This window comes from Halictus rubicundus, chromosome 12, assembly GCF_050948215.1.
Source record: "Halictus rubicundus isolate RS-2024b chromosome 12, iyHalRubi1_principal, whole genome shotgun sequence".
Classification (NCBI taxonomy): Eukaryota; Metazoa; Arthropoda; class Insecta; order Hymenoptera; family Halictidae; genus Halictus; species Halictus rubicundus.
This window is the reverse complement of record NC_135160.1, coordinates 7,466,415-7,731,598: the sequence shown is the minus strand read 5'-3', so window position 1 is coordinate 7,731,598 and position 265,184 is coordinate 7,466,415. Positions and strand designations below refer to the sequence as shown.

General features: G+C 43.5%; 2 protein-coding genes across 5 annotated transcripts; one reads left to right on the top strand and one right to left on the bottom strand.

Annotated features, from left to right (window-relative positions):
• Positions 1-37,924: 37,924 nt before the first annotated feature.
• On the top strand, positions 37,925-56,647 carry LOC143359445 (uncharacterized). The gene is made up of 12 exons (XM_076797369.1): positions 37,925-38,110; positions 38,210-38,248; positions 42,729-42,920; positions 44,462-44,556; positions 46,865-47,104; positions 48,448-48,774; positions 49,965-50,236; positions 51,789-51,967; positions 53,763-53,891; positions 54,192-54,377; positions 54,633-54,793; positions 54,884-56,647. Exons 1-12 carry the CDS (start codon positions 37,966-37,968, stop codon positions 55,661-55,663), a joined length of 2,745 nt encoding a protein of 914 aa, XP_076653484.1. The 5' UTR covers positions 37,925-37,965; the 3' UTR covers positions 55,664-56,647.
• A 4,965-nt stretch (positions 56,648-61,612) lies between these two features.
• Positions 61,613-245,256, bottom strand: Rho-6 (serine protease rhomboid 6). Of its 4 annotated transcripts, XM_076797565.1 has the most exons (6): positions 245,056-245,256; positions 108,889-109,027; positions 78,905-79,169; positions 68,462-68,632; positions 67,819-67,974; positions 61,613-67,037 (listed from the first exon to the last, which is right to left on the bottom strand). In XM_076797565.1, exons 3-6 carry the CDS (start codon positions 79,157-79,159, stop codon positions 66,717-66,719), a joined length of 903 nt encoding a protein of 300 aa, XP_076653680.1. In that variant the 5' UTR covers positions 79,160-79,169; positions 108,889-109,027; positions 245,056-245,256; the 3' UTR covers positions 61,613-66,716. The 4 variants fall into 4 exon arrangements, with proteins under 4 accessions (XP_076653680.1, XP_076653678.1, XP_076653679.1 ...); XM_076797563.1 differs by lacking the exon at positions 108,889-109,027; XM_076797564.1 differs by lacking the exons at positions 108,889-109,027; positions 245,056-245,256 and adding an exon at positions 90,234-90,579.
• Between the last annotated feature and the right edge of the window lie 19,928 nt (positions 245,257-265,184).

The following is a 265,184-nucleotide window of genomic DNA, read 5'->3' as shown; positions in this document are numbered from 1 at the left end:
ATTCGGGGAGGTGAACGCACCGAGACGTTAGCGTTCATTAACTAGCGTAATCGATCGATGGAAACCTGGTTCCGTGATCGATCATCGACTCCGTCAGGATTCTCGGTTTTGATCTTAATCTGCACGCTGAGACCTGTCTCATGCAAATTTATCATCTGGACGGGTTCCTTTGTTTTTTTCATCCTTTAGAGGTACAACATTTTATTGAATACAATTTATAGATCACAGAAAGTATAAAGAAAATATTGCCACAATGAAATGATCAGTTTTCCGAATGCGCTATAATTTTAAATAGCGACGGGCTCGGCATTAATTTGATTTTTCTCAAAGGAAAAAGTTTTGAAGTTTTTAGAAGATTGAGTGAAGCTCGTAAAAATAAAATTTTGGACGTATGCAGCAAGCAATTTATGACACAACTTTTATAATCCCAAATGAAATGACTAGGTTCCTTTATCGGGGGTGAGTTGTTTACGAATGAAGTTTCTGTTGCTGTTGAAGGATCCATTAAAAAATCCTCGGCCATTTAAAAAGTTGTAATAATCGAAGGTGGATGATGCGTTAAGATAAAAAGCCGTAAGAGAAGGTAGAAAAATGGTGTTTCCCGAAACGGCGAGAGACCGCGGATTATTCGAACGACCAGCGTCCCCCGTAGCTTCGATTCCCGTTTAACGATCTGTCTGGCCGCGCTGCCGGCGGGATCGTCATTTAAGCGTTGAACTAAGGACGCCGTGTGCAGTTAAGTACTCGGAGCGTCCAAGAATAGTTGGCGCGACGGTAGGGCCAAGTGCTTAGGAGTTTACGTACAATGGCACGGTGCGCGCGCGCTTTTGCTGTTACGGCCCGTGGTAAATGTCTAAGAACTTTAGCTGTTTCGGTTAAAGCGCGTTTATCCCTTTCTCTCTCGATGGGGAATTATTGTCTTGTCTCGGTGCCGGTAATCGAGGCTGCTCGGCCGGTTCAAATATTTCAAGCCGGCCTTTAGGCTGCGGTCTAAGACTCCGGGCGGCTTTCCAATGACCGTCAAAAAGACGACGGCGAACGACGCGACTGCTGGAGCTTAGGAGGAAAGCTTCGGAAGCTTTTGACTTCGGGGTTACTTCGAAATGTTTAGAGAGGATGACGGGATCGAACGGATTAAAAAAACAACCAAGTTAACGAAACGGCAGAGTAGCTTAACTTTCGAAGAACGGACGTAGCGAGCAGCTTCAAACTTCGAGCTTTTTAGACTACGCGGGATCAATAATGAGGGGAACCGGTCCACCAGAACCCACTGACTTTGCGTTTTACGAAGTCGTTAGGCGAAGTAAGCTTCGAATCTATGGACCCTGGCAAGTTTTTCCACCGGCCGATCCGTCGGAACTATCAATTTTCGTAGAATTTATACTGATCTCTTGTGGGATGATCGTGGTAAGCACCTTCGAGAAACTAAAGCGAAAAAAAGCCGATCGCTTCGACAGATCTGGAGACGCGCAGTCTTCTTCGGAAAGAAGTATATCCCCTCGATATCGAATCAGTGATTATGAAGTTTTTTCTGACCTTTCGGAATCTCGAATTAAAGCTGTTACTCTCTACTTGGATCCCAGCCTAACTGCAACACGCTTAGGTTCACTAAAGCAATCTGAAAGTAATCTCGGAAGTTTTCTTCTATCGCGTCCGCGGATGTGCGTAAGAACTTCTGGTTAGATTGTCCAAGAATTGATCCCCAATCAAATCTCCATCAGGATCTCCCACTTCCTCACATTTCCGAAGAGAATCTCTCGACATACCGCCACTTTTTGCTCATCCACGAAACATGTGAACTACCCGAAATAATCATTGTAGTCGAGAATCTTCGTATCATCGAATCTACAGTGTTTACTCGATATATGTCCATAACAGGGACATATATCGGCTAGGAGATACTATTTGATACACTGAACGTGGAAAAGGACAGCGAAGCTTCTCGGCCTCTCTCGGGGTATACCCCGCGGCAGTGGGGATAGTTCTTGGACTTTTATCGGCTAGATATTTGGGACATATATCGAGTATATCAACGTAAATATAATACGTTGTAGTATAGTTTGTACCGAAAGTAGTTTATGCATTTATGACAAAAATAATGAAGTGAAAAATTAAAATTAGAAAAGTTAAAATTATTAAGGGAAGGAATAAGTGTTTAGTTATGAGTTAACCCTTCAGGGACATCTGTGCACCGTACTAACTAGACAAGATGTTTCAAAGTTCATCACAAAATTTCTATTCACTTTCTCGAATTTGAGGACAACTATGAAAAATATTTAAAGAAGTGACCTGCAAATTATAAGAACACCTGTACAAAGAACAATGTCAAATTAATTCGTCAGCTTCAGTTAAAAGTTTAAATTTTAACACATTCTCAGTCTCCCTATGCAAGAATCTGAGCTTCTTTTTTGTCGTCGAAAAATTGATACAAAAACGTTTGCGTCCACGAAAATGGATGATCGATCAAAAACGTTCATGAAAGAAGTGTCCGTTGCATTCAGCGAAGCTGCACAGTCCGGGGAGCATTTAAGCTCTGCCTAAAATAACCCAGGAAACCGGTGGAACTTTTCTAATATGAAATCCCAAAGAAACCGGTGTAAGAAGTTCCTATCGAAATCGGGGAAGAATCGTCTCCCCGATAAATCTTCATCGAGGACGTCTTCTACCCCGGACACGTACAAATCGAGGCTATTACTTATCGCTGCGGCGGCCTTTTTTGCGGATCAGCCGTGACGTCTACAATTCGCGCGTCACCAGAGAGACAGTTTCCCCCGGTCCGGTTGATCCCCGGGACCGATTCGCCGGTTTTTCTCCATCAAACATCCATTATCCTGTGGCGTCGGGCCGCGATCGGGCTTCAAATCCCACCCACCCCTCCTCCCGGCCCGAATTCGATTCCACGGGACGGCTAAGTGATTCTTTCTTCCTGCCTTCTCTTCCTGCTCGGCTCATGGCGTATGAATCTTACATAGTCCGAGCCAGGCCAGATCTATATATCATTCCTCGGGTTGGAAAACTGTGGCTCGATCTCCTCGGCTTGTCCGCCAACCCCCTTTTAGCTCCCATCGCTTTTCCTGACCAATTCTCCGTGCCAACTGTGCTCTGGATATCTCGGCTCTCTCTCTCTCTCTCTCTCTCTCTCTCTCTCTCTCACGGAGCGAAAGGGATACCCGAGCGATTCCGGTTTATTGGAGGTGGCATATGCACCCAAAACATCTGGCCCGCGCAAGATATATCGCCGACAAGGGATAAGACCGATTCCGGCGGCTGTTTCACGCTCGTTACCCGCACGATAACGCTGATCGAGCCGCGATTTCGACGATCGTGTCTCGCTACCCCGAAGACAGCTTCCTACGAGATTAAGCGGTGAAAGGAGTTTCGGTATCGTCGTGGTAGCCGCTGCTGTGGTCATGCACCGTGTGACCGAAAGATCTTGCACATCCTGCGTTCTTCGAAGTTTCGTAGTAGAAACCGGTAAAAATACATTTTCTACGTTATTACTAGTTTTTGGCATGACTGTACACATAACATGCTCAATATTGCCCAGATTATTCGACAAAGTTTTCTCAGTTGTACAGAGACTACTGTATATATGTTATATTACAGCTGTATATATGTTATATTCAACTGCGAATCATCAATTGCAATCTATAGGAGCTAAGCAAAAACTTATTTTGCTCAATAATAATTTTTATACGTTAAAAATGGTATATCGACATTGTCAACCTCTTTTCATCTTCTTACTGCTTCGAATTACTCACTTTTGTCATAAATGCATGAAATCCGCAGTCTATTAGACGATTGTAAAAATTCGTGCCCGATTTGAAAATGAAGCACAAGTGATCGAAACACATTTTGAAATAACAATTTCATTAATTTTGTTCGTCAATTACTAGCCTGCGGATTTTATGCATTTACGATAAAAACGAGTAGACGCAAACCAGTAGATTAATTAAAAGAATTTCAGACCATTGGTTTCAGTTGGCGTATTCCTTTCTCGAAGAACTGCTTTTCTGGAAATGTTCTAGAGTCTCTGAGCGATCGCTGACGCGAATTCACGTCTTGCAATTTGTTTCTGAATGCGGCGACAGTAGACGCATTAATGGGATTGGATTTATATTTAAATTATTAATTAATTTAATAAATTAATTAATCCTTGCATTAGCGATACAAGTTTGCGGCAACCAGCTTCAGAATTCCATTATTTTCGCCGATACTCGGTATTAGAAACGGAAAAAATTTGCCGGTCGCGAATGTGTTAACAGAGGAACGAGAAAATGTTTAAAGGTCGGTGTTCCGAGGTTCACCGGTTGGAAACACTTTTTCTCTCGCCGGAGACTATCTAAATCATCGGAGTAGACGGGTCCCGATTCCGTGGAATCGTCGTTGCTGGCTCGGAATCGTCCCAGTTCAGCCGTTCTCCTTCTTCGCTGGCAGCCCTCGCCGAAGTGGCCGAAGTTTTAATGGAAAGGACGTCACGGGACCGCGGGATAAATTACGCCGGCCGCGTTTAAGATAATTAGAGGCGTCGTGTATCGCATTCTCTCGCTCCGCGTCGCTTCGTCGTCGTTCTCCGCGATCCTCCTCCATCTTTTGATTCTCTTCGACTCATCGCCCCTGCCGCACCCCATTTATCCGTAACCAGGTATTTCTAACAACGAGAGCACGGCGTTCCCGAGACTTAACTTAAATTACCCGGTGCCCCGCGCGCCGTTTGCTCCGCCTCGGAAACTTCGAAACCCGTACGATATTCAATAGTACTTCGGGTCTGCTCGTTGGCGAACTTCATTAATTGTTGTGTAATTCTTCGACCGAGCGGAAACCGTGAATTCTCGGCGTTTGTAGTGTCCCGGAATTCTTCGGTCGCGTATCTCTCGCGAAATTCGTCCGGACCGTTTCGAATTAACGGAATTAAATGTGGGGCCCGTTTCCAATTGACCGACAGCGACTTCCTCGACAATGTTTACGTCGACGCTATGTCCTAGGCGGACAATCTCGCTGTGGCGGGACGCGTTCAAAGGAACGGTAGGAATCGGGTCTCGGTATCGCTTCAAACCTGAATCCGCCATGAATGGAATCGTACGCTGTAGGCCAGTAGCCGGTTCAATATTTGTCTCATACACCTGCAGAACCGGCCCCGCCACTTTTCTTTTATGAATACGAAATATTTCCATTCCACGGCTGGATCTGGATGTCAGGACTGGCCGCTCACGGCCGTGGAAAGTGAAACGTGTATTAACCGGGGTTATTAAGCGTGGTTATGGCGCCCGAAGGTTTATTAATCGCTTCCTTCAAGAATAAGAGAGAAGGAAAGAGAGAGAGAGAGAGAGAGAGAGAGAGAGAGAGAGAGAGAGAGAGAGAGAGAGAAAAAGAGGGAGACGTCCAAGGTCTCCATTTCCTCCTGATCCCTTCCCACGCGTGCATATTTATTAGGATAGAAATGTACGAAACACCGTTCCAGCGATTTTCCGTTATGGGAACGGCGCCAGATTCGTGAATTTTAATTGTATACAGACGACCACCGGGATTATCGTAATTATCAATTCGTCGGGTCGAGAATAATCACGGTTCTCAAGATATCCGGCGATAGGCGGCAAAGGAATTGTTGCTCCGCCGCGGATTCGAGACGGATTATAGTCCTGGTTTCAGCGTTGTTATTGATAGAACCGACGCAGGGATTCGTCTACTACAGTTAACGAGCATAGGAGATAGACAAATTGGCTGAGATTAATACGAGATAAAATCATCGCATCAATATGGATTCCAGGGTGATTGGAGTAACAGGGTGGTCTCCTTAATTAGTCTCAATCACTGGAGTATTAAAGAGCAGGAAAATAAGCGATCTCTCTGGAACTGATTCCAGATAAAATCGTCGTATGAATATTTATGAAATATCTAGCACGAAACTCGTAACTTTCTTATCGTTGGAATTGCAGCGGGGGTTTCCGTAACATTAGCAAACAAACTGTTACCGCGTAATTTGCTTAGGCAAGTTATCCGTAAGCAAAATAGGTTCCCATCAACTCACGCTTCGACGGTTGTTGTTCTAAGTGAACAAATTTCCACATTCGAAATTCAAAATAAAAAGAAGAACAAAACGAGATCAAATTCGTTCAAATTCAAAGTTCAAGTTCAAGCTCATGTTATTTCAAATTCAACTTTTCTTTTTTCAAATTCATTTCTTCTTTTGACTTATAAATTTTCACATTTTTTCCACGAGTATATACTCAACGGAGAAAGCTCTTCAATAATTTTTCAATATTCATAATTTCATTAATTGTGAAGTAAGAAACCGGTCATTTAGCCGTAGCAGGTTCAGTTTTAAAGCGCCATCGAAAGCGGGATTTTTTAAAATACTAATAATATTTTCTCCGGAGATCTAGATCATTTATCAGCGTCTTCAATACTGCAAGAAATCCGAACTGTGTGCCAATATTCTGTTCTGTACATAATTAAATAACTTGTTGGGAATCATAGAGATTAGGTGCACAGTTCTGATGTCGGCACTGTGTCGGAATTCGTCCACAAAGGGTTAAACGGAAGTTACGACCGATTGAATGAAGAGGCATGGAACTTAGGTGCGCACCTAAGTTTGGGAACCTCTGCTCTCAGGGTAGAGATTCCGCGGGGGACGCGCAACGAAATATCATTGCGGGGATTTTTCGCGGCTGTGGCCAACAAAGACAATGATTGTTCGAAGTTAATGGGGTTGAATATTGGTTCCCTCGAGGAAACCGAAGGGAAGCGCGACGTCGGCGGCAACGGCGGGAAATTCGAAAGTGTTCGGATCGCGGGATCGCGCGTGGCGGTTCGCCGAGGAAAGATCGTGAGATTTCCATTCCACCGGTCCGGTAAGGAGAACCGGCGGGATTCTTCGGTCGATCTTGACGGGGGTCCGGTGGTAAACAATGCGAGCGGATCGACGCCTATGCCAGGCCGACATGGGCTGGCATTTAGTCAGACGAGGACAAGAACCCGAGCTCATTCACGACTCCGGCGAGGGAGCTCGCCGCTCGGACACCGAGACACGACGGATACTTTGTACTAGTTTTTCCGTCGGGGCCATCTACTAGCTGGCATTATTATGTGTTCCCGGTACGGGTAATTAGCCTGGACCTAGCCCCGGCCACATACCGGGTGTACGCGGCGTCATCGGGAAATCGCCGACCTACCACTATCGGCGAGGCGATCATTCGCTTCCTTCTTTTCTTCTGACCGGGATCAGACCAGTTCCCTTTTGCGTTTCTTCTTTCCCCGCAACCGGGAAGAGTGATATTTTTTTTTTACATCGGACTACGCGGATCGCACGGTCGCCGTGTGCGGGGAGGAATTCCGTTTTGATTGGATTGTATCGAACGTTATGTCCCGGCCGCGATTATTGTCCCTTTCTTGTAGACCACGCCGGGATCGGAAAGTGAATATTTCTATGGGAGCACCGAGAGCCTGTCCTCTGGAATCCCGGCACCACGAGAGATTAATCTCGTTCCTTCGAGAATCTTTGTCCCGTACGGAACAAAAGCTGTATCAACCCTTTGGAACCGATTCCTGGCTTCTCCCCGCGCGGCCGTCTATGCGCGAGATGAATTTCTATAATCTATCCTGTTCCCTTTCGTGTTTCTCGCCGCAACCGGAAAAGTGATTTTTTTCATCGGACTAGAGTGTCTTTGCACCTTACATAAAAGTGGCGTCCATAAAACATAACGTTCTTCGATATCATGGTGTTTCATAGAAATTTTACGGATTTCCTCAATTTTCAATAATTAGCTGCTTCACCGGTTTTGCGTTAAACGATCGAATAGGTAACCGGTCACGAACAGACGGGCTGATAGTAGGGGTGTGCGAGAACCCGAAATATCGGGAACCCGATGGTCGGGGCGAGTCGGTTCGGGTTCCCGAAAATTCCGAGATTCCCCGAAGGAATCGGGTTTCCCGAAAATTTCGGGATTTCCCGGAGGATTCGGGTTTCCCGAAAATTTCGAGATTTCCCGAAGGAATCGGGTTTCCCGAAAATTTCGTGATTCCCCGGAGGATTCGGGTTTCCCGAAAATTTCGAGATTCCCCCAAGGAATCGGGTTTCCCGAAAATTTCGAGAATATAACATGACACTCTTGAAAATAATTCGGAATCCCGACTCTTTCGGGAATCCCGACACTTTCGAGAATCTCGAAATTCCGAAAACATCCGAAATAATATTTTCCGAAATTTCGAATCCCGAAAAAATTTCGCGTTCCTGACCCAACCCGATATTTCGGGTTCTCGCACACCCCTAGCTAATAGAAGCTGAAGTGCCGCCGGAAAATGGAGCCGAGCCATCGCGGTTGATTCGAGAGCTGGAAAAACGAGGCCCTAGCTATCAGAACGGTTTCGAGGTTCCCGGTAGGACACGTTGCATTATAGGAGACACGGGCGTCGGGACGCAAGAAGCGACGTCCGACGCGGACAGTGGTTACATTACGAGGGGGCTGCGGCATCAGGAGGACGAAGAAGCGCAACGAGGACTCGCAGGGACGCGTTAATTAAGCCGGGAAGATCGTTTTCAACGCGGCAGGTCGGGTCATTCTCCGTCCCACGTCCTCCGCGCACCCCGAAAACTCGGGATTTAATGAATCTCGGTGAGAACGTGGAACACGGTGGCGCGAGGTCCGTTTCTTGCGAACGGATTCACTCGAAATAATTTACTCTAGTAGCGTTCGGTGTACCCGGGGCTGAAGGAATGCGAAGACATTGAAGAGAATGAGTTGTTTCGGCAAGAAAACGAACCTCAGGATTTCGGTTTCGTCGAGCTCCGAAGCAATTTTCGGAGAACGCGATTACATTGTTTAATTTGAAAGGTAAACAATATATATTAACAGTATAGACAGTATATAGTAATAATTTATACTTTGCATACAGTGTTTACTCGATATTTGTCCAAAACACGGGTCTAGCCAGTGACATATATCGGCCAGGATCCTTTGATCCACGCCGAACGTAGAAAAGGACAGCGAAGCCCTGAAGTGGGGTATACCCCGTGGCAGTGGGGATAGTTCTGCGACTTTTATCGCCTAGGCATTTGCGACATATATAGAGTTAACTCTATACTTACATGGGTGCGCGTTTTGAAATAATAACGATACTATGCCGTCACAGCTGGAGACAGAATATATCCCGTGAAGTTCTCGCGAAGGACGCAAAGGGTCCGCGATTATTTTTTCTGACGAGTGTCAAGGATTATTTTCATTCGCCATGCAAATCACAATTCCGTGCGCCGAGTACCAATGATTCACAAAGCTTTGGTCATGTTAATTTCGCACGATCGAATGACTCTCAACGGGAACCGATTATAATGGCGCGCGTGACGTTAGGTGTTTCGTCGGTGAAAATTAATTGAAACAGAGTCGGGGCTCGATTGCCCGGCCTGTATACGTTTAATTATTAATTAGCGAGCACTGTGCCGACGCTGCACAGCACACAACGACAGTTAATATAATAATTAATATTCGAGCCATATTGGAAGCGCAGTAAGCCGTGTAACTAGCTGTTAGCGTAAGAGTCGGCCATTGTCTCGGATAAAAACCGCTCCGTTTTACATTATCTTGATTGTTTTTATTACTTTGTATAAATTCCAATAGATGGATGGAAACACGGTATTGCATGTTCCCGAGAAAGCTTCGCTGATTTGGAACGTTGTCAGTAGAATATACAAGGTTGAGGGATTCAATTACTATGCGGGTGCCAATTAGTGTGCCTGTATTAATTATACCTATTTTTGAAGCATAATGAATATTAAAAAATAGATATATAACATATATTAACTGATTTTGATGGAAAAAAATGTAATATTTCTTTTTTAATATTCATTATGCTTTAAGAATAAGTATAATTAATATAGGTACAGTAATTGGTACCACCACAGTAATTGGATCCCTTATGTATCAGTAGAATTTATGCAAGATTAAAATTTTCTGAATTATTTCTCTTATCAATGTTAATAGTTTGAGGAAAATATAGTGGAACTTTAAAATTGTTCCAAAGTTGTTAGAATTCTGTATTTGACACACTTATTTTTGTCATAAACGCATAAAATCATCAGATTTCGCTATCCAGTCGATCTGCTTGAATTTCTACACCCAGTTGCTGAGCTGATCGAAATAAAACGAACATCTATATAGTCAGGCGGAATTAAAGATTTTCTCTAACAGCACCACTCCAGCAAGCAGCAATTATAACAATCATAAGAGGGTGGCTCTTGGCCTAAATACTACTCACAGAGATGTCTCCAGTTGTTTCTTCCATCGTCAATTACAGAAGCCACCGAACAGAAGACTTTCCAATTTCTAACGAAGAATCTGCAGGACAATCGAAAACGGTTGTTCAAGGATTTCATTTCATTGTCTAGTGTCCACAAAAAAAAAAAAAAGATATAGGTATGCTCCCACCAACACTTCGCAAGTTTAAAATGTCATCAGACTTCGTTGAACAGTTGATCAGCTTGCTTTTCCGCATCCGGTCGCAGTGCTCGCTGAAATAATAAGAAAGTTAGGGTCAGGAGCCATTAAAGAATTCCTTCAGCAGTACCACTCGAATAATAGCAACTGTAACAACAGCAAGACGGTGGCTCTTCTCCTAAACACTATCCACAGAGCCACCTTAACGATCATAAACAGCCATTGGTCAGAGGAAGCTCCTGTTCCAATTTCCAATGACGAATCCGTCCGCGATACCCTAACGATCCTCGAACGATCGAAGCAATCGTTCGAGGATCGAAAGCGTCGCCGATCGTGGACAAGTAAGACCATTTCCTCGTTTGACCATCGAACGATCTCGTCGTCTCGATTTAATCAACTCGAGCCGGATCGCTCGAATGTTAATGGCGCCGGCGGTCGGTTTCAAGGAAACTGGATTATAAATAGCGCCTCTCTCTCTCCCCCCCCCCTTCTCTCGGGTTTCCCGGATCGTCTGGACGAATGCAAACGAGTCCGACGTCTTTAATATACATCAGGCTAATTGGACCGGCCCGGTTGAACTATATCCGGGGCGATATTCACGCGGAACAAGGGGGCGCGCCAGGAGGAACGATCATCTTAATCGATAGTCTGGACAGGTCGGTACGATTTCGCGCTCGCGCGCTCCTCAACTGTCATTTACATGCCGTCATCGTGGCGCATTCTGAGGTCGTGCCTGACGCTGCGACGTCTAGACGTCCGAGAGGATCTGGAGTACCAACTAGACGATTTCCTATTCCAATGGCGGCTGATGAATTTCCACGAATCACGATTAAGGACTCGCTCCTCGGACGTTATACTGGGTCAATTGTATTATTTGTCAAACTGCGAATCGGACGTTTAGTAGGTGGTAGTAGGTAGCTAGGCTTGTTTAATACTTCTATTTTACAGGTTCCTATCGTTGGTAGAAAGTATACAATCTTTGCGTAGTATACAGTGTTTACTCGATATATGTCCAAAACACGGGTCCAGCCAGTGACATATATCGGACAGGAGGTACTATTCTTTAAAGGACGACGAAGCTCTACCTCCGTATACCCCGCGGGAGTGGGGGCAGTTCTGGGACTTTTATCGGCTAGGCATTTGAGACATATATAGAGTAAACTCTGTATATAGTAGATTTTTATATCGGTTTATTCTTGTATGAAAATAATTTTCATCTCGGGTGATTCTTGTACGAAAACGATTTTAATCTCAGTGTATTTTTCTATGATAACGATTTTTACCTCGGTTCATTCTTGTACATGGGATGCGTATAGCGTTTAGACTGCGGATTTCGGAGATTACCGGTTGTAATTAACAGGTTGCTTAAAGAGATATAGAGGACGGAAGATGCAACCGGGCTCGGCGAACTCCAAAACACAGTGTGCTGCATAAAATGAAGTCATAACCGTTACCGGGTGCCGTAAAACTGCACGCACTCGAGGAGCCAGACCGTGTGCAACATGTAAACGACTTTCTTCGTTGGGAGTAAACTAGGTGTTAATTCGGTATTCACGAAACGTGGCTTGGCGAGAGGCACGCTTCGGTATGAAGGATGCGCCCGACATTCGGTCACGATTGTCCTTGCGGATCCTTTGCTCCAGAAACGTGCTTTTGATTATCTCGAACTTTTCTTTACACGGTATTTTGCACGCTCGTTGCCGACGGTTTGTTGCATGCTATTATAAACTTATCGGTACGAATGATTCGCTGACCACTAGACCGCGAATTTTTATTCAGAATACAAATTGTCTACATTGGTTGGAAGAGAAACAGGAGTTAAATAGAACAATGTTTCTTCTGTTAATAATTTTAACAATGTCAGAGTAATATTACAGTATTTAAAAATTTTTCAAATATTTTTAGTGTTTCTTATTTGATCTAAGTTATTGTGATGATAAATGCATCAAATCCGCAGTCTATTTGTAACACATATTGGCCTCGATGCTAATGCGCCTTAAATCGATTAAAGAAGAAGAATAAATTTCTACATACGTATTATATACGTAGAATTAAAAGTGAATGACATTTTTATTTTGCACAAAAATCCGCAGTCTATTAACAAGGCAACGCATACGTGTCGCTTCTAGGCACGTTTCATATGAAAGAACATTGATCATATACTTTCAGTGCTTGGTGCGTTTAGTGTTAAAGCAGAAATGATCCCAGGCTTTTATATGCAGCTATTTCTGTCGATCTGTCAGTTAATCTTCGAGGAACCGCAGAGTTTAGCTTTTATGGACTGTTATATTTGCAGAAGGGTAATCGAGCAAGTCCCCGCGATTAGGAAACGTCGCGCCGTATCGATCCGGCTGGAATTTTCGCGAGCATAATCGGCCGGAACACGCCGGACACGAAACATTTCAAGCGTGCCGCTGGTTCCCTTCTGTCCACACACGCCACTCTGCTTCCCACGTTCCTCTCCCGAGTCATTCTTGTTGACTCAGGTCAGCCCAAAGGTCTGTGAAATTATACGACGGACATCTCGTGACTATTCGCCGAGTGTGTAGCCGGCGGCGAACAAGCGACGGTTCCACGCACAAAGATGATCGACACACGATCTCTGCGGATCGAGAATTACGTAATGTTCCACCGGTTCGCGTCGGGATGCGCGGAACACGCGTTTACGCGATGATAGTCGATGATCACCCGACTGTAATTCCTTTGAAAGGAAACTGCTGTGCGACGTTTTAAACGATTTATTTAAACTGATAATTAGCGATAGTTGGTGACCAAAATTACTTACTGAAATAAATGACAATTTTTATTTCGCATGAAAGTCCGCAGTCTAATTATCGATCAATGTGTTACCTCAGAGATAGACTGCGGATTTCTGCACGAAATAAGAATCTCCTTTGTTTTTCATTCTTCGTGGATGGAATTATTCGTAGATTTGAATTGTTCGCATATTTAAGAAAGTAATAAGGAAACGAGGATTTCACGAAGTAACTCGCCTTCCTCGCAGAACAGGTTAACATCGAGCAGAAGGGTGAATGTTCAGGGATCGCGAAAGAAATTGCAGAACATCTGTTTTACAATCGCCGGCGCAATACACGCGGCAAGAGACGTAAAAGAGCGAGAAAACGTTTCGACACCGGGATCGAGGGTCATGGGGTGAGAAGCTTGGAACTCGGCGAACAGTTTCGATCGTGGATCGTTCGTTATCAGCGGTGGTTCGAGGCGGAAGGAAGTTCGGCCTCGCGAGTCCCATCCAGCAGCTTGAAAATTATGGCCGCCCTCCATTGTGGTAATTCAAAAGATGGTGGTGATTTGTTGTTGAAGAGAAATCGTTGCGCTCGAACTTAATTTACGGCGCACCGGCGTCGGCCTGCCGGGAGGAATTAAAGCTCCGGCTTTCTTGAGGCTTTATAGTTCGGTTAAATAAAGCGCAGATGGAGGATGAGAATGGTTGTCAGCCCGTATTGCACATTTACGATCTTCGCGCCCCGTTGTCGCCAAATTTTATGCCAAATTTTGCAGTCGAAGCTACAAATATCATTCCATGAATAATACAATTGTTTGTTTTTTTTTCAAATATGTAGGGTACAATAAACTTCTCGGGTATATTTTTGATTAGCAAGCGGAGGCATTTGAATATTAAACAACGTAGTCCTATGTAAATTCGGATTTTCATTATGGTTCTCGGCTCGATTCGAACGCTCGGGTAAATTTTCCGCCGTTCCCCGGGAATAAATTATGCGAAATTCCTTTTTCTGCCAATTACCTTCCATTCGACCGAAATTATCGAAGTCCGGCGTGAAATTGTAGAAAAAGAGGATCGCCTTTCCGCTGTTCCCGTTCCTCCCGTTATTCCACGTTTCACCCATGTTCCGAAGTTCTGGGTTTCTCTGGGATTCCGGGATTCGCGTTTCCACGAGCAGGAGCCCGGAGAAAACGACTCTCGGCCCGATCCGGCCCGGCCCGGCCGGAGCGATTACCGCGCGAATTGAATCGCGCGCTCGCAGTCGCGACAGGCATAAAACGCCTAATTATTCGGTGCATGAATAATTCAGTTTACAAATCAGCAGCCGGCTGGCTGCCGGGCACGGAGATAGCGACGGGTTCAACGTGCCAAAGAGACGCGCCGAGACCGTTCCTCGGTTATTTATTTATTATTGTTCTAACGTGGACAATAGCGTAGGCAAGAATGGAGACGCATCTTGCATCTCCATTGCCATCGTTTCTTTCGTTAACGGTCTTCGAGGCTACAGTTACAATATTTTATTAATCAAGCCTCGACGTAAACAGTTATCTTCCGTCTTTAGAAAATTTCTGGTCGAACTTTTTCGTTTAAGGGAATATTTGTTTGTGGAAGTTTTGTGAAAAGAGTTGTTATCCTTAATGTAGGGTTTTATAAAATATAATTTATTGTTAAAGGAGGAGGACAATCGAATCTTTGTAGTTAAAACGAAATTGATTTTGAAATCTAACAATTTTTGGAAAATATTTACAAGAAATTCTTAAGAAGAATTGAGATTCTTACCCTCGTTAGAAATAGATTGAAATTTTCTTCTTTTATCAATGCCCACGGTAAATGCAAAATAAAACGAAATTCCAACGAATTTTGTTGAGCCGTGTTTTTTACACATTTTCAAAGATTTTCACGCATCAAAAACGCGTGTGAGATCAACACTCCGATTAAGCAGCTAATTGCATCGGACATTACGGCAGTAGAGAAATGGAAAACAGAAAGTGTTACATGATTCGCGATTCATTGATTTCATTGTCGTTTTTAGCAGGGATAAAGAATCGGGTGAAGCGAGTTGAAAAACATGAACGAGATAGCGTAAAAGCGAGAGTGCACGGAAACCGGAAACAAAGTTAAAATAAAGGTGATACGCATTACAACACGGTATTTATTTATTCATCGTTGCTTGGAGCGAGAAATAGTTTATAAAGGGAAGTAGAATCGCGGAAAATGAAAATTGACATGAATAATTTCGAAACAGAGGGATGGAGAGAGCAAAAAATGAGAGGAAATATTTTCCCTTTTTTGTCGAAATAAAGAGAAATGTGTTCTCGGCGTCCGTAATTTATTTACTTCGTTGTCGTTTTAATGGGAAAAGATATTCGACGAAAACAGCGTTTAACGGCGGTTATAAAATAAATACTGACAGAAGAATTAATATTTAACTGTGCGCATTGGCTGAACATGATTTTCAAAGTAAAAATATGACAATAAAGTATGTATACATCTGCATATGGTGTACGCTGCATTATATCGCGAAACGCTTGTTAATAAATATAAAGTACTTCTCTCCCACGCGCCCAATTGTCCAATTCCGATCTTAATTAAAGATTAACAATCTCCCCGAATTGGGAAGTATCCACAGTTTCCCGAATAGAGTCGAAAACACACCAGCAAGATATAATTCTGCATAATTATTCCGGCTAGGAATTTAATATTCAATTATTGCATAAATGTATTCCGTCGTGCAGTATGTATACAACAGTGATTAATTTCATGATAACGACCTCATAATATGCCACATCGATATTAATGAATATTGAAGAACGTAATTAACTAACAAATGTTTGCCGAGCGGACGGATTAAAAGCGAAAACGAGAACGAAAATCATTCGGAGTTGATCTTGGCATACACTCGCCTTTCAATTCTTCCGTGATCATTCAAAATCATGCTCGTCCAATTCGAACTATTCATTTACCGCTGGATTGTGGATTTTATGTTCTAGTGACAAAAACGAGTAGGTGAAATATAAAATAGCAATTATATCGCTTCGAAACCATTCAAATGATTAAACTCGTTGTTGTTGTATCGGAGGTAGAACAATTTACATTCACACAAAGTCCGCTGTCCATTTGTCGCATTGTCTCCCGAAATCATATTTTCACAAGAACCATCTATTCGATAAAACAGAACCATTGATAATGGTGCTTTCATAGGAAACTATGCAAACTTTCCAGCTGCTGTCTGCAAATGTGCAAAGTACTAGAAGTAATTTGTATTAGGAGAATTAATAGTACTTTTAATAGGAGAATTAATCACTTCCCACAAAATATATTTTTCCGTTCGTCTGTTTTTGGTAAAATGGCTTGCGAAAACGGGAATTTGCATGAAGATCCGCAGTCTATTGATGAACATTGAACGTAATTCGCCGACTAATGTCGATAGACATTTTAATCCCGATTAAATGTTGAAACGGGAACGAAAATCATTTCGAGCCGGTTTCGGCATACATTCGCCATGCAATTCTTCGACGCGTTTTCGCGAGCTCATTGAAAATCGTGTTTCCGCGCGCGGAAACCTCAACTCTTTTCAATTTCTCGCCGTTCTGATTCCTTTCAGGGGATCTGGCCGGCACTTTTGCGCGGGTATTCCTATTTCCATTACAGTATCCGTTTAATTCAAGCCTTCCAGCGCCGAAATTTGCGCGTGCGAAAAGACCCTCAGAGAGAGAGAGAGAGAGAGAGAGAGAGAGAGAGAGAGAGAGAGAGGGGAGAAAGCCAACGTTTCTCGGCCCGTTACGTCGGCTCCGTTGGAAATTAACAAGTCCCGGTGGGCTTCCCTCTCGATACTGCTTCCTCCGGATCCTCTATTTTTAATAAACGGACCAGCCGGCCGTAACTCAAAATGGAAAATGTGTATCGCGTTAGACATCGGGCTGACACGGAACGCGCAAAGATGAAAATACTGCGCCGGCCGTTATTGTAGCAGCGAACCCCTGACACTGTCCGCGGCTGTGTTTTCGCCCGCTTTTTCGCGATAAATATTGGCCCACGCGTGAAAAACTACTGGCCAGAACAGTGTTCTTCGGAATAGGTTCGCGAATAGGCGAAACGCGCCGTGTCGCGTCGCGTCGCGGCGCCGAATGCGTGACGAATGAATTGTAAAGCTCAATAGACGTCGCGGCCTATCAAACTGCGGACTTCGTGCGGTTATCCTGCACGCCCCTGCGTAAATCACGGCCGCTGAATATAATTGGCCATGATTAGTGGAAATTTCAGTTCTTTATGCTACACGATCTGGCTATTGTGCTAGCAAACGCATTTGAATGGGCGAAATAATTTTTAGAACGATTTTGAGTGGCATATATTCCCGAGGACTATACTTGGAACATGAAATTTTCACTTCGCGCAAATTTCAGTGGAATTTTAAAGCAATATTAATTAATTTGAAAATTTTAAAGCATTTTGTATTAACCTAGTTCTGTTTCCGTTTAATTAGCCAACAAAAATATTCTCCTTAAAGTGTAGAATTTTAATTTGTAGAGAATACAGCTAGGGACGAAGCATATTCTACTTGTGCATATATGAAATAATTGTTTTCACTTATTAGAGCAGCGATATATGAAAATAGGACTTGAAATTGACGTAACTTGGGAGCTACAAAATTAGATACAGGTGTAAAGGGTTTATCGAGCGTAAATGTTTTATTTAAAATGCGAAATTACGGTTTAACGTAAATATTGGAGAACTTCGAGGCAATGTTTTCGCGAACGAGAACTTGATTTGTCGTAGGTGGAGAATCAGTCGGTAAGCGTACATCGGATAATGTGTTAATTATACCATATTAAATTATTGAACACGGATGATATGACAATTTGATCAGTGGATACCGCATAATATACATAATTCATGTTGAAATGAGGCAACGAACTCCTGCTCTTCATTAATTAAAGAAGCACGAGCGAATACAATTAACTCGTCAAAGAAAAGCATCGATAAAATTGGTTCATTTCGTATATCTGTGGAATTATTGCATTCTGCTTTCAGTTTATTAATGTTGCCGTTATGAAGTATTTTTAAGAATGATCCGATTAGTCGAACGAAAGCTGAAAAGTCCAACCACACATACACGTATGCATTCGCGTATAGGTATAACGTAGCGAGATAAAAATTTTACGTCGCTCTATAAAACTTTGTCAGGTTCATTTATAAAATAAACATTTTAACGATGCTTCGTAAAATATTTGCCCTTAAAGTTATTCGAATAAAACGTTTCATGAATTTTTGGTGTTGCTCAAAGGATTGACAAAAACATGCGAATTTGTAAAACCATCCACCATAGTCTAGCTACGAATATGAATTGTTCGGAACAGAGGGTTTGACAGGTTGACATAAAATCAACTTTTTCACGCCAACGTCCATTGAATTGCTTCCTAAACGTTTATCTACCTCGAAAACGAAGAAATTAGCGAAATCGAATACATTTTGAAAATGGTATAGTTAGTAGAATGCTAATTTTATGGAATGATCAGTTTCGTTTGCAGATCGATTTTTTTTAACAAATAGCTTAATATAGATTCTACATTTCTATTCTATCCTGCGACCAGGTGAAATCGTCAATGAAGAATATAAATTGAAAATTAACTCGGACTACTGAAAAGGACGTATGAAAAATTTGGTTTGCATACATATCGACATTTGTAATGAATAGCTTAATGCAGGTTTTAATATATTTTGATTTTATCTGCGACCTGGTTGAAATGATAATGAAAAATAGAAATGACGAATCGATTCGGATTATCGAAAAGAAGATTTGCAGATTTTATTTGCATAAAGATCGACAGTTTTAACGAATAGCTTAATGCACGTATAATAAATTTTTGTTTTATACGTGGCCAGATCAAATCGCGAATGAATAATATAAATAACGAATTTATTTGAATTACGGAAAGGGAAATTTGCGAATAATGTTTGCATAAAGATCAGCATTTTTAACAGCATAAATGAAGGTTCTATCAATTTTCATTTCATCTGCGATTAAGCGATATCGTTACAGAAAAATACGAGCTTTCAGTTAAATATTGAAAGGGAGATTTGCAAATATTGTTTGCATGCAGAATTTTCCACAGCTTAAATAAAAGTTGAATCAATTCATATTTCATCTGCGGTCAAGTTACAGCATTATTGAAGAATGCGAGTTTCCAATTAATTCAGGTTGAAAAAGAGATTTGACAAATGGTAATTTTCATAAAGCGAGCTTACTAAAGGTTTACCGTATCCGTGGCCAAATTGAAAGAATAATAAAAAAACAAGCTGTCAGCTAATTCGATCAGCTGAAAATAAATTGTCGACAGAATTTAACGATTGTAAAACAATTATTCCGCAATATTTGCGGATTTCATTTCGACGTCTCGAGCAGTTTGAAAGTTAACAAGACGTGAAATCCTCGAATCCTGGCCGTCGATCGGTTAATGAAGGAGGGGAAAAAATCTCGGTGGAAGTGGGACGAAGCGATCCATCGATCGTTCCCACAGTGGCGGTCAGTTTCCGCGTGAGTTTCGCGGAAACGATTATTTGATCGATTAATTTACATGGATGTTCGTTTCGCCGAGGACCCATTCAACGATGCGTTAGCGTGGACAGTGAACGGCGTACGCGCACACGCGTGCACGCACACATACATGCTTGTACACGGGTCGACGGGCATGGTTTCTCGTTCAGGTGTGCAGGTGAAGCTGCGGGGTCACTCATTTATCATTGCATAAGATTCAGAACCTGTTCCGGTGTCCATTCATCGCTGGCCGCTCGTATATACCTTCGAAAGTTCCTCGTGGGTACGGGCTACAAAAGGTGTACCTCATTGGCGTAGAAACAGATCCGTTGTTAAGATTACGCGAATTTCATTCAGGCAACGATGCGGACTTCTTTTTCACTTTTGGGAAAAAGCTTTTCCTTTATGAATTTAGTTCTTTATTAGCAGAGGACGCGAGCAGTCGTGGAACAATAAAGATTAATTTTGTCATACTCTTGTTCGTACTCTTACATGGGACGTAATCACACAGAAACGCTGCAAACGAAGCCTATGAGCGATATATAGATTCTTCCAAAAGAGTCTTAAATATTTTTAGCTGTCTTACAATTAGTTTAGATCGGTGTTTCCCAAAGTGAGTGGTACCGCCCCATGGTGGGCGCTGGAACGTATAGTTACTAATGTAACACATCACAATGAATATGCAATATGTAATGAAATAAATAAGACAAATTGCGCACGAAACTGTCAGGAGTTAACAGTCGTCCCAGGTGTTCCGTGCGAAAACGGATCAGCGAAATTCGCGGCGCGCGTTACCGTCGACCGCAGAAAATATTTAGCAAACGCTCGGCCGTGCATTAGTTTATGGGAAAACTATGGTAATCGCGCGCGGTGATCCCTGCTTGGGCTCGGCAATTACACGCCGAGAGGTTCGTTAACCGCGAAACCGAAGCTTTCAGATGGCAAACGATCCGTGGCCGGCCGATCGCCGCGAATTAACGCCTGACCCGCAGACGAGCTTCCTAAATCACCGAACGATACCCTTTGGGAAATTCGCGCAACTGTTTTGGCGGGTCTAGAGAGATGCAATTGTTTCCGGATTGTGGGATTGTATGGCGTTCATGCGGCCAGGTGGTTTTTATGCGCACACTTTCTGGTGGTGATCATGGGTTGCGGGCTTTGCTGGGATCAGATGTTTGATCGTTTCGAAGCGGAAGGGTTTGAGGATCCATGCATTTAAATTGTTTGAAGATTTACAGTTGTAAATATTCAAACGTTTAAATATATTGAGAGTCGAGAGATGGAAGAAGCAGTCACTCAGAGATTGAGGTATTCAAACATTCAAACATTCAAACATTCAAACATTCAAACATTCAAGCATTCAAGCATTCAAGAATTCAAGGGTTCAAGGATTCAAGCATTCGAAAATTCGAATATTCAAACATTCAAACATTCAAAAATTCAAGCATTAAAGCATTCAAACATTCAAGCATTCAAGAATTCAAGGATTCAAGGGTTCAAGGATTCAAGCATTCGAAGATTCGAATATTCAAACATTCAAAAATTCAAGCATTAAAGCATTCAAACATTCAAGCATTCAAGCATTCAAGCATTCGCAGATTCAAACATTCAAACATTCAAATATTCAAACATTCAAACATTCAAATATTCAAGCATTCGAATATTCAAGCATTCGAACATTCAAGCAGTCAAACATGAAGCGTTCAAACGTTCAAAACATTCAAACATTCCAGCATTCAAACATTCAAATATTCAAACATTCAAATATTCAAACATTCGAACATTCGAATATTGGAACATTCAAACATTGAAATACCCAAGCATTCAGTAGTGAAATACACATCTATTATAAATACTGGTGACATTTCACTTTCATGAAAACAGAAAATTTGCAACAAAACACTTTATCTACTGAAAGCCAACGATTTTTTAACGACCGAGCTGTATGCTGTATCTAAACGAAGGCTTTTCGATTTTAAAAGGACCATTAAAAAATTATCGCTGAATAAAGCGTTAAAGCATTTACCATGGGATAATCGCTCGAAGTATTCAAATATTTAATATTTAATAATTCTTCTCCGCTTCCACGCTCACCTCTCGTCTGACTATCATCGAATATTCAGCAAACTTCCGACTATCACTCCTATCGAGCGAGGCAGTTCAATTTCTAAGTCTTTTCGTTCGGTTTTCTCTCATAACACATTTTCCTCTTACAGCCCCCGAGTACCACTGAATTTTCCTTTAATCCCGGCTCGTGTTCGGGTCTCGAAACTTCGCCGCGAATCAATTGTCCCGGTTTTCCCGCCGATGGGCGGCCGCAATCTCACCGGAATTAATAATTCTCGGGGCTGCGATCGCAAGGAGCGGTTCTTTTAATAGGTTCACAGGATTAGAATACATAAATCCCCGTGGTCGACGGTTTTCAACAGCGTTTCTCTTTTAATCGAGAACGCCATTGGATCCAGGAAACCGTGGACGGTAGGGGAAAAGTAGCTAATGACGATCACTTAACTGTTAGATGGCGGGACTTACGTCCGTTTCGACCCAGACGAGTAGACCGCGGAGCTTCGTGCAAAATAAAAATTTCCACATCAATTAGAAGTGTATAGATCTATTAGTTTTAATAAGTCAGAAATAATGTGACAATATTTCTAAATTCGTGTAATGCCGTTTCGTATTTCATTTATCCTGATTTCCCACCAACTGTCATTGACAAATTCTTCCCTATCCGAAACAGTTACGAAAAATCAACGATCGATTGCTCCTTCGATCTGTTCGGTCCATTCGCGACAAAAATCGACTTTCTCGGTCGCCCATTTGAAAATCTTACAGAATTTCCGGCCGATAATTTCCTTGATCCGTGTGCCCGGTATTTTCCAATAGGGAAAATGCGAAAGCGACCTCCTCTCTGTATAAATTCGCTAATGGAAATTCCCTGTAGCTTCGTGCGTTATCGTGATCTCTATTCCGCCATTCTTTTCCCGTACATTTTACACGACTAATAAATTTCCCCCGTATAAGCTTGACTTTACGGGCTTAAGGGAAGGATGTTTGGCGAGCAGATCATACATGACGTTTCTGGAAATTTCATTCGCCAGCTGTCCGTTATGTGTTTGATTAAAACCTTGAAACAAAAAATGGAGGGGGACGGTTTCCCGATAATGTTTCGATTTCGAGTGACGCGACCTTTTTTCGCGATGGTCAATGGGCAATTTCAAACAGGCAATTTCTGGAGGATACTTTAACGCGGTTAAAAATGAAACTGACGCGCTCATCGGCTTTTGGCAGCGACGCATGATTTCAGAGCACGCTGGAATATTCGTTGCTGCGCGCAATATGTCATCTGGGGAGCAATAAAATAGAAGATTTTAAGCAGATTTATGCGAGGGTGATATTGATCAGGCTCGGATTGACCTAAAGCGGCGAGTTAACATTTTTGTGGATTCCTCTGGTCGGTTCTTTCCGACTGACAAAATTATTGATTGGAAATATTGGTGCCCCAATTTTCAGAGACCTCAACTTTTTTCGGAGTAAAATCATATGGTTTTTACGAGAACGGGATCCACCAGTTTGTAAATCACGAAAAGAAAATCCGGTACGAACTTTTGCAGTCATCTAACAATTCATAAGAGGTGATTGTTTGCTGAAAGTTTATGGTAAAATTCGCCGATTCTGCTCCTCCTACAATGCGTGCGAGAAAAAAAGAGATATCGCATTCGATTCGCATGGAATTACCCTCACCCTCGATCCTCGTCCTTCTGCCGACAAGAAACGGTCCCGTTATCCTGAGACCGTTCGGGCCTAATGATCATCATCTTTCGATTAAGGATACGTCATCTACGTATTCTGGACCCCGCACAATACCGATGCAATCCGCTGAGAACCTCCCGGAAACATTCTTCATTACGCTGTTCAAGAAGTTCGCGAAATGAGTTTTTTTTACCGCCATCTTGACAATGCTACAGCGACCTGATCCGGTGTAAAATATTGCAGGTAGTATTATTTCTGAACACGTTCGCTTATGGCAACATCCTTGACGCGCCCATGTTTCTGTCTTTTCTTTCTGATCAACCCTGATCGAACTAGGCCAAACTAGACATCCTCAAACCGAAACATACCTAATCCAAATTTGCTACAAATCTATTCGAAGTCAAACGTAACGATTCACGATCTAACCCAGACCTGTTTAGTGCTAATTAAACCAGACGAACCCTGATGTACATCTAATTAACCTTGATCGATCCAGGATAAACTGAACTCACAGCTAATCGGGATAAACTCAGGGCTGTGTAGACCCAGCAAGAATTAACGAGACTTAATTAGGTTACCAAACCGGATCAGAATCAGATTTAACAGGTGATACATATTTATAATACATCCGCGTATATCGACTACGTAACAGTAATAATACTGAACATGTAATCGTACCCTTTGTCTTGAGTTTCCTCGTGGAATTTGTCAATCAAGAAGAGTAATTCTCTGCGATGTTAGGTAGCGGAGGAATCCTCTTCCCAGCGTAAAATAAGGATAGGGGAGGCAGAGCTGTGATTCATTCGGGGAAACTCGGCAGGGTGCTGCAGCCTGATAAAAAGATTCGAGAATTCCATCGGCGTAATCTTATTTACTATATAATGTAATCGCGATCTCGACCGAGAAACAATGATCGTCGGCTTGCTCGCCTTCGGTTGCATTCCAGGACGATGTAACGCAGGGACACGCTGTGTTCCAATAAAAAGAATTCCGACTGCTTTTTTCGATTACTCGTAGAATCTGTCTTATACGTTCAGGATTAATATGAATTTATCTGGTAAATCTCACCTTAACATTTTACCATGTCATGTAAGCTTAATTATTTATTGATGCTTCGTCATTTCGATTCCCTTTCGCTACAACTTCAGAAAACACCTTCTAGTTCTGTTACATCAGCGCGAGCAGAAAATTCATTCATTTTGCTTATTCTCTTACTTTCTTAATCCTTTCAGACAGAATGTCGACATTACTCTAATGTCTAATTTAATTACGCGCTGGCCAAAATATGTTTCCCATTGTTTAAGACTCTGATACGTAGTCTGAGGAAAATATTCGTAGCATCCTAAAATATCCTCGTCCACGAAGGTTTAAATTGTGTTTCATTTACTTTTTGTTTAGGCTCGAAACTAAATTGGTTTGCAGACAGTTACATGCGTTCCCGTAAGCTCGTCAAGAGTATTATGCTGGTGCGGGGGTTTAACAGTTTCAAAGAGTAGTCGCAGCGACCAGTTCGGTTTTGATCCTACGCAATTTTCACGTCAATTTCAGAAACGTTGTGCCGGACGGATATCAGTATAGAATTTTACTCGAATATTGGGCGACAATGGGAAACAGAATTTCTGCCAATCCGAAATGTAGATACAGGTACTAATAACTAGGGATTTAATTGTTAATTTTGACTGTCACATAGACGCCATGTGTTATATTATAATCGTGCATGGTAATGTTGCTGTTCGTGTTAGAAGAAAATTGATCCTGGTTTCGAATAGTAGACTAAATCGCGAGTACTCGGAAACCTCTGAACTTTATCTCAGAAAAGATGCTACAGGATTTTCCAAAAAATGAGCACTACAGGAAAACATGCAACAAATTATATATGTTTAGATCGCAAACTCCTCATGTTTAGACTCCAACCGTGGCTGTTATGAAATCATCAGAACCGGGGATTGAGGTTAGAGGCTTAAAAAGATCTCTTTCAAAATTCCGAGTCTCGCGTTCGCACGGTGCAATTCGATTTATGCCTCGCTACATACGATAATGTTGATCGCAACGAGCAAACGTGACGGTACGTTAACAAATATTGTTGTCGCACTTATTGTGCAGTTCCAATCATTTGTCTTCCGCGTTTCCTTCAATCAACGGAAACCCTCCGTGACATTTGAATAAATAATGGAACCGCCGACCGAATTACATTCGCGCCCGTGTCCGCGGACCGTTTTCTGCGCGCAGATACGAGAATTTCGATGAATCATCGGCGGGATTAAATAAATCATTCCCGTGCGAAATTACATCACTTTCGAGGGTCCGAACGAATTACGGCCGGCCAGCGGGAAAACGTTAATAAATAACGAGGTTGGTTAAACATTTCTGCCGGATTATCTGCTCTCGCCAAATGTTTTCTCGCGTACTTACGCGTGTATGTATGCGGCGCGTGTGCGCCGCGATGAGCGGTCGCTGCTCTCGTACCTCGAGTTTACCGTAAAAATAATGGAAAAAAGAAACACAAGAAAAACACCGGGAATAAAACCGCGTTATTGCTCCCCGAGCGTTAATTCATTCCATTGTTCGCGTAATTGTCATTTCGGGGGGAACGGTAATTCGAGACGTCGCGCTATTCAATCCGCTAACCAGTTAACAATATTATCACGTCTTAGAACTTGAAGACTCTCGACGCATTATCGACCGAGGACGCCGATCGGCGTCCGTCATTTTCGGAACGTTGTTGACATGAGACTTTCTCATGTTATTAGCATGGAATGCCAATTGGTGTCTCTCATTTCTCGGGTGCTAGCGATTTCTCATCTTCTTCGAACGGCACCCTCGTGCGGAGTTGAACTTTCGTTGAACGGCACGAAGGTCAATTGACAGATCTCCTCGATCGGCAGAGAGTTTCTTTGGGCAACGACGTCGTCGAGGGAAGGTCCACGGCGCTTTTAATTAAAACATGGCGGCCGAAGGAACCCGATCGGTCGGATTATTAATCGGACGCGATCACGCGATATTTCCTCGCGATACGTCCGCCAGCCGGCACGAATTTATCGTCGCGCGTCGGCTGATTTATCAGCCGGAATCCGATTTATCAGCGCGTCGCAGTCCGCGCGAGAGATCCTCGCGATTCACGGAGCGGATTGGTCAATCTCGCCCCGTTTGTGACGCATACCCCCCTCACCCCGTTTTTTCCGCCTCGTTCGTCCACCCTTCCAGAAATCGGCTCCGTCCATGCCTCCTCCCCTACCCCCCCCCCTACCACGGATCGATCGAATCGAGCGGTGCTTTAATTTCCGGCGACCGGCGAACCGTTTCTTCGATCTTCCTCTCCGCGGACTTAGCCGAAGCAACCGGAGGCTTCCGGTGGGCAAACGGAAATGGAGACTCTGGTAGCTAACTCTGACCTGATTAGCCCACTATTGCTCTTTTCGAAGATTTATGTCCTCCGCTTGTGGAGGATGACTTGTGGACGCATGAATCGTTTGCTCTTTCAAATCTTCGTGCTGTTGTAGACGTTCGTAGTTCGAGGATACAGGATTTTATAGATCCTAGGATGTCGTAGATTTTTTAGATACTAGATCCCTTCTGGACGTTGATAGTCAAAAGAGAAAGGATCCCTTAGTTCCTCTTAGAAATTCATAGTGTACAGAGATCCTTTAAAATGTTCTTGTATTGATAGTCGTGAAAAGGTTTCTTTAAACCTTGGATTTCTTTCAACCCTCCGTATGCTATGCCGGGGTCATTCGTGACCCGTCGCGGTGGGGATAAACTCGGTCGTCAATATGTACGAATTTTTATTCCGATATAAGGCTACGCTTTCTATTTCGAAATAAGAAAATCCCTATCCCTTCTTCTTCTTCTTCTTTACCCGAAATACGGCAAAAGCCGGTCCCGAGCCATCGCCTTGTATCGAAAGAGAACTATGGGTCAGAAATGACATAGGCCTAGCATGACTCGGAGGATTGAACATTGTCGATCTAAACACCCGAAGGATCCTGAACTCCTAAAACAATGATTGAAGGCCTGGTAAGAACGATTTTTCAGGGGTCCCTATTAATCCGTTGCTGTAGGATTTGCTTAATTCTACGAGATTCTTGAATATTATCTAAGCCCAACAGTTGTTGTTTTGTACTTTGCACAGTGTTTGAAAGGAAAGATTGACACGGAGCTCGGTTTCTTGGATCCGGGGACCGAACTTCGAAATTGTTAGTCCGAGTACAAGTAATGGTTTGGTACCCGAACGTTTCAGCATAATTTATTCAACGATCAAAGCGAAAGCAAGTGATATTATTGCTGTGGGAGATTGAAACAGCTGAAAGTAACGAGGCGTTGACAACCGAGAGTTAAATTTACGGTACTACCGGGTGATCTCTCGAGCAAAGAAGCAATGGGGGGAGGGGGGGTGTACGGTCGAGATAGTTCGTAGGTCGCATCGGTCTTTGTGCGATTACTTTGTTATGTAAATGGCGAGAGGTCTCCGGCAACGAGGAGCAGTTTCCTTAAACTTAATGTAATAAGGGTTTGCCAACGACTTTACCAATATCCTGTTCTTTGACAGGGTTCTTCAAAGGGAACGCCGGGCTCTATAGAGGCTCCTCTTGGGCGAAAGAAAGCTGCTTCTCTTCGGGATAAAACACCTACTTTTCGAAAAGAAATCTCGGGCTTTAGAGAGGGAGGGAGAGGGAGAGAGAGAGAGAGAGAAAAAATAGCCTTCTTTTAAGGAGAGAAAGGGTCCCCAAGAATAATAAACTTTTCCCTCGGAAAGTGGATCTTCTGTTGAGAACGGACACCTCGTCCTGCAGGAAAAGAAATCATTACGGGATTGCTTCGAGGGCTTGCCTAAAAAGTCGAGGAAGAAACAAGAACACCGACGTTACTCATTTCGTTCACTGATTGGTGTTGCTCCAGTGATCGAGACGTTCTTAATTTGTATACAACAAATATTTATTTCACTCCTCTCGAATAATCTAATACAGGCGATTCTTCGGCAACGGAAATATCTTCTAATCACCATCACCGTCTTAAACTAATTTAGGCTAAAGAAGGGACGACGATCTTTAGAAGTCAAATTATGTCTCTATACTACTATCATGTTCCTCATCGTCTCATGCATACTAATTTGACGAAGATATCAAAATTGCTATCTCCCGTTCCAGTATCATAATCTGCTTCCTGCTTCTCTAGCGTCATCAACCCAAAGGTTAATTACTTTTCAACAAAAAAATTTGTCACCCTTCGAAAACCAGTAGATGTAACACACATAGGAATGAAACGTATGCTAATAAATTTTTATGAATGTCGGAGTGTAACATTCAGAGACTCCACGAATTTCCTCTGTTAAATCCTTTTAATACATATACAGAATATTTAAAAAATAGCATATCCATAATAACGAGACTGCGTACAAAATAAAAATTGTACGCACTGATTCCAAAACGTGGGAGTTGCCTAAAAATAATTTCAGATTTTTTATAAATTGGTTTGATTTTTTTAAAAGGATTTTTTAAATTCTTCTGATATTTTTATTGTTTCGCGTTTTTCATCTATTCATTTTCGCCGTGAATGCGTAAAATCCGCAGTACAACAATAGCCATGCTTACGGTCGTTGACTACTGGCCTTAAATGGCTGACTACTGGAACACTTACCCTACTTAACACTAGGTTTACGGAGCACTAAAAGCTGACTACTTTGCACTACTTTATAAAAATACCAAGAACGTGCCACCCAAACTTTTAGCAATATTTTCAAAATAATATATAACCAAAGAAATAAATTTGCTAAATAATTTCTTACGTATGCATCCTTAGAATCTCAATAATTTTAAATTAAAAAACCCGTGAATGATATTTTATTTCGACTAAAAAGAGGTGGTTAATATTCATATTTGGTAAATCCTGCTCGAAGTGTTCGCCACAAGTCAGACGCGTTATTACGCGGTGCAAGAGGTTAAGGAAATGCGGTGGATAGACAAAGAGCAAGGTAAAAGTAAGCCACGAAACAGCGTGATCAAGTTGGCCATCGATCGGGGCAGACAATCGCTTGGACGATCCGTAGGAGTAGCTGCAGAGACAACTTGCTAGCCGTCGATCGTGGCAATTGACGCAGCAGCCCTTGTACAAAGGGAAGATCCCACGCCCGCGTTGAATAGCGGCTCGCTGGCCCGTGAATTTCAACTTCGAATAGAAACCCGCAAACCAGACCAGACCATACCCGACCCGACCCGACCAGGCCAGAGTAGAGCAGACTGGACGACAAAAGCCTTGGCGTAGCTGCCGGGCCAATTAGAAAGGGCGGACCCTGACTCCGGCTGATTGTCGCGGACGAGGCCGCCCTTGAGAGCCACTGGCTGCCAGCCTGATCGCACGCACTATGCCAAGTGCACCGATGCACGCGTGCATTCGACTGCACACCGGGGTCTATGAATGAAACGAACTCTGCCCTCGGCTCTTCCTATTCTTCATCCTCTCTCGCCCTTCTCTCCCTTTTTCTCTTTCTCTCTGTCTCCTGCCTCCGGCTCTCGTTTCACCTCGCTCTCTTTCGCTCTCTTTCGCTCCCTTTCATCCCCGACTCTCTTACCAGCTCGATTCAACCTCTCTCCATCCACGAAATACCCCCACCCCGTACACCTGGTCTTTCAACCTTGCTTCCCCACCGGCGAAACAACATCGTGCGTAACGTAACGTTACGTAGTTACGTGTTGGTGAGAACGCGTGTGCGTGGGCGAGCCGCGCGATGATGGCTCGTGAGAGTTTTACGCCCAATGTCGCTTTCCTTTGTCCTTTGAGGGAGCTCGAATCGCCAGTGTCAGTATGCGAAATCACCATAGTTCCACGTGTAATTTCTTTCTAGTTTTTACTCAGTATTAGAAAATAAATAGGATCTCATTAATCCCTGTTATATTAACGTGACTGCAAACATATCTGAACAGTTCCAAAATAAAATACTTCTTCTTTCTTAACAGGCCACGCGCGCTGCTTAGAATTGCGCTGGTATTGTGGTACAATATTTTATACTGTCAGTCATCGATGACCGACGAGGCCCGAACGAAAAGTTCGGTGTCAGTCACTGGTGACTGACGGGACAGTTAACGTGTGAATTTCTTGCAACTGACGCGGATAATTTTGTCCACTTATAACAGTAGCGCACCAAATCAATCAAACTTTTCCGAGATATCCAAGGCGCGAGAAGTCGGAAGGGATAGTTACTACAATAAATCTTGTCAGCCGGGTCTCCACTGAATCATTTCCCTTAATGTCGAGGGACATCCATCTTCGTTCCCCAGCGTGCAGTCAATGACTTATTTGCGTAAACACGGGACGCGCCGTTTCAATTATCATTGTCCGGGAAGACAATGAACGTCGGCGGAGTGGTTGTAAGGTCGCTCAAACCGTCGGGAACGTAATGTTCCGTTTTTCTAAATGTTCCAGCCATTTTGCCGTAGTTAGTTTAACGACCAGAGGGTTGTCCGGAAGAGACTCCGGCCTCCAAAGAAACTTTTCGTTCACCGTTTCCCCTTCCTCGCCCGCCCTCTCCTCGCCGTCCTCTCCTTTGGTAGGGATTAAAATCTTTTTCACGAAGCTCGCCTGTTTTCCTGACATCATCCGGTTTTGCGCCATTAACTAACTCGCTTCCCGTATGAGCGTCTTCCGCCAACAATGGACTGCCTTTTCCAGCGCCGAGCCGCGCGCGTTCCCCTTCTTTCTCTCCCTCTCTCTCTCTCTCTCCCCGGACTAATGGCAGCCTAATTCTCCTCGTTGTCATTGTGTCAACCCCCGTGGGCACTCGTTCTTGGAAGCATCAAGGACTTCAGAACGCCGCCGGTCGTTATTTTTCGACGTCGATTCGTCGACGACGCTTTTCGATCAAACAGACGACGACGGGAGCGAGCGTATTGTGGAATGACTCTATTGTGCGCGGGGCCCGCAGAATATTTAATTAACAAATTCAATTTTCAATTATGAAGCGGAACGGAGTTCCATTTAATCGTCCATTTAACACCCAGACTACTAATTACCTTTTCGTAGATTGGCAGCACTGCCGAGCGTATTGAAGCTTGATACTGTTTCATTGTACGCGGGAATACTGCGTGTTTATTTAGCAAATTCAATCTATGTTGTAGAAGGTCCGTTTAATTATTTCTATGAACTTCTTTCAATATAGATTAACTTTTCTGTTGTTTTGCGTAGCCAGGTTGAGAGGGACGTACAATGTATTGTACGAGCATTGAAGAAAAGAATGCGGACAGTACTTATAAGGATACTAAGATACGTGTAGACGGCTTGCATATTTTTATTAATAGGCGAGCATATTTTGTGATAACGATTTGATACACGTTGCATAAATATGGACACGTTTGAGATCAATTAAGTCATCTTGTATGTTAGAGGAAATATTAGAATGCAGTTGGAAACAAGTTTTCTAAGTAGAATTGTCCAGCCGTGGACAGACAAGTCGTAGCGCAGTGTATCGACTGAATTCTACACGCTTATTTCCTCATTTATGCAATCATTTTTAACACGAGTATTAGTAGACAAACTTCCTCCCGATTAGAAGGAAACTAAATAAATAATTTGTCCCTTGAACAAAAACAATTGCACAAAATATCACTTCTTAAGTAGAAACAGTTGCTCACGCTCAGCCTTCTAGAATCTTTTCTTAGGATTGCTTTGATAAAAGTAATAAACAGATTTCATGAAATTGGAATTATAAAAAGAATTAAAAGTCTTTAAAAATATCAGTATGCCATTTTCAGTTTATTGAAGTCGTTGAAAGAAAAATGAAATTTCTACCTGGTTCCTGTTTTTTGTTTGTAATTGATGTAGAAAATGTTTACTATTACTGCTAAACTGGGGATCGTCACGCGGAACAGTTTTATCGCTTTCCAATTTCGTAATTTTTGTAGAAGCGTCGGTTTATCAGCAACAGTATCGTTTCCCCTGCAGAGTTCCGTCATCAATAACGAAGTTCTAACCTCGGAGACGAAAAGTTTGGTCGCCCGAAGCGGCGGATAGTCGTTTTACATTGTAGCCCGGACTGTTTCATTACCACGTACCGCATAATTTAGTCCGAAGCCGAAAGTTCGCGCACTGTTAACCAGCGTCGCGTCTCGCCCGTTTCTTCCGCCATCACTCACACTTCACCTTACTTTACACAGTGTACCGGCTAATCCCGTCTGCGTAAACACAGGTCGGTTCCGCGAGTCGCATAAATACTTATTTTCCTCTTCCGGACCCCTTAAATTCCGTTCCCGCTGTCACCTGGATCGCCGTCTTCATCCGTTTCCCTCTCGGCTTGACAGTGCCAGGTGACAAACAACTACGATAAATAAACCTCGGGCTAAACAACGGACGTGCGACATAATGCATGAAGGGCGGGCCTGTTCTGAAATCGCTAGACACGAAATAGTTTGTACGTCACTTGTGAGAATTGTTTGATGCAGTTGTTTACTTGTTGCATTTATGTTAGCATTTATGCGTAAAAAATTTGTTCGTTACATTTATTTATTTCTGGTTCATTGGGATTATTTGTTTACGTTTATTAATTTCCATTAGAACGGAAAAAGTTTACGAACAGATCGATTCGTTTTGCTTCGTGTCTGGCTTGTCTGTCCACTGCTAACCGTTTCTACTTGCCTCATACATATTACTTTTGGTACCAGAAATGTATTAAATATAGGAATGCTGGAAATTCATATATAGTAATTACATATATTACCAGGTACAGAGGACGCAATAAATTGAAACATTTTATTGGAAGTTTAAATATTTAATACATTTCCGTCGTAATAAAAAAACTTACAACGAAAGAAATTAATTGCTACTTTCCATAGCTTGAGCAAGCCGAGTTGTAAACATTTATATTTGCACAAAAATCCCGAGTTTGTACTGCCAATATAGTAAAACTTTGGCAGAATTAAAAACGCTGTACATATCCCGACTGGAATAAAAATTATCAGTCTTTCCAGGTTGCAGTTACAGTATAGTACAGACAGAAAAGCTAATTAACACATTCACCATCATTGCGATTACCAACCACAGTTGCTACCGAGTTTCTCGAGAAACGATTGCAAAAATATTGAACACGCTGCAGACAACAATTTTTCAGTAACTTCGTTGTAATAATCAGTTAGGGAAACCATTCCACCGAGTTCGGAGACATCGTTTCTTATTCTCGACGTTTGCATGCAGGACCGGCCACATCCTGCGCGAAATTTTTATCGCGTCTGACCAGGTGCGGCTTAATCCCCTAATCTCCAGGAGCGTCGCGCGCTGGAGCAATTTCACGCGACATTGTTTCGCAGCGAATCTAAAGCAGTCCCGAATGTCCTTGGTTTTTGGGGGCTGTGCATGGAGGGGGGGGGGGGGTAGCTCTAGTTTGTTCCCGAGAGCATTTCACGGAGCCACTAGGAAACGAACAGACGAAGAAACACGCGGAAGAACGCTGCTATGCCGGTTCGTTTCGTTCGAGTTTCCAGAGGTCGGCCTCTTTTTCTCGGGCATTTGCCCTCGGTGCGCGCCAGGGCCCGCGGTTAAGCAGCGCGAGTAACTCCTTTCAGATATGCTTTTTTCCCCAGCGCAGCGGCTCTACTATGAAAAGAAAGCTTTTCACTCGCGGTTAGGGAATCTCTAACCCTGAGACCGAATGCGAAGTCGGAAATCCTCTTTCCGATAGACCGAATGAAAGTATCGACTCGCAGAGCTGGGAAAGTCTGCTGGTTTATAATTACATTAGTCGTGTTCCTGAGTCATTGTCGTGCAAATTATTAATCGGTAATGTTTCGGAAATTGTAAATGTAATCGTTTCACAGCTTCTATGTAATATCTTCAATTAATATACAGTATTAATAAACAGTCAGCTTCCATTAATATACATTAGATATTAATAGACAGAAGCTTAAATTAATATGCATTAGATATTAATATACATTAGACATTTTTATTATGGTACCGTCTATTACATAATACTAACAGACAGTAAATAGGCAATAAGCTTGAAATAATATACAGTATCAATAGACAGTACGTTCAAAGGTTCTTTTCTAATATTCCATTCACTATCTCAAATTGGTATAGATGGGATATAGTCTGTTTTGATATGGTACCTTTCAAATTTTCGTTTTTGAAACTTCCAGGACCAAAGCTTCTTGGTTGAACACATTAAGAGACCTCAATTAATGGGCTCAAAATATTGCATTCAAATTTTGTATAATAATGCAACGTTTATATTTTCTATAATAAATAATTTGCACGCATGCTATAAAATACAAAGGAAAAAACGATGTGCACATACGAATATTAAAAGAGCAGGGGTAACCTTGGAAAGGACATTAAAAGTAACATTTAAAAATTTCTGGACAGTTTCTGTGACCATCAGTGTATATCAGGTCCTTTTTCTCGAAAAGCAGACCATAATGATGTGAATTTAATTTTCACCGTAAAAACGAGCAACAATGTGAGGTTTCTGCTATCACAGTTTTTCAGCTCCCCCTCTCCAGCTTCACGCGGTTTTTATAAATGTTTGCATATTTAAGTATTGGAATATATATATATATCTGCAGCAGAAGGCTTTCCGCGTCCATTAGAGACAGCGATCGAATCGAACGGTTCGAGTTTTCAAAAATATAGCAGAGTGGCAGCAGACTTTTCCGTCCCGGTGTTTCGCGCACGAAAGCCCCGAGTGTTGTTCTTTTACGCGTAAAAATCGCTGATACCCAGCCGTGGAATATGTTCCATGGGAAAATCGGGAATCGGCGCGGATCCCGTGATCGCGTTATTTCGCGATCCACCGTGCACGGCTCCATTACAATTTGTTCGCCGGTGGTTCCTATTGCGCTTAATCCGGCTGGCGAAATTGTCCAGCAATCGGTTCGCAATCCTTGTTAATAATTATGTACGGTACGAAAATGACGTAGCCCAAAATAGAGGCGCAACGACAAGAGTAAATTACGGCGGCGAATAAAAATATATCGATGCTTAAATAGATGCAAACTGTAATTGTAGCCACTGAAAATCAAATCATTGATATTTTCAATACTATTATAAAAATGTTTTTTTCAGGTTAAATATCGAATTAATTTACTCAACTGGGCCAATATTACTAATTATGCACAACCGCAGTGGGGCGATCTTGTCGATTGTTGCGTCGATGTTTGTTGATTTTATAATAACCAAAAATGTTGTAAACAAATTGACGAACTCGGTAACCCCGCAGGCCTCGAAATGGAACGCCCTTTACATATTCGAACCCGTTTTGTTCCGAAGGATGATTGGCTGACAGAATATTTCAGGATATTTCGAAACAATCATTTTTTGACACAAAAAGTGACGCAGTCAAACGTAACTTGAGAATGCATAGCAGAATTCATTACACAGTAGCAGCATGAAACGAATGAACAGAAGAATGACAAAACTGGTAACAGATTTTCATTCTCCGTCGCGATGACCCACGGATATCGAAAGCATCGGAGCATGTGTAGATGCAGAATGCAATTTTCAGTTGGTAAACCCGGTTTTCCAATCGAAATAGAAACAATACCCGGACATAGTAGAATCTCGCAATTATTCTTCACGATATACCGTTGTTCGATGAAATCGATATTTTCAAAAGTCTATTGAAGATCGTCCATGGTATACTATATATCCACGATTACTGCCTTGAACTATTGGGGCCGACGTGGCCAAATTTATGCTAATAAATATTCAATATATAACTATTAATAATTTTAATTGTCGATCAATTTTACTACCTCAATAAGTTTCCATTTACCATTTCGATAGAGACGAGTATTAAATATCATTGAATCGAATCATTGCTGATTTAAAGTACATTTTGAAGGGCCACTTAAGGGTGAATGCAAGCTCGAGAATTCATGAAAGCTGCTCTAATAATTTGATACTAGTCGTTTCGGTGCTCGGTAGTTATAACGAAAACTATGTTTCAGGATGCAGGTACGAGGGGCGCAGGTACCAGGAGGGCGCATCGGTGATCACGTCCCAGCCCTGTTTGCAGTGCAGGTGCATCGAGGGTGCACTCAGATGTCGTCTTCGAGTTTGTCCGCGATTGCCGAACCCGCCGCCATCCGGATGTCGAGTTCGTCCACCGGGAGAGAACGTCTGCTGTGCGGAACTAGTTTGCGGCGACACACGTTAGTACCATTACGAAAAACGTCCCGAATAACTTGCAGAACGGCGTCCGCCTCTGTCAGACTGTCCAACAATTTTAACAAAAAATAACTGCAATCGTTCAACCGGAATCGCGTTCGCTAAAAAATATTTCTCCACGTGCACTGCGAATACAGACGCAAAAATGTCAACAGCAAACTCAGCAATCGTTTACACAGCATCATGGAACGGCTCGGTGTATTTATAAATAATGCATGCTGCGATGTTGATTCTGCGCTGTACTAAATTTCTAAAGTTGACCATAAAAGTAGTAAAAAATACTCTAAAAGTAATTCTAGAAGGGGTAGTTCGAGAAATTTGTAAAAAATACGATCGTCTCAATTCAATTTCTTGGTTGCTCCGAATGTAATTTTAAAACGGGTAGTTCGAGAAATTTGCAAAACATATGGTCGTTTTAATAGAGCATTTTAAATAGAATTAAGTCCCGTAAATCTTGAAGCACTTCGGTGCACGTATTCATAAAACTTTGGATTTGAACCTTTTTTTGCTCTAAATAAATACGGATTCCGCTTTTTCGAGGAAACGCATTCGTATCACTTTCCCGCTGAGCTCCTCGTTCATGTTAGGTATATATTTTTATATATGTATTTAAAGTCCGGGCTTATTAATGAAAGGCATACGTGCGTGAAACTTTTGCAGGGGACTCGGTGAACATTTTAAGAAGATCCAACGTCCACGTAGAGCAGGAGGAGAAGCACGAGGAGGATTACCAGAGCTCACGTTTTCAAGGTAAAGGATTAGCAATTAATGGGAGAGTATTCTCAGAATTTCATATCGCGCGGAAATCTCGAAATCTTTCATGCTTCAGATCAACGGGTTCCTTTCAGTTGGAAGCGAGATGAAAGATTCCGAAAATTAGCTCACATTACCGCTCAAAAATATTTTATCACTCCTCCAATAAAAGAAATACAAATATTTGAATTTCTGCAAAATGTTAAGGTTGCCGGAAGTGCGTACAGACCTGCAGTCTATAATATAAAAATCAGCAATTAAAAATTAGAATTCCAATCGCTGCTAACAGATACGTCTTCGTCGGTAAAGTCGCCATACCATTGTCGATCACATAATCTGTTGATGTCCTTCCGGTGGAGGTTGTAGAAGTCACAATGAGCGAAACAAGCGAAAACGGAAATATTGAGAAGACAGAATATAATGTGCATCGACTCGTTTTGTCTTTGTTCGGTAGACCGATTATCGTAACCGATGAAATATTTTTGAGCGGTGGCGTGGACTCGGTCGAAGAATCGTGGCCACGTTTAAAAGGTTCTAGGGCGAAGGGGTTCTTCTGTTAACAATCAGGTTGCCTGCACGAGGGCGTGAGATACGGGCCGGGTTCAGCGATGATGGGCTCGCGTAGATGCGAGTACTGCTACTGCATCTCCGGCGCGAGAAGATGCATCAGACCGAAGTGCCTGTTGCCCCTGCCGGGATGCACTCCGCTCTATGCGCCGCACTCCTGTTGCCCCGTTGCCTACAATTGCACCCGTGAGTGTACTTTCCCCGCTACGTCGTGCGAGTTCGCCACTCCCTCGCCCGAGACCGAATAACTCATACCGTTCTCTCTTCTTCTTTTTCCACTTAAAGATCCACACTCGTCCACGCTGGCGCCGATCATGGGAAACGGTGAGTTCGATTTTATCTGCCTCCGCCAAAATGAATTTTTTCTCGCGCGCCAAATCGCAGTAACGTCTCCATACATGAAAAAATTTTGGTACCGCAATATTGGCCATATTCTGTACTCGTTACAGTAATAGTATACCCTAACGCGGAGCCAAAATTGCGATTTCATTTCTATCGAGTTTCATTCAATTTGATGTGATTTGTAGTAATTCTGAATTTCTTATAACGCGATTTCCACCTAACACGCAGTAGGATAAACATTTTTTTATGAATCTCTTAACCAATGTTTTAACCAGAAAAATATCGCGAATATGTTGGCAAAAGTTTCACGAAGAAATAATTAAGAAGAAAACAGTTCCGTCAATTTTTCACAAGTATCATGCGCATCTTTGACATATGTATCGAGACATTACTGCACTCCTTCCATTCAGAGATTAGTAATTTGCCCTTGGTTATGTAGAACCATTTCCTGAAAGCGTTCTAGTAAAGCTGTTGTAGCTTCGAACTCAATATTTTTACGCAAAAAGATACTGTGCATTCTTGAACGTTGCACTGACAAATTTGTCAAGTTAGAACTCGATATATACGATAGTTTTTTCGTTGAAAAATTAAGTATCACTAAGTGTAATCTATTTTCCTCCCGGTGTGAGGCATATCGATGTAAAAATACTTCTTGGTGCCACAGTGTAGTAGAAAAATATTCATTTCTCTGTGTAAACGAAGCACTATGATTACGACTTGATCGCTTAATTCCGAGTCTACGTGAAAGTAGGCGAGTACGGCGGATTATTTTCGCGCTTTAATCCGCGGTTCGTTTCGATCCTGCTGTTTATCTTCCGCAGCAGCTTAATGATCGGTTACTCCGGGGCGTGAGAGAAAGGGAACGAGGGGGAGAGGGAGAGAGAGGGAGAAAGTCCACCGGTTTTCCGAAAAGCCTCTCTGACAATGGTGATAGTTGGGACGGGAAGTTTAACGCGATAAAAAGCAAAGTTCGGCGCGGGTGGCCGAGGATCGCTATATCAGCCGCTTTTGGGAAGAAGCCGCGCCGTAGCTGGCTGGCTGGCCGAGTTTAAATTTAAGCTGAGCTTATGAGGAAAAATCGCAACGCGGGACGAAATCAGGAGGAGACGCCTCCCTGTATGGCGAACTTTAATCCCCTTAAATTGCGTCGGGTTTTATCGCGGCGCCGAGTACCATCTAATTATCGTTACGAAAGTCCCTCTCCCTTTTTAAGAAATCTCTCCCCGGGAACCAGCCTTCTTTCTTCTCCGGTTTCCGGCGAACAAGAAACTTTTTTCCACGGTTCTCTCTCTCTCTCTCTCTCTCTCTCTCTCTCTCCCTTTCTTTCTTTTCGGCTCGCTCTTTCTCCCCCCGTTCCTTTGCGGAGAGAGTTAAGAACACGCGTCGGAAAGTTGCAGGGAAACGTTTAGCGCAATAAAGCATGGTTACCGTCGCCGTTACTTTATCCCGCGACACTCGCTTCAGAAAGATTTCCGCCATCGTGTGTCTCCCCTTCACGCCATCTTTCTCCCTCGTTCTCTGGCCGCCTCGTACCTCTCTTTCCCGCTTTCTTTCTTTCTGCCCTCTTGCTTGCGCGTTCACTTAACGCCCAGTTTCATTCAATTTTACGACGCTGCGCGGCGCGGCGCCGCGGGAAGCTGGAAATCACGTTCCCAGGTAAATCTGACGCGTGAAGTGCAACTTCCGCCATGAATTTTACCCCAGTTTTTCCGAAGTCTACACGCCTTGTGTTTCTCCTAAGCAATTGTTACACACCTCGCCGGAATTTTCCGCCCGATCACACCCGGCATCCTCCCGAACTTCCCTCATTCGACGATCCCTGTTTGCAAAGCATCTTCCTCCTTATTTTTTGGCGGAGTTCGACAACTTCAACACGGGGAAAAAAGTTTTACTTATTTTTCCACTTCTCGCGCCGAAGTTCATTCCCTTCTCCCTCTCTTCGGATTTTATTTCCAAGAATACCCTGCGATGTGATAGGGAATCGCTGAATATTTTTGCTCTTTCCCTTTCAGTGGAAGGGCGTATTCTTTCTTATTTTTGAATTTTTCACTCTACAATTTCGTCCCCTTTTTATGTTTACGGTTTGAGAAGAATGCAGAATAAATTGTCGGACTCGCGCAATTTAAATCCAGACTCTCAGGATCGATAAGAAAATGCGCAATAAAGTAGGCATGTCATGGAAAATCGTTGAAAATTTTTGTTCTCTTTTCTCTCAGCGGTAGGACGCATTCTGTCCTATTCTTAAGTTTTCCATTTTTCCAATGTGGCAACATCGCTTTTTATATATTTACGGTCCGAGAAGAATACAGAATAAATTTCTTTGATCCTCAGGATTTAGACTCTGAAGCTGAATAAGAAAATGTCCTGCGAAGTGTATTATAGAGAATGGCTGGAAATGATTAAAACTAGGAAAAAGTTAGTCCCGTCGCCGCGAAGGAAGGAATAAAAGTTTTCCATTTTCCAATAAGGAATCACTTTCGTTTTTTATGTTCACGGTCTGAGAGAAATGCGGAATAAAATAGGGCCCTCCGGATTTAGATCCAGTCTCTCAAGGATCAATGGGAAAACGTCCTACGCGGTTCGCTATGAAATTCTAGTGGTGTTTCTTGTTCTCGCATATTTAGATCGTGCAGACTTCTCTCCCGGCAGCTCAATTTTCAGATGCCGGCGGTCCGCTTCCATTTAACGGCTAGTTTCACGTCGCTGCTTAAAACTTTAAAGCGACCCCTAAAGCCTCATTTCTACGCCATTATGTGGATGCTCCCGACGCTGTCACGACCCGTCTTGATATTCGTGTTACCAGTGCATTGGACAATGGACTGTTATCATCGTCCTGTAATTATTGTTAAAACATTTTACCTACAGTCTTGCGGTCTACTTACCAGTTGGTACAGAAATGTTCTCTTTGCGTCGTAAAAGATTGTTATTTGAACTCCGTGAACGAGTCTTTTAGGTCTGTGTACATTGTGCTTATCAGCCATACTGAGAACATTAAGTTATAAATTGTAGAAACTATTTCAACATGTATATCTTGTTCAACTGTTATTGATGTATGGCTAGCCTTCGTTTGCTGTATACTCTCATCCGAAATACGACGAAAGCCGGTCCCGAGCCATCGTCTTATATCGGAATAAAAAGGTTTTAGTGAAATATCGTCAGAAATGACATAGGCCTAGAACTCGCAGGAGTCCGATTGTATTAATTTCTGTTGAATTAGTAGGTTTCGACCGTTCCGATTGTCAATCTTAAGAGAGCTTAATTATCAGGGGTTGAATGGAACGTTTGCAACTCTGGGTGAAAAAGCATGGTGATCAAGGATTAAAAAAGTTGTAATTTTCTGGTGTAGTGGACAAACACACGGTTAAGGTCGGAGGAAGGAGGGTTCCGGGAAAGAGTCGGCGAGATCGCAATTACCTAATTTACGGTGGTCAGGATGGAGCGTCGTCCTTCGTCGAAGGCAGCCGTCCGATCGGCTAAATAACGATCGTGCGAGGCTCGTTTCGCTCGGACACGGGGAAAACAACGGGTCGGTCCCGTCGAAGAACGCATTGACCCCGTGATAACGCCCCCGGGTGACGTATCCCGAGATAGAGGTTCGCCCGGAAACGGATCATCGGGCGATATTGGGTTCCTCGGGTCTTCGATCCTCTTTGGCGCGCGCGATCTAAATGGGGTGAGAGAACGGAACGACGCCCGTCCGCGGAAGGAGATTGGCTCTCGGTGCTTTATGAAGTGCTGTATCACCTTCCGGCGAATGGATCCGAGAGATTATATCTCTTTCCACCGTCCGCCCCTTAGAAATCGTTTCGTCGTTCACCCGGGGGCTCGCGGGCTCGCGGGCGCGCGCGCCTCGTCCGCGTTCGAAAGTTAAATTGCGGGATTTGTCGCTTGTTGATTATCATCATGCACGCACTCTTTGAACCTGAACGCCGGAAAATGGAATCTGCCAGAGGGGTGGAGCCGGGAGGTGTGGGGCTGTGCTCGTGAAATACGTTATCACGGCGCATTCGGTTTTAAAGCTCGGTCCCGCTTTTTTTCCGGCGGATTTCGCGAACGAACGCCGGATTCGAAATCAATGGGTTTTTGCGTGACAGGGGGTTGGGTCCGCGGGTTACACCGCGCCCTAGTCAACCCCCTGGATGACTGCGAACGGGTTCGATCGGTCGAGAGAATCCTGCGGGGTGTTGGATGTTTTTTGTTTTTCATTTCTGCCGCCGAGATTCGTTTTCTTGCGGACCTGCTGCTGAAAGATGGCGGAGTCTTCGATTTTTCCGGATCTTATTAGTTTCTGTGAATCGATCATTATTAAAGATTCTTTATGAATGTCCGAAATTTGCATTCGAACGACAATGGGATACCAATGGGAGGAGACAAAGGTTTGAAACAACAGCAGTTTTTGCAAACGACGAGTTCGGGCAGAGCGTTTCTCTCCGAGTTTCAGGATGCAATTTCCGTTTGGCAGGGTGTCGCGTGGACTCCCGCGTGTACGAGGAAGGCGAGATGGTCAGGGACATCGAGTGGAAGGCCGCATGCGACAATTGTTTCTGCGCTATGGGCGCGGTGCGTTGCGTGCCGCTCGCCTGCGCGCCGCCTCTTCAAGGATGCAGCCCCATCGTCCGCGAGGGACACTGCTGCCCGTCCACCTACAATTGCAGTGAGTCTGTGGATCATGTTGCATCAGGGTTGCCGCGATTTCGCCCCGCCCGACTCGCCCATCCGGCTCGCGTTTCTACTTTACGTTTGCTTTCGTCCTGACAACCTGCGACAAGCTTCAGCTTCCCCTTTATCATTCTCGAAATTCAACACACCATTCGACTCTCACAAACACCCTGAAAAACTGGTACGTTGTCGCGATACAAGCAAAAATTTTCGAATCGAAGTGTCGCTTGCATCGCGTGCAAACGCTTCCTCGATTTTTTACCGCTGGCGTCGAATGTAGAAAAGAATAAACAGTGAACAAAGCTGTTTTGTTCCTAATGACATACTTGTGAAACTTTTATGAACATATCCGTGACATTTTTCCGATTGAAATGAGTCCAAACACGACACTATTCTGAGCATATTTACCCGTTTAATCCACGATGCAGTAGAACCTCTATTATCCGAATCAGTGGAGTATTCAGATAATAGAACAGAAAATGTAGTTAGGTGAATATAAGGTTTGTACAGTAAATCGGGTGGCATACGGATACCCTTATATTGGAGAATTCAGATATCCATGGTTCGGATAGTAGAGGTTCTACTACAATCGTCAATTTAACAACCCAATATACTCCGAATTGTGTCGTGTTTGGACTCATATTAACCAGAAGAATGTCACAAATACGCCAGTAATCGTTTCATTAAAAAATATCAGTCAAAATAATGCGCGATTATGTTAAATTTTAGATAAGGATCAATTTTCGGGGGAAGCCAAGGTTGTCATTTCACTTACTGTTCCTCTGGAGGGATTTTCGACGAAGCTTTTTCGGGCCATCTGCGAACAACACGTCCGACGTGTTTCGAACATTAATGGAAAATTTAACAAGTTTCATTTATTTTCTATTTTTAGGGTAAACACGCGTCGTAGTTTGTTATCGCTTTTTGCGAATCCAACGGAGGTACACCAACCTCGTTCTATTTATTTATGGGCTGTTTTTCTTGTACACCTTTGGGGGAAACATTTTTTGATGCACCGATGTGCGGAATAGTTTATTTTCGTGTATGTGTGTGCGTGTATTTTTTATTTCCTTCGTCTCCGATAAAACGTTCTTGAGGGTTTAATATCAGTAGATCTTCGAAGATCTTATATAGCGTTCTCATTGAAGTTTTCGCCCACTACTTCTACGAGATGGTGTTAAAAACTCACCGAGGAAGTTACTAAAGATCTCTTTTAGTTTATTTAGTATTTTATCTAGCTGACTTCATTCTTTAATTACTCGATTATTTCAACGTTTTCTTGGTATGATTTCACGTGAAGCAATCAATGAAGACACGTTTTCTTAATTTTTTACTCTTTTCATGAAGTTTTGACGATAGCTGACCGGTAGCTGAAGAAAAACAGATCCTCATCTTTTCAATCGACGCGAAAAAGTGACCGGAAACGCGAGCCGGGTCGGCTACACCATAAAAACCCTGTGCTCTTTCACAACCCTGATTACCACCTAGGTGTTCTAGCCCGAATGCCATAAGAAACTGACAGATTAAACGTTCAAGGCGGTAGCATCGAGGTTAAGGCCACCCAGAACTACGCCTCGTACGCGTTCATCAGCAAGGACTACGCCAAGTTTCGCAAGGAGACCAATTTCTTCGTACGTTTTCGCCATTTTTTTTTTTTGCGTTTTGCGATCGATTCCTTATTCTCTGCAACACATCGCTTTGATGTCTCTCGCTCTTTCGCATCTGCCTGCATGAATTTTTAATCTATATTCTCCTTCAGAAAGATCCTTTAACCATTTACTATTTGTGATTCGAACAATGTAAGTTTTCGCATGTAATTTATTATTCAGCGGAGAGGATCGTGAAAAACAGAGGAACGTTGCGTTTAGCAGAAATAAATCTTTCAAAGGAAATTTCTTCGGAAAAAGATACGGATGAGGTATTCGATAGTATTGGGGTATTAACTCGCGCTGCAACGCCTATGTTTTCGTATTTTCCGATACACTAACGGAACAGCTAGACTCCGACACCAATAAATTTCGCGTATCCGAGATATCCGACAGAAGCGACGTAAAACCGACCGAAAAATCGTGCACGGAAGAGAGTAACGTAAAACCGAAGGAGGAAAAAATCGGTTTTGCCGTTCGACCCTCATCCGGCCGTCTCGAAATCGCTGTTCTCGTATTCGTTCGATGTTCTCCGAATAGGTGACACGAAATTTTAACATCCGAAAGATATCGCGTGCCGTACAGCCGGATAAAAATCCTCTTTTCCTCGTACTACAGAGTAAAATCGTATTCGCAATAAAACTTACCTTTCGAGCGTTTCGGACTGCTGTTATTTGAAAATAAAAATCCTCAGTTACTGCGGAATTTATTCAACAAAAGTATTAAGAGCTACATTTGCTACTTGCATTCCTCATTTCGGCTAACTCTTAATTTTCTACAAACTAAAATTGTTTTAATCAATCTCATTTGACGTCTACAGGAACCACATTAAAAAAAAAAAAAATATAGTAATGTCTTGATAAATGTGAAAACATTTTGTTTTTGATTATATTTTTACGAAGCTTTTATCAACACATTGGTCACATTTTTTCCGATAAAATGAGACCAAACATGACACACTTCAGAGCATGTTTGCTTGTGCAGTTGACGACTCAGTAGAACCTCGATTTTCCACTGATCAGTTCGGATAATAGAGGTTCTACTGTATCGAGGATTAAACAAATAAATATGATCCGAATTGTGTCGTGTTTGGGCTCGTTTTGATCAGAAAAATGTCACGGATACGTTGGCCAAAGTTCCATATAAAAATCCTTAGAAGCAACAAAGTTTTGTGAATAAATTAGTATTGTCTCACTGGCGCAGTAAGAAGTCAAGGAATAGTGTCTGTGCACGATATAAGTGACATTTCGGTCCCAACATGTTCACACGAATCAAGAAATATTACTGTTCGTTTAAAATCGTGTTTAACATGAGCAATTTTACGCATGGAAATGTTTCGAAGTGGACAGTCTCGTGGGTATGAAACGTTTTCAATATCGAACGGCAAAACCGCTCGAATAAACGGTCCCATAATTGTTTCGAGCAGTTGAGTCCGGACAGCAGGGTAACAGACACGACTGTCCAATTCGAAGCCGAAGTCACTGACGAGGAATGCTTCACTTCGCGTTCCCAGATTAACTAAGTTAAACGTCTAACCGGCTCGGCGCGTCGCTGCGTCCGTTCCGCCAGGATTGCATTAATTAAATTCCATTCGGGTTGTAAATCACGTGGCTTTACCGGGGGACGAACTCTTGCATCGATGACGATAGCAATCGTGGCCGTTCCCGGCTCGTTCTTACGCTGTCAATGGCGCGTTAAACGCTGCCGTCGCGCCGCGGCGCCGATGCTCAAGGGTCCTAAGTAGAATTCCCTTTTCCTCGAATCTTTTGAAGCACGTAATCCATCCGGGGACCTTTGATATTTCGTTTCAATGAAATTCGATTAGAAATCAGTCGCAATTTGCGCCGAAGCGCTCGTGCAGAATTTTAGTTCGCTTTACTTTCACGGTTCTCTTTAAAGGGACTTTAAAGTCCCTTTTACTGGACGATGCACGACATTCAGGACCGTATTCAAGGATCTGGAAGTTGGTAATCGCTGGAACTGATTAAATTTAGATTACTGAGGTTGATAGCTTAGCGCGACGCTCTAAAACGCTGTCTAGAGGGAATCAGGTTTATACATATAAAGCAACACATATGATTCTTTACATATTAACACTACTCATTTCTTATTTTTACATATTTATACATTTGTTTTTATTTTATATATTTCATATGAAATATACGTACTATTACGTGTTTATATTATTTATGTAATGAATTGTGTTAGAACTGATCTGCCATTTATGAGTCGTTCCCGTGAACATTGCGCGGTGAAGTTTTAACAGTGCACAGACGAGTAATTTTCTGCGCAGCCGGTAGTGGAGCAAATAACGAGCCCACCGGTGGAAGGACGAGGTCATCGAGTAGTCGAGGAAAGAATCGATTCGAGCACGATCGTCGACGAGGAATCGTCCTCGATCCCGACCGATTCCACGTCCTGGCCGTCCACCTTCGAGACCGACATCATGGACAACGAGATTCTGGTCGAGACGGTGGACTACGTGAAATCCAGCCCGGAAATCGCCACCACGACGCCGGCTACCCCTGAAGAGGTAATCCCCATGGTCGAAAAATTCCGGGCGTCTTACTTGCAGCTCGTTTTCACCGCATTTCTACTGAGCGCGGTGGCTCCGAGTGGATACTTCGAAAAATAGCGTTCTTTTCTTCTCGAACATTGGAGCGTTTAATGTTTAGACTGTGAACCTCTAAACCTGATAATAATATTCTGTTTTTGCTGCAAGAAACTCATTCTTTCTTTAATAATTTTGGTAGTCGGACATCGACATCTTCTGATTCTACTGACGTTCAGAATCTCGTAAAGATAGAGAAATTAATTTTATACACGTTGCTATAATATTTAGTAATGCACAGGTTAATATTCAGAGACTCCGTGGCTGCCTTCTGTAAAATTATTTTAATGTCTCGTAAAGGGGAGCGTTGCATTTGAAAAAACATTTGAACAGCGAAGATGGGTAGTGTTTTAAATTGCAGTTACCCATTTTTGCAGTAAATGCATGAAACCCGCAGTCTAGTAACGTTTAATTTAGTTGGAGGATTTTTATTTCGTTGCTTATCTTCAGCACATACACAGGGTGGACCGTAAAAACGGCTGCCCCCGCGATGTGCGAAACCATAAAAATCCGACCAGAAATTGTAGAGTGCCAGTTACTCTGCGGAAAAATCATTCCGACCACGTGATAGCGTGTTTTTATACGGCATCAATTTTACTAGAGGAACTTTACATCCGCGTCTATGGATTGCGAAAATATCCAAGCTGGAAACTTTTATTGGTTTGATATGTTTACTTTTATTTGCCATATGCTTGCACTGCTTCCGTTTCCCACAAGAGACCGCCGTCACCGCAGCAATTACAATTCTACGAGCGACGTTCAAACCGGAAAATGTACTTTAGAATTTTTTTAACGTCGCATTCAGAATGAAATTTTCATTTTTTATGTAAATTTCTTAAAATTCAAGAAAGTAATATGTGCGAATAAAACTGAATAACGCCTTTATTTCAATTTCATCAGAAGGAATTAGTCGACGAAAGAAATTAAATAAATTTAAGACTAGAACTACCGAATCAGTCAAAATGATTGGTGGATGATTTCTTCTTTCACGATTACTGAAATTATGAAAACGTTTTCACGAGAAATTTTTAAATATATCTCTTCTTTGGAGTACAAGTTACCATAAAACTCGTATGAAACCCGAGAAAATTCAATCTTGCTGTTATTATAAAGGGATAAGTCTAAGCCACGTTTAGGGCTCGGTAGTTCTAGATGTTAGTCTTTTTTCAAAAAAGTCTGAAGCGCGGAGCAATATGTTTCACAAGTGGAATAAAAAGTTTTTGACATGAGAGAGGGGACATTCGCACACAATGGTCGGATTGCAGTCGACAACGAGCGTCGAATCGACGACCTTGGATGCAACGTCGGCAAGTAAAGAGGACGGCGATCCGTTGAACGATCCGACGACGACGGCGACGACGACGTTCTCGACGAGCGGCGTCGAGGGATCGACGATCACCGTGATCGAGGATCTCTCGTCCGTGGCGGACGCGGCGACGGAATCGACAACTCTGTTACCGGAACCGACCGGAAACGATACGGTGACGGAGGAGGACTGGAGGAGAGTAAACGTGACTGTGAGGAACAGGGACACAATCAACTCGAATTCGACGGGCGCCGCCAAAGAAGATTTCCAACACGGAAACGTCACGGTGAGTCCGCAAACATGTAAAAATATTTATAAGTAGACGGCGGATTTTTATGCGAATTAAAAATTCCAAAGGCTACCTAGACATTTATTTCTTTTCTTAACCATTTTAATGAGAATGACACAACAGTGTCCCGAAATTCTTTAAATATTTTCACTGTTTTGTATTCGATACATGGACCAACTTTCCAAAATCCACAGCCTAGCAATAAGATTTGATTAACGGTTTTGCGCTGTCATTTTTTCCCGCGATATTTCGACACATTTTGGGGGGAAATGTATTAGTTGTGTGTGAAAGCAGAATCGGGAATACTTTTTTTTTAAATGTATAAAAAAATATATGAAGAGGAATTTATTCATACTGAAGCACGGTATGTTTTTTATGCACTTTGTCGAGAGTATACTAGAAAATGAATCATCACTGATAAAAATCTACAGGGTGATTCATTCGCCTTGTTTATCTCTGTAGAAGTTTCATTTTTTTGAACCAATGAAAAACCGTGCGAGGGAGATGTGATGCGTACCGTTACACAGAGATTTTTATGCAACGCGCAGACCAAACAAATATTTGAAAAATGTGGTAATTGTACAAACATACCGGACCTTCCATTTATCTGTTTCATTCTCATTTATGGAAAAATATACCGTAACTATGTGGCAATACATTGCAATAAATACAAATAAAAAGAAAAAGAATCTATACATTGGCGTAAAGCATAAACTCAAAGTTATTAAAACTGGATGATACGAAACGAGTTATTTTTCTTTTCTTATTGATTTATTCCATTGAGTCGCTTTGAATAATACCAAGATTAGATTTATTCCGTGCGATGTACTTGAACAAAGAAGTACATTACAAAATATTCTCTGACACGATTATAGAAAGACGCGAACGGGAAAAATTAAAAATTTAAGACGCGCCATTTTGCAATAATTATACCGACCGCGATTACTCCCCTATTCGCTCCTAAAAGGAAAAATCCGAAAGGAATTATGGTATCCCGTGCGGTAGTCCCAGCGTTAATTAATCCTCGGCAGTGTTTGGAGCACACCGTGAATTTAGAAGTGATCCTTGAAGGATGCTTGCGAATAAACAGTGTCTATAATTGAAACCGCCGGCAGATCGATAGGAGCGTGAATCAGTGTCGGTGGGTCCTGTCAGGGAAATTAACAGTGGGTACCTGTTGCGATTAGATGGATCCGGCCGAGACAACGCAGTCCATCGGCAAAGGGACAGTCAACAAACCGTCATCCACTGTGCTAATGCCGGATGACATTCTGGTGATGAACGTCACTGTGAAAACGAACGTCTCGGTGGGTCATATTCAGGGTGTCACGATAAACCCGATTAGGTCAATACCGCCGGATGTCGAGGCTATACTGAACATCACTCACAGGGAGAAGGGGGAGGACTACGATTACGATTACAGCGAACCTACCCTGCCGCCGTCGCTACCGAATGTCAGGTAAGGTAAATACCAACCCCTGCGTGCCAACGAACGCTCGAGATCCATGAATCATAAACGACAACCGAAATTCTGCTAAGGGAGCCTGGGCTCTGTCAATACATTTTCCTAGAGAAAAGATCCTCCAGACTATACCGCCGGTGGGTGATCAAATTCTTATTGTGCTATAATAATGTAAAATATTATAGTACATTTCTAAACGCATCACTCTTTATAGTAATGATTAAAATAAAGTCTGTTCTTCTCTTGTGTGTACATCTCTTTAATGGATGATTATTATTCTTGTTTACTTTGACTACAATCTTTATTTTTGTCCACAATCAATATTTATATTAATTGACCATAAATTCGTAGCACGTTTGACACAGCAATTTATTTTTAATTGCTGTTTATTGGTTCACACAAAATGCAGTTGCCTCTGGTATTGAAAACGTCAAAGTATATCCTGTAATAAAACAGGTGTTGTGCAATTTATTGTGCAATTTCAATTCCATTTGTTACCAAACTTCAAATAAGTTAAAAATTGGATCACCCGCTACAGGCGTTCCGGTTAGTTTTGAGGGCTCCATATAGATGACTATAACTGTTAGGCGTGCAAATTAATTCGTGTTCCTCACAATCAATCATTTGTAACCTCATTTAATTTCCAAACATTTTAATGGGTTCATCCGTCATCTGTAAAATGGCGGTGTGACTGAAAATGATGGGGATTATTTTTAATTAATTAATTCGAATTAATTTGTACGGCTAATATAAATCCAGTTGATGTACGTATTTCAGATTTATTCCCTCTTTTAATAATTTTAATAAGTCGCACGCAGTCTGCGTCGATTACAAGAGGAGTTACAAAAACAGAAAAATTCAGTACTCGTTATAAGAATTTTAGAAAGTTGAAAATAATGTTTTGTGCTCCGTCTACTCGGTTTCACCATCAGAAATAAAGTTCGCAGTCTAGCTACAAGAACGAACATTAAATTTACATTGTCATTTTTCACCGAACATTTTCAGCAGCCAATTTAATAATTCACTGCCATTTTCCGTTCCGTACACAAAATCGTAAATTCCCGTATAAAAAGGGCCAGGACATCGTCCTTTGTAACGCGGCACTCCCTCGTCGAGAACGCACTCCCTGCCCCGCTAAAACTCTCCGAAGCTTTTCATCCTTTCCCGGTGTCCCTGACAACCCTGGTCCCCGCAATCAGTCCGCTCGCATCTCATAAAAAATTATTTTCCTCGAGAAATGAGTCTCTCGTCGAAAACACCCCTAAATCTTGGTCCCTTGGGTCGGAGCACTCGAAACTCTTCGTCCCCCATAATTCCAACGAAGGCAAACAAGTATCTCGCGGCGGGATGGAGGGGGATGGGGGGTGGATGGAGGGGGTGTACGCGAAAGAATTTATTTCAGTGGAGAGTCCTTCGTTCCGCTCGACGCCTCCATCAACCCCCAAAATTCCCGGCCCTCGACCCGCGCGCATACATACACGAGCAAACGAGAGAACGAGAACGATCGTTGGAGAAATAAGAGGATGGATGTGTTCCCCGTTTCACGTAGGATAATTCCGTTCGTGGCGGCGGACGCGTTGGTGAAAGACAAGACAGTTCCGTCGCCTGTCACCGGGTATCCTTCCGGCTCGGTGGTCGTGCCTCCGGAATTGCGGCCGACTGACACTTCTGGATTTTACGATATCGCCACTCAGGAAAACAGATTTAGCCCGCCTGTCGAGACCGAAGGTAGGTTCTACCTTAAGGAATCCCCGTCGAAAAATCCCGTATCCTCTCCAAGGAAAATTATTAACACCTTCAACAACGCCTCACCCATACAGCGGGTCCAAAAACTGTTTGGACGCTAAATTTCCCTTCCTCGAGAAATTGGTCGATAATTCAACTGTGACAATCATGTTAAAAATAGTACTAGACTCATTTCATACTCAGATATTTCACTGCAGTTTTCTTTCGATATAAGGCGACGGTTCGGGACCAGCTTTCGCCGTATTTCGGATGAAATGAAATTCTTATTTCGAAATAAAAAGCGTCATATGGGAATGAGAAATTGAACATATTGTAAATAATAATTTAAAAAGGTGGGAATGAGATTTCCTTTTCTGACGAGGGTAGTGTACGTTGACTTTATTCTTTAACGTATTGTTTTCTTATCTCTATACTACGCGGCCGGTTGAACGTATCGGCGATCAATGCCGGCCTCTTACTGCTCCTTGTTTTTTCTTTATTTTTTCCCGCACTCTCTCTCTCTCTCTCTCTCTCTCTCTCTCTCTCTCTCTCTGTCTCTGTCTCTCGCAGTTTGCGGGAATTCATTTCGCAAAATTGAAAAGGTCCCAGCTGCTGCCCACGGGCACCAGTCGCATTTTTGACACGGCCGCGTATCGCTAGGCTGACGCTATAAAATTTCGAGTCGCAGGCGATCGGCGTGACGCTGACGTGCATTCATTTCGCGGACCGTGCCGCTCGGTGGTTTGCGTTGCGAGCTCGTCGGGAATGACAGTTCTCTTTTTTATGTTTTTCTACTTCATCGTGGAAGCCCGCGGATTTATCTAATTTATGAATTATACCGCTGTCGGGGGTTCTTTTTTTGAAATGTTTTGTGTCTGCGTGTTCGAGACTGTAGATCCCCGGCGTGTCTCATTTTGTGATGCCTATGCTCCTGTTTACGCATGCAAAAAGGTTCGTCACTGCACGACGTGTACATTGCTTGCGTTAATTAACAGATTATTGTGGTCTGGTTCTCATTCGGAAATGGAAGATAAGCAGTGGCACTGAAGGGATTTTGTCAGGTGCAAAGGTTTTAGTCTTTTTCGGTCGTTCATGCATGATACTGGGGATTTCATGCATTTGTATGTATAATGGTTGCAATATTCCTCCTTTTTCTTTAATTGTTTGTTCGCTATCGACCAGACGTTAGATAACCAGCTTCATTATCGACTGACAACGTACCCAGTATTTTATTTATGAATAAAAGAAAATTGGAAAAAGACTGAAACGTTTGCATACACATATTACGCTTGTATTTACTTACCAAACTTAATATTAGATCGTGAATTTTTGTGAAATATCAATTTTCATAGCCTCTTTTTTTAAAAACGAGACTATGCCAAAATCAGTATCGGTAAATACAATATTTTTTATAGTAAAAATATAAGAAAGGTAGTTTCAATATGCTTTCCTGTATTTTATAAATTTATAGATCCTATAAATTGCATAAAAATGCACAGTCTATTATAATATATACAAAAGCAAGGAATCCTGTAAACGATTTCTTCACTGCGAAAGAAAATATTTTCTAACCGGTAACAAAAATTCAGAAGGTATTGGTAATGTAATAATATTAATTCCAAAGGTCCTAGTAAACGTGAATAGAAGAGTATCAATTTTTCTATGGTATTTCTATTAAAGAATATATTTATTTCTTAAAAAGGATTACAGTATCATTAATGTTATTGGTGTTTTGAGGGATGCTTAAATAGCTTCGCCAGTCAGTTTCCAGCTGCTGAAACAATCTTTTTGTCGCAAGGTGGATTCGTGCCGCGAGAGCCGCCATATTTTGACGCGCCTTATCATTCCACCGATTTGAATCTGGAAATTGGAACCGGCGTCACCGTGGTTCCCGCGCCAATCACGAATCCTCATCGTAAAACTGATGGTAACGGATCTTCTCTTTCTTTTATCATAGACCTATAAAGCATTTTCCCCAATTTTACGGTGTCAGACATCACTTTATTACTGTTATTTATTACAATATAAATCGCCACTTGTGTACATTTATTGCATCCATGCTGTACTTCACTCCATCCATACATTCTACTGACTATACATTTTAGTTTATATTTTATACTACGTCGCGCCATTTATTGATATACGTTATATTCTGTTATATTTTCTTCTTTAAATCATTCTCGACTTCAGCTCGAAGAGACACTGTTTCTGTTTCACGAAACCCCAGTGAGCAACTGCCTCTTCGAGAACATGGAGCACCGTCATGGCGAAATTCTACCTAGCAGCAGCATCTGCGTGATCTGCATGTGCTACTATGGCGAGGTAGTATGCTCCTCGGAGAAATGTCCTCCCTTGAAAATCGGCTGTCGGCGGATCAACACCGACGAGACCTGCTGTGGGAAAATCGTTTGCGGTACTGTAAACTGTCTGATAAAATTATCAATTTTTGTTTGCAATCTATTTTCACTATCCACTGTTACGTGTACACGATGAATTTTACAAGAACAAGCCTAGTAAAACTATTTTATATCAATACTGTCATGATTACATGGAAGAGGGAGAATTCGTAAAGGAGAAAAAGTGAAAAGAATACAAAGCTTTTGAAGTAGGTGAAAGGAACCTCCCTAAACCTTTCGTATTCACCTTCAACCGTCTGTAACTTTTTCAGTGGAGGCAGACGAGTCTCCAACACTGGTCCTGGACCGAGCAGACGCGACAGCTCCGTCCCTGCATCAGCCAATCGTATCACCGGACCCGTTCCGCGACGTGATCAAGACTGAGCCAGCACCCGATCTACCGTCTCTGATCGAGGACATGCTGCCCTATCTGGTGGAACGCGGGATCACGACGCCGCGACCCAGCAGCAGCAGCACTACCCTGAATCCTCTGCAGACGCAGGCCTCGAATCACGTCCAGCAGACGTTCAACTTCGACTACATGGACAAGCTCACGCTGGTCCGTCCCCCGTACGATTACAGACCTGAGGATGGAGGGGACAGGCCAGCGAGCAACACCAAGTACGTCGTGAACCAGGACAATCACCTGAAAGAGCCTATCCCGTCTGGCAATGTGGAAGACACCGACCAGGACCACTTGTCCGAGAAACTCGAGGGAATCGATTACGAGAAGATCAGCTCGCCGACGATGGAACAGTTGACGAAACAGCCCGATGATCGTCCTAAGAACGTCACTGATCCTAACTCGGCTCCGGATCTCGTGAAGTTAAACAGTTCGACGAGCGATCACGCCCTAGTGAGATCAAAGGTAGAGGATACACCGTCGCAGATAGGGGACAAGGTTCATTCTGCAACCGAGAAGAGCCCCGAAGCTACCGCGGACCCGGATGAGTCAATCTTCTCTCTGGATGGTGTACTGGATCTGTTGTTCTCGAGCAATAACGAGGCCAGCACCGAAACCTCTACCGCAGAAACTCCGGCACCCTCGACCAGCAGGTCCACGGTGCAATCCAGCTCCACAGAGTCTGTCGAGGACAGGGAGCCGGTCACGGAAGCCGGAACATCCTCCAAGATCCTGGAGAACGAGATCCCCGTCTCCGTGGCTAGTTTGCTCAAGTTGGCCGGATGTAATATTTACGGCAGGATGTACCGCGTCGGCAGGATCATCACCGAGCTATCCGGACCCTGTCTGGAATGCAGGTGCACGGAGGTCGGTGTCCAGTGCAAGCAGCTGCAGTGCTGATTGCGGCTGCAGAGTTGCCGAGAGGCGTTGTCCTTCTTTCTCGCGTTTGCTGGTGAGATTAGGCGACGGATTGACGCATTCGCTGTTGTTCGGTGTTGTTCGACGCTCGTTGCTCGACGGCCAAGCCGCGTTTCACGGGGACCCGGGTTTATCGACGTCGAACGTCCGGCCAGGAATGACTGTTCGTTGACCCCACATGAACTAGATCGCCGGTTTTATGTGCTCCCAGAAGTTGCGCGGCACAAAACGCAGTAAAATAGACGGTCTCGCTGGGATTTGAAAGAGTTCTCGCAGCAATAACACGATAATCAAATTCACGATCGAAGTTTCCGATGGAATGACAATTGAATTGAAAGGCAATCGAATAGTCTCCAGGCAAAGACAACAGAGACGAGTAATTTTTCTGAATATTATCTCAAATCATAATCAAGTCCGCGATGAATTTCAATTAGGTTTTATGAAACATCCGATAAAAATTTATCATCATTATGAATTTCTTTACACGAATGTTATAAAAATCTGCGAAGTATTTTCAGAATCAGAGTGGCGATTATTTCAAAGCAGCGTGCGAGCTCGTTTCGGTTTTTAATTGGTAAATTAAATTGGGTCTCTGTCTATTGGTCATACCTTCGGCGTCCGAGTGTTAATCAGTTTTACTGTAATTGGTAATTAACATGGAATTGCCTAATCCAGAAGACTGAAAATCGAATCGAGATTGTTAACTTACCTTTTCTCCCTTTTGTCATGTTCGTTAACTGTACTCTTTTTCTTTTTTCTTTTTTTTTTCTAGAAATACGAGCAGTGAATGCGTTGACTCGTTAGTGTCAGGTGTTCCTTCGTAACTCTCACTTTTATTTAGCGATTAGGTGATTGGAGAACGTCGCCACGGTTGAACAAAGTTTCGAATCGATGAAATTTTCGGGCGCGGTCTGAACGCTTTTCTTTGGAAAAGTTTAGGTTGGCAAAATTGTCAGGATCCCTAATTGCAGACTCGTCAGTAGATTTTTTAAATAATCTAAACCCCAAAAAATGAGACTTGAAATGCTATTATACATCAAAACTTACAACACAAAAATTGTTTGCAATAATTGCAAGAAACAGAAGACAGTACATTGATATTATTAAATTCCTTTGATCTGTTTGTTACGTTAAAATGCACTTCGTCAGTTTTGTCATAAATTCCACAAATCCCATAGATTATTTATGAGTACAATTAGACGGTGCTCAGCCTGAATTTCGCCGGGACGGAAATTTGAAACCGCGGAGAGTGGTCTTCCCGCCTTTTATTCCGGCTGCGTCGTTGACCAAGCCGTAAACGCTCCTTAGAAAGGATCTACGGCCCCGGAAAGATCGATCAGGATGTAATTGTGAGGAATAGTCCTTCCGTGCTCGGCACGGATAAGTGGATAAAGACGGAAGTTAGCGCCTCGGCCGGGGTCCCTCCGCTTTAACGGGTATTATACCGCCGCTGTATATAGGTAGCCGGGTGTCTCATTTTGATTTATCTGCGGCAATTTATCTTCGACCGTTAAATGCAAAGGATAGGAGCCCCAGGGACCCAGGGACCCGAGGACACCAAGATCCAAATTATCTCGTTAAGTTCGCTTCGATTTTCGCGTCTTTCCACTTACGACGTAATTTCACCTGGATCATAAACTGGGGGACAGCAATGAAAATTTCGAAAGCTCTTGTATTCGAATGAATTTCTTGAGGTTGGATCAATTTGTCGCGTGGAGCTCTTGCAAATTTATATTTTTTACGCTTAAATGTTACATCACGTCTGGTATTTCACCCTTTGAGGACCAACGTCGACATATTGACAATGTCAGGACTGTGCATTCAATTCCTGAAGTTGCAAACCAATAGTTTAGTTCCGAACAGTACATCACGAAAGATCAATACACATCTTTCATCTGTTCCAGTATTCAAGGCCTCGGTAGATCATTTACTTTTCCGTGGAAAATGTTTTTGGTATTTTAAAAAATCCTCGTCTGCAAAAGGTTAATTCATTCTTGAATTGAACAGGGATTTTATTGTTTTGAGTTGTTCAATTGCAGTTTGAAATTCCAGTTCTAGAACACTCTACCTACTGTTCCGAGACTGGAATTTTGAGTTTTCAAACTAAACACGCTTTTTCATTTAAGGCTTTATGTTCTACTTTCGATTTTATGAGAAAATCAGACTATGAAGACTGGTAGAAAAGGATTTCACTTGTATTATTTCATCTTTCAAATTTGTGTGTCTCATAGTTTAGTTATTACGATCATTAAGTTATTAAGTTAAATTCTTACTTAATGTATATTCGTCACGGAGTTTTTATTATTCAACAGGTTCAGAACGTTCGCCCATCGACTCGTTTTATTTATTAAAACTGTCCCGTTCAACCGTGGCTCAGCAACTAACAGAACCGTCCTCGTGGGCGCGTCTAATCTTGTACGTTCTTTTTACAGTTACTGTAGCGTGGTCTGATGTAATTATAAATCTATTGTGATCCGTATGATGTGGTGTCGATTGATCTGACGGTGGCAGGACTCGCGAGAACACTTAAAAAAGAGAAACATTGACGGAAACACAGTAAAATTATCGAATATTCTCATCTATGGAAATGACGGAAACATTATAAAATTATCGAATATTCTCATCTCCGAAAATATTGTCATTTTTGTGAATAGATCTTAGTTTAGGCTTAAAAATGAATGTTTTAAAAAATAACGTATCGAGCGAACATTTCATTAGAATCTGTAAGATGGATAACAAAAATTTTGCAGAGGTAAAGAAACCGTAGGTAAAATTTTTAACAGCGTCGTGGGAGGGGAGGGCCGCCTTGACCGAGCCCTCCGCGTTTCCGGTTCCCCATATTCGGGATCCGTGTAGAAGCGGGTTCGAATTAACCGGAAACTCGGACGGGGCTCTGAATACTAATGCAATTAATTCCCATCGGAAAGTTTCTCTCTCCCTGCCGCCTCCCGGCGTTCCTCTTGAACAAACAAACCGGACGAATGGGGAACAGATGGTCGAGCCACGCGAAGTATTCGACTCGTTTCAGCAGAAACCGGCGGCCCAATAAAACGAATCGCCGTTTTCCGACGCGGTTCCTGCGCCGGGGAGGCAGCAAAGAATTTCATTTCGACGGAGTAATGGCGGCGTTATTGAATACAGAGAGAGAGAGAGAGTCGCAGGAGAGGACGTCGGAATGAAGTCGCCGTTGCGCTCTCTTTCCGCTTCCATTCGACGGAACACAAAAGCAAGAACGGAGAGAGAAAGAGAGGGAGGGAGAGAGAGAAAGAGAGAGAGAGAGAGAGAGAGAGAGAGAGACACATTTAAATAATCCGGGACAATCGAGAAACAAACGCGGATTAAAGCTCCCCGGGTAACAGGAATATTTTCTTTTCCAGAGAGATGTTCGTTTCGCGGGTCGTCCGTCCTTGTCCCGCGGAGCAACAAGTGTTTCGTGTCGCCTGACGCCGGCCTCCGTCGGATTTAATCGAACCAAAATGTATTCTCCGTTTTGTGAGCGTCGGGACCCGTCGACGGGCTCCTGGAAAACCCTCCAAGTCCCTCTGAACCACCGATCTCCGGACAACGATCGATCGCGTGGGTCGATGGACTGCTCTAATCTCGAACGCTTCACCCTCACTTTCGAATTTAACCCCTTAACACCATTCCCGTGTTACGGAACGGACCACCGTTCCAATCGCATTTGGGCCACGCAATTCCTCGTTCATCTTAGGAAAGATAATTCAAAATAAAAGTTTTGGGCATCGATCTTTTTTCTCTGAACGATTTTAAGAAGTTGCGAGTAATACATTGGAGTTGTAACTTCTTAAAATCATTCAGAGAAAAAAACTCGATGCACAACATTTTTATTTTAAATTATCTTTTCTAAGATGAACGAAGAATCAATATATTGAAGAAGAAGAAGTGATATACCAACTTCAGAAGACTAGAAGACTTCAGAAGAGGACTTCAGACGACTTTAGAAGTAATATATTGGAGTTTTTAAAATTTTTTGATATTTTGTTACTATTTCGTTTTTCGCCCACTCATATTTGCTTATGAATGCATGAAATCCTCAAACCTTGGAATTGCAAGGGGTTAAACAAAAAGAAATTCGATCTTCTGAACCGTGAGGGTGGCCTAGCCCTAAATTAATTGTTCGAATTTGGGGACTCGATGTTGAAAACACATTGTAGGACCAACTATGAGATCCATAAAAGAACTTTTAGCGTTCGCCTTGACTAGAGCAGCCATTTAACGCGATTGGAAGATCACAGACAGATCACGCCGATCCCTCCCGTCCACGCGGCGGTGCCCTTGTCCTAAGATTCTTAGGGATGTAAGAGGATTATAGAATAAGTTTCTTAAGTTTCTGTGTCATTCGTCGACAAGAGATCGTCGGGCAGCGTAACCGTAGATCGTAAGGGTAGCCGATGCGATCGATCTAGACACACGCATACATTGTAACCGTTAAAGCATAATAATTGTGTATGCATATACATATACATACGTATAGAAACTTTCGTATAGAAATTGTATTAGAAAAACAAAATATCCGAACGCGCCCCCTCTCCCCCTCACCTAAGTTTTCGATCTAAGCAACTTCGTTCTGTTTAAGAGTTAATGACTTAAGCTTGATTCGGTTTGGATGGAAACTCCGGCGTGCTCGTTTCCGTGTCGCGTCAAAACGCCGTAAATTCGCTCTGAATGCCGCACAGAGGCTTGTACTATGTGTACGTTTTATGCTCGTCGTAATAAACGTTCTCGGAATTCACTATGTCTACCCGTTATTGTCTCGACTGCTCCCCTGTCGGATGTTGCATCTGCAAGGAAAATATTTCCTTACCTTTTCTTTTTTTCCCACGATGATTTCGTAGCTCCTTTTCGCTCTTGCGTCGACCTAATTCTTCGTATAGCGGAACAGACGTGGAAAAATGGAACGTTGACGGTTGTGTAAACCGATAGTCCCCTAGAAATCACTGAAACGTTGTGCTATGCTTCTCGGAACAATTCTTTGCGATCGTTTCTTGAAGTGGAATTACGAAAACAAATGTGAAGAAGTAATTTTTCAAAAGCAATGATAAGATAGAATAATACCTTTGTATCAACAAAACTGATAAGAGATTATTGACGCTAACACAAATCTAGAATTCTTTAGGAGTGTCCGGTCACTTATTTTACAGTCAAAAATGATTTACCAAAAGAGAAGTGGAAATAAACATTTTCAGTTCGATAATCATTCGATCAAAGCATTTTCGTTTTCCAACATAAATTAACAGAAGAAAATGAAGGAATCACTTTGAATTTATTCTCGGATATATTGTAAACCCAGAACTCTCTAGAATTGTTCACAAAGTGATTACACGCATGCAGCACCCTGATAAAGATCGGATCTCGACCTCAAGCCGTGCGTTCACTGCGTTATAATGTAATGACCGGAAGGGATAATTTATTATCGAGCTAATTATCATCGACGCGAGATAACGGTGGAAAATTGGATGAACAAATGACGAGCAAAAGGCGTCGGGATTATGGGGGACCGCGGGTTTTGACTTTATTGCAGGTAATCGATTGTTTCGATACACAATTGGGGGAGAGCGACAGCTCCTCGTTTAATATGCCCGTGACCGAATCACAGCGTATGTATATAATCGTATTTATATTCAATAGTCAGTTATATTTACAGATCGTATTATCGTTATTATTAATCCATGTCGACATAGTCGGTAACACTAACATAATCACAGCCAGTTCGCCTCGTGTGTGTATTCCGTGTGTGTCTGTGTTTCGGGTGTACATGTATGTGTATGTGTATGTACGCGCGTGTGTATTATGTAATATTGGTAAACAAGTAGGTACGATCATCGACTAATCAGCCGGGGAGAACGCAGTCTTCTCCGTTAGGGTTCTCCGCGAATTTCCCGCGAAATTTAAGTGGCAAAATTTTCGCTTGTCCCTAGAACGAATTATTCGAATTAGGAATTATGTTAACACGTTCACTGCCTCATACAGTTCTAATGACCACTGCTTTACACCATAAAGAAAATGCAATTGGGTTTCTGAGTAGATAAAAATGCGTTTTGGAATGGTGCTTCTTTTGTGGTAAAACATATTAATTTTAATTGAACATTACTTTTAGTATAAAAGAAATATTTTAAGAAATGTCGTGGAAGTCGACTTAAATTTTTTTACGAGTCCAAACAACATTCATGCTATCAAGTTTTGCAATAGCCCAAAATTAAGAAAGTTTATGCCCGATTAATCAATTCCTCCACAATTTCTGAGTGATTTGGTTGCTCTAAGAGATTGTAGGAAAAATTAAAAATTAAAAGCGTTAACATACTTAAATCTTTGATACGGAAAATTTTTGCTCCCAAGCCGAAAAGGCGCAGTACATAAAAAGATTTCCTTTTTACATTTTCAAATGCTTTATACGTGCTTTGAAAAAATACCGTAACTTTGAAGACTGCCGCGAGAAAAGACGACGGCCTAGAGAGAGAGAGAGGGAGAGAACGTGTTAATATTTTTTGCGGGGATGCAAAGTACAGCCCTCAAAAAAATAGTCTTCTGATGCGAAAGCGTCGCGTCGTCTCGAGCCAACTTTTAAGCTTTGGTCAACGCCCTTTTGATGTCGCGAAGGGTTCAAGCCTTCGTTTTAAAAGAAATATCTTCCCGAGAGGAAAGTCTCCTGTAAAACCGGGGCCGATTTTATCAGAAAGTTTCTCTCTATTAGAATTTTTTGATTCTGCAGCGAGTGCGGCGAGTGGCTTTAAAAAAAGAAGTTATTCCTCGCCCGGGAAAAAATATCTTCCCTTAAAATCAGGGGCGCCGGCGCGTTTTCCATGGCGAGACTTTTTTTTATTAGAATTCTTTGGTTCCGCGAACGAAATGAGTGAATGGTGTCAAACAAAATATTTCTCGCGGAGAGAGATCAACTTTGAACCGCTTTGTTTTGCGTTCCGTGGTTTTGCTTTAATTTTTATTTCTGAACGGAGAGAATTAATTCGAATGATTAAAAACGTTTCACGAGAAATTCATCTCGCGGAAATTCGCGGAGACTCCTAACACGGCTCGGCTCTACGATATTCCGCTATCGAATATTTTCTACATACAATTATAAACATATTATTTTTCTTGACAGCATCGGCAATGCTCCCAGGAAATCTTCGCGATTCCACGAATATTCGCCCGTTGTCCGAGTCCCTTGCATTCCCCCTTCCCCCTCCTTCTCGATGCAAATCTGCTCGCTCAATTCCAACAATTCCCGGCCAGGAATATCGAAATATATTTCAATAATTTATCCGTTCATAAGCATTCACCCTCCGATCCCGTCGATACGATTCGCGTTCCGTGATCTTCCGTTTTGATTCCTACGCTTTGAAGCCCCGCGAAAGGAATCCAAGGGAAACCGATTCTCGGGCAATGATTTCCAACCGCCCCCCTCCCCTCAACAAGCTTTAAATTCTACGTGGAGAAAGGGACCAGTTCGCTTATTTCAATTGTCCTGTATTTTTATTTTGATCGGAGATGTTGCACAATAAGTGTCATCGACAAGGGAATTTTCTATTTCCGCTAGCGTCGCAACTATTAACATAATGTTCTTCGTTCAAAGGAAATCGTCCTCGCAGACTAACCGAGTAGGTAAAAAATTCTCGTTAACAGACGAATTTTAAATTTCAACTCTAGATCTTATTGTTAGAGGATGGATTTTAATCCGTAATAAACATTCAAACAGGAAATGCAACTGCTCGTCGAAACGATCGACGAAACGAATAAATGTTTAAGTAGACGGTGCTTCTTAAAAGGTAGTTCAGGAGTTGGTATCAACGATTAGATCAATTATTGTGCAACTGTCGGACTTTTTACTCGACTGTCCATCGGGAGTGTCCGGGGTGAAACTTACCGGCTGATAGAAAAGTAATCTTAGCTTATAGTCAAGGTTGCGGAGTCGTAAATATGAAATTGTGTCGGGTGCTTACCGAACCTCTGTCATTCGTTAACTGAAAAAGAGAGGAAAGTGTTAAAATTACGATAAAAACTCCAGAATCTATGAACACGTTCTTGGCTCGAGTCTGAAAAAACGAAGACGAAAAGGTGCCGAAAACTTCACGATACAATCTCAGGCTATGGGTTGAACACATCAAGTACGAGACCGAACTCGAACACATGTCGCACGAAATTTATGGCAGTTCAAAATCAGAGAAAAAGTAAGTACTGATTTGGAGTCACGTTGTCGAGAGAATGTTCGAAAACAGGATAGAATAAGTACACTGTATTGACGAAATGTTAAATGTTATTCTGATCTCATTTGTTAGAGATTGCAAAATTATGTTCCCTGGCGTAGAAGTAAGAAACAAGTGCTTGGAAGCTCAAAAAATACTGTAAAAATTGAACTTAGCTTCCCGTAAACAATATTCTAGCGTTCCCTTTCTCACTGTCCAGTCCAATTTCTTTAATTCAAGTAATTATCGAAGGACGGGTTTAACAGAAAATGAAATATATTTTTGTGTAAACAGAAGTTTCCCAGGAAGTCTCTGGAAAATTGTTTTACGTTTTCCCGTAAGTCTACAATTTAATTTCCTCGACTGAATTAATTGTCGAGAAGAGAAACAATCAGATGAACGGGTTGTGTTTTGCAAATGCGTCCTCAGAAACTTTTACAATTTAACATTCGTCGAAGCAATCTGTTTTCGAACCATCCGTCGACACCGAATGCTTGTAAACAGCGAATTGAACACAGTACGATTTTTCTCGGGTGTGAAACCGAGGTCGGATCGACGACGAATCGCGGTGCGATTTCGATCTCACGATCCACTGGATTTGATCCGGCTTCGCTGGAATTTTGGGAAGGATTCGACGTTCTTGGGGGCTTACATACCTTACGCTACTCTTATCCGTAGTTTAATATCGAAGAATGACTCGAAACACCCTTATTGATTAACATCTCTAGGGCTGTGCGCGGATTGCTGGCGGGAAATCGAACGAAACCATCTCACGAAACGCTTCCCCCTACAATAATCAACAATCCACTAATCTCAACAAACCATCGAACAACGTAAGCCACTGCAACCCTAAACTCGAACCCACGACCCAAGTCAACGTCACAAAAGACAATCGTCTCGAGTCCTGGAAACAAGATTGCTCATGCAAAAATGATTAATATAAACGGTTAATAAATATTCATCTAGCGTTACTAACTAAACCATTACTAGACTGCAGGTCTTTAAATAAAATATTTTTACATTATGGCGCAAGAATCAAATACTTTACAGTTTTATCACTTTGGAAAAACTGTGTTGCTATTCTCAAGTTCTTTTAAACTTCCCGCTGTTTCAAGCTACTTCTACTCGTCTCAAAACCCGCAGTCTAATAGTAACTAACCCTGTAAGTACCCTTCTCGTTAACATTCGCACCGTGTCACCTCCTAGCCAACAATCTATTCAACAAACTTGAAAACCTTCAATCAACAATTTCGCGAACGAAAGCCACGAGCACCACCAACCCCAGCAAGCCCCGCGCAGCCATAAACAACGATCTACCAAATACTTTATCGATCAAAGTCGCCTCCTACTCGATTGTACACTGATCACCATCCACAGTCTTCGACAGTCTGGCCAACAGGAACGCAGACTCTGTCGAGGTCTCGAGTTCCAGTTCCTATCACACACAATTTGACAGCCTCGGGAACACGCGAGGAGTCTGACAATGGCACAGAAATTTGGTTCCGGCTATCCTCGCGGCGTCTCTCGGCAAAATGGATCCGCGGCCGATCCACCGAGTACAAGATCGAATACGTCGATCCTCGCGGAAGCGTGTTAGCCTTAAATACTCGATTACACACCGACCGGTCCCGGTTAAGCGAATTTATAGTTGGAGGCTCGTCCATTTGTTCGGGGGAATCGGCGATTCGTCAGCCGTCCCGGAAAAAGCGTTCCTCGGCCGCGCAACAACCCCCTAATCTCGCAATTAGAGGAGCCGTCGTAAATTTTCCCCTGGAAGATGGCCCCGTACCCGGCCAAGAGTCCGACAGGCTCGGTGCTCTTGCCCCGGGAGCATTGAAAGGGGATTTTCAATCCGCCCCTGTCGATACACCCCGATCGAACCGGGTCGGTCTTCTTTCTCGGCAACTTTCTCGCGATCCTCTCCATCCGTCATCCTATTATCCCGTTCCTCGTTCCCTGTCGGCCGATCTCGGCAGCGTGGAGTTTGAACGATCAAAAACGACGCGCCGTTTGGCGATACCTACACAGTTTTCGTCGGGCAGTAATTCAATTATGGCTAGCTGTTCGATCGGCTAGCAGAGCGCGGTCTGCTGGATTTTGATTGTTAACAGGATCACCGTGTGTCGGACAGGTAGCCGCGGCGCAGACAATCCCCGGCTCCTTGGTCACCCGAGTGTTTAGATTCGACGGGTTTTGATTGTTAACCGTGGATTCACTGGTGGCTGCCAGGTAGTGTGGACGATCCTCGGCTGGTTGACCGTCCAAGTGTCCGGGGCTTCCCGATAGCCACTTCGACGGCTGTCCACTTTGCTTCCCCCGAGCTGTAATCGATGCAGATAATCCTGAGGACCACCCCGCACAGCTTCTTCCTCCTCTAAATTTCTACAGGCTCGTTCCAGACCGTTTCAGGACACCCAGCCCCAAGTTCGATTCCTAACTGAACACATTCACAATCCGCGGACCGTGGTTTCCCGAAGCGTCTCAGGCAACAATCGCGACGAACGTCATCGAACCACTTCGTTCCGACACTCCGTTGAACCGGAAGTCCTCGGAGCTGCCTCCGAGTCCCCTAAATTTCCTCTAGCGCACTCACGAGCCGCTGTTTCGTGTCACTCGATTCCACACCGGTCTCTGGGTTGGGTCCCGACAGTCTCACGCGTCTCCAATTATCCTGGCGGACATCCTGGTCCAGCGATCCCGGCAGCCGTCGTCACGAAATGTTCCCGTGTCGAGAAACCATGGCGAACCTACTCGAAAACGCTCTCGGCGGCCTCCCTGATCTTGACGATCAGGAACGACCGTCTGCAGAGCTTGACGAGCAGCTCGATCCGCTGTCAGGATGGCTTCCTGAGCTGGGGCAGCGCGATCAGGTAGATGTTGCCGAGGATGGCGCCGACCACGAGCAGCATCACGCTGATGGCGGACAACAGGCGCACGAACCTGACGAATCTCCGGCCCCTGGCGTCCTTCTTGCTCTGATTCGGGAACACCGCCAGGCCCAGCAGAGGACCGGCCAGAGCGCCCGCCACGTGGGCTGCCCAACCAACTCTGCCACAACCCAGAAGAGCCGGGATTGGCAGCGACGCCACGTCCGCGCTGGCCAACAGCAACACGGCGCCAAGACGCCAGCCGGCGTACCGCAACTCGCCGTGACACTGCGGCAAAACGAAGCGACAGTCGTCGATTATGCGGTTCCGTAGAAAATCGAATCAGAGGACCCCATAATTTCAACAACAACCCGGTTACTATTTAGATGATTCTTCGATATTGCTGTGAAAAGAATGCGCATTCTGCAGTTTCTCCGCGATTATTTGCGAACGACGCGACGTTGCCCGAATGTTTCCCGAGCATGTCTAAACAACGGCATCGGCATTAATTATACACAGGCAGCCCGAAGCAGCTAACGAAGTCTCAGTTTCATTTTTGCTCGGGCGAACTTCCGAGCAAATGAATAAAACTGCCGCGGGCGTCTGTTGTTTGCGAAATCGAATTCGCGCCGAGCAACAATCGCGGAAACAAGAAGCAATCGAAGCCGAAAGTTCGGGCAAAGCGGCGAGAGCGTAACTTCGGAACGCGAGGCGGCAAGAAACGGCCGTGAGAGGAAAGCTGATTCGGGATGCGCCGCGATCTTTGTTAATCCCTTCCCCCGACGGAGAACTTTTCCACTGTTCCGCAACTATCTTCGTCAACTCGCAAACCGCTCCGTCCCCATTTGCCAGTCGTTTCACGGGACGGTGGCAATCGATGTATTTTTTATTATTGCTCGTTTAATGAGATCCAACCGAGAAAGCGAACGCGAGGAAGGAAACTTCGTCGGGGCTGTTTCACCCAGTTTTTCCAGCCCCACGCGCCTGGCCACGCTTTCGCGAATAGTCGCCGGAAGTTTCCGACCCCCGCCCTGCCTTCGATAGATCGACCAAGTTTCCTCGAACTTACCAAGTAAAGATGCGCGAGATGGCTGGTAAGCAGCGCGTAAACACCTGCGGAAGAGCCCACCAGGAACAAACTCGGCTGCAAAAGGGATGCACCTAGGGCTCCGCAAACGCCACCCCCCAGGTAGATCGTCGCTACCCCTATCCGGCCCTGCTCCACCTACAATCAACACAATTTTCACCCTTCAATACTTTTCAATCCGTCTACTGCTTTAAACTTAGGGGATTGCGGATAGCAAAATTTTGAGTATAATAAAAAAATCGATATGGCGTCCCTTCCGGATAGGAGCACTCCTTAAGCGAGTGGTCACCCATTGTGAGAGAAAACAATGAATATTTTTACCCCTCCGAATAGGACTCTTAGGACTGCCCTTAAACTAGTCGCTGGCAGTCGAGAGGTTAGTTAGGAAGTTAGAGCTGAAGGTCCGGGGGTTAAAACCACCCCACCGTTCACAGTCTAATATCCGAAGCGGTTTCCAGCCGATTCAACCCTTTCAGGGTATGAAATCGATCGAGCTAACGGCTAGGAAAGATTGAACGTAGCCGGTGACGAGCGGAAAATAGGGGAGGGCAGGAGGGGGTTTGCTAGCGGTGGTGGCAGTGTGGCGGTGGCGGTGGTCCGCGGCCAATTAGTCTGATTAACTCACCTCGAGCGGGGTGGCCAGCACCAGCTGGATGACCACGTTGAGTGCAAGGTGAAGCGCGTTCGAGTGCAGGAGCATGTACGAGGCGAACCTCCACCCTTGGATCCTCTGTCGTGGATCGTAGACCAGCCACCTGCGCAAGGTCGCTTCATCCCCCAGGCAGTGAACGGCTATCTGTCGTGATCGAGAATGCGTTTCAATCGGGCTACTAAATCGCGATAACGAGCAGGCAGGGTATAATGGTCGTGGCCAACAGAAACAATTCATAGTGCGTTCGGCACAGCTGCATCCTAGCCTTCCTGCGCCTCTAGAACGAATTGAAAACCTTGAACGGGGTATTTCTTTTTAATGAAATCGTACTTGTCAAAGTTTTACATATTTTCATTCTGTTACCGATTGCTTGGATTGCAAGGATCAAACAATTTTTAATAACTAGACGCACCCGGTTTTTGTCGTAGGCAGAATTGAAGACCTTGGACCGACAGGGAAGGCCGTTTTTTAGTACAATTGTACTTGTCAGAGTTTTATGTTATTTTTGTGCACAGGGTCTTCAATTCTCCCAATAGTGGTCGCAGAAGGTTCTTTTGGATTTTTGCTTTGCACTAATTTGGATTCACACTCTCGTTTCAGACGTCCACATGCTACATTGAGTAACCAACTTTCTGGTTTTCCGACGTTTCACTCGTAAAGTACTTCTTAACACTACTTAACACTTTGAGTGTCCAGCCAGAAACCTAAAAAGTTCCACAAAATCAAAGTAATTTATTGAACCCCTCAGCTATGATAATAATTACGCTGCGGATGTTTCCGCAATTTTCAATTTCTGCAGTCAAATTTTAAGAAATCGGGATCAAATAAAATCTTATTTTCAGTGATAGTAGAATTTTATACTTCGGCATTTTTTGAAAATTTTCGGGAGCCAGAAATGCATAAAGGTCCGCAGACTAATAACACGCGAAAGAAGAATTAGAAGCTGAATGAAATTTTGATGGACTTTTAAAAATTTTATGAGGTCCAAAATTGCATTAACTATAGTCAATACTTGGACTAAGTAGACCCCGCTTGATCGAAAATATATTTCTAACGCTGTAGATATTTCACAAGTTCAATCGAAATCTGGCTGATAAATAAAAATAATGAAAAAATAATTTCATTCCGCTGTCGACGTTTCGTCCGTTACACGGGTCATCGGAGAAATAGTTCGTCGAACAATCGCGCAATAAAAAATCCACGGCCGGGCAATTAGAACGAACGATAACCCTTCGTCGATCGAAATATCGCAAAATATCAGACAATCCCTTCTCGTCGAACGTGCAATTTGGTCCGCAATTGAACGTCGCCAGCGCGACGCGAAAAATCCATGCGCCGCGCTATTTGATCGTGGAATGGAATTACCGAATAGACAATTATTTACGCGGAGCGGGATTTTCGACAGTCATTCCCCATTAAAATTCGGTGATCAGAATCGAATCGCGTGCCCGGTATTCGTCACACGATCGGAAGAGCGAAAACATGGACACGCGGCAACGCGCGCGCGTTATTCGCCGAATAATTAATTCTATCTCGGAGTCCGGCCGATGGAATGGTAATTAATCATGACCGCGTATTTCAACGTCGAATAAACTGGCGCGACACCATTGTTGGCCTTGAAACCGGCCCACCGAATCATTAATATGAATGACGCTCGAGGGCTGCGGTGAGAAAAGACGCGCGCGATTCGATCATTTGCGCGAGGAACGGTTTTCTCTTTGCGACGTAACGTTGTTGAAAAATTTACGACGATCTGCAATTCAAAATATTGCACAAAATAATAATAGTCATCCCTTCGATCTATAAAAGAAATAATCAGCCCTTTAGGGACGATCGTTGAAATATTGATAACGCAAAGAAAAAAGGAAGACAATGTTATAGTTGGTAAAGAACAGTGCAACAATAAGATAGTAAGTAAGCTTTAACAAACAGATTTTAGCATTTTCCAAAACAGTGAACCAGAGACAAATGAAAAAGAGAATTATTTAAGCTGCATAATTAAAAATAAATTCGATTAATTCCAGTGCAAATTCCGCTTCGGTGGTTCTAAATTTTTTAATTTACGTCGAAACATTTCCAAGCACGATTCTGATTGGAACAATCGGCAAGAAACCGCGCGGAACGATCTGCGGTCGCAGGGAACTGTTGCTGAAGAAACACAGCAAGCATTATCGGTTACATTAATTCGTGACTTGTCCCGTTACACGGCGAAATTATCAGGATCGATATTCATGAAGTCTGATCGGGCCAATTAAACTGGAGGCACTACCCCACGGTTAGTTCGTAGAGCGGGTATCGAATTTTCCCGGGCGTAATTGATCGATGATAAAATCGTGTTACAGATATCAAATTTTCACCGTGGATCGAGTTAAATTGTTCATCGCGGGTTCCGTAATTGAAAGTGGAGACTTGCGGCCCCGCTAATGCGTTCTCGACTCCTCTAGTGGTTTTTAAAAGGTTTTAGATGGCGGCTGAAGGAAATGTTGCCGGCGATCCTCTCAGATGCCGTGTTTTAACAAATTTCTGCTCTTCTCCTGCGTTTGCACGCATCCAGGCAAATTTTTTTAATGATACGTCATAAGATACCAGTAAATGGTTAATAAAAATACACACCCATCTTGTTACCAGGTACTTTTTTCTACACTCTTCTCTTCACATTCACATTTTCTTTCAACGTATTTTGTTCGCGGTTTCACGATTGTTTTAACATGTTTTATTCGCACGAACGAACTCGTTATAGCCGAATGTTTTAATAAAAAAAAAAAAGAAACGAAGATACATAAAATGTCGACTTTGAAATATAATATACATTTTTCATTGTTGCCGACATACTGGATTTCCTTTTACGTGTTTATTAAATGAAATGATTCCGTTAGTTATACTTTGATTTTTTTACTTTTCCACAGAGTCCCAAATTTTTTACTGGAAGCATGGCGAATCAATGCCTCTCTGTTGGAATTTATTAACCTAGGCGCTGTCAAATTAGAGCTTTAAGAACGCAGATTAAGCAGCAGTCAATGCCGAGTAAAAAATATTGTGTGTATGTTTAAAATCGCACTTCATTGAGAGTCCTAGTATATGTTTTAAACTTTCTTTCTTTTCCAAGGAATTGCAAACGGCAAAGAAGTTCCGATCGCTGTAACTATAAAAAAATAAATCTATACAATAAATCGCAGTGTAGGGGCTTAAACCAAGAATCAGGATCGATCGATGGTCAAGAATGACGATTATAGCGCGACGTAGACGGCTCTATGTGGTAACGGGAGTGGCATCGCGGCGGCATGGCCAGAAACCATGCGAATTCCCGTATCTTTCGGCGCAATCTTTTTCTGATACCCTCTTTTTACGACGGCCGCGATGTTCGCGCCCCCGGCCGCCGACATTTTCCCCGGTAAATCATCCGTCGGCCACGGGTACAGGGCACTTTTGGGCCGCGGGGGCGGCTTCTACGTGGCCATCCATTTTTACGTCACGGCTTTTACGACCCTAGCGAGGTTTCAGTCTCGCTCGTGCTTAATGCGCTTTTATGTTTGCCATCTTGGAAAACGTCGGTACCCCTCGAAAATTCAGGCCACCGCCGGCAATAAAGAATTTTCATATTGCACTCGCGCGGTTCACTCCCCCGTCCCACACCTACAGCCCCTTTCCCGCCCCCTTTCCCACCATCCTCGACCGCTTTTGTTTCACCCGTCCCCTTTCACATCGTACCGCGAACAGAAGCGCTGGCCTGATTCTTCCTCCCATTGATCTTTGATTTATTCGCGCGATCGATCACCCGTGACTATCCTGATATTTAGATCGCACCTGTACTCCCCCCCACCCGCAATCGTAATCAATCATATTTTGGCAAGAGTTTCGCGTGTTAACGCGCGGACTGCAGCCAGTGTCCGGATGAGTTCCTTGATTAACTGCGCGCTCCTCATTTTGCTTCAGCTTTTCGTCAGCCCTTGAGTGAACGTCTGACATTTAAACCCCTTTTTGTTTTGTAATATAATCTTTTACATGATAGAACCTATGAAGTTAAATGTACCTTTCGATTCATTTTTTTTTCTGTGACGTACACACGGTTCGATATTGTTGTAATAATTTTGACAAGAAGGAAAATGATTTACTTCTGATCGTGGGGTGAGGGATTGATTAGTTTTTGTAACATTTTCCTGTACACGGATGTTGTGCCGCGAAACGAAAAGAACAATGCTGTTTTAATTTCGGGTCCTCGCGTTATTCCCAGGGCAACCGGAAATAAATTTTTATTGTGTTCCACGATCATCCCTCAATCGGAGGCCCGACGGGGCGGATATCAAAACATCGACGAGGCATCAATTTTTTCCAGCCGGACGCCGATTGTCGTCAAGGCAAATAATTGTCAGTTGGGGACAGCTGTCGTTATCGAACGTAGTCGAGGATTCTCCTCCGTCGACGACGTAAGTAGAATAAGCTTTCTGTGATCGGACGCTCGATTTTATTAATCTTCGATAAATCTTCTCGTCAAGTATATTATTCTGTTTCCGAATATTCTATTACTGGCATAGCTTTTTGTCACCTAATTTGCAAAAATTCGAATCATTTCTTTGCTTTATCAGAATTCCAAAATTTTTCTAAACATAACATACCAAATTGTAGGAGATTAAAAATGCTATATTTAATCTAATTATGGAACTTCATACAAAATCGAAATTTTATTCATCTGTTACTAGAAACAAGAGATAAAAAAGTATTGATTAATAGGTAAATAGGTACTGATTTCTTCCCTGAATAATTTTAATAAATTGTATGTGATCTTCACTCATTCTTGACACAAATGCGTCAAATTCAAAGTCTGAACTGCAATTTTAAAACCAGTAATTTGTTCTAGTTAGCCGTAATTTGCGTTCTTCCGCGTTACAGTGCAGCCGTATTGAAAAGCTTCTACAACATCGAAGATTAATCTACAGTCATTACCAAGTAAGTGAAATCACGTCCATTCATTTCAAACCACGATCAATTGACCAGAAACCCTATTAACCCTTACAAAAGATTGTGAAAGAAATTGATTTTTCAATACACGTCGAAATGTTCGATCGACACGCTGCCGAGTTTAACGTTGAAGAATTCAGATCAAGCCACCGCCATTACCGAGTCGAGAAGAGTGTGCGTATATTTTTAAAATCGCGATCGATCGTCGAGAGTACAAAGTTCTTTTACTGAAAAGGTTACGAAGAAACTCAATTTTTAGCGCTTTCCAGGGGAGATTTATTAACCCGCGAGCTCTGTAATTAAATCTTCAAGAATTCAGTTGGAGTCACTGCCAATTAAAAATTATCGCGTGCACACTGTCTAAATTAGGATCGATCGTTGTAAGTCTGAAATGTTCTAGCACGGTTGCCGGGAGATTCATTTTTCAGTGCTTGCCTGTTGGGATTTATTAACCCACGACCCTCGCAAATTGAACCTTAAAGAACAAGCTACAATCATTGCTAAATAAATAGTATTGTGTTCAGCTTCTTAAAATCGCGATCGAAATTCAGTTATTAATGTTTTCCCCTGCAGATTTGTGAATCCGAAATGTCAGAAAATAAAGCTTAAAGATCGCAGATTAATTTTCGATAAAATTCCAAGTAAGAACTATTGTGTTCACATATTATTAAAATTGGCAGTTCCGAGTACAGAGTCTCGAGTTTCCTTCTAGAAGCGAAACTAGTGCGGTCGTGTCTTTACAATTGAACCGTCGAGGATCCAAAATTTCTTGCCGAAAGGATTGCTCGGGGATTAACTTTGCAACACTATCCCAGGGGATTTTTTAATCTGCGGGTGGTGAAATTGTTTCGATTAAACGAGATAAGATGCACGACGCTGAGCGATGATTACCAAGGGATCGAGGTTCCAACAGCTATACGCGGATGCGAGCTCCGTGCTCCCAGGCGTATCTCGACGTTTCATTAGCCCCGGGAACGTTCATTGTCGTTTTACTATCCCCGTTACATTTTCCCGCAATTTTAAGTTCACCCATTCGAGATTGGACGCATTCTTCGCCGCTGCGGCTGGCCCGTAACGATCGCCGGAAACTTCAAAGCAATTATGATCTTTCGGGGCTAGTGACCCGACGGTGGGGGAGGGGAGGGCACTGCTGATTTCGTGGTCCTCTTCTTCTAATCGCAAGAAGGTGGTCCCTTAACTATCACAGGTTGATCGAATTCGTCCTGGGAATCGTTCGTCCGATACACAACTTCCGGTCGACGGATGTCGGAAGGAAGAGAGAAAAATTTATGCTCTCCGTGGTTTTGGGGTTGAATTATTGCCCTTTTAGTGCTCTGCGTTTATGCAGAATTCGTTGTTCATTATTGGATTAGCGGGGTATTTAATTGAGATTAACTGTTATTACTTAATTACGGGGGGATTGGTGCGCTAAGTAACGTTAGGAGCTTCCTGTAGGCCCTCCTTTTGAAGGAAATAAACGGATTTACGGTGCAGTAGAAAATTAAAAGTAAACGTTCTACCTAAGCAAGACATTTTTATTCACTTTTATTTGTTAGAGGAAGAGGCTTCAGACGCGAATTTAAAAAAAGAAATGATAAAACGTTTCAGTACCCTTCTCCTTTAATTAGGCTTTATATTAGGTTTCAGTAGCATCGACTTCTGAATAAAATAGAATAACTTCAAGGAACCATAATTCTTTCAATCCATCAAAGATGGATACACTTTCTGGACTTTGTGCAATGTTCAACAGAAGCTTTCTATATTTTTGCTTGAAAAAGTTCATTGTTAATACATTTTTAGGAAACGTTCGAGCTAAATTCGTTTTTCAAAATATGTGAAGATTCTTTTGCTTCACACAGATGAAATGTGACAAAATTTATCTTTTTGTTAACCACGTTAGTAGTTGTCTATTAGCCAGGCATTGTCTAATTTTTAAAGAGGAAAAGGATGGCGGCCCGTCAAAGAAAGAGTTACGCTTCTAGAAGGAGAAATCCACTCTCTTTCTGTGCAACTGAAAAATGCCGAATCAGATTAAAACAAAGGCACCGCTAACAGACGCGTAATCTCATTAGGAACCCGCATGCGAAATTCGAAGTTAATTAGTTGAGGGTAGAGCGTGAGCTTCCAGGTGAGGAGAAAAGTAGTTTTGAGAAAAACGCGTTTAAAGTTTCGACTCGGATAGTTAGCTGGATTCTTCTATTTAAAGCGTAATAACTCTCTTAATTCCTCGTGTCTCTAAACTGCCTTTACAAAATTCATCCAGCATCGATTTACCTAAAAAGTACGCACAAAAAATGGATTCTGCGAAAAGGTTACCTTCAAATGTGAATATTTTTGAATAATATCTGAATTTTTATTATATTTTTAAGTTTAAATGACACTATATTGAACATTATCAAAAATTATTTCTACGAGTTTCCAATGTTTCAAATTCATCAAAATCACTCGGCAATCTTCTTTCCCCCAAATGTAATTTTTCAGGCTCACAAGTGGAAAGAGAGGCCCGCGAATCCTATTAAATGCGAAATATTAATTACAATTGAAATTCATTGCGGGAGTTGCGCACTCTAATAGGAATTTTCTGGTTGGTTCCGCGCAGATGGAGCCGTTAAACTTTCAGGAACACATGCGGATAGTCGCATTAAACTCGGGTTAGCGTCGAAAAGCCAAGTCTCTGTATAATATTTCGGTTTCAATTACTCTAATCTCGGAGCTGATAAAGTGTCGACTTTCTCGTGGGGTCAAGGGAAACACGTTTTCCGAACAGGGTCCGGCGAGTTTTCCATTTTCATTGTTCGCGATCGACGAGAGACGGGAGAAGCTAATCGCCGACTGTACGACGGTCGTTCAGTTTCGCGCGATGAAACGAACGATAATGCTTCCGCGTGGTGAGCGAGAAGAGAGAGAGAAAGAGAGTGAGAGAGAGATGAGAGAGAAAGAGGGCGGTAGGGTTAATGAAACGTTGAGATAGCGGAAACGGCGATATCCGGTTACGCGGGGTCCCTCTCGCCGAAAAGTCGAGCTCTCGTCCGCGTAATAATCGGCCCGAGGTTCTTCCGCAATATCGCGAGAGATAGGATAACGAACGTGATAAATCAAAAGTAGAGAAGCGGCACCGTAAATATGGCTCGTTAGAGGGCTCGCTAATAAATCACCGGAAAGTTTCCTGCCGCCTGCGAGAATCGGCTCTGATTGCTCGCGTTTTTCGCTGGCCCGGGGTTTCGCAGCAAAGTTCCAAATGAATCGGACGTTCGGCTCAACTCCCACGTCGGTAACCGAAAAATTTCATGCTGTTACGAAACGCGTGCAAGATTTTTTTCTAGGAAATATATTAAACAAAATTTATTTTAATATACAGCGAGCCCAAAAAGTATATTCGAACATACTTCCAATTCTCGAAAATGATATTTAAACTGTGATAATTAAAAAGAAAGTAGTACAACAAGAAGCATGGACTCTATAAGAGTAGTGGAAAATTTCTTTAAATTAAATTACATATTTAATTTCTTCCTTTTAAATCCACGAAAGGAACACAAGAATTGATAATTGATTTTCGGAGAAAATTGACTTCGACAAAAACCAACTTGTTTTTGTTAATGTTAAATGTGAAATGTTAAATGTATAGCTAGCTGGCTTAATGTAAAATTTAAAAAAAAAAAAACGTGTATCAGATAAAATCGGAAACGGTGTTTTTCAGAAACGGCTTTGGGAAAATGGCTGCCATGTCCTTCTAGTGTGACGTACTTACTTAGTTGAATTTTTCAACAAATACTACTCGATCATCACGTAACAAGATGTAATAATTGATTTCCCAAACAAACATAATGTTATACTTAAAAAATATATGGCACCGAAAACAGTGTTTTGCAGAAATGGCTTTAGGAAAATGGCTGCCGCGCTTTTCTAGTTTTTAAGATACTTACCTCAATTTTTCAGAAAATACTACACACAAAATCACATAATAAGATGCACATATTGTCTTTTTAATTGAATATAATGTTAAATACAAAAAATACGTTACACCACAGATAGTGATTTGCAGAAACGGCCTTAGGAAAATGGCAGCCACGTCTTTCCAGTTTAAGAAAATACTACTTAAACATCGCGCGATAGGATGTAGATATCGATTTTACGAACAAGCATGATAATAAAAATTGTTGAATAATTGTCCGAAAGATCTGTATCCCGCAAGGTGGCAATGTTTCGTTCTATAAAAAGATCCGCGAACGCTAGGCGACATGGAGGTTGACAAAAAGCGCGTTCTCGATTGGATCGCGGAGATTGGTATAATTACTCGAAGGGAACAGTCTCGGAAGCCGATTAGTAATTTCGGTCGAGTCCGTCCCCCGCGAGCCAACCAGAATTTGATATCGCGGTGACGGTAACGATCCTTCGTTTCCCTCCCTCGGTCTCCGGCGTGGTTCTAACGCCCGCGCCGGGGCGGCGGGGGTTTCGCCCCCGTTGAATCTCGTCGTTTCATTAACTCCTCGCCGGCGTTAACTTCTGTTTTATTGCGCGAGACCGCGGGAAAGAAGGGTGCATTTAACTTCGCGGCTTTAACTTCGCGGGTTTCTATCCGGCACGCTCTTCGACTCCCCCGCCGGAAACGCTCGAATAACCTTCGTCGGAATTATTATCGAGCCGCCCGGAGGATCTACAAGCCCCGAGGCCCTGGGATGTCTCGCCCCTTCTTCCCCCTTTTCGTCCCTCCTGGTCCCACCCCCGGGAACACCCCCACGCCGGTGTTCCTCTTTGTTCTGTTTTCTTATCCCCCCTTCCTTTTCTCGGTGTTTTATTCGTCGGCTCCCGGTCCTCGAGGAGCACGAGTTTCTCGAAATACCGGCACGATGTTCGCTCGTGAACTCGTGCGTATAATCGAGAGAGATCCCATCGCATCGGCCTCTCCGCCCACCGCGCGAGCGACGTATTAGCTCGGCTAATGGGAAATCTTTTGGGTTCTTTGCTTCTCCGGACCCTCTTTGTCTTCCGGCTGGTATGCACACCGATCGGCGAAAATCACTGTTTTATGGGACGGCACACTCGATGCCTCCCCAGCACGACGAGCAAAGAGAGCTTCTCGGTTTCATTGACCGTGAGAGCAGCGCGGGATTGAATAAACACGATCCGAGCCGAATAAAGACGGATCAATGCGACGCATCAACGCGGATAATGGGCAATCTTCCGGTGAACATCGATGTTCTTGCGAGATACGATTGTTCCGGCCTCGTGGACCGAACGCGCCAGCGATTTTCGGGTTCGTAAACAAGTAAGTTTTATTTGAAATGTTTTTCACAAAAGAGCTATGGTTTTGGAAATTATTGCGTGGGAAATTTCGAATGGGACACCCAGTATATCGAATCTGATCCCGTCTCTAATGTCGACGCTGATGAATAATTCTTGATCGCGGTATGTAAACGATCATTTCCGGTGTCGGTGATATTTTTTGCTGAATGGGCTCACCTCGACGATGCTGATGCAGATCATCAGATAGGGCGGTCGTATCCGGAAGTTGGGCTTCCTGTGCGGCGGCGGGTGCCTGGGTGTTGGTCGGGGCGTGACCTCGTCATCCTTCGCCTTTTTATACGAGGACGTGACGATGATCGGCGATTCCGGAGAGTATGGCGACCCAGGGCCAGAGTACGTCGCGTCCGTGCAGTCCGACGAGATCGTTGAAAGTGTCGGAGAGTTCTCCAGGAGAGCCGCTTCGACGTCCATCTTGGCCTACCTGCGACAGAAAACAAAAAAAAATATATATATATATAAAGAACAAGCTCGTCAGGTTTACGATTAAAAAATAATTTGACGAGACTGAAGCGTCCTCCACGAATTCGATTTCTTGAGTACGAGTTATCTCGTCCCTGTCTGTTCAACTTAATTGTCTATGTCTCCTAGTTTTCTTAATCACTTATCACTGGAAAATTGATCAAATTGCTTATCCAGAGAAAATACGTTCTGCCAATTTTCAACCCTACATGTCGACACGGGTGGTAGTAACGGGGTGACAAAGAAAATCAGGTTTTTCTGTAATTTCTCTTCAATCGAAAATTTTGAAGAAAATCAGGCGTGTTTTAGATATCAAAATGCACATCTACGAATTTTTTCAGAATTTGTGGCATCGAAACGGAATTTTAAAAGATAAACAAAATTTTGAAATGCAGATTTCTTGTAGAAGTTATGAGATACTGACTTTATATTTTCATAGTTTTAGCATCTCGTTATGGTTGTTAATATATAATTTTTTCAGATTTTTCAAAGTGGGAGCTCATAGTGAAAAACATCGAAAACCGCTATTTTTTACCAGCATATTAGAGTTGCTTTCGTGTGTTTCTCTTTTGGAGGTACTGAGTGGTGAAAGGGGTTTCTTTTTTGGTAAAAATTGCTTAGAAAGGTAACAGGACATCTTCTGAAGAGCGGTTTCCTTTCGATATTAAAAATGTATACAGTGGTATGATATTAAGGTCGCAAGCGTCTGTCTCTCTTGAGGATATTGACTCCATGGAACGGGTCTAGTCGATGCCGGCAGGATTCGGTATGGAAAAAGAATTTATTTTTAACTGAAAGGTACTTCCGATATTAATGAGAAGGGAAAACCTTTTGAGGGGGAGCTCAACGTTCCTTTTAGTTATTAAAAGCACACACAGCTTTTTGGTACTAATCATTCAGGCCCGTTGAGAGACGAAAATACAGCCGACGTTGAAATGATTCTGTACGAATCAAACTTTATTTGCGATGATAGAAATGCATTTATGAAATCAAGACTCATTAAAAAGATCTTCAGGCACTATTTTCACATGAAGACACTTGCCCTTTGATATTCTCACATCTCTTTTCAAAGAATTGACCATACTTAACGTCGGTACCATATCGAAAGAGGCTTATGACTTTCAATGGAATACCATTCGCATAACCAATGAGCCGTAGAAATCCTTGAAGAGAGTCCATTGTTTCCTCCTGGCCATTAAAAGCGAGGCTCTCAATGAAACAATGAATCATCCTCTTGAAATTATGAATAAAAGGAAACGATCGCAATCAATGTTCGCTGAGTCTATTCGCACACTATGCCTGCGTCCCATTTATGTCTTAACCGCTTGCCGTACAAACACGTCTACGTCACGCATTTCCTCTGACATCAAACACATTGAAATGCAATGTTGTTTCATATATTAACAGCAAATACTACCAGTGATGTGTTTATTGCAACCCAGGAACATATTTATTTCGAATTTAATATTTCATATTTATTTCCGTATATGAATAAATTTAACAATTCTATTATTATAAAGGAATATAAATGATAAATGGAATTTTAATCCTTCATTCTCCATTGGCGCCATTGTGGAGACACAGTCTACTGCTCAAAAATAATAACGGCAATATTATTATTATTAGAATAAATAAAATTAGCAAAAAGTAGTCACAAATATCTTCACTTAAACTTCTCTACTTAATTAGCTCTTTAAATTAGGTCAACATTGATTTCAGAAAAGTTCAAAAATAGATAAAATGAAGTTGGCAAATTTTAATGGGTCTAGCCGTGGCTATCATAAAATCGTCGTAAGCATGTTCCGAGGGTTAATAATGAATTGAAGCCATTAGAAAGTACTTGGAGTATTTATGGTTAATTAATTCGTTATGCGAGGGGGCTAAAGTTCTCTGGAAGTGAACCTACTTCTAAACGCAACTTCGCTAATACTCATGGAATACATATTCGTTTTCAATCGTTTCGAAGACAGGCACGAGAGGTCATCTATGATGCAAGTGTCGCGGGAGGCCTCGCGACAGCATTTCGAGTTAGTTTGTCGCGCGGTGCAGAGACAACCGAGCAGAAACGGGGGCAGAAATAATTCACAGAGGGAAGCTTTGAGCAACGGGAACGATCCACGGGCTGGTTCGGCACGGTTCAGTCCGTTCACGGGGGCTGGCTTTGTCAAGGATCCGCGAATTTATTGAAGGTGCCCGCGCCCGTGTTCGTTCGGCAACTGCGGAACGGCCGTGCTTCCGCGGGAGGGCCCCGTGTACTTTAAACCGCATGCAAATTAATGCTCGGCCGAGACCGAGGCCGCGGCGGGCAGTAAAGTGCGGGCAAAGTGAGTTTAGGGAGCCATACGTGCGTAACAGCCCGCCGGATCCTCTTCGCGGTAATTATGGATTCCGCTCCTTTGCTCCTGCGAGTCTCGGTTCTCCTTTTTTCGTCGTTCGTTTCGGACGCTAAAGAGGGCAGTTTAATTAATATTCCGCCCCCGCGAACGTCGTTTTCTCGTTTCTTCTATCTCCTCTCTTGTTTCCCTTCTTTTCTTCTACTACTTCCACCTACCCCCCGTCCGTTACCGGGCTGCGATTCGGCGATTTTGCTTTTATGGGTTTCCTCTTTTTCATGCATCCGCTTTCGTCGAAGCGTTTTACGGTAATCCGCGACGACGACGGCGAACGAGGAAGCCGCTGGACGTGTTACCACAAACGGGGTATAGATGCAGAGCTATCACTTAATGTATTTTTCTTGTTCACGTTCGAGGGGCTTTAGAAATTTATATTGTATTTTAACACAATCATTTTATGTAAGAATCGACCCTCCATTTCTCCCGAACATCCGACTTGTCGTTGAGTTGTACTACTGAATTCCGTTAGAATTTTCGTGCCACCTCCTGCGATATCATGTTCTCCTAATACAAAGCTCAATTTTCGAAAAATTTAGGAAAATTTTAACTGTCTGACTTGTCGTTGACTTATACTACTGGATTTTCGTGCCACCTCTTTTGCTATCGTATTCTCCTAATACAACACTTGATCTTCACTAATTTCAAAAATTTTGCTGTTCTCGAAATTTTCGGAGACATTAATTTAATGTATATATTATAATATTGTGTATTCATGTCCAGGGTGGGGAAAGAAGAATACACTGACTGTTGCAATTAATATTCCTTATTTCTGACCAAATAAATTACAATGTTAAATGTGTACATATACAAAATAGAACAAAATAGAACAAAATGGAACTAAAATGTAGCATAGTATGGGTCGTTTCGCATGCAGGCTGAGTGTACAGGTGATTGTAGGTGGTACCATGTGTAGTGTTGACGAGTATTTCTTCTCTGTATGAAGATCGATCTTGATACGTTCTACCTGAAGACTACTAGCAGTCTCCTTCCGTGGCCTGAGAGCTACTGAACGCGAAAGATGCTCGCAGGAACTTGAAAAGGAAGCAGCACAAAGTAGAGTTGAGTGTAGCTTGAATTGTTGCTCTAATAATTTCCATGGCTACACAACTGGTGAACTGTAACACGTAAACAGTGAAAAAATCCAACTGAAAACTATTTGTGAATATTAGTACTAGCAAGAACTGAAAATTCCATATACTTCGTTTTTACTACGGATATGTAACATGATTTGAAGTCCGTATATATTTGATCAGATTCGATCGCGTTCTCGTGGTTTGTCAGCGTAGAGGACGTAAGAAAACGAGTTGTTTTGTGTGTAACACGAAACCTCATAAGATACTTACCCCTTTTCCCCGACTAATCCCTCCGGCATCAACTGGCCCGACCTCAACCGTCCCGAAAAGTTAGATACCTAACTGGTAACTCTAACCTCCAAGCATTCGTCTATATTTTTCGTGTGCAAAGGGAACCCCAAAGGATACTCAGTGGCTCGTTAGTCTCGGCGGAGAGCGTCGGCCAGTCTTTAATCCAAACAGGCCGTCGTTGAACGCATTCATTTAACCGCGCGCGCGGTCTGAAGTACAGGGAGGATGCAATTGCTCGTCTACGTGTGGAGAGAAGGACACGAGGAGCTGGTAGACTTGTCCTGAAGAGATAAAGAAACGAAGGAGAACGCACGATATCTGGAGGCAGAGACGGAACGGAACGACGGAGTTGGGGATGGAGGAGGAACTTTTGGCCGGGGTCAATCCTGATGGCCCCTTTGTCCGTTCCAGAGGCGGTCTTTGTTCGGCCCGTGTTTTCGGACCACCATAGAATTTGCCTGTGAATTATTGGGGCTCGTCGAGTTCGGGAACCGTTCTCGGTCGGTGTGCCGCCACGAAACCGAGGACACCCACGAAACCCAGCGATCTCGTTGCCCAAAACCCCGTCCAACCCTCCATCCCCCATCCACCCTCTCGGTCTCCCTCTCTCTCTCTCTCTCTCTCTCTCTCTCTCTCTCTCTCTCTCTCTCTCTCGCCCTCGTTCTAGGGCGAATCGATTCCGAACGAAATCTCGGGCCGAGCTTCCGAGATTTTGTCGGATCCCTACGCTGCACCGAGAAATACCGAGGGATACGATAACTTTTCAGGTGCAAAGTGAAACGAAGTCGGGAAATTGAAAGGAGATTCGCAGCCCTCGGCCCTTCCCGCGCGTGTCCCTACGAAATTAACATGCTCGCCGAGCTGCCAGTTTTGTGGACAATATCTCGCGAACGAATGTGAGTGGTTGAAAAAGAAGGGTGTTGGTTTAGACGTATTCTGGAAAATCGAGATCTTCAACCAGATAATTTTCTTTTATTGCGTAAATTTTTATTTATAAAAATTAGAATTTTGATGGAACTTTTCGGAGTAGTCGAAATGAGAAACATTTAGATTTATTAAAATTATCAGCACAAAACAGTTCCTGTAGAACATCCAAAATATTGATTCATTTGTGCACATATGACAGTAACGATCAATTGGAATTTTAACAAATCCATTTTTGGTATTTACTTATATAATGAAGTCTAATCCAGTCACTCTGATAATTCGGTGCTCTTAAACTGTGGGAATGGAACATTAACATTCGCAAAATTTACTGTCATGAACATTCTCTATATTATAATAAATTGTATTTACTTTAATGTGTCTTTCACAACTGTATATTGATTTTATTCTGATCCTGTTTCTAGTTCATTGTATTCTCGTAAATAATTACGAAAGCCTCGTTATTGTTTCAGTAGCTATACAATTTTAACTAACAAACGAATCAATGTCCACAAAGTATTGTTACCATTTGCTTGTTTATTCAAAATCATTAAAATCTGTCTTTCCGACTGATGAAAATGTTACCATTATTACAATGATAAAATATCAAGGAATGCGATTGAAAGTCCACAGTAAAATGATCTAAAAGTTCATAGTAAGATGTGCCAAACAATCATAATAAAAAGACCTAAAGTCCACAGTAAGATGGTTGAAAAGTTCACAATACAATAATCTAAAAGTTCATAATGAAGTGATAAGAATGTGTTGTCTTCATAAAAATGTACGATGCAATTACCAGTGGCAGGAGCAGACGAAACTAACGCGCGGAAATTAACGAAAGAAAATTATATGAGTGAAACGCACGCGAAACTCCGTTCCCTTTCGCAAGATACCCGTGATGCACTACACTTTCCTGATCTTCGCTGGCACGAAGACAATTGGAAGAGCGGCGTGCTTTCTTCAATCTGTTTGAAGTCCCCGACGCCGCGGACTTCTGATGGTTCTTTACGGATTCAAAATGATGATCTCGTGTCGCTTTGCTCAGTTTGAAAAATGGAAGGCTACAGTGCCGGGAGAGATCATGGCTGTACAGTTGGATGCTGAAGTGGAGATGCATTTTTCAGAGAGGAATGCAGACGGAGCAGTCAAAGGATTGCGATGGAGAACCCAAACAGATTGACGAAAGAAGACTTTTTGTCCTTCTCACCTTTATTAAATTTCGTATTTATTTAGGGACGAACGCACGAATGTGTAATTAGATACATTTTTTTTACATTTTTTGAGGATGATTTTCGAGATCAATCTACTTCCAGACAATTCAGCGTTGAAATGCCACTTTTAGTTCGGATTTATGGATGAGAAACTTGCAGGAGAAATAAGTGTATTATACAAGAAATTAAGAATCGTCTTTCTTCTTAATTGCTATGAGAAAAAGGGATTCTTAAATAGTCTTTTCATTTTTACGACGGTTTAATTTTTATTTGACCTCAACAGACCGTGACGCGTTAACACCATTTAAATTCAATAGACCTTCCAGCTTTTGTGCTCGACAAAAATGGCGCGGTGTTGTACAATTTCTGTAACTTCTTAATGAATTTCTCGACCGAGATACTTGCTATGCCATTGAAAAAGGAAGAAACGAAACTACTGTACAAGTTCATGTGAAATTCATTAAAACGGTCCAAGAAATTAGTTACAATTTATTCAGTATTTAGATTTTCGCTCAGTCCTGCAATGTTCAAACTGAAATCGAAATAAATTAAAAAATGCCAATTTAACAGAGATCTTGAAGCTACAAGGAGGGAAATAAATATTTTTATAAAAATTTTTAAAATAAGAAATTATGTTTTCGTGTTTTTGCGCATCCGATGGATTCGAGGCCTTATTAATCGTTCTAGTATTAATGGTTGAAAATGCCTAATTTTCTACTTGCGTTTCGAGTAATTTTTTCCATGACGTCTGGCGCATTGAGGAACGTTCCGCACTGTCTGGTCGCAAGGAACAGATAATGGAGAAGCTTCACGGTTGAGAAGACGCCGGCGACCGACATCGTCGCGGAGGTCGATCACTCGTCATCGGTCATCGACGCGTGTTCCGTGCGCGGGCGCAGCCCTTATTGTTCTTCGCGCGGCCTGGGAGAGGCCTTAATTACGCCGCTCCTCGTACGTCTGATTTGCGTGGCCGCCAGCCAGACGGCCGTTACGTTAATTACGCGCGGACAGGTACACGCTTTCTGCCGGACACGTCAATGCTTCATTAGGCAGCCGTGCGTCGAACTTTCCAACCCCCGCATTCATGCTCGCGACGTTCACCCTTATCGTTCGCCTCCCCTCTCAGCGCAGGCATTCAGACCCCAGACATTCTGACGGTGAAAGTTTACTTATTGTACTGCAATGCAGTTGTTTAATTAAGCATTATTTCACACGCTGCCGAACAGTCCGCACAATCCAACGGCAATGGACGAAAGTAAGACAACTAAAGTATCCAATTTCTGGCCTATGTTTAGTTATAACTAGACTGCGGATCTTTATGCTAAATAAAAATTTTCTACCTGAATCGCAACAGACTGAAGTGAAATAGCATTTTTTTCTTTTTTAATATGTTTAATAGGTTGAAAATAATGTAACAGCATTTTTAAATTTTTATGATGTTTTTACTGTTTTAAAATACCCATTTCTGTCATAAATGCATAAAATCCGCAGTCTAGTTATAACATTTGTTCGGTTGCAAATACATATATATATATTAGAATCGGAAAAGTGTACTTTTTGTTCTCTTGGTTCAATATACAACTGTAAATATCGCGTTAGTCAGTGAAGTGACACAGTTTAAGAAATATTTATTTTTTGTAAAATACCTGTAACTTTGGAGCACGTCAATATTTTTACACAGAAAAAATACTGTGTACTCCGGTACATAGCAGTGACAAATCTGAAAAATTTCAATCGGATATGTTCAATAGTTTTTATTCTAAAAATTGAGCGTCACCAGGTATAGCCTATTGTTCTCCCGATGCGAGCCCTATCGATATAAAAGGCCTATTAGTTCCGGAAAACAAAAGTAACTTCGGACGAGGTCAGTACTTTCGCAAACAAAAAATACTAAACTCGTTATGTTTAATAATTTTTCTTTGTGAGCACCTTCGGGTATCGCTTATTTTCTGCAGAGCCCTATTGGCATAAAAAGGGGGATCGAGGGCAAAAAGACAAAGCGGACGGGGAAGTTAGGGCGACATGGAACGGCGAGTCGGAGGGACGTAAACTTTGAAATTATTTAGCCGTGTTCGGCCGCGATTTTGATTTGTGGTCGCCGGCCCGACGCGGATCGGGATTTCGGAGTGGCAAGGCCCCCCTCGTGACAGAAAGTCGATGGAACGTCGCTGGAAATTAATGAGCCAATCGTGTGTAGCCCGTACTGGTCCAAGCCGCCGGAATAATTAATGACTGCGTATTTGTAGTTCTTCGCCGGCCGCCCCGAGACCTGGCCGGGCTTTCACGACGGTTCTTCGGGCGGATTCGTTAAATTCACGGGATAGCTTCCGGGGCGGGGGGAGGAGGATACGATCTTCGCGCGCCTCGCACGGCCGAGATGATGGAGTGACTATTTGACAGTCGATTTCTTTTTGCCCGCGAAAAATTAATCTTCGCGCTACAGTATTCGACACCGCAAATTTGATTAAGACCTCCGGAGATACGGGAAGATTTATGGGGGACGCATTTTACAGTAAATTTCCTTACCGCTACGCCGAAGGCCAACAACCGATCATTGAATCTTTTTTTAAAGGAAGATTATTACATCTACGGATTGTATGCGAACTACAAAATTATTTGTATAATTTGCGAGGACAAACTAAAAATTTCTTGCTTTAATAATTTCAAGAAGTTGAACACATTACATTGAAATTCTTATGATCAGGGATTTTAGGCATTTATAACGAAAATGGGTAGATCAAATGCAAGAGAATGTTTGAACCGTTTGAAAATAGTATTGTATAATTTTTGTTCTATTAAAATTATTAAAAAAGAAATTAATATCTATGCAGTTCCTGTATCTTGCGATTGATTGAAAGAATTTGTATTTTGCATAAAAATCCGCAGTCTGCTTGTAATCTTTCTACTGTTTTTTAGATTTCACCTGCTCATGTTTAATACAAATGTATAAAATTCGCAGTGTGATCGTAGCACGTGTCAGCCAATTGCGACAACGTGAATGGACGGTTTCAGGGGAAGCACGTTAACAGATAGCTTTTATATTTGTGAAATATAAAGCTGTAGGGAAGGCGTAAAGAAAATCGATTTTTCAAAGCCGCCACACAGTGGGTGTGCTCATAAATACATTGGGACACATAGGGAGTTTTCTAGTGATTTATTGGAACGCGCGGCGATACCAGGGGAAATTACCAGAGTCCCAGATTCGAGGAGAAAGTTCGACTCGACCCGGTTTTGCGGGCAGTTTTAGGAATCTCTTGATTTAAGGGTTTCCCGTGCCGGGGAATTTTCGAAATTCCCCGCCGCGAAATATTTTCCGACGTCCGAAGGAAGGACTACTGGGATCTTCCAGGCGCCCTGGTTTCCAAATATTTTTCGAGTACCAAGCCAAACGTCGCGTCGTCCGATCGTCCGAATATCATTGCGTCGATTCTCACGGACTGCTCCCTTCTCCCCGCCCTTGGCGGAAGTTCACTCGAAATTTCGAAATTGTTTGAGGGCTCGCGGGCGCCCGGCGGACTTCGCGGAGACGTACGGAATTTAATTTAGCGAGGCTGCAAGTTTTTCTCGGCTTTCGCCGGGGTTGAAAAGTTTTCGGATTTAAGCGACACCCCGGGATTCGGGGTGTTCCATGAACAAATTTTTTTCATTAAACCGATACCCGGGGCGCTGCTTCTTTCTCTTTCTTTTTCGTTTTTTTTTTTCGGACGGGTAGAGCGGGTCACGCGGTCAGGCTACCCTCCGCTAATCCGTTGGAGTTTTCACCGATAAACGACGAACGTTTCTCGTGATAACACACCGATAATGATTAATCACGGTGGACCGATAATCGATCGTACGAATAAGCGATTAAACAAACGAGCGGGCCTGGCCCCGGCGAAAAACCTCGCCCAGCAATTTCCACTCAACGTGTTTCGATTTGTATCGAGCTTACGGTTCATTGGACCATCTCTCGATTAATTTTTGCATTCTGCCGCTCCCTCGCGCATTCACGCACACCACGGGCACACGGACGCGTGCACACGCGCGCTGTCGCGTCGGGACGTTCGGGTATCGAATGACGCGGACGCCATCGAGGGGATTCCCGATTTTCGGTATCGAACTTTGTGACCGGAAACCATTGAAAAGATTTCACGCTCTTTTTTCTCTGTGCTATTCTACTTCGTTTAGTGTTTGCGTTCTGTATGGGCTTGTTTTTCGCGAATTAACGCTCGGACAGCCTATTGAAATCAACGACGCGGCTCAATGCTACGATTCTTTTGACGTGCGCTGGATTTTTTATTATCCTATGAATAGTAACTCGGTTTTCAGCATATATTTATTTATTACGTTCCAATCAATCAGTTTTATAGTCGATGACTATGAATTGTTTTTATCATTTACTAGGTGCCGCAACCAAATCGTCAAAATTATCGTATCAAATTCTCATCGAGACAAAGAAATTGTTAAATTCTTTTTTTCAAGACTCACCATCGTCGATCGTCCATTTCGAAAGAACACACCACGCGCGCCCTTACACCTTCTCATATCTTCGCACAGCACATACCGTCACTGATAACTACACTGTGGATTTTATGCGTTTATAACAAAAATGGGTGGCCGTATTTTCAAACAATAGACAGATGACATGAAAGCAACCAATCTCGATTCTGCCTAATGGTCCGCAGACTACTGATAACACTATCAATCAAAACTAGCACACACAGTGGGTGATGAAATTGTTAGAGCCATTTACGTAAATTAATAAGTTCACATTAGAACCATCAATTTCTCTAGGTAAGTCTAGCTACACTGAATTCTTGCGATTTTTATAAAGTACTGTATAAAATATTAAAACGCAAATACACGTCTAACGACACTCTAGGCAACATCTTTGTACAAAATAAAAATTCTCTACTTTAAAACAAACTGGAGAAAAATAAAAATTGTTCTTCTTTCTTAGTAGCTTCAATAGGTTGAAAACATTACAACAATCGTTTTAAATTCTTCTAACACTTCTACTGCTTTGCGGTTCTCTTACCCATTTTTGTCATGAATGCATAAAGTCCACATTTTGGTAATAAATTTTCTGGTTCTAATAGTTTAGCGAATTTTCAAAACTGAAGAACACAAAAATCAGAAAATTCTGAGCACCAACACGAAAGTCCCCGCAGTCCGTTTGGATCGACCAGTACCGAAGCAGTCCAGCAGTCGACAGTCCCAGAAAGATCTTCAAACACTTCGAACCAAATCACAGTAACAACACCCATTCAGAAGTCACTCCCTAGATCACAACTAGACCGTTAACCGATTGAGCGACAACGATCGACAACGGCGAGAACTGGCTCGCGGTTACGTAAACCGGAAACAGGCGGAGCGTCGTAGATCGGATCGATGATCGGACTAATCCGGTCGACGGCAACGGTTGTTGACGAAGTTCGTGGAAAACAAACAATGAGTCGCGAAAATCGCGCGGAGAAACACGATCAGCTGCCGTCGCCGCCGCCGCGAATTACGCCAGCCGACTGTCGTCGCGAAGTGCACGCGGTCTTTTTGCATAAATTATGTAACCGTGGTCGAAGGCCGCCACGGAAATGGCGATAGCCCGCGATCAATGTAGGCTTTATCTAGAATTTCAGTCTTCACCGCGGGATCGAGCCCAGCTAGAGCCGCTTACGAGGAAATTGAACGCGGTACACAGACCGGAAGTGGCTCGAGTCGCCGGAGTCGACCGGAAGTAGCTGTGCTACGTTCGCTGACGTAACGAGGCTCGACTTGCTGAAAAACTGCAACATTTTTCACAACGATAAGCAGCTTTTGCTAAACCTCTCACGGCCCTCTCGTTTTCTTTGTGCAAATTTGACGAGGTTGAGACCACCTATTGTTATTAATAGACCGCGAATTTGTGTGCAATTTTATATTTTTATAGGTTTTGTTTTTGATCGTTCAATTAGGAGAGAAATTTCTTTCGAAGATATAGATTAAATATAGCAAAAGTAATTCATAAAATAACAAATAAAAAGACAAATTTAAAATAAAAATTTTTCATGTTAATTGTAGGAAACGGAAGTTAAATGTATTTTCTTTTTTAGTCACCAGCAAAAGTTGAAAATTATATAGCAATATTCTTAAATTCTTTCAACAGCTTTTCAATTTTCTATTTTAATAATAAAATTAAAATCGCACTCGTTCTTAAAGGACAATGGGAGTTGCAAAACTAAACCGGAGAACTTGCCGCGTCAATGATCGCATAAATTGATGAGATATCAAGCGGTGCACGAGAGCTGAAATCACGGACCGAATTTCGAGGAATTCCACGGTTTAATTGCACGCGTCCGTAATTACGAAATTCAGTTATTCAATAGAAAACAAAAAATAAACGAGAGACAGGAGGCATCTCGTTGTAACAAGCGGAAACTGCATACGCGTGCAACGGGGAACCGCGAGAAACAGAATTTTCGTCGCCAAATAGAGCCACGTTTACACGGACCGCGTTCGTTTCTCCATTTTTCAACCTCTTCGCGGCAAATATTTGCCATGCAAATAGTCGTTTTTAACACTTTGCGGTTCGCGGCCTGCTCGTAGTCGTTGCGCTCTTTTATTTGAGTATATTGAAAGTTTCTCGATAGTTTTCTCTATTACATCAATATTAATGCAACGGAGAATAACGCCACCGGCAGCAACTGGTAACCTTTACGTTTTCGACCATCAAAGTTGCATCCAACAAGAAATAATAAAACGTATCTGATCGCGTTGTTAATACGTAATACTATATTCATTATTTTTCTATCTCCAATTTTCTATTCTGAAGTGACTAGTTTGTATCGCCTTTTAAAAATACATAAAGACTGCATTCACTGACAGGAGAAATCGTACGGCAATTTTTAAAAAATTCGTGCGAATAAATAAGTGTTTAGAAAAATGTATTTAGGGTCTGAGCGATCGTAAAATAAAGAATCCGAAATCCGTTATTTTGGGTTCGACGGTTCCAGTGTTAAGCGGTTTCTAACAAAGTAGAACTTTACGTGGAAAGTTCATCGCAGTTTCCAGTCAAGGTAATTTTTGTAGGTCCCGAGAATCTTTATTCGAGACACTTTTCATGCAAGTCGATTGGAGTTTGTAGAAAGCTTAGACCTCCAAATTCGGGAATTTCCTGTGTCCCGGAAAGTTGGGAGCCACCCAAGTTCAAGAACTTTTTAAGCTCTTGACTTTCCACGGCTTGGAAATTTTCTTCGCCTCTTGCCCCGAATTTTTTGCATTCAAAATTACCACCCCGAGTCCCGGAATATTCACGGACACCTTGGAATTTCCTGCACAGAATTCCCTAGAAGTTGGGAATGCCTTCGGCGACTAATTCTTTGCGCAGAACATTTCCCTAGAATGCGGGTCCCGTTTAATTGTAGGATCTTCTTAATCGATTCAATGCTTCCCGGCCGGTATGTTACCTGCTAGATTTTTTCTTAGACTGTCCGAACAAACAGTCGCCGTTAAATCACATCGACTCGGGTCCACGATTGCGCCCGGCTTTTCCACTCTACTTGTTTTCTGGCCCGCGGCGCACGAGAACTCAATTCCGTTCGATCCGTCATTTTTATTGGCCGCAAGAAGTCCACGTACCAGCACGCGAAAAATGTTCTCGTTATCGGGCAACACGAAATCCTGGTGACAATTATAGCGCAAAGAATCGAGGCCCCGAACATATTAGAATTCTCCTCGCATACTTCTCTAAATGCATGCACCTTATTTAGAATTTCTAAAACCGGTTGCAACATCCGAAAATAAGAGACTATTAGATCGTTTCAGAAAACTATTTAGAATTTGTAACATTCCCAAATTAATTATTCAATTTTATGACACGTTATAGACATTTAGAAGACGCTCCGTTCGGAGAAAAATGGCAGAAGCACCGGGATCGTTTAATTTTAATATATTATTCAGATATACGATAAAAATTGCGAAGTTCAAAATTGAAAAATTCAAAATTACAAAATAATTACTTGAAACATCCTCAAATTTCCAAGCCACCGAAGAAGAAATTGTTTCAACCTCCAACCTTTGGGGGTTTAATTCCTCCAGCACGATGAGTCGATTGCAGGGAACATAATTGAGTTAATAATTGTTTCGACGCTAGCATCTGATGGACATCGAACTGTCTACGGACTGGAGCACCCGAAGCTCTCTTATCAGTCAAGTGTAGAATTTATTGTGAGGTATGTACGTGGCTATAGCTCTTGTCAATGAACAGTCTTCCCAAGAACATTCCGTCTGACGTGGAATTCACGATCCGCAGGATCCGTGGTTGCACGACTCGTATTTCTAGTTCCAGCCCCGACCGCATCGATTAAATTCGGTTCCACTCTATTTGCCATTTTTCCGCCGCAAAACAGGAAACGGACAAACATGATAGCCGGAACCGAGGAGTCTCGGGGGTTCTTAACCGGAAGCCGCAACTCATTGAAACTTTGAATTGAATCGAGCCACCAGTTTCGGATTTAACCCGTTGAATGCCCGATACACGCTGCCTGATAATATACGCTCTGGCCACCTAACTTGTACCGTGAACGAGGTTATTAACGTTCCGTGGACCGCTCGCATCTGCTGGGTCACCCCGATTTCGTGGAGAGCCTTAAAAATAAACAATTACAACAGCCGGGGCTACTCTCCTTTAAAATCTTCCCTGCACTGTTTTCCTTCTTTGAACGTAATTCATTTGATTGTTGAATTTAGTGGAAAATCTTTCCGAATTGCAATCTACTAAAAATATTATTCCTTTAAACCGAAATAAAATTCTATTTGGTTCTTGTCGCATATACGTATGTATAGCCACTGGAGAATACAGCATAAGCATACAATAGGCACACATTTTCTCTTTCTTCCAAGAGATTATAAAACAATAAAGAAGTGCTACTTTCACCGTAAAATAAATATCGTACTGCAAGGTGTTACCGATTATTTTCCAAATTCTTTATTTCGCTAATGTTCAAGCCTGTAGACCAGTATACTAGAAAATCTTGCAACGCAAAAATACAGCTCGTTGGAGCTTTCTAGAATCGTCCATGGTGTTTCGCATGCAACAACTCAATGAGGAGTCGACGAAAGGAGTTTTGTTTTGGAGCCGGCAACGAAGGCTCGTGTATAAACAAAGGCGAACCGGAGCTCGGGTATTAAAAATGCACTTTGCCGCGATGAATCTTCGAGAAGAAGCCGCGAGCAAAGCCACGGCCACTGTGCAAACTCGAGAGGATCGCGAGCGAGCGCCGCAACCCGCCGCTTCGACGTTGGTAAACAACCGGCCAAGAGGGTCGATGGTGTAAACGTTCTAAGAAAACATTGACGCGGGTACCGAGGAGCCCGGAAACCGCAGAACCCGCGAGGAATCTTCCGCCGCCAAGAACAAGGGCGCAAACATGTAAATCACACGGGAGCGTTGTAGCCTCCCTTCGCACGCGTACGCGTTCTTACCCCGGATGGATTTGCAACACGGAGCTTTGTAATTCCGACGAATCTTTGCGTGAGGAAGCCCCGCAGTTTCGACGAGCTCGCGAGAGAACACACAGTGATCGTAGCACTCGCCGTTTCCTAAAACGCTCCAAAGAAACCCCAAACGAGAAATCCCACCAAATGCACAGTAACATCTTTGTAAGCGATAAGCTAGGTTTAGGGGTTGATATTGCGGTGTGATTTGCAGAAAGCCATTGCCTGGAGCGCTTTATGTTATCATAAAGAATCCATTTTTCATCTCCGGTAACGATTCTGCTAAGGAATGGATCTCTACGAAATCTGGATAGCAATCAAGTGCAAATTGATGGACGAATGTTCTTGTTGGTCTCGGTTAATCGATGCGGTACACATATTCCTTGCCTGTAAGCCTTTCCCATTTCGTGTAGGTGTCTTGGTATAGTTGACCACGTGGACCCAAGACTTCTCGATAATCCTTGCAATACTTAATTTTGGATCAGCTTCCACTAGAGATTTCAGAGTGTCATTATCAAATACAACTGGTCGTCCACTTCGAGGCCTGTCGGAGAGATGATAATCACCAGCAGCAAACCTTCTGAACCAACTTTGACACTTGTCGACCTTCAATACATCTCCATAAACATCGCAAATTTTCTTTGTTGTTACCGATGCATTAAATCCCGCATGAAAATGGAAAAAGTATGCAATGACGAATATGATCCTCGGAAGGTACGGACGCCGCCATTTTATTACAGGGTTGTAAAAGAAAATTATACTTTTTAGAATATTTGGAGCACAGGCTGCTTTATTGAAAACTGTAAAAGAATACGTGTTTCCTCTTCAACGATCGGTACAGAACTAAAGGCAAAACAAATTCTTTGCAAATAATTGATTACTTATGGGTACCCCTGATACAATGGCGACAGTGGCCACCAAGATAACGCGTGTGTATACGCTGATGACGTAAACGCGTTGATAGGGGAGAACTATTTGGGCAGGACACTAAACATCGGAGTCTGGCGGTTCCGCAATTAGTCAGACGCTCCGAGCCGCAGCTCCGTGTCCCGTTCCGCAAATGTTCGCGACTCGCGAATCTCGCGAAACCCGTTAATAACGCAGAAAGCACGCGAAGCGGTTCAAGGCATGGCCGAGAGGATCTTCGTCGGTGATCGATGATCGTCAACCAAGAGAAACAAACGTACGGTGTTTGCGGAACGCAGCACGTCGCATAGCTTCGCGCAAGGAATCCGCAAGCACAACGCGTCCTGCACGGTATTGTGCGAACCTGTGAATCCGGTGTAACGCGCCTCTCATTAGCGAGTTGAAAATTACACGCGTAATTACGCGACGCGAACCTACCGCCTTTCCCCACCGAGTTCTGTCCTCGCGGAAAATAAGTGTTCAACAGCGAACAATATTTATGCGCGAGCGACCGTGCTGAACGGGGGCTTTGGTTTCTCGCGTTTTTCACCGTTTTTGCTTGTAATTAACGGGTTCTTTATCGTTGTCACATATCCGCGACGCATAGAATGCTTGCAGAAACGAAATAAAATTCACTTTTTATTCAATGTGGTAATTTAAAGCCGCAGCGACGCGCTGTTGAGGAAATCAACGGCAGAACTCGTAATTTTTATTTACATTCGGAATATTTATTGTCCTTAGCGCAAAAATGCCTTGCGTGGGTACTTAGGTGCCAAGGTGTCTATTTTGATGTTTTCTTTAGCAATTTTTACATGTTTTTAGGAGTGTATCGCAAAAGTTCTTGCTCTCTATATTCAGTTACTCGCGTTACAAAATGTTTAAACAGTGGGACTGTTAGAACACTTTGTGCAACTATGTCAAAAGATTTTTACAGTCTTACAACTGGTGCAGATTTTTATTTTGCACAAAGATCTGCAGTCTAATCAACTGTTCAGTACCCAACGTATATTGGCAGAAGAATGTTATCAAGACTTTCGAACGGTTCGATATTATTATAAACTGTTTTTGTTCCCCAGAAGAGGCAATAAACAACGGCTGCAATATTTCGGTAGCGTCGCGTAACAGCGACGAGTTAATTAATTCGGTAACAATGTCGTTTGCAAATGTTGGAGCAGACGTGCCCGAAGAAAACAGACGTCGTAAATATTTGCTTTCAAAGCTTATCCGAAGAAAATCGTCGATTAATGTTGGGATCTCCGCGTCGGCGCCGAGCACATTTTCCCAATTTCTCAGCGCATACGTCGGGACCTAAGCGAAATACCGTCGCGAACGAACCTAATCTCGATGTTTACCAGACGTACGACCGTCTCAGTGTAATTGTTCGGCCATGGAGACACGCGGGGGCCACACTCGTTAACTTTCGACATTTTATCGCGAACGTCTCGTGCAATGTGGACTCTCTGACCCGGAGAAATTTACCCGGAGCGTGACCCGTAAGAACACGGATTCTCCACGGCCTTTTGAAAGTCGAAACCTTGACAAACAGGTGTAAATCTTCAGTGGTGGAAGTTCTTTAACTTCGTTCGTCGCCTTGGTCGTTTGCTCGTTTTGCGCTGCTCGAAAATTCCGAGACGATTGCGAAATTAACGCTTCTGCTACCAAGTATTTTACAGATGCAAAGAACACAGAATGTAAAACTAACCTCTTGCTCCACGATTTTTCCGGGTGGATCGATTTTTAATGTTCTCAGCACGTTTCATTTCAATTTTGTTCGATTTTACACGATATATCGTCACTTTTCACTGTTTTGCATATTTATATTTACGTTTTAGAGCTCAGCCTCACCCGAGTTAATAAACTTAACACAATTCACATAACTATCTATAGTTCTACTGTATCATATTACTTTTGATTTCGAACAAAATATCCGTCACCGCCCACAAAAGGTGAATTTCCCGTGGCTCTATCTGGCTCTCCGAGTAGAGTGACCTAATTGGGCGTGGCTTCGTTGTCCTCCAGCTCAACAGTGCCAGGGCACTGTCTGACAAAAGGTCATGCGACTAAACAAAACCTGGACGTGCAATGTGGGCGTGGCTTTATTGCCCTCGAGTTCAATAGAGCCTTTGTCGAGAGATAAACAAAAGCTTGTTCGGATGAACAAGTTGGAAATAAACGAATTTCTACTGTATTTCATTACTTTTAACTATTTCACACCGATCACAAGGTGTCCGATTCTACAGGAAGAATGTGCTATACAGCCAGTGGGCGTGGCTTCATTGCTCTGCAGTTCAACGGAGCCACTGCGCTGTACACGTTGGTACCACCGAGCGAGTTAAACGAAAACGTACAAAGTGGGCGTGGTTTCGCGTGCCCCAGAGGGCAATCTGCGCCCGGGTCCTCCTCCCAGGTGAAAAGTTTAACGAAACGAGTGAAAGGGGATAATAGTAACGAACATTAATCCGTTTAAACCCGTTCGACGATCGGTTCGCCGGTTGAGCAGCGTGACCGCTCGAATCCGGGGGCAGTTCCTAAGCGTTCCCGGGGAAAGTTCACGGACAGCTTGCAGTATGGAGGCAGGGCTCGCGCGGAAACGTCTGTCGCCGGTAAATTATGTGACGTTGTCCCGCGAAGTGCGAACCCTTGACAGATTCGTAATTCACGTGGGGGGTGCGGGTGGACGTGGCACACCCCGCCCCCGAAATCTACAGTCAGCGTTTCGCATTCCCGGGGGCTCACGGTTCGTTGTGAGCCCGCAAACGCGAAAGCCACGCGCCGTGCCGCAACGTGGGCCGCCTCCCGTGTCCCGAAATTGTAACATTTGCACGTTAATGACACGCATCCTTGACGCGTCGTCGAGGATTTTCGGCGGAAAGGCGCGCAAGATTCACCGAGCAAACCGGTGTAATGGCGTCACCCGACCGTTGTAATGGCGATCGCACGCGCGCCGTTCGTGTTCACCGGGAATTGAATTCATCGGAATCGCGTTACACTTCGTGTTTCAACCGGCACGGATTTAATGTAAACGCCTTGTACACTACCCGGTGAATCGGCGAAACGAAATCCGCCACGCGAGGCTTACTTTGACGCGGATTCGATTTCGAATTCGATCGCGCGCACCGAATTTTCCTCGTTGCAATTCTCGCGGGCTCGTTGATCAGCGATTCGCAGCCGCTTCGTCGCGTATATTTTTATTTTGATTGCCGTTCCCGGCGATGCGTCTGTGATTTTTGGGACGCTTCCGTTCGACTTTGATGTTTCAAGGATTGTTACAGAATTCGTTAATCATTTTTACCTGTCCCAGTACCGGCCGGTTTTTCATGTACATTAATATTTACTTGTTCAAGATTGACTTGGTATCACAACGAAATTTACGACAGAATTATTATTTGACGTAACGGTGTATAAAGCGAATATTTGGAACATCGATTATTCAGCTGACGGAATAGATAATGTGAGCGTAAAGACAATGTAAAACGCGCTTGCGCAACTTTTACGCGCTCTGTTATTTTTATATCTGCTTAAAAGGAGAGATGTTATTGCTACTAACAATAAGATATATTAGGACACGTAAAGCTGTGTCCATACTGAAGCAACAACGAGCAACTGTTTTTTGTAGATGCAAGAAGAAGGGGGCAACAAACAGTCGTGCGATGTTGCTTCAGTGTGGATGTAGCTTAACGTTCGGTAGCATTACAGGAAATTTTTGGTATCGACAAAGAAGTGTTGACGAAACTCAATTTCCTAAAGTTTAGAGTTCTTGAACTTTAAAAATGTTTAAATTTACAATTATTAAGAGTGCAACATGGATGCAATTGTGAAGAATTGTTCCATAAATTCGTTTCTTCGAGCACATGTTACAATAAAAATGGCTGAAAATCTAAATAACTACACTTTCAGTGCTCCGTAAATCCAGCGTTAAACGTAAGTGTTAAAAGTAATGAAACGGCTCGAACGGCGTTGTCAGGGTCAATGTTGACCCGTTTCTGAAAAATTCCAATCACCCTCGGAATTTTTATATATAATAGTTGGAGGACGATATCTAGATATAATCGAACAACGTCGTCGCCCGCAAAGTTCTGCGAAAAAAAGCTCCGACCATCGTTCGAGGATTAAAAGCGCAGAAAACGGTGGTTTGAACCGGCGGCGCGGCGGTCTGAACGGAGACGATTCGCGGTGCTCATGTAGGGAACATGAGAACGTTTAATGGGAGGCGAGCACGCGGGTTAACCGCGACAGTCAGCGAAAATAATCACCGCGGCGAGCCGGAATGCCATTTGCTGGTGTCGCCGATGGGATTCTCGGCCATTTTTAACGCGGGCGAACCTGCGGTCGCGAATATCGGTTCCGGCGACGCCAGAAACGGGCAAATAAAAGCGATGGGAGACAAACGGTCGTGCGCCGGTTATGAAATTTTCGGTGGGACGCGTCGCTTCGAGCACAATGCCGGTGTTATGGAAAAGTTAACAGTCGGCGAACATTGTAACTCGCTAAATCAAGACGAAATTCGGTTACATCGAATTTGGCCGCATAACACACTCCCCTGCCAATCTCGATCGTCTACCTAAAATAAGAGAACCTCAACTAACACATTTGTTCGGAAAGTGGTTTAATTAATTTGCCAACGAGCTAATTTTTCTAGAGCTCAAACGGCTATACTGTCTAAAGTACTAACAGTACTGAATATTTTCAATATTTTTATTTAAGAACCGGGCTAGAAAATCGTGTAATTCCATTATAGTCAAATATCCTAATGTAGACAACGTTTGTGAAGTATTAATTTAGTGATACACTTAGAACGTTCATGAAATATTATTTTAATGGTAAGCTTATAACGTTCACGAAGGTTGTATTTATTCTACATGCAGTTGCATCGTCAGTAAAAAGTATCTAAGAAATCGCTAAAATATCCAGACATTCTTACAGAATTAACAGTAAAGTATTAATCGTGTAAATATTAAAGACCGCTTAATAATTTTATTGCGCAAGTGAAGCCTAACGAAAGAGAATTATAAATATAAATTGTACATTACATTGTGTAAGTATAGATCTATTTAAATAAGTGGTCAGGTTATAAGATTAAGAGTATACGACAGAATACAAATTGTATATTATATTGTGTGGATAAATGAAACCCTGTTTAAATCATCCGATAAACAATTCGAACTTCCGCCACAGTGCTCGATAGATCGTCAAGTGCATGTGCTATACTTGAGACCGTAACGGATTGAGAAAGCAGGAGAAACATGTGACAGTTTTACAGCCTGCTCGATTTTCATATGACAGCGACTCCACTGGCTAGGATATCGGGCACCGGTTATTTGGTAGAAATTGGAATATTGATTGGCTTAGAGAAGAAGCGCAAATATACGGGAATAACCGGGGAATATGGAATATTCGGGGATGTGACTCGCGATTCGATGCCAATTGCCGGAGCATTACGGTCAATGGTGGACGTGGAATAAAATCGCTACCTTTCCCGACGATGAATTCGAGCACCACTTGATTGCAGCGCCGACAGAGGGACAGAGTATCCAGGGATATTAATCGGGATAAAGCGTTCGGGAATGCAACACGGTTTCCGGCGGGCCGGGGAACCGTGACTCCGCGAAACCGGCACACACTGAAAATTACACGAATTAAAATGTAATCATCGTGTAATAACCGACTTTGCAGAGCGAGCGTTCCGATAACAGAGGCGAGATGATCGAGTGACTGCGATCATCCGGTTTCCGATCCATCACCCTACTGGTATCCCATACAGACCCCACATTTCCCATATTTCCTATGACAGCTTTCTGAATTTTTCTGAACTATTACACTAATCGCGTTCTTACAGCACATTTTTTGAAAACGCGCCAAAATTTCCTGCCGTAATAAAAAAAAAAAAAAAATAAATTTAACACCTACCAGACATTAAAAGTGACTACAACAGAATGTATGAATTCTTTTTTCACGCATTCACTATTGACATCATGTTTTGACAAACATTTTGCTGCCAGTCATTAAAATCCTCCGATAACGTTGTTATTCGATTCTTCGTTATTTTCACAACAGTTCAATGCAAGCTGTTGTTTGGAATACGGAAAAAGGGGATAATCACTGGGTGCGTGGTGGTTGGTTGAAAAGTTCCCTGTGAAATTGTTGGAACTCTGCTGCTGTTATCAGATAGTTTAAATCAGACGCAATCGAATTTTTTCGCAGACGAAGTTAAAGGTGAAATTGTGTTAAGAACGCGTTGCAGTCGATGAGAATTCTGTTGAAAAATAATACGGTACGCGGTAGTTCGACAATTGTTAAAAAATCCAAGCAAAAATCTTAAATAGAATATAAAACATATAAAATTGTTTCGTTGGTTCAGTGTTCCGAATTTAAAAATTATCGAATATTATGCAGAGTGTAAAATATACTACTGAAATACCAAGGTCTTGGATTTCCAGAGGCATTGTAGCTGTGGACATTATACCTAACGGCGGAATCAATTCAATGACACACTCATTACACAAGCTATAGCCGGGAAGAACTTAAAAGCTTTGACAAGCTTAATCATTAAATCCGAGAAAATTACTGTATTTGTTTTTACTGTAGAGAGGGCTTTCACAGTTATGAAAAATGAAACATGTTGGATGGAACTTTCAAGGAACATTTTCGACGTTCAACTCTCCGAGCGTCTCATTACAAAATCGTGTCCTTTACTCTCCCAAGAAGTACTCTATATTTTTTTCGTCTACTTCGCTTTACCTTTTCATTTTTCTTTTTTACTTTTTTCGATAAATGTAAACAGCTCGAAGGTTCCGTTTAAGCTGCTCCTCTTTGATACATTTCCTCTCGGCGCGGAATTACGATCCCGCCGGGACTTAAGAGTGATTTAATCGCGTCTTAGGCGAGCGCATTTGGAAATTGATCTGGCCACGGGGATCCAGCAAATTGCCCCTTAAACGACTCTCTAATTACAGTTCTTGCCCCGTTCGTATAATCGTTACTTTAAACCGCGAACTTTCAAACTTCTCGACTTATCAATAAACTTCTTCGCGCCGCCGCGCCGCATACTTTTATCAGGCGAGCGCCGGAACGTGGACAATTCCAATCCTCGGCGAGGCGGGACGGGCTACGCCGGAGCGGATTCATTAAAAATGTCAATTAGAGTTTCCGAGCGGATTCACCGGGAATGTGTAATAAGAAATTTCCCCTCCCGGCGAGAGCCGATATCTTCCGCTTTTTCGGGTTTTATTGATTCCGGGAGAGAACTTCGCGAATCGTCGCCTACCCTTGCTGAAAACTTTCATTCTCCGTCGCGATCTTCCAAAGTAGAATCGAATAAAACAATTGTGCCGGCGATTATGGAACCAAAATACCTCGCGTCCCCTTTCTTCGCGATGTTTCGACTTTTGCATTTGGTGTAAAAATATTTTACTCGTGACAACGCATAATACATACAGTCGAAAGTGAGCTCACGATTGTCGATACGCAGACAAACGAATATGATGAACGAAACGCGGAGGAAAGTAGCTTCGAGGGAAATCACCAATTAAAATCGCGAGTATGGTTGTTCCGCGGCGGCGGCCGGAAACGGAATTGTAAATTCCCCTGGGAACCGATACGGCGTCGGAAGTCGGTAACGCCTTCCGGAAGGCATTGCTCTCATGTTATTCAAATTCCGGGATAAATCAAAGTCTTGGATGGTGGGGCGTGGGCGCGCACGATCCCCGGTGGCAGCATCCTGAAAAATCGGCTAACACACGGTAACGCCTCCCCGGCATAGCCCGGGCGTATCGCGCGCATAATCCAAATCGTTGGATCATGAAACGCGTAATGGCCCCGTGCTCCCCATTGTGCGCCACAGTATTGACGCGCGATACACCCGTTCCAATTTTTCCCCCAGACCTCGGGAATCTATTCTGCACTCTTCCGCGGAATCTATTCAACCTCCTCGGCCGCGCGGATGCAACAGCTGCACATACACAGAGCCGAACACGCCAGGCAGCTCCGCGCCACACCCGTTCGCGAATTAAAGAGCATGCAATTTCGAGAATGCAGTCTGGGGGCTTCCTTTTTTTCCGACGTTGCACGGGTTCCGGCGACTGCAACGCCGAGAATTTGATTGCGAGGGGAAATATCCGACACTGGGACTGAAATTCTCAGACTTTCAGAGACCTTTGGGATGCAACATTTTCAGGATAGCTTGCAAAAAATTTCTGCGAAACCTTACCAGGAACGTCGAACGACGCAATCGGGACCTGCGAGACCGTGGAAAATTAGTGCGCGGGTGTTTGATTGCGGTAAATGAAGTGCAAGAGTTGAAACCACCCCCAAAAATGTCCCCCTTTGAAATAAAACATATAATTTTAATTAACCCTTAGCACACGAATGGTGCGTGTAAGGCACCACTAAAAATTGCTGTATCATTGTTCAAAATATTTTTTACATTATTAAATTTGTTCGTATTTAATAAATTACTAAATATTTCGGTATTGTACGAGTAAGTTGCACCATTTTCGTATGTATAACATGAAAAAAGAATATATAGAAGGGCAATATTCTGGGTCGGAAGAAATGTTTCATTTTGGAGTTGAAGTAGCTTCGAGTGCAAAGGGTTAAAGCAGTATTAAAAACTTGACTATATTACTATTAAAGATAGCGGCTCTTGACATGTTCTAGGCTGTTAAGATGTTCCAATTTACAATTTTCTACTCAAGAAATTGATAACATTCTTTTAAAAAAATTTGTAGGAGAAGCTTCTGAAATGTTCTGGATACTTGACATTTTTCGAGACGTCTGAAACGAAGATGCGAAAAGTTTAAGATCTCGGGACTTTTGCGATTCCGCTCTATAGTAATATGGTTGCGACTTTCGGTTATTTTAGGTTTGAAATAGGTACCAAGATCCTCGAGACTTTTATTGTCACTGGAACATTGAAACAGCGGAGGATCTTTTTATTGAAATGTCTGAGCGTTATAAGATCGATGGTACAGCAAATGGCCTCAGAACTCGGGATCCTCAGGCTCCTGAAACTTTGATACTCTCCGGACCCGCCAGACTGTGTGTGTAGCATATCGAAAGGAAACAGATTGAAAATAGAAACTCCAGCGACGCTTAAACTAGAAAATACAGTGTATAAGTATACACGCGCTATAAATCTTTCATTGCATTCTCATAAAAACGGGGAAAACACAATTTATAAATACTAATCCTCCGCACTCGACTGTCCCTGCAGCACCACTAGAAACAACTACACTATAATATAAGAAAATTACTAAATGTCTTTCGGGTTTAATAAATTGCTGAAAGATAAAATTGTAGGATAAATACAGTGATTTCTCTATATATGTTGCCAAGGCCTGCATGATAAACGTCTCGGAATTATCCCCACTACCCTAGGGTATACCCCGTGAGGGGCCGCGAAGCTCGAGAGACCTCGGTAAACATAACTCGGCTCGGGTGTGTCTCCTGCACGATACATGACGCTGGAAAGACCCGAGTTGTTGACAAATATCGAGAATTTACTGTAGTCTTTTGGCTTATAAGAGATTTTGTTAATGTCGGTAAAATAATTGTCGGCGATTTCAGCGTGACAGTGAGTAAACATTGTCGGCGAACACGGTGTCGGTGAGATTGTGTGTGTGAATTGATTGTCGGTGATTTAAGGGTGATCCGTAATATCGAAGTCGGCCGGACGTGTTTCGACGAGAAACGAATTAATATGGCAATGGTTGGCAGGCCTGTCGTTTCATATTTTACGCGGATCTTTTATTTTATTAAAAGCGTTTCATGGGTTTCCTCGAGTAGGACATTCCGCAGCTAGTTTCTACTCGACATATCCGTTTCCGGGGTCGTCCGTCGCGTCGTTTATTGACGAGACCAGGAAGGTCCCGACCGATCTCACGGCGAATATCGGAATTACGAGTGCCATTAGGGGTCGGTCGGAGGGTCGCCGAAGAAAATGTTCGCGTCGAGGCCCGTTTACGACGTCGACGTCTCCTGCTGACGGAAGAGAATCGATCTTAAGTACCTTCCACACCGGGGAACTTTTACCGCGAGCTCGACCCCGCGGTCTGCTGAAAAGACAACCGTAACCGGTGCTCAGCAGATTTTATAGGAAAAATACACTACTCCACAAAATTAAAGGAACATCCACCAAACCCTAGAAAGGTCGTCGACTTTTCAACTGCTGTAGGTAATTTTCTGTGAAAATATACTTTCTGCTCATACCAACGGTCAGCGTGCTAACGTACTAATTTTAATGCTCCTAGGTCGACCTATATGGAAACCGAATAATTAAAATTATATTCTAGTATATTAAATTTTATTCTAATGTATTTATAATACTATGTAAATATATGAATACTATGTAATTATATTTATATTATGTAATTTATTTATGTTATGTATATACAAAGTAGTATTCTAGTTTACTACGTTATATTCTAGTCTGAATGGTGTCTGGCCATTGCCTGCCGTTTCTACTTACTCGATAAGCATTACGATCAGAGATACATTTAAATACTGTGTCATGTGTACAACATTTTATCTTTTTGCTGTACAAGGTGGTGTCAGTATCACTGTCGCATTTTTCAAACAAATTGTTCAATCTTTTGCTAATTTTTCCACCACTTCATTATCGTTATTAATTTACTGTGTACGATAGTCTCATTAGAAATAACCTGTTTTCTAATTCATTCTGTTCCTCAAAAATTCTTGTGATATTCTTATTATTATTAATTTATTATGAGAAACCTATTACTTGGAAACATTGTACATTAAAGTGAGTAATGAATGAACACAAGTAATAAAAATATCACAGAAAAAAGTTATAGTTCTGAGTTAAAAATGTGTATAAATTCGAACGCGGATGAACAAAAAATATTAATAGAGCCATAAATGTTGATATTAAGGGACATACGAATGAAACAATTAGAAGGTTCATAATTTCGTCGGGACGCGGTACAATTGTTATCAACTCAGACGAGAGAAGTATAAAATTGGAGAAGGAAAAAAAGCAGGTATAACGAATAATAATTTGAATAGTTAACCGAGGTAAGTTACGAGAACGTGACCGGTAGCGTCAGAATATGTCTTTAAATTTCATATGCGATGAATTCAGCGTCGCAGGCGCGTGACGGCGGGTTTTGGAAGAATATTTCATTTTTGTAATACTTGCAAGATGGAAATGTGTTACAGGAATAAAATATTCCCGAGAAATATGGAGATAGGGCGGGGAAATGTGTAGAATAAAACGGATAACAGTCTGGCATCGACGATCGCGATCGTTCCGATCGAAGATTCACGGTCGCAAGCGAGCGCTGGAATTTACGTAATAACTCCACGGGAAATCTGTTACAGTGGTAAAACGAAAAAAAAAAAAAAGAAATGGAAAAACAGAGTACATATGTGTGCGACGCGCATAGGTGACTGCAAATTGTATTACAGTGTATAAAATTCTATCATTCTACCAACATGCAAAAAATCCTCTCAATTGCAAGGAATTTTCAGCACGGCAATCAACGGTGATCGAATAAAACTCGTATTAAACAGATTCGGTACCGAGAGAAATTTAGAACTATACTGAAAATATTTATGGCTCAATCAAATAGCCTTATCGTTCACAGTAAACACCGGAATAAACGTTGTTTCATCAAGATACTATCCGGGCTGCGATTCAGCTTGCGCAGTCAACAGTCGCGGGTCGAGCGAAGCATTAAAACAGTAATCAAGTTCGGAAGCGAAATAAAAAATATCCAGCCACTGTGTTATCTCTTACAAAAACGGCATCGCCATTTCCGGGGGGCGATTCAATTTCTCGCCGAAACATTTTTCAGTTGTTGTGTATTATTTGCCAGTTTCCACTGCCATTAACGCGCCCGTCCCGCTCACTGCCGTCATTACTTTTTTAACGAGCATGATACGAAACAATATTGCTAGGGCCAGTGAATATTCAGCAATATCGGAGCGTTCCGCGCGTTTCGATTAAATTCGTTCGAACGGAAAAAAAATCGAAGTAGAAGAGGCCGGAAAAAGAGGTACGAAAATAAAAACGAGAGAAAAACACACACACACACACACACAGCACACACAGTCAGTCAGACAGACAGACGCACAGAGAAAATGATAGAACAAACAGGTCGCCGCCGAGCCGAAAACGAAGAGGACTCGCGAATGCGAAAGCGAGCGCGCGCGAGCGCTCTTCGCGAATCACGTGCGTGTTACATTTTCGCGCTCGCATGCACGAGGATTATTAATTTATCGGTTGCGGTTTAATATCGTTGCGTGGCGAATGTTATCGCGCGTCATAAACACTTATCGAATCCGATATTTGTCGGACGCAGTCGGCGAAAATCGACCGAACGTTCTCGTGATATCGGGCTGCGTCGAACGTTTCTGGGCCCGGCCCTCCGTAAACACTATAATAAATCAACCGGAGCCGTGATAATTACGTTCCGACCCTTCTCAGCTCGAGCGCACGGGCTCGAATCGACGCGATTTTTATATTCTCTGACGACGACGGTTACCGTCGAACGAATCACTGCTGGTACGCCAACTATAACGCCGGAACGTTTGCCGAAAACAAAAGCTCTCCAGATTTTTTCTTCTGTAACGATGCGGATTTTTACGACAACATTGAGTGGTAATTGACGCAGAAGATTTCTATTCTCAATACAGATGCGCAGACTGTGGTCAAGAACGCGGGAAATCGAACATCTCTACATACGCATAACTTTTCCACTAGTGATCCCCTAGGATCGAAACTTGGATTTTCGGAATTTTCTCGTCAAAATCTACAGGCTTACATAGAAAAAAGTTAAAAATTTCTGGTTTCCCCAAGTAAAGTTTATGTCCATTTGTAAATGGTTAGTCCCTACGTTGCTTGCATGATTCTACAAGCCCACCAACAGTACATGTTACCAAATGCATTTTGCGTTTTGTAAATTCGTCCGTTTGTTTCGAGGAAAAATGAATCTTGAAACCCGCTCGCCCGGGGCGGGCAACTTTCGAAGCATGTTTAGGTTTAGCAACGCAATGGCGTGCGTAAAATTCCCGTTTTTATGAAGCAATGCTTTTTAATGCGGGTCGTTCCTTGCCCGCTAATGTATGTAATGCTACCTTCCACTTTGCCGTGAATTTTTGATGTTACTTTTCTGTTGTTACGCGCCACTCTGTTTCTCCGTTCCGTTGCAAATATCATTCCTTTTTCTTTTAACATTGTTAGGATAGCTTGTTGGACGACCATGTAAGTGTACCGAGCTCTAATTAAACGACGCCCTTTGCCACACCGGTCGAATGAAAATTTTCTGATCGATAATTCTCGCGCTGTTGCACTGAATAATTTAGTCACTTAATTACAGGGGATGTCACTGTGCAAAAATTACAACAAATTGTAACAGACACGTCGCGGACGTTACGATACACAGGAAAAAATAGTGACACCGGATAATACGCACCTTGAAGAAAGAAATTTCGTACTCCGAGACTGTCCGTTCGGTGGTCCGATGATTATTGAGCTCATGCGACCAAATCTATGTTAATCGAGAGTCACCTGGCGGTTCTAATTGATGGATTCCGGTCGGTTCACAGCTGATACTGATTGGGTCATAAAAAAAGGTCATAAACTGTGGTTAGATATTCCACGAAAGCTTGAACAACACGTAGAAAAAGAATTTGGAAAAGGTCATAAAACAGAAATCTCTAAAAACACGTGACACCTCACTTTCCAAACAATCTACTAAAATTCTACTAGGATTACCGAGTAGAACAATTTAGTAACAACTCCGCTACCGATCAATGATCTCCATCTAAATAATGCAGAATACACGAGACCCGAAGTTTCAAGGTTCGAACAGAAGTTCATAAACCCTTTGAAAATGCATAAGAACAGAATGAAATGAAAGGTCCTTTAAAATACGTGTGACCTCTCGTACAAAAAAATCCACGATCAAATAAATCGACTAAAAAGCTCTCGCGTTGAAGCGATCGACGACCTCCATCTAAATAATGCAGAATACACAAGACACCGGATCTCCGAGGTTTCCCGTGACGCGGGGGGAACAAAAGGGGGGATTAATCATCTCCGATACGATTATCCGTGTCAAGCGCGGGACCCACGGAAGCGGCAACGACAAGAACCGTGAGAAAATTGTTTACCGTAACGCGGGGCCACGTTTTTATCGAGTGACGACGATAAAAATCCGCGTGACGCCGGGAGAGCAGAACTTGTGACAAAGTGCAGTCGGTCGGGTGCCGCGGGAAACTGGATCGAGCACATTGCACGTTGCACGTTGCACGTTGCACGTTGCACGTTGCACATTGCACATTGCACGCGTACCGTGCGCGCATCGGGGGTTCCAGCCCCTTTCGGGTTGCAGTCTCTCTTTCTTCCAGACGAATTTGTCAGCCGTCGTAAATTCGAGGAGAGGCGCCGCGAGGCGACGCGTCGATTCCCTCGATTTACGGGCTCGCGTTAAGCCGCTATTTATTTGTTTATGGAGCCCGGAAGGCGACTCGCGGACCCGTGGCATTCTTGGACCCGCCCGTCTCCAGTTTTCTCGGACGATTTTCGTTCGAAACGCAACGGGACACGGGACCGGCAGACACTCCTATTTTCCCATCGATCCTTGACTCGGATCGATCTTTTTCTCTCTCTCTCTCTCTCTTTCTATTTCTTTATACGTTGCTCGCTTCAATCGCGACACGCCAGATTGTATTGCCGTTTCCCGAGGTCGACACGAACAGGATGGATTTTCGATAATCAGAAAAACATTCGGACTGATCTCTCCCTAATCGAACTATGCTAAATGCCAATGCGATCGACGTGCCCCCCCCCCCCTTTGCTTTGATGCAATCAGTGTTTGTGTATACAGAAAGCGGTTTTGTGATCTTTGGAGATTGGCGGATGTGATTAGAATGTTTAGTAGATTTGTTTATAGTGAAGCGTAGCCTCAGGTTTTGATATAATTATATGCTATACCCTAAACTGTAAATCTTATAAGTGGAGGCATAGGCATTAACGGACGGGTTGTATTATACTTATAACTATATATATAATTTACGATGTTTAGGACCATTCATTGCTTTATTTATCAACGTTTTAAAACATATTTTTGAATCTTTTTTTGTTCCTAATGCAGCAGCTGTTCATTTAATTAATTCGCCATAAACTGAATAATTGAATAACGAATTTGATACTCTGGGTGAAAATAGCCTCGGAATCTGCTGCAAAGGGACGAATCAAAATTTACTTCGTCTCGTAATAGTTTCATTAAATTGTAAAAATGATTACGATGTTTTTAAGTAGTTTATTATAAATTACAGTTAACACTAACGGAGTGGAGAGCGTCGAAACGGAACTATGAAATGCTTCCATGCTTCTCTGCTAATCTGATTACTCAAAAAAGTGATAGAAGATTAATCTAGCTATGTGATAGCGATGCCAGTTATGGAGGAGCGTTTATTGAATAATCCTATCAAGTTTAAAAACACATAAACCGTGCAGTTTCAATCTGATCCCGAGTGACAGTTTCGAAAATTGTATTTAGAGAAAAACGCGTTTAAAAATATTGCAAGCTAATAACTAGGCAATTCGAACATAATGTGTTTACGTTTGCAGATTAAAAAAAAATATACGATAATCAATTTCGACGTTGATTGTGATATGCACTCGGCAAAAAATAATACTGTTGGTCCGTTGCATTCGTTTTCATACGGTGGCGAGGATTTTTATAAACCCTCAAACGAAATTAATCGTGACATTCTACCAAATATTATATTTACCAATATGTTTATTTGTATTTTCATGGCCCATGCAAACATAAATAACTGCAATTTTATGAAATACTAAAAGCCGCGGGTATTAATTACATTTATGATATTATATTTTGCTACAAGTCAGTGAACAAAATTACTTCCTCATTCTGTTTTCCGATTGTTTTAGACATTGGAAATTGCGTATACTAACCAAAATTTAGAATATTATAATTTCATTTTTGCTGCAAAGGATACTCGAGTGGAAAGTCAAAATTTCGTCTTTCTCAGACTTTCAAAAAATTAATCTATGGAAATAGAAAATCATTAAAACGCAGTTTGTATGTAACAGTGCTTTGCGTAATTGATCAAGCAATTTGATCGTAATTGATCTTTACAATAGAATAACTTTTTAAAAATTGGCCCGAACGATTTCAGTTTTTCAGTGTAGCCAGAACGATTTTCTAGATGACCGGCGAAAAAAACATTATAAAAATAAATTGCAATCCAAATTGAAACATCGTGCGTCCTACGGCCATAGTTCTCACGATTTTCCGATATGTCCAGCACGTTTGCAACTGACACGAGTCTACGGAACCTCATTTCGAAATGTTCATTACAGCACCCGGGCCAAAAACAGTATATTCTAGCTGAACGAAAAAAGCTGAGCTCGTTCGGGCCGATGTGAAAAATTTTATCCCGTTTGAACGGATTTTGATCAATTCCGCTGTATATTAAATATCGATCACTCGCGAGTAACAGAGCAACGGCCGAGCAATAAAAGTAAAAAATCCGAGCAATGTTTCGCCGCGCAACCAGAGACAGAATTCAGAGAAAAATCCCGTGAAACGCCGAATCCGGGGACTAAGAACGACGCAATAATCGGCGCCGAAAACCATCAAAGCGAGCCTCCGTCGGTGGAATGAACGTTCAGGAGCGAGTGATTCGCGCGTCGTCGTTCGCAGACCGTACATACGTTTTCACCGGGTATCCGAAAACGTTTTGCGCCGACAAGATACAGGAAATAAATGCGTTTCGGTACGTGTCGTATCTCGGGCCGTTTTTCGCGAAATTTCACCGTCGGAACGGTTATCGCGACGGCCCCGTGTGGCTGCTGGATGTTCCAAATTGCTGGTCGTTTCTGGCCCCCGTGCTTTACCCAACCACCAGCACCCAGCACCCGGCAACCCCCGCTGACAGAAGCGAAATCGTCGCTTAAGTTTCTCCTCGGTCCCTGCCGAAGAAAAGCTTTTCCATCTGGCGACGCGTGATTCCCCGCTCGCCGGCTGGCAACACCCCAAAACTTATTAATTTACTCGACTTCCGGTTCGACGTCCTTCTCCTTGGCCCAGTTCGCTCGCGAACACTATGTATACTCGATTTTATGTGGAAACAACGACGACGACGACGACGCGACGGCCCCGCTTCGAATCCTCGAGCTCCGGATCCGTTTTAATCCGGGGACACCGGATACACCAGGACACAGAAAGCGGGTCATGATACTGTGAAAGTTGATTTATGGATTTACGTGAGGATGAACACACTGCGGAACTCGGTGCGCTTTGTAGACGAAATTTTGAGCAGAAACGCCTGCAAAATCCGATTCTCTTCCCTATCAACTATTCGCAATCACTGAGTTTTACCAGATCATCGATCCGTGACGCGTTTGCTTATTTATCACTAGCTCGCGGATCTCTGTGCGAAATATAAGTTTTTCGCAAGTGGCAGAAAATAAATATTCGTTTGCACACTTAATCGTTTTTCTACTGTGAAAATCTGATTCTCTTCGCTATCAACTATTCGCAATCACTGAGTTTTACCAGATCATCGATCCGTGACGCGTTTGCTTATTTATCACTAGCTCGCGGATCTCTGTGCAAAATATCAGTTTTTCGCAAGTGGCAGAAAATAAATATTCGTTTGCACACTTAATCGTTTTTCTACTGTGAAAATCAGATAATCTACGTCATCGACTCATTTTAATTATAAATGCATAGAACCGGCAGTCTATTTATTACGTACAGAAATAATTACCATATTTCAAGAGGATTTTAAAGAGAAGCCTTCTAAGTACTTTTTCAATTTTGTTCCCGTCAAGTTCCCTTTAAATAATATTATTGAAAATTTACTTCACAAGATTTTCTGTTTTCAATACAGTTCACACGGAAAATTTTTGTGTCATTATAATAAATATTCATATTGTTGCCTAGAGTCTATACTAATCTCTACTGCTTCTTCCACCAACCGCTGTTTCATGCATCGCGCACCTACTTTGTAGATACTACAGACAAATAAATACGCTGAAAAATGAAAGTAAATTGTCGAACGAAATGAACAATAGTTCGTAAGCTTCGTAGTAGAACTACTTTTTTACTGAATTTTTGTTTAAAAGCAATGTTCGTACAAATGCACGCACCGTAGGTATTTCCTTATTGTCGATTTCACGTATTTTTATAGAGATTTGAAATTTTATAAAAATCAGTTCAGCGTCTGTGCTAATTGAAAACGAGCTAGGGTTTGGGAAGACGAGTCTTCTAGTCAATTTGGTTGTTTACGTACGAGTCGGTGATTGTAATTGGAACATTATTATGGGTCGGTTCATCGTCGGTACGTCAAAGGTTCGTCTCCAGGCGTCGCGTCGGTTTCAAGCACGCTCCATCGGCCTCGAACCCGTAACGGACGATCGAGCGATAATAGCGAAATTAGGAGTCTTGATCACCTGTTTCGGCTGCGGAGAGAGCAGGTGTTCCGAGTAGATTAAACGGCGCGCTTTTAATGAAACGCGCCCATAGTTGGCTGATTAAACCCGGGACCCGCTTCAACATACTTCTTTGATGTTCTTTCCCGTGCCGTTATGCAGCACAAATTCGTACTTCCTGTGAGGACGTTACCCCCGTATCCTGTGAAAATTCTTAACCCACCACCAGTTTACACTGGGGTCTCGCATGACCCAACAACATTTCCGTACACTAACTTTCGCCAGTGTATTGTACGATAATTGCAGATATCAAGTTTCCTTAAGCTATTTAGAACATTCGGATTATTTAGAGTTAAATTATATATTTGGAGGTATTTTCGAAAATGTATACAGAATTTTAGAAAGGTCCTACTATGATACTTGTTATTAGAATTACATTATTTTTTACTTGTTAAAATGATTAGAAGATGCAGTACATTTTCATGTATCTTCTGTTCTCCACAATTGACTTGTACACTTTTCCATTTTCATAAAGATGTTGTGAATGTAAGCATAATTGGGTGTCGCCTCTCCGGCAGTTCATAACCGCAAACACCGTGAGTCGATAAATGACCGAAATCGTTTATTCCCCATTATTTAGGCTGGCCTCTGTAGTCGCCGACGGTGAAACCCCGGTCAGGTGCACTGTCAAACAGGACAATTAACGCAAATATGCGTAAGGCGTGAATATGAGAGCGGGCCATTCTCGGGCCGGTCGCCAAACGACCATAGATTTCGGCCCAGCCGTCCGTGCTAATGACCACAGGCCGGTGTGCCCGTCGCGTTTCACCGACCAATGAACAGGTTCGGAGGGTTGTTTCAACCCCCTCGTATCCCCATCGAGCAACCCCACCCCCTGCCCCCATGAACACCATCTTTCCGCTCCGAAACTCCGTAGCTTCGGGCTACGGTAGCTCCCGAGGATCACGGCCGAGATTTTCGAGGAAATATCGAGGGATCAGGGATTTTCTGGAATTTATCGACTGTTTTCGACGGGAGAACCGTCGCGTCGCGTCGGCCGCCTCGGTCGCTCGGGTCTCGTCGGGGACGATATCTCGCAGGCTCTGGATCTCGATGAGACCGGAACTATGATCGGCGATGTCGAGACCCGTGTCCCGGGAAATCGGTTTGCCAGTCGCTTTTACGCGGTCTGCGGCGAATCGACTTTCCAAAGGCAGTTCGGGCTTGTTGGTAGTCACTTCGCAGACAGAACAGGTCAAACATAGCCGCGACAAACCGGAATCCTTATTGGCCGGTCCGGGTTGTGTGTCGGAACCTGCGGGCTTCCGGAAACTCGCCGCTCGAACGGTTCGATACCGATTTTGAACATGAAAATAATTTCCTTGTCACCGGAATATGACTCGCTATACCAATGCTTTATGCAAAATAAAACTGTTCTAACTGAATTGCAAACAAACTGGAGCGAAATAGAAATTTATCTTCCTTTTTAATACCTTTAACAGTTTGAAAATCATATAACAGAAAATTATCGAAGAAGTTCGTTACGTGCAGGCAGCAGTTAACTCACCGGTTAATTGCAATACGGCACGGGCAGCAGCTATGATTTATTGGGAGGTAATCGTGTCATGAGATATTACAGGTGTTTTTAAGCGAAGCATGCAGGTGGAAGCAATCCGGGACGAGACTCGGGATACTCGGTAAACGTAAACTGGAACGGAAGGTAGCCGAGAATAGCATGGCCGAAGGTTTAGGGTGTCTCGGGCTCAGGATTCCGGGTTCACCGGGTACGCAAACGCTTCTGGCCTATCCGATCAGGCTTCCTCACCTCGGCTATAATCATGTTAATTAATTGGCTGCCGGTCCGCCTTGCTGGCTGCGGTTCGCGAGGGAATACGTTGCGGTCTGGCTAGGTCTGGTTGCCAACCTTGTCTCTAGGTTTGGAGTGGCGGCATCAAGGACGCGCGATTGTTGTCCCTGCGCCGGATCATCTCGGTCGCCCGGGGGTGAAAGAGGAATTAAGCGTCATTGTGTCCTGATTGAACCGTAATTTTCCCTCGGAAAGGGACCGCCGCCGCGCGCCCGGCTGGTCATTCAGCTTCTACAGCGCAATAACGCCGGACCGGCATTCGATCGTAACCGGGATCCGAATTTCTGGGATTAACCCCGCCGAAATTTTCGGGAATACGCAATATCCGAGCTAAATTGCTTGCGACGCGATTTCTGGGATTTTAGGCTTTCAACTGACGGCGTCGCTCAAATTTGGTCGACCCGAGTACACTGTTTTATCAACCCTTAGACGCATTTTTCACGTAGAGGGGGATGCTACACTGCCATTTTGTAGAACAACTGGTCCGAGACTTCGCTTCTTCTATTTTTCAATATTTAACCCTTTGCACTCGAAGCTATTTTAACCCCAAAACGAAATATTCCTTCCCACCTAGAATATGTCCCTTCTTTATATATATTTTTCATGTTATACATACGAAAATGGTGCAATTTACTCCTACAATACTGAAATGTTTAGGAATTTATTAACCAGTTAAGCGCGTTTGACGTGTATACACGTCAATCCAAAACTCTATTGCGGTGTGGTTAACGTGAATGAATTGTTAATTTCTTATCGAATAAAAATGTAATTCTTTCTCATTTAGCTTTACAAGGCCTTTGGCTTTTATAATAGCCGCATTTGGCCTGCGTTCGACGTGTATATTCGTCATTGCTTGATTCTAATTCCGCGCCGTGAGGGATTTTTAAAATTAAATTCCACAGTTAACTGGTTAAATACAAAGAAATTTCATAACTTAAAAAATATTTTGAATAATGATACAGCAATTTTTAGTGGTGCCTGACAGTCACCATTCGAGTGCTAAGGGTTAAAAAAGAAAAATAAAACAAATATGACAACATTTGCTATAAAAAGGACTCTGGTTCGTCATTAACATTTCCGACTCGTAATGACCAGCAATTAACACGTTCCGGAGAGGTAGTCTTTTCGCTAACTTTGTGCTAACTCTGTGCAGTTTCTAAGGTCACAAGTGTCGAAGAAAGTAATGTAGCACCCTCTCCGTTTCTGCGGCGAACAAAACAATAAAATCGTCCGCACCGATCCATGAATGTGCAGCGGAAATAAAAAACTGCAGGCAACACTTTGCAATTACACGCGCTCCATGAGAATCCATAGATTCGCCAGCTGAGATCGCAACAAAAAATCGGCCCGGTTCGATCCGTTGAACGTGGACGCATAAAACCCGGCGAGGACGACGCAGCGAACACCGGAGGCTCGGCGGGCGCGAATAATTTCAGAAGAACCCCGTGTAAAAACCACGGGGACATCCGTAATTCCTCGTAATTCAATTCCCCGTCCCATTCGGCGCCGGCTCATTTCCATCGAAGAAAAGATTCGCGCTCGACGATCGAACCGGGCCCGCCCCCGCAAGCTCTCGGAAACTTTCCGTCGAACTGGAGGACCGTGGCGTCGCGTCGCGCTCGTCGCCGTCGGTGCGACGGTCGCTCGCCGTTTCAGTTTTAACCCCGGGAACACTTAAGACAGGCTGCTCGGGGCTTTCAGAAGTTCGCCCCCGAGTAGTTCCGAGGCGATGAGAAAAAGTCCTGGCGAGGTGTTGCCCGGAAAGGAACGAGAGGGTACACAGAGGGTGAGATTGTTGTCCTTGCGGGGGCGAATCGTCGCGGAACCACGTCGGTACGGCGAGTGTCAACATTTTCGTATTACCATCGAACCGATGCGACTCTGACAATAATTTAATATAAATTATCCTGCGGCTTGGAAGGTCCTGAAATACGAAACATAACCTATAAAAGTCGAATCAATCGGATACACCCTTTTGATAAGTGGTACTTTATTTAAAATGTCACCATTTTTAACCATTTGGAAAATTCAGTAAAAATTGCCCAGTATTAAAAATTACATTTCCTTATCAGTATGTTGCAATACCGCAAACTTGGGAATTTTAGACTTCACTTTTTCGTATGGTTTCTATTGAAGTATCAGCCGGACTCCATACACTGTAGGGACTTATCTCGTTCCTCGGCTTACAACATGCTAATGGCGTTTGAAGGAACTGCGGTACTCGAAGGGTTAAACTGAAACTTGTACTCTCACAAGCTTAGTAGCTCTTAACCGGAGCTTTAAACAGTCAATTAGGGAAGCGTTGTGCCACGTTCCCCGGCAGTTTTCGATTTTTCTAAAAATCGGTGGCGCTAAAATGGTTCCGGTTTGACCCCCTGAAACAGGGGCTGCTGGGGCCTTTAAAAGTTGGCCCCGAGAAAAAGTCATGCTGGGAAGAACGTCGAAATGGTGCGAGAGGGGACCGGGGTGTGAGATGTTGTCTTTGCGGGGGCGAATCATCGTCCGCCGACGGGGAACCACGTCGACATACATCGAATGTCAACTTTGACTCCAGTTTCAGGCTAGGTGTCGTAGTTCAAAGCGTCCACAGTCCTGTTAAATCAATACCACTATTGGCGGACGTTGCCGGTGGAACGGGATACTGGGGGCGGACATCTAACACCGTTATCCGGGCAAACATAGTGACAAAAAGGCCGGGGCTCGTTCACGACGCGGCAACAGCAGCTTCGTGACGTCCTCGTGCAGTATTAATGCGAACGGGGAACCGAGCGGCCGCGCAGCTTTTCATTCGATTAGCGTCCGACGTAAGAAAACAGAAAAGGAACACGGTTCGACTTTTAACGGGACGTAACCGGTTGAACCCTTGGAAATTGAGCGCCTCGGATTTGCTGCGCCGCGCTGCCTCCGTGGAATCGTTTTCATCTCTTTCACTGGGTTGGCTGTGTGGCCTGACACGCGACACGTGGCGCGTTTCTCCTTAAATCATTTATTTATGGAAATTATCAGAAAATGTAGAGAGGTTCTTCAACTCTTACTCACGCTTTCTATCGATTTGACACAGTTGTTACGAATTTGATATCGAGAAACAGATGAAGACGTGGAAATGAAAGTTAAAATATTTATTTTGGGCACTAAAAGTATGTATAAAGAAGATATGTTGAAGAAGATATGTGAAGAATTTATGTTTCTTCAAGAAAGGATTAATTTCCTATTTTCTATTTCCTCCATAATTACACTGAAGTAATTGTGTGGGCATTCCTGACGATAGACAGAATTTTAGTAATATTTTTACACCTCTACGCTCTTCGTTCTGTTTGTAATTCTTTTAACAAATAATTTCAGTACAGAATTGCGTGCGAACCAATTTTCGATACGATTCGTCAATATTTAAAAAAAATTGTTCAATTCAGCGTTTTATAGAACTTGACTTTTGAAGTTGAGGATGTCGCGACATTAATCATGAACATTTCATAGCTGAATGCGACTATAAGGGATCGAATTCCAGGAATTGTTATCGAACAAATCATTGATTAGGTTTGCGAAACAGCTTCTCGACGCTGGCGTACAAACGGTCGCACTGATTAAAAGCCCCCGGCAACATAGCATTGTAAACAGAACCGATTTCCGGATAAGGAACGTTCATTCAGCGAGCGAATGGCCTTTACCAGCAACGATGATTCAGGGTTAAATGAAACGTTAGCGTGAATCGCCTCGCAGCAGATCTTATTTTACAATTAACCTTCGGCCTACAGGCGCACCCAGTGCTAGCAAAGAGAATGGTAACCAATACTGTTCTACCATTCAGCTGTCTTCGGTTTCGACGGTGAATCACTGTTTCTGCAGATCTGAAGGACCGAGAAGTCTGTTCTGAAGTTCGATTTTTGTCGAACAACGCAATTATGCGAGACTGAAGTGCCTGGAGATCCGAAGAAACAAAAACAAACTGTAATCGACTAACTTTATTTCGCGAAGATCTTCGTGCGTTTCACGTCCTCGCGAATTTAACGTTGAAGAAACGTTAATCGAAATTGAATTCGTCGAAAGGGGTTGATCTTGACGCTGGAATAATTTTCAGATCTTTATATGTAGAAGTTAATTTTTGTTCCAATATCTACTCGGATTGTAATAAAAAATTATTTTGAGACTGAAAAGATTTGTTATGATAAAGTTAATACTTTACTGGACGTGTCATAAAGTTTACATTCTACTACGATTTTATTACGCACGGTAAATGCATATTGATAAGTCTAAAAATGGCGAAAAAAGAAACCGTAATAATTAGCATCAAGTGAAAATATAAAATGACAATTTACCTGTTAATGAATTGAAATGGAATACATAAAATGACAGAGTACATGGGGAAAGAAAACTACCCTTAAATCCCGTCGCGTTAAATGTTTCAAGTCCACACAGCGGAAGAACTGCTTTACCTTTTCAGGGTGTAAATGAGTTACTGCTGCAACTTTCGTGCAATTTCTGCGACAGTCTGCAGCCGGCAAAAAATCGGTCATACCGTTTTTCCCGTTCGACAGTGAAACCACCCCCAGGCCGGGCCGGACGTCCGAAATATGTGGGGGTTCAAAGCGACGGCAATAAAATATTGATAACAGTAATAAATATCGACGGGAATGCTCGAATGCGGGACGTTTCGTCCGAATCGATATTAAATCGGCGCCGATATCGGGATTTCTTGTCACCCGCGGACGATTAACGGAACGGAACGCGGCGCAGCGGCCGCATCGCCGTTCTTTATTTTCGTCCGCGAAGCGCTGGGCGGACGTCGCGGTGAAACCGGATTAACAAGGACACGCGGATCCGTGGAAATGAATTTCTCATGACGCACGTCCGTCGGTGTTTCCCCGACCGATCCCGAATAAGCGGCGGCGTCGCGACGCCGTCGGAATATTTCTCGATAACGAGGGCAATTCCGGCTGATAAAGGAAATCGACGATACCCCCGTGCTTTATCTCGCCGCCCACCCCTGTAATCAGTGTTTGTCAAGCTGTCGTCTGGCAAGGAGTCTCCACGCCCCTGGAAATTCGCCCAGAAATTACCCCCGTGGAAACTCGAATCTGGGATTCGGCGAAGTCCGCAACGCCGCGCGCCGGTGAAAAGGAATTTGTTCAGGCCAAAGTAAATGTTTATTCGCGCGGTTGCTTCCCTTTTGCTGTTCTGTCTGTTGAATTAACGATAATGAGCGCCGCGTGTGTTTTTAATGAAAAGTGATAAGTGCTTGGAATACCCATCGGCCTGATAGCGGCTAGGTAAACCTGGACAGTCTATAGAACCGGTACTGCCAGGGCTTTGCTGCTACTTATTAGCGTGTGCGTGGATTTCTGATAGCAATGTGAGAAGCTGCGATTAAAACATTGTCCTCGTACCGGTTTTTCATTGCCCCGCCCACTTAATTCCCAAAGTGTTAAACTGATGCGGATGCGAACAGTATAATATAGCTTAGCGTGTTTGAAATTAAGTTTGGTTTAAGATTCCTGATTCTCTTATTGAATAATTAACTTCAATACAGAATCTGACGGTCTGTTCTCGTGATGGGGACAAATTGACAGATTTTCTATTGGGTAAGCACAAACCGGTATTAGAGAAAAATTTCGAAATAAACCATGCACGCGTCGAGGGACGAGAAGAAATTTCCCAAGAAAATTTCGCCCGTTAAATAGAACGACCCAGCGCGGATGTTCATTGAGCCAGCAAAGGGCGAGTCCTATGGGCCGGAAGAGCGGTAGAGGTCGCGTCTCATGAATTTCTCGCGAGCAGCCACAAAAATGCCCGGGGAACTAATTATATTTCCCCAGTCGACCTCGAATTTCTCCGGGAACAGCCCCCTTAACGCTATCCGCGGGGTTCTCAAGCAACAAACTACCCTCGGGGGCAGACTCGCAACCCCAAGTTTCCCCCAGTTTCTCAACTAGCGGACCGGGCCTGGGCTCGCGGGGCAAAAAGAGAGGGAGCTTTCACGGGGACAGAAGCTGCACGCGGCTCTGTACTCGCTAATTGAACCCGTAGTCCGGCGATTAGCCGTGTCGAGCGTGTAATCGTGAGCGGAGGACTCGCGGCGGCTAACGTTAATTTAATTAAACACGTCCGTCGGCCTCCTTCGCCCCCCCCTCTCTCTCTCTCCTCTCCTCTCCTCGTGCCACGCTGCCCTCCGAGAGAATATTCTCCGCCGGCCGAGGTATTCTCGCACCTGCTTTGCTTCGAGACCCCTCGAGACGATTAATCAAATTAAACGTCCGATTTCCGGCTCGAGTTACCTCTCTCGCGTTAACGAGCCGCCCTCCTTCTTTCACTCCACCTTTTCCTTCCGCACGCCATCCGCTAAGACACTTTCCCTAACCGGAACCAACGTCTCTCGCGTGCTGGAACCACCGGAAAACAAATTAGGCGCGGGACTATCTCGTGACTGACGCGATGGGTTCTTACAAATTGCTTCCGTACCAACGATTGAACTTCGGTAACTCGCAAATCGCGATTTCATTGAAACTTTCCAGATTTCTGGAGGATCTAACACGAAGTGTGAAGCAATTTTATTATTCGGTTCCGTTTCGATTGTTCAGGAAGGAAACATCCTACGGAAAATTGTTCCAGTTCCATTCAAGTTAAGAGCGACGAAGCCACGCCCCCTCGAGGCAGTCTATATTATAGAGAAGCGAGATAGAGAATTCCATTGCTGATTACCTGCTCCTTGGACAATTTTTGTCGTTGGACGTTATTCCAGAGCAAACGTGAGCACAAATTGTCTTGCAGGACATTGTTCTGGCTCCGTCGGAGTCAATACTATCAAAGCCACGCCCCCTCAATGTACTCGATATTTAGAGAAGCGAGATAGAAAACATTCTATTGTTAATTGTCTGCTCCTCTGACAATATTTGTCTCCAGACGTTATTCTAAAGTAAGCATGAGCACAGTTCCATTGAAGCCGAGAGCAACGAAGCCACGCCCCCTCACAACCTTTTACGTTCACGTAATGTCTTTATATTCTGTAGTCAATAGTTTCTTTAGCTGCTAGTATGTTATTCTACCGTGATAGCAGTTGACTCCATTGCGAAATTACATTACGGTCATTAGTAAAATATTATACAATTTCGATTGGCCCGAAAATTTTATTAGTCGCTGTAGAACTGTACGGATTTATTTTTTGAAGGTACAGTAATTTTTTCGTCAGTAATTTTGTTCAGAATGTCAGAGATGAATAACTGATATTTCAGAGTGTTTCGCGGTCCCTTTCGGTTTGCAAAAATGGTCGGAATGTTCCAAATTATTGAAGTTAATCAGTGCCGGGGAAAGTTGTGCACAGCGCGCAACAGTTTCCGGTGTACGTAGAATTTCAGGTGAACCAATCATACGAGAGCAAAATGCTTTGAGCTGAATTATTTCTATGCCCGAAACCGCGGCGTGGAAATTTTCTGGCGTATTTGAACAGAAATGGTAAAAGTTGCACGCATACATAGCTAGTTATTCTTGCCGAGAAAATATCGCCATTGATGATTTTTCGAAAAATTTTGCGCATGTCCAATGTCGATGTGAAAATTCTATTCGGTGGAGAAACGAGTTTTCTACACACGGTTGAAATTTGAGGGTAAATTATTCATCCGATTCGGCGGCAGAGTTACCCTTTGGTAACTTTAATAGTTCGCTATACTTCCAGGTAAGGGGAAGTCTCGTGTAACAGATAACAAAATCAAAGACATTTTCGTTCGATAGCATTGCTTTTAAACTGTACTTCCTGAAAGTTTCATTTAAAAATTCAAAGAACTAACGAAGTTATGGCCGGCAATGAACGTCTACTCCGGCAACGCTTATAGCGGCGTTTAAAACTTCAAATGCGTTTTTCTCAAAACTTCTTCTTCAAGATTGGCCTGCGAGATAGTCGAAAACTTATTTACAGGTTTATATATGTGTCTCGAGAGATCGAATCTTCCACACTCTTCTATTACTGCAATAAAAAAAAAAGCAGAATGTTTAGAAGCTTCGTTGATTTTGAGTTATATGCAAAAGTTCATAGCGCAGAATTCGGGTGCGTTTTCAAACTAAATTTGTCGTGTATTTACAGAAAAATCGTAAATCTTTCAATCCTAATTTATCGTTCCATCGGAACGGTAGAAACAGGTGCGATAAACTGATTAAACATTTAACTGATGCGATATAAATAATTTTACGCGTTCGGTAGCCTTTTCCTATAATTCGGATGCCAAAAGAAAAAATTCCAAAGAAAACAATTATCTGTAAAAGCTGTAAAAGTGAGCAGAGAAATTAGAAAGAAAAGAATTATGGCAGGAAAGTATTAAAATTCAGAACAGTTGGTTCACTGAAAAGACGCCAGACTAATTTCTGCACCTGATACTACAGATCGATAAAATCTCCTCGGACAGGGATCATTGAACAGCGTGCACGAACAGTCCGACTTAGAGTGGATTAATGGTATCACTCATCTTCAACCCCTGTCCATTCTAAATAGCCACCGGTCCTCGACTGGATCCTCTGGTCTACTTAATCCACAGCTAAGTAGCAAATCACTGTACACAGGGAAGCAGCGTCCGAGCCGTCGGAGCCGTTCGTCACTCCCAGTTGATCGATGCATCCCGATCGAGTACATTTATTGGGCTGAAACGATTAGATCAGTCGTCGAGGATGGTTATAGTTCGCGCGTGACGGCGACGTGACAGGCGAAACTTTGACGAATGGCGAGCCGGGGGAGTTGCCGAATCAAAACTCTATCGGGAGGTCCATCGAGGACGGCTAATTGTTACAATCCACCTATTAAACATACTGTCCGATCTGGAGAGCTCTCCATCATCGTCGGAGAGCGTCGCTCTCAGCGGCACACGAAGAAAAGATAGTGTTCTCTGCTGATTCAGCAATTCATTTCTTGGGTTTAAAAAAATTGTACTACTCTCTTCATTATTCTGCTTCGAAATATTGAATATGAAAAATTAGCAGTGGGACAAAATTGCAAAAAGGTTGCAGATTTGCAGGAAAATAGTACTATCAATTTTTATTTAACTTTAATACGGTCCCTCCTACTTTAAAATTTGGGAGCTATTATTTGCGGTAATTATACTGTTATCGTAAAAGTATGCTCGCTTTCAATCTCCAATAAGAAATCTGCAATTTTCGAACTTTTTACCCGATTTTTAATTTTTATACTCAAGATTTTGAACCAGAAAATCCGAAAAATTCTGTAATGCATAGCTCGATAGATACAAGGTAGAAGATTTATTTCAGAATTTCTGCATGCGATTAAGTAAGCAAAAAGGACGAGAAAAACGCTAGTCTGAATTTACCCTGTAACCAACCCTCTTGGTCAAGATAAAGTTTCTACCTCCCACGTCTGTTTAATTATGTAGATCAACAGAAAAAACGTATTATCTCACATAATATGCACAGGAAAAAGAGTCCAACAAATTTTGCGACAGTTTTTCACGCATTTAAAAAATTATTTATAGTTTCCTTCGGTTTAAAAATATTCTCCCTTTGAACCACTTAACACTAGGTTTAAGGAGCACTGGAAACGACTATTTCACATTACTGTATAACAATAGAAAGACTGTATCTATCCGTAGTCATTCCTTTTTACAATATACATCCGAAGAAATTTTGATTAATAATTTCTCATGGACCTTTACAATCTCAATAATTTTAAATTGAAAATGTTGGAACCTCTCATTTTCACGGTGAACCTATTGTTATAATCTCCAACTACAAACCGTCGAAATATTTGATGATTTTAAACAAAAGCTGGATTTGCGTGACGAGAATGATCTACGGTAACCATGAAGCTCGAGTAAATAGCCGGAAAAAGCTTTGGTAGATGAAGGGAAGTACGATTTGAAGGCTCGGATAAAGTCCGAGCCGAGATTCAAACGATCCGTGTGTAATTTGCAAGAACCCAGGGCGTTTTCGAAAAAGAAAAAGAAGAAAAAAGAGGCGCCGCGATTCCCGGTCTCAGCGATTCCGAGAGGAAAGTCCAATAATTACAATCCCTACCATCGTTTCCACATCCCTTCGCTAACCAACGGGCGGCGATTAACTTGCGGGATGGTTCGACGAAGTTCAAATAATAATTAGCTGCTCGAACCCGTGATTTTCCTTATCCGGTCGTGCCGCAAGACAAGGATTTCTTTCCCGCCGGTTTCCTGGCCGAGTCGTCCGGAACTATTTGATTGGAAACGCACACGAGCCGGCCCCATCAGCGGGATTATACAAATATTGGACGAAGGAAAGATGAGGTAATTCGATATAGCGGAAGAATGTTCCGCCGATAATCACGAGAACGGTGTAACGCTCGGTTGTTGATTTAAAACATTCCTCCGGTGCTTTTTCGCCCGCGTAATCGTATGCGTGCGCGAGTATGTGTCTTTTTGCCACAGGGAAACAGACGAATATTAAACCAGCCGTCGATTTATTCGCGAACTCGTGATGCAAGGAATCGTAAAACGATCCCCTGCGGATATTAAAAATCCGACAAAGACGATACAATAAACTGGCAACGTAGATGCTCGTTCAAAAAGCGGAAATATATTTTGTCGAGCGACAGTACACACTCGGGCTCCTCCTCGGATTCACATTTTCGAAGGATTGTTTACCAAAAGGAGGAGTGCACAAACATTTCATACTCTCCGCAAAATGTTTCAGTAGGGTTTATTTAGATTTTATTAACTGGGGAGCACTTTGCCGGGTGTTTGTTAACGTGTTTCCTTTCCTGGCCACTTTTTCAGATTATTTTCTGATTTTTCAAACGTCTCGAAAAATGGACGAAAAATTAAAAGGTTGCTAGTTCATATAGAATATGATTTTAAGCAATCAACGTCTTAAAATTTTAATGGTATTTAATTATTAAGAAAAGTCTTTTGCCAGTGAAATACAAGAAAACTTGAAAGGCGGTTAACCCATTTGGCCTGTAAATGGTTCCAATTTTCGTTTTAATTGCACCAATTTTATGGAAATGGCTCGCGCCGTGTAACCGTGAAAATTCAGTGTTAAAGGTGTCGGAAGGAGTCTCTGAAATCTCGAATCGATTGTTTCCGCGACGTTCGGCGGTTATTCAAATGCGGTGGCGCGGGAGGGGCCGGGATTAATTAACTTCTTCCCGAGGCTTGTCCGCGAAAGAATCCCCGCGTAATTGCGGGGAATCGTGGAGCCCGTAAATCCCTCGGAATATAGCAGAAAGAACGAACCGAAAAACCCGCGCGAATCCGTCGCCAGTCAAATCCCCCGGAAGGGACGCGGAGGTTTCCGGCGACTGTGTGACACCGCTCGCTGTGGAACTGGCACGCCGAGAAAATAACGTTCGAGTTGAAGCCCCAATTCCGGCGGGAACCGCGATTTTCGTTAATGAACGTTTCTCTTAAGTGACCGTGATTGGCCGGGTCCTCCGCGAGGATTGTCTGTTCGCGGAATGTGCCCTAAATTTTTAATGTAACACGGCGAACACACCGTTTCCTCGGCTCTGCCGGTGGAACGCGCGATCTCGCCACTGGCCCAGAAAATTCGCGGGGTACACTACCCTGCAAAAGCATCTCGGTATTTACCGTGGCAAAATGTGAGTGTCGGGTTCCAATTATACGAGGTCTGTTAGTAGGATTTTTCCTGACAGTGTTCCATTAACACGTTAAGTGCCAGAAATCAATCCCAGAGAATCGCACAAAATCAGTGTAATTTAATTAATGAAACCGAAACTACAATTTTAAAATGTATTATAGGGGATGCTGTCTTAACCTTCTTGAATTCTAAAGATCCTAATAAAATTCGGTTTATTTGGATATGTCACTATAAAAATGAATTTCTAAACCTAGTCAAAAATCACTGTCAGCCATATGTGACGGACGTGGCGGTTAAAGAGGAGCGTGAGAGCTTCTTTTAAATAATAACGCTAAAAGAAATAATGAAATTTTGATATCAGAAGTGACTACTGATTCGCGTAAAATTACATTTCCATAGGAATATCCGTATTTATAAATCCAATTACTATTTCGTTCGTTGCTAAACTCAAAAAGTCTCTATACAACATCTAGACTCTGTGGAAAAGCAACAATTGCAACCCTCGTCTCCAAAAAAATAGTGAACAAACCCTGTATTAAGATAAAGCTGGGCCCGCAATTTGCCACGCCACAAACATGAAGAATTAGAAGAGTTCTATCGTTCCTGAAGCCGCACGTTGGCAAGCATGATCGAAAAAGGGGTGGCGTGCAGCTGGTTCGTTTCGGAAAGTAACATCGGAACAGGTACCGGCCGCAAAATTTAGTTGCTCGGTAAAACCAATTACTCACCGCGTACGATATAATTCCTCCCGCGAAACCGACCATATGCACGAAACAAACGAAGCAAACTACGCGCATCCACCCTTGGTCTCCACCCTCTCGTCCCACCCCCAACGAGCGATTAGCATCCGGCAGGGCAACTTGCCGGGGGCTCGTCGTTCGTAATTGATCCTCGAACTTTCCCGCGTATTTCAAAAAGTTAACTCGTGGAATGATCGGGGCTTGCTCCGGGGGTGTGAGTGGGGAAAAAACAGAGTCAGCGCGAAACATTGCGGGGGATGCGAACGCTGGGACCAAGGACGTTCAACTCCCGAGAAATAATATCAGGGTTGAAGCAACCTGTACATGACTGTCGCCGTAGATTAACCCTTTGTGAAGGAGAATCGTCGCGAATATACTGGGTGGAACAGAAGTGACAGTCCGAGTATGTTTCTGACAGATTGTTGGACTTTCCGACGCACTTTGAGCTCTTCTGTTCACGTTGAACAGGACAGGTTAATGCGAAACTGGAAATTTAGATTTTCGAAAGCATACACTTTTATTGAATCGTAACATGAATCAGTTCGGTTATCTTCTTGTTTATTAACGAACTAGAGAATTATGAAATCGTTGACTACAGGCTTTGTTGAATCAGAGTCGTCTCCATTTGCAAGTCGTTAAATTTACAACAAGAGCCAGAATTTACAACCTCGGTTAAAAACATTTACTAATCATTTGACCACGTGTTGAAATATAAAAATCACACAGTTTTATATTTTATTCATTTCAGTTTGTTTCCATCGAAGTTTGGCTCTAAGGACACAAAGAGACAATCAATGCATTATCTACTCTCTCGCTCTCTATCCAAGATTCTTTCTCTAAAAAATGTACATGGACCCTACCCGGTGTCGCCATAAAATTGTCCTTCCATTTTCCCTAACCTCGCCGGGGTCTTCATCTAACCGTGTCTGTATCCCTGCGAATTCAATTTTCATGATTTAAACAAATACTTCCCCGGGATTCCCAGCCGGGGCGCACCGAAAGAAATACGAAACCGTCGTTCGGAGGAAGAGTGTGTCGAATAACCCGAAAGAAGATAACAGAGTCGAGGGACACACACGATAAGGGTGGAAAAAGGAGTCTGACCGGAGGGGAACTCCGGGCGGAGAGGATTCGCAGCTACTATTGGCATCCAATAAAGCGAACGGAGAGCAGCTGGAATTGGCCCGATGGTTTATATTTATAGATTGAAATCCTCTTTTCCACCCCCTGCAGCCTTTGCCTTTGTCTATGGCTGTCGGTGCTTCGCCACGGCGGCGCTTCGAATCGCGTGTCGATGAGGAAGATAGAATCGACTTCTGTGCGGATGGCGTTTGATTGCTTCACAGGGTGGCCAGGAGAGGGGGGGGGGTAGCCAGCGGGGGATAGGAAAGATCGATAATTAATTTAGAGGGATGTCGGGAATGGACTCTCCATTGTTTAGTTTCGCGAGTATATTGTGCGCGCTCGTGATGCCGCGAATCGTCGTCTTCTTTTGCAACGGACCGTGTGTGCGACCACCCTCTGCCGCCGTGTTTATAGCTGCCCCATGAAACGCGGTATTAAAGGCCGAAGGATTTCAATGAAATCTGATCAACGTTCCATTGTCCGAATTTACATTGTAAATCTGCCTATTGTTGCCCCGTTGTTTAAACTTTATCGCGATGCGGCGAGAACGCTGGGCCGCGAAGACAATGTAACGTCATATTTTGCGGAGCGTCCTGCAAGATACCGGACGGATAACACAGTTATAAACAAATATCACGGTGGATAATTAGCCAGGTGTTCCACTTCAATGAAATTCGATTGTATTTTCGCGTAGCTTTCACTGATACAGTAATCCGCGGTTAAATTTCACTGAAATTTGCATTGAAATTTGACCCATCCCCGCTCTTCCCCTACCACTTAGTGCATCGAATGCAAAATAAAAACGCTATTCCACTAACAAGAATTTCACCGCTGGTTAGGTTGTCCTAAAAGTTCCTCTCGTAATGTGCGCTGCCGATATTGTCCACCAATCTTTCTGTCAACGTCTTGTTATTGAAAGAGTGATGCGAACTTTATTTGGCCGTGCCCGACCATAGAAAACCGCAGTCGTAACATTGAATCGAACAGACCATCTACAAATGCTCGTGATCCACTGGAAACGGTTTCGAAGGCGCCAGCCCCGTGGCCATAAATTTTCATGAAAATCAGACGGGTTAGGTTGGATAACCGGTTGCTTGTAAGCGAACACGTGACAGAGCAGCAAAAATCCCCGGGTATGGACCGTTTCAAGGCTCGGCCGAGGTTCCCGAGGCTTTTCCACCGCCTGGTGATCCTCTCCGTCTCCATTTCGCCGATTTCCCTGACCCCTGTCATTTCATCCCTGCGGCTGGTTCCCCGCACGAGTCGCGTTCACCGTTTCACCCACACACGTGCCGACGTCGACGTGCATCTGTCTGCGCTGTCAAACCGACGCGACGGGACGCGAAGACGAAAGTTCACCGACGGAAGAAAAGGGCTGCGCGGGGGTGGGCAGAAGCAGGGTGTAAAGGAGGAAGGGGGTAGAAGATGCAAAGGGTAGAAGAAGAAGGGGATGGAAGAAATGGGGGTAGGAGAAAGGAGGGGGTAGAAGAAGCAGACGATGAAAGTAACAGGGGATGGTAGAAGCAGGGTCTGGAATAAACGGCCGCGGAAGCAAGCAGGGGGTGGAGGCAGGGGGTGAGAAAGCGAGTCGCGCCATCCATTCCGTTTGATCTCGCGACCGTGATATTTTTCCAGATTCCTCGCTGTCTGCTCCGTCATCCATCCGGCTGGAACAAAAAGGAGCAGGCACGTCCTCCGACGTCGTGCGATTGTATCGGGGGTTGCGCACGTCCAACGACGAAAATCCCCCTCCCCACCCCTCCGCCCGCATGTCCGGGAACGCTGGACGAACCGGACCGGAACGACATCTTTCCGTGCCATCGAGAGCACCGTGACCTGAACCGCGAAGGACGTCTCCAGAAACCTTCCGGATGTCTCTTCCACCACCCCTGTCGAGGGGGTAGGAGGAGCGAATAAAGAAGCTATTTTTGGGACAGCTTTGAATTTTAAGCGGACCACCAGGCACAGCTACTCCGGCGGCGGCGGCGGCGGCGGCTGATGGAGTTTCCAAGGGAGACTCGGTTAGGGGTTGTTTTGGGGTGGTTTATGATAGGGCGAGAGTTATACGCGGAGTGTTACCCGCGCGCCCCCGGTATTCCTGGCAGGTTTTAATGAAGTTTAATGGGGAATTTTCTTGCGCGACTTCGCAAAGGGAAACGCTAAATTTCAGCCTTTGTAGTTCTGTTGTAAGTAATGTTTTAGGTGGTTACACCAGTGAGCGGTGTATAATTAAATGAGGAAACTGTTTGTTGGCTGCGTAGTGGCTGTAATAGCTCTTTGATCAAATCTCTGGCGATCATTTCCAATTTATAATTTCTATTTCAGGTGGTTCGACGTGTTTGGGGAATCTTCGATCGGTTTGATTTTATTGACGTGATTGTTATCATTGTCACTGATGTGTGACTAACGCGATCAAAAAATTTATTTGGAAAACTGTACATATGCGTCATCTGTGTGTTTTTAAATAATCGTTGTACACATGTTCCGTGTATTTACTTTTTTAACAGTTTTTTGATCGCGTTATACGAGAGTGTATTGTACACTTTATTGCCTACCATCGTAGTAAACAGCAAAATATTCCGAGATTCCACGACTTTCTTCCGATAAACTGTTCGAATACTTCAAAAAGGAGGTACGTTGTATTTAATAAAACATTTTAACAATGAAGACGGAATATTTTGAAATTTTCAGCCAATAGGTAAAATTAATAGAGTTTTGACTGTATCCTTGATGCAAGAAATCTGGCAAGTGTGCGGTGACGTTTCTATTATTCTGATTTCCATTAAATTATCAATGGTAATACGAATTTGTATAACGATCCACAGTCTACCTGTAGTAATAACTAGACTGCGAATATTTGTGGAAATTGGTTATCACTTTAGAGCAAATTTTGGAGAATTCGTATGGGTAGTACAGAGTGAACTATAGAACCGTCTTTTCTAATTTAATAATTTCAATCGAGTCGAGTAAAATAACAAGTGACGGAAACGCTCGCGTTGGATCTTCAATCATAACGAAACTGTCATGTTTTTACTAAATGTTTAAGCTGCGAAATGACGGGCTAAGTTTTCAAGCACCTCAACTGGATTTACAGTTACAGCTACGTGTAAGGAGTCTTCAAAATTCCCGAGCACCCCGCGCGAACGGTTTCGTGAAAGGGACCGAAACATCGACGGCATCGGTGTCCGAAAGTTTTCCGGAAAACCCGATCGGTTCGTTTTCCCTCCGCTATTTTTCGGAGCGAAGAATTTCTCGGCGTTCTTTTTACTCGCGGACGGAGAATTTCGTTTCTCTAGCGGGGCTCGCGCGCGCACGAGAGAGAGAGAGAGAGAGAGAGGGAGAGAGAGAAAGAGAGCGAGAGAGATGGAGAGACCAGAGAATCGCGTTTCCCTCTGGAGATGCTTCGGGGATCCAGATAAAAATTGTGGGTCACGACTACATTTTCGAACGTCAATAAAATTTAGTTGGTGTAATCGCATTTATCATTGCTCGGTGGCCCGAGGCTGGCTGGCTCTCTTTCGATATCAACAAAATGGTGGAGCGGAAGCGTTCAGTGAACCAGTTATCGCGAGCCAGCGTTTCGTTCGAGCACGGCCGCTTTAAAGCTCGGCTTTCACAGGCGTGCTCTAGTCCCCGTCTCCTATTTCTCCGCGATAGCAAAGCGCCTCGGTATATACCTATCCTGTATTATTCGAGCTAGATTCTCTGTGCCACTTGCTCCCTTAATTTCGCCTCAAATCGAACGCAGACGGCCAATTCGACTACCATCTCTCTTTCTCTCTCTCTCTCTCTCTCTCTCTCTCTCTCTCTCTCTCTCTTGCTCTCTTGGTCCCGCGTACACTCGGCGAAGCTCGATTTAAATGAGTTTTCCTCGACCCTCGACGAAATTATTGCGAAATTGAATTAAATTGCATGAGGAGGGCCTTTGAATTTGTCGGGGTTCAGATTTGATCCTGCTTCGGTCGGCAATCTTCTTCTCTGTCCCCGAGATTTTTGCCTTTGTGTAGACGGGCTTTGTGGCAACTCGGATACATGGCGCCGTTTAACCCTCGATCACAGAATTCATTTGTACCACCAACACTCCGATCGTGGTTATCAAATTTTTACTTTTTATTCAGTTTGTGTACCCTGTGATTTTAGGGGATATGAACTTTATTGAAACGCCGAGTATAAATACCGTGGCTCGTGAAAGTGTAATCGAACTCTAGAGCCACTTGTGTACACATTATGATAAAATAGTCAGAAAATAAAAATTCGAATGAAAATATTCTTGCGCTCATATTTACTGTTGTGTCCAGAGATAGAAAGAGTCGTGGAGCTTTTTAATAGGTTATTTAAATAGGTTGGGTGTCAGACTGGATAATAGAATATATAGAATAGATTATTCAAAATATACGGCATAGAGTCTTTTTTTTTATAAAAACGTTTTCACATTACATTGGTGCATAGCAAATCTCAAATACCAATCAATACGTTTAATTCGTCGAGAGATTATTCCATTCGTGAAAAAACCCCCGTGGACAGAACCGAAACAGTATCAATCCGGAGACAATTTCTATTGTTTCTAGTCGTTTAAACCGTAAAACGGTATAGAAATTCGCTCTTTGGAAGCGGTCATATTTTTTTTATGCAGTGGTTATTTCTTGTAATTCTAGATCGGGATATAACGATATCCTTTCCGTTTATAACAATATCCGATTGTTTCCTTCGCAAAAATATAAAATAGTGACCGTGCGTATCGGCAAACAGAGAAACATTTTCCGGGCCCAGTTCAATGTAACATTTCATGCAAAAGTGTTATTTTTATTTCACCGAAGTTTTTCAAAAGCTCGTTAACGTATTAATAAATTCACTTTGAAAAGCGAAGTTCATGCGGAACTTTCCACAAAAAAGGTACACTGTATTTTGTACCGTAAAATACTGTTCTACTCAATAAGAAATAACAAATAAAGCGAGTTTCACAATACGTTTTTAATATATCGTGTTTCATTCACTTCAAAATTCCAGCTGTTATTTACAATCGTTCGGTTGTTAATTTTAAATCGTCGTTAAATTTAAATTATGAGAAATTAAATTCGAATATTGAAATGCATTTGTACATTCATGTACCGAAAATCATTCGAACATACAGTGACACCAGGTTGCCATGTTCTTGACGAGTATTTAATGAGGACATTTTTCTGATTGAAATGACTCCAAACGCGACACAATTTCGATCATAATTACGTGTATAAAACACGATTCATTGGGACCCTGAATATCCGAACTGCATAATCGGTGGAGTATAAGTGTTCTGATAATAGAAGAGTTATGCAGCTACAGGCAAAGAGTTATGCTATGGAGGTTCTAGTGTATCGTGGATTAAGCAACCAGACATGATCCAAATGGCACCGTGTTTGGACTCGATTAAAACACAAAAATGTCACAAATTAGTCGATGAAAGATTCATAAAAAAATAAAAACAAAAGTCTTGTCATAAATAAGTCTAATCCTGTATCATACTACCTTCAGGGGGTACACTCAACGGTAATGAGCATAAGTTGCCCACAAACATCGAACACATCTATTTAAAACTATGCAATACTTGCTGCTCGTGTGTCAGTCCGAGCAAACAGACAAAGGGTTAAAAAACTTCACAAAATCTATCCATTTTCATGTGTTCAAACGAGAACAGCCCCTTAAGCTTCAGTTGCATCGACGCAATAAAAGCCTGGAGCATCCGACGCAAACAAGTTGTTTTCCGCGATAGAGCTGCTGCCGGCGGTAGGGGTTGCCGGGAGCAAAGGGGGCGGAGCCTTGTTCTCTCGAAGCCGCCGAAAACAAAGGAAATAAAGAGAGATATCGCGATACAGTGTGTGCTGCGAGGACGCCGATAGCCGGGCGCGCAATTAACTCGATTAGAGTCGAAAGTAAAAATAACCCCGCGGTGGTGGGGGGCACGAGGGTGGGGGGTTTAGCGTCGGTGAGCGCAGCTGATTGTAATTATCGGCAATAAATGAAGCTGGTTGTCGGAGTGGTGGGGGGGGGGGGGGCAGAGAGAGAGGAGAATTACGAAGGCAACGGTTTCCTCGGAGGCGGCAGCCACCGTTGCAATTTGTCGCCGAGTGAATATCGACAGATTAAAAAAGGGCTTTCGCTCGGCTCTCTCTCTCTCTCTCTCTCTCTCTCTCGATTTTGTTTCTTTTTTATTCCGTTTCCACCGCGAGGCAAAATTGAATGCGTTGCTTGCCTCCGGTGCACGAGGGTGACTTTAACCCTTTGACGCCGCGACCCTTTGTTCAGGGGATATTTTTTCAAAGCGGATCCGGTGTTTCAATTAATTTTTATTTGGAGGATCAATGGACGATTCGACGGGGCCCGATCTTTTCTTGTTAACGAGATTGACTCGCGGCGCGGAAATCTGTTTTGTTAGCCGCGCGCGCGCGCGACCGCGCACTCCCCCCTCCCCCCCACCCAATTGATTCTTTTTAATTGTCCCGCGCTGACGAGGCCGGATTTTGCCGGACCGCGAATGGAAGAAAGAGCGAGACCATTTGCTGCTGCCGGTGGTGGTGTATTACGTTCTCGTTGTTGAACTAATCGCTCGGTTCCGCGTGCCCGTTCCTCTCCCTCAGTCGTTCAACCACCCTTGAAATTATTCCCGTCGAGGGTCTATTTTCGTAGGGAGGAACGCCGCTCGTTTCGCCACTCATAAATTTATCAACGTTTTCATTTTCGTCGACCGCTCCCGCGAGCTACACGGAAGAAAACACGCGCTCCGGTTGTTCCGCGAACGCGAACGGATCGCGCGATCGCAAATTGCGTGGGGGGAAACCTTTCGATCATCCGGTAGGTTAATTTTCATTTAATCAAACGGCTTTCAACCGATAACGTTTTTGTTGGCGTTATCGGCGCGGCCGTGTGAAACGTATCGTTTCACCCTAATTACTGCTTACTTTCGTTTCACCTGGCGCGCGTCGCTCGAACGAGCAATTAAAAATATAGAAACGTTCTCTCACCCTTCGTAATCCTCGCCTATACGCGCTTGTTACGTAGTCTCGTTTCCAGTGCACAATATCTTTTCCACCCTGTGACCCCTCCCCTCCCCTTTGCCTCTCTCGCGGTGCTTAATGAACGCGCAATTGCCGTGTAACACAAAAGCTTCTTTCGCCCCGTCCGTCCGCTGGCCGTCATTTATGTATTCGCGGAAGTCGCGAGAGGAATGAAGCAGAAATCCCCGACTCTGCTTATTATTCCCATGCACTTGGACTCGCAATTATTGCTGCGAAATAGGAGCCCCCTTCCCTCTCTCTCTCTCTCTCTCCCCCTCACTGTCTTTCTCTGTGCACCATCGACCCCTGTTCGCCCGTTTCTTCAGAATCCTTGCCATCGTGTAATTGTTAATAATGAGCTTTTTCCGCCCGCCTGCGCTGCTTGATCCCAATTTAATATTCATTAATGTATGAACCTTTCACTGCTCCCTTACATCCCCTTTTGCACTGATTTACATTCATACCTCCTTCTACATCCCCCGTCTATTGTCGTTATTCCTCTCCTGTCTATATATATATATATATATATATATATATATATATATATATATATATATATAATATTTTTCATTACCCGCGTTTATTTGTTTGCTCCTTTCTCTCCGCTTCCCTGTCCCGGCTCGCTGTGTTTATTCGCAGCTTTGTTAAGGGCGCGGCGGATGCAGCTCCATGAAGATGAAAGATCTTTCATTTAGCCTCAAATGTTCCATCTCTATTAGTGCTTCTTAATTACCATCGTCCTCTCTTCGGGCTCCTCCTTGCTGTTTGGAATTTTTTTCAACCCGTAGGTGTAACTCCTCGCCGTTCTCCGACCTTACGCTCGCCCACCCTATTTGCATTCCTCACCCTCGAGTACTACCCCTTCGCGTTTCCATCGTCGAATACCCTATCCTTTCGCGATATATGTATATCCCTTTCCTTTCGAACTTCAACTCACTCCTCGCAAGTACTCGGGACACGAACCCTTCCTCTGTGTCACATCTTTTTCTTGGAGCTTCAACTCCAGTCTCCCAAAGCTAGCGAAATTTTCAACTTTTTCGAATACTCTTCTCGCCGACCTTCTTATTTGCCCTTCTTTCGCCTGTCACTGCACCCCTATCCCTTCTTTCATCCCTCCGACATTAAGTACACGATTTTTCCACTGTGTAATCCTTTCGTTTAAACTTTCACCAAACTTTCGCCCGCCTCGGACCTCGAAATATGCTATATTTACCTCCCTTTCATTTTTCACCCCCTTTCTTTTCCAAACCAGTCTTCTTGTTTTATTATTTCTAATTTTCCCTTGATACGTACAACAAAATTGGACTATCTTATTTCCAATCTTCTTGTACCCTCATCCATTTGTTTAATTTTCGCACCCCTTCCTTGGCAAGTACTCTGTTTTGCAATATGTATACAGGGTGTTCTGTTTTAACTTCCCAGAGAAAATTTCTTTTTCAAGTTGCATGGTTTCGCGGGGGATTATGCTGATTTTTATTCGACCTTGATTTGACCTTGAAAAGGCTTCTATAGGTCAGCTTTGAATGTGTAAATTGGAAGCTATATTTTTAATTATATTTCATTGTTGACGGCATCGAGACGTTTTCTAAATTTTCGGCAGACTCGCATACCTGATCGTTGATCAAACTGGCGGAGGATCGAGCGGGTACGGCGCGCACGGTTGAATAATTCCGCGGGCGGGAAATCAATTTGACTTTTCTCAGCTGAAAATTTCGAGTCACGGCTCGTCGACCGGGTCGATCGGAGCACCCGGTGCATCGTGATGGATAGGGCATCGCCGGTCACGGGTACCGGCGGGATCGATTTGATTACGGGGAATGATCGAATGCAAATTAGCGGGGCGAGGATATCATCGTCGCCCGTGGGATTCCCCCGGTGCCCCGTTTTCGTGATTTCGAGGCCTGACGCGCGCGCGAGCGATCCCGGCCTCGCTCGATTCCCTCTTCTGTCCCAATTCCGGGCCGTTCCCGATGAAACCGTTGTTCCCCGAGCCGTGTAATCCCCTCCCCCCCATCGCCCCTTTCCCAACCCTCGTGAAAGTTGAAACAATTGGCCTTCCCGCTCGTGAATAGAGATTGCCGAGAGACGAACGGGCGAGCGCGAGCGGCGGCCGACTTTTGTTCCGGCAATTAATTAATAAACAAAAGAACGTCTGTTGCGGGATTGTCGGCGAACGCTCAACGGCCCACGGCTCGGTAAACTGTTGGCAAGATTCGGTGAAACGGGTTGCGAAGGATTCGGGGTGAAAGGGTTCAGGGGGTAGGGGTTGAGGAGTGCAAGAGACACTGTGTAGACTCCTGTGTGAAAAAATTGTTTAAAAAGACTGTGTATATACAGAGGGTGACCAAATGGGGACAGGGGACGATTCTACAGGTAAAAATAAGTCGCGAAAAAACGGAATAACATTTTCTCGCGTGACGCCTCGTTTTCGAGAAAATCGAGTTTAAAGATCCGTCGGGTTCGCGTGCTTTAGAATATGCAGGAAGCCGAATTTTTCTAAAAAGCGGCGTCAAGCGAGAAAATGTTGTTCCTTTTTTTTTCGACTTACTTTTGCACATAGAAGCGTCCACTGTCCGGTTGTACCATTTGACTGCAACCTGTATACTTTATGGGGCGATTTAGGCGAAAGGAATACGCTGTGGAAAAATAGAAGGCGATCGGGAAAGGGATGAAAGAGGGATGCGAAAGCATAAGGGTCGGTCGTGAAAGTGTAGAATGTTAAGTATGGTCGTGCTTGTTGATGACAAGGTTGAAGAGGACTGGAAAAGTTTCAAGCACAGTGGGAAGAATTAAAAATGGTGGGCGATGAATGCTGGTTTTCACGTGACTTTAATGCATTCGTGAAAGCTCTTACACACTTTTCACCGTGAAAACTGCAGCGAAATATTTTGACTAAATGAAATGCAGTTCCTGTACGAAGGAGTTAACAGTGGATTTTTAAAAACCGTCCGAAAAACTCTATTTGGTAATTTTAAGAGCGTAATAATCATTCTTATGCATCCGTGGCTTCTGCAAATTTATGAGCTACATTCAAACGAATTATATAATTATTATATTTTTAACAGAAAGAATATAAACACTTCACTCCGAATCGCAGAAAACAATGGATTGAAGCAGAGGAATATTTTCTCGCAAACGGGAAAAAACGTTTCGGATAAAATTAAGCGAACACTTCGCCCGAATTTGACACATTTCCCGTCTTAATAAATTAGCGTGCTCGAAGATTGCACGAACGCCGCCGGTTTTGCGATAATGTACCAACAGCTTGTGATAACGGAACGTGATAGAGGAATCGCGAAGTATCGCGGGGCTTATGCATCCCGGCGAAATTGACTTTGTTGATAAGTTCGCGGCAGCCGGCGCCACATAAGCGCTAATACGAAAGTAATTTGCGAGGGTAGCCTGGGAAAGGGTTGTTTGATTGAGTTATGCGAGGCCGGGGCCACGGGTATTCCATTTACCCGATTCTCCGGGCACGATGTCGTCGTATGTCCTCCTACGCCAAACGAAAAAAAAAAAGAAAAAAGGAAAAAAGCTACGCGGGCACTCTCGTCCGACAGAAATTGATGGACAGTGAAACGAAACGGGACGGCCGTTCGGAGATTAAAATGATCCGGAAGCAACGATGATGCGAAACGCGAACCCGCAGTCGAGTAGACTGCGTCAGAGCCGAACTGATGGGATGCAGAAGCTTCACTTTGATGTAATGGGGAATGAACGGCAGACGCTTATGTGTTTGGCCGGTTGAACTGTGATTAACGGACTGCCGACGATTTTCGGAAAGTTGCGCTCTCCCTCGGGCTAAATTTGTACACGGAAATTAAATAAATCGCATCGGATTCTGTGGAAGTTCGCATTCTGTGCGTTACTTCCAATCCGGGAAGCGTAAAGTCAACAAAATTCCAACTGAAAATGCACGTGGTAACGTTAATTAATAGGGTTTAATGTCCGAGAAAATTAATTCGAAAGAACACGCAGCGAAATAATACAGGAAAAATAATTAGGCGGAGAAATAAATGTGATTATCAAAGGAAATATAAAAATATGTTTGAACTGCGAAGACCGTTCGATCTAGTTCCAGACTGTGTCCGATCATGGAGAATTTAGCGCCACTCATCGTCTTCGATTATTTAGTGCAGCACTCGAACACGGTTGCCTTAGAAGTAAATGGAATTTATAGATAAGGAGAGACAGATTCAATTAGGCTATCTGGGTTGCCATTTAGCGTGTTACCTCTGATCGTGTCCGGTACACTACTACTAGTCTTTAACTGTGCTCACCGTACTCGAATCTAGGTCATGCAGAGGAACATGGAAATTAATATTTCGAGGAGATACCCGTTCGAGATAATTTGATTCTGAACATTGCTAAATTAAATTCCAATTTTATAACTATTTAGCCTCGTTCATGTGTCTGTCCCACTATCGGTGTGTCATTAAATTCCTCGTAGTAATTTCAGAGAGATGAAACAGGAGGTATGATAAAACGTGCTTCTACAATTAATATTTATAATACGTATATTTCTATGATCTTTCATTATTGCTTCTCTCTCTCTCTCTCTCTCTCTCTCTCTCTCTCTCTCTCTCTCTCTCTCTCTCTCTCTCTCTGTCTCTCTCTCCCCATAGGTCGAGCGCCTTGAATTTCGTTTCTATTAGAGGAACACTTCTCACCGGCGAAATTTCAAAACGATAATTAAGTGCTCCGGGCCGGAGCATCAAAGAACGTTCAGCATCCGATATAACGGACTGTTAATTAAGTTTAATTGGACGGAGCAGCGAATCGGCACCGTGACGAGTGGAGGATGTCTTGCCCCCGAAATGGCTGCCTCCCGCGCGGCTGAATCTAAATTTCTTATTGATCCAACTATACGACGGGGGATCGTTTATTTTTATCTCGTCCGGGGAGCGTTTCGCTGATTGCGCGATTTCGACGCTCGAATTTCTATCGAATTCCCAACTTGTTGATTCGTTTATAGGATTTGGCAATCGCTGCGCACCGGTACGCGAAGTTTGCACATCATACCAGTTTTGGCAACGGCCCGTCGACCGTTCGCGCAAACGGGTGACCGAATTGTTCCGTGGCTTTTTTGCTTCCTCTTTATTTTTTTTTTTCACCAGCTCCCCACAGCACGATCTTCGTCGAAGCCGGTCGATCACTTTCAGATGCCAGCGAACTTTCAATTCCGTCTCATAAGACAGCGGAATTTCGCGGATCGTTTAGCTTCGCCGTTTCGTTTTTGCACGATTCATTAACCTCATCCATTCCGGGGTATTCCTTCTGTACTAAACCTCGGGAAAAGTGATCCGCGTTCAACTTCAGCCTCGCGTATGATAATGTATCGTTCCCAACTTCAATACAAATTTTCACAGTATGCTTTAAAACCAGTGACGCTAAACCACATAGAAACTCGTTCAATTTTTCGCTGAAGTGGCTATATTATTTAACGAGTGCCAGGATGGGAAAAAGAACGGTTAAAAAATTGCTCATAGTTAAAATAAAGAGTACAGGGTTTTATGACAGAAACGGATAAATGAAACAAGACATAGACATTACATCAATTTTCTTATGTTGTTAAAATAAGTTACGAAATGACTATATACAGACAATTTTCATTTTACGAAAAATTCCATCTAATATTTGAAAAAACCAGTCGAAGTCATCGAACAGTGTTCGTAAAAATTCCGCCGTGGTAAAAATATCAATTTTTTCACTCAGTAGGTATTTGGGCAGTATTATTGCATCACAGCAAACTATTAAAATTTCACCGTAAATAATTTCAACGGGAGGAGAAGTACAACTTTCCCGGCCGCATTTTTCTAAAACTTTTCCACCGCGGCCGGTTCAAAAAATTCCTCAGGTCTGATCACGACACGCCGTTTCTACTGCGGTAAACATAAAACTAACCGCGCACTCCCCGAAAACAAAGCTCATCAACTTTTCCGCCATGCTTCGGACATATTTTCTCCCGCGAGCAATCATCCCCCCTTTCCGCCGCGCGAGAGCACCCTGTACGAGAGTATCCGAGTCACTACCGGCTTCTCGAGGTTTTGGAAAAAATTAAAAAAAATTTCATGGCCCGATTCTCTACGCGGCGATCGAGTTTCGTTGCTCCATATTAACGATACCCGGGAAAACTTTGGCATAGTTCGCGTTTCGATAACACCGTTGTCCTTCCGCCTTGTTTCCACCCCCGCCGACCCCCTCGATTCGTATCGTCGACGTCGAGGAACACGTGCGTCTGCACCTGCAGCTGTCGCAAACACTTTCGAGCGAGATTCGATAAACTTTTCGAAGAACGCTGCGTCGGAGCAACAGAGATACCGGTCGACGAGAGGTTGCTGGGTTGGTGAGGGGGTGGGGAGGGAGGAGTGCGGAATGTGTGTCGCACCCCTACCCGTAGGCGATCGGATATAAAAGTGAGGCAGGTCGTAGCGAGTAATAGTGGCTCGTAAAGTTCCAGCCCCGGGGAAACAGGCGAACTGTGATTCAACGAATATGTCTTTCTTATTATTGCTTAAAAAAGCGAACCTGCGAGAATTTCTCTCCGCCCCGTTCGCCCCTCGAATACTCTTCCGTAGGTCCATCCCTGCTCTCGAGAAAAATATCCGCGAGACAATTGTTGTTCGAGAGGACCCGAACTTCGTTCGATACATTGCGGATGGGCTGCTGGTTCTCAACTCACTGCTGGAAATTTTACGGGGTGCTTTAAAATTGGTTCGTAGAAAATCAACCGTCTAGAAATGATAGCTTGTTTAACGTTTTAACTGGGGATGACGAGTTTCATTTTTCTTTTCTTTTTTTTTTTGTTCGCAAAACGAAGCTTCGTTTTCGAGAAAATCGAGCTTGAAAATGCAGCGAACACGCGTGCTAGATAGGAATCGTCCGACGCGTCTGGTCATGACCAACCAATTCTACTTCCTTCATATTCTCATTTATTTTTGCATGTAGAATCTGCCCGGTTGTACCGGCGTTTGCTGCTCGACCCTGTAAAATCTAACTGAAAGTACAACACGAATTTTATAATCTAGTAAATAGTTGAATAATATGTAATCTTCAACATTTTATGAAACACCTGTTTAAAACGCTTTTCTAAACAAGAATATTTTTTCGTATGGTGTTCGTTCGAGTGATCTCTTCCCTATTTCTTTACAAACAAATGGAACATTTCGTGTATGTAATGGACATACGCAGAATGCTATTCGGTATACCATTATTATTGTATCGTTTTGATTCTGCCGTGTTTGTGCAGAAGCATTATGAAATACATTATGCATATATGCAGACTAACAGAAAGACGAGGTTGCAGCCGGAGGCTGTTTTAAATCCTAATCCGGAATAGTAAACAAAATCGCAACAATATTATGCTTAACTCCAGAAATAACAAACAGACATGACAAAGTAATATAAAATTCAGTTCATCTGCTGTTCATGTTTGAGCATTGATGCGAATGCAGATATACACTATGAGAAATATAAATTTTTCTTTGTCTAGGAAACTATTAAGGACGAAGAAGTTCTAGTCATTGTGACTGTGAATTAAATAGTACAGCATGGAATTAGAAGACTGGATTATTTAATGTTTCATGCTAGGGACTGATCGACTTCTGCACCCTTCAAGCATCATCGTTAATTTTACTAAAAATACGTAGAATTTACAATTTACGGAACAAACAATGAATATTTGCGACGGTGTGAGACAAAGTTCAAGCTAGACGTTCAAGGATCAAGTGTTAGGATATTAAAAGTTGGAACGAGAGTGGAAAATTGCTTCGCACAGATTTTACAAGGCTTTTCGAGGCAGATCTCGTCTCGAATACTGGCGTCACGATGCTTCAAGTCCGCTCTTTCCGAATCATCGAGCATTTCAGAGAAAGAGAGAGAGAGAGAGGGAGAGAGAGAGAGAGAGAGAGAGAGAGAGAGAGAGAAGAGAGATAGAGACACAGAGAAAAGGGAGGAAAGCGTCGACCTCGTAATTCCCGGGGGATTGCAATTTTCCCCGTGGCGGAAACGCTTAAATTCCTCTCGGCCATTAATGCCATACGTTCTTTCGGCCTCGTTATGAATATTCTCACCTGCGCGCACGTGCGGCCGCCTATTGAAAAAAATCGCGCTGGTCCGTGTGCGCGACGCGAATTTTAATTCCACCGCGAATTTATTGCGTCCCCGGCGCGCGGTACACGCCGCGCTTAAATCCGCGGATATGTTAATTCCCCGCGACCTCGGTCTTGTTTGTTTATGTAAACGGCTCCGTGGTTCTTCGCGCGAGAGCCCGGCGAAATTCTCCGAAGAAAAGGAACAGAAATTCTGCCCGAATTTCGGGCGAAACGAACGAATTCTACAACGCGAAAACAGGAAGAAAAAAAAAAAGAAAGAACCGTAGAAAACGCTGCAGCGTTGAAAATTACGCGTTGTCGAAACGACGCCTGTAGCGCACGGGACCCCGGGAAACACGATACACAATAAATTGGCCGGATCGTCAGACGAAAACGTCTGCCGAACAATTTTTTCCAATTTGTTCCCATCCGGTTTTCTCCGGGCATGTTCGATTCCGATGAATTTGTCAAATACTATACCGCCCCGGTGTTTGCGTTACATTCCGGCCGGCGCGATTGAATTTGCGGAAGAACCCGAACCTGCGACAACATTTTTTTGCGCACGCGATTCACCGACACACCGCAGCAGGCGTGCCAATTGTTCGATCGCGCGGACCAAGATACCGAGCGCGCGCGACGGCGACGATAAACGTTAATTTGTAACGTCCGGTTTAAGCTACTTCGGAATTTTATCGGTTTAATTCGCGCAACGTCGATATAATATCGAATAATATCGCTCGACCGTCGATTTATTCCCTGTTAATCCGATTACGATATAAATGTTACACCCAGGCTATCTGCCTACGCCCCCCACCCCCTCCCTTCCACTTGCCATATATTATCGAAAGTTGATTCATCGTGTCCCAGTTTTCAGGGGGAAAAATGCTAAACAAATACGACGAGACACGCGCGACGGGTTATGGCACTTCTGGCGGGACACCGGAATCCTGCGAATCGCAGCAATTAGTTCCCTCGGATTAGCATCGGTTATTGACAGGGGGGAGTGAGGGAGAGAATGGGGGAGAGAGGACAAGTAACGTTTTGCGGCCGTTGTAACGAGCATCCGACGGATTATTAAACAGCGCCGCTAGTTTTCGGTAATTAACTAAGGAACAATACGCGCCGCCCGGACAATAGGAAATCGCTTTTAAATAAAGCGCGGGCTCGCGCGGCCGCCATTGTGCGACGGATTTTCTCGTGTAATCTCGATTGTCGTCGGGAAATTCCGGGTATTAATCACTCGTGCAGCTTCGAATGCTATTATTCCGGGATACGTGTATGGCGGCCCAGGTCTTTGTTGCCGAGATTGGTTTATAATTTCGATTGTTCGCCAATCAGTTCGAGATATTCCACGCGAGAAACACTGGTTCCGGCCGTTTCTCTCCGCGAATCATTTTTACCACCTCGGTACTTCGGAGATCAATTTTACAGAAACTATAAAAATCGGAATGTACGTGTTTTGTGGAAATATATCTGTAAACGGCAAAAAGAAATGTTGTAAATTTTGCTCGGTGAAAATAACTTGATCGTGAGAAAATCGACGCGGAATAAACTTGGAAAGATGGCGGTGTTGTGGGCCTGGCTAAATCATTTTTATCACCTCGAAACTTTGCGAACGAATATTACGGAATCTATTGAAATCAGAACGTGCATATTTTGTAGAAACAAATATCTCGACGGAACAAAGAAGTGTTGTAAATTTGGCGAGGTTGAATCAACTTGATCGGGTGAAAATCGACGTGGAATAAATGTGGGAAAATGGCGACCGTCGTGCGCTTTACCGAATCATTTTTACTACCTCGGAACTTTCAAGTTAAATATTACAGAAACCATTGCAACCGGATCGTCCATATTTAGTGGAAACAAATATCTAGACTGAACAAAGGAATACTGTAAATTTAGCGGTGTGAAAACAACTTCATCGCAAGTAAATTGAGACGGATCATACGTAGAAGAATGGCGGCATCTTGTGCATCACCGCCATATTGGAATAATGACTGTATTCTCTTCTTCTCACGAAGTACATATGTATTGTAATGTATTGTTTTTTATTTTCTTGAATTTAAATGTGAATAAATCTTGAATTTAAAGTCGTGATTGTTTTAATGAGTTCACTGAAGCTTATCAAACCACGGTCGGGAAATTCGACGAGTTTCCACCGTATTAAAAATTTTCGATAGCACGGAGCCATTTAGGAGGCGTCCACGTAGAAATAGCGAAACATAGAGAGTGTGGATGGGGAACGGGGATCGTTTCTCTCGCGATATTTGCGGCTCGTTTATTGAGTTCGTGTGATCGCGGAGTCTTGCCAGGCGAAATCGAGAAATTAGGATTTCCTTGTGCTGGATGGGCAAGCTGACAATTATTGGACGGGTTTGCTCGACCGTGCTAACACTCGGCTGGATCCCTCGGCGAAAAATGAAGCGATTGGATGAATAGCGTTAACCGGATAACACGGGAAATTGAAAGGATGAGTTATTGACAGTGGAGTCGTGGCTCTTGGTAGCCTGGGAATATGCGGAACTCGGTGTTCCATTGCTTTTTAACGCGTTCTACCTATCGCTCGACTTCTGTGTTATCCTCTAAAAACGGGCGTTTCTTTCGTTTAATAACCGAGCACGGTGTTATTAAATATTTTACTCGACCGAGTCGCCGGCATGAATATTTAAAACGTATTGATTCGTTTGTGTCTGCGTGCGCTGCAGACGAAATGAAATGTACAACGGGGATGTCGCATTTTATAAACAACTTGTGTCAATAACTAAATTCCCCGGCAGCCACTATCAATTTCTATTTAAAATATCTGTAACATTTTTGTTGACCAACAGCAAAACTATTGTAGATTTCTATGTTCTTGGATGGTCACAGATTAATTTACATTCGAGGCGTAAAAGCATGCATGGGGGTTAAAATTATTTAACAAGCAATAGTTTGTTGCAGTATGCATGTGTTTTCTTCTTTCATTTACGATTTGAATTCAATTTAGCAAGAATGTGACAAATAATCCATAAAGTAAGATGAAGACGAATGCCAATAATTTATTAATTATTGTGGTCGTGTCATGGGTGGCGAATTGTATTAAATACAAGTTTCTACTGTGGCAAAGGAGTGAATAAATTATGGACCGGCGACTACCAAAATTTTGGCGCGATAGTACGTGCTATTTGGAGAGTGTTGCTGTGTTAATAGACACGGGTAGGATGTTAAGAGGGGGTTGTCACCCTCGGATGACACACGCGCGAATAATCATTGCAACGCGGGAGGACAGCAACGCGTGTGGCCAGAAAGCCGCGGCGCGGCGCGGAGACGATATTTCATTAGAAGGGGTCGGCGGTCGAGTGCTTTTATTAAAAAGCGCGAGCCAGTTGTACAAAAAAGGAAGGACACGGCGGATTTATGCCCGAGAAAATCGGGGAAATTCGCGATCGCCGCGCGGACCCGCTTTTTCCTCGTTTTTCCGTGGCGGTTCACCGCGATCGAAGTTACGGACTTTTCGTCCTTCTTCGTCTCGTTCGAAATATTTAGAATCGTGACGTCACCGTGAATTCCCTTGGTGCCATAACGCAAATATCTTCCCTCCACCCCTTTCAAGTCCATTTACACCCTAACTTAGCTCATTGACTCTTAAAGAAGCCATTGAATATGTTACTATTAACCCTTAGCACTAGAATGGCGACTGTAAGGCGCCACTAACAATTGCTGTATCATTATTCAAAATATTTTGTACATTATTAAATTTTTTTGTATTTAATAAATTACTAAACACTTCAGTATTGTACGAGTAAATTGCACCATTTTCGTATGTATAACATGAAAGAATATATATAGAAAGGAAATATTCTAGGTCGGAAGAAATGTTTCATTTTGGAGTTAAAATAGCTTTGAGTGCAAAGGGTTAATTACTATTAGGAGGAGGTTTAAACTCGTGTTCGTTCAAAATACAATTAATATTTTCAGCAGCCGGTAATGCGGAAGGTCCAATAACTGTATCTTCAAAAAGAAAAGAAAATAGCGTCTAACGGGTCCCTAATTTCTGTTCGAAAAATTGTGTTCTCGTACAAATTCGAGTTGTTACCAGACTCCGAGACAACCGATCGGTAAATTCGATCGATCGGTGCAGGTAGTGTGTTCCTCGGAGCCCGGAAGCCTCCTATTCGACCCGGAAACGGCGTCGTAACGATAATAGGACGATAACTCGGGGATAGTGGCCCTTCGCGCAGCCATAACTAGCAACGTCGCCCCCATTAATAGCTGTTCACGGAACGCAATGGAACAACTTTATAATCCCATCCGCGTCGAGTTAGCTGTTTAAAATTCCGCGGCCCTCGAACCTGATAACGTCTCGACCGTGTTTGATAAAGGCAAAATTCGAGAGGCAGAGCCGTAACAGTTAATCCCACGGAGAATAAAGACTCCGGGCAGTCTCTCTGTGCACGTGATCGTTCGTTTCCGATGATGATTGCGCGAGAAATGTCTTCGTGAAACTGGTAATTCAATGGCGATTTTTGCTGGTAGGAGCGACGAATAATTTCATAAAATGTTCCAAATGGCGGAAACCATGTTTCTAATACTTCTCGGAGAATTGGAAAAGCTATCTTGTAGCCCGAATTTTTCTAAATATGAATTGGAATACTACACAGTGACAGATCATAATAAAACACCACTGAATATGCAATTGAATATGAAATTCTACAGCGTATTTCGAAATCGATGAATCGAATAATAAAGTTTGACTTAAAATTTTTTAGTGACATGTTGATACGGGATAAAATTTTGTGTACAACAATATAGGATAAGTAAAACTTAAACTAGACTTTAAAAATACATGATTTTCCAAAGATAGAAAAAGACAGTGAACGTTTACGTTGCATAATGATCCGCAATATATAAAAATAGCAATGAATGGCAAGGTGCACAAAAGTCAAGATGCCTATTGAATACTCGCGGAACTCGAAGCGATCCTTTTTTAACGACGTCGCAAGCACGAGCGACAATAAACAATTTTTCCGTGGAGTACGTCCGGGGTGAAAATAAAGGGATTTCAATATTTTCTGGCGGCGTCGGTAAACCACCGGGCAACCCCTAATTCGCCCAGGGTTAAACCGTGGCGAAAGGAAAAGAAAAACGCGCGGAATAACGAGCGAACCGAATTCATTCGCGCCCGGTAATTTTTTCCCGTCCTCGCCGTCGCGCCGGCAACAATACGCGGGAACAATGGCCCGCCGAGAGTCTGTTTACGTCATCCGGTCGGGAGAAATACGAATTTCGTGCGCGGAATCCCGTGGAACAGAAGGAACAGAAGGAACCAGCAACTCACGGCGACCCCGTTCCCCCGTTCCCCGTTCCCCGGCCGAAACGTGCTCCAAGTTTCGCGGCTTCAATTCTTTTTTCGGCGGACCGCGGGGACCACGTCGAACGAATCGTGAATAGAACACTAATGTTTAGCTCTCCTTTTGTCCGCCATCTGTGTCTTCGGATCAGATTTATTTCACCTGCGCGCATATCTACCCCCGTCTGCTCAAAATATGACTCCGTACAGCCCTTGCGTCAACGCTCAAACATTTTTTGCGGCGTTCAACCATCGTAAGGCAAATTTTTCGGACGATTTTATGGCAGTCACGGTCAAATTCATTCGAATTTTTTTAACTTAACTCTTTGCACTCGAAGCTTCTATATATATTTTTTCATGCCGTACATACGAAAATGATGCAACTTACTCGTACATTACTGGAATGTTTAGTAATTTATTAAATACAAACTTTGATTAGGATCTGTAAAATGCAAGAAAGTTGGAGGACTACTGAATATCATACATTTAATTTCTTTCAATTTTTCTTTCACTAAATAACTTACTTTGATTTTCTGGATTTTTGGAGATCCCTAGTTTGGCAGTGAAAGTGTTAAATACCAACATGAAAGTTGATTCTCTTGTCCATTGTCAGCGGACAGCGCGGCGCGAATCGATGTAATAATAATTGGGCTCGAGCGGCGTGCGAGCGCGGGTGTAATGTGAATCAAGCTTTAGGTCGGCTCGCGTGACAGTTTCGTTGCCGGCTCGCTCGAAGAGGCCCGCGGAACAAAGGGAAGCGGGAAGAATCGCGCGACCATGTTCTCCGGGGAGGAATTCGCTGGGAAGTAAAACTCCCCGCCTCCTCTCCGCCTCTCGGCCGGGTCTATTTCTCCGCGGGGCTGGGGCGAGCGTGTTCCCTTGAATTACCGTCGTCCCGACGCCTGTGTACCCGGGAAAAATATTCTCGACCAGGGATCCCCGCGTAAATGCTGAATGAGACGCGAACGAACGAACGAACAACAAACCTGCTTTTCCCCCGCGGTTCGGCCGCAACGTGTTATGAGACGTGAATTTCGGATGGTTTATATCCGCCGTGAAATATCTCCCAGCACCGTTGGAATCTGAAAAATCGCCGGGCTGCTCGTTCTGATCTCGGTTTGATACTTGGCAGCGTGTTGTGAACCACCTGCCCGTGACTAATTCGTCTTGATAATGGACCGTGTTGAAAATGCTCCCTTTTGCAACATCGAACAATCAGAGACACGTTATGCTCATAAAAGTTTTCTCGCGCGATCGTCTACTCCGAGTCAACAGTGATAACTAGACTGCGGAGTTAAATCTTTTTAATATGTCCACTGCTTTAAATTGTGCTTACCCATTTTTGTCATAAATGCATAAAGGGTATCAGCGTATTGGTTTTAGCTCAATAAAATAATTAAAGAACATTTCGTGTCTCGCAATCAATGAAAATATAGCGATTACGAATTGTTATTGCCATTAATCGGCATAGAACGCGCCATTATAATTTAAGCGCGTCAATGACTCCTCGTACAGAAATTGTTAATGATGACCCAACATGTAAATGTAATAATAAAATTCAAATTACACGCATACTGTTTAGCGGTGTCGCTTGTATAATTCACGGCGCGTTGAATTAATTAGTTAACTGGGAATACATAAAATTCAGAGTACCAAGTGCCGAAATGTTCATCGCTGAACCAAACATCACTGCTTCTGGCGTCATCAGACTGCGGAACTTTATGCAGTTATGGCATGCATACATTTGCGGAATACAAGGATGCGCTTGTATTCGCGAAAATGAATTGCGTTTTTCTTTTCACTGTAAACTATTTTTCTGTTCACGAGAAATGCGCTTCTGATTGTTCTCGTTTTTGGAAAGTAGTCTTCCTTTAATTAATCTGGTAACGTATTGAGCTAACAATACTGCACATGTTTAAGAACATGAGAAGCAATTACTTCATCAATAGAATTATCTCTAGGTAACACAGATGTCAGAAAACGCGCTATAATTATTCAGGACAGTAGCTGGATTGCAAATTATTCAAGCTTCGGCATTCTAGTAGTCGCTTGTCATACTTAACTTTGATTTAAATTTACTTTAAATTAACTTGAAATTACTTGCCTGAAATTCACTATAAGACGGTCGTCCAGAATTTAATAACGTCGAATAACAGCGTTTTTTATATCGTATCGACGTTAGTAACATTTCAATTACAGGCTTTGAAATCAGTTTGCGTGGAGTTCGGTCGCGTAGAAATAAACGTGCTTTAATTTACAGGATGCGCGCAGCAGAAGGTTTCCGCGGACTAACATATTGGCCGAAAAAATTTCAGCAAAATTTCAAGCTTTCGGCTAATGAGTTGTGGATATTCCTTTGAATTCAGTGACCCGGCCGGCACGAATCAATACCGAAAGAAGAGCTCGATAACGCTCGATGAAAGCAGAGATCGGACCCGAGCGTTTCATGAAATAAAACGGCTCCCGTGTAAAATACACCGAAAATCCGCGATCAGTGGATAGAAAGGATTACGTAAACCCGGTGCGGCTAAGTTAATCGATACGTGTTGCGATAAGTATATTTGCAATGGTAATACATCCGACGGGATAGCGCCGGGACCAGCGATAAGCGTTCAATCAAATGAATAAATAATTGCATCCGCGGCTACTTTTTCCCGAGGCTCGCACACGCGCGCGCGCGCGCGCGCACGCGGTCCTTGATAATTTACACGCGAATAAATCCATGAAACGCTCCCTGAAAAATAAATTCTTGTAAACCGACAGAAAGTTTCGTTCGGCGCCAAGCTTGTCGAATTCGCGAAACACAGTCGTGAACAGAAAGTATTGACACGGGTAGTTTTCAAGTACGTATTTATCCGCGGAAATGTTTGTTCAAATTCTGTGTAAAATATCGAACTTTCTGCTGAAATTTATAATTAGGTAAATGTTTCTATAAATGCACGTACATGCGCACTTTTATTCGGAAAGTACCGTGTACAAGGGTGTTAAGCAAACAAAATGCAGCTGCGTTAAATGTAAGGAATAAAATGATATGAATTTCCTATGCAATTATTATGTTTATAATTTTGGAATACTCAAATACAGTATTTAAACTGTAGCGTTTCGAGTATTTCAACATTCAAACACAGTATTCGAGCATTTCCATGCAAAATAAAAATCCTCTGAATTAATTCCATTACACCGGGACTATACAGGCATTCATATATTTTTTCAACAATTTCAATGGGTTGGAAATAATGGCCACAGTATTTCCAAACGCTTGAAACATTTTCGCAGCTTTGTATTTGATCGTTGTTATCATCAGACTGCGGATTTTACGACAAAACTGAACCGATTGAATGGAGAAACAGTAAAAACTCAACAATTTTTTAAATGCATTGTCTTTAAGGGTAAAGACATTGAAAGAATTTCAAAGTGCTGTTACATTATTCTCACCCTGTTAAACATTAAAACGGAAAGTGACTTTCTTTTTCACTCCAGAGCGTTCAGGTAGAAAATTGTTATTTCGCACGACGAAACCACAAACGTCGAACCACAAAGCAGCGTGTAATCACCGTAGCTCTAAAACAAATCCCGAGGTAAAGGATTAACGGAAAACAATCTAACGAGTACCGGGGTCCCGATAATCTCGCACGAAACGAGGTTGGAACCGATCCAATAAATTATGTGGCAAAATGATCGCGATATTAGGGAATCAATATTCAGGATGTATCGTGGTGCGGCAACGCGTGACCAAGTTTCGCGAGCAGTCCCCTCGGACGGGCTGTAATGGATTCTGGTGTCGGGTAGGCGCGAAATTCAAATTGGCCCCGGGCCCTAAAACGATGCGGCCGCGACGTCCAATTTCCCCGAGCCGGGGCTTTACTTATTCCGTATACATAATTCAATGTTTCACCGCGGGAGTACGAGAAGGGGGGTGGTGGGGAGGAGGAGGAGGAGGAGGAGAAGGTTTGGCCGGGGTTCTCGTCGGGTTCATCCCGACGGAAAAATTCTCGCGAAACAAAAGCGACGGAAGGAGAAGAAGCACCGGAAGAGTAGCGAAGAGGCAGAAGAAGGGGAAGACGACGGGAGACGGCGGAATTCTCGCTCGACAGGGGTTCCCCATCTGGATACTCGAGATTTGTTTCTGCTTAACGCGTCCCGAGCCTGTTCTACCCGCCGGATACCGGCGTAAAATTTCATTTTCCGCCGGCCCCGCTTCGAGAAAAATGAAAAGAGAGTACGGAACTGCCGGCGACGAACCACTCGACGAGCTTCCCCCTCGCCTTTTAGGGTAAACCGGCCGACTGAAAGCTCTTCCCTCCCTACCGTCTCGATTGTTCGACGGAGTTCGATCCGGGAATCGCTTCTATGCAGTCGCGACAATGCTCCGTCGCGATTTCTTTGTCTACCGAATTCTCCCACCGGATACCCCGCCGTCTGACTCCGGGATCGTATACAACCCTTACTGGGTTCGCAAAAAATTAAATATCCTTTTTTTTTAATGTCTCGAACGTGTCAAATACCGCGGTAAAAGGATTTTTCGAAATTCTTTACTCTTCCTTACAATACGTGCTTGCACAAAAAAAATGTATTCAATCATCTGAAATGAAGAATATGAAACCTGTAGTTATTCTCGGTGCTTTCATGCGAGTGTTAATACACTCTACACTCATGTTCTTCTAATTTAATTATTTTACGCGATAATAATACCTCTGAATTGCTCTCTGCGCGCATCAAAGCGACCTGTAAAGTCGTAATTATTACTAGAAAATATATTATCATGCGGTTGATGAAGCCCTTTTAGCGAATGAGGTACACATGGATGCCTCCTGAGCTTTCATTTTAAACACACCGAATTCATGGGAAATGGTAAAAGGAATTTTGCCATGGCGTGATTATAAATGTCGTCGTTTCGGCTTTCAAGCGGAAGTGTAGATGTTTCTCTGTTGTGTGTTACGAAAATACCGCAGTGATGACGAGTAATTAGTAACAGTATAAAATTGTATATAGTATAACATTGTATATAGCTTCTTTTAGAATCTATGCTTTAACGGTCAGTAGATGGAAGTTCCCGGAGGAAATAAAAAGGTCTCCCCGGCGAATTTCGGAATCCGTGGACCGCGTTCACCTGGAAATGATACAAGGGGATGGAATTGGAGTCGCGACCGGCACAGCCTCGATCCAGCGGACTCAGAAAATTCCTGACAATCCAATTTGTAACTCGGCAAAACTAAATCGGCAGAACGTTCGGCGCTGGCCGCTCGTTAGATCGGTTTATAGAGGTTCGTGAGCCAACTTTCGATCATGAAACGACGCCGGTCCGAAGTGGCGTTGTCAAGGTGATTCGGATAATAATGGAAGTCGGGCCGTGGTGCCGCCCGGAATTTCGGGAACACGGTGACGTTGTGCAAATTGCTCACGGCTCGCGCCATTGTTTCGTCTTTACAAATTTCGCCGAATATGTTACACGACTGCCACGGCTGAACACGCACGCATAAAACTGTAAGGTGAAACGGAGCGTGTCTAATAATTATTATTAATACTATATGCGCCACCTCTGACTCTATCACGAATTTAAACGATTCAAAAACAGAGATATTTCTGTGAAAAATTAGTCAGATCCGTTTTTAATAATGTGAGAATAGCAAACAATATGAAGAGTTATGAATGAAGAATTATTGAAACGCTTATAATTGTGACATATGTAGGAAAAAGTTCAGTGAAAAGTTACTTGGATATATTCCTGATGTTTGTCGGGAGAAAAGCATGTAATATGAAACATAATAAATATAAATCATAATATGAATAATACAATTTTCGACAGAATCTGGCTTGATATGCCAAGTGTAATTCACACGTGTTACGTTGTAAGCGATGTTTGGAATTAAAAAGTATTCGTTGGAAGATATTTTTCAGAAAAATAATAAATATAAATAATAACGTAACGATCCTTGTGCGTGTACAGTTGATAAAAGTTCTTGCAGCACGAGGTAAAATTCTCGGTGGAATTTGATAGACTTAAACGATTTTAATTCGCACAAGTGACTTACGTTGTTGGTGATGTTGCGAATTTTAAAAAATGTTAATAGTTGAAGAATTGTTTGCTGCAGGATGTACGGAGAAGGATAGGCGGGGAACGGGGGGTCTTTCTGGAACGGCTAAAGAGAAAATCGCCAAGGCAACAGGGCGGTTCCCGATTTGAAAACAGCCGACACGCAGCCGGCAAGCCAATATCGTGAATTTCGGGAAACTGGAGCGCGGTGTCTGCAAGTTCGATACGCGAACTTTGCGTCCCGGTGTGTGGCACACGTACACACCGGCGAATTTCCATCGAAAGACGGGGAGGGGGGATTACCTTCGGTTACGTTTAACAAAAATTTCGACGGCCAACGAAAATACCATTCGACGGAGGTATTTGTAACGGGCCGTTGTTTTATCGACCGATTGGTTCTTTTTAATTAGCTTCGGAACGCCGGTGATTTTTCTGCGATTCAGGGGCAGCGGTGCTTTTATATCGAACCGTTCATTCGGACCTTCAATCGCCATTTTGTTCTATACAGTTCATTGATTTCCTTTAGATACGGCGCGAAAGATCGTCAACCTAATTGGACGGTCGAGAGTTTTGAGATCCTGGGTCAAAGCTGACCCGTCAAACGTACTATAGAACTTGGGAGCACAGATTAATTTTAACTGACAAATTTCTGATAAACATATTTTAAAAGTATTGAAATTGAGGTTTTCAGTGGTGAAGGAATTTGTGATTTAATTCGAAGATTCTGTTCTATGCCTGACCATCGCGGTGTCATACTACTTAGTCAATTGTTTGCTGCTAGGGAAGATTCAGCTTTCAATAAAAGCATGTAAACTGCAATCTCAATCATGTTTTCTATCAGTAAGACAGATCTAAACGAATTCTTAACACTAGGTTTACGGGTTCTAATATTTTTAATTTAAAATTATTAAGATTCCAAGGATGCATGCATGACAGATTATTTAGCAAATTTATTTCTTTGGGCATATATTATTTTAAAAATATTGCTAGAAATGTGGGTAGTACGTTCTTGGTATTTTTATAAAGTAGTGCAAAATAGTTACTTTTAGCGTTCCATAAACCTAGCGTTGGCTGCGTCTGACCAGTACCGCTCTAACACTACTGAAACATTTCCTCCAGAACCGCCGCGCTTCCGGAGGAGTACGAAAACGGTTTTCCAACGAACGGAAGAGTCGGAAACGAAACTCTTGTGCGTCGAAGATGCTCTAGCGCGACTAAAATTGCTCTAATTTCATTGCGGCTATTTCGTTTCAACGCAAACAGAGAGTACAACCGTGAAAAATGAACTGTAGAGCGTTTCAGATTTCTCCGGACTTGAAATCTCGAATTGGATGTTATTTATAACTGAATCTCGAGAGGAATCCGAGCCGGGGACACAGAATCCTTGACGGAACTCTCCCGGATTGTAGTTTCTCGGTCTGAGAAGGTTCCGCTGGGAAAGGAAAGCACTAAAGGAACGGTGTCCCCTCGCCGGGGAAGGAGTTTTAATTTCGTTGTGCACACAAAAGACGGGACTCTCGTTCTTCGATCGGGACCCGGCGGAGGGACACGGGGACGAACGACATTTTAATAATCTCCATAAACTAATAAACGGTCGCGTTCCCCGTTGATAGAAGTTCGTTTTTTTCCGTCACGGAACGTGTTTTCTGATCACGCGGAGCGGAACGGGAGCGAGAGAACTCCGGCCCCGCCTAATTCCGAAAACGGAAACGGGCTTGGCCGTGTATGGCGGAGAAAGGGGTGGGAGAGGGGAATACGGGGTGTCGACGGAGGGACCGGAGTTTCACGGGGGAAAAATCCCGTGAAACTGCTACGGAACGAGCGCGGAATAACCGACAAAGGTATCAACTGGTCTCGAGCTGCGCGAAAACTGCGGAACTTCCCACCGATCTTTATGGGCTCGTAAAACGGGACGCGCGTGCACCGGCACGACGTTTAAAGCAGTTTTATTTTAAAACCCGCTCTGCGCGACAACCGATACACGATACCGGGCCGCGCAGCGTTGATATTCAAATTTACCGAGCTGTTCCCTCTTCCGTCGCGGAACAATCGTTTTGCTTGCCGGTCCCCGAAATTCTACCCGACGAACAGCGGCGTTTTCTTTGCTTTCGACGCGCACACATCTCGCGTCCACCAACTCTGGGTACTAGAAAAATGTTTCATCTATTTGTGATTGTCCAAGTACGCGCGCTCTTTTACAGCTGAATGCACCATCGTTGACCGAATCGCCGGTTTCAAACTTTTTATTAACACCGGGTTCAGAAAGAACATTTATACACTGAAACGAAATAGAAAGACGCTTTCATGGGAAAATGTTTACGCGCTTTCATATTTACCTTGTTTCAGCGTGTTTTACAATAAAAATCGCGCACAATCTAAATCGATAAAAGAAAATTCGCACATTGGCGAGCACAGTGGTATAAGGCATTAGAACTGACCGAGGTCTACAGGCTGTGACCCACGGAATTAATCCCGAAAATTAATCATTCGGCTTAATTGTGCGCAAAACGAAGATCACGCTACAGTTCTCCAGGAATATCATGGCGGAGGTACGGCTTGCCTAGCCGCACAATTTACCAGGGGTATTCGAGTTACTTTAAGGAGGCCATTTACGAAGCGCGGCTCTTATCTGCCTGCCACGCCCCCGCCGCCTGCCCCTCCCCCTTATCAATTCAATTCCAGACAATTTGCGCCGGCCCGGAAAACAGTTCGATTCCCAAATTACTCTAATTGCCGGAATGCGCGCGTTGCAGGATTAATAAAACACCTGCTCCCGTGCCGTTCAATTTCCAATACTTTCGTAGCACCCGGAGGGGAGAAAGGAGGAGCGAGGTGGCGAGGAAAGTGGGGGCAAAAAGGGGGTGGAGAAGAAGGGGAGGAGGGGGAAAAGAGTGAAAACGTTGAAACGTTCGCAGAGACAGGCGAAATAATTTTTCCAGTCGATTAAAAAGCGCTTTACCACCGCGAACGAAACGGAAAAGCCTCTGTCCCTTGTTTCCCCCTTGGGAACAACGCGCCATTACCCGGTAACGATTCCCCGCGTAAGTAATAAGCAATTTATTGTCGCGGCCAATTATCATAATTGATTTACCGCGGCGCGTCGGCGGCGGCGGCCGCGCGGAGATTTTGGCACGAACCGTTCCATCGTTAATGCGTCGTTAATGCGAAGGCTGAATCAGCGTGCCACCGCCGAGATATCGGAGGACCCCGCTCGTTGCCTCCACCGTCGAGAGTCGCTGAAAAATCCTTCCTGGATCCTATCGATCGCGGTTTACTCACCGGCTGCGCTCGGTAATGCGTCGGTAATCGTGAAAGCGGGATTAAGGTTTGGCACCGTTTCTCTGGATCAACTGCGCCGGGGGGATCGCGGGCCCGTCGACCGTGTTGAAAGAAGGATTCGTGACTTGGGACGTAAATGATACTCGCTACAATAAGTAGCGTACGCTAATTGCCAGTAAATATTTGCCTGGGAGTCGGCCCGGTGGGAGCCGTCGGAACTGTTTTCCTCTTTGCGAACGATCAATCGCTGACGAACACGATGGACAGAATATACTGGAATATTATTCCCCATCTCATTTGCTGGCCGCTGTATGTTTACGAAGCAGAATGGAGCTGAACATAGGCTTGCCAAAAGTATTCATCGATCAAGCAAATGTACGCATTTGTAACAAAACCTTGAGTGAATCAGATACAAAGTTGTGAAGACAGAAGAAGAATTTGAGAATCCTATTCGATGTATCGAATTTGTTAAAAAGAAGAACTCTGCTTCTTACGAATAGCAATGGGAATATTTTATTTTGCACAAACATTCAAGGAAGGGGTGCGCTACTGAGACCAATCTATAAAATAAAAGCGTGGCAGAAGCGTGTTAATATTCGGGGTACCCATAATCAATTATTTGGAATTATTTGCAATTATTTGGGGTAATCAATTATTTGGAAAGAATTTGTTTTGCCTTTAGTTCTGTACCAATCGTTGAAGAGGAAACACGTATTCTTTTACAGTTTTCGGTAAAGCAGCCTGTGTTCAAAATATTCGAAAAAGTATATTTTTTTTTACAACCCTGTAATAAAGTGGCGGCGTCCGTACCTTCCAAGGATCATATTCGTCATTGCAAACTTCTTCATGTTCATGCGGGATTTAATCGTGTCATAATTCACTTTGAGTTGTTGAAACCTGGAGAAAAAGTTACTGCTCAGTTGTATTGTCAGCAATTACAACAACTGTATTCAGAACGATTGAAAAAGAGGGCATCTTCAGTCCACAGAAAAGGTGTAATACTGAAAATTGACAATGCCCGGCCCCATACAGCGAAACTCACTCAGGAATAAATCAAAGAATTGCAATGGAAAGTTTTACCGGCACCCCCGTACTCACCGGATATTGCTCCCTCTGACTGTCATCTTTTTCAGATATCTGGAGCATTATTTAGGAAACAAAACTGTGCAAGCTGTCCTTGATAATGTTGGAGATTACATAATAAATTAAGAAATCAAAATTTACTACAAAGTTTGTCTTAGATTTCGAAATAATTGATTACTTACGGGTCCCCCTAATATAAACGTATTAAATTCAGCACTCCGCTCACCGGAAGCAAAAGTTACGGTAGCAAAACATCGCCTAATGTATCACTCAGGCTGTCAGTCAGCCTGAGCACCGTCTGGAATTTCATTTGAGCGGTCGCTTTTCATTTCATTAGAATTTCCAATTTCTCTTTCATCTCGGTAGCCAGTTTCGTTGCAGGTCTCGCGTAGCTGACCTCCGCAAACGGTCCACTCGGGCACATCGAACACAGAGGCTGGAAGAGCGTCGTTTCGCCGCAGCGTCTCGGGACGGGACGAAAATTTAATAATCGGCCGTTGGCAAGGGCGGCGTAACGGGCATCGTAAATGCTATAGCGGATGGAAGAGCGTCGTAAGAAGGTATCATCCCGTGGAAGAGACGTCTTTCCCCCAGCGAAAGGGAGTACGTACCCATATTCTCGGCTCGACAGGGCCGAGCGGTTCCCGTGGTGATTCTACACCGTCGAAGATTAGAGCCGTTCCCGTCGACACTTTCGTCAATGTAAGTCGCGGGGAGGCCGTTATCGTTGGAATTCCACCGGAAGGCGAAAAGGAAATTGCCGCCGCTACCCTAACTCGTGAAACGTTAGAGCAAACTTCCATGACGATCGAGGTGCGGGACGGTGTGCATATGCACGGATCAGAAGATGCCATTTATTAGCGGCAATTAAGTGCTTTACGACTACAGCTAGAATCCATTGGCTCTGAAACGTTGATTTCCTGCCACCGAGCCGGTTCAGTTCTGTTTCTGTCGATGCGTCGTTTGCTCCGCCCGTTAAACACTTAGCACGCCCATTGGAGCTCCGGCACACCCACTGAGTGTTGCTCTCCGTCTGTTTCTTCCTCTATTCGCATATTAAACAATTTTAATATATGCTTCTCCGTTATGTTAAAAATATTTTTAAAAAATGTTTAGATTATTGATTAATAAGTGGACGTTGAACATTGCTTGAGGATTTCCATTTTATTTAAGTTTGGCTGACACGATACACAATTTCTTCGCTTTGCGAACTACACATTTGCTCCGCCTAATAAGAATTTACTCGACCACTTTACATTTGCTCCGCCCACTGCGCATATACTCCACCCATTCCCTGGGGGAACCAATGGGTATGTATTTTTCATGCTTTCTTTCACTATTACAGTACCGTTACGTTTACGTTTATAGTATTATTACCATCTCTACTATCATTTTATCATCAGAATTTATAATATCGTTCGCCTGTTTTGTTCCTGGGGAAGAAGCGAAGGTTTCCGAATGCCCCGCCTTCTTACACTTACGATAATGTGTAGCTCTATGGAAACGTTAATGTATATCTGTTTCCACCGCGTATTTTTCAACGGAAAAATTCGTAAATATTCCTTGAATATAAAGTAAATCGTCCTGAAAAATTAGGAGAAGATCCGCTTCGTACTTTCTCTAAAAAAAATTGCAAAGTCTCATTTTCATCGTTCCGAACCGATCACCTCGAGCAACATAGCGAACTGGATGCCAGAAAGAAATGTTGCAATCATTTCTCTCAACTGATCCGTTAATGTAACGATAAAAAAGCAGTCCGGAGACTCCCGGTCGCATCTCGAAAGCCCGTTCCCCGAGCAACTTCCCCGCACAATTAAAAGAACTCCCGAAAGCTCGAGCGTTTCGAAAACATCTGGTATACAAGCTCCGAGGTGGTCGAACGGTAGTAAGCAAATAATCCAATCAGGTTCCATCGTCCAGGAGGAAGCTTCCAGACCCCGACTCGCTTCTCGGGAATTCTTTCAGCGAGTAAAAGGACGAGGAGAGAAAAAAGCGTAGGAGGCGAGCCGATTCGAGGCAGCAAGATGGAGAGGGGGTCGAGGAGCTCGTGTTTTTCCTCTATTCCGGGTTTCTATGGAGTTCCTCGCGAGTCCTTCTGTGTATACAGCGTTCTTTTCTCCGTTCCATTTCCGGCGCTTTTATAACAACCTCTCTCTCTCTCTCTCCCTCCCCCTCTTTCTCCCTCCGTTGGGGCCCCCACCTTTTCTTTTCCTCTTGTTTTCGATTCCAGCCGAGTTTCGTCCCACTCTTCTTCTCTCGCCTCTCGGTGCTTCCATCGTTTCGGTGGTCGATGATTCGCGAGAACGACGAAGAGGGGACAAGGGTGAGAGAGAGAGGGGGAGAGGGAGAAAGTAATTTCCCGTGATTAATAATCCTCTTTCCACGGGCGAACCTCGTAGGAATTACGATGCACCGATACGGCGTCGTCGGCCGACGAGTACCGATACGTTCGATCATCCGTGAAGAAACGCTGCCACCCTTTTGTAATGCAATTTTGCGAGCGCCGCCGGAAGAAATATGATCCCGGGGCATCGACGCGTCCGATAGGTAATATTTCAGGAGACCCGCTATTTATTACGACGGATTTAATTGGGCCGGACACCGCGGTGACGATAATTACGGAATTCATATTTCAGCGGGAGCTCGCGAGATTGCGGACGCGCCTGGATCGCTGGACACCATCGCGACGTAGATCCAGCACGCAGACCCATCGATCGATGCACCTTCCTTTGTAGATGCAGATATTACCGTCGCAAAATTGAAAATTTATCGTTTGTTGGCTCTCTCCCTTACCTTTTATCGCGCGTCTGCTGATACGTACGCTCTGGATAATTAATTACTATGATTGCACTTGTGTGCCCATAAATATCCTTTGATACCGGCACACTTGACAGTTTCAGTACAACGTGACTTAACGAAATCTAACGGTGCAAAAATATTTTTGGAACTCAAAAAGTCCTCCATCCTCTCTTCTTCTCTCTTCCACAAATTGCTAAAAGTGTATGAATATAGAATGAGCAATATAATTTTATACATTCGAAAGACCAACGTGACCTGTTTCCACCATTTCGAGGTGGAACAACACAGCCGAGTACAGAACTCAACTAATTACTGCCAAAAGAGTTTCTTCAAGTGACTGACAATGATAAAAGCAGGTAAAGAAGAGAAAAATAGGTGTTTCAGGTTCATTTCGCGGCAAACCGAGTAATTCAATGATCGAAGCCGCGCCGTTGGGTGGAGCGAAAGGTTCTTTGAGTTCGGGGGCCAAAAGATAACGGTAACGAGATGCCTGAATGCCTGTTCTCCGAGCGATTAACTCACTTCGCCCCGGCTAAGTGACACAATTTCGTGAGACCCGGGCTTCGGTTAATTACGCGCCGCGTGAATTAACAAAACCCCGGCGCGCCGTTTCGTCTTGCGGCTGGTACTCGTTCCCCCGGTAAGAAAGTCCCTTTGAGCGCCGTTAATCCAGATACCGTTCTCGGCCGCATACTTCGTTGCCGCTTTACAACGGGCCCCTTTGCCCGACGACGGCGACGAGAGGCACGGAGAGAGAGAGAGAGAGAGAGAGAGAGAGAGAGACCGGGGCTGCGGACGACAGACCCGTGTCTTCGTTACTAAACTTCGTTACTGCGGGCACACGGCTTTCATGCCTCGGCCTCCCGTTGCCTAACAAAGTCGCCCCCGGTTGCTCGAAGGAATATTCATTCTGTGTTTTGGACGTGGAAGATAAATTCCTCTACCCACCGCAGTCGGCTGGTTTCCTACACTCCAAGATAAGAGAGCTCCTTACGCGGGACGAGGACTATCATCGTTCAGACCAATTTTCGGATCGAGACGGAAGAGGAGGAACCAGGCTAGGTAATTAGGAAGGTAAACAAGATTGGAGCACCGCAGCAGAAACGTTCCGTTTATCAAATGGACTTGAAGATTGTGGGAGGAGCTAAGAATAATTGTTACTAGACTGCGGATCTTTATGCGAAACAAAATTATTGTACGTCAATCGTAAAAAAAAAAAAACAGGAGCCAAGTGATACATTTTTTATTTTCCTAACAATTTTACTAAGTTGCAAATAATACATCGATGTTTCTGAATTTTCTTAATTCTTTTACTATTTTGAATTTCACCTACTGGTGAAATTTAGTCACTGAGAAGAAGGAAGGTAAAGTTGGCTTATTTTCTATGTATCAACAAGAATGGCCACTCCCCTTCTTTATTGTGGCAGGAGCCGAGAAAAATTATTATTGTTGAGTGCGCGAATGTTTGTTTTGGGGACAGAAAGGAGAAGTAGAATGGAGCAGGAATGGAATTTTCATCGAATAGACTTAAAGATCGTAGGAGGAGCCAAGAAAATTTATGGTAGCAGCAAGAGGAAATTATTGAGAGGATCTAATGAGAATTTATGAGAAGGAATGGTAGGAGGAACCAAGAAAAATTCGTAGGTGGACCCGAAGAGTTATTAGAAGAAATTAATGAGAATTTTCAGGATTGGTCTGCGCCAGTCGGTGGGAGGAGCGAAGAAAAATGTGTAACAGCTGCAACAGAAAATTATTAGGTGGATCTGATGAGAGATTGTGAAATCGATCTGTAAGAATTGGTGGGAGGAGACAAGAAAAATTGGAGGAGGAGCTAGACAGAATTATTACCAGAAATTACTGGTGATTCTTAACACAGGTCTATGTAACTTAGTGGGAGGAGCCAAGAAAAATGTGTCTCGACAGCAAGAGAAAATTGCTCGGAGAAAGCAATCAGAATTTGTGGGTTGGGTTATGAACAGTAATAGGAGCAGCAGAGAAAAATTGAGGGAGGTGCTAGGAAGAAAAAGTGGGCGTGATTAGAAAAATTTTGTAAAATGGATTTACAAGAGCTTGATATAAGATGTTCAGACGTGGCAGCAGTAGAAGGAACTTTCAAGGAAGAACCAATGAGAACTGAGAAACTGGGTCTATGAGAGCAAATAGGAGGAGCTTCGAAAGAATTGTGGGTGGAGCTAAACTGAATAACAGCGAGAAATTAATAAAAATATATGAGAAGAATAGATGGCAATTCGCGAGAGATGCTAGAGAGGAGCAACAGAACTTCATCCAAAGTTTTCTCGTATTAATAAAAGCATTATCATCAATCCTGGGCCAATGACAGTCTCTGAACAATAATGGGCGGTACCAGACCCCGCCCACTTCCCTTGATAATCCACCACGCGCATTTCAAACATCTAAATTCGCCTCGTAGGACCGAAATAAAGCCTGCACGCTCTATTTGTTACTAAAGCAACGTTCAGACGAGCTGTGTATCCAGTTTTTGATAGCGTTTTGAAATGCTAGAGCGATTTCCGTTGACCGAAACGGTAAACCTCGATATCCGCGGATCAACGTGGGAAAATGTAGCACTGTCGCGAGGAGGCTCAGGAAATCGAGACATCAGGATTTTTCACGCATCGAAGCCCCTAATCCGGGATGGAGCTGGCGCTAAATCAATCCCGGGAATTCGATTGTATCGCCGGGCGCAGGTATGACCGTACCACCGGCGGGCGAACACTGGTCGAAATTCGAGCCATACGGATTAATTCTAATTCACCGTGGTGCATTACGGTATCGCCTTTAAACGGCGCACAATGCGTCGACTCCGTAACAATTACCTGTACAGCCAGTCGCACGTAAACGTCTCTCAGGCAATTCCGGCTTCCATATAGCCGCTGCGACCCTTTGTGTCGGTACGGATACCGCGAAATAATGCTCCACGATCTCCGGTCTCTGCGTGTCAGCTATGAAAGTTTCCAGTTGCGGCCGGAGGGGGAGAGAGAGAGAGAGGGGGCTGAGAATCTGTTGATATTGTGCCTCTCCCCAACGATAATAATGTGTAACTATGCTAAAACTATCAGGAGAACCTGTAGCATTATACGCTGGAAGACGCCGCGCCGGCCAGACGTAAGGTCTGTTTCTCAAACGTCCGAGTTAACTAAATTAATTTTCGACCCTTATTGTGGAACTTGTCAAAACGCAATAAGTCAGCACGTAAAACTCGGCTCATGTTCCATCTAGCCTATGCCAGTGTAAAATGAAACGAAATCGGTGAACTTGTACGAAGCTCTTACTAAACAGACACGCATGTGTCTACCATACTTTTAACAATATTTCTCTAGAATACAACCTTCCTTTACGAAATTATTAGACTACAATACTTGGTTGCATTAATTGGATCTCGATTGAAATTACTGTTGAAATATCCATAAATAATCGTCAGTAGATAATGTTTTATTGCCTGTGCACATTTTAATATTGATTACATGAAGAACACCGATAACTTTGATAAAATTCATCAAATTCGCGTTTCCATAGAGACCAATTTAAAGTACGCGGAGCAAAACAGAGAATTCGTGCTGGTTTCGGTTATCGCAAAAAAAAAAAAAAAAATAAACAGAGGGTCACGAAAAAAAAGCGCAAATTTACACAAGGATCGGCGATCCACTCGGCGAGCCCGAGCGAAATAAACGATTTCCCGCCGGCTCTTTTCTTCCCCCTTTCTCCCCAAACATTTGGAGCAAGCCTCGAATCGGCGACGTGGGTTCGCGTAAATTTTTGGCTCACGTATCGCGATATAATACGTGCCGGCAATATCGATACCCGGCCGCACACATAGTCGCGAAGGGTCGGGATCGAGGCGGGTGTGCGGCCGGGTCGCGCTATCAGTTTTCAGCTGCCGGACGATTATGCAAATGCGGAGGGTCGACAATTATTCCGAATTAAATCGAATTCTTAATCGTGACCGGAATTCCCCGGCGGGATCGGTCGGGGTCGCGTCGAAAGTATTGCCGCGGCGTGTCGGGTTTCGGGATGACCGTGTTCGCTCGGCTCTTCATGCGGAATTTTGAGTATTTTCCAGATGCCGTGTTTAACGTTTGTGTTTGCATTAGATCCGTGGAAAAATACCCTACTTCGGTCACCTCCGAATTCCTGTGACTTTTCGTATACAAAGATATTACAAAGTTGCCTGTCGGTGATTATTTTAAAGTTTTTTAAATTCAGACTCCGCAGAGTTTGAACAATTTTTTTCCAAGCTTATTTTTACATAACCTGTTAAAAGGAAGTCCCGTTTCAATGACCTTTCAAAAATTGATCAGCGATTCTTTTTTATAGTATTTGAAATGGAAAGCGAGCTCCTGGTATTAGAATGCAAAAAGAAAATAGAGAATCGAACGATTTCTGTTGTTTAGGCGAAAATTTGGTTTGATTCGTAAGAAAAATTGAGAAAAATTGTTAAGAAATGTTAGAAATAAAAGAAGAAAATTATCTCCATTGGGGTTGCCTGTACGCAGAATTCGAAAATGAATACTGTACTTTTGATTCGTGCAAGAAAGAAGAATGAATTTATACGAGAATGTGTTAGAGGGATTAATTGCTGATTGCAGGTAAGGAAAGGCGTTTATTTATCGAATTTTCGCACCGCTCTCGCCATCACAATTGAAATTTCGCGTGCTCGCTCGCTTTCGAGCGTCTCGCCCCGTTTGATCCGCGCGGCCACAGTCGGCCATTGTTGTATTGTTTCGCAATAGCGGACAATGCGAGCTCCGCCGCGTAATCGTTAGCTACGCGGCGGCGGTTCCCGCGCATTTATTAGCGTGATCGCGGGGCGCGTAACGCGCGCGGAACCGAACTTGAGAGCGCATAATCCGCTCGCGCTCCACGCATCCGCCGTTAGGTGATTTCCAAGTCGTATATTCTCGATAACAGTCGGCGGGGGCAGCTGTTATTAGCCGGCGACGAGCCGCCGCCATTATGCAAAACCGGCCCATCGTGTTTCGAACAGTAGCTCATTCTGACCCGATCGAAGCGAAATTGAAGGTGCGCAAAAACAGCCAATGCTATTCCTCCATCGCTGAACAATGGCAAACGACGAACAATCATTCTTACAATTCAGACGATGAAGAAGGGTTGATTCGTCAGTGGATCGTCAAAAATATATCTCTGATTGGTCAGAAAAAAAATTAATCAGAGAAAATTCTTTCTCGAAAGAATGTCGGATATTATTCTCCCCAGAACTTAATTTTTTCCACTCGTTTCAATTTATGATTGGTTGTATAAAACGTTCGACGAATGCGTGCTAAAGTTGGGCACACCACCGGAAAGGGAAATTAGGTTTTCTTTCCAGCATCGTATTTTGACACGATGCTCAATATCATCTGTGGAGAGCACCTTTTCGTTTCGCAGAACAATCAATTTTTCTCTGAAAAGATTACTTACTTCCACGAGGAAATAAAATGAACGCGTTGGCGCCACAGATTGAAGAATTTACCAAGATTAGATGTTATTTCTTTGCTCGTGTTCGAGAATGACGAAACGAGTGTGCAAAACGGGGGATTGTTGTGCGTCCATAGAGGGGTGGAGCAAAAGCTTTCCGAATAATAGGATAGTTATTTCGTGACGGTGATCGCATTAATTCACAGTGCGCCGAACAATTAATTAATTGCTCAGAAGAGCCGATCCGCTAAAATGAATACGTACACACTCGGGCTATTCTTTCTGATAATCCGTATCACCGTTTCCTGCGGTACAATATCATTGTTTCCGGTTATCGTGCCTCATAATGGAGCCTGTGCGAGCGCTAATTACCGCCTCATAATAAATTCCCATTTACAACGAAACATTCCGTGAAACCAGTGAAACTGCGCCGAAAACCAGTCACTCCAACAAGCAACAAGCAGCGGTACCCGACACAGCTTATAAACCCGGCGAGCCCGATGGCCACTTGAATCGTTCTAAAGCCCGGATCACGAACTCTCGTGATTTCAATCCGCGCTGAACCATCTGTATGCCTACAGTATTCACCAGCTACGGTGGCCCGCGTTTCACCAGGCAACTTATACCAAATCACCTGCCAAATTATACCAACACAGTCGAAAAAGTCTCTGAACGCTCCTCAATCAGTTAACTGTGGAGTTTAATTTGAAAAATCCCTCACGGCGCAGAATTAAAATCAAGCAACAAGGAATATGCAGGGTGGTTGGTAACTGGTGGTACAAGCGGAAAGGGGGTGATTCTACGCGAAAAAAGAAGTCGAAAATATAGAATAAAAATTTTTCGTTTGAGGCTTTGTTTTCGAGAAAATCGAATTTAAAGATCCCTCGGGTTCGCGTGCTTTAGTATGCGTAGGAAGTAGAATTGGTAGGTCATGGTCAGACGCAGCAGACAATTCCTATCGAATAACACGCGCATTGGCTGCATTTTCAATCTCAATGTTCTCGAAAACGAAGCCTCAAACAAAAAATTTTTATTCTATATCTTCGACTTCTTTTTTCGCGTAGAATCACCCCCTTTCCGCTTGTACCAACAGTTACCAACCACTCTGTATACGTCGAACGCAGGCCAAATGCCGCTATTATATATTTTACGAAAACAGTAAAACAAAACGAGAAAGAATTACGTTTTTATTCGAGAAGAAATTAACAATTGATTAACGTTAACCGCACCGCAATAGAGTTTCGGATTGACGCGTATAAACGTCGAACGCGCTTAGCTGGTTCAAGCGACATAACGTTTTTTTCAGACAGTTTCGAACGACTCGAGTTTGCTCCGAGATGTTACGAACCCCTGATTACTGTACCCATGCTAACACGTTGACCGCCATCACTGGCAACCCCGTTTCCAGGGGTTTAGTCTTCCAAGAGTAAATTCTATTCGAAACCGCATAGGACTAGCGTCGATCGGGCTTTGTGGAACACACATGGCTGAGGGTTGTTCCGTTTCTAACGTATCGCAACGGGGTCGCGGAAGGGCTAAAGCTAGATCGGCTTTAAGCGGTGCTCTGTGAAAGCGGGGCTGGCAATAATTGGCCAGTGGCTGGCTCGCGCTGGCCATTCCGGCCGGGCACGCACTCACGGGTTATGTAAATGGCCGGGATCATACACCGCGATACAGGAGAATTAACGTACGCGGCGGAAGCAGCCGGCCGACGTAATGGCTTAAGCCGTTTACACGTCGTTGGACGTACGGAGCACGGCGCCAGGGCGTCCATCTCTCTCTCTCTCTCTTTCTCTCCCTCTCTCCATCGGTTTCGCGAGAGTGCGTATATTTTGTGTGCGCTTCGTGCGCTCGTTTCCGCGCGCAACGCCGCGCGAGGGAGCGCGGGGCGGAGCACGAGGCAGTTTGCCCGCGGAAACGAGCCATCGGGAAGGCTCATCGGCCGCGATTTGCATTTTGCATGCGTGCATGCCTCGACACACGGCAATTTCCCGGGGATGAAGAGAGAGGTTTTCGGTGCCGGGCGCCGGGGATTTCCCACGGAACGCGCGCGAAACGCCTGTTACAGAGCGGCGGCCTCCATTTCCTGGACACTGAAACGTCCTGGAGCACTTCTTCGAACGAGCACGCTCGAATCCCTGCGAGAGCTTACTCGCTCATCCCCTAATGTCCGCGCAGCAGCCCTCACGAGGATCGCGCCTGCTTGAATTTTCTATTTCCGGCGCAATTGCCAGAGTAATTACTCGCGCTAAACTTTTCGATTCTTTGTCGATTTTCTTCTTTATTTCTGAAACACTTCTGTGCAGGTTTATCTCTACGTGCAGAGGTACACGTATGCATATATATACACGAGCTAGTAAATTATGTGTCTCTATACACGTAGACGACTTTCTTTTAGGAAAGTGAAGTTGAAATGTTAAAGGGGTAGTTGTTGTTTTATTCTTTGTAGTTTCTTAATTACTACCATTTTTGAATTTTCACAAAAATTTAAAGACTGCGCTTTGTAGATACGTGTCAGTTCCAACTTCTCGAAAAAATCGAAATCGTTCGGTCCACTTTTAGAGGAGGTATTCTCTTTTGAAGAGGTCACTGTGTGTCCGGTTTGGTTCGGACCGGACATTTTAGGGTTGTGATCTTAAGTCTTCGTCAGAGGTTTCAGCGGCCCCTAATGGGATAGAACGGATGCCAAAGAGATTCTAACTTTTGATAGACGAAGAACTCCGGATTTACAACCGGCGGGGATTTGTTAAAGAGGAGGATCAAGGCTCTCCTGTGACCCGAGCGCTAATACTTTGGATTACTTCAGTCCGCCGGTGGTTCAGCTGGTCGGGAATGAGTCTCGCCCTGGTCATAAACCGAGGATTGCTAATTAGCAACTGAAACGGGGAAATACCGGGCCAGCTTCGAACTTCGGCACACACCTGGACGACGTCTACGTGGCTAGTGGAACGCTCGCGTGGAAAGTTCTAGCCACGAACGATTGAAATTTATGGAAAACCGTCGGACCAGAGATTGCTGACGAGAAAACACTCTACCTCTAACTTGTTAATACCTCGATCTACCTTCGAATGTGTTCTACAACGAGCGCCACGTATTCTACGGGATTTTCGTAATCGCAATTTCATTGAAAATTATCTTTCTTTGCTGAAATTGATTAGACAATTCGGAATAAAATGATTGTACGTGTTGAGTAATTTATTTCTGTGTTCCTTAGACAGTTTTCTAGATTTGTCTGACTATAACTCGACATTTCTACTTGTTATAATATATGTAAGTATTGTAATGAATCAAAATTGAAGAATAAATGATTTCGGATGAGTTTTCTTCGGATTTCTAAACATGTCCGACTATAACTCGATGTTTCTACTTGCTATACGTCTGCCTGTTATAATAAATCAAAATGGAAGAGTACATTTTCTAGGATCTGTCTTCTTCAGATTTCTGAACTTGTCTGACTATAACTCGTTGTTTCTACTTGTACCTACGAGTTATAATAAAGCAGAATGGAAGAGTACTGAACTTGTCTGACTATAGCTCGACGTTTCTACTTGGTACAGTATATCTACGTGTAACAATAATTAAAAATGGAAGAACACGCATTCTGAGGTCCGTCTTCCGTCATATTATAACTCGATGCTTCCACTCGTAGCTATTTTCCTCACAATAATTGATTTATGGCGACGTTATTGAGAAGTATCCTAAATTATAAGAGTTCACAGTGGAATGGTCCAGTGCCGTTCAGACAAGCGAGCAATCCTGCATTGAAGCGGATGCTAATGCGAGGCGCTTTAAAATTCGTGTACCTGGAGGAGGCAGCGGCACCGTAATAAAAAGTTTTATTTTAATAAGCAGAGGAGAGCAGCGGTGAAACGACCGTTGCGAAACGCGAGCAACATTGTTTCTTATTCTTCCTCATCTGACAACGTTATAAGTATATTACAGTTCTCGCTCCGGTTATGAAGCTCATTTTGTCTATAAAAATTGCGTGTTTATAGGCAATTTTGTGGAAACCGGTGCTAACCAGAACGTTATGTCCGTGATTAACGGTCTCCGCAAGCGAAAAATAAAACGAGACCGCGTTAGCTTTCTATTGGAGTTTATGCACTATAATTCCACGAAAGTATCCGGCCGCGCTATGAACACACGCGTAAACACGACGTAATCAACCGTGATCGGGCGGCGAGAGGGAATACCGCGGTAACAATTAATTACCACGGGGGGAAGGGGTTAAGCATTCCCGCCGATTATTTCGATAAGACGAGGTCAAACGCGTACGCGAAAATCGACGGGCGGATTGCACGACCGCGGATGTTTTATACCGACCGCCATTACTCCATCGTTTACGACGCAACTAGAAACGGAGGCGGCGTCGAAACGAGCAATCGAGGACATTCACCGACGCAATCTACGCTCCCGCATGCATACAGAAGTTGCGAAATCCAGCAGGGACGGAGATCCAAGTTCCGTCAGAAACGGAGGCGCGACGGTTCCCGGATAATGTTGCCGCTCGAGTAATAAGTGCCGCGATTCCTGCGTGCTGTGTTACGCAAATGTTCTTCGCGGAGCAGTTAATCCGCCCCCTTTGTGCGATAATTCACCCTTGATGATACACGTGTCCCCGAGTGATGCGAGTTTGATCACCGTGGAAACAAAAAGCCGGCGTCGAGAGCCATCGCAGTTGCCAATTTCTCAACTTTCATGCAGGCTAAAATATATATCTCCTTCGTCCCAAAATTTGACGCTTTTTCCATAGATTCTGAGACTAATATTCTTGCATACGAAATGTCCGATTTTAGAATGAAAAAAAGTTCTGATCAAAAAATTACAATCCACGGGTTCACCGTACATCTTTTTAAAGAACAAAGCTGAGTATTCGTTTCATACAAGTGAAAAGTAACATTATCTCTGGCTTCGATTTAACACCTTTTAAGTTTACGAGATACTGAACTGTTTTCACATGTATGCGAATGCACTTTGTGGCCATGAGCTAATTCGATCGAATACAAAGGGAAATTAAAATAATAATTCAGGATACAAAGAATTACAAACAGTTTCATTGTAAACTTTTACGAGTTCCTTTGAACATCCTGTCATAAAATATGAATCTGTAAAGGCTATTAAGGGCTTTATCGGATTCCGAATGAAATAAAAAGCTGTATAAAATACAACAAACTTTTAACTACAGTGAAACTCCGATAATCCGACACGCTCAGGACGACGTCGGATTATCAAACATGCCGGATTATTGAACTACATTTGTAACAGGGTAAAAACAGGGGAAATAACTTTAAAAAAGTGTATACGAAACGGACACCGTAATGTTATTCATTGACAAAAATATATATATATATATATTTGGAGGTCATAATATTATAAGTCGTTGGATTCGGCTTGACCTCGGCTATCATATAGCGATAATAAAAATATGTGTTAGGTGAGACACCCTGTATGTATGTATGTATGTATATATATATAGATTATATGTTAGATAAAACTGAAACTGTTCCGTGTTCCGGCTGCAACGTCACCAATTACCGATCCGTAATTAACGCGTTCGGTATAACAATTTATTCCAGTAGGAGTCTCCGCAGTTATATCATTTGATTAAAAACAACACACCCCCGTTTTTATGAAACATCGAGCAAACGCAACAAAGAAAACTCATTAATTTCCTGAATATCACAATAACGCGTTACGATGTTGAATAACAAAAAGTCGAAAACAATGTTACTTTGTTTACGCCAAATTGCAGTCGGCGCACGCGTATGCATATAACGCTGGAAATGAATGCGTTAAATTACTTTCACCCTACATGTATTTTAAAATCGTCGAAATGAAGATTGAAAAATTCGCAAATCACTGAAATGTTGGTCGATATAACATTTTTAAAATGACGGCATTGACGTTTTAAATCGGTTTTAAAGTACTCTTATGGTTCAGTGCATCAAATGCACGGTCTAGTGAGAATTATTAACCCTTAAGAGGATATTAAAAATGTAATATTGCAACTAAATTATATTTCGCATTATATGTAAATATATCTCTATAATGAGTTAGTCAAATTCCACCTAAATCCACAATTCGAAAAGTTCATTTAAGGGTTAAGAATTTCTGTTGGTCCAATGGGTTTGGCAAAAATAAAAATATATCAACTTCGACAAAGTTCGGAATTTTTCGAAAAGTCGACAGTAGTTTCAAAACTTTTCCCGTGAAAATACAGCGATGCAAAGGAATAACAGATTTTCCAAACGTTTTCCCAGTGAAATGCGATTTCGACGAGATTTCCCAGAATCAGGGGAGTTTTTGCTGGCGGTCCTCAGTTACGCTCTGTCACGATTGACTCGGGGCAGTTACGTTTAATACGTGACACCTACTCTTCACCGGAAATCTCATGGTTCCGTGTGGTTTTACATGTTGGAAATGGCCGCGAGAGCAGATTCAATAGGCTACGATACGGACTATGGTCGTATGTCACGAAATTCCGAGCCAACCGAGGGTAGCTTTCAGCGCGGGGGTGGCCGGGAAAGTTCAGGACGAGGGTGCGACCGTGCCACGGCAATAATTATTATAATTCCCGGTGTTTCCGCCAGTACTGGTTGCAACACGTCCGCCATAATCCATTTTCAGTCTGGTTAACCCCGTCCACACACCCTTTATAATTCTTCGTGATACTACGCGGGCTAACGCTACTTTGTTCTTTAGGATTTCACAGAATTTCTTTCACATACTCAAAAATGTTTAATGCGAATTTTCCATCTACGCTAATCTATTAATACCACTCCCAAGGCATTTGATCCAACAGGATCTGTCACAAAAATTATACGATACGCGAGGAACATTTTAAATAATGCAGAGAGAAGTTATCATTTTGCATTTTGAAAGATTCTTGACATGAAAATAGTTATTTTCGTTATTTTGCATTACACAAGAAAGCGGTGAAGATATTATGTTCTTATATTAACGTTTTTTTACTTACTATGAAAATAATTTTTCTTATTCCGCGTTTTACAGTAGAACCAAGCACTTTTTTTACAGTAAAAAGAAAAAATAATGTAGGAATTATTTACTTCCTATTTTTTTTTGTCCTGTAGTTTATTTTTCCATAATTTCCATATTGTACTAAACAAACAGTTCTCTATCCTTATTAAAATGGCCACAATTTTAATCGTTTGCTTTAAACATTTTTCATAAGACTAAATATAGCAGTCTTCAGCGAATACTTTCCACAAACAAACAACAACAGCAGAATGAAGAATAAATATGGATGATGCTGCACACTTCTCAATCTCAAACGATATCCTCCGCACCCAAATAAAATGATTCCACTCCCGAAGAGAGTATTTTTGTGTTTCTGGGAGGAGCGAACTCAATCAAGGTTATCCAACTTACTGCACCACTCTCTCCATCCATTGTAGACGCACGTGAGCTCGGATATTCAAATATTGATAATCGGGGAATAGTATTTCACTTTACGTTACGTGAACCGAATAATATCCGTATTTATTAGATTCGATTTAAAATTCTTCACCGCGAGTTCGATTCGATATCAGAAGTCAAGGGGGTTGAATGGTACCCGTGGAAACGGGATCGGTAACTCGATTTTTTTTTTGTCGTCCGTCGGACCGGCCGACGCAGCGCGAAAATTCGTTCTCTCTGTTAATTTTTAATTAATAGAACGAAGACTGTTGCCGAGCGAAATGTATTGTTTTAACGCGAACAGTTTTCTCTGCGACCGCTGTGCCGGTGGTAAATGAAAAGTTTGGAATTGATATCTTCGCGAGCACGCGCGTACGTGTGTTTGTACGTTCATGTGTGTCAGCATTCCCATGTTCAAATTTAATTAGCGTGTTCACGGGATCGTTCTCTACCGAAAAGTTTTATCCTTCAAGCAATCATTTCCAACAGACGAATGTTGTGCTCGTTCCACAAAGGACGGGATGCAATGTAGCTTACTACGAGTATCATTTATACATGGGACTCACTTAATTGATTCAGAATTAATTAATTTGACGCTGGAAATCAACGAACAACGTGCGCGCAAGCATAACTTGACAGTCAAAGGCAGGATCAAAGTTCGTGACAAATATGTAATATTACGGAGTCGCTAGTTACGTCTTGTTTGCGTTAAAAAAAATATCCGATCGGTGGTACGAAGCCTTTTGCAGTGTAAATCGGTGAATATATTATTTTACGAACACAGTAAATTGACTGAATAATAAAAACAGCAATTTGACATATGCTGGCTTAGCAATACAGTAAATAATGATAGCAATTCCGAATTAACCGTATGCGGAGAGTGCTCAGTTAATGCACAGTTTTCCCATAAAAAAAATTCGCAGACTAGCCAATAAAAAAGCTCCAACCCCCATACGTTCCTCAGGATGAAAATTCGATAATTTTCTGTTTTCAGATACAGTGAAACGATCGATTTCTTTCTGTCCGAGTTGTAAAATGTACGTTACAGTATTCTGAAATGTACAGTTACAAACGGAGTGCAATTTGTTGATGAAAAATATAAAGCGTACAATTATTTTTTAGAGGCGCATCGGGAAAACCATAAACCCCGAGAGCGATCAAAAATATTTTCGCGTAGCGCAATTCTTTCGCTGTAAACCCGCCTAATTCGATTTTCCAGGGGGTTGGATCACCTTGAAAAATTGCGGAATGTGTTTGAATGGGCCAGACACCGGCACCTGCTGGCGCATCAGTCGCGGAAATTCATGTTCGAGGGGGGTAGGGCGAAAACATAATCAGACCGATATTCCGCGGGAATTTAGATCGATACGGTGCCACGGACAATAAATAAGATCGGAAAGGGTGGTTAGTCGGGCGCACGCTATCGGATATTCACGTGAACCGAGGATGCTTCGGCATTGAATAGCACGAGTCGCGATTTGCATGCACACACGCCGCCCTGTTGCGAAATTCTATGAGAGCCGCGGCGCGGCGGATGGTGGGGGATGCAGGTTTCATCGAACTAAGGCCAGACAACTCGATGAAGATCTATAGGGACGGCCACGGAGGCCTGGGGAGAGGGAGCAAACTCGTTTCGTCGAGTGAAATTGCAGTCGAACCTCGGTCCGCGAAAGTTCCTGACAGAAAAAGATGGAGTTTCCAACTGTCTACGCCGCTGTACCGAAGCTGATGCACCGTGCGCGACGTATATAATCGGCGGGCACCGCCGAAATCGAACTTTCCCCGTGGACTTCGAATTACGATCGATTTGGACCGTCTAATGCGAGGAAATCCGGGCGCGTCGGCCAACTTCGCTAAGAAAATCTCCTCGATAGAATGCTTATGCGAATCCGCGGACTTTACGGGGCGGGTCCCGGGACTCGAAAAATCTTACAGCTTAGGCTCTTACCCTCTCTCTCACCCGTGTCTGTACGCACAGTGGATCCAAAAAGTATTTCAACCCTAAATTTCCCGTCCTCGAGACAAGTACGTTCTTCGGTAGTTGGAACAATTAGAGCTTCTTTATCCCGAACAGTTCCTTAGCAGGAACAGAAAATTTACATGTATTGTACGTCTACATTCACCGTAATGCTTCAAGATTTATCGCCGAGCTGTGGATTCTTATGCAAAATGAAAACTGGAACAGTAGCCACGCAGAAAACTCTTTCCTTCTTTGATAATATTAACCCTTTGCACTCGAAGCTATTTTAACTCCAAAACGAAACATTTCTTATGATCTAGAATATTTCTAGAATATTTATATATATTTTTTTATGTTATACATATGAAAATGGTGCAATTTACTCGTACAATACTGAAGTGTTTAGTTATTTATTACATACAAACAAATTTAATAATGTAAAAAATATTTTGAATAACGGTACAGCAATTTTTCGTGACGCCTTACAGTCGCCATTCGAGTGCTAAGGGTTAATAAGTAGAACAATAATATACTGACATTTGTAAATTCGTCGAACCACTATCCCAAATTTAACTAGCTCGTTTTTCACATATATGCATAAAATCAAAGAGTCAAAATTTGATTTCAACTTGAATCTTTCCGAAAACAGCCCCTATCCGCTCACCCTTAGAGCAACCAGAACCATTCTTTAGCAGCTAGAAATACCTAAAGATACGCAGTGCAGTAACACGAAAGTCTCACATTTGTTTAATGCATGTTCACTTCCGCGGTAGCATAATGCAATTCACCGTTCGCGCGAGTCACCCCCTAAAACCCGCCGGAAGAAACTTTCGAGAGGAACACACCGCGGAAAAAAGTTCAATACTTCACAAGCTGCCAGGCAATCCAGGCCGATGTGAGCGAACGAGATTATGCTACTGTCCTCATTTATTTCGGAGATACGGAATTTGCCACCCCCGCGGCTCTACCGCCCCCCATTCGTCGAATCGACAGCTCGACTTTCCGCTCGGCGTTCCTGCCTTCGCCCCTTCCTCCCCCCTCTTCCCTGTTCCCTGTCCCGACGATTTTCCATCGTTGATTTTTTGCTCTCCCCTTCGTGGAGATTCGGGATCCAGGAATTCGGCACGGAACGACGGGCTCGATCTAGGAACGCCATTCGTCAGATCGACAGGTCCGAGGAGGTCTCCGAAATCGGCCGGAAACACTGCGAGTCAAAATTGATGCCCTGGATCCAGCAGATTCAAAATGGCACCGATCACGCTCGTGGACGTTCGCTCGACTCCGGCGTCATTTTTGACTTTGTCAAAAGAGTTCTGTCTTTGATCCTTTACCCATTTCATTATACTGACATGTTTTTCAGCGTTGAAAATGGTTATTATTAATTTTAGTTAGCCTATCCCTTTTGCGATTAACCCACATATGCTTGCCGCGAATATGAATAATTATTAATAATTCTGATCGTTTATGCGAGTAGAATAGACCAGACTTGTGTGCAACGCGGAAAATTCACGCGGCAGCGTTACCGAATTGGATGAAATAATGAATTACATTATTTTCTGATGCAGCTGCTACTCGTTACTTAGGAACACGCTTATCCCGAAGGAGGCGAAGCTCCGAGAGCTTCAAAGTTCCCCGGGAACAAAAGTCGAATAATCCTGACAACGTGCGAACTACGAAAAGTGTATAATACAAAGTTGAAACGTGGACGAGCCAAGGGTTGAACGCGCGACGTTCGAAACGGAAGACCTTGTAGCTGCAGATTTCTGGCAGAGCGAAGGGGTCAAGAAAGTTCTCAGCCCACGACCCTCGCACAAGGGAAAGGATCAAAGGGACGATAATCTCACAGAGGGAATTATCGGAAACTTATCCTTACGGGTGGAACTGTCCGAACCGAACTTTCGCCAGGAATTTACCGAAGACGCCATAAAGGATTCATGAGAGTCGGTGCCGCCAAACTCTTCGAGGATTGTTGACCCTCGTGGACGTGGATCGGCTGTCGGACAGCAAAGCCAAACACGTTCCACTGCTGCGCTGGTCGAGTCACCTGGCCCCTTCGCCAAGTTCCAAACCTTATGGCTGTTTATCGTTACGGGCCACTCACCTGCAAACAGAAACAATAATCGATTAGTTCACGGCGTGTCAACCTTGCGAGCTGTATTTCTAAGATAAGCCAGACAGAAGACAACGCGTGCGGCTTAACGATCTATCTATCTTGATCGTTCAATAGCTTTTGGAACTTTACGGACCATAGCTACAGGGTTTCTCAATTAAAAAATTCGTATCCATACCTGTAAAAATAGTGGTTTTTGAATTTTTTAACTATGTGCCCCCACTTTGTAAAATCTGAAAACATCATAGGTTAACAACCACAACGAGATGCTAAAACTGTGAAAATATGAACTTAGTGTCTCATAACTTCTACGAGAAATCGGGATTTCAAACTTTGTTTATTTTTTAATATTCGGCTTCGAAGCTGAAAATTCTGAAAAAATTCGTAGATGTGCATTCTAGTAGCTAAAATATGCCTGACTTTTTTCAGAATTTTCTATTGAAGAGGATAAGAGAAATTAAGGAAGAACCTGATATTCTTTGTCACTCCATTACTACCCTCCATGTCGACATATACATAGGGTTGAAAATTGGACAACGGATGGCAATTTAGTTTCCTTATCTGGCTACACCCTATGGATAGATATATTTTTGTCATTTTTATAAAGTAACGTAAAATAGTCACTTTCAGCGGTCCCGTAAACCTAGTGTCAAAGCTAAGATAAAATTGCTTTCTGATGTTGAAGCTGTTTACACTATGAAAGGATGAAGCAGCGCAGTAGCCGCCGCATTAAATCGCAACCTATGAAGAGTGAAGAAAACAGAGGATAAACTCGAGAATAGACATAGATGCGCGCATGGAAGGACAACAAAGCGCGGCCACAGGCGATCGCATAAAATCCACAGTATGTCGACGAATTAACCGGCGGTTTCTAAACAATGCTGAAGAGCGAATCGCGCAGCATTGAAACGGTTCGAGACCACTCTCCGCCGCCATTCTCCGGCAACTTGACAAACAAACAGAGATATAGTGGACGGCCAATGATAGAGCCGATCGATCCGGGGATCCGCGCGCGTCGACTTCCGTCTGAATTTCGCGGCAATTAACGGCGGAAGATTGTCTCTTGAAATTCTGAATTTCTCTCCGGTGTGTTCGTCGAGGTCGCGGCGAGAGGAGAGGAGGAAAAATCTGCGGAAACACGCGATCGGCAAGCGAGAGGAACGGAAAAATATAGAAACAGAGCACGCGTGTTCAATTCGGCGCGAAGTGCGAGGAAATACCGCTCGGAGCCATAACGCCAATAAAATCCCCGCCGTGAAATCGCGGATCAAGTGGCCCGTTTATTTTCCTTTCGAGAATCTGCCGGAGCTGGGTCAACAAGCAACGACGCGACGCGACGAGACGAGACGAGACCAAGCAACGGCAAACGCCGATGGAAATGAAATCCGTCGTCGCCAAGAAAAAGATCCGCGGACCCGGTTGTTTGCGGTTCCCAAAGCAGCTTAAAAAATGAATAGCATCTGCTATCTGCGTCGAATAATCCTCCCCCGTCGAGGCGGTTGCCGGATCGGTCGAGTGTTTCCGGAAATTCCTGCGAGCGCCACTATAATTGTTCGGGTCTCGAGAGCAGCGTCGAATTCGACAGAATTGATCCGCTTCGAAATGCCGGACCCCGATACTCAGAATTTTCGCTTTTGTGCGCTCTGCACCGCGGAAGAACGATTATTCGGAATTACGTCGATCTAAAGAATTGTCGGAACGCTGAAATCTCTGGAGGTTTGTTGATTTATACGTTTACGAGAGTTTCTCGATTCACTTTCATGCTCTGAAGGAAGTCGAATGGATTTACCGAATATTGTTTTTGAGATCGAAGAAGCTCGGAATTTTTGTGAAACGTTTCACATTAATTACGACTGCGAATAATATAACGTGTATAGCGCAGATATTTTTCAGAATTTGCGATGTACCGTAAACGATTATTGTTGGAACGCGGAAATCTATGGAAATTTGTTCGCTCGTATATTTATGCAGAGCATCTCGTTTACTTTAATGCTCCGAAGGAAGTCGAACGCGATTTTACGAATATCGTGTTCGGAATCGGCGAAGCTCAGAATTTGAAAAGTTAGAGCGTAATTATAACGGTAAATAACAACCTGCATAAAAGTTCAATTTTACGCAAAAATTGTTGGCAGCGAGCGTGTTATTCGAGGGCGAATAGCTCGTTATTGCCGCAAAATCGAAAATCGTGTTTCAAAAGTGCGAGATAAATATTTTACCAAATTTTGATGGCAAACCTCAATTTATTATTCTGGTAATTTCCGACGAAAACTAATCGTGTGTCCAATTAATTCCAGGAAAAACATTCTACTAAAATATGCCCACCGTGCATACATGTATACAAAGTAATCAAGTTCAAATTACATTCTCCGAAATACTTTGAAATCTTTGTACAAAAACCGTATAAAAATGTAGATATTTCTTTCAAAAAATTCTGGCACCGATCGCATTCAAGTTTTAATCGTTTAACATTCTTCAGTTCGCGAACGCCGTACCGCCGCTATCGAAACAACATCGAGCACAAAATATTTAAATAACCGGAATAATTGAAGCAATACCGACACGGCCGGGCTATTTCGAGGAAACTCCGAACGCTATGAAAAATTAAATCGCCGCAGATGGCCGACTCAATTATCCCGAATTAATGAGCTTACTCCCGCCGTTCGTTCCACGATTTAAAACGTGTCTAAACACTATCGCCATACTTCAATTATTATTACTCCATCGTTTTCCCTTGAAAAACGATTTAATTATATCGAACTGTGCGAAAATCCATTAGAAGTTTATTCCGCGCTGAAGAATCGTGATTGTTCTCGATCATTATGAGCAATATCAACACGTTAGCGCTACGCACCGCTCTCTGGAAAATTCAAGCTACAACGAGAACAGTATTAGTATGGATTAAACTTCACTTTGGCAACCCAGAAATTTTTAACTTTTTACTATATAATCCAGTACATCTTCACGAGAAAATGCCAAAAATCACAGTTTCAAGGCGAGGAGTTCACTCGTTGAAAATTTATGCGTGTTTCTATGACTTCGTCACAAGGCTAACCATATGTTCACACTGTGCGTCATCTGTTGGAACATTTCAATTGTTCAAGTTGGGCTACAATTTTTAGAAAATCCCTCTCTTCTTTCCACAAAAAGTTCACCGAACTAACTAAACACGAGCCGGCCTCGAAATCGCCTAACGAAATCGCCGAAATCCAATATTATCCCGCGCAACCGATAAGCCGGGGGGGAGGGGAGGGTTTCTTTCATCCCGGGTCGAAAGTATCTCGTTTGGATCGCGATCTCTTCCCGCTTTCTTTCCCCGTGATTTAATTTGATCCGCTCGCGAGGCTCGATCCCCGGAAGCGCGGTCGGAGAACAAGCTCGGAACAGCTTCAGTAGCTCGTTGACCCTGTTCAGTGCCGGAACTCGGTTGCACGTGTACCGCGTCGCTCTTTTCCCAGTTAATTTTCGACTTCGCCATCCCCGACGATCGCTACCAACGCGAGCCCATCCCCTTTATTTATCCACTCTCCCTTCGACCGGCCCTTTTTCACGGTGTTTGCGCCCCTTACCGCTCCCTTACGCTCGACCGACAAACGGCCGAGGCAACACGCGAAGATTCCGTGCCAACTCACATACTAACCCTCCAATCGTTATTTCCCTCCACCCTCTTTTATCTACCGCCGCTGTGGAAACACGCGTCGCCACTACATTCTTTTTTATTAACCCTTAACCTACCCTGGGAACGGCAAAGTTTTCTCAGAAGGTGCAGCAGAAAATTATCAAAAGTTGACTGGAAACAGTGAGTCGTGTCTAAACTCGGATTATTTATTTCTTCCATACCGAATTGTTAGGATATGTGCTAGTTTAATTGTAAATTGAGCTTTATTTTAGGTGGCAATGGCAACGAAAGTGGAAACTGGAATAGTGGTTGATGAAAATAGGGGGTCACTGATTAGGTTTTACTGGAGCCGCAGAAAGTATTGGCACACTAAATTTCCAATTTTTTAAAAATTGCACTGACATTTACTCGTGCAATTGTTCAAATCGCTTAAATCTGGTAACAATCGAAGAAAATCGTGAGAAACTGACATTTTTACTATTTTCAATCGTTTGTAGTTCCTGGCAACATCCATCAATTAAAATGGAATTTTCAGCATGTGTGTAACTCACGGGGATCGACAAACCATATTTTTCAAATGTCCATTGCGATTTTTTAGTCGTAAATGCAGTTTCGTCAAAATTTGTATTGTTCGTCCTCCATTAAACTAATCCTGCTAGTTTCGCAGGAGAGCGAAGTCGTTTGATCTGTTTTTAATTTCGTTGTTTCGAACTTTAAAAAGTAATATTATTCCTGCGACCACATTAAATGGAATAGAGTATTTCGAGTGTTGGGTTATATTTTGTTTAACTCTGTACACGAGAGGAGCTTGTGCCATGTATTTCGAAAAATATATTTCAAGGAAAAACGTATGAGAAAAGTTAACAATGGACGAGTGGAATCTTCAGATTCGTAACCCATCGTGGTACGTTTTACGGGCAACAGTATGATCGAATGAGAACCCAGCGAGGACACGTCTTTACCTCGTTTCATTGACGAGACGTGGGTGCGATACAGCCGCCAGATTTAAGCGGGCAATCTACGAGACGGAAACGTGACGAAGAGCGTGCCCGAAAAGTGGCAGGCTGGAGATAAGAGAAAACGAGGAAGGCTTGGGGAATGCACGACGCTCTAGAAACTGGTTTTCTGTGGCCCAAATGCGATCCTTTCAAAGTTTAATACATCTACAAAATTATTTTCCATAAAAAATACCACGAAAACCAGCCGCATTAATCAAAAGTCGAAATTATCACAAATTACAATGCAACGAATTGTTTTAAGCGTTGTTTTTTCGGGTATTGTAATACTTATAGCATAGCAGATTTGTAAAATACCAGAAGTCGTCCACATTAAGATAAGCTGGTAACATTTTTATTCAGTTTTTGTAATGGGGACTGTTCCAGTCGACGATACAAATTTCCTCTTCATGCGAAGGAGATTTTGTAAAGCAAGCCACGGAGATGCAAATTTGCATAAAGATCCACAGTCTACTTACTATAGCACATCAAGACGGCAAGATTTTATTACAACATTACGGGCACGAGCAGGTGTTCTTGTAACCCATGTACAAACACTGTAAAGTTTCTAATGATTCGAACTTTGTAAAAGTTCTGAGCAACGTGCTTAAAAGTAGTACACGTCGATTTCTTCATATGAAAGCTCAGATAAATATCAAACAGAGCGTGTCAATTTTAAGTGCTGCTTCCTGAAACTTTTAAACCTGTTTCAGCCCGGTCGACTAAACAGTCTTGCGTGGAAATAATGATGCCAATTAGAAACACGAATATAATGGAACGCTTCAGTGAAATGCAAAAGTTATATTTTATAATATACATATAAATATATATTAATAATATAAAGCTTACAATTCATTATCTAGGATTAATATTGATTTGAGAAATGAAGATGAAGTCTGATGAAGACGCCGAAGATTTAGAAGAGGGTCGATTTCGACCCAGAGTATAAAAATCGTCTACTCATTACTCAATATCTGCAGGTTAAATTAAATGACTGGGTCCCTAAGAAGTATCGTCGAAAATGTTTCAAAAAATTGATAGATGCGAACCGTTCCAAACGCCATGAATTGTGTAGTTGTAAAAATGGTCCGCCGTTCGACGGTTAAACAATTCAGAATTAAGGTGAGGCACGATAGACGAGAGGTAAGATAATTACAGTTTTAATTGTATTTCGTTAGTATCGTTTGTATTGCTTATATTTTGGAGAAAAAAACTGGTCAGAAAATGTTTTTAATTTCGGCCACGAGGTGTCGTTTTCCAAGCCACAGTGGTATAGTCGAAAAATAAACTGAAAAAGAGAAGACGCGGGTGAATTGCAAGCGACGCCGAATCTACGGGGTAGTCTGGCCGCCCTTTTCGCCTCTGGTTCTACCATTTCCGGGACGGGGAGGGTGCAGATAAGATATTGGCCCGGTGAGGGTGGCTTCCGGTTGCGGCTCATCTGTGACGGAGGATGGTGAACGCGGTCCCGATTGAAAAGAACTCTCGCGCCAAGAGGGAGTGTACGAAGGGGGTGAAAAGAGGCTGCCATTTTCGACGGATAGAAAAGCTAACTGGAGAACTCTCGGGCTCGCCGCGAACGCGGAGATACCGACGGGATTAGGGCGTATGGATATATGAATCCAATAATCCTCGAAGACCGCGATGGAGCTGTGAGAAACTCGGCTTGGCGAAAACTACCGGTGTACTTCCCTTCCTCGCCTTTTTCTCTGCAGCTGTGTGAGAAAGTTTCGCGAATGACACGAGCAAGAGTAATCTTTGAAACTGGAACTGCCGAGCCCTAAACACGACCGGTATATGTATACTGCCTTACGATAACGAGGAGATTGCATTTTATTTATACAATTTTTATTATAACCTCTGCTTCGGTAATAAAACGTTAATTCGAGAAGTGCTCATGGAAAAATGTCTAAAAAGCTTCTATCTCGATCAGAACAAGCGGCAGTGAAATTGACATTAATTGAGTTTGAAAATAACCCTGTTTTGAAAGTCTTCTAAGTTTTTTCTTTATCAAATGCGAAGTCTAGCAATAATAAATGATCGAGAAGAACAGGAATAAGTATAAATGAAACGATGACTGATGCAACACTCCAAAAAATCATAGATTTATTTATAGAAAAGCGAGTGCCCCCTCGGATAGTATTTCACGGTTCGAATAAACCGAGAAAGGGTTGAAGTGGCAAGGTTCGCAGCGCGGCCGAGTGGCCCAAGGCGAGAAGGGTCAAGAGGAGTGATATCGGGAGAAAACTAAAATTGATAAAACCATCGGAGTCGAGTCAAATCGGAAAGATCGGAGGACAAAAGTGTGGGGACCGGTCGAATGGGATTTCAGACTCGCGACTACTGTTTCAGGTTTTCCGTGGCGCGGCGGATAAAAATGTGCGCCATCCAGCACGTATTTCCGTTACAGACGGAGGAGGCTGGAGGCAAAAGACGAGGCGAGGAGGCAAGAAAGAGCCGCGGATAAGAGGGACGAATGGCTCGAGAATAAACTGGAAAGGACCGAGAGACGATACACGAGTGCGCTCTCTGCTTTGCTCCGCTTTGCTCTGCTCTGCTCTACTCTGCTCTGCTCTGTGCAGCTCGTGCGCGACTCGGTTCCACGTGGACTCTTCGGAGGCTGGTTTCACGGTGAAAGAGGGTTCTCTCGCGGCGAGCTATCGAGGACTGAGCCAACCCTCTTGTCCCGCTATTTGCGAGCCGTGAGCAGAACGGACGGGACGGAATTAAATGGCAAATTGCGGCGAAGAGAAAAGTGGCTACATCCTCGTCCGACCGACGGGAAAAAGTCAACGGGAGCACCGATACGACCCAGAAATTGTAGTTCACCCCTGAACCGCGTTATGGCGTCCGGCGAACTGCTCGTCGAGCATGGTCGACGCTGAACTGGCAGGCTTTGATCCCGGAACACGAGAAAACCTGCATTCACGGAGTTCTATATTCCCTTAAATGGTTGGAGAATCAGCGAAACTCAACAATCTCTTTTAATACATAAAAAACTTCAATATACATGTAAAAGAAATACGATAGAGGTTATGTAAATTTATCGTATTCCTTTTAAAACTCATTTTGAATTGGATATGTATTGCGCATGTCTGTAGAACGAGATGGCGGATCGACAGTTGATAAGAGTAGAGACAAAAGAGAGAAAAGCGACGCGCATTACAAAATCTAATTGATTAGGATTGTCACTTTCTTACATAAATCTTTGTGGAATGATAGCTTTTAATGTCGTTTCTTGCGTTTACAGGTAAGAGTGTAACCAATGGAAATAATGTAAATAATTGTAATAATAGCGAATAAAACTTTAATCTTGTGTTTACAGTGAAACTCAGTTTGGTTGTTATTTTCTCAAGATAAATTAAAGAACGAAAGGATAAACTTATTATATACATATACATCTTATTACGCGAGGTTCGAGCAGTATTCGCTGAAAAATTGAGCAAAGTATCTTGAACTGAAAGGACGTTCTACAATTTTTAAGAAATCCGTGATCCGGAGCCAAGAATTTCTCAAGGGGTTGCTGCACACTTTCGAAAATGGGAGAAATTCAACAAATTTTTTGTATGCTCAAAATTATGTTTGTTTAAACAGTTGATAGGTGCCATTGTCAGTGTTCGCATGACAAGCGCAACTATTCAGTAATTTTTACGTATTAATCAAACGGTGCAACCTGCAACTCGGAAACAATGCGATCCAACATAAAAGCAACGCGTCTACCGCGACTCCATCAAGACTCGATGTTCGTCTTAGTGCAGAATCATGCTCGGAAATGCCTGGAACTCCGAACGAAACAGCCCGGACGTCCAGAGCCCCAGATTCCGTGGTCGGTGAAACATCGGCAGTCGATAGTGTATTAATTACACCGGCGCCGGATTCGTTCTCGATCGAAAGAACCGCAGAGAAGGTCCGACGACGTGCGGCAGGCGAGCCGAATCCGGGTTTAATTAAATATTCCAGAGGAATCTCCATACCGTCGGGGATTCGATGGATCGACTCTCGCAACGAATCATCGGCCGCGGGGAAACGGAAAGGAAAAAGTTCTGGCTTCGACGGCTATCCCTCGAGCGCGGCTATTTTCTGGCGCATGTGCATATATGTATGCATGTATGCGCCGCCGGTACATAATGCAGTATGCAAATTCCGGGGGCCGGCCAATGCTCGCCAGCCGGCTACCTTTTCATCCCCTTCGCACTTCGCCGCCCCTCCCTCTCCCCAGCTTACGTTCGTCCACCCTCCACCGTGCGTTTCTTCCACGTTATTAACTCTGTCTAAGGTCCGCGACCCACTTTTTACCCTGAACAGCAGAATCGACTTCGAGCTGGATCGCGACTGCTTTTCACCCCTTGATCAATGGAGCCCCCGATCTCGTTTATTTTCGCGTTCGCCTGTCTGCTCTCTCGATGGTAGAACAGAGGATATTGACATTGTTAGGCGAAAAATATTGACATTTCCGGGAGGAGAGTACGCGACCTGACGAAAATATTTTTGAATTCATTCCTGCACCAGTATAGTACAATACTAAGCCTTAACTTCACCTTGGCAACCCAGAAATGTTTAATTCTTTAATGTATAATCCTGTACATCTTGACGAGAAAATACCAAAAATCGAAGTTTTAACACGTTGACTGGCATGTCACCCATATGTGGGTGACGGAATTATTTGTCCAGATTTTGAAATGAATTTTTACGTTAATATATTCATTGCAACAAATTTGATTAGGATCTGTAAAATTCAAGAAAGTTGAACAACTACTCAATATCGCACATTTAATTTCGTTGAATTTTTATTTCATTAAAAAACTTACATTGATTTTATGGAATTTTTGAGGTTTCTAGTTTCGCGGTCAAAGTGTTAAGGCGAGCAATTTACTGGTTTGACAAGTTACGCGCGTTTAAAGTTGCGAACGGAACCAAAAGAAAAATGGCTCTCGAAGCTAATACACTCGAAACAATGGGAAGCGTAAGGCGTGCGTCAATTCGCGGGCGATCCCGCCGGCAAACAATTTGTTACTCTCTTCCATTTTCATGTGCAGGACAACTGTCCAGATTAATCGAGCAGTCTCAGGTGCGGCCATTTCCATCTCGATTGCTCGGTTCAGTTTCCATCCCGACCGGCATGCCCCGGTCCGCCGCCGCTGCCTACTCAGCCCCTTTTATTATAGTCTCTGATCTCCGTTCGCCCCGTTGTCTTTCTGGAGGCGTGCGGCGCGGGCGCGGGCGCGGGCGCGCTTCTCCCTCGCTTTTAATTACTTTAATGAGTCCGGGAATTAATTCCGGAGCTCGCGGGGGACCGACTCAGCCTCCCTCTCGGACTCCATTTCAACGGGATTTGGTGCTGGCGGGCTTTGACTCGACGACCCGCTCCTGTCCTCTTCAACCCAGATTTCTTTTCAGCGTCGCGCGACGCGACGCGACGCGTTTCGCGGCGATTAATCGAGGTTATCGAGCGCTGAAACTGATTAAGGGAAACCTCCGTCAACCGAGGAAAATATTTTCCATCCCAGTGATCGTTCGCCACCCCTTGTCTTATCGCGCTCCCGCCAGGTAGTGGTCCACCGCTGCACCCTCCCGCGGTATTTTACCGAGACCATTGTCTTCGAGAATAACGATTATTTGTTTCCATTATCAGCTGCCAAAAGCGTCTCGCCCGGAGTTAATTAAATCAGAGTGCGCTGCAGGTGAGTCGGAACGAGGTGGAAAAGAATCCGGCGTGATGGCGCACTCTTTGCGTTCCAGTTCGGGAAACGCGAGGACGGGAAATGGCTCGTGCAAATGTGCAACGCGCGAAACCCTCGTGTGCTATTTTATTTAAATGATCCGGCGGCGAGCTGCTCTTTTAGCGGTCTCCTAGCGTTCCCGGTAGTTTCCCGCGCGTAGAGGACATTAAAAAGAAATTCGGGGCGCTTTGATTGTTCGTAAGTTAGCGAGTTTGCAGCTACGGCTCTCGCCGGAATTTTTGGTTCGCCGCGGAGAAGATGCAACGGCGCAATTTTTCGACAGATTCGGTAGATTTAGGGGAATTCAAGTCCGAGCAGAATTGAATCCGTCCAACAAAGGTTCTGTCAAGTGTAAAGCAGATATCAAGCATTCGTTCGCAGTTTTAACATTTTTCTTGATCTGTTACTGTTGAGACGCAACGCAATGCGGGACCCACGAAACGGTCTCTCGAACTTGATACCGAGTCCCAATCACTTCGACCACCCGACTAGAGGCAATAAATTAGCCTAAGAGCCGAAGACTCTTGAGACCCAAGCGACGGGACTCGTCCCATTTTCTCTGCGAGTTTCCGACACGAGAACGTAACAATTTAAGACAGAGTCTGGACAACCTCTAAACACTCACCCCCAATTTTCTCCCACTACTATTTTCCACCTCCACCACCAATTTCACATCCCTTAAAAACCCATCCCTGCGTGCGAGTCCTCAGTCTTCAGTTTGTCACCAGTCAGCCTTCAGCTTGTCCGCATTTACAACATATCTTTGTACAGTTATTATTATTAAATCACAGGTATTGTTATCAACAAGTGCTACTATTCATTCTACTGCTCAAAACACCTCACCCTTTAAAAATAACTACCTAGCACGGTTTTAATTAACCAAGCAGGAGTGATAGATGTGAGGAAAGTCGACTTAACTGATCTTTTCCACCTACGCACGTACATACAGTTACTTTTACAATGAAACAACGTTGAAGACGATGCGCCACGTGTTTCGTCCAACAATTCTCCATGGAAGCTGTGTAAATCGATAATTCATATTCTACGGTAACAACCACCTCGACAATTGTCGAGGACAAATCATTGAACCGAACCTCAACCCTTAAATACACAGTTCCTCGCAGACGACTTCACAGGTTATCGATTGATAAAGTTAAAATGACGTAACAACGAAGAAGACCGACCGTACCTTCGTCGTCTACCCGGTAACATTTCAAAGAATCTAGATGGACAATCCTATCGCAATAATTGCCAACAAAACCCGTTATCGAATCCAATACAATATACACGGTCTATTAATTACTTAAAACTGAAACTGCAATTTATCCTTTCACATCAAATTGTACAAACTGTTGTTATTAATTAGTTACAGAAACCGATACGCGATATTGGAAATATCTCTTGTTATTGTATCGACAGACGGTCACATAAAATAAATATTAACTATATTTTGTTTTGTAACAGAAATATACAACGTTTATTATCCATTTATAATAGTGTAAAAAACGCAACAAATTTTCTAAATTTCTTCCTCGGAACAGTGAGGGTTAAAATCATGATTTTTCGTCTTGCACGCATAAAAATGAGTAGTAACAATTGACACGTTCAACACGGCTCGCCAGTATTCTCTTAAAGAAGCAATTACGCTGGGGGGTAGCGGTTTCGTGGAGCAGTAAAGAACAAAGTCGGAGTGTTTGAAACCTCGGGCATAAAAATGCGAAACAACGGCGCATCAAACGCGGCGCTCGCAGAAAGCACGGCGAACGAAGATTCTCGGAGACGTGCCGGTGCGCGCTAATATATCGCGGCGCGTTTCGGTGGGCTTGGCAAACGATACCAGACGCTTTTCCACGACAATTTCCCGAGCATCTGGGATTACCATATACTCGGGGGTCTCTCGCGCGAAACCGCTGCTATGTATACCCCGACGTAACTGGCACTGCCGGTGACGGTATCCATTTTTCTTCCGCGTCTGGCCCCGCGGTACGACTATCTTTATTACCTGCGAACTTCGTTGAACAGGTCTGGGCGTGGGCGGGGAACAGTTGCGGGGGCGAACAATGAATTACACGCTAAACAACGGTGTTGTCTCGCGCATCGGAAAAATTACGAGGAAGCCGAGGGAAATTTACTTAGACGCCCGGCGCGGCGCGGCGCGGCGGCTACCTCGCCTTCACCCTTCTCGCCCCGGTTCCACCCCCGCCGACCGTTTCGGTTTGAACAGGTATTTACGGGTTCGCCGGTTTCCTCCGCGGAAAGATTATTTATCCCGGAATTTATTTAACGGTCCGATTTAACGAGCTCCGTGTTGCTGCGTCAGCTGTTTCTCATTGTCCGAGGAGATATGACTCTGTCTTAAACATGCGGAGACAAAAGACGGTGGCTTCCCGCGACATCCAATTACGGAATGTGAAACATGTCCTGGCAGTTGTCTTAAATAGATAAGTTTCGTTTTGGATTATTTACTAAAAATAATTCTCAAACATTACACTGGCCAGAAACTGCTAATAAATTGCGAAATACAGAAACATTTTATTCCCCAGAAGATGCTGATGAAACACAAAATATGAAAATAGTTTGCTGCCTAGAAAATGCTCGTAAATTGCAAAATACAGAAACATTTCGCTGCCAAGAAACCGCTAATAAATTGAAGATACAGAAACATTTTGCTGACCAAGAAATACTGAGAAGTTTGCCGATATTTTGCAGCACTGAAAATGCTAATAAATTGCAAAACACAGAAACGTGATGTTCCCCAGAATACGCTGATAAATTGCAAAACATCGGCTAACGTTTTTCTGTAGGAAAAGTACCTTTTTATTTATTTTATTAATAGATTGGTAATAAAATGAAAATGTCTTAGCCGGTATTAAAATTTTCGAGAAAGCCAGCCTTCTATCCGTGTCAGAAAGATGCATTGCTGTCTCTAAACGATTTCCAGAGGAGATATTGCAGCCGCAGCTTCTGTATTCATCCAGGCACGGTTCGAGGAAGCTTGGCAGCCGATATGTGGGTAAACGAGGTTAGAAAAATGTGGGTGTCCGAGATCGGAAATTCGTGGCCGAACACTGACCGTCCCACCGTGCCAACGGGAAACCGTTCTTCTGCCCGAAAGGAAATCTTTCTCGTTATCGACTACGGGGGTCCCACGTCCAATGAGTCGAAAATGGGGCGAGAACGCCACCAGGTTCTCGATTTTCATTCCGATCGCGCGTCCTCGTCGTTTATGTATACCACATGAAATCATTCCAATCCCCGAGGGATCGTGCAACTTTCGAACCCGAAAAATTTAATAGAAGAACTTTCGACCTCCGGCGATCCGAAAAATTCTTTTATTCGGTCCGAAACTCAATGAATAAGGAGCTTACGTTCCACCGACGCGAGTTCGTTATTTCCTCCAATTCCGTTTCCTTCTTAAAATGTTTCTCCAAATAGAAATCCACAGAGTCACACAGATTCGTACTGTTTACAATTTTTTCGTGCAAGCTTACAATTGGAGTTCAAACATTCAGCAAACATTCTTTTAGTAAATTATTGCACAATTTGTTGTAGTTGCTGCTATGCAATTATTTTCTATTTTTGATAAAATGTATTTGCTGCTTCAGAAATGCTCTGTGCATTGAAATCTCCTTTTTCTCAACAGCCGGTATATTTTTGTACAATCCTAATAACATAATAAGCTAAAAAGTAAAAGCAAATGAATAATGTACTACAAGAGCAAATATTTATTCCCCAGATTGATATACTGTTACCAATATTTACAGAACATAAATAAATATATAGTACATATAATTCGTGTGATTCTGCAAAGAATGACGTAGTCCATCGTATTTTCCGAGCGACAAAAAGTACAAAATGGATCCAGGTGCGTTCCCGGTAATCTATAAAGTTTGTTCGGACGACGCGACGAAATTCGCGAATGAATAATTTGAAAATCATGGGCGTAGCGTCGATCAGGACGTGTAACTTCCCGAGACACGCGTCTCCGGAACTCGACGCCATCGCCGCCGCGGAGATTGCCGTGGGTACACGCGCGATGCATCATTCTCAGTGCACGGCCTCATCGGAGCTATCTATCTTCGAAACTGCCGAAGCCGAGGTAATCTAAAGTGCCGAAGGCAACCGATAAACGCGAGCTTCTCGTCTAAAATGCGAAACCCGCCGCTGTCCCTTCTAACAAGACCGATAGAAACACCGATTCCTGCTGATAACTTGAGCTCGCCCCTATCGCAACTTCCCCGGCGACGGGATACTTCAACGAAACTTCGGTTGACGCGGTAACTTTACATCTGTGTTACGTCCGAGGCCATCAACTATAAAGAAGGTAAGCCTGCAAACAACGCTACATTACTAGGATAACCGGACCCCGCTCGATTTTTTAAAATTTCTCATCATTTTCATTGCCCCGAGATGAATTTTTCTGCATTTCCATTTTCAAATGCTCGTAATTGTCATTGTCCTTTATTTATTGAGTTGTTGCGTATGAAATTTCCGATTTCTGAATGCTATCTTCAGTTCTCATTTACTTATTTCATTTTAATTTTAAATATACAGCAAAGTCTTGATCTATGCACAATCCTCGGGTCCTTGCTGTGACATAGATCGTGTAGGGCTACTGTTTTCTTGTGACCGCGCCGAACGTAGAAAAGGACAGCGCCATGTTCACACTTTACACTGCTCGAACCAGGCGAAGCGACTAAGATCGTGCAGGAATATTTACTCGTTGCTGATTTTATTCGTATTCGAATTTCAGTTGCGCTGGTTTCGTTACCTTTATCGAAGATGCTTTTCGATACGATTGGGAATTCTTTAGTGAAACTGTACGCTCCTCCCCGGTATAGCGTTACACTCGGAGGCCGCTCGATGTCGCACTACCGGTCACCGGCGAAACTACTCCGAATCCGAGAACAATCGAATTCGAACGCAGCGAGAATAAGAGAAACAAGTGAATTGCAACGGTTCTCTTCTCTTTAAAGACGAGAAAGGTGAAAATATCAGGTGAAATAAGTCTAACATAAAATAATTCACGAAGTTTACAATTGTTAAAGAATACGCGGAGGATTCTATTTAATCAGAAGAGCACCCTAAAGAATTTTATAGAATCCTCGCACCATAGAAAAATTTGAGTATTCTGCCAACCTTTGTGCAGTTTTGGAAGTCGAAGCAATTAAATTAGATATCACTGTAGAAAAACTGATCGATCCACCTAACGTCTTTCTAAAGGCTCCAAATTCCTCCAGCTTCTCTCCGAACGGATCTAGCAACGATCCCCATAAGACCCGAGACACCCAGCAGCTTAGACACCTGAACTTCCGTATTTTTAGTGACCCGTAACGCGGAACTGTCAAACTTGTCCCCGCTCTTAGGATCCCCTCGAATCCTCGAAGTTCTCGGATTACGCACATCTAGAAACTGGAAAGATCCACAAATATACATACACATATATATATATATGTACATATACATGTATATATCGCCTATGCAAAGTTAATCTATCTATCCCCGGGGAGCACGTATCGCTTCCGTATTGCATCGGCGCTGGTTCGCCCTGCGGAGCTTGTTATTGTCAGGCAAAGGACTCCTCGTGAATCCTTTTAACGACGTATTCCGGATAAGGGTGTTCCTGGAAGACCGCCAATACCCGATTTCGCTCCCACCAGTCCCGTTCTCTGGCCTCTCTTCATCCCGCGGCGAATCAGGAAGGAGCAGAAACGTCGCGGGCAACGGAATTCGAAAAAGAAAAGCCGGGGGTTTCGTGGCTGACACGACGAGCCTGAGCCAAAAGGAAACCGCTTCCCTCATTCGGTCCCGTTGCAGGAACCAGCCACGTCCCGCAGGAATCGACATTGCCAACCGTTCATTCGTCATACTCTCGTCCCAGGGATCGTGGTCACCTTCTTGGTCTGGTCTTCACTCCGAGCTGTTGACAGCGAGTTAGGCTGAACTTTATAATTGCTCCAACCCCCTATTACACAATCCTGGACCTAAATTAAATGGACACCTTTTAGAGACTTTTTTAAAATCGGACACGACAAATTGAGTTTCTTTTTTGAGACACGTTAGAAGGATTTTCTAGGTAACGCGTGAAAGAAATATTTTTGAAATTTCTCGGAATTTCGCTATCTGTGATCAGGTCGAAGGATACAACCAACGTGATTTTTGGGAGTGAAAACAGATTTGGGAGCAAAGGAATAACTAATTCACGGAAACCGGCATCCCATGGATATTTATTTAGGATAGCAAAGGCTCCGAGGCTGCGCGTCCTAGGCTCGGTTGTGAACGCACAAATCCGCAGTCTATTAATAATTCATCCCCTAATCAAGCCCTAATTTCAGTTCTGGACGGTTCTCCGACAAGTTTCCATTTCGCTGCGGACGACAGTCGATCGAAGTCGATCATCGGGAGTCATCGGGACCGAAAGTTTCGGCTTGAGTTAACGCCTTCGTCAAAGCATGGAGAGAGAGTGTGTGAGTGTTTGTGTGTGTGTGTGTGTGTGTGTGTGTGAGAGCGGGGGTGGCAACCCGTTGGTAATTGGCAGTGCTGCCTTTAGGATCCTTCGTGGAGAGACCCTCGACCGAAGTGTAGCCCCGATAAGATATTTCTGGCGCGTCGCCAACCCCCGTGATATTCCTGACGAAAGTTCGCGAGGAGAGCCTCGGTTGCAACAAAAATCTTTTTTCCGTCTGTACACGCCGCCCGGAGCTTTTTATGGGACGCGAGAACCACATTCGAAAGTTCCCCGGGAGCTCGTCTTCTGCTCGTGGAAAATTGTATTCGAGCTTCTTATCGTACCAACCGGCTCGCCTCGTTCCTTCTGGCCCATTGCTCGAGACCGCTGAAACGATCGTGCACCTTCGACCGCTGATACTTTCTCAGCTACCCTTATCGTTCCGCTATTATTTATTGACGCCCGAATGAATTCTTGCTGAACTAATCCTTTCGACGGGCTTTCGTTGGAAAGCGGTCGTCCACCTCGCCTCGCCATTTGCATTCTGTGGATTCCGCTGTTTCCAGCAAGAAAGATAAAGGAAGGTGGGTCCACCAGTTTCATATCTCTTCCCCAAAACCTGATTCATAACTCAAACTCTCGTGTTCGCCGAGTTTTCAAACTCGATTTTCTCTAAAAAAAAAATTCGTTCCATATTTTCGACTCGCTTTCCCACGTAGAATCACCCCCTCCACGGTTGCGCCGTCGATACCACCGGGACACCCTGTATATCGATTTAATCATGTCAATATTATATTTTGCAATTTGATATTTGCAACAACTGCAGAATTAAAAGTCTGGAACATGTCATTTCGACCGGTGCTGGTCGACAATTTATTCCTGTGGAACCTACTCGCTATACTTAAGCTGCTTATATCGGTGCCAATGAGAGTACCGAAAGAGGGAGAAACTAATCGGCACCGGGTAGCGCGCGTCGAGCAGACGAAAGCGAGCATCGATATTAAATTCGAGCTTCCACCAATGGAAAGCCGGGCCGGGCCGGGCGCGGACGTGCGTTTCCCAAAGAGAAAGTTCCGTTTAATTACACCGATCGACATCAAAGGTGAAAAATTCTAAAACGAAGTTAATTAGCTGCCGTGTCTGCAGAGTGTATCTCTCTCCCCGGTGTTCTCGTTATCTTCTCCCAGGTTAGTACTTTACACGGCGCCAGGGGTTGTGAAAGAGAACCCGCGCCCCTCCTCCCTCTCCCTCTCTCTCCTTTAGGGGGTGGTTCGGGGGATGGTTGTTCGGAGTCGTCGCGATCCTCTCCCTGTCTCGCGCTGCTGTCTGAGACGTTCTTTCGACGTGTAAGCGAGCTCCCAACGTCACGCAAAAGCGATACGAGAGTGCTCGTTCCCGCGACACGGAGGAACTAATCTGGCTTCATCGAAGTCACTCGATACAGGAGGAGCTTCTGAAGTTAGCACCCTCCTCGGAGACGAGACCCTCGAGCTGCTGCACTTGATCCCTTCGCGACTATCTAATCGACGTTCCTCGACGGTAACAATTCTGTTGTAAATTCGTACACGCTGTCGCCGTGTCAAAGGAATTTATTTATTTTATTTTATTCCGAATATTTAAACCCCAACCGTAGGAAGCACGGTTCTGGGATCATTGTAAAGCCGTCACTTTCGGAAACGTCCTCCTTAACCCGTTCTTTAACCCTACAGTGGTCGCGCCCGGTCTCACACACCGACTTTATTTATTCATAACCGAGGGAGAGATTGTTTATTCGTGAATATGTAATAATTTCCATTATTGTACTTCTATTCCTTCTGAATTAAAAACAATGCATTATATGTGTCTTGTTATTTGAACCCAGTGACATTTTGACCACTGGCATTACGAAAATTCGCGCGACCACTCTACGGTTAACACTACGTTTACGGGAGCCGTCAAAATGGCGGGTTCTAGTATTCCTAATTCACAATTATCGAAATTGCAAAGATACAGGAACGAGAAATTATTCCACAAATTTATTTCTTTGGGTATATACTGTAAAAGAAATTGCTAAAAATTTGGATAGATATATTCTCGGTATTTTTATAAAGCAATGTAGAATAGGCATAGTTAGTGCCCCGTAAACCTAGTGTTAATTTCATAGCCTCTGGGCTAGCATCCATTTTACATCGCGTGTTGGTACATTTCTGCTTAAAAAGTCTGTCAGTGTCGTGTCTAATCAACTAAATAAGAAATCAATTTTTCCTGATTATACAGGGTGTCCCAATTGAAGTTTCGCACGGAGATATCTTGTGGGTGTCACAAATCTTTTGTACATAGGTGGCTCGTCCATCCGGGACTGTTCGATCAATGCAGAAAATTTGTATTTTGCATAAACCTTCCGCAGTCTACTCGTCAGCTTAGCAAAGGATCCGTCATTTTCGTGGAAGCGTCCATTGATCGAGCACCGCGAGCCGTTAAAACACACAAGACCGACAACACTCTGCCAAGAACAATCTACCGGGGTGCAAAGCCTCGCTATCAATCCAGCACAGGATAGCAAAAGAAAATCCTCGGCGAATCCACTCTCGCCTCGGCGAAGAATCCTTGGTTTCGCGGCCGGAATCCTCGAGCGGCCGAGAGGGTATGGGGGAGAAGAAGGGGGGACACGAATGCTTTTTCCGGGCGTTGAAAAGCGTCGTCGACGAAAACTGGAACTGATTCAGCTGATTTATGCGGCTAATACACCCGTTAGGGGAGATTTATCGCGGCGAGGGAGCGGCGAGCAAACGTATAATATTTACGTTTCCGGCGTGACGATGGGCTCTGCAGCGGCATACACGTACACATACAGGCGCGCGCGCACGCATACACCAGCAGCAGCAGTAGAAACACCACCGACGGGGTCAAGAGCGGAAAATGAAGGGCGGAAACAGGGCAGAAAGGTAAGAAGAATAAACGGACGGTGAAAAAGAGGGCCGAGGGAGCCCGCGGCCGCGTGCACCTTTTTGCTTGCTGTCCTTTCGTCCGACGCGCGAAAGAGAAAGTGAGCAAAACGGCCACCGGGAAAGCGAAAAAAAAAGTGAAAGACCAGAGGAGAGAGGGATGACATTCTCTCCCCCTTTTGTGCCGAGGGGGTGAAGAACGAGGCTCCTGGCGGTCGTTAATTCGCCGGGTTTTCCTGATCGGGTGCCACCTGTCTCGTTACGAAACGAAATCGCCACGGTTTTGTCGAGATTAATCCGACGATCATCTTAATACGAGGACATTAGTGTCCTTTTTACCTGTTCCTGTTTCTTTAGCGCGACGTTCCCCTTCGCGGACCCGTCTTCTTCCCGAGTTTCTTTGTATAATTCCCGGACCGTGCAGCAGCGATTTCTTTGGCCGAAGTCACTGCTGACTCGGTAATTACATTTAATTCTATTATCTCTGTCCTGCCCCCCGAGATACATAGTTTCTTGCACACGATGATATATGCATTATGTTTCTCAGCAACCACTCTTTTGGGGTAGGATCTACAGATCCATAGTCGATTTAGTTTATTTTCAACCTCAGTGGCCTTGAAAGGACTGGCTTTTTAATTTCATTGCACTCAATTTCATACTTTATGTTTGTAATATACAGGGTGAACCACGAAACGTCATCAGTTTAGATTATTTTGTTTTATTAGTCCAGATGAAATAAAATTTGTCGTAAAGCTTATCGAAGTCGTCTTAACATCTACTAACAGATAGATGTAAAAAAAAACTATAGGCTCATTTATAAAAAACATTCAAGGTGACTTTGAAAACTCCTGAAACACAGATTTGGCAAAAAATGTATTACAATCGTCATCAAGCTCTCTCTCTCTCTCTCTGAACCATTCTATACTTGATAAAATATGGTTTCGATCTGCCTGCCAATAAATCTGGTAATGAATCTGCCATAGATTTAAAGATCGAAAGCTCCCCTTCTTCTAATCACATAAAAAAGCTATGATTTTTATTAAGCTTCGGGTGACACCTGTACTGTCGCAGTAATATATAAGGCACGCCACGACAGTTTTACATGACCGAACACCTGGTCCTCATTTTTGTTCCATGAAAAAGTGAAAAAATCGTGTATCAAGTTTTAAAGGGTTGTTGTTAACGGAAAGCTTGAATATTCGAATGCACAGTCGCGAAAAAAGTTTTTCCATTTTTAATGGAATTTCACGTGGCGGGGCAGCTTACAATTTCCTCGATCATTTACCGGCGACCAGGGACGTTCGAAGTTGTTCGGAAGCCATCTTGAAATGCGGCCGGGACGTGACACGCGTGATCGATCGTTCGAGGAGGATCGAGAAACGAGATACATATCGGGTTTCGGGCTACGGGAGAGGAAATCGGGTCGCTAAGAGAGAGAGTGTGTGTATCGTCGATTAATTATTTAAGTCGCAGCGAGTCGATGTGAACGGCGCCGCCCCCCTCCCAACCCCTCCTCGTGTCATATCCCCTCGTTGGTTTTTAACCGACTGCGTGATGCCGCGCCAATGTGTCCCGCGATTCGTTTAATTAGGTTAATTCAATTAAAATTCTTCCCATTCTAATTAGTTGCGCAACATCCTCGACTAACGGGGCAAAGCTAAAGGGACCGCGTGTTTCCGCTCGCCATTGTTGCGCCCGTGTAACGAACTCGCCCTCTCTTTCTCCACGACGGAAGAGAAAAACGAGAGAGAGAGAGAGAGAGAGAGAGAGAGAGAGAGAGAGAGAAAGGGAGGATTGAACAGAGGAAAATAAGAGATCCCCGGGACTAGTAATTATCGAAAACTACGATCCCTCGGGCCGGGGGAATTTTACGCGAGCGCGAATCGCCTGCTGAATTTTTAAGAAGTCGTTCACCCGGTGCTTAATGAGCGAGTTTTTATGGCCAGAATGCTGGAAGGAATATCGCCGTCTGATCAAATGCACGTTCCCTGGTCCCTGGGTGTTTACCGTTGCGACGCACAGTTGCCGGGCTCGAGCGTGTTATGATTTTTAAACGGAATCAAGAGTTTATTCGTGCTCCCTCGACGAATAAATTGTTTCGCGTACTCTTTTGCGCACGGTGCATGTTTTAGTAGAAAATGGATAAATGTTCCACCCGAGATGCGCTCGAGGGTTGAACACGTTTTATTCGATCTTGTTAATAATTCGTTTAACTGTGCTGCTTTGACAGACAGGTTTATCGGGCATCGTTCCGAAAACTCCGGCAAAAATTTTGTTGACCTGCCTTCGTATTTTACGGTTCTACGAATTTTATTTCCCCCGGCGATCTCTAAAATGATTTCCGAGTTCAGGGAGGGGTCAAACTGATTTATAAATTCGCCGAACAATCCAGCCCGAGTTCACGGGAATTACTGCCACGGTTTTACGTCGCCCCAATAAAAATTCATCGTGCCGCTGTCAAACCGAAAAGCCCACGGTCGATTAAAAAGCCAGTGGCAGCGGAGCATTCCCCCTTTCATCGAGACCGATGGCAGGGCGAAGGTGGGAGCAGTGACGCCGCTAGAAAATGTAGAACCCCATTCCGTCATCCCTTTCGGGATAACTAAGTCTTCCCTTCACCTTTCAGACAATATTCCCCTCGTTGCCCCTCACGCCCACGAAACTTCCACTTTTCTGTCCTTCGTCTCCTCTACTTCTCCGACGTGGCAACCCCTCGCGCATTTCGTCGTAAATAATCGGGTCGCGCGACGACCGCCGGGAAAAGCGACGAAAACCAATCCGTGAACCCTCCCCTTCCCCTTTCGTCATAGATCACCGAATTTTCAAAATGGAATTCACGTCGTGACACCGGGAGGGTCACGGCAGCTTCAACTTCGCAGAGACTGAGGGGAGGTCTCGAAAATCCTCGAAAACTTCACCTATCTCTTTATTATCATTCTTGTTCGCGACAGTCGACACGTTAAAGAAATATACAGTGATTTCTCTATATATGTCGCCAAGACCTCGATGATAAGCGTCGCGGAATTATCCCCACTACCGCGGGGTATATCCCGAGAGGCCTCGGACACGGAGAAGCCTCGGATACACGACGCTGGCAAGACCCGTATTGTGGAGATATGTCGAGAATTCACTGTATATGCTATTTACGTCATATAAAGTATTCTGTGAAAATTATTTATTGCCGCTTCTGCCTTCCAGATTAACATCGAAGTATCATTTCAACTTTAGTTGTCGTTTCTCGACGTGTCTGCGAACGAGCTTCTCGAAAACGGGCATTTAGACAGCTCCAGCCATAAATCTGTGGTTTCAAAGTGAAACGACAGCAATTTTCAAAAAGTATGGAGATTCATAGTCAAGAGCCGTAAGGTCGGGTCCATGTGTATAATGTTTCAGCGGAGAAAAACCGCGCGGAAGGAGATTATTTTTCAACGGAGAACCGCATGAATTTCATTTCACCGTCTGATCCCGAAATGACATACGGTTCCAGAATTTTTCGATAGAAGTATTCTTCCATCCGATCGAACATTCGAGTCACAGAAAAAAGGAATAATTAATTAAACGGTCCGGGAGTAAAGCTCGGGAAACCCCTCGAGGCTTTCCAGTCGGGCTTCATTAATACCGTCCCGCACAATATTTATTCTTACCTTACTTATTACCATTAATGACTTTAATTGAACGGTGAAGTGCTAGGGGAGCAGGCACCGGCGGATAAAGAGCTCCGCCGTTCTGTTCGTCCCTCGTCCCTTTCGCCGCGAAACAAAATATCTGGTCAGAAAAGATGGGACGAGAAAAAAGCGACCCGTCGAATAAATCAAAGTGCGGTTCCGCGATGCCGCAATGAAAAATATCGGTTTCGTTGTATGCTTTACGATTTCCGATCCGAATGAAACATGCATTAACGTCCAGCCGCGTGTTACGAAACCGTTCCATTAGATTACGTTTGGGCCTGTTCCAATGGGAATAAATAACCCTTTGCACTCGGCGCTATTTTCATTCTAAAACTAAATTTTTCTTTCGTCTTAGAATATTTTCATTTTATTCATACGAAACTGATCCGATTTCCACATATAATATGTAAATGTTTAGTAATCTGTTAAATAAATGATTGAAATGAGCACTTTAAAGAATATTTAATTCAAATAATAATTGAAAAAATTAAAATTTAAGATAGATGCTAGCTGCTTGCAACACCATACGTCCTCTTAACATCACACGCGGATGTCTGACGAGGTCCAGTACATCATAAATGGAGGCAGCCAGCGGAATACGGTTTTCCATTGATTCTTCCACCCCCGCAACGTGCACCGGGCGTTAATACTTAATCGTTAATTTGATGCGGCTCGTAAACAGACACGCACACGCCGGGGGAATAACCGGTCCCGGATTTTCCTTCGATATTTCCCCGGCTCGGGAAAATCAGGGGCGATGCCGATGACTCGCGTTTCCCGTTTTTTTCATTAGTCGCATCCCCGCCCAGGGAAATATCGTTAATTTTTAACGACACCCCCGACGGGCATCCGTCACGGCTCGACTGTTCAGGAAACGACGTTCCGATTTCCCCGGGAAATTTTCGTGCTTGCGGGTTCAATTTGCGTTCACCGGGGGTGATTAATTTATGGCGGTCCTCGTGGGTGGCGGAATGGAGACCGAGCTGATGGCTCCCGAATGCTGGGAACCGGAAACTTCGATTCTGATGGTCTTAGACCGCGAGCATCCAAGATTTATGCGGCCCCTGTGCCCAGACTGATTTTCAAGAATTTAGAACGTCGGGGCCTGGAAAATTCGAATCACGGAAATTGTCAATTAACCCTTCAGGGACATCTGCTCACCGTACTGGCGCACCGGAGATTATTTCGAAATTTATTACACCGAGATTAAATTATTAGGTGCGTGACGCTTACAAAGCGTCGACGTTCGCATTCCGGAATTCGAAGACGGCTGTGAGAAATATTCGATTTGAAGATGGTCGAACGAGTTTTATACCACCGTGTGCAAATTAGAATAGATATGCGACGTTAAATAAATAAGATAGAAGAAAATAAAACGATTCCACCGATGAATCCGGTTCCACGAAGACCGACTTTCATTCGGAAAAAACTGTATGAAACTAAGTACAACTAAATCCTGTAGAAGAAAGGCGCATCAAGCAAGAAAGTCTTCAAGAAAATTTTCAAGAGATCCTTTTATCTGGATTTTAATTTCCGAGCTTGTCGGCTGATTCCTGGAAAGCAAGCGACATGAAAGAAACGAACTTGAACGCTTTTAATAAGAAGCTGACTCGGCCAGTACGCTTAACTAGTATCATTACTGCGACGTTACTTTATTAAATGTTGTTTCCCGCATAATATTTAGACGCGTTTCGAAGCGGTCGTTTAGGTTCCAACGACGACAGAAAATTTACGTTTCAGCTGACCCAGATGATACAGCCGGAACAGATCTAGCTCGGCGGGAACACAGCTGCATCGAGAATTAGACAATTTCTGTTCGAGTTTTTGAACCGGCGATCTCCTCCCATTTACCGAGCAAACAGTCGCAATTGCCATTTACCGTGGGAACAGTTATGGGGGTCGGAAGAACGAACAGTAAAATCGAAATTACACCGGAAAGTTTGTACGAGAACGTGATGGCCGGATAAATTAGATCGGTTAAAATTCTTCGCTAGGTCGTTTTTCAGCTACCTCCTCGTCAAATCTTTCATTGCGCTGCTCCATCTCGTTTCGTCGTTTCCACTCTCTGATAGCGCAGTTTCTTTTAGAGAACGCCGGGCGACGTGTCTCTTCTCTTTGCTATATAAGTCGGACCGGCCGTTCCCACGGAACATGGCTGCTTTATTTCGCCCGGCGAAATACGTATTATCGTTTTCGTATGGTCAAATAACACGGTCAATTTCTCGGCGACGAATCTTGCGTAAAACGCATTTACTACTCTGAATAGTATCGCACGACAGTGAACCCGTTAGCGATCGCGAAAATAGTACTATTGAGAGTAACAGAAACGTTTCGTGTGAAACAAATTGTTAAACGTGACGTGAAAATTCATGTGAAATTATTTTGAGTATATTATATGTAGACTGCGGATCTTTATGGCTTCTGAAAATTTTCAAGAAATGCTAAAATATAACATCCCACAGAGTTTAGTAGAATTTTTATTTATTTGAGATATACAAAGACTCACACCACTGAAAATAGAATTTTATTTGACTACACTTTCTTAAAATACGTCTGAATATGTATTATATTTATTATTTTAGAGTAGCGATTACTTCTACGAATTCAAAGGTAGTACACATGTTCAATAACGGAGTCGTAAAGAAAATGAAAAGTGAAATTGATGTTTGGTACGTCCAGCGACTAAAATTCGCGGGGACAGTTTAATTAATAAATAGCTGAAAAATTGGATGAAAGACTCGCGGAAGTGAATCGCGAGGCGCAGTGCATTTTCGCACGCAACAGGAACGGGAAGAGGGAAAAACTGCTGAAGTCGGCGTGTTCCCGCAAAAATGCTCGTTTCCGGGGTAGCGACTTATCGCCATTAGCTGACACTTCAGCCGAGGGTGCGGCGCAGCGCTTTTTTCATCGCGAACTATCGCCCTGCCCGCGAGACCCGCCCACTCACCGCACAGCTTTCGCAACCCCGAACGGGGGTGGCTGCGACTAGAAAGGGTTACAAAAGCGTCGCGAATTCACCGTTAATTCGTCGCGAGTCGAGCAAACTGCGCGCCTCGAAAAATGAGATTACAGGAATTGAAGCCGACGACTCCATTCTTCCCGCGCAACACCGCTCCCCTTTTTTTTTTGGAATCTGAAATTCGGGCCGAGGCAAGTGCCCTCGGCGAAAACCTCGTTTTTTAAATCTGATCCCAGAACACCGTTGAATCCCCAACGGTGCGCGGCGTTCAGCGGAATTTTGAGCGATTCCGACATTCAAAATATTCCCGACGAATTTCATGGGTTCGGTCGGGTTCCGTTCGCGCGTAAATCTAATGAATAGATCCTACCCGGGTCCGCGTTAGCGCCGGCCACTTAATATTTCGATCGAATTTCATCGCAGCGGGGTCACTACCTTACTCAGTCTCGAATTGTACGCGATATTCGATTTTACCGTGCGAGTTTATTGAACTTCTGCTGAGAATTTTCTCCTCCGTTAATTGAACGATCTGCTGCCATAGTGTGTCTACGTATTTTCCCGCGTGTGTTCGTTCAATGGGAATCGGTTCAAAAGATGGTCCACGAAATTTATATTTCCTCTACACCTGCATTTACTTTAATGCTTAAATATTTTAATGTATAAAATTTTATTTCGTCCTAAAGAAAAAAAGTTTTGCTTGACATCACGAGTCTGACTCGATATTATACGCGAAGAGGTTATCGTGGGAATTGGTATTTCGAAAATGACAAATTTCAGATTATTTTTATTACAGTTATCAAGATTGTAAAGACGCGTTCGCAGAAAATTGCTAAATAAAGTTACTCGTTCGAATATATATATATATATATATATATATATATATATATATATATATAAGACCATAAAAACCAATCATTTCGAGACCTCGAGAGTTCCAGCATCAACCCGAAGTCGTGAAACTTCTCCAGGAGACGGAACAATGGCGCTACCCACATAATGGCAGAAGATCATCCTCCTAAATGGAGCACATTTGATTTGATTGTATCATCAAAGGCTTAAAGTAAAAGTCTCGATTATGACTCGGAAACGGTTTAGCCTTATTATCCCTGCAGATCTGTAACGATCCACAATGAAACTTCACGAGAAGTAAACGTCATTCTTTTTACGCCATAAACTCTCTTAAATTTCTAAAGTTTTTTATATATCACATCCTTATTGCAAAGGTGGCACAATTAAGAAAGAAAGTACGTTTCTCAGAACAATTATTTCAGAATTTATTTCAGAAGAATTATTTTTAAAACGTTCTCTAAATTTTGTCACCTTCACTTTTTACTTTTTTACTTTTTGAGGATTCACTCGAAACGCCTTCTCGAGTGCCGAATAATTTGGAAGATAATTGCGAGGGTTAGATTCAAACGAAACACCGGATACACTGATCCTCTTATATTCAGTTGATTATTCTAGTATCTCGAACTTATACTCCACTGCACTTCGCAGAATCGGTGCGCATCAACTCTACGCGTCGAACCGACAGTATCGTAGCTAGCGGAAGAAGCTAGCAAGAAAGAGCGAGGATAGCTTCATAAATATGTCGTCCAATAATCTGGACGACCTCCAAGCGAGTTCCGGGGCTCCACGAGAAGCTGTTGGAGAAAGAGAAAGAGAAAGAAAGAAAGAAAGAAAGAAAGTAAGCACTAACCAAGACGCGTAACACCGAGTTACGTCAGCCAATAAGACTACCGTACAGGAAGGAAAGATTCCCCGGGACGCAACAGAAAATTAGGGGGGTGGGGCTGGACTGCAATCGGATTGGCCGGGGGTAGAAGACAGAGGGGTACACTCGAGTGAACTCGGATGAACAACAGGACGAGCCGGAGTGAACGAGGAAGACGTAGCCGAAGGAAACGAACTGAGCTGGCCCGGAGCAAAGCAGGGGAAACAGACGTGTATAATAAATAAGAACAAAGGGGTGAGACGCGGCGCGATAAAAAGGGGCGGAAAACGAGGGGGGCAGCGAGCGAGCGAGCAAAGTGAAAACAGAAATACGGTACGGAGAGATAAAGAGCGGAACGACGATAAGCGGCGGTGATATAGAGGTGAAAGAGATACCGGAAACAAAGAAAACGAGATAGAGGAGAGGAGAGCCGAGGCCGAGCTATAAGGAGGTAGGATAAGGAGTGCGGGGGTGGCAGCAGGTTTTGGTAGAGTGAAAAGCAGCCGTTGGGTATCCGGAGAGGAGGGGGTGGGAGAGAGATAGTCGCTATCAATTTTCCTGTAATGGGAGTGCAGCGGCGTAACGAGGTCGTACAAGAGGGCGAGGAGAGTGTCGCGAGCGATCGCACTCGCGGTAACGAACTTGGAACACATTGTGTTGGCGACGTTAATGACGTAACGAGAGAGAATCGACGGGGAACGAGGGGCCAGAGACGGGGACGAGATGCTGGGCTCGGCGGAACCGGGATTTTCCCTAAATTCACCGCGATTGCCTCTTTAGGGCGGCCCTTCCCCGCAAACCGCACCGCTGCGTGCCGACGTAGACGTCATCGACGGGACGCTTCCCACGAATCCCACGACCCCGCGGGCTCTGCAGATATGCTGTCTCTGCTGTTGCTGCTGTGCTGTTGCTACTGCTGCTTCTGCCAGCTGCGTTCCGTCTTTTATAATTGATCGCAAACACCAAACGACCGTTTCCGGTGATCTCGTGCGGCCCGGACGTTCGCCTCTGTTTGCCCGCGAGTTTCGTGAAACACGGACGCACGTGATGGAAATGTTTATTGCGTCGATCTCCGAGCCCCGCGTTGTCGAACCACGGAACTGTTTCGGCAGTTGGTTTGGTCCGCAAATAAATCCATGTTTGCGAACGCGCGACCGAGAAAACGCCGAGGTGAAGTTACAACGCTGGGATGAGCGAACGATTATTCGATGCTGGACATTTTCCGGTCATTACGACGGCGAGATTATGGTAACGATGGTGGTTTTCGGTTCGTTCTTCAGTGGACTTGGTCCTGTGGCTAAGACCCGAATTTACATATTTCGAAAATCTCTTGTGTAACATGGGGGGCCAGTAAGAGAGTTAACGTTTTAACTGTTTTTTTCCACGGAGACGTTTCACCGTCGGGGGCAATCAAAATTGATTAAATTATTGACAAATCTTCAGAATTAACAGGTTAAGTGCCAAATATCATTCCCAGAGATTCTTACAAAATTCGAGTAATTTAATCAATGAAAGCGAAACTGAAAATTTCAAATGTATTATAGGGGATGCTGTTTGAACCCTTTTGAATTCTAAAGTCTTAATTAAATTCGGTTTATCTGGATATGTCACAATAAAAATGAATGTCTATGACTGTCACGGCAGTTAACGTGTTAACAATGACCAATGATACCCTCAAACCTTGTTCTCGGAATTAGTTATTGATTATGCTCAATGAGGAGGGGCATGTGACTTAAATAATTCGATTAAAAAATAAATTGAGAACCTTCTGCATGAAACAGGCGATCCAATATTTATATCACCAATAGCGCAGAACTCGCAATAAAACAAGAAATCGACAAAGAGATCCTGAAAAGGGCACCCACCCCCGGGACAAGGGTTGCGTGCACCCTGCGCCCGCAAAAGTCATCAAAGCCTGGTTAACGAGAGGCGGTCGGATAAATCAAACGATTTGGTGGGGTTCGCGGTGAAAGGGTGGTATATCTACAAAAAAAAAATGCGGGCCAGTTTTGAAAGTTCGCGACGATTGGATGCGTAACGAGGGTCGGCAGTGTCGGGTCGACTCGGGTCGAACAGTGACGCAAACGAGCTGACGACGCTAATGACGTCTGCGCGCTTGCGTGTGTATGTGTGTATATATCTCTTTGCGTGGGTGACGACGAGGAATCGCGAGGCTCCCTGGTTTTCCCGTGAATTTCCCCGGGCGGCGCACGGTGTGCGCGCTTGTGTAACGCGGCCAGTTTTCCTAACCGTGAAAACTGGTTGCGCGCGTGTCGCCGGGAAAACCCGCGAGGAAGCCTGCGCGAGCGCGGAAAAGTAATGCAATATAAGGGGAGAACGGGTGACGTTTATGCCGGCGTTGCGCGCACGCCGTTCCCAGTTACGGCTGACAAATAAAATTTGCGTTCGCCTGCGAACGGCAATTGCGAACGGGAGCAGACCGAGCCGACGTTCGTTTCGTTCGCGCGTATTCATGAGCGCCAGCGGAATGCATGAAATTGAAAGCGGCTTCGTTTCGACGGCCCCTCGACCCCACCGTCGCCCGAAAACCGGAAATGACGCTTTACAACGGAAGCGAATTGTCTCCGTTCGACGGATTTATTTGTTTATGAGACTGCCCGTTTTTTTTACAGTGAGAGGATTAAAAAGAATTTAAGGACATCGATTATATTGATCTCGTTGAAATGAATGACGATTTATGAATTGATGAATCTGCGCAAAGATCCGCTTATCAGTCTCTCGAGAGGTTCAACACTCTGTACAAGGACTTCTTAAGGCCGACAATAGTAATGAAAATGAAAAGTTTGCAGACCCAGGTGTTTTATGCGACACAGTCGTTACTAAACAGACCGTTCCAATGTTTTACAAAAGAAGAACCATTTGAGGACGGTGGGACGCATCTTACAGTTCGTAAAGATACCCTTGAAGCTCTGTTACCAAAGTTGAATCTGGAATCTTCCAGAGCGTTGGACTGAACGACGGGCAGATGATGTCGCAAACTGTCACACCACGCCAACTCTCGATTTAACACCCTGTGACTTTTTATGAGAACACGTCAAGATAACGTCGATATCAATTTCTTTCCTCTATGTTCCAGAAAGACAGCATTTTCACAAATCGATGCGCTGGTGTCCGTGATCGACGTTATTACGACTAATGCGTGTTCTATAAATTGCTGCTTGCTAAACCCTCGAGAGCATTTCTAAAATTAATGCGCCGACCTGAGATCTACTTTATTGAAACTAATGCGTGCTCTATAAACTGCTGCTTGTTAAACCCTCGAGAGTATATTTACAAATCAAAGCACTGATCTGAAATCTACGTTTTTGAAACTAATGCGTGTTCTATAAACTGCTGCGCTAAAAATCAGAGTTTTATAAATCGATGCACTGATCTGAGATCAACCTCTGTGAAAACTCAACAAAATTTCATAAAAATCGATGTGCAGATCGTATCTGAACGTTCCCAGCAGCTCTGCCGAACGAATCGGTGAAATTGTCTATTTCATCGGTAACGAGTCATCGCGATGAAACACCTGGGCATGCAAACTAGAGCAGCGATAGAGCAATGTGACGGGGCCGAACAGGTCAATTACCCCGAAACTGCGGGATTCCCTTACATTTAATCATACCACGAGCGACCAGAAAGCCATAAACTCGCGCCGCGAGGTCGTAATCCTTGGCAGGCCAGCAATTTCGCGTAACTAACGATCCCGATCCACAGAATCGGGCCGATCGTAACTTCTTACGGCACGCGGTCTCGCGCGCGCGCGCGCGCACGCAATTTTTCAGATAGTTCGCGCGACGGTGCCACAAAAAGGGGGAGCACGCGCGACTCTTTCACGATTTTTTAATTATAACTTTTTAAGTGTTCGTCCCGGAAGACCGAGGCGGGGCTCGACCCTTTGAGCTCGGCAGAAATACCAAGTAAAGGGCGAAGTCTTCTTCAATTACTTCCGCGGCGTAGCCGCGGGGGTGGCCGCACCCTCCGCGCGAGTTTCCGCTCAGCCCACGCGTGCACAGTTCCTGGACAAGACATAGTGAACTCCTGAAAATTTTCCTGTGACCGTGCGCGCACGCCTTTTCCAACTTTTCGACCGCTCCTCCCTTTGCGGAAAATTTGAGGCCGGAAACCTTTAATGGTTGTTCAGGGGTGCAGACAGCGACTCGAGTTTCGTTTAATTGCCATTAATTTAGCCGGAAAGGTCTACGGTCCGGCGGTGCAACGGCATTTTTAGTTCCGGGGACTGGTTAGCGGTTAATTCGAGCGTTAACGCAAGAGGTTTGCAAGTACTGTCGCGTAAAAATAAAATTTTTATTGATTCATAAAAACGAGTTCAGCTCCTATTTTTAAGTGCGTCTTCATAATCACAGGTATTTGAAAAATTGACACTTGAGAAATTCTTGGCACTACAGTTCTCCAAAATTGAGAAACGTCTCTCCAGTCCAAGACATATATTTTATAACAAAATCATAATTTTGAGAATGAAAGAAATGGTTGAATTTCTCTCGTTTGCGAGTAAATGTCCTGCTCCTGTGTCTTGTAACAGACAATTTTTATTCTACATAAAAATCCGCAGTCTCGTGAAACAAGAGGTTAAAATAGAAATAATTGTACAGCTTTCTCGGAGCACAAAAGGAAATAGGATCGAGTTATTACTTTGCGAAAAAGGATGCAGCGAGCACCGCCGCCGGTAGTCAAAGCGCGATGGTTTAATTTTCCCGCTGCCGCGCCGTTTCCTAGAGGATTAATTTCCCGGGTTCATCACATCTGGTCCAGCAGCCGTGTAATCATTTTTCGAGATGATCCCGCAGAGTCCCACTCGGTGGCACAACTTCCGGAATTAAGATGAAGACACGCGACACGCTTCGGCCCCCCTGCGGACCGCTTTTTCTACGCCTTTGAGGCCGGTTAGCAGGGAAAGTGGGTCGATTTCCACGGCGTCCGTCCACCGAATGGAAATTTATGAAAAACCTCGGCGAGAAAGAGAGCGTCTTTTGTCTCTGTGCGGCCGGGCAGACTCGTCTGGGAGCTCCTCGGTCTCGGAACAAAGAGGGAACACGCCGAACCGAGGAGAAGAAATTGTTTCGTATTTAGAGCGTCCCGTTTAGTCTCACCAAGAATGTCTTTGAGGCAAAAGAATGGAAGAGAGAAAAAAATAGATTCCGTTTCTCCGCGGCCGGGGAGCAAGAGAAGATTTAAAACGTGGCCGCGGCCGACGACGTTTGTCTTAATTAGAACCGGCCATTGTCACCTGTCCCCGAAGGAACGAAGCTGAGGCGGGTACACAACGATTCGGATTTCTCCGAGAAAATATTTACATGGAAGATTAAATTTCACGAAAGACGTCCGTGTGTCTTCTAAATGTTGATGAAGACTAAAAAATTAAAACAAAAAATATCAACATCGTCGCTGAAAAAATTGTACCAAAATCCCGAAGGAATACAGTATTTATATACGTCGCAAACGTCTAGCTGATAAAAGTCCTAGAAGTATCCCCACTGCCGCGGGAAATACCCCGTGAGGGAGTGTAAGGTCGCATGGATCAAAGAATAGTATCTCCTAGCGGATATATGTCCGTGGCTAGACCAGTGTTTTGGACATGTATCGGGTAAACACCGTAATTCTATTTTGCAGACCTGTAGATTCCCCGTGAGGTGGATTGAAGATCAATCAGAAGACGAAAATGGCGAAAAAAAATAACAGCGAGGAACGTCCGTACAAATGCTAGGAATCATCGATTTTCACAGTCGGACGAATTACAGCTCTGGATAATAGAGCATCGGACGCGAGGAAAGGAAATGGCGATCTCTCAGCGGGGACGACGTAGTTAGCGTATTTCGGTTTCTGATAAATCGTCGACGGGTAATTTACGGATCGGCGAATGCCCTTGCGGAGTGTTTACCGCGGAACAAGCGTTTGCTAAATCTTCCGCGATCAATTGGCTCGGTTTATTTTTTTGGTGCAGCGCGCGTCAGTGAATTACACCGGCAGCGGCCGCTGCACACTTCCTAAGTAATTTATTTCTCGCGTCGATCCCGTTTTCTTCCTCGGCACCCGCGCCGCCCGCGCCGCCCGACCCGACCCGGCCCGAAGATGGGTTTCATCGATTCCTGATGAACTTTTAATGACAACTTTTTACTCCTCCCGTCGAGAGTTTTCGCGAGAACGCGGTCTCTCGGACACCCGGACGGATAGCGTCGAAAGGAAAATGGAGGAAAAATGATCTCGCGATTGAGATCGCGTTGCGGAGCGAAATATGCTCGTCACATGAGCTACACTGCATAATATGGATCCTAATGGCAAATTACTCCTTCAATTTAGTCCTAAAGGATACTGCAAAATATTTGTGTTTTTGGGAAGTCAAGCAATTTTTTTCAAGAAATTTCCTCTGTTCATGTTCATTTGTTGAGATTGACTGCTTCTGTGGTTAATATTTATGGTAGAACATAGAAAATATATTCCTAAAGATAACCTCATCAAAAATAATGTAGTTAATATTTTCTATTTGGCTCCTCAATAGCCTCCCTCCATACTTGCTTGCTTACATGAAATACGTAATAATTAAACTGTAGGTCTTAGTGCAAAATAAAAATTGTCTCGATCAATTGCAAGACGTAGCTAAATATAAATTCTCTTGTTTCTTTAATGATTTGAATTTCTTCTACTTATTTTTCTCACAAATGCGTGAAAATGAGTATAACACAAAATATAAAAGACATTGAAAGGATTTTATGAAGACATCAAAAGAATTATTAAGAAAATAAATAAATGTCTAATAAGTGGCTTTTGCGTCTTGCAATTAGTCCAGACAATTTTTATTTTGCACAAAAATCCGCACACTAACGATAATAAAAAAGTATAAATATGTACGGTTACGTATCATCTTGCACAAAATGAGCTTGCTCCAGTTCCCCGGAGGGCCCGTCAATTAACCCGAAAGAATGGAAACGAGCTAAGGGTGGGAAACCCTCGTCAAGGGTCACGGTAGGAGGACGAAGGGCCGGCGGGCCTTCCAGCAGACTGGCAGCAGACCTCGATAAAACGTAGCTGGTCGTGGACGAGCCAGACGGATGCGTCGTTTCGGATTTTACAAACCCTCGAAGGGCCTGGGCGAAAAGGGGAAGCCGTAGGTCCGCCGGTAACAGCATCCTCGCGCGAGCATTTGTCGCGCAGGGCCGGGGTGTCGCGTGACAGGGGAAGGAAATATCAGCTCCTGGTTCCTCGTCGTCAACGGAAGAGAGGACACGTCGGGGAGGGCATTAATTTCCGGTCTCTCGTTCGCGACGAGGAGTTCCTTTTTATGACCATCTTTACGTCGCTCCGACTGAATGAGCTCGAAAGTACGTGAGCCCGTTCTATCGCGGCGTGCATGCGAAATGAGCCGTGTGTCCTCCTTTCTGCATTCTCTTTCCCACCTTTCCGACCGTTTCTTTTTCACTTCGCCACCGGGCCACGTTGACAACGCATTATATTGCGGTGTTTACTGTTAACGCGCGACGAACTTCTTCGCTCTCAACGAAACCGACGACAGACTCCGGCAATTGCTTCCAGTTGGTTTTCGTTGCACACGCGACTGCGGAGGTTTCTTTTTCTTCTGCTCGACACATTAGCTATTACTGGATCTTCGTGCAAAATAAGAATTTTCTTATTTATTTCTTCCGAGTTTAGGAATTCTTCTGATATTTCTAGTCCTTTTTCTTCTAATCGTTTTCAATGATAATCTCGAATGAAAACTCAATAAAACGGCGAAAAAAATCGCACATCAAAATTCAAAGGCCCTTCATAAAGAAGAGACTTCCATCTTCAAAACTGGAGTGGTTTTAATCCGTACAAAAATTTCCCAATGCCTGCAGAATTATTTGAATTGGAAAAATTTTCGATAAAATGCACCTTCGTCTTTTCCTTGTACAAGATTTCTTAAGGGGCTTGATAGTAGAGGTTTTACAAAATGAGCTCAGAATTGTTAATGTATAATTTTTTAAATATCGGGTAGCTATCCTGCAAAAATCGAGCACATTGAGTTTTGCACACCAGTGTATAACGAGCGAAAAGGTGTTCGAGAAACAACGTTTAGAATATAGTTTTCAATGTTTTGCTAATGTTGACGTAACGGAATAGTTTGAAACCGCGTCGACTAATTTGCTAATGAATAGTTTTTCGTTGGAGCGAGTGTAACCTAATCGATTTGCAATATGTAAACCCTGGAGCCGCAGAGAGAGTTAACGGGATCTGGGAAACGACATATTAACGATCGGGACGATTATTGGAACTGAATTATGTCGTAGACGATTTAAGTGTCATTAGGGCGGCGTAGCATGAAGCTCGTTGGAAAGAAAGGGCCGAGTAATCTTCCTGAACACAGTTTACTACATTAAATTCACGAAGAAGGCTCCGTTTAAGGCGCTGCAAAGAGAATTTCATTAGTTCTAATAAAAATCCGCCCTGCTCTTAATTATTTACCTTCCAGAAAATTAATCCAATCTCATTCCAGGTTGCCTTTCAGCGATTTTTGTTTTCGTTCTTTTGAAGACTCGATGCTGTAACTAGATCATCACCCTCATCGTTCGAGGTAATGAAAACTTTTTTATTACTTTCACAAACTACCGAAATTTTCTCATTATTTTCACATACGTTTGGGCAATACATTTTTGGGCAGGATGTGATTCTACATGTGAAAATAAAACCGGAAAAAAAAAGAATAACGTTTGTTCGTTTGACGTCTCGTTTCCGAGAAAATCGAGTTTGCGTGCTCCAGTATGTGCAGGAAGTAGAATTGGTCGGTCATGACCAGACGCGTCAGACGATTCCTATCTAATAGCACGCGTACTCGCTGCATTTTCAAACTCGATTTTCTCGAAAACGAGGCGTCAAACGAAAAAATGTTATTCCCTTTTTTCGACTCAGTTTCCCACGTAGAATCATCCCCTGCACGGTTGTAACACCGGTTCCCGGCCACACCCTGCGCACGGAATAAAAGTTTCAGTTAATCCACCGCGTAATAGTTTTCACGGCACAAAAGAGAGATTATAGTCATAAAATTACTGTTTCAACGCGGGTTTCATCGGACCCTGCAATTAACCGGAACTGCAGGTTCCCGTTACAAGGAGACGTTAACAAAATTCGCGGGTTTACATGTCGAAGGATCCGCGCAGTTAACCGTTTAAATGAGATAAAGCCGGCGTGAACGCGCTTAGAAGCACGGGCCCAGACCTCGCCGTGGAAAATCAATAGCGGCGGAATGACTTGAAGCGATTCAAGCCGTCGGCTACTAATTACAACTCGAAACAGGGAGAGAGAGAGAGACAGCAGGGGAATAAATTCCAGGTCTCGAGGACCGAGTCACCTCCACCTGGCCAGTTAATCCGGCCCCGGTCACTTGAGTTTCCGCGCGGAAGATTCTCCGCGCCCGCGGTTTCCGCGGTGCAGACCGGGAAAGTTGTACCTCGTCGGGGGAAATTTATGTTTTCGAAAACGTTCGCGGCTTCGAATGACGAACAGTTTCGGCGTGGCCGCGGAGAAAAGTTCCGCGGGCAAGGGTCGGGGGGACGAGTAGAAACGGAATTCGTTGAACCAGGGGGTGGTACTCGGGGGTGGCAGAGAGGCAGGTAGCAAAAGACCAACAGAAGGTAGAGGTAAAGCGAAACACAGAGGGTAGAAAAAAAGGGGAATGTAAATAAAAACAAAAAGCGGGGAAACAGAGAAAAAAGGAGCCGTTGGAAAAGCGGACCGTCGCGTCGGCGGCGGGAAAGGGGTTGAAAAAGGAATGGGTGGAAAGATACGGTGATGCAAAGTCGGATGGTGGAAAAAAAAAAGAGGAACGGCCAGAAAGAGAGAAAGAGAGAGAGAAAACATGAAATGGGGCGAAAGGAAAACAGAAAGTGGAGCGAGTCGCCGGGTGGACAGGGACGGAGGAAAATCGAGAGGGAACAATGGGGTGCAAGAAGGGGCAGCGGGGCCCGGGGGGATGAAGTACGATTCCGTTAAAAGTTCGGGCGATTAATTAATGCCGTGGCGGCGAGTCTCTTTCTCTCTGCCCCTCGATATCCCCGTTCTTTCGACCCCGCCTCTTCCCACCACCCCTACTTTGCTCTCTGTCACCGCTGCGTAAATTTTCTGGTCCTAGTTACTTCGTTCAAACTCTCTCAGACACGACGGACAGAGAGAGAGAGAGAGAGGGAGAGAGAGAGAGACCCCAAGGTCCTTCCAAGACGGACGTTTAGGTTCCGTTCATTTACTTGCAAATTTCGCGGGTTTGTCGACGAATGCGGACGAACGAAGGGGTTGGAGACGAGTTTTCGTCCGCGGAGAGAGGGACGCACTCGGGGGGGGGTGGGTGGGTTGAAACGAGGAAATTGCTTGTTTCGTAACATTTATCACCGCAGACCGGGAACCCCGCTGCAGGGAGAAGGGCGGAGGTGGGAAATTTATGCCGTCCAAGATATGACAACTTTTCGACGGGATGCATCCCTACGCCCTGCAACCACCCCCTTCAGCGTCTCCAAAGTTTTCGGTAAACAGCGGACGGGGCGAAGTCCCCCGGCTCGTTTAGCAAAAATTGTATTCCGAAAGATGTTACGGTGGTATCAGCTCCTCACGTTGCGAGTTTTTGGAGTTACATTTGTTCGTTTATTATTGACGAAAGATATGGGCTTAATTTGTTGATTTTCGAATGAACCCCTTGGCCATATGAAGTCGATGACGACACTATACGAAACCACACATGTTTTAAAAAGGAATTTCTTCTATTTGCGTGTACTATGTGCTATAGTTCAACAACTTATTGCAATTAGTATTTCTAGGAATCAGTCCCTATTAACCACTTCAAAACCATAAGGCAATTTTTATTAAATAACCAAACTGAGCAGCACAAGAAGAGAATTTCAACTACCATGTATGGTCTGGTATTATCTGTTGTTTTGTTTACATTAACAAGAGTATAAATGTTATTTGCACAATTTAATTATTTGCTAAATAACACGTTTCAATTGAAGTAGCGTCCGAACGTTGTTACGAACATTTTTGTTGTTTGCAACAGCAAAGTTTGGAAGATAAACTATACCATAAAGTCACTTGCCAGCTGCAATTAGAAACAAACGTTGCAGGCGAGAGATGAATGTTTCAAAGAGGAGTAAATTTTCAGGACCACACTTTTTCACGGCTGCAACAATGCACGTATCTTTTTTGGGTTGCACCACCAGCAAAATAAAAGCTTGTATCTCTCTTTGTACAAATCAAATCCACAATCGCCCGGACGTGTAAAAATACTCGAGCCCGAAATAGTCAATTTTAATTGCAACCGAAAACGAGGCGTGTCCTCTCCTTTCACTTATATAAATCATCTACCGCAAATTAAAGTATTAATCAACTTTCAGGTAAAAAATTTGGCCATTAGAAGGAGGATCAATTAAGAATTCCGGATATCCGAAGATATAAATCAGACGCGCGAGTTGGGCGAACGACTGCAAGAGCCGCGAGCTTTCCGGAAAGATCGCGAAGACGGAAGGGAGGGTCCATCGAGCATTAACTTGTTAATTAATGTAATTAAGCTTGTCGCCGTAACGGACGAGGCAAAAGGTATACAATGATCACGGCCAACTGTTCCGGGATTAAACACCGGGCGGTGGCTGAACGAGATTAAAGGGCTCGAGGAGTGAAGAAAAATCGAGAGATCTCTCCAGTGTGCGCACGCGCTTCTTTAAATATAATCCTCGCGAAGGGAGAGCCGTAGCCTCCGCGAGAGGAACGCAATTAAAACAATTAACCGGACGTTATTGAAGATTACGAATCGCCGGCTGAGCGCGCCCGCCAGCGTGCGAATACCTCCCGACAAATGATTCTGTTTCATGCAGAAATATTCGATTGCTTGGCGCGCAGCGGAGGTTCAAGGTGGCGACGAGAACCGGGAGAAAAGGAAGTGAATTTTTCATGTCGAAGAAGTCTTTCGGGTCTTACAGCCTCGAGGATTTTATAATTCACCGGGGAATTAATGGAACTGTACAATGCAAATCTGGAGTCGTCTAAAAGCCCTCGACCCCGTGAATTACTCGGCGGAGAACGAAAGAACCGTGAAACGATTTCAGCTAGTGTTCACGCTGTACTGCTAACTGATGAATACGAATGTTCCGGGCACAATCGGAAGCGATTGCAAATTTTGTCTTCGCGAACATTTCGATTTTAGCCTGAAGCATTGTACTAATCATCTTTCTATTCCCTCTCTCTCTCTCTCGTTTTGCATTCTGAAACGACTACAGAATAACTGTCGAGGAAATGTCGCGACGAAATTTCTCAAATGTTCACAAAAAAGAGGTATACAATCATCAATTTTGCAGACCGTTTCCAATCTAGTCGAAATTGCCGAAATTGCAATATTATTTTGTGAAAAAGGGATATGATGAAGTGGCATCAAAAAATGTTCACAGAACTTCTTAAAGGACTAACATTTTTGTACACCTAATCTTAGGAATTCTGACACAATTTTCCAATAACAAACAATCATCTAATTTTACAGAAATTGCAGGAACCTCTACGGAACTCTCGCGTACTCTCCGAAGATCCCATTAATTTCCGTTTGACCAAGAATTAAAAGGCAAATTATACCATTACTGGTAGGCAGCTCATTAGCTGGCTATTGCCCCTATGGTTGCCGGTGGCAAAGTTCAAGAGTTCAGGGAACCTATCAGACAGCCTCCGGGTACGTAACGCGTTAAGCGTTCGTTCGCGGACATAAAAGTATTCGTTCTCGGAGTGAAGCAGTTCGAAATTCTCGAGTACCCTTTGGCGCGGGCTAAGAAGATCGATATTGACGAGACAGACGGTTCTTCCTCGACAGGAATACTTCGAGTTCGACTGCAGAGGACAGCGACGAAGTTGCCCCGTCGATGCTGTCGCCGGTGCGAGAGGTTCGAATCGGCGTGTGTCCGTTTTGGAAATTTTCGTCGGCGCGTACTCGGACGTGTACCAGCAATTTGCGAGCGGCTAACTTTGTTCGCAGACTGCCCCGGTATTGTTCCTCGAACAGTTCGCGAGCGTCGCATAAAGCTATCAGCTCACCTGCGTACTCCGATCCGAGCCGGAAGTAGTTCGGGGAATTCGTTTTCACCGATTTGCTCTTCAAGTAATCGGATATCGACCCGTCTCTGCCGGTCTACCGATTACCAACCCCACCACGAGAAAATGCATTTTAATATCGACCGCTCGTTTCGCAAGGCGAAAATCGTCCGCCATTGTGCCCCCGCGCGGTGCCTTCTGTCGACTGAATTTTTAAATTCCATTTTCCGACCTTAAAATTTAAACTATTGCTCCCCTGCATCTACGCTGTCGATCGTCGTGCTAGTTTCATTTTTAGAAATCGGACCGCCTCTGCCGGAAAATATTCTGTCGGCTCGTGAACGTAAACGATCAAAGAATTACTTCAAAGATAGAGCAATTAGCTTACCACACAACGTGAAAATGAGTATTCGGAAAAATTCCAATCATATTTGTGTCCGATTATAATTGTTGCTAGGAGGAGAACGGAGTTTCATACGGCGATAAAAACATGATACCAGAAATGAAACACGAATTTCGCGCAGAATTCATTCGCCTCTGCTACTAATTTTCCGAAAATGAACTGTTTCATTCAAGTTGAAAACGACGTTTAAGGTTAGTAAAATCGAGAGAGAGCATTTAATTTTACAATGCTCATTAGTTTCAGTAAAATAGGGCTACCTCTCGTCCACATACCGAGTGAGTCAACGAAAATACATTGCTGTAAACGTAACAAAGGGTACGAATGGAAAGAGAGAGAACCAAAACAGAATTAAAGGGAGGACGTAATGGATTAGGAAATATAATGAGGTGGACGCGTCGCCCGATATCGAGAGATCAACGAAGGAATTTATCGAACAACGGAACCGTTCCCGAGGTAATTTCTGCGCGCAGCTCTTCGTAATCGAATCTGCTTGTTTCGCTTTTCACAAAGAAAATCGCCGATGCCCGGAACTAGCCCGGCGGAATAAATTACGGAATAATTCATATCGTTTATATTCATGGAATTTATCTTCTTTAACGCGTCCGAGCAGAAAATCCCGTTAAGAAAGTTCACGGGGGCGGCTCGTGGGTGAATTCACGCGTTCCGCGATACAAGATAGGGAAGTTACATCGGTGCCACCAGGGGAAAAAGAGAAAGAGAAAAAGCGACAGAGAGAGGGAGAGAGGGAGAAGTTTCAAAGAGACTTCTACATTCCAGACAATCTGGGTAACGCGGGACAGCCTCGAAGGAGGCTCTTCCGACTTTTATCGCCCGACTAGAATTGTCCGTTGCTACGAGAAACGGTATTTTGCATCTCAAAGACCGTGACGAGATCAAGGATAAATTATATCGAGAAGCTCGAGTTCCAATCGCTCAAGATTTTATCATCACCAGTAGGAACGAGTTCTCGAGGAATTTCCAACTGAAAATGCAACCTGTTCGGAACCGATCGGGGCAAAATTTGCATTCGGGAGCTTCGGAATTTTCCGAAACCAGACCGCGCATTTTTATCCTAATTTCGAACGACTACATTTACCAATCGTTCCGCCATTTCAAGAATCAACGGTGATATTTTCTCGTGGTCTTTTCGTTCGCGCGGAGCAGATATTTCTCATATAAAATTCGAATTTTAAGGCTGCGGAGCACAACAACCAAGAAATGGAAAATGCATTCACACCAAAATGACACCACTACGTGATTTAAAAACCAACATTAATTAAGAAAAGGTGACGAAAAATTCCTGTGGACGGATCGATTTTCCAAACAAGAAATTATTTTCAAAATATAATGGCATATACCGCCAAATATAAAAATTTTAAAAATTACATCGATACCTTGTACTGTTACGTTGTTATTTCAATTTAAACATGTAGATATTTGATGACCCTTTGGGATGCACTGTTTACTGGATCAAAGGGTATTTTACCCAGCCGAGCTCCTCGTGAATGCAGACCCGAAGATCCTAACGAACGAACGAACGATCCCGTGTAACTTTGCTATTTTGTCGGCTGAAGAATGCGCCCGATGTCGAAGAGTAGGAAGAGAAAGAAAAGGAAGAAAGGCCGAGGAATGAAGAGAGAGAGAGAGACCGAAAGCGAAAAGTACATTTTTCCGTAAGCGAAATAAAAGACCGTGGAACTTGTTAAGAACATACAGGGTCGGGGCTCGTTCGCCGATCTTCCGGAAGTTCCGCGAAGTTTTCCCAGGGAAAGTTTCGCGAAGGTCGGGACGAACATTTTTCGGAACGGCTTCCGGAGACTGCGGGCCTCCTGGCTTCGTCGTCGTCGACGTCTACGCGAAGACAAGCTCTCCAACGGGGAACTACGCGATTCGTTAACCAAATGATTCCGTGGGACGGCGACGTTGCGTTTTAACCCCTGGGACACACCGGCAGCCTCGAAGCAACTTTAACTTCTGCGCCCCTGTGTCGCTGCGACCCTCGTTAACGTTTATCTCGGTTCTCGGTTAGTTGAATTAGCGAATCGACGATGTCATCTTGCTTTCATTGATCGCTCGGCTGTGGATCCTTGTGCAAATTTTCCGCGTCCGTTCCAGGGGAAACGAAAAGTGAATTGAAAGTGGCGAAACCTGTGGGCGAACTCTTTCAGTGTTCTATAAAGCATTTTTTGATAGTATGATGCACTAAACGCGACTGTTTATTGTTTTATAAAAATGACGAGAATTTTATCTAGACTATTAGCGATTTTTATCACTGCTCACTGGGCCGCAAATCTTTCTGCAAAATTACAATTTTCTGCCGTCGACTGCGAGCAACGAAAAATAAATAGGTGCGAAAATAATGGGCAGAATTCTTTCGCTCTGTGTTTTAGAAATAATTTTGAAAGGGTGACTGTTTCACTGTTATTTTATGAAGATGACAACAATTTTTTATTTTGACTATTAGCGATGTTTAGAATGAGCGAAATTAAAATTTCCTCCGTACATTTCCAGCAACGAAAAATAAATGAATTTCTTTCTCTTTGTGTTTGATAAATCACTTTTTAATACTAGATCTACGGTGCACTGAAAGTGACAAGAATTTTATTCTAATTTTTAGCGATTTATATTCTTTTGTCCACTGAACGGTGGATGTTTGCGCAAAAATTAAAATGTTCTGCGTTCGTCGCGAGCAACGAAGAATACATGAAATCGTTCGAAAATAATGGGCAAATTCTTTCGCTTTGTAAATTTGCGAGTACGCAATTTATGCTTTGTAAATGATACAAATAAAATTACATCCATTTTCCTCTTGTGAAAGTCACATTCCGTTTTTCTCAATATGTATTTGCCGAATAAATCGATGAATAAAACTGCAAATGTATCTTGATACTCAAGCTCGCGGGATGAATTACACTCTTCCCGCGAGTATTTTGTAACTTCAAAAAGTAAAATTCCGACAGTTTCACCGAAATGAAACATTCAGGTCAATCCACTAACGAGGGAAGTCAGGCAAATGACACATGCCAATTTTGATGCGCTTTTAGTATGACACAGTGCTCGAAAAAAGTATTCGATACGTGTGTGTTTTTTTTTACCCGCAGCCAGCCAGTTGGCAAGCGTAAAAATAGCTCTTACAGTTAGGGATGAAAAAAAAACATGTTTTTACAAATATCTCGGGAACTGTCGATCGGGACGAAAAATGTTATACGCACAAATACCGTATTTTTATGTACTGAATTCGCGTGTTTCAGTAAAGATAGTTTTCAAATCATTTGTTCAAATGACATGTCATAAATAAACACATCTTTGCGAATTTTTCTTAGAAAATGTTGATTCCTTCTCCGTTAGAAAATTTGGTTCTATTACGAAACAATGTTACGAAACATGCTTGCGATTTACTATTTTTCCTATTACAGGATAATCTTCTTTAGAACAAAGCTTCTTACTATAACTCAGTTTAGAAACTTAGAAACAGGTTTCCAGTCAGGTAAAGTGTTAACATAAAAATCGTAGCAATAAACCAATAACATGATTTCATTTCGAATCCATTAGAAATTGGCTCTCCAACCCCTAACCTCAGACGACTGTGTTATTCCTCAGAATAAAATTCGCGGGCGAATAGAATCGAATTACAGGATGATCAAACCACTATCAAACGAATCGAAAAACCTGGAAGTAGGTACCGGAGCAGTTTCCCGCGAAACATACGGTCCCGGTTCCCCTCGGCGGGGAGCAGGGAAAGAGTGTATATCCCGGAGGTGAGAGAGCGTGAATATCGCAGCGAAGACAGTCGGGGTAGGTGGCAAAGGAGACGATATCCCCGCGAACCTAACTGTTTCTGCGCCGGGGCGGGCAATAAACATCCTTCTTTCTCTTTCGGGCCGCGTGGCGCGAGATCCGCTGCCGGGGCGAGAAGAAAGTGGCGAGAGGAAAAGCGCGGCCCCGCTTTTCCGCCCTGTGCTCTCTCCTCCTCCCCCGTCGCGCCGCCATTTTCTCGCCAACAACCCCCACGGAGGGTTAGACACGGCTAACCCAGACACGTCGAATTTCCGGCTGCCTTAAGGCGCTCGTTCTTAGCTCGACGACACACCGGAAACGCCCTGCGAGAGCCGGCCTCGAGATAAAAGATCCTCCTGCTGCAGCGTTAGACCGAGGTCGAGGGAAAATCGGGGGTTCCGAACGATGAGGACAGTCGTATGGCCGTTTTGTTTGCGCCAAAACTCACCCCCGTGGCGAGATTCTAAAAATTGTTTCTTTTCCACCGATGACACACCGCGTAAGGGGTGGTTTGTGAAACTGGTCGAAAAAATCAATAATATCAAACGAGTGAACGAATTAGAACAAAACAAAAACCATGTTTAAACGAATTACCGAATTGTTTATAACCAGCAATCGAGGGCCCACCACGATTTCGCGGGACTTACTCTACGTCGGGCGACTCGGCTCGTTCGATAACAATATTTACCATCGTAATCGATAACAAACATCGAAACATTAACAGCGGCTCGCACAAGCGACTATACGATAAACATAATCGCTATTGTTATTCATACAGTGGCCGGAAGCCGGTATTACCAATGTACTCGGCCCGGCCGTCGACGCTTCATCGATAAGTATCGATCATCGTCAGACACGGTCGCCGATGAAATAGCCGGGGCTGATCATCGTGCCGTGCCAACGCGAAAATAAATACACACTTTGTTAATTAATGGCGGCCGGATAACGTTCGCGGCGGAGACGATGCAAATATTGAAACAGTCCGCGCGGATAAAGGTTGTTCCGTGCTACGGCGAAGCGAAAATTATGGAGACCATTGCCTCCTGTAGAACTTCCCCCTCCCCCTCTCCTTCGTTCAACATTTCTAATTTTTTTTTAACCCTTCTGCACACTGAACTTCGCATTCACCATTGGCAATTTCCGATTACCGAGCTGCCAGAACTGACGCAAACGCAATTACGATCTTTGTTGCATTAAACGTTACCGCACATTTTCGAATAAACTGCCGTTTACAAAGGTCTCTATTAGGTTGTCCCAAAAGTTTCATTCGCAATGTGTGTATTTAATTTTGTTCAACAAAACGAGCATACACGGACCACGCGATCATTCGTTCGTTAACGTTTTATTACTTCCTAACCTTCCTCCTACATAGCAATTTATTTCCTTAAAAAACACGGTTGAATTTGCATCGTGTTGCATTCATCGAAAACAGAACGAACTTTTGGGACAATACAATGTAAGCGCGAGCGTTAGTTTTACGTATGTCAGAAGAAAATTGTAACCCTACACGATCTATGTCCCAGCACGGACCCGAGGTTTAGATCAAGACTTTACTGTCCTTTCATTAACTTTCATTTCGCATTAATTTATAATACAAACGGTTTTATTTCCACCAGTTCCCGCGGTTTATTTGAAAATTAGCGAAGTTGAAGATGAAATTGAAAAAGAACTGACAACCGAAAAGCTGTCAGCTTATTCCCCGGACTTTTTCCTTCCGTAAATTTTTGTACTTCCGTAAAGGAGGAGCGTTGCGTTTCATAAAACATTTCGAAAGGTGGCAACGAACAGAAGGTGGCAAAGAACGCGTTGCAATCTCAATTACTTTCGCATCAGCCCAATAAAAAGCACGTGCGACGACAAATAATTCGAAGTTTCCGTACGGAGCAAACAAAGCCCCACTCGAAGATTGTTTTAGTTCCGGGTTCGAGGATCCCGCACAGTCTGTCTAAACCTTAAACAACTCGTTTTTCACGAGTTCCGAGCTTAAGCGCCGTCCGCAACCCCTCGGGATCTCTTATCGCAAATCTCGCGGGTAACTCGGGGGGGGGGGGGCACGAACTATCAGCAAAGAACATCGGAAGTAGAACAAGGATTTCTGAGAATAAATCATTCGATTCGCCGCGCCGCACCGCGTCGTTCGCTAATCCACCGATCGACGGGGGAGCACTCGGGGGCGCCAAGCAACGAGTATCCGCCGCTTAATTCCGAGCCGTTTAATTAACCGCCGTTTCGATTCCTGTTCCCCGTCCGGGGTGCATAATCGAAAACGATAAATCCCTCGGATCCGGCCCCCACCCCCCGACGACACCGTTTCTCGGGCAATTTCGACGTCGTTGCGTTAAGGGGGCTAACTCTCACGGTAACGTGAAAATCATTTTTAGGAATTTTTCTTCTAGAAAAACCGTACTCCCTTTTTTATTCTGCCAGGGCAGGTATATTACTACAGGGATGGATCGATATAGGGTGACTCGGTATAATACACCACATTCGAGAGTACGCCACTTTTCCGTAATTAACCCCTTACGTGACTAGCCCGTGACAGCCACGAGCTCGCATGCAGGCAAATTTTGAATACCTAAAAATGTTACAAAAAATGTAATAAATCACATTCATATATTCCGTACGCCATTTTTTTATTATTTCAAAATAAATGCTACTATTTGCCAACAATATCGACTTTCTGGGTCACTTTCTTAATTTTGCGGGTCACTCGAAGGATTATATTGAAATGTGAATTTTAGTTGTGTCTGTTGACTAGGGTATCTACTGCAGAAAAGAAAACTGTGTAGTAATCCTGTGTTATGGAAATGATCGAGTAACTTGTCGTCTGCGACTTCAGGAATCAGATACCAGAGCCTGATGTAGCCAATGTCTGCGAATCTGCTTGTGATCAGTGAAATGTAAGAGAACTGAAAAAGTAATTTGCGACTCTTAGCTTCTCAATTTTCGTTTCATTAAGCGCATTGATCTTCGCCCGATGTTTGCGATCGCTGCGGCGGCGAACGTGTTCAAGACTCCTGGTTAAAAACGAAATCTTGCTGATGTTTATGAACGTTAACAAGCCTGTCGCCGCCGCCAAGCGCCGAGCCATCAGAAACGCATAAAGGATGCGCGGTCCACCGATGACTTCGCAACGCGCAAACATCCGCAGCCGAACGCTCTCCCGGCTGGGAAAATCACTTGCCCCCGAAACCCAAGAATATTTACTCGACATAAACCCACCCCGCCGGAGCCTGTTCCCATCGATATTTTCCCCCGGCGCACCCTCTCTCTGTTATGGTAAGACATGCCCCGAGCCGTGTCTGTTAATTCACGAACGTCTCGGGAAATACCGTCGCGTCGCGTCGTCGCGACTCGTTTCGCAGGAATCACTGCCGGCAATACCAGGAGTAGGTATATACTCCTCGGTCGCGGAAAAACAATTTCAGGTAAGTTTTAATAGAAAACACAGAGACCCTCTAAGTTCCGTGGCGCTGACACGTCATTAAAGAAAGAACATTTTTCTTTTGGCGGATGCCAGGGACGACGACGAAAAGGTCGGGGGTGGGGATGGGGGAGAGGGAAGGGGGACGAAGGAGAGGAGAAGGTTCGCGAAAATTATGCCGCCCACCTTCGACTCGAACGCGATCTCGTTTTCTGCGCGAATGGAAAAGCCGCGAGAGGATTGCGGGGGAGGGAATCGGAAGAAAACGGGCTGGCTGAGAGACAGAGAAAAAGGGAGCAACGAAGAGAGAGAGAGAGAGAGAGAGAGAGAGAGAGAGAGAGAATTCTAGCCTCGGTGAATCGGCTCCAGAAGCGGACGATGAACCGGCAGGGTTGGAGCTACGAAATTATGTTTTTTCTCTCCGTGCGCGGGGGTGAACTTGTTTTCCACGGGAGCGTGAGTAACGCGCTCTTCGTTTCCAAAAATTAGATTCTTCCTGCGGGAATGGATCGTTCAGGAGTTTTTATGTCTTTCGATTCCGATTGCGATCCCGTGTTCCCCCCTAGCGCCTTTTTACGGGACCGTTTTCGGGATAATCCGCGAGTATCGCGGCGAACGGATAAATCTACGTCTATCTGGTCCCTGTGGAAAGTGTTTTTCGGGATACCGGGTGTTGTGTTTACCGCTGTAATTTAATGTTGAGTTCAATGTTAATCTGATGTGACAGGCATCGGAGTTCGCAAAGTGTAATCTGATTACATGCCACGGATAACGATTAAAATATAACGGTTGATTCGATTACCAGTCACGGCGCTGTAACTTCGTTAATTATTATTAACGTATGGTTATTATTCAGATACGCTCGGCAAATTGCTAATGGCAATTCTAGAAAGAGAGGTCCGTTTGTTGGCGAATTGACAGGTACATTCCGATCGTCGTCGATCGTTGCGCGATCGGATATTTTTTCCATACTGGAAATATAATCAATTATCTAAAAAATATCCAACCTTACTATAGAATTTACGTAAAGGAATCTGAACCTCATATTTTGCTGATGACTGGACTGTGGATCTTCAAGCGAAATAAAAATTTTACTGTTCTGTATTTCGCCTACACATTTTTGTCATAAATGCAAAAAATCCGCAGTTTAAACTGATCTGTTAAAAAATGGTAGTCAGGAAAATATTAAATGTATAAAATATACCAGGTTGTTGCGAATGAAGTGAATTTTAACGGAGACTCTGCACAGCAATGACTTTTCTAAAAAATAATTCCAAAATAATTTTATCCGTTGAAACGAATGGTGCGTTAAGCCATAAGCTTTCCGCTGATGTATAAAAAGAGGCAGTGAAACGAGAAATAAATCGGGTACGCAGCAGAATCCGTCATTTCATATATAATGATCAGACATCATTGGAAATAAATACAGATTTACCCAAATGGAGTGGCAAATCTTTCAACGGACATCGTCACAAAACGATTCGACTGTAATCCATTATTTTTTTGACAGATGTCGTTCCAAATTGTAGTAAAACCGTCCTAGAACGCTGTATAGCAAGTTGCACACTATCGATTTAGCTCGGTGTCAACTAGAACATCTAATAAACATAATTCATTGTGCTGTGATTCGTCGAAGAGCGAATACAAACACAGCCCTTAATTATAATATAAAAATAAAATCCTTACTGAATTAATATTACGTGCAACTGAGTTCAAACGAAAGAAAAGATCTAAAATACTTAACTTAATTATTTTATTTTATTTCGGTTTAAAAATGTGGTCCTCGACTGGTGCAATTTTGTACGAGCGATTCTCGCCTGGTTGAGTAGTTATAGTGAGAGTTTCTGGGAGACCGAAGATAGTAGAATCGACGTTAACGAATTAACGAAGTTCAGGAAAATTTTCGGGGATTCTGGCAGCCCCCTCGGAGACCTTGCAAACTATAGATCGTAAAAACGGAAGGACGATGAGGGAGGGGGGGGGCGAAAAGACAATGGTTCTCGCGAGTTTCCTTATCAATGCATCATGGGTGGCAACGGAGTTACTCGAACTTTTTAGACTTTTCTTCCGGGGGCGGACAATGGGTGGCCCGCCACCGAGGGTACACGCGAATACTAAATTTTAAAAGTAAGCCCCGGCGCCCGCCGAAATTTATAGCTCGCGCGCGTACAAGTTTACAATTACACGGAAGAACGGGGACGGGGAATCCGCATCTTAATCCCCTTTTTATCTCTGCGCCCCCTACAACCCCCCAAACCCCCCGCGCCCTCTCCTTGGCCCCCTTCCACTCGGTATCTATGACCCTTCGAGGTGAATCTAGGTGACCGTTCCTGGAAACCTACCCCTTCTCAAATATACGTGTACACACATATGCATCCACGTACATGTATATACGTATACACACACGTGGATACGAAACGAGCAACGATCGCAGATACGAAAATCAGGTCCCGAGATTAGGAGGAAGATGCATCCTCCTTTTGTATGGGAATTTATCGATCGGCACGAAACGGCGCGCGGAATCGTGGACAATTTCGAATGCCGAGCCATTTACCCCGGAATTTCATCGATCTCGTCTGCTTCGAGGGAATCCCGCCTCCTTCGTTTCATTTAAAAATATTCATGGAATGCGCCGTGTCCAATTAGACGCGGCCGCCAAACCGAAACATTCTCGCGAAAGAAACGAAGAGACATCATAGGTACGGATAGTCGAGGTTTTACTAAACCGCGAATTAAACAAGTACATATGATCCGAATCGTATCGTGTTTGGTGCCATTTCAATCAGAGAAGTATTGCAAATACGTTGGTAGAAGTTTTACGGGAAAATAAATAAAAACAAAAAAGTTTTGTCACTTTTTCACGTATATCGAGGTACCGCCGTAATCGTCCACACAAAACGGCCGATTGAAAAAACATCGCGTTTCGAATATAAACTTCGCGTCCGAAAAATATCAAGCAAAACTACATGCAAATACAAATGGAGTAAACGTGTGGGAAAATCGATGCGGTCTTATTGCCTGATTATTTCCATTTATGGAATGTATTCGAAAGAACACGTGTTGGCGGAGATTCGACGAAATCGAGTGGTACGGCGCGCTGATGAAAAATAGTATCAAGATGGGGAAATACTTCTTTTCATGTTTCGAGACGAATGAATTCTCCCAAACTGATTTAAAGATCGGCTTAGAAAGTAAGATCCGGCTGAGGGGTTAACAGGTTGCCCGAACACGGTCTCGCACAGTCTCGCTCGGATCCCTGAGATAGAGAAACGCGATTGCAGATGAGAAAATCAGGCAGCGGGATTAAGGGACGCGTTTCCCTCGGTTCAACGTGGAAAAACGGAATCCTGGAAATCGGAAAATATTACCGGAGACGAAATGCACGCTCGAGTTACTTAATAAGCAATTTACGAACTCCTTATACAACTTTTCCTACGCAACATTAACAACGACTTTCGAATCATGAAAATACGCGCAGCTTGTTTGCCCCTGCGTCTCGGCTTCATGCCGCACAATAACGTCGTTGTGTTCCAGTTTTAAATTAAATGTCGTGAAAACTTTCAGAAAATTGACTATTCTATTCCGAACTTAACAAGAAAAAATCTTCGTTGATCTAATTCAAACTGCTTTAAATCATTCTCGGTGATAAAATCCGAAGAGCTAAAAATTAAAAATATTAAATATATAAGTAAAACGGCGAATACAAAACTGTAACAGTAAAATAAATCGTTCCGAAAGAGAATTATTGAGAATGAAGAATAGAATGAAGAATTATTGAGAATTGTTGAGAATTATTTTACGAAGATGTCAGGTGTAGAATTTATAATTTCAAAGGTTTTGCGAATCTGACCTCGCGAACAATTATTACGTAAGGGGCGGACGATTAATTTACAAAAGTCCGGTTCCATTAAAAATGAAAGCTTTATCATGCTTTATTGAATTCCCCGCCGCGTGGCCGCTCTGCGGAACAAAACAAAATCCTCGGAGTGTCCGCGATGATTGATTAATACGCCGAGGTAAGGAGTTCCATCCCCGGAGGGTATTACAAGCGAGTGCTAACTGGAAAGCTCTTGATGGCCGTCTACCGATTGCGGACTGTTTCCATCATACTCGAAATTCCGAGTTTATATACGCCGGCGTTCGGCAACATCTGCGCGGACGCACGTGCTGGTCCAAATTTACTCGGGCGCCCGGCATCCTTCGTATTACTGTTCTAGCACGGCTAGATAACCTTATTACAATTGAAATTAGCGCGTTGCTAAGTGAATCAGCAAGCCCCCGGGCGAGCTTTAAATAATTAACGAGAACCTTTGAATCGTAATGGCTGCTTCGCGTGTCCCGTTTCGGCCAGGCTCGGGCTTATGACAATCTACCGAAAAATAAAAGGACACGATTCCTCGGTTGATCCAACGATCTCGAGGCTGACTTTCTACGCCAATAATCGTGGACGACATAAATGCACTATCGAACTCGCGGATAATGTTAAAGCTTCGCAGAGATTCGAGATCGAGAGTCTACGATTTACACCGCACTTTGCTCTGAATTTTATTTTTACACCTCGCTCTTGCAGCCAGATGTAAACAGAATTTTAGTCAAATTCTTGGAAACGGTTTGCCCCGATTTACGGAAAAATTATTCGAGAAAAAAACGGTAGAAGAAGTGTGCTGTAACCTTATAATATTAATCGAGTTTAATGCAAACGTTATTCTACTGACAGGCTCGTGATCTCTATTTCATAGGTCGTAAATATGTAATGATTATCCTGTGGAACTTTATGAGCCTAAAACCTTCTAAAGACTGTTAACGCTGAGCTTCAATAATATTTAACACTGCTTCGCTCTACTTTCTATTCTCGAAAGCGATGAAACTAGAGTATTGAGCTTAACTCCATCTAATTTTTATTTATCCCTAAAATTATTCATGTCATCTTAGTGTTCGCGTTCTTCGCGTCTATTTTTAAGCTTTCATATTTCGATGAACCATACCGCGAGGCAACTAAAATATGTACAACCGCACAAAAATTTCAGCAGCACGTTCGGTAGTTTTGCGGTGAAATTGCCGACCAAAAAATGCAGATGAGATAACGATAAAAATTCAAGCGAATTGAACAAATTTTTTCTCGGTCGAGAGAGAAAAAAAAAGTGTGGAAACTATAATCCGAGGCTCGGCGCTACAATTTTGCCGGGTGAACATTTTTCGGGCGTCGCGAGAAAAAATTGTTAACGTCGTTTAACTCGCGACGGTTCTAACGAGAACCGCGTCTCGATTATCCGCGATGGGTCGGGAAATTTCCAACCCCGTCGCGATAATCCAGCGGAGACCAATGAGCGAGGTCGGTAGGTAAATCAAAGCCGGTCGAAAAACTCGTATCGGTTTATTAAAGCGCCCTGGGACATTTTCACGTACTGATTACACACGCCGATGGGGTTATTCACGAGCTCCGTTTCCTTTTTTTCCGGGGCCGCACCCCCGGCAAGCCCAGCCCTCCACCCCCACAAAACGTGTACCGGTCGCGATCGACGCGAAATTGGTCCGATGCCAGATCGAGCTTAAAGCTTTTCTACTGTCCGCTGCAAATAATACACCAGAAACTCGCCGATCCGAGCCGGGGCTAGATATACATTTGAAAAATCACCGATCCGCTCGGAAAACACAGTAGTGCTCATTTAAATTTCCAAAGTTCGGGGACGCGGAAGTCAAACTCTTGCGTTACAGCGTATCGTTTCTCTTCCGCGACCTAATAGACATAGTGAGCGAAAGGGAGAAAGGAAAAAAATGAAATTTCAAATTCGGTCATTTTTGCTTCACCTTCTCAAATGCTGCATCAATGAATTGTTGGGATTCTCCCGATTAGAACGAGTCCAAACACGACGTAAATCGGTCTACTTTTGTGAACTACCTACATGGCAACCGTACTTATGCCCTTAATTAGTATGTCTATAAAACTAGTCTGATTTACGTCGTGTTTGGGCTCGTTCTAATCGGGAGAATCCCAACAATTCATTGGTGCAGCGTTTGAAAAGGTGAAGCAGAAATTACCGAATTTGAAATCTTATTTATTGCACGATTACCTTTTAGGTCCGCAGCACCTCTTTGAAGTACAATAAACGAGGTCATGCTATACGTCTTTCTCCTTTCTTCTAGTAGCTTCATCCTCTTTTCTTGTCTACCAAGCTCGAGAATGGAAGCGGATCGTGGAAATTTTAGCGTTACAAATTTAGTCAAATTTAAGCGAACACTATTCGTCTCACGCCCACGCTAACCCTCATTCTTCGTTCCGGAATCATCCGCCGTCTCGATACGGAAGAATCGAAGACCCGTTTCCGCATAGACGGAAACAAAGACGTCCCGACATCCACTTCCGACGACCCTTCCGGGTTTGCTCGTCGCGAACCAGAGAGGAAACGATATCACGATTCTCGAAAAATCGACTCGCGATATCCCGGCCGACGTGGTACCCCGTTTTCGCGATTGGAGGCGATCCAAATCTTTGTGCAAATATTACCGGCCCGATAATCGCGTCCCGGGACACGCTAATTTTTCCGGGAGAAATGGGAAATGTCGAACCTTCCGTCGTTCCTTCGAGCGGAAATAGATGGCGGATCGCGATAGCTGCGAGGAAGATTCTAATAGGCCCGATCGAATGGTTGCGAGAAAAATTTTGTTCGTGATCCGGCTTTTTCCATGTATTTTTACTTATTGTTACGATATTAACCGAATTATGCGATTAACAGAAGCCGTTTGTGGCAACAAACAGCAGCGAAGCAAGTACGTAATTTCTGCTTGGAAATAATTCTTTTGCGGGTATTGTTTATAACATTTTTTCTTAACAATGTTTAAATAGCGCGTATCCTTTATATTCTTGGACCTAGCGACTTCAAATCTACGAGTTATCTACTATAAAATCTTTAAATTAATCTTTAATTTTAATTATTTAATTTATTTTACGGTTGCAGTGATTGGAACCTATTTGTCGATTTCAAGCAAATTAATAACGTACATATTTAGTATGGTTAGTTCGCACGACATTATAGTGCAAGGGATTAAAGATGCGATACATATTTTGATGAAATTCACTCATGCTGGTATTTCAAACACACCCTGTATAACTGGGAAAAGTTGTTTTGTACCACAATGTCCGTTCACATGACAGTGGGTACGCGCAAACCGTGTACACGGGATGAAATACTGGTTCTGAATACCTTCAGGTGTATCGATGCACTGTAGTGCATTGAATGCACCAACATTTCTGCTGAATATTCAAGCTACCGTTTTATTTTGGATTGAGCAGCTTACGATAAGCTTTCTTCATTGTACGATACCCCGGGCTCTTCAGACGCGTGTAATACATATGGATAGAGAGGCTCCATTGAAGAATATTAATGGCGGAAAACGGGCAAAAAAAGCGTGTTTCGTGCAGCTTTTGTCGATGAAAACTTTCTTCCTGTTAAAGATTATTCTTGATATGGGGGAAACTTTTGAAAAGGACTTCTTTTATCATCGCGTTCACGTAGGCGTCTATGGCCGCTTTTCAGGGGCTACTGTGCAGAAGAAACGCGTCATTTTAGGGAAAGAAAACCCGCGGGTACGAGAGCCTCGCCAAAGAACCTCCATTTTACAAAGAAATTGTCGTAAACGCGCGGTAACCTCTGCGGCCGCTTGTAAATGCCGGGCTCCTTCCTCAGGAAAACGGATTTCTTTCTTTTCGTCTTAACTACGCTAAACCGACAATCTACACTGATTGCCCGGAAGCCATTCTCCGTATCGCGAACATTTGTTACGTGCGCGATTGTCCGCAATCATTAGAAGACTGCGGATCTTCGTGCAAGTAAACAATTTTCAACGGGAGCCAAAGTAAAATATTTTTCTTTCTTTTTTCATCTTGATGAGTCAATCTATTGTTTTTACCCTACGTATGCTATACCGGGATTGTTAAAAAAGTTTAAAAACAGCGAGAGTTTTCTGTAATAATCGAGTAATCCAAGCTCAGAAGTAATTAGCGATCGCAGAAAGCAAGATTCAAGCGATTCAATCGTTAAATTTCGCTGAACTGTGACGCCATTTGTTCGGATCGAGCGCCATTAGTTCAGATTCGATCTAAACGCGGCCGGGATGACAGCGTCTAAATAAATTTGGTCGATCTGCGCGGAGCCAGCGAGGTCGTCAGCCATCGCGGCTGATGACAGCGGACACAATGGCAGCGGTCGTGCAACCAGCCGGCAGTTTTCACGGGACAAATCGTGTTTCTTCGCCGACTTTCTTCTCGCCCTGTCTACGGCGACAATGGACGGGCAACGAGGAATAAAAAGACCACGAAGAAAACGACGCGGTAACGGGGAGGGGTAGACGAGAGGTCGCTGAAAGACTTGCCCCCCCCCCACCTCGTCCGGAGACAAAACAGCTTTGCTGCTTTGGTATCAATTGGATGTTGGGATGGAAGTGCGTCCTTTCATTTCTGTAATTCCAGTCAGGGAACTGCGCGGGCGAAAGGACTGCACCACGGGACGCGTTTCCGGAGGAAACTCTTGCTTTCTCCGGGATGAAGATACATGCTCGTTGCGCCGCTCTGGAAAAATCAACCCTCGGCCTCGAGGACACCGACGCTGGGTTCTTTTAACCCCAGAACGACGAAGCCTCGGGGCTAAGCGACTTCTCGACGCTCATAAACATTTATTTTGGACGCTTTTTCTACCGAAATAATAACCTCGCTAAATTAAAAATAAATCACTTCTTTTTACCCTCCGCGAAGGAAATAATATTCCCCTTTGTTACGGTTTTTTTTTTTAATCGAGCTTCGCGATTCAAGGAAATTTTTTTTTTGCATTTATTTGTTCCAGACTAATTTCTCCAGAAATAGTGTCTTCATTAAATTAGATAGGATTCTTTAAATACTCTGCACCAGGGAAATAATTTTCACTGTTTGTTATAGTCATTCTCTCAATTCTTTAACTGAGTATCGTAACGCGAGAATACTTTTCTTTATTAAATACTTAATACGCTGTCAAACGACGTAACCCGCTTTCATATTCGTCCTCTGTACGCATGAATAGTAGAAGACAACGCGACGATTCGCCAGGGTATAAAAGCCTGAACACGAAAGGCAGAAACGAAATTCGCAAACATTGTATCCGCCACTGTATACGCTCGTTAACGGTTAAAGGTCGAACATAACGATTTTCCCGAGAAAATTTGACGTACATTTTCGCCTCTGCCGCCACCCCAGTCGCCCCTCTCCCGCCTGGCGTTGAAATTTTCGCATTCACGCGAACCCCGGCACGTCATCCGACAATTTTCAAAGAGAAAACTTTTAATCGCTCGCAAAAACCGGCTGCTTTCGATAGGGTATTGTATCTAGATATTATAAAATCGCGATGCAATTCGGTCCGCGTGAAAATCGTTTAATAAACGACATCCACCCTGCGTGCATTGATGAATTTCACCGCGTTCGGGGGCTGCGGGACGCAGAGGGGGATGGACACGCGTCGTTCGCAATTTTTCACCCCGACAGGAACGCGCGACACGCGCACGTTTCGCCTATTGCGAAATCCGAGCACTCCGCTTGGTAAACACGACGATATTTATGTCGTTCACCCGTTTCTGTTTATTAATAAGCGACATCGGGGTCACTTGAATATTTTTCTTTTCGGGGTGAACACCCCCCCTCGGATTTATTCCGTTTGAATCCCGAGTTAATGCACCGTGGATATTCTCCGAATTCAACTTCCTGTTTCACAGGAAAAAATTGAATACCTTAAAGGCAAAACGAATTTTCACGTTTCGCGAATTTATTTATTCCTTTTTTGAACATCCGCGTGTCCGGTTCGAGGCGACATAAAAATTTCGGGTGTATTTCAACTATTTTCGTACGCATTTCCAAATAATTCAATTTCAACGATCCTTTTTGTTCGCAATTTTGGCGAGAGAACAGAGTTCTCCTCTTTTTATGTTTTACCCTATGCAACCGTATCGTTCCGCGATATTAATTTTTTAAGGGGTAAAAAGTCATCGTACGAGCATTTCACCCGACAAAAACAAATCGAAAATATGCAACGAAATTTTGTCGAATGGTACTCCGTTTTCGGAGGAAATTGAATTTAAAGTGTTTCGAGCACGCGTGCCTTCGAACACGCTCGACTAATTTGTCAGTTTATTACTCGCCACTTTTCCTAGCAATATGCACTCCCGGTGGTGTTGTACCACAATTTACCAAAAAATAAAAAAAAAGGAAAAACAGCACCATGTCAACCAATTTTCGGAGTACATATTCCCACATGAATACTTCGAACCAATAAAACTATATTTATTCTCTATGCCACTTTATACACGGTTGCAATCGATAACTGAGGAAGCGGCTAAGTTCTAGAGAGCTATAATTCCTGTTCATTTATTTATTTATTTTGGAGCGATCGATAATGGAGAAGAAACAGGCTAACAGAGAAATAAGCTAAGACCGTGCAGGAAAATATACTTCAACAATCAATAATAAACAAACTAAATTGTGCACTGGTGTATATTTAGCCTAGCCTATATAATGTAATAACACCATTAACCTAACCTATATTACAGATTCAAAATTCTCATTTCCAAAACTTTGTTAATTCTCAAAATATAAAAGCTTACGTGTGGGTCGAACTAGTTCTTCAAAACGCATATGCAATTTTAAAACTAAAATTTTTTCCACGTCTTTAGCACACACACACACACAGTAGTGCCCAAAACTCCATGATTTTAAAATTCCAAAAATCCTAGTTTTGCAAAACGCATATGCTATTTTAAAACTCAAATTTTTTACACGTCTTGAGCACACGCACACACACGGACAGTGCGGAAAACTTTATAATTTTAAAATTTCAAAAATTCTAGTTTTAAAAACACTGGAAAACCCACAATTTTGAGTCGCAGCTAAAAAAATTCGTGCACCGCGGATCCTATGCGTCTGGTCACTTCCGACACGTTGCAGACAGAAGCTCGCAAAAAAAAATTCAGCTCACAATACGAGATACGAATAACAATCGCAGTAAATTTCGCTTCGTTATCTCCGATAGTTTGGTCGGGAAAAAATTCGCCAAAATATCTGCTTTCAGCCATTCCGAAGTGGAAGGTTCTTTAAACGGTTTTATGCATTCCGCTTTGGAATGGGCGCCGATTGGTGCACGGTTTTCCGAGCAGCCGGGGTAAGCAGACGTTGAAGTCGGACCAACAGATTCCGCTTCCACTTACAATAAAAGTCGGTGCCCCTTTTACGGTATACTACTTGCGTCCGACTTCCGCGAGACAGCCCGTCCGCTGCAGCACGTTCGAAACTCGCTCCTAAGGAAAGGAAAACCGGCTCTGTCTGTCTGTCCGTCGCGCGGCGGTCGCGTTCGAAATACGTTTAAACGAAAGGAAAACCCGTAGGAGAGACCCGGCTCTCCTCTCTTTCTCTTTCACCCACGGGCTGTTCGCGTAAATGGATAAGTTACGCGGGCCGGATGCAAATGCTCGGAGCTGTTCGTGAACGGAATAACGCGAGGCGCGGCGCGGCGCGGCTCTCTCTCCAGCCTCGGCGGTTCCTTTGTTCCGCGGACTCCTCTTTCCCTTTGATAGGGTGCAACGAAAACAAGAGACTGCGCCGCCGAGCACACGGGAACACCAAGAGAGAGGCCCCGGCTATTCGAAAGGAAAATATTTAGACTCGCGTCGGCTAACCTTGAAACACGACCAGCCGCTGAAACTCGCGGAAGTAGACGGTTGATGCGTGTGTCCTAAATCTTCGAACGCCGCCTCCGCGCCCCCTCCCCATCTCGATCGGAATCCAGGAAGATCTTTCGAACAGACGAATTAAAAATATACGCGCGCACCGTGGCCTTCTCTGCCTTCCGAGGCTCTCGCAGCATTTCCCGAACGTGCTCGCACCACTTTCTTCGGCATACATGGTGTCGTATATTGTAGCTCTTTAATTGATAGTGTGCAAAAAATGTCCACCTTCTACCGTTGAAGATCCGTTCAATTAATCAGAGACGATGTCCAGTGATTAATACTTGTATTGACTCTGACAAATGTTTCAAAATTGCTACACATGGTCGGATCGTTAGACTCGATACGTTTGTATTTTTATTAATTTTTTTTTTAATTTCTAGACAGCAGATTTTTGTTGGCAGAAATAAGTAGGTGCGATTCGAAAGAATTTAAGAGAATCACTGTATTGTTCCTTGCAATTTATGTAGGCCCTTTTTATATTGCATACAGGTCCGCAGTTATTATTGATAGTCCAGAATTTGGTGATTTTGGGTGTTGGCGTGTGAAACATCTGATTTTAGTCCAAATCCAAAATTAATTTTTGTTTTGACACGCCTCAACAAACTGAACTTATAGAATTTAGAGTGCCAAAAAGGTAAACCTATTCCAATTTCATTCGCTAAATTACTTTGAGTTTGTGGAACATGTCTAGATCGCGTTTAATTGAATTTTAATTGGTTTTAAACACTTTCCGGCGGAACCATTGAACCCACCTTGAGGCAAGAAAAAATCCAATTCCATTCTACAGCACGGGAAAATTTCGTGACTCGTTTCACTTGACCGTTTCGTTTTATCACAATTCATTACCCTCTTCTGTTCGCAATATTTCATCTCCGTCAAAGTGCAAAAGAGCTTCAAGCTCGTATATAAGGATACATCGTCCGTTGCATTATCATAATACATCATCGCATATTTTCAACATCAGACTTAAAAGCAACGACGTTAAAGCCCGGCGAATCTCACCCATTAACACCGTCATTATTTTCATTATCTTATTTGCCTCGTGTACCTCGTTATCTTATTCTCATTATTTAGCGTGAGCATGTTGCTCTTTTATTTATGCACTTTTTAACGATGACGGTAGTAAGGACCCACTATCATCATTACAAAAGATAATTGGATCTTGTGTACATAGGGCGAACTCGTACAAGTTCCTGAGAATGTTCGAATTGTTCTACTAAACGCGAATAAATAATTCGACTGCTTTCGAAGTGAATTTTCACATTCTGTAAATTGTAATTTTTACATTCAATAACAATTACATACTACATTAGAACCTCGATTATCCGAATGAAAAAGTCATACATAAAAGTTCGTATACTGGAACAGTTACTGGAGTTAAACTTCACCTTGGCAACCCAGAAATTTGTAACTTTTTATTATATGATCCTGTACATCTAGACGAGAAAATGCCAAAATTCGAGGTTTTAAGGCGAGGAATTCACTGGTTTAAAAGTTATGCGTGTTTAAAGGTGAGCGATTACACTTTCTTCTGGAACAAGTAATCTAACAGTAACTAAAATATAGAGAATCATATACGGGATCTCAAAGAGAAGGTATAATCCAACTTGCAGTTACTTGCAGCGTGAACGGAAAGTCCATACATACAAACTCTCCGCGCTTATTTTGAAACACGCATAACTTTTGAACCAGTGAATTCCTCGACTTGAAACTTCGATTTTTGGCATTTTCTCGTCAAGATGTACAGGAATATATAGAAAAAAGTCAAAAATTTCTGGGTTGCCAAAGTGAAGTTACGCCGTTACTTGATTACAATGCTGACCCTTCATTGATTTGTACAATAAATACAGTGTTGCTTATGTATCGCTTTAGACTGAGCTATCTGAAGCATTCCTGGGATACTCGGGACTTCAGGCATCAGGTGTTCGGATCAACGAGGTCGTACTGCGCAGAAACTTTGTATGGGGGTATAAAAAACGAACTGGCACGGAATCCCCGCAATTACGTCAAAGAGAAAAGCAAATTTCCCCGAATAGGAAGTCATTTGATCGACGAACACAATGCTCGAATGAATCTTGTCGTTTACGACAGTTCGCGACAGTAAATCGTGCAGCCGTAAAGGCGGGAAATCATTCGAGCGGCGTGTACCTGGTTTCCGAAGCTCGAAACGGAATCGAATTTCCGCGAAGAGAAAAGCGAAAAACAGCGCGCGCGATTTTTATCTCTGTCGACGCGTTTCGATTCCGCAAAAGTAAGCAAGCGCGCGCGAGAAAAAATATACTCCGACTTCTGCGAGTGAAAGAAACTCTGGTGGAAAACCGATGGATGTCCCCGTGTGCGTGGGGCGAGGGGAGGGGGTGAGGACAGAGAGAGGAAAAAAGCTTTTGATCCAGCCAAAATTGAGACCGAAAAATGACGAAAGTGCATTCGACCCGAAGATAACGACTGCTTTCATTCGTAACTTGATAAACGGCGCGCACTCCGCGGCTCTAACCTGATCTTGAAAACTAAAAGCGGAGCGAACCCACTCGACCGATGGTTGACAGAGCCTCGACCACTTGAGAAACATTCGTTTCCATTAGCGTTCCGGGAGCAACACGACAGTTCTGCGTTACAACCGTTAAAACGTGTCCCGCGGTATAATAAATGCTTCTTTTCTCGCCTCTCGTCTTTCTCGCCGAGGACAATCTTACGCGAGTTTCTGCGCAATGTTTATTTCCAACGAGAACGACAACACGAACCACATGTCTTCTGACAATCGTCTGCGAGGACGGTTTTGTCTAGGTGAACGTGTTTCTTTCAGTTTTTCTTTTTCAAGTTTTTCCAGCGAATGAACTACACTAATAACTACACTGCAGATCTTTATGTCGGATAAAAATTCTTCGCATTAATTGAACCAAAATAGGACTGCTCCCTTTAGTGGTATTGTTAAGTTGTATGAAATCTGTTGATACATTCTCTTAACCTTTCAATCGTTTGAAATTACTCCCAAAATATGCAAATCTTGCAATAAAATGAGTATTGACACTCTTCTTATAGAAAGAATGGAATAAATTATTTTTTCTTTTAGGAAATTATTCGAGAAGATCTAGTTGCTATAGATGTATTGCAAGAAGTTAGTGAATAGAAAATGATGTAATTGTAGCATGGTCAAAGCCGACATTACTTTCTTGCTATCCCAACAGATCTTGATGTAAGATTTATTATTAGCCTGCCCACATTTATGCAAATTTCATGCCAACTGTTGTGAAACTGGGGTAAAGTCGAATTTAATTTCTTGCATCAATGATTTCAATACTCTAAAAATAATATAAAAGCGAATAAGATACTGTAAAAGTTTCTATCACATGTTTGCAACAAATGCGAGCGAAATGATTGTAAAAAGTCTCGACACACCCAGTAAATCATAGTACTTGCATCACCTCGCTTATTTACACTTGTTTTCACTGATTAGACTGTTACGTACAATCGATTAGATACGCGATACGTCTATTAACATCGAGTAACAGAATGGAATAACTATAACTGTGAGAATGTGCGCGTTAAATAATGTATACACCTTCGCTTATGCAACTTTCCGCCATCGCGAAACGCCTTGTAAAGAGGAAACAGGTAAAAGCTAGTAAAACAAAAACTTTGATAAAGCGTAACACAGACTCTGTTTTCTTTTCTTCCCGCAGCGAAAACATTCGCCGAGATAACGAGTTTCTATTTAAATTAACTTTCCATTAAATAGTCCGGAGAAACGTGAATTTGCATAAACATCCGCACTCTGTCCATTGTTCTTAAACTGTGAATGTTTATGCATTAGCCTGGCCTTACATGGTTCAAAATTCTGGCACAGATGAGAACGTCGATCATGCTTATTAATTATGTCATTCGTAGAAACCGTGTTGACACCGAAAACGAGTTTGTTCTGTCCTAATTCTCCTAGAGGGTAGCACAATTTTTTATATTTATTTTCTCAATACAATTAAATATTTCTTGTAACTGCTCCTCGGAATTCACGAAAAATTTATGCTTCAAATATTCTTACGGATAAATTAGACAAAATAATATTGAAACTCGGTTATTGACTGTTCCTTTTATTATACGCAGCAATATTTCTTTTCATTGCAACGGCTCAATATTTCAAAATATTCAGTCATGGGAATGTAATAAAGTTAACAGTATACGAACATACAAGGTTGTCTGAAGTTTCATTTCCGGGAGTACGTACGAGAGAATTGAAAGGCATTTTATCGAAATCTTTTTTAATAAAAACAACGAGACATTGTGATAGCCATATTCAGCGTGATAGTGGAAGCAGCAGCGTTTGATTAACCCGCGTTATACTACTCGATAATTTCACCGGTTGTCGACTCCGTGCCGTCACACTTCATTCCTTTTATAACGCTATCCGCGGGAATAGCGCCCTCGATGGCTTACACGTTTTATGGTTTCAATTTTACCGCGGTAGAACCAACAATCTACCCCTCTAACGACACCGCAGCAGCATGTGTGCATCATTTACTCGCCTCGTCCCAGTAGCTTCGCTGCCGGGTTCACCGGAAAATAATTCGCTCTTCTAAACAAACTATACACCGAACAATATCTTAAAATAGCCACGGTTTCCCGACTAGGTTAAACAAACCGATGAACGACGGCCACATTCAATGCAAACAATGTATAACCTCGAATCAATTTCCCTTGAAAAAAGAAGTGCAAGCAATCGTTTCACTTGCGTGCAACGTAAAACGTAAAAGCAAAGAGAGAAGGTGAATAACCCAAGCCAGACGAATATTCTTCTGTAAAAAGAAGCATTACATTAGACGATAATAGCGGCCTCGGTTGCATGCACGTAACTGGGTAGTTTACTCTGATAGAAGTGTCATTTACCTTGTTCTTGCAGCTGCACGACAGTCACTCCATGATCTCTCCGCTGACTGGAAGCTCTGGCGGATCCTCCGGGGCTGCCCGGTCCTCGATACTCACTTTATGTCACACTGTGCAAACTCGTTACTCGAGGTCCACGGGAAAAGCGGTACGTCCGACGCGTCGGACCACAAGTACATAAACATACGGCTTGACGTCCGCGCGTGCACTGACTTCTGTTCGGTCGAGCCAGGCCGCAGTCCATCCACCTTGGCCGAGCGTAGACTCGTCGCGCGGTTGCCATGACGATGGGTCAACAGCACGCGCTGCGCGCGCAAAGGAGACAGTCTCACTCGGCGCGCCGTGACAGTAACAAGGACGGACTGCCGCCGATCGTGTCTTCTCCGGCGCGCCGCGAAATTGCAACACGCGCCCGTGGAAAATTAATAACGACGCCTGTTAACTCGGTACGCGAGCGTGTCCGACGCGCACGACCCTGTTGGCCGCGCGAACCGGTCCCTAGAATCTCTACACCGGACAACAATTGATACCGACACGACTCGCGCAACCGGTAACGAACCACCACGCTGGTCGACTCACCGATCGAACCAACCGGAAGCGGTCCGAACGTAAGCCCCCCTTGTTTGCGATATTAAGCGCGCGGAATTCGAAATGCTTGAAATCAGCGCATTGCCAGTGCTTGTCTGAATAGCGCCTAAACAGGATTCCGTTATTTCGAGACCTGGACCGCACAGTTTTATACAGTACACGATATATTTTGCGATTGCGTTTAAATGTCGAAGGGACCGGAAGCGGTTAGAACGTACAGTCGGTGGTAAAATTGAGTAGAGACCCTTTAAAAATTAATAACTTTTTTAAAATTGGACCAAACGACGAGTTTTTTTAGATGTTAGAGAGATTAGTTTACTAACTAACATATTAAAAATATTGATAAAAAATTACCATCAGTCGAAATTGTTCAGAAAAAAGATTACCTCTCACGATTTTGATCTTTTCTATCTGTGCCTGTAATGAAAATTTATGATCTGCCTTTTCTAGATCTCAGTTATATGCATGCAATAATCGTGGGCTTTAATTTTTTTTCTCTTCGCAGTTTCAATATTATGAAAGTATTTTTCATACATTGCCTAGTAAGCTAATGTTTCTAAGTGTGTAAGTGTCCACTTAATTTTGTCTCCGACTGTTCCTTGCCTACATTAAGCGCGCGTAATTTAAAATTACTTTGAAATGGGCATATTTTTGCTTGTGTGAACAACCTGTAAAAATAATCAACTTATTTCAAACACTTGTATTACGCAGATCCGTACAGTATGTGACACATTGCAACCGTGCGAGCGTAACTGGGTTCGTTTAACTGTCGCGGGTGATCGGAAACGTTGAACACGACTATCGTGGTGGAATCACATACGTAGTGGAATTGGTGCGATTCGATCGGAAGTTCTCGAATGCTGGTGTGACATTATTATAGGGAAGGTCTAAAGAGTTAATAACGATCGGAGTGAGGAGGACCGTCGAATCCGGCGAGACCAGCGGAAATAAGCTGATGTTGCAGGAACGTATCCATGAATACGTAAGCTTTCCATGAACGCGACAGGTTTTCCGCGATCAGCGTGTTCCAGCGGAGCTCCCTAACCTCTCTCCCGATCGCACACGCTGGCAAATTCGCTCGTGGTATAAGTTGCAGGATAAGTGGCACAACACACACGTTAGATGTTTAATACCACAATGGAACTTTGCTGTTCTCCGATGGTGTCCTTATCTTATGAAACCGGGGAATGTCTTTTGTTTAAAATACATACCGCAACCATGCGCGCCTGAATATTACATGCTTCCGTATTTGAAAATGTCGGAAGTCTTGTCGCTAGGTGGTTCAAAATTCGTACTAATTTTGTCTATGATAATTTCTATGATAATTTTCGCTAATTGTGGTAGCCGTTTTCGTTAAAATAAGAAGCATGCTGTTTCGATAATATTCACTTCGCGTTAAGGTTAGGAGAATTCAGAATGGTAACTTGACAATATACTTTCAAGGTCATTGAAATCTATCCGATATTCTAGATATTTGAAATATTCGAGTATAAGAAGTCGTATAAGTTAGAAAAATAATTTTCTAATTGGGAAAAACAAAAGTGCTTTTCGAACACTCTGTAGATTCTCATAATATTTTATGTGACTGGCGTTGAATGTGTCTCAAAATTAATATCGACCAGCAATCAGTAACCCTAGAATATCAGCAGTAATTGCTCTTATCAATATAACATAACGTTAAATGGCCACCGGTGAGCGTGGTCGAAATTAAAACGGCCGGTCGGAATATTGAATAACGCGAGGGCCATTTCGCGCCCCGCAATTAACCGATGATGGAGTAACTTCACCCTTGGAGGTGCGCATTTATATTTATTAGCCCCTCGAGGAGGGTTAAGCTGCCGGGCAAGTTACGCCGGCGTCTGCTCTTCATATTGACCCTTTCTCATCCGCAATTAACATTTCTACGGGCACATGGTATTTTCCCGGCGCACATGAGACTCCCGGATAACACCTTAATTATTCGTGGACGATAAGTACAGCGATATTCTTAATTGGTCCACCACAAATCAACACAACCCACATTTTCCACATGTTGCCTTGCTGCATTCCGATAAACTAAAACTTGAACAAGTTCATTGTAAATATTCAGAAGCTGAAACACGTTAAATATATGAATTAGGACATGACGTAGCCTGTTTTGATATTACGCCTCTCATTTCAACGGTACTAACCGTTTCAAAGAAAATAGAGCATAATTTATTCTGAGATCTCATAAATCTCGTTAAACATCCCCAACGCCACTTTTCCTCTTTACGGACATGTTAGAAAATTCATGGGAAATTAGGAGTGTATTGCGATCTTCTCCGGCAGCTCTGTAGACGACTCTCTACCTCTACATCCAATTTTTTAAATTCAGCACACCTTTTGAAAAGTGTCCATTTTAAAATTAAAATGGCTCACTAACGTACGGGACGGGTCTTCCTTCTTTTTCGCCGGCCGTGCTTTCATCACCTGATTCGAAATGAGTCGTATTTAATTCCGACGTTAATTAATCTTCCAGGAAGAGCTCCTTTCGCCTGGCCCGCCGCGCCGCCTCGTTCGGGAGGGAAAAATTTCTCTTTTCGAAACGATAACTCGTCTCTCGTCAAATAAATCGACCGTCGACGGACAATATAATCGAGTTTCCCGCGTGCAAAAGCATCCCCCGGCGTGTTAGAGACCTGTTTGTCGCCGGGCGTATTTATATCATTTTTGTTCGGGAGCTGAAAGCTTAATGCATATTAATTTTAATCTTCATTACAGCCTGATATACACGCGGGCCGGCATTAATATTTATTAAAGCTGAATGCGCATTAACGATAATGTGTGTTATTACATGCATTAACACCGGGGGCGTTGCCGGGGCTGTCGATATTTCAAATTCACGCTTCTTGCACACGTTCGATCATCTTTCGCCGAAAAATTTCGACAACTAACAACTGTCCGATCATCGGAACCGATGAGGCCGGTCATTTATCTTTGTCAAGGTCTATCGTTCATCTACGAACGTTTCGACACGATTTTATTAATAACGGCCCCCCTGTTTTATCGGTTCGTGTATCTTTTAACACTTACCGACAATTTTCTAATAGTCTTTTTAAAATCAAAGATCAACGGAATTTTGCACTAAACTGTTCGAAAGCAACAGCAATTTCATTCAGGGTTTCCTAAACTTTTGAAAGTTAGATAATGCAACAATTTCTTCTGAAATTATTATTTTATGCTGAAGTCAGCGCCGGTGCAATGACCAGTACTTTATCTTTTATTTTAAAATTACTGAAATTATGAACAATCCTTTATGAGAAACAAATAAATGAATTTATTAACGCAAGCCTACGTGGCAATAAAAACTATATAAAATCTGAATAAATTCAATTTTATAAAGCACCCCACGTGTCAGTCTAGTGCTCGGTAATTTTTGTGTGTGAGTTCCAGTTTTTGCAAAGTTTCTTTACCCTTCTCCATTTTAATTATACTAAGCTTGCAGACAGTTTAATTTTTACCTTCTGCACATTCTCCATGCTTTATTGGGCGTATGGACTCTCAGAAATAAATAAATAAATTAGCAGACCGTGGAAACGTTACTGGGCTTTGCAATGTACCAAATACTTTATTTCTTGACTGAGTATTATTTTCGCGCAAAATTCAAAACTGCAGTTACCCTTTCTTTCCGCATGATGACGAGACTGAACGTTCGCGAATTTCGCCAAAAAAAGTTAAAAAGAAAAAAAGCAATGGAACAAAATAGGCCGACCTGATACGTAACACGGATCGGGGCGCAAGTATAATCGAATGTGAAACGAACAAAAGGTCACAGTTTTTACGAGCCTGTCAAAAAACGCACTTCGACAACGGCGTATCGCGACGACGTGAAAAGTGGCCGAAACATTTTACTGATTTTCACGTGTCGCGGTGTTTCGCGTAACGTTACGTCGCTACGCATCTTTTCTACTTTTTTTTCCATTGAGTTTTTTATTTTAGCTGTTCGAACGGTATCTGGTATTTTTCCTTTTTTTTTTGGTTGCGGAAGAGCGAATCGTAAATTCGGGAAACGGTATCGTTCGGACAGCCGGGCGGACAACCTCGATAGGTGACGGCAGCGGTCCTAATGAAATGACAATTATTTTTAATCCGTTCAGCGATCCGATGGGTTCCGCGAAACTCGATGTAATTAGCGGCCGGGATCATGGCGGGAATTATGTCCGGCAGCGTATCAGTCGACATTAAATTTCAATTTTCCGACTTGAAATGCCCGAAACCGCGAGCGACCCCGTCGGATTCGACGGTGAAAATCGTGGAAAGCAGGAGAAAGAGAAAGACACAAAAACCCGACGAGCAAGCGAGCGAGCTCATCGAGACTGAGGGCAGGGGAGGGGTGGAATTTACATTTTTAAATTGGATTTATTGCAAACTGTCGGCGGCGGCCCGAGGTCCGGGAGTATTACGGGGAATTAAAGCGGACTGTTTCTTCAATGGCTGGCTGGGCTGCTCTTTTGAATTCTTTTGCGGCCGTGCGTGTTTGAATAGCTAATGGCTTGCCCAGAATTTTGTTAACGGTTACTTTTAATCCGTTCCCCCCACCGAAGCTCTTTCTTCTATTCTTCGTCTGGATAGTATGTACAATTTCATTTGCACTGCTCCGAAATAGATTACCTTCTACCCGTGGAACTCTCGCGGATAGTGGAACGACAGGAAAATTAGCTTCCAGAGGCACGCGTGAATGTGTTTTTAAAATTGTTAACGCGAATCAGAAAGTTCTCCGGCGCGTTACGGAGTATCGCGTCGGAAACTCCTGTTTCTGCCCTCTGGGAGCACACAGGTACCTTGCGGTAAACCATAACAATTCAGAAAAGTAAGACAGGAACACAGAATTTTTCGGATACATTTTTAGTAAAATAAAAGTCCTAGAAGTATATAGAGAGGTCAAGAATCTTCGCTGTCGTTTATATTCCTGGGTAGACCCGTGTTGTGGACATATATCGAGTAAACAATGTACACATTTTGTGGTCGTCTCGGTCAGTGTTAAATCAAACTATAAAACGTCGAGCGAAACGAACTGCTTCTTGAACGAACAACTACAAATTTAATAATATCAAAAAAGTCCTATGCATAGTTCAATGGTCTATAAATAAACCGTGCAAGTTTCGTTCGGAAACATTAATCAGTTGGCGAAAAAAGTTCGCGAGCATCCGTTGAAACGTGGAGCCGAGTAAATCTTTAATATCTAAATTGGTATATCACGGTGCAACCAATTTATCCAGAATCTCCAGTGACCGTAGCCGTTTCCGGGGTCACCGTTCTGGGTCCCCCGCCAGTGTTCTTACGATAATTAATTTTCACGGTGGAATCGCGTCGACGGTTAGGGCGGTGGTGGGCGGGGGGATAGAGAACAAGAAGAAAAGTCTCGGAGAACGCGAGGAAGTAACAAGCGCGGAAAATAAGAGAATCGTCCGCGACTATTTTTTTGCCCAACCTATTTTCCTGCCTCGTGCAAAGTCCTTCTCTCTCTCTCTCTCTCTCTCTCTCTCTCTCTCTCTCTCTCTCATTCTTTCTCTCGAGTGGCCGTGGGTGGAAGAAGAGGTTGGTTTCCGGCGAACAGAGAGAAAGAGAGAGGAACACGAAGGCAGAAGGGAGCTCGAAGAACACCGGGGCCCGAAATGCGACGGCGGGATTATACGCGCCGCGGAAATTAATAAGAGAAACGATGTAAACACGTGCCACTGTAATATGCTGAGGGGATATAATTAATTCAAGACTCTTCTTCGTTGCCAGCGCGCCCCTGGATCATCGGAAGAAAGATTAGAGTCACGTGACGGCGGCCCATTAACATTCGGCGCGAAAGCACTACGAGTCCACTGGAAATTCGAAACCGTAACAGGGAAAATCTAGGAATAAGTTGTGCCGAGTTTTCTTTTTTTTTCCGGAGAAGCTTATCGGATACGTAAGAGTCCACGGAGACCGATGTATTAAAAGCAAAGCACTTTTGCCGGGAATTATTTTCTTTTTTTTTTTTTTTTGATAGCTGGGATTTTTCTACATCCGCCTCCGCGCCGGTACGAATTTAATTACTGCCTAGAGAATTGTCCGTTCCGAAACAATCCTCGGTGGACATCCGTACCGAGCTTCGATATAGTGTACCAAGATAATAATAAATTTTCGCGGAACTGTTTTTTACGGATTCCATTGCAGGTCTTTTTGGCGGAACTTGGAATATTAAAATCTTCTGTAGCAGGTTTTATCACAAACGTAATCATCAACCCCTTAATTTACCATTTGCAACTGCGCTCATCGAAGCTGTTTTATTCGTAGTAATTTTCTGTATATGACAATGGCAAATTGTATTTGCATCGCAGGATGCACGATAATGCATACTTCAAGATCTCGATGCCAGACAAATTTTATGTGAATTTATTTTTAGCAGAATTCAATGATATTCGTTAAACTCTGTTCACAAGTCTCACACGGCACTAAACAGCATGGGGTTAACATTACCGTGCTAGTTGCAATTACCATGCGTACCATGTAAAGTAACAACAAGAATGGTGTGGTTGAGCAAACTAACGTTTCGCAAAAACTCGCAATAATGTTCATACAGGACGTAAAGGAAGTAATAACCGTCGGTGCTAGCTAGATTTTCTTTGTACACATGAACTTCTTGCACCCGCCACGAGAGCAAGAGCTTCTAAATTATTTTCTCAGAATGAACGTTTGAAATTTTGCTTATTTCGAAGGTTCTTAGTTACCGTCTTCCAGGTCGGCAACGTTGAAATATTACGGGCGACGTGATGATAAAGTAGCCGCATCAACAAGGGTCACTGTGGTAAGGAAATCGGTAGTTTCGATCGATCAACGCTATCAACACGTGTTGCTATCCCTTGACTTCGTAACCTAGTCTCACTGCCACCCGCATCCCTGCGCTGTCTAAACTAGGTCATTGACCGCAGTGTTCCTTGCCAATGCGGCTCCTTTATCGGGGGGTCTCATTTCCGACATATGGCGCTCGTAGAACTACCCCTTTCTATAGAATATAACATCCATTTCAAATCGGTAGAAATTGAATCTAGCAAGTATTGTAATATTAGGTTGCTGCATATGAAACGCCCGATTCGTAACAGTAACGTTAAACAAACGTGACACGTGTGACATTTCATCTTTGAAAACAACAAATATATTTCAGGTACAAACCTTAAAATTATAGTTTCATTACGGGTTCATCGCCAGATAAAAAAGTCGAAAAATCTGTCTTTTCTTTCCCAATTTCGACCAACAGTATTACTTCAAAATTTTGTTTACTTGTCATTTAGTAAACCAATGTTTCTAAAATTTCGAAAAAAGTCGTTTGGTCGAATTTTAAGGTTTTTAGAAGGTGCTTAATTTTGTGCCCGACTGCACATAAGTATCTTCATTTTGGATCGAGTCGTTTCGTGTGAGAAAAGAGTTGAGTAAAATCTTGTGAAGTTCAGTCCAAGATTGAATGATCACTTTCTGGACTCCGCGTAAACCATGCCCGCGGCTACGGGAACACATATTTTGCGGGGGTGTAGGTTGGTGCGCGCGGGGGGTTGGTTATCGGAACACGTTGCAACAAAAGTAACAAAGAACCCATTCAGTCCCGTCCTTTATGCAAGGCCGCGTCATTTGCATACACGCGGTTCTCGCAGGCTTCGACCTTTACCGGGCACCGGTGACGCGTGTACACCGGCGCTGACGGTTCCAAAGAAAGCAGTCCGATGCAAATGCGGGAACATTGTTAGGTAATAATACGAAGCCGGGTAGTTCCACCGATGAAAAAGCTCTCCGGGGAACGGCGGCGGCGGCCGAGGGAATGGAAAAGTTCCGGCGCGAACTTTTGCCCCTTCTTGTTAGCTATACGGGTTTTCGAATCGCGCCGGCGCTGGCTGTACAGTAAAATATTAACCCGTCGATTGACGTCGATTCAATGAAAGTTACCCGCGGAGTTGTTCGTTTGCTTAAGAACCGCATTTACGGTTATGTTTGCTTTATGCACCCCGAGCAAGTTCGAGACGCCCCCGTCCCTGTTGTCTTTGTGTCTTCCCTGGCGGACACGATCGTTAATTTCTTGGATATTGTGTGAGTTTGAAATTGCGACCGACCACTGAAATATTTATCCGCCGATTGAATCTGTCTGGCACGGTGAAACTTCGGCCACCGAGTCGCTGCGCGGCTCGTCCGCGAATGAAACTTTGATCTCTGTGGATTTTCTTCGGGAAGTCGGGCACAGGTACGATACTTAATATAATTAGGGGTTCGAGACAGTGAATAAACAATTCCCCAGAGAGCTATTCAACGTAAAAATACTGTTTTGTCTGCGCAAATCGACAAATGGATGAACGATAGCATGACACAGTGAGAATTACAAAGTTACAGTACACACATACATATCAACATTGCCAGTCCGTGTTTTATTGTACAAAGTGTTGCCTGTTGGTTTAATCGCAGTACTGTGTGCGTTTGTAACGAGTTTTAGTCACTGTCGGGTTATTAAAAATATTTATTGCTCGAATATTATTGCTGTTTGTATTAAAACAAATGTTTGAATAAGCAGGTTTTTCATCGCTCCAAAATGAAAAACTGCAAATATTATGTTATAAGTTACATGTCGAATATTTTTTTAAAAATCGACGTGAATATTTTGCCTGAAAAAATCAGGGGACTAGCAGTATTACACTTTTTTTTTTCTCTTCAACAATGCAAATCTCTATTTTCATGCCATTGGACTTTCTTTTTCTCAGAAGCCCCATTTTTCATAAGACAAAGTGAGAAGCTGAGGTCTTTGATTTTTAAAATTTTCACAAATTCAAAAGACTCCACGGTGTTTAAACAATTTTCTTCCACGTTCATTTCAATGCGTTCCCGTGAAAGGTAGGCTTCCCTTTATAATGATCGTTCAAAAGTTAATCTGCAATTTTTTGTCACAGTTTTATCGTACGTTAGGATATGAAAAGTGTGTCGCGCCGGCATTGGAATACGTAATCCAAGGTATCTCATGGTCGAACTTACAGTATCTGCAATCACAATGTGTGCTATTATCTCGCACATCTAACGTGCGTTCATCGCGTGTCTGTATCTGACACGAATGACCACAAGCAGAACGTTGTAAGATTTTTTCACTCACAGTTACAAACTCTCAAATAATTTAATTTTGTGAAGCAGAGCATTTCTATAAACCCTGCACATATTACATAAATCTATCGATGCAATCTCCGATAGTACTCGAGCATCGCTTCGGAAATCGTATCAGCACGCTCAACCGGAGAAACCAAGCGCGTAACATTGTTCATAAAGCAGCCGAACAATCGTCACGCTCGCAAGCGCAATTCCGCTGGAAATTAGCGAAAGTTCTCGACGTTACACGGGGAGAAAAAAAGACACGGTGCTCGGGCGAGTCTCGATCACAGGACACGGTCTGATCGATGTCGATCACCGGATCAAGGCTTCGATCGTTAATCGGGCGGCGCGTACGAGACGGGCGGTCGGTTCGTCCTCGGAAAAGGGACGATCCATCAAGCGAGCCCGCGTTTTCGCGCCGGGATCGTTTTTACGAGATTGCGTCTGGCCTATCGGCAGGATCGATGCGACGATCGAGCGACGTCGAAAGGAAACGGAAGGGAGCACGCGTAAATTATGATTCGTCCGGGCGAGCGTGATGATGTAGGACCCGTCCCGCCGCTCGTTTCCGTCGGAATGAGAAAGAAACCGAGGATAGAATACGCGCGGATGGTCTCGTTAACGGCGGAGCTGCAGGCGCATCGAACTCGCGGACCCGATTCGAGAGAGGGAGAGAGAGAGAGAGAGAGAGAGAGAGAGAGAGAGAGAGCTTTTCCGCTCTCGTTGTCCGCGCGGATTTGCGTCGAAACGGGAACCCCGTGCCGGCCGCGAAACTGAAAAACCTGTCGATATTCGCGACCGGTCTTCCCAGCGAAACTTTGTTTCCGCTGGAAAGACACTTGGCACGCTTGTTTGGGACGCCTGGAAATTAAACTTGAAGAACGACGCCATTTTAGCGGCGACGATAAACAACCGTGTCCCCCGGGACTTTCTGATACAGGAATAAGAACGAAATCGCATTAACGGTGATCGAAAATTAACGTTTTTACATAAGTGACAAATTCATAAAGAAATAATCAAGAACTCAATATTGTCAGTCGGAATTTCTTGATACACTAAATTCTCTATATATGTCGCCGAGGCATGGCTGATAAATGTCGCGAAATCATCCCCACTACCGCTGTGTATACTCGAGAGACCTCGATCGCCGAGAAGTGTAACATAATACGAGTCGGGTATATCGGTGTGAGACCACTACTAGTCCAAATAACAAAACTTGTTTATTTTTCATTACTCTTTTTATGGGACTTCCACCGACATATTTAAATATGATATAATTCCGATGATATTTACATGTGTAACGGACGATGAAGGTAGTGTCCCCTGGACGATGTCAAGATCCGTGTAGCTGACATATATCGAGAACTCAGTGTACTATGGTTCAACGAGAGCTCGCCGTATTTATGAATATAAATTGTTTAAGTTATAATATAGATGTAGAAGCAGCCGGACCAATCAACTGGTATAATAAAAAAGCGTTCTCCAGTGTTTCACGAAGTCTGCTGTCTAGTTATGAGAAACAAGCTCTTCCCGAGGTAACTCTTTGGCCTCGATCTGTTCGAAGCCGAGCGTCTCCGTATTTCCTCGAGCGGATTGCCGGATGTTCGACGGAAAATCGGCGGCAGACAAACCGTCGAACAAATTGTCGGTGAAATATTTGCGGTTTTCACGCAGATCCGCTCCGGGGAATTGAATTCTTGCCGCGGGTTGTGTTCCCCCCCGTGCCGCGAAATTTCGTTTCGTTTCCCCGGCCCCGTAATGCGACGATTTTATAATTTTATTCGGAACTTTAACGTCAATTTCGCCCCGGCGTGTGTCGAGATAGCCGACGTTAACTAATTTACTGATATAAACGACTCAACCGTGTATCCGTGTCGGGTATCAATCAGCGTTGGTCGCGCGTGATCTCGTTCCATTCGTGCGAGAACGGGTAACTTGATTTCGGTGCGGAGTGTCATTGAAATCAACCCGTGTCTCTGCTGAATTCCGATCCATACTATTATATTTATAACATGCAATTATTTATTCGTAAGACTTTCTACCGTTTTGTTGATATTCCTCCACTCTGCTCCCGACGCGACATAATTAAATCTTGTGCAGTTATGACAGAAATGAGTAATTTAAAATAGTCGAAAGATTAAATGAATTTAATATCGTCGAATTATTTTAACACTTTGAACGCCGAACTAGAAACCCCAAAAATTCCATAAAATCAAAGTAAGTTATTTAATGAAGTAAACATTGAAAAAAATTAAATGTATGATACCGAGTAGTCCTCCAACTTTCTTGTATGTTACAGATCCTAATAAAATTTGGTACAATGAATATATCAACGTAAAAATTCATTTTAAAACCTGCACAAAAGAACGCCAACTTTTTATTTGGTTCCATTTTCTTACAATCAATGCAGACAATTTTTATTTTGCATAATGATCCGCAGACTAATCGTAATTGCTTATGTGAATTTTCAGTAGAGCATATTTATTATTTTAAAAAATGAGAAAGTGACGAGCTAATATGTGTTAATACAATCACTACTTCTTAAAGCTTAAATCTAAATATTTTTTCTATAAACGAATAGCTACAAACTAGAACTTTGAATTAAATAATGTTATGCTGTTCCAAAGGGTGCATTTTCACCTGTATTTTTCAAAGACTCGAAACATAGCAAAATGCTGTGTAAATTAGCTGAATGGGGCAGCAAACAACGGTTGCATGATGTCGATGATTGCGGGACACATTGGACCACGAACGGTTAACGACGGCCATATCGAAACGAACCTGTAAAATTCGTCGTCCGGCGATCCCCATTCCGTTTCAATTTGTATTCCGGCGCGCGTGACGCGCTTTACCCCGCGGCCGAAAAAAAAAGCGAGAGCAGATTTTGTTATGCGTTAGACGATCCGGCGAATTTGCGATGCAAATTCATCCGTGCTGGAAGTCTTGTAAAACGAGGGCTGAAGTGGCACGACGACGGCCAAGTGTCCGGCCAATTACGTATTACACCGGTCTCTCGCGCGTTCGCGGAATGCTCTCGTGTATGTCTCAGCGCGCTCGCAACAGTTGGGGCTGATTTATGGGCTGACGCGCAACGGACAATGTAGAGATTAGCTGGGGCGGAAAGGCTTTAACCGGTTGCCATCTTGTGGACGCGACCGGGGCTGATTCTCCCGCCCCCGTGTACGCAAGTCCTACAAACTGGTCCTTCAAAATTTAAATTTCAACGCGATAAGTTGGACTTTGTAAAATATGCTGGGAAAAGATTCAGTCTTCTCCTTCTAGTAGGAACAATAGATTCTGATTAACAACCGTTCCTCGACCATCATTCGACTGTGCAACATTTCGAGGAACACGTCGAATGGGTACAATTTGGGTTTTTCCAGCGACCTATAATATAATGACCTTGAGTTGACCTTGACAAAATTGATGTCTCGGATTAAAATGCGATGTATAAAGTCAAATTAGACTCGTCCAATACGTTCCTTAAAACGCTACATTAAACATTTTCTGGTAGAACCAAACGTATACCGAGTTATTTCAAATTGTAGTTCTCGCTGACTCACCCTGTATATGCGAAAGCTATAGCGGTCTCTGGGCCATCATTGCCCGCAAAATGACCACTATTGCCCAGAGGTACGGTAGTCAATGGTGGTCAAAGCAATCTCGTTTATTTTTATAAATGTAACTACTTAGGTGAATATGAAAATAATTTCTGTTTTATTCTACGAATAACTGAATAATATGTCAAACGTATCTCTCATTAAATATTACGCCCCGTAATTTCATTTTATTCTAATTATTGCTTAAGCGACCACCGTCGCTCCATTTTCTCCCGATCTGTGGGCGAGCTAATGATTCAAAACTCGAGTAATTGGTCGTGTATAATTTCATACGAAGGCGAGCAAGCGACACCGGCACGGAAGTGTGAAAGAGGAAGCTTGCGCGCGGAAAGGGTTCTCGGAGTCGGCGCGGCGCACTATTTAATCATGCGCGCATTATGCGAGATTAGACGCGTCTCGAAAATTAATATCCAGGTGGGGCGTCGCTGACCTAGTTAGTGCCCGGCGGTGCCCCTAGCTCGTGTAAACAGCCACGAAGAACTCGCGGAATCTCGGTTCCTCAGCGTGCGCCTTGTCACCGGTGCTGACATTCATGCCGGCGCGGCAGGTACACTGTGCACACAACCATGACTGCCTATGTGGGTACCTGCGGATCGCGGTATTTGCCGTCCCCCGCGATCCCTGCGAGTTTCGGCAACAAGGCTGCCTGCCGCGTCGAGGCCGGATGAAATCCTAGCAGGAAATGAATCCGAAGACGAGACACGGCTGTATCCGCGATCTACCGCGCTACAGATCTCCGGCAGACTTGCCGGCAACAGTTTCTTGATTATCGTTCGCTCGCGGCTTCCCGGCGTGCATCGCGCAGCACGGGATTCTCCGGTTTCGCTGCCTGAACACCGTCTGCTAATTTATTCGCAAATCCGGCAGACAAATTCCGAAATTCTACGCTCTGGCTGCGCGATGACCAAATATCGCGCTATAATTAACCCCTAATGGGACCTGCCGGGGATCGTTATGTTAATCTAGCCTCCAAGACTCTGTAAAAACCTCCTCCACTTTGCTTGTCATTTTTCATGGTGTAAGAATATTATTATTAGCTTCGTTTTCGAGAAAATCAGGTTTGAGGGTGCAGCGAATACGCGTGTCTGACCATTACCGGCCAATTCTACTTCCTGCATATAGATAGCAGAGCACGGGAATAATGTGCATTACAATAAATTGTTCACCAACGTTTTTACGAAACTGCAGGTCGTAAAAATCATGTTCAAAATAGCGAAAAGCAGCGGAATCGTTCACGATTTATGTTCGAGCGCATAAAAGTCTTACTAAAGAACAGTCTTTAGCGTTCACGAGCGAGAGAGAAATAGTGTTGAAAGCGTAACGCGAATCGACGACTAGGCCACGTTATTTACACGGCTCGAGTTTCAACGTTTCAATATCGAACGTAACGATACTTCTCATTAACGCGGAGAAATTAAACGCGGGATTACCCGGACACGGAATATGACAACAGATAAACGATTCAGCGCGATTGTCGTTGTAATGTAGTTTCGCCTGTTCCAAACGGCCGTCCATTGTCGGACGAGATTACAAGTGATTCGTAATCACGAGAAACAGCGCGGCCCGGATCAAGAAGTTAAATCGTTCGAACGATTCTAATTTAGCGGGACAGAGACAATGGGTACGGCAGGAGCAATTGTTTGGCATCGACGATTACGAGGCTCATGCGCGAGTCGCGCGGTTGCCGTGCATTCCGCGACTATGCGGGTGAAATAGCGTAATCGCGGATGAAACTAGGAAACGGTGAGTCTTGCGGCGCCTTGGTTATCAGCCACGGAGATTTCTTGTAAACGGTGCGTCGAGTTTCTCGGTTAGGTTTAATTTCCCGCAATATGCATGCCTCACCCTTAACTACTCCAAAAATTAATTTTCGTGACTGATATATCAAATGTAGTTGGAATAGCGAGGTGCAAAAATGTCGAAAGGATAATAAATCTAGTTTTTTTATTTATTCAAGGTTTAAATAAAATTAAACTTAAATTAAATACAGATCATTCACTGCAATCGATACTGCACTTAATGCACAATTTCCTCTTTATCTACAGTCACAATATACGTAAGAGTTGTAGTGAGATACAACTATATTATTATTTAATTACTTAATTGATATATAGATTGCAGATCTTTGCTCATTTACAACATTTGAGCTATTTACTGCAAAAGTGATATAAGTCAATATTCGTCTGTTTGGTTGAACACTACGTCTCAAGATTATAATCCCCAATAAATAAATTAATTTAAATATATTTTTAGACATAACACATAACTCCATGTTATCCAATGATTAACTGTTCTGACTTGCACCATTTTTTTTATTTCATTTTCGGCGAAAATTTTGTCTTTGCTCTGATTTTTGTAAACTGAAAATTTTATGCAAATAGTAATTTTTAAGGATGATTCACTTTCTTGTCGTCAGCAAGGTCGAATGTCTAGTGTATGTTCGCGGCAGTCAAAGGGGTGTAATACATCGTTCTCTCTTCGAGTAATATCAATCAAAGTTTTCAGTCGAAAGAGTTGGAATAGGCATGATTGAGGATTGAATAATTGACACGGACAGCAAAGCGACGTGAATGTTTAAACTAAGTCATGCGTGAACGCGCACACTTGTTCGGGCAACGAACTGCGGGGACAAAAGTGAAACGCGAGATGGGGAGGGAAGCATGAAAAGCTAGCTTTATGGCGAGACGTTTCATCGTGGAAAATGAAACTTTATTGACTCGCGTTATACGACGACACACATGTTATAAGAAATTGTCAGCGCCACCGGCGGAATCATTAAATTTCACGTTACAATTAACACGGCGCCGAGAGCTACTACCTTTGTGATTACGCAGGGGACATGTTGTAAGTGTAACAACTCAACTAGACTGTGGACTTTTATGCAAATTTTCGTTATTATAATAATTTTATGAAAAATAAAATAAGGGATAATTTCTTTGATTAAATAGAAGATTTATCGTGGTCAAAATGAAACAGAAATATTATACGTTTTCTTGCATACTTTGATAAGTTATAAGTAATATAATCGAATTTCTAAAGGCTTCTGATATTTTCACAATTTTGGGTTTCTCCTACTCATTTTTTCCACGAATGCATGAAGGTCCGTTCATAACTTCCCAGTAAAGTACATACGTACATGCCCTTTAAACTATCTTCAAAACTGCGAAAATGGAACACAAAATGGTTGGAATCCATTTAGCAAATGTTCCTTCAATGTTCGAACCAGAGTTAAGCTAATATTTGTAAAATTCTAGCTTTGAAGCGGCTTCGAAGACAAACACTTTTTCGCAAAAATCTTAGTCTTCTTTCGGTTCCATAAAGCTGCTGCAAGTTTCGCTTAAATCAATATCTCCTGACAAACCAAAATGTTCTCGAAACAATTTTCCTTTTCCGAAAAAATTCTTAAAAATAGTCTGCTACATCTGTACTAGAAAACCACTTCACGAAAATGTTATAAAATCAATTTTTGCCAATTCAGAATTAATGTGTAATTAAACATAAAAATCAATAACTCTTCTGAGAAAATTCCGTAAGCACAGATACGATCTCCAACGAGACATTTTAAAATTAAAAAAAAAAAACGAAAAGACAACTGTTTATTTCGTTCCGTGCTTTAACTTTCCGACCTGGACGTGACACTAGTCGAGGCTGGCCGACAAACGTGCCCTTTCGGTAACGGGAATCGACCTCCGATATTCGCGTTGCGAAACCGGGCTCGCCGAGCCGGTTGTCGCGTGTCGCAAAACTGGTGGGATTCGAGCAGCGTCGGTTCGCGTCGTTCGGCGTCCATCTTGTGTGTCCTATTGGAGGGGCCGACGCATTTTGCTCGGCTGTTTCGCGTAAGAGCGGTAACGGAACGCGATTTACAGGTCGAAAATAGAGCCGCGAGTGAAAAGCTTTTAGTCCTTCGTACGTCGGCAAATATGTGACTAACCCGGAGCTCCGGGGTGCACGCGGGTCAGACCCGTTTTCATCCACCTGTGTAATCGTTCCCCGGCCTCGTCGTACCCCGGCCAGCCCCGTTCATCCTCTCATCACGACCATGCTCGACCGTGTCCGACCAAAATCGCGTCCTCTTTGCCGGGCCGGCCGTCCTCTATCCCCGTTGTCCCAGACCCCGTCCGCTTCGAGCGTCCCTAATAGACCCCGTGTGTCTTAAATGGAATCATTCCTAAATAGTTAAACAGAGACCGGGCTTCCCGAGGAACCCGTTTATCGGATTTAGCCGAGCTGCTTTTGAGCCCCCGACAAATCCCGCATGCCCTAAATGGACTCATTCCCAAAAACAGGAATCCAGCTTTTCACAGACCCAGACCGTCTTGAAATCATTCTGGTCAGATAGAGGGAGCTCGTTTACCGGACTTACTGCTTTGAGCTTCTCACGAGCCCCGCGTGTCCTAAATAGAATCATAGAAAGTAACTAAGGCTCGAGATTATATGTAGAGAATTCTAGCGTTCCCAAGCTTTTCTCGGACCCTGTGATCTGCAAGCTGATTTTCAGAGTAATAAATCAATTATACACGAATAAGTAGCTTTGAGCTTAGACTAACTTGCTGACCCACAAGTTGCACTAATCGGTCAACAACATTTCCTGAGTAGAAATGGTCGAACACGAAAGCTTTTCCCGCGGCTCGCGTCGCAATTGATGATCATGAAATCAGTTAATATTGTTCCGCCAGGCAGTGAACGTCGATAATAACGGGTTTATCGACACGACAGGTTGATAAACTTTCGACGAGTAGAAGAAAATTCGGCGATATCTACTCGGCGAGTAGAAGGAATCGATAACAACGTCGCCGCGAGTAGTATAAATCGATAAATCAATCGTCGACCCCCGCCGGTGGAAGAGGTAATAATATTCGGAGCGCGGGCGAAGGGAATCGATGGTAACCACCTTTCGAGTGAAAGTAAGTTTAAAAGCAATCTTCCCAACCTTGAGAACTTCCGACGAATTAATATAAAAATCCCGAGCGGAGTTGATCAGCGAGAAGCGAAGTTTTATTGGAGTGTCCTCTTTCCGAGGAGAGCCTACTTTTGATATTCATAGAGATATTAACGTGCTTGACAGAGTAACATATAAATTCCTGAAGGCACGATGATTTAGGAGAGCCCGCAGCGACGTGGCCTCTATACTCGAACGACGTCCCGAAGTACACTGACCCAAATAGTCAGCCTAAGTTTCTCGGAAAGCGAAGTTCCCCGCCGTAACTTCATTCTGCATGTCTATAAATTCGACACGGGTAAAACAGTTCACTCAACGTTCGGACTTCGGATTCTGTGCATGTGTGACCGAAATGAGAGATTCAAAAATTCTAAATCTCCATTAAGATCGTACCGTAGCATTCGTATCGACCAAAAAGGAAGCCGTCAGAAGGGTTGAAAATCAATTATGCGTCTCAGATGTCAAAATTTTTCATTTCGTCTTCTTGGTAATGATCGCCGCTAAACGGAGCGAGAAAAATTTCTCAGACGAAATAGTCGGGGGTTTCCGCGGGGGAGGAGGGGGAAGTGGAGGCTTTTATCGACGTTTACAATTCGAGACAGGATTCGAATTACCGCCGGTGTAATGAGGAGAATTCTCGTGGGCGTATTCATCGCGTTAATTGGATTACGGTGACGCGCGTCGAAGCCCCATCCAGAATACTTCGCCTTTAATTTTCGTCAGCCGTTACTTCCGATTCCCTGGTAATGTCGGGCCGGTGCGGGATGCTGCTGCGAATCCTCTATACCATTCCGAGATTAATATTTGTCAGCTGAAATACGGGGAACCGAACAACGACGAGCGGCTACGCCGCGGCGCCCGGGTTTTATTGTTCTCCGTTGACGACAGAGAATTAAAAATGGAAACTGCGAGACCAGCCATTTTTATTTTACAAATGCGTTTGCCCGGGGGCGTCTCGCGATATTTAATTAAGAAGCTCGTTCCGGGAAGCGTAAAAAGTATTGCGAACGATCATTCTAATGGTTAAATACCTTCTGTCTGTCGCGCCGCTGACCATTCTAATAACTAGACTGTGGATTTTTTAAAATAAAAATTTTCAAATTAATAAACATAAAATACGTATTTCTCCTTTCTGTAATAAATCGAAAATAATGAAATTGAATTTTTCTACACAGTGTTGCTTCTCTCTCGTCTGTTTTGCCATAAATACATAAAATCCGCAGTCTACCTACAATCGTTTTCGACCTGGCTTTCGCAGAGGCGGGTCTGTATAGATGTAGTGAGTAACAGGTACACAATGAAGTAAAATGTTGTTTAATATTAACAGGGAATATTACCGCCAGCATGTCTGTTATCAGTCGTGCTATCAACATACCTGTTTTGAATTTGTACGAAAAATTCATGGTTCAGCTTGCACGAATGATATGTCAAATAATAAATGGTATCTCTCGTCGTATCGAATTTTAATCAAGTTTTCACAGTAGAAAGTGAAAGTCTAAAACGTCTCGAATGGTGGCATCATGCGAAGAGGCACTGTTATTGATTTCGCTTTAATTTAAGTTTGATCTTAACTTCGCAAATAAGCAAAATTAGTTTACTAAAATAGGAAATCGGTCAATTTTCATCGCGGCATGTCTCGATCTCGGTCGAAACATCAATATTTGCGCGCCAAATCGTTAAGCAAAGTTCCCGGCCCGATTAAACAGAAACTTCCGCCGCCCAAGACGATCATGAACAGACTTCCGGTTCGGAACTGTGGCAAGAAGCTTCGAGCATTTTCGCGGAAGACGTGCACGAATAAGCCTGGCGAACAGCGATACGTTGATCGGCAACGTGACGCTGCAGAGTCCGATTAAAATCGCCGATATCCAAGT

What these genes read in the sequence shown, in the direction of transcription:
- LOC143359445 (XM_076797369.1), top strand. Translation starts at nt 37,966, where the DNA reads ATGATGGGCTCGCGTAGATGCGAGTACTGCTACTGCATCTCCGGCGCG. An exon ending in GCAAGGAGACCAATTTCTTC is followed by an intron (nt 44,557 to 46,864) that starts GTACGTTTTCGC and finishes TTTTCTGCGCAG; the next exon opens with CCGGTAGTGGAGCAAATAAC. An exon ending in CGCCGGCTACCCCTGAAGAG is followed by an intron (nt 47,105 to 48,447) that starts GTAATCCCCATG and finishes GTCGGATTGCAG; the next exon opens with TCGACAACGAGCGTCGAATC.
- Rho-6 (XM_076797562.1), bottom strand. Translation starts at nt 85,856, where the DNA reads ATGCGCCAGACGTCATGGAAAAAATTACTCGAAACGCAA. An exon ending in AAAAATTACTCGAAACGCAA is followed by an intron (nt 79,166 to 85,817) that starts GTAGAAAATTAG and finishes TGTCGCAGGTAG; the next exon opens with GCCAAGATGGACGTCGAAGC. An exon ending in TCTGCATCAGCATCGTCGAG is followed by an intron (nt 68,633 to 78,904) that starts GTGAGCCCATTC and finishes CGATCACGACAG; the next exon opens with ATAGCCGTTCACTGCCTGGG.